The sequence below is a fragment of the Perna viridis genome, chromosome 1 (assembly GCF_037379345.1).
Source record: "Perna viridis isolate PV_CMFRI_1.1 ecotype Kerala chromosome 1, ASM3737934v1, whole genome shotgun sequence".
In the NCBI taxonomy this organism is placed as follows: Eukaryota; Metazoa; Mollusca; class Bivalvia; order Mytilida; family Mytilidae; genus Perna; species Perna viridis.
Genome location: NC_142445.1, coordinates 65,613,088 through 65,901,445, shown reverse-complemented (window position 1 = coordinate 65,901,445; position 288,358 = coordinate 65,613,088). Strand labels below are relative to the sequence as shown.

The following is a 288,358-nucleotide window of genomic DNA, read 5'->3' as shown; positions in this document are numbered from 1 at the left end:
TAGGGTAACCAAGTTGTGCGAGCAAAAAAGTGACAATATTCTACCATACTTAAATGCATTAAATATTTGCAAAGAACTTTTTCTGACTTTTCAAATAAAAAATATCAATCACAACTTGTTTTTTAACAATATTAATGAAGAAATAGTTTTAAAAGTAATCATTTTCTGAGAAATTGGTCTATTTTTAAAAAATTATTTCTGACATGCCTCCCCCTTTTTCTTGATCACATGTCAAAAATCCTAAATCTTTAAATTTTCACAAAAGGTGATATATTTGGCTTTAAATTTGTAAATACAGTGTTTTCACATTAAAACATGACCAGTAAAGGGCACCTAAAGCAAAAAAAGTACTCAATAATGGATTTTCCATGTTGCCATAGGGGAATGCTGATATGGCCTTAACCGCAGTAATGAAAGTGAGTTTTTCCTCATTTCTAACCTAATTTTTGCTCAAATCTACACAAAACTTGATTTCAAGTGCTTATTACCACCATATTTAGGTAAATATAGCCCTCAAAGTTTAATATTTGATATTTTTACTAAATTTTCTACACTTTTTACAAGATAGGACATAAAAATCAGCCAAAAAGACCAATTTTCAATAATTTGGACCTATAACTTAAAAAAATGCATATTTCGAAGGATTTTTGTAGTGTATTCCTCTCATGGCAAAGTTAACAAGATCTTCAAGTAGTTTAAAGCTATTTCAAAAAACTTTTCATTTTGCCATGGCTTCTCCTTAAGGCTAAAAACCACTAATTCCACTTTCGATAGGCTTCTATGCTAATTTCACAATATTCAATGGCTTCTCTGGACTTTACCTTAACTTTAACCTGCAGAGGACTATATATCAGCATGATTCTACATATGTCAGCTCACAATCCTCAGAATGGCATGTGGGGTTAGCAGACTTGCAGTGCAGTACTGGTCACCGGAAGTGAAGGGTCTATAAATAGCATGGGAAATCCCAGTGTTTTCACAAGATAGGGGTATATTTAAAAATCATTATGGAGATTAGGCTTCACATCACAAGAAGCAAAATGCACCTATAAAATGTACAGAAATGTTTTTCCTTTCAGAAACTGTTTAAATTTTTTAAATAAGATGAGAACTTTTTTCACAGCACTATGAGGAACAGGGGTAATTTCTGCGTAGGACTATTTTTGCGTACGTTCCAAATGCTCATTGGTTGAATTGGTGGTCTGTAACCTAAACAGTCACTTTTTGTCTTAGAAAAAATAAATAACTATACAGGTATCTTCCTACACACATACTGAATGCATTTGCAAAGTTTCAGTGAAATGTGACAAGCACTTTTTTAAATATTTGATTTTTAAATATAGGGTAACCAAGTTGTGCGAGCAAAAAAGTGACAATATTCTACCATACTTAAATGCATTAAATATTTGCAAAGAACTTTTTCTGACTTTTCAAATAAAAAATATCAATCACAACTTGTTTTTTAACAATATTAATGAAGAAATAGTTTTAAAAGTAATCATTTTCTGAGAAATTGGTCTATTTTTAAAAAATTATTTCTGACATGCCTCCCCCTTTTTCTTGATCACATGTCAAAAATCCTAAATCTTTAAATTTTCACAAAAGGTGATATATTTGGCTTTAAATTTGTAAATACAGTGTTTTCACATTAAAACATGACCAGTAAAGGGCACCTAAAGCAAAAAAAGTACTCAATAATGGATTTTCCATGTTGCCATAGGGGAATGCTGATATGGCCTTAACCGCAGTAATGAAAGTGAGTTTTTCCTCATTTCTAACCTAATTTTTGCTCAAATCTACACAAAACTTGATTTCAAGTGCTTATTACCACCATATTTAGGTAAATATAGCCCTCAAAGTTTAATATTTGATATTTTTACTAAATTTTCTACACTTTTTACAAGATAGGACATAAAAATCAGCCAAAAAGACCAATTTTCAATAATTTGGACCTATAACTTAAAAAAATGCATATTTTGAAGGATTTTTGTAGTGTATTCCTCTCATGGCAAAGTTAACAAGATCTTCAAGTAGTTTAAAGCTATTTCAAAAAACTTTTCATTTTGCCATGGCTTCTCCTTAAGGCTAAAAACCACTAATTCCACTTTCGATAGGCTTCTATGCTAATTTCACAATATTCAATGGCTTCTCTGGACTTTACCTTAACTTTAACCTGCAGAGGACTATATATCAGCATGATTCTACATATGTCAGCTCACAATCCTCAGAATGGCATGTGGGGTTAGCAGACTTGCAGTGCAGTACTGGTCACCGGAAGTGAAGGGTCTATAAATAGCATGGGAAATCCCAGTGTTTTCACAAGATAGGGGTATATTTAAAAATCATTATGGAGATTAGGCTTCACATCACAAGAAGCAAAATGCACCTATAAAATGTACAGAAATGTTTTTCCTTTCAGAAACTGTTTAAATTTTTTAAATAAGATGAGAACTTTTTTCACAGCACTATGAGGAACAGGGGTAATTTCTGCGTAGGACTATTTTTGCGTACGTTCCAAATGCTCATTGGTTGAATTGGTGGTCTGTAACCTAAACAGTCACTTTTTGTCTTAGAAAAAATAAATAACTATACAGGTATCTTCCTACACACATACTGAATGCATTTGCAAAGTTTCAGTGAAATGTGACAAGCACTTTTTTAAATATTTGATTTTTAAATATAGGGTAACCAAGTTGTGCGAGCAAAAAAGTGACAATATTCTACCATACTTAAATGCATTAAATATTTGCAAAGAACTTTTTCTGACTTTTCAAATAAAAAATATCAATCACAACTTGTTTTTTAACAATATTAATGAAGAAATAGTTTTAAAAGTAATCATTTTCTGAGAAATTGGTCTATTTTTAAAAAATTATTTCTGACATGCCTCCCCCTTTTTCTTGATCACATGTCAAAAATCCTAAATCTTTAAATTTTCACAAAAGGTGATATATTTGGCTTTAAATTTGTAAATACAGTGTTTTCACATTAAAACATGACCAGTAAAGGGCACCTAAAGCAAAAAAAGTACTCAATAATGGATTTTCCATGTTGCCATAGGGGAATGCTGATATGGCCTTAACCGCAGTAATGAAAGTGAGTTTTTCCTCATTTCTAACCTAATTTTTGCTCAAATCTACACAAAACTTGATTTCAAGTGCTTATTACCACCATATTTAGGTAAATATAGCCCTCAAAGTTTAATATTTGATATTTTTACTAAATTTTCTACACTTTTTACAAGATAGGACATAAAAATCAGCCAAAAAGACCAATTTTCAATAATTTGGACCTATAACTTAAAAAAATGCATATTTCGAAGGATTTTTGTAGTGTATTCCTCTCATGGCAAAGTTAACAAGATCTTCAAGTAGTTTAAAGCTATTTCAAAAAACTTTTCATTTTGCCATGGCTTCTCCTTAAGGCTAAAAACCACTAATTCCACTTTCGATAGGCTTCTATGCTAATTTCACAATATTCAATGGCTTCTCTGGACTTTACCTTAACTTTAACCTGCAGAGGACTATATATCAGCATGATTCTACATATGTCAGCTCACAATCCTCAGAATGGCATGTGGGGTTAGCAGACTTGCAGTGCAGTACTGGTCACCGGAAGTGAAGGGTCTATAAATAGCATGGGAAATCCCAGTGTTTTCACAAGATAGGGGTATATTTAAAAATCATTATGGAGATTAGGCTTCACATCACAAGAAGCAAAATGCACCTATAAAATGTACAGAAATGTTTTTCCTTTCAGAAACTGTTTAAATTTTTTAAATAAGATGAGAACTTTTTTCACAGCACTATGAGGAACAGGGGTAATTTCTGCGTAGGACTATTTTTGCGTACGTTCCAAATGCTCATTGGTTGAATTGGTGGTCTGTAACCTAAACAGTCACTTTTTGTCTTAGAAAAAATAAATAACTATACAGGTATCTTCCTACACACATACTGAATGCATTTGCAAAGTTTCAGTGAAATGTGACAAGCACTTTTTTAAATATTTGATTTTTAAATATAGGGTAACCAAGTTGTGCGAGCAAAAAAGTGACAATATTCTACCATACTTAAATGCATTAAATATTTGCAAAGAACTTTTTCTGACTTTTCAAATAAAAAATATCAATCACAACTTGTTTTTTAACAATATTAATGAAGAAATAGTTTTAAAAGTAATCATTTTCTGAGAAATTGGTCTATTTTTAAAAAATTATTTCTGACATGCCTCCCCCTTTTTCTTGATCACATGTCAAAAATCCTAAATCTTTAAATTTTCACAAAAGGTGATATATTTGGCTTTAAATTTGTAAATACAGTGTTTTCACATTAAAACATGACCAGTAAAGGGCACCTAAAGCAAAAAAAGTACTCAATAATGGATTTTCCATGTTGCCATAGGGGAATGCTGATATGGCCTTAACCGCAGTAATGAAAGTGAGTTTTTCCTCATTTCTAACCTAATTTTTGCTCAAATCTACACAAAACTTGATTTCAAGTGCTTATTACCACCATATTTAGGTAAATATAGCCCTCAAAGTTTAATATTTGATATTTTTACTAAATTTTCTACACTTTTTACAAGATAGGACATAAAAATCAGCCAAAAAGACCAATTTTCAATAATTTGGACCTATAACTTAAAAAAATGCATATTTTGAAGGATTTTTGTAGTGTATTCCTCTCATGGCAAAGTTAACAAGATCTTCAAGTAGTTTAAAGCTATTTCAAAAAACTTTTCATTTTGCCATGGCTTCTCCTTAAGGCTAAAAACCACTAATTCCACTTTCGATAGGCTTCTATGCTAATTTCACAATATTCAATGGCTTCTCTGGACTTTACCTTAACTTTAACCTGCAGAGGACTATATATCAGCATGATTCTACATATGTCAGCTCACAATCCTCAGAATGGCATGTGGGGTTAGCAGACTTGCAGTGCAGTACTGGTCACCGGAAGTGAAGGGTCTATAAATAGCATGGGAAATCCCAGTGTTTTCACAAGATAGGGGTATATTTAAAAATCATTATGGAGATTAGGCTTCACATCACAAGAAGCAAAATGCACCTATAAAATGTACAGAAATGTTTTTCCTTTCAGAAACTGTTTAAATTTTTTAAATAAGATGAGAACTTTTTTCACAGCACTATGAGGAACAGGGGTAATTTCTGCGTAGGACTATTTTTGCGTACGTTCCAAATGCTCATTGGTTGAATTGGTGGTCTGTAACCTAAACAGTCACTTTTTGTCTTAGAAAAAATAAATAACTATACAGGTATCTTCCTACACACATACTGAATGCATTTGCAAAGTTTCAGTGAAATGTGACAAGCACTTTTTTAAATATTTGATTTTTAAATATAGGGTAACCAAGTTGTGCGAGCAAAAAAGTGACAATATTCTACCATACTTAAATGCATTAAATATTTGCAAAGAACTTTTTCTGACTTTTCAAATAAAAAATATCAATCACAACTTGTTTTTTAACAATATTAATGAAGAAATAGTTTTAAAAGTAATCATTTTCTGAGAAATTGGTCTATTTTTAAAAAATTATTTCTGACATGCCTCCCCCTTTTTCTTGATCACATGTCAAAAATCCTAAATCTTTAAATTTTCACAAAAGGTGATATATTTGGCTTTAAATTTGTAAATACAGTGTTTTCACATTAAAACATGACCAGTAAAGGGCACCTAAAGCAAAAAAAGTACTCAATAATGGATTTTCCATGTTGCCATAGGGGAATGCTGATATGGCCTTAACCGCAGTAATGAAAGTGAGTTTTTCCTCATTTCTAACCTAATTTTTGCTCAAATCTACACAAAACTTGATTTCAAGTGCTTATTACCACCATATTTAGGTAAATATAGCCCTCAAAGTTTAATATTTGATATTTTTACTAAATTTTCTACACTTTTTACAAGATAGGACATAAAAATCAGCCAAAAAGACCAATTTTCAATAATTTGGACCTATAACTTAAAAAAATGCATATTTCGAAGGATTTTTGTAGTGTATTCCTCTCATGGCAAAGTTAACAAGATCTTCAAGTAGTTTAAAGCTATTTCAAAAAACTTTTCATTTTGCCATGGCTTCTCCTTAAGGCTAAAAACCACTAATTCCACTTTCGATAGGCTTCTATGCTAATTTCACAATATTCAATGGCTTCTCTGGACTTTACCTTAACTTTAACCTGCAGAGGACTATATATCAGCATGATTCTACATATGTCAGCTCACAATCCTCAGAATGGCATGTGGGGTTAGCAGACTTGCAGTGCAGTACTGGTCACCGGAAGTGAAGGGTCTATAAATAGCATGGGAAATCCCAGTGTTTTCACAAGATAGGGGTATATTTAAAAATCATTATGGAGATTAGGCTTCACATCACAAGAAGCAAAATGCACCTATAAAATGTACAGAAATGTTTTTCCTTTCAGAAACTGTTTAAATTTTTTAAATAAGATGAGAACTTTTTTCACAGCACTATGAGGAACAGGGGTAATTTCTGCGTAGGACTATTTTTGCGTACGTTCCAAATGCTCATTGGTTGAATTGGTGGTCTGTAACCTAAACAGTCACTTTTTGTCTTAGAAAAAATAAATAACTATACAGGTATCTTCCTACACACATACTGAATGCATTTGCAAAGTTTCAGTGAAATGTGACAAGCACTTTTTTAAATATTTGATTTTTAAATATAGGGTAACCAAGTTGTGCGAGCAAAAAAGTGACAATATTCTACCATACTTAAATGCATTAAATATTTGCAAAGAACTTTTTCTGACTTTTCAAATAAAAAATATCAATCACAACTTGTTTTTTAACAATATTAATGAAGAAATAGTTTTAAAAGTAATCATTTTCTGAGAAATTGGTCTATTTTTAAAAAATTATTTCTGACATGCCTCCCCCTTTTTCTTGATCACATGTCAAAAATCCTAAATCTTTAAATTTTCACAAAAGGTGATATATTTGGCTTTAAATTTGTAAATACAGTGTTTTCACATTAAAACATGACCAGTAAAGGGCACCTAAAGCAAAAAAAGTACTCAATAATGGATTTTCCATGTTGCCATAGGGGAATGCTGATATGGCCTTAACCGCAGTAATGAAAGTGAGTTTTTCCTCATTTCTAACCTAATTTTTGCTCAAATCTACACAAAACTTGATTTCAAGTGCTTATTACCACCATATTTAGGTAAATATAGCCCTCAAAGTTTAATATTTGATATTTTTACTAAATTTTCTACACTTTTTACAAGATAGGACATAAAAATCAGCCAAAAAGACCAATTTTCAATAATTTGGACCTATAACTTAAAAAAATGCATATTTTGAAGGATTTTTGTAGTGTATTCCTCTCATGGCAAAGTTAACAAGATCTTCAAGTAGTTTAAAGCTATTTCAAAAAACTTTTCATTTTGCCATGGCTTCTCCTTAAGGCTAAAAACCACTAATTCCACTTTCGATAGGCTTCTATGCTAATTTCACAATATTCAATGGCTTCTCTGGACTTTACCTTAACTTTAACCTGCAGAGGACTATATATCAGCATGATTCTACATATGTCAGCTCACAATCCTCAGAATGGCATGTGGGGTTAGCAGACTTGCAGTGCAGTACTGGTCACCGGAAGTGAAGGGTCTATAAATAGCATGGGAAATCCCAGTGTTTTCACAAGATAGGGGTATATTTAAAAATCATTATGGAGATTAGGCTTCACATCACAAGAAGCAAAATGCACCTATAAAATGTACAGAAATGTTTTTCCTTTCAGAAACTGTTTAAATTTTTTAAATAAGATGAGAACTTTTTTCACAGCACTATGAGGAACAGGGGTAATTTCTGCGTAGGACTATTTTTGCGTACGTTCCAAATGCTCATTGGTTGAATTGGTGGTCTGTAACCTAAACAGTCACTTTTTGTCTTAGAAAAAATAAATAACTATACAGGTATCTTCCTACACACATACTGAATGCATTTGCAAAGTTTCAGTGAAATGTGACAAGCACTTTTTTAAATATTTGATTTTTAAATATAGGGTAACCAAGTTGTGCGAGCAAAAAAGTGACAATATTCTACCATACTTAAATGCATTAAATATTTGCAAAGAACTTTTTCTGACTTTTCAAATAAAAAATATCAATCACAACTTGTTTTTTAACAATATTAATGAAGAAATAGTTTTAAAAGTAATCATTTTCTGAGAAATTGGTCTATTTTTAAAAAATTATTTCTGACATGCCTCCCCCTTTTTCTTGATCACATGTCAAAAATCCTAAATCTTTAAATTTTCACAAAAGGTGATATATTTGGCTTTAAATTTGTAAATACAGTGTTTTCACATTAAAACATGACCAGTAAAGGGCACCTAAAGCAAAAAAAGTACTCAATAATGGATTTTCCATGTTGCCATAGGGGAATGCTGATATGGCCTTAACCGCAGTAATGAAAGTGAGTTTTTCCTCATTTCTAACCTAATTTTTGCTCAAATCTACACAAAACTTGATTTCAAGTGCTTATTACCACCATATTTAGGTAAATATAGCCCTCAAAGTTTAATATTTGATATTTTTACTAAATTTTCTACACTTTTTACAAGATAGGACATAAAAATCAGCCAAAAAGACCAATTTTCAATAATTTGGACCTATAACTTAAAAAAATGCATATTTTGAAGGATTTTTGTAGTGTATTCCTCTCATGGCAAAGTTAACAAGATCTTCAAGTAGTTTAAAGCTATTTCAAAAAACTTTTCATTTTGCCATGGCTTCTCCTTAAGGCTAAAAACCACTAATTCCACTTTCGATAGGCTTCTATGCTAATTTCACAATATTCAATGGCTTCTCTGGACTTTACCTTAACTTTAACCTGCAGAGGACTATATATCAGCATGATTCTACATATGTCAGCTCACAATCCTCAGAATGGCATGTGGGGTTAGCAGACTTGCAGTGCAGTACTGGTCACCGGAAGTGAAGGGTCTATAAATAGCATGGGAAATCCCAGTGTTTTCACAAGATAGGGGTATATTTAAAAATCATTATGGAGATTAGGCTTCACATCACAAGAAGCAAAATGCACCTATAAAATGTACAGAAATGTTTTTCCTTTCAGAAACTGTTTAAATTTTTTAAATAAGATGAGAACTTTTTTCACAGCACTATGAGGAACAGGGGTAATTTCTGCGTAGGACTATTTTTGCGTACGTTCCAAATGCTCATTGGTTGAATTGGTGGTCTGTAACCTAAACAGTCACTTTTTGTCTTAGAAAAAATAAATAACTATACAGGTATCTTCCTACACACATACTGAATGCATTTGCAAAGTTTCAGTGAAATGTGACAAGCACTTTTTTAAATATTTGATTTTTAAATATAGGGTAACCAAGTTGTGCGAGCAAAAAAGTGACAATATTCTACCATACTTAAATGCATTAAATATTTGCAAAGAACTTTTTCTGACTTTTCAAATAAAAAATATCAATCACAACTTGTTTTTTAACAATATTAATGAAGAAATAGTTTTAAAAGTAATCATTTTCTGAGAAATTGGTCTATTTTTAAAAAATTATTTCTGACATGCCTCCCCCTTTTTCTTGATCACATGTCAAAAATCCTAAATCTTTAAATTTTCACAAAAGGTGATATATTTGGCTTTAAATTTGTAAATACAGTGTTTTCACATTAAAACATGACCAGTAAAGGGCACCTAAAGCAAAAAAAGTACTCAATAATGGATTTTCCATGTTGCCATAGGGGAATGCTGATATGGCCTTAACCGCAGTAATGAAAGTGAGTTTTTCCTCATTTCTAACCTAATTTTTGCTCAAATCTACACAAAACTTGATTTCAAGTGCTTATTACCACCATATTTAGGTAAATATAGCCCTCAAAGTTTAATATTTGATATTTTTACTAAATTTTCTACACTTTTTACAAGATAGGACATAAAAATCAGCCAAAAAGACCAATTTTCAATAATTTGGACCTATAACTTAAAAAAATGCATATTTTGAAGGATTTTTGTAGTGTATTCCTCTCATGGCAAAGTTAACAAGATCTTCAAGTAGTTTAAAGCTATTTCAAAAAACTTTTCATTTTGCCATGGCTTCTCCTTAAGGCTAAAAACCACTAATTCCACTTTCGATAGGCTTCTATGCTAATTTCACAATATTCAATGGCTTCTCTGGACTTTACCTTAACTTTAACCTGCAGAGGACTATATATCAGCATGATTCTACATATGTCAGCTCACAATCCTCAGAATGGCATGTGGGGTTAGCAGACTTGCAGTGCAGTACTGGTCACCGGAAGTGAAGGGTCTATAAATAGCATGGGAAATCCCAGTGTTTTCACAAGATAGGGGTATATTTAAAAATCATTATGGAGATTAGGCTTCACATCACAAGAAGCAAAATGCACCTATAAAATGTACAGAAATGTTTTTCCTTTCAGAAACTGTTTAAATTTTTTAAATAAGATGAGAACTTTTTTCACAGCACTATGAGGAACAGGGGTAATTTCTGCGTAGGACTATTTTTGCGTACGTTCCAAATGCTCATTGGTTGAATTGGTGGTCTGTAACCTAAACAGTCACTTTTTGTCTTAGAAAAAATAAATAACTATACAGGTATCTTCCTACACACATACTGAATGCATTTGCAAAGTTTCAGTGAAATGTGACAAGCACTTTTTTAAATATTTGATTTTTAAATATAGGGTAACCAAGTTGTGCGAGCAAAAAAGTGACAATATTCTACCATACTTAAATGCATTAAATATTTGCAAAGAACTTTTTCTGACTTTTCAAATAAAAAATATCAATCACAACTTGTTTTTTAACAATATTAATGAAGAAATAGTTTTAAAAGTAATCATTTTCTGAGAAATTGGTCTATTTTTAAAAAATTATTTCTGACATGCCTCCCCCTTTTTCTTGATCACATGTCAAAAATCCTAAATCTTTAAATTTTCACAAAAGGTGATATATTTGGCTTTAAATTTGTAAATACAGTGTTTTCACATTAAAACATGACCAGTAAAGGGCACCTAAAGCAAAAAAAGTACTCAATAATGGATTTTCCATGTTGCCATAGGGGAATGCTGATATGGCCTTAACCGCAGTAATGAAAGTGAGTTTTTCCTCATTTCTAACCTAATTTTTGCTCAAATCTACACAAAACTTGATTTCAAGTGCTTATTACCACCATATTTAGGTAAATATAGCCCTCAAAGTTTAATATTTGATATTTTTACTAAATTTTCTACACTTTTTACAAGATAGGACATAAAAATCAGCCAAAAAGACCAATTTTCAATAATTTGGACCTATAACTTAAAAAAATGCATATTTTGAAGGATTTTTGTAGTGTATTCCTCTCATGGCAAAGTTAACAAGATCTTCAAGTAGTTTAAAGCTATTTCAAAAAACTTTTCATTTTGCCATGGCTTCTCCTTAAGGCTAAAAACCACTAATTCCACTTTCGATAGGCTTCTATGCTAATTTCACAATATTCAATGGCTTCTCTGGACTTTACCTTAACTTTAACCTGCAGAGGACTATATATCAGCATGATTCTACATATGTCAGCTCACAATCCTCAGAATGGCATGTGGGGTTAGCAGACTTGCAGTGCAGTACTGGTCACCGGAAGTGAAGGGTCTATAAATAGCATGGGAAATCCCAGTGTTTTCACAAGATAGGGGTATATTTAAAAATCATTATGGAGATTAGGCTTCACATCACAAGAAGCAAAATGCACCTATAAAATGTACAGAAATGTTTTTCCTTTCAGAAACTGTTTAAATTTTTTAAATAAGATGAGAACTTTTTTCACAGCACTATGAGGAACAGGGGTAATTTCTGCGTAGGACTATTTTTGCGTACGTTCCAAATGCTCATTGGTTGAATTGGTGGTCTGTAACCTAAACAGTCACTTTTTGTCTTAGAAAAAATAAATAACTATACAGGTATCTTCCTACACACATACTGAATGCATTTGCAAAGTTTCAGTGAAATGTGACAAGCACTTTTTTAAATATTTGATTTTTAAATATAGGGTAACCAAGTTGTGCGAGCAAAAAAGTGACAATATTCTACCATACTTAAATGCATTAAATATTTGCAAAGAACTTTTTCTGACTTTTCAAATAAAAAATATCAATCACAACTTGTTTTTTAACAATATTAATGAAGAAATAGTTTTAAAAGTAATCATTTTCTGAGAAATTGGTCTATTTTTAAAAAATTATTTCTGACATGCCTCCCCCTTTTTCTTGATCACATGTCAAAAATCCTAAATCTTTAAATTTTCACAAAAGGTGATATATTTGGCTTTAAATTTGTAAATACAGTGTTTTCACATTAAAACATGACCAGTAAAGGGCACCTAAAGCAAAAAAAGTACTCAATAATGGATTTTCCATGTTGCCATAGGGGAATGCTGATATGGCCTTAACCGCAGTAATGAAAGTGAGTTTTTCCTCATTTCTAACCTAATTTTTGCTCAAATCTACACAAAACTTGATTTCAAGTGCTTATTACCACCATATTTAGGTAAATATAGCCCTCAAAGTTTAATATTTGATATTTTTACTAAATTTTCTACACTTTTTACAAGATAGGACATAAAAATCAGCCAAAAAGACCAATTTTCAATAATTTGGACCTATAACTTAAAAAAATGCATATTTTGAAGGATTTTTGTAGTGTATTCCTCTCATGGCAAAGTTAACAAGATCTTCAAGTAGTTTAAAGCTATTTCAAAAAACTTTTCATTTTGCCATGGCTTCTCCTTAAGGCTAAAAACCACTAATTCCACTTTCGATAGGCTTCTATGCTAATTTCACAATATTCAATGGCTTCTCTGGACTTTACCTTAACTTTAACCTGCAGAGGACTATATATCAGCATGATTCTACATATGTCAGCTCACAATCCTCAGAATGGCATGTGGGGTTAGCAGACTTGCAGTGCAGTACTGGTCACCGGAAGTGAAGGGTCTATAAATAGCATGGGAAATCCCAGTGTTTTCACAAGATAGGGGTATATTTAAAAATCATTATGGAGATTAGGCTTCACATCACAAGAAGCAAAATGCACCTATAAAATGTACAGAAATGTTTTTCCTTTCAGAAACTGTTTAAATTTTTTAAATAAGATGAGAACTTTTTTCACAGCACTATGAGGAACAGGGGTAATTTCTGCGTAGGACTATTTTTGCGTACGTTCCAAATGCTCATTGGTTGAATTGGTGGTCTGTAACCTAAACAGTCACTTTTTGTCTTAGAAAAAATAAATAACTATACAGGTATCTTCCTACACACATACTGAATGCATTTGCAAAGTTTCAGTGAAATGTGACAAGCACTTTTTTAAATATTTGATTTTTAAATATAGGGTAACCAAGTTGTGCGAGCAAAAAAGTGACAATATTCTACCATACTTAAATGCATTAAATATTTGCAAAGAACTTTTTCTGACTTTTCAAATAAAAAATATCAATCACAACTTGTTTTTTAACAATATTAATGAAGAAATAGTTTTAAAAGTAATCATTTTCTGAGAAATTGGTCTATTTTTAAAAAATTATTTCTGACATGCCTCCCCCTTTTTCTTGATCACATGTCAAAAATCCTAAATCTTTAAATTTTCACAAAAGGTGATATATTTGGCTTTAAATTTGTAAATACAGTGTTTTCACATTAAAACATGACCAGTAAAGGGCACCTAAAGCAAAAAAAGTACTCAATAATGGATTTTCCATGTTGCCATAGGGGAATGCTGATATGGCCTTAACCGCAGTAATGAAAGTGAGTTTTTCCTCATTTCTAACCTAATTTTTGCTCAAATCTACACAAAACTTGATTTCAAGTGCTTATTACCACCATATTTAGGTAAATATAGCCCTCAAAGTTTAATATTTGATATTTTTACTAAATTTTCTACACTTTTTACAAGATAGGACATAAAAATCAGCCAAAAAGACCAATTTTCAATAATTTGGACCTATAACTTAAAAAAATGCATATTTTGAAGGATTTTTGTAGTGTATTCCTCTCATGGCAAAGTTAACAAGATCTTCAAGTAGTTTAAAGCTATTTCAAAAAACTTTTCATTTTGCCATGGCTTCTCCTTAAGGCTAAAAACCACTAATTCCACTTTCGATAGGCTTCTATGCTAATTTCACAATATTCAATGGCTTCTCTGGACTTTACCTTAACTTTAACCTGCAGAGGACTATATATCAGCATGATTCTACATATGTCAGCTCACAATCCTCAGAATGGCATGTGGGGTTAGCAGACTTGCAGTGCAGTACTGGTCACCGGAAGTGAAGGGTCTATAAATAGCATGGGAAATCCCAGTGTTTTCACAAGATAGGGGTATATTTAAAAATCATTATGGAGATTAGGCTTCACATCACAAGAAGCAAAATGCACCTATAAAATGTACAGAAATGTTTTTCCTTTCAGAAACTGTTTAAATTTTTTAAATAAGATGAGAACTTTTTTCACAGCACTATGAGGAACAGGGGTAATTTCTGCGTAGGACTATTTTTGCGTACGTTCCAAATGCTCATTGGTTGAATTGGTGGTCTGTAACCTAAACAGTCACTTTTTGTCTTAGAAAAAATAAATAACTATACAGGTATCTTCCTACACACATACTGAATGCATTTGCAAAGTTTCAGTGAAATGTGACAAGCACTTTTTTAAATATTTGATTTTTAAATATAGGGTAACCAAGTTGTGCGAGCAAAAAAGTGACAATATTCTACCATACTTAAATGCATTAAATATTTGCAAAGAACTTTTTCTGACTTTTCAAATAAAAAATATCAATCACAACTTGTTTTTTAACAATATTAATGAAGAAATAGTTTTAAAAGTAATCATTTTCTGAGAAATTGGTCTATTTTTAAAAAATTATTTCTGACATGCCTCCCCCTTTTTCTTGATCACATGTCAAAAATCCTAAATCTTTAAATTTTCACAAAAGGTGATATATTTGGCTTTAAATTTGTAAATACAGTGTTTTCACATTAAAACATGACCAGTAAAGGGCACCTAAAGCAAAAAAAGTACTCAATAATGGATTTTCCATGTTGCCATAGGGGAATGCTGATATGGCCTTAACCGCAGTAATGAAAGTGAGTTTTTCCTCATTTCTAACCTAATTTTTGCTCAAATCTACACAAAACTTGATTTCAAGTGCTTATTACCACCATATTTAGGTAAATATAGCCCTCAAAGTTTAATATTTGATATTTTTACTAAATTTTCTACACTTTTTACAAGATAGGACATAAAAATCAGCCAAAAAGACCAATTTTCAATAATTTGGACCTATAACTTAAAAAAATGCATATTTTGAAGGATTTTTGTAGTGTATTCCTCTCATGGCAAAGTTAACAAGATCTTCAAGTAGTTTAAAGCTATTTCAAAAAACTTTTCATTTTGCCATGGCTTCTCCTTAAGGCTAAAAACCACTAATTCCACTTTCGATAGGCTTCTATGCTAATTTCACAATATTCAATGGCTTCTCTGGACTTTACCTTAACTTTAACCTGCAGAGGACTATATATCAGCATGATTCTACATATGTCAGCTCACAATCCTCAGAATGGCATGTGGGGTTAGCAGACTTGCAGTGCAGTACTGGTCACCGGAAGTGAAGGGTCTATAAATAGCATGGGAAATCCCAGTGTTTTCACAAGATAGGGGTATATTTAAAAATCATTATGGAGATTAGGCTTCACATCACAAGAAGCAAAATGCACCTATAAAATGTACAGAAATGTTTTTCCTTTCAGAAACTGTTTAAATTTTTTAAATAAGATGAGAACTTTTTTCACAGCACTATGAGGAACAGGGGTAATTTCTGCGTAGGACTATTTTTGCGTACGTTCCAAATGCTCATTGGTTGAATTGGTGGTCTGTAACCTAAACAGTCACTTTTTGTCTTAGAAAAAATAAATAACTATACAGGTATCTTCCTACACACATACTGAATGCATTTGCAAAGTTTCAGTGAAATGTGACAAGCACTTTTTTAAATATTTGATTTTTAAATATAGGGTAACCAAGTTGTGCGAGCAAAAAAGTGACAATATTCTACCATACTTAAATGCATTAAATATTTGCAAAGAACTTTTTCTGACTTTTCAAATAAAAAATATCAATCACAACTTGTTTTTTAACAATATTAATGAAGAAATAGTTTTAAAAGTAATCATTTTCTGAGAAATTGGTCTATTTTTAAAAAATTATTTCTGACATGCCTCCCCCTTTTTCTTGATCACATGTCAAAAATCCTAAATCTTTAAATTTTCACAAAAGGTGATATATTTGGCTTTAAATTTGTAAATACAGTGTTTTCACATTAAAACATGACCAGTAAAGGGCACCTAAAGCAAAAAAAGTACTCAATAATGGATTTTCCATGTTGCCATAGGGGAATGCTGATATGGCCTTAACCGCAGTAATGAAAGTGAGTTTTTCCTCATTTCTAACCTAATTTTTGCTCAAATCTACACAAAACTTGATTTCAAGTGCTTATTACCACCATATTTAGGTAAATATAGCCCTCAAAGTTTAATATTTGATATTTTTACTAAATTTTCTACACTTTTTACAAGATAGGACATAAAAATCAGCCAAAAAGACCAATTTTCAATAATTTGGACCTATAACTTAAAAAAATGCATATTTTGAAGGATTTTTGTAGTGTATTCCTCTCATGGCAAAGTTAACAAGATCTTCAAGTAGTTTAAAGCTATTTCAAAAAACTTTTCATTTTGCCATGGCTTCTCCTTAAGGCTAAAAACCACTAATTCCACTTTCGATAGGCTTCTATGCTAATTTCACAATATTCAATGGCTTCTCTGGACTTTACCTTAACTTTAACCTGCAGAGGACTATATATCAGCATGATTCTACATATGTCAGCTCACAATCCTCAGAATGGCATGTGGGGTTAGCAGACTTGCAGTGCAGTACTGGTCACCGGAAGTGAAGGGTCTATAAATAGCATGGGAAATCCCAGTGTTTTCACAAGATAGGGGTATATTTAAAAATCATTATGGAGATTAGGCTTCACATCACAAGAAGCAAAATGCACCTATAAAATGTACAGAAATGTTTTTCCTTTCAGAAACTGTTTAAATTTTTTAAATAAGATGAGAACTTTTTTCACAGCACTATGAGGAACAGGGGTAATTTCTGCGTAGGACTATTTTTGCGTACGTTCCAAATGCTCATTGGTTGAATTGGTGGTCTGTAACCTAAACAGTCACTTTTTGTCTTAGAAAAAATAAATAACTATACAGGTATCTTCCTACACACATACTGAATGCATTTGCAAAGTTTCAGTGAAATGTGACAAGCACTTTTTTAAATATTTGATTTTTAAATATAGGGTAACCAAGTTGTGCGAGCAAAAAAGTGACAATATTCTACCATACTTAAATGCATTAAATATTTGCAAAGAACTTTTTCTGACTTTTCAAATAAAAAATATCAATCACAACTTGTTTTTTAACAATATTAATGAAGAAATAGTTTTAAAAGTAATCATTTTCTGAGAAATTGGTCTATTTTTAAAAAATTATTTCTGACATGCCTCCCCCTTTTTCTTGATCACATGTCAAAAATCCTAAATCTTTAAATTTTCACAAAAGGTGATATATTTGGCTTTAAATTTGTAAATACAGTGTTTTCACATTAAAACATGACCAGTAAAGGGCACCTAAAGCAAAAAAAGTACTCAATAATGGATTTTCCATGTTGCCATAGGGGAATGCTGATATGGCCTTAACCGCAGTAATGAAAGTGAGTTTTTCCTCATTTCTAACCTAATTTTTGCTCAAATCTACACAAAACTTGATTTCAAGTGCTTATTACCACCATATTTAGGTAAATATAGCCCTCAAAGTTTAATATTTGATATTTTTACTAAATTTTCTACACTTTTTACAAGATAGGACATAAAAATCAGCCAAAAAGACCAATTTTCAATAATTTGGACCTATAACTTAAAAAAATGCATATTTTGAAGGATTTTTGTAGTGTATTCCTCTCATGGCAAAGTTAACAAGATCTTCAAGTAGTTTAAAGCTATTTCAAAAAACTTTTCATTTTGCCATGGCTTCTCCTTAAGGCTAAAAACCACTAATTCCACTTTCGATAGGCTTCTATGCTAATTTCACAATATTCAATGGCTTCTCTGGACTTTACCTTAACTTTAACCTGCAGAGGACTATATATCAGCATGATTCTACATATGTCAGCTCACAATCCTCAGAATGGCATGTGGGGTTAGCAGACTTGCAGTGCAGTACTGGTCACCGGAAGTGAAGGGTCTATAAATAGCATGGGAAATCCCAGTGTTTTCACAAGATAGGGGTATATTTAAAAATCATTATGGAGATTAGGCTTCACATCACAAGAAGCAAAATGCACCTATAAAATGTACAGAAATGTTTTTCCTTTCAGAAACTGTTTAAATTTTTTAAATAAGATGAGAACTTTTTTCACAGCACTATGAGGAACAGGGGTAATTTCTGCGTAGGACTATTTTTGCGTACGTTCCAAATGCTCATTGGTTGAATTGGTGGTCTGTAACCTAAACAGTCACTTTTTGTCTTAGAAAAAATAAATAACTATACAGGTATCTTCCTACACACATACTGAATGCATTTGCAAAGTTTCAGTGAAATGTGACAAGCACTTTTTTAAATATTTGATTTTTAAATATAGGGTAACCAAGTTGTGCGAGCAAAAAAGTGACAATATTCTACCATACTTAAATGCATTAAATATTTGCAAAGAACTTTTTCTGACTTTTCAAATAAAAAATATCAATCACAACTTGTTTTTTAACAATATTAATGAAGAAATAGTTTTAAAAGTAATCATTTTCTGAGAAATTGGTCTATTTTTAAAAAATTATTTCTGACATGCCTCCCCCTTTTTCTTGATCACATGTCAAAAATCCTAAATCTTTAAATTTTCACAAAAGGTGATATATTTGGCTTTAAATTTGTAAATACAGTGTTTTCACATTAAAACATGACCAGTAAAGGGCACCTAAAGCAAAAAAAGTACTCAATAATGGATTTTCCATGTTGCCATAGGGGAATGCTGATATGGCCTTAACCGCAGTAATGAAAGTGAGTTTTTCCTCATTTCTAACCTAATTTTTGCTCAAATCTACACAAAACTTGATTTCAAGTGCTTATTACCACCATATTTAGGTAAATATAGCCCTCAAAGTTTAATATTTGATATTTTTACTAAATTTTCTACACTTTTTACAAGATAGGACATAAAAATCAGCCAAAAAGACCAATTTTCAATAATTTGGACCTATAACTTAAAAAAATGCATATTTTGAAGGATTTTTGTAGTGTATTCCTCTCATGGCAAAGTTAACAAGATCTTCAAGTAGTTTAAAGCTATTTCAAAAAACTTTTCATTTTGCCATGGCTTCTCCTTAAGGCTAAAAACCACTAATTCCACTTTCGATAGGCTTCTATGCTAATTTCACAATATTCAATGGCTTCTCTGGACTTTACCTTAACTTTAACCTGCAGAGGACTATATATCAGCATGATTCTACATATGTCAGCTCACAATCCTCAGAATGGCATGTGGGGTTAGCAGACTTGCAGTGCAGTACTGGTCACCGGAAGTGAAGGGTCTATAAATAGCATGGGAAATCCCAGTGTTTTCACAAGATAGGGGTATATTTAAAAATCATTATGGAGATTAGGCTTCACATCACAAGAAGCAAAATGCACCTATAAAATGTACAGAAATGTTTTTCCTTTCAGAAACTGTTTAAATTTTTTAAATAAGATGAGAACTTTTTTCACAGCACTATGAGGAACAGGGGTAATTTCTGCGTAGGACTATTTTTGCGTACGTTCCAAATGCTCATTGGTTGAATTGGTGGTCTGTAACCTAAACAGTCACTTTTTGTCTTAGAAAAAATAAATAACTATACAGGTATCTTCCTACACACATACTGAATGCATTTGCAAAGTTTCAGTGAAATGTGACAAGCACTTTTTTAAATATTTGATTTTTAAATATAGGGTAACCAAGTTGTGCGAGCAAAAAAGTGACAATATTCTACCATACTTAAATGCATTAAATATTTGCAAAGAACTTTTTCTGACTTTTCAAATAAAAAATATCAATCACAACTTGTTTTTTAACAATATTAATGAAGAAATAGTTTTAAAAGTAATCATTTTCTGAGAAATTGGTCTATTTTTAAAAAATTATTTCTGACATGCCTCCCCCTTTTTCTTGATCACATGTCAAAAATCCTAAATCTTTAAATTTTCACAAAAGGTGATATATTTGGCTTTAAATTTGTAAATACAGTGTTTTCACATTAAAACATGACCAGTAAAGGGCACCTAAAGCAAAAAAAGTACTCAATAATGGATTTTCCATGTTGCCATAGGGGAATGCTGATATGGCCTTAACCGCAGTAATGAAAGTGAGTTTTTCCTCATTTCTAACCTAATTTTTGCTCAAATCTACACAAAACTTGATTTCAAGTGCTTATTACCACCATATTTAGGTAAATATAGCCCTCAAAGTTTAATATTTGATATTTTTACTAAATTTTCTACACTTTTTACAAGATAGGACATAAAAATCAGCCAAAAAGACCAATTTTCAATAATTTGGACCTATAACTTAAAAAAATGCATATTTTGAAGGATTTTTGTAGTGTATTCCTCTCATGGCAAAGTTAACAAGATCTTCAAGTAGTTTAAAGCTATTTCAAAAAACTTTTCATTTTGCCATGGCTTCTCCTTAAGGCTAAAAACCACTAATTCCACTTTCGATAGGCTTCTATGCTAATTTCACAATATTCAATGGCTTCTCTGGACTTTACCTTAACTTTAACCTGCAGAGGACTATATATCAGCATGATTCTACATATGTCAGCTCACAATCCTCAGAATGGCATGTGGGGTTAGCAGACTTGCAGTGCAGTACTGGTCACCGGAAGTGAAGGGTCTATAAATAGCATGGGAAATCCCAGTGTTTTCACAAGATAGGGGTATATTTAAAAATCATTATGGAGATTAGGCTTCACATCACAAGAAGCAAAATGCACCTATAAAATGTACAGAAATGTTTTTCCTTTCAGAAACTGTTTAAATTTTTTAAATAAGATGAGAACTTTTTTCACAGCACTATGAGGAACAGGGGTAATTTCTGCGTAGGACTATTTTTGCGTACGTTCCAAATGCTCATTGGTTGAATTGGTGGTCTGTAACCTAAACAGTCACTTTTTGTCTTAGAAAAAATAAATAACTATACAGGTATCTTCCTACACACATACTGAATGCATTTGCAAAGTTTCAGTGAAATGTGACAAGCACTTTTTTAAATATTTGATTTTTAAATATAGGGTAACCAAGTTGTGCGAGCAAAAAAGTGACAATATTCTACCATACTTAAATGCATTAAATATTTGCAAAGAACTTTTTCTGACTTTTCAAATAAAAAATATCAATCACAACTTGTTTTTTAACAATATTAATGAAGAAATAGTTTTAAAAGTAATCATTTTCTGAGAAATTGGTCTATTTTTAAAAAATTATTTCTGACATGCCTCCCCCTTTTTCTTGATCACATGTCAAAAATCCTAAATCTTTAAATTTTCACAAAAGGTGATATATTTGGCTTTAAATTTGTAAATACAGTGTTTTCACATTAAAACATGACCAGTAAAGGGCACCTAAAGCAAAAAAAGTACTCAATAATGGATTTTCCATGTTGCCATAGGGGAATGCTGATATGGCCTTAACCGCAGTAATGAAAGTGAGTTTTTCCTCATTTCTAACCTAATTTTTGCTCAAATCTACACAAAACTTGATTTCAAGTGCTTATTACCACCATATTTAGGTAAATATAGCCCTCAAAGTTTAATATTTGATATTTTTACTAAATTTTCTACACTTTTTACAAGATAGGACATAAAAATCAGCCAAAAAGACCAATTTTCAATAATTTGGACCTATAACTTAAAAAAATGCATATTTTGAAGGATTTTTGTAGTGTATTCCTCTCATGGCAAAGTTAACAAGATCTTCAAGTAGTTTAAAGCTATTTCAAAAAACTTTTCATTTTGCCATGGCTTCTCCTTAAGGCTAAAAACCACTAATTCCACTTTCGATAGGCTTCTATGCTAATTTCACAATATTCAATGGCTTCTCTGGACTTTACCTTAACTTTAACCTGCAGAGGACTATATATCAGCATGATTCTACATATGTCAGCTCACAATCCTCAGAATGGCATGTGGGGTTAGCAGACTTGCAGTGCAGTACTGGTCACCGGAAGTGAAGGGTCTATAAATAGCATGGGAAATCCCAGTGTTTTCACAAGATAGGGGTATATTTAAAAATCATTATGGAGATTAGGCTTCACATCACAAGAAGCAAAATGCACCTATAAAATGTACAGAAATGTTTTTCCTTTCAGAAACTGTTTAAATTTTTTAAATAAGATGAGAACTTTTTTCACAGCACTATGAGGAACAGGGGTAATTTCTGCGTAGGACTATTTTTGCGTACGTTCCAAATGCTCATTGGTTGAATTGGTGGTCTGTAACCTAAACAGTCACTTTTTGTCTTAGAAAAAATAAATAACTATACAGGTATCTTCCTACACACATACTGAATGCATTTGCAAAGTTTCAGTGAAATGTGACAAGCACTTTTTTAAATATTTGATTTTTAAATATAGGGTAACCAAGTTGTGCGAGCAAAAAAGTGACAATATTCTACCATACTTAAATGCATTAAATATTTGCAAAGAACTTTTTCTGACTTTTCAAATAAAAAATATCAATCACAACTTGTTTTTTAACAATATTAATGAAGAAATAGTTTTAAAAGTAATCATTTTCTGAGAAATTGGTCTATTTTTAAAAAATTATTTCTGACATGCCTCCCCCTTTTTCTTGATCACATGTCAAAAATCCTAAATCTTTAAATTTTCACAAAAGGTGATATATTTGGCTTTAAATTTGTAAATACAGTGTTTTCACATTAAAACATGACCAGTAAAGGGCACCTAAAGCAAAAAAAGTACTCAATAATGGATTTTCCATGTTGCCATAGGGGAATGCTGATATGGCCTTAACCGCAGTAATGAAAGTGAGTTTTTCCTCATTTCTAACCTAATTTTTGCTCAAATCTACACAAAACTTGATTTCAAGTGCTTATTACCACCATATTTAGGTAAATATAGCCCTCAAAGTTTAATATTTGATATTTTTACTAAATTTTCTACACTTTTTACAAGATAGGACATAAAAATCAGCCAAAAAGACCAATTTTCAATAATTTGGACCTATAACTTAAAAAAATGCATATTTTGAAGGATTTTTGTAGTGTATTCCTCTCATGGCAAAGTTAACAAGATCTTCAAGTAGTTTAAAGCTATTTCAAAAAACTTTTCATTTTGCCATGGCTTCTCCTTAAGGCTAAAAACCACTAATTCCACTTTCGATAGGCTTCTATGCTAATTTCACAATATTCAATGGCTTCTCTGGACTTTACCTTAACTTTAACCTGCAGAGGACTATATATCAGCATGATTCTACATATGTCAGCTCACAATCCTCAGAATGGCATGTGGGGTTAGCAGACTTGCAGTGCAGTACTGGTCACCGGAAGTGAAGGGTCTATAAATAGCATGGGAAATCCCAGTGTTTTCACAAGATAGGGGTATATTTAAAAATCATTATGGAGATTAGGCTTCACATCACAAGAAGCAAAATGCACCTATAAAATGTACAGAAATGTTTTTCCTTTCAGAAACTGTTTAAATTTTTTAAATAAGATGAGAACTTTTTTCACAGCACTATGAGGAACAGGGGTAATTTCTGCGTAGGACTATTTTTGCGTACGTTCCAAATGCTCATTGGTTGAATTGGTGGTCTGTAACCTAAACAGTCACTTTTTGTCTTAGAAAAAATAAATAACTATACAGGTATCTTCCTACACACATACTGAATGCATTTGCAAAGTTTCAGTGAAATGTGACAAGCACTTTTTTAAATATTTGATTTTTAAATATAGGGTAACCAAGTTGTGCGAGCAAAAAAGTGACAATATTCTACCATACTTAAATGCATTAAATATTTGCAAAGAACTTTTTCTGACTTTTCAAATAAAAAATATCAATCACAACTTGTTTTTTAACAATATTAATGAAGAAATAGTTTTAAAAGTAATCATTTTCTGAGAAATTGGTCTATTTTTAAAAAATTATTTCTGACATGCCTCCCCCTTTTTCTTGATCACATGTCAAAAATCCTAAATCTTTAAATTTTCACAAAAGGTGATATATTTGGCTTTAAATTTGTAAATACAGTGTTTTCACATTAAAACATGACCAGTAAAGGGCACCTAAAGCAAAAAAAGTACTCAATAATGGATTTTCCATGTTGCCATAGGGGAATGCTGATATGGCCTTAACCGCAGTAATGAAAGTGAGTTTTTCCTCATTTCTAACCTAATTTTTGCTCAAATCTACACAAAACTTGATTTCAAGTGCTTATTACCACCATATTTAGGTAAATATAGCCCTCAAAGTTTAATATTTGATATTTTTACTAAATTTTCTACACTTTTTACAAGATAGGACATAAAAATCAGCCAAAAAGACCAATTTTCAATAATTTGGACCTATAACTTAAAAAAATGCATATTTTGAAGGATTTTTGTAGTGTATTCCTCTCATGGCAAAGTTAACAAGATCTTCAAGTAGTTTAAAGCTATTTCAAAAAACTTTTCATTTTGCCATGGCTTCTCCTTAAGGCTAAAAACCACTAATTCCACTTTCGATAGGCTTCTATGCTAATTTCACAATATTCAATGGCTTCTCTGGACTTTACCTTAACTTTAACCTGCAGAGGACTATATATCAGCATGATTCTACATATGTCAGCTCACAATCCTCAGAATGGCATGTGGGGTTAGCAGACTTGCAGTGCAGTACTGGTCACCGGAAGTGAAGGGTCTATAAATAGCATGGGAAATCCCAGTGTTTTCACAAGATAGGGGTATATTTAAAAATCATTATGGAGATTAGGCTTCACATCACAAGAAGCAAAATGCACCTATAAAATGTACAGAAATGTTTTTCCTTTCAGAAACTGTTTAAATTTTTTAAATAAGATGAGAACTTTTTTCACAGCACTATGAGGAACAGGGGTAATTTCTGCGTAGGACTATTTTTGCGTACGTTCCAAATGCTCATTGGTTGAATTGGTGGTCTGTAACCTAAACAGTCACTTTTTGTCTTAGAAAAAATAAATAACTATACAGGTATCTTCCTACACACATACTGAATGCATTTGCAAAGTTTCAGTGAAATGTGACAAGCACTTTTTTAAATATTTGATTTTTAAATATAGGGTAACCAAGTTGTGCGAGCAAAAAAGTGACAATATTCTACCATACTTAAATGCATTAAATATTTGCAAAGAACTTTTTCTGACTTTTCAAATAAAAAATATCAATCACAACTTGTTTTTTAACAATATTAATGAAGAAATAGTTTTAAAAGTAATCATTTTCTGAGAAATTGGTCTATTTTTAAAAAATTATTTCTGACATGCCTCCCCCTTTTTCTTGATCACATGTCAAAAATCCTAAATCTTTAAATTTTCACAAAAGGTGATATATTTGGCTTTAAATTTGTAAATACAGTGTTTTCACATTAAAACATGACCAGTAAAGGGCACCTAAAGCAAAAAAAGTACTCAATAATGGATTTTCCATGTTGCCATAGGGGAATGCTGATATGGCCTTAACCGCAGTAATGAAAGTGAGTTTTTCCTCATTTCTAACCTAATTTTTGCTCAAATCTACACAAAACTTGATTTCAAGTGCTTATTACCACCATATTTAGGTAAATATAGCCCTCAAAGTTTAATATTTGATATTTTTACTAAATTTTCTACACTTTTTACAAGATAGGACATAAAAATCAGCCAAAAAGACCAATTTTCAATAATTTGGACCTATAACTTAAAAAAATGCATATTTTGAAGGATTTTTGTAGTGTATTCCTCTCATGGCAAAGTTAACAAGATCTTCAAGTAGTTTAAAGCTATTTCAAAAAACTTTTCATTTTGCCATGGCTTCTCCTTAAGGCTAAAAACCACTAATTCCACTTTCGATAGGCTTCTATGCTAATTTCACAATATTCAATGGCTTCTCTGGACTTTACCTTAACTTTAACCTGCAGAGGACTATATATCAGCATGATTCTACATATGTCAGCTCACAATCCTCAGAATGGCATGTGGGGTTAGCAGACTTGCAGTGCAGTACTGGTCACCGGAAGTGAAGGGTCTATAAATAGCATGGGAAATCCCAGTGTTTTCACAAGATAGGGGTATATTTAAAAATCATTATGGAGATTAGGCTTCACATCACAAGAAGCAAAATGCACCTATAAAATGTACAGAAATGTTTTTCCTTTCAGAAACTGTTTAAATTTTTTAAATAAGATGAGAACTTTTTTCACAGCACTATGAGGAACAGGGGTAATTTCTGCGTAGGACTATTTTTGCGTACGTTCCAAATGCTCATTGGTTGAATTGGTGGTCTGTAACCTAAACAGTCACTTTTTGTCTTAGAAAAAATAAATAACTATACAGGTATCTTCCTACACACATACTGAATGCATTTGCAAAGTTTCAGTGAAATGTGACAAGCACTTTTTTAAATATTTGATTTTTAAATATAGGGTAACCAAGTTGTGCGAGCAAAAAAGTGACAATATTCTACCATACTTAAATGCATTAAATATTTGCAAAGAACTTTTTCTGACTTTTCAAATAAAAAATATCAATCACAACTTGTTTTTTAACAATATTAATGAAGAAATAGTTTTAAAAGTAATCATTTTCTGAGAAATTGGTCTATTTTTAAAAAATTATTTCTGACATGCCTCCCCCTTTTTCTTGATCACATGTCAAAAATCCTAAATCTTTAAATTTTCACAAAAGGTGATATATTTGGCTTTAAATTTGTAAATACAGTGTTTTCACATTAAAACATGACCAGTAAAGGGCACCTAAAGCAAAAAAAGTACTCAATAATGGATTTTCCATGTTGCCATAGGGGAATGCTGATATGGCCTTAACCGCAGTAATGAAAGTGAGTTTTTCCTCATTTCTAACCTAATTTTTGCTCAAATCTACACAAAACTTGATTTCAAGTGCTTATTACCACCATATTTAGGTAAATATAGCCCTCAAAGTTTAATATTTGATATTTTTACTAAATTTTCTACACTTTTTACAAGATAGGACATAAAAATCAGCCAAAAAGACCAATTTTCAATAATTTGGACCTATAACTTAAAAAAATGCATATTTTGAAGGATTTTTGTAGTGTATTCCTCTCATGGCAAAGTTAACAAGATCTTCAAGTAGTTTAAAGCTATTTCAAAAAACTTTTCATTTTGCCATGGCTTCTCCTTAAGGCTAAAAACCACTAATTCCACTTTCGATAGGCTTCTATGCTAATTTCACAATATTCAATGGCTTCTCTGGACTTTACCTTAACTTTAACCTGCAGAGGACTATATATCAGCATGATTCTACATATGTCAGCTCACAATCCTCAGAATGGCATGTGGGGTTAGCAGACTTGCAGTGCAGTACTGGTCACCGGAAGTGAAGGGTCTATAAATAGCATGGGAAATCCCAGTGTTTTCACAAGATAGGGGTATATTTAAAAATCATTATGGAGATTAGGCTTCACATCACAAGAAGCAAAATGCACCTATAAAATGTACAGAAATGTTTTTCCTTTCAGAAACTGTTTAAATTTTTTAAATAAGATGAGAACTTTTTTCACAGCACTATGAGGAACAGGGGTAATTTCTGCGTAGGACTATTTTTGCGTACGTTCCAAATGCTCATTGGTTGAATTGGTGGTCTGTAACCTAAACAGTCACTTTTTGTCTTAGAAAAAATAAATAACTATACAGGTATCTTCCTACACACATACTGAATGCATTTGCAAAGTTTCAGTGAAATGTGACAAGCACTTTTTTAAATATTTGATTTTTAAATATAGGGTAACCAAGTTGTGCGAGCAAAAAAGTGACAATATTCTACCATACTTAAATGCATTAAATATTTGCAAAGAACTTTTTCTGACTTTTCAAATAAAAAATATCAATCACAACTTGTTTTTTAACAATATTAATGAAGAAATAGTTTTAAAAGTAATCATTTTCTGAGAAATTGGTCTATTTTTAAAAAATTATTTCTGACATGCCTCCCCCTTTTTCTTGATCACATGTCAAAAATCCTAAATCTTTAAATTTTCACAAAAGGTGATATATTTGGCTTTAAATTTGTAAATACAGTGTTTTCACATTAAAACATGACCAGTAAAGGGCACCTAAAGCAAAAAAAGTACTCAATAATGGATTTTCCATGTTGCCATAGGGGAATGCTGATATGGCCTTAACCGCAGTAATGAAAGTGAGTTTTTCCTCATTTCTAACCTAATTTTTGCTCAAATCTACACAAAACTTGATTTCAAGTGCTTATTACCACCATATTTAGGTAAATATAGCCCTCAAAGTTTAATATTTGATATTTTTACTAAATTTTCTACACTTTTTACAAGATAGGACATAAAAATCAGCCAAAAAGACCAATTTTCAATAATTTGGACCTATAACTTAAAAAAATGCATATTTTGAAGGATTTTTGTAGTGTATTCCTCTCATGGCAAAGTTAACAAGATCTTCAAGTAGTTTAAAGCTATTTCAAAAAACTTTTCATTTTGCCATGGCTTCTCCTTAAGGCTAAAAACCACTAATTCCACTTTCGATAGGCTTCTATGCTAATTTCACAATATTCAATGGCTTCTCTGGACTTTACCTTAACTTTAACCTGCAGAGGACTATATATCAGCATGATTCTACATATGTCAGCTCACAATCCTCAGAATGGCATGTGGGGTTAGCAGACTTGCAGTGCAGTACTGGTCACCGGAAGTGAAGGGTCTATAAATAGCATGGGAAATCCCAGTGTTTTCACAAGATAGGGGTATATTTAAAAATCATTATGGAGATTAGGCTTCACATCACAAGAAGCAAAATGCACCTATAAAATGTACAGAAATGTTTTTCCTTTCAGAAACTGTTTAAATTTTTTAAATAAGATGAGAACTTTTTTCACAGCACTATGAGGAACAGGGGTAATTTCTGCGTAGGACTATTTTTGCGTACGTTCCAAATGCTCATTGGTTGAATTGGTGGTCTGTAACCTAAACAGTCACTTTTTGTCTTAGAAAAAATAAATAACTATACAGGTATCTTCCTACACACATACTGAATGCATTTGCAAAGTTTCAGTGAAATGTGACAAGCACTTTTTTAAATATTTGATTTTTAAATATAGGGTAACCAAGTTGTGCGAGCAAAAAAGTGACAATATTCTACCATACTTAAATGCATTAAATATTTGCAAAGAACTTTTTCTGACTTTTCAAATAAAAAATATCAATCACAACTTGTTTTTTAACAATATTAATGAAGAAATAGTTTTAAAAGTAATCATTTTCTGAGAAATTGGTCTATTTTTAAAAAATTATTTCTGACATGCCTCCCCCTTTTTCTTGATCACATGTCAAAAATCCTAAATCTTTAAATTTTCACAAAAGGTGATATATTTGGCTTTAAATTTGTAAATACAGTGTTTTCACATTAAAACATGACCAGTAAAGGGCACCTAAAGCAAAAAAAGTACTCAATAATGGATTTTCCATGTTGCCATAGGGGAATGCTGATATGGCCTTAACCGCAGTAATGAAAGTGAGTTTTTCCTCATTTCTAACCTAATTTTTGCTCAAATCTACACAAAACTTGATTTCAAGTGCTTATTACCACCATATTTAGGTAAATATAGCCCTCAAAGTTTAATATTTGATATTTTTACTAAATTTTCTACACTTTTTACAAGATAGGACATAAAAATCAGCCAAAAAGACCAATTTTCAATAATTTGGACCTATAACTTAAAAAAATGCATATTTTGAAGGATTTTTGTAGTGTATTCCTCTCATGGCAAAGTTAACAAGATCTTCAAGTAGTTTAAAGCTATTTCAAAAAACTTTTCATTTTGCCATGGCTTCTCCTTAAGGCTAAAAACCACTAATTCCACTTTCGATAGGCTTCTATGCTAATTTCACAATATTCAATGGCTTCTCTGGACTTTACCTTAACTTTAACCTGCAGAGGACTATATATCAGCATGATTCTACATATGTCAGCTCACAATCCTCAGAATGGCATGTGGGGTTAGCAGACTTGCAGTGCAGTACTGGTCACCGGAAGTGAAGGGTCTATAAATAGCATGGGAAATCCCAGTGTTTTCACAAGATAGGGGTATATTTAAAAATCATTATGGAGATTAGGCTTCACATCACAAGAAGCAAAATGCACCTATAAAATGTACAGAAATGTTTTTCCTTTCAGAAACTGTTTAAATTTTTTAAATAAGATGAGAACTTTTTTCACAGCACTATGAGGAACAGGGGTAATTTCTGCGTAGGACTATTTTTGCGTACGTTCCAAATGCTCATTGGTTGAATTGGTGGTCTGTAACCTAAAAGACATCGCTCCGCCGCCGATCATACTCCATGTCAAATATGTGATGTTTACTTTACGTACGACATGGTCGTGTAACGGTATTAAGGCTATATAATATGTGTAGAACTGCAAGATTTCAATAATAGAAGAGTTCGCCAATCTCACTAGTGATGTCATATTCACTAATTCGCATATCATTAAGTGTCAAATTGGTTAGCAAATAAACAACTAAATAAACAATTGACAATTTCATGATTAGAATCCCAATTTTCAAAACTTTATAACTTTGTATTTTATATCCAATTTTGGTTCAGTAAAATGTTTCATTTAGATAAAATAATTCATATTTTGTATGTGAAGTTATAACTGTTTTACTTGAAAAATAAATTTGTAGTGATATTTATATGTAAACCTCTATTTTTGTATAAAATTATAATTAAAATTTTGTGTACATATTGTCTAATTACTGAATATTTATACGATATTAACTATTTGAGTTTCGACGCAGAGAGCTGGACTATTTTGTCAAATTGACCCGAACATTCGCAAGGAGAAAGCTCAATCGAGATTTGCCAATTTATTTCTCTCAATCTGGCCCTTTTAATGAAGATGTCGGGAGCTTCTAATGACGGATATTCGGAGCTGCAATGTACACTTTTTGTGTAGTAAGTATAGATTACAGTGGCGGATCCAGGGGAGGGTGCGTGGGGTTGGCACCCCTCCTTTTATTGGAAAATTTCATGTTTGATTAATTTGATCCCAGAAATTTAACTTCTGTACATAAAATGCGAGCACTGTGTACATATATGTTAATTACTACATGTACATGTACATAAATAATATAAAATGGTAAACACACATGTACAGACATGTAGCAAACAAAGAAGTATTTGAAAAAGAAAATAAACAGAATTGTTAAATTATTATGATTTCAAAGCAGAGACATAAATAATGTCTCTGTTCCAACGGTAAGGATGAAAGAAGGTCATGTGGCATATTCATCACATTCAGTAGGTAATCTTGAACTATCAAACAGGAGGGGTATCCAGTGAAATAATGTAATGTCCTTGGGACGCGAGTGGACACATGAGCAATGACATTAAACATACACTTGTACATGTACATGTTCCTAAAATCCAAACTTCCACACCGACCATAGACCTTTATCGCATACCCTATATCATGCCCACAGACCTATATCGCATACCCTATATCATACACCTAGACCTGTATCACATACCGTATATCACTCCTGGATATATCTCATACTGTATATCACACCCCTAGACCTATATTGCATACCGCATATCACACCCCTAGACCTATTTTGCATTCTATATCACACCCTAGACCTTTATTGCCTTCTGTATATCACACCCCTAGACTTATATCGCACACCCCTAGACCTATACCGCATACCGTATATATCACACCCCTAAACCCATTTCAAGTACCCTATATATAAAACATCTGCAGACATATATTGCATATCTTATATCACATGCCTTGACCTATATCGCATTCTCTAAATCACACCCATAGACCTATATGGCATACCCTATAACACACCCCTAGACATATATTGCATATCATATATCATACCTTGCACAGAACACAATTGAATTACATTTTGGATAGATAAAATAGAAGAATGAACATGACATGCAAAAATCAGTTTGATATGCAGAATCAACCCTCGACCAATATCACCCGCGGGCCAGTGGCCCTTGAGTTGATATAGGAGTCTCCCGTTGATACTGCATGTGATACAGATTTTGGCATGCACATTCAGTATGGAATTTAAAGAAATAGTAATGCAATGTACACGTGTATTATATCCATGTAAGTCATAACTGATTATCAATATGGTTCTTTTTTAGTACATTGTCAAGATATACCAGATACATTTATTTAGAATGCAGTTCATAAAGTAAGAAACAAGATTTTCATGACAAAAGAAAGACACAGTTATGTTAGAAATTCTGTAGACATGAAAGTGCATTGAAAATGTGTTGGATATCAAGGCTACCTAAATCAGACCTTTTCTAAGAGAATGTAATAGGTAAGTGTCGAAGGTGTACATTATTTATTCCTATACTTGTATGTGCACAGTTATTTAAAATTTTCAAAACTGGTGATGGGTACACTTTTTTATTGCTAGTGTAGAACAGTGTAATCATATTTCTTAACAAAATTTGCAGTTTACATTTGTATGTCTGTGAACAAGAAATTTACACTGAAAATTACAAAAATACATGTGCATGTACTCTAACTATGGTTACTGGCATATGCAGTACAGTATCAATTAAAGATTTCATACATGAAATTATGATATTTGTAATATGTACATATATCTAATTTGTTTTCTACTTTACAATGTGACATTAATTGCTCATAGATAATTCAACATTCAGGTATTGATCCAGAGATTTTGAAGTGGGGGTCCATATATCATTATAAATCAGCAGGTATCTAAAATCATACATGGAAGAAGCCTTAAAGCAATATCCTTAGCAAGCTTTCCATTTTCTGTATTTAGAACATTTTTGTCTGATAAATGAAATGACTTTTATACTCATCACTTCAAACCACTTTTTATGATCTATCTGGTTATGAGGGGATGTTGTTTTAACAATTAAATTAATTTTTTTCTTAAATAATACAGCTGATAGAGATATTAAAAGAATAAAACCTTAGAACACTGAAATATAGTAGATATATACTATATTAACATTTTTTAATGTAGGACAAAAACTATATATGAATAATGACAGAAATATTGTTTGCATATTTTCAATCTAGCAGTATTGATCACTGTGGAAATATTGACCTGGTGGTTTAAAAACCAGTAAAAACCTGGTACTGTTATAACCACCCAACCTTTATTTTTGTCAGAATTTATGAATGATTTGCACAATATTATATGTACATGTAACAACATTTCCCAATAAGAGAATATTTCTCCATATTATTTGGTTAAAATGCATATCTATTTTCATGAATTTACATTGTAACATTTTGCATATATCAGACACTGTTATGATTTTTTTCCTTGATTTCTTTTCAGTTGTTATCACTTAAAAGTTTCACTAGATGAAGTGAGAAGAAAGCAAAAGTAAAACAGACCATTTCTGTGCTGGGACATTACTTAAGCATGAAACAAAGTTCATGATTCTCAAGTGCTGGTACATGTTTGTGTAGCATGAAGCAGCTGTAAATGTATATGTCAACATCTCTTAATAACAAACTATAAAAACATGAAGCCTGATTTCTTGGCACTTATATATTTGCAAAACATAAGAGTTACTTGAATTGTAATCTTATACATATCTGTGAAACAATCATGCAGTAAAAAATGAAAGAAATGCACATACATTATTGACGGCAGACAGGTATAAAACACACAGCAAATAGTGATTCATCATAAAAAAGTGGTACTCATAGGGTATGGGTTCACTAGTAACTTTTGTTTTGGAGAGAAAAAAAGATGGATTTATACTTAAAGTGCATGTGTGATTAAGACATCATATTCCCTGTATTCACCACATACCATTGCCCTTCTAACTTAATTGGAATCTTAAATTGCTCAATTCTATGAGTTACAAAGTTGTTTTTAGTTTAATGATCTTTAAACTGCATAGTAATTTTTACAACAAGAGTTTTTATCCTTGTTTGAACTGAAAAATTCCTAGAGGAAGGTAATCATTTATTGCACATACCATAACCTAATCTAGACAACAATGGCAAGGACAAATTTTAGTTTTAACTTATTACAAAAAAATTCTACATCAAAGTGAGTACAAGCAAGGAAAAGTATTTTGCTCGTTTCTTCCTTAAGATTGGGTCTTTGTTCACCTACCTCCAGTCTGCAGGACTCATTTCTACTTCATGCATCTCCAAACTGAAATTTCAAGGTGTGGGTCCATTCTTACTGTGAAAATTCATCGAATATTGATAGTCAGTGATTCTCAGTGGAATTCATATTTTGTAAGAAATGCTGATTTAAGTACTAGGAAATTGGAGGACATCAACGTACTACGTGTACAGCCTGGAATACCAAAAGCAATAATACAAAAGAAGATCAAAAAATATATATTGATAAACGGACTGTATAAATATACACTGCTTAAAAAAATGGTTATTCTTTAAAAGGACTAAATTTGATCGGTTTATTTAGCTTACAATATGGTTACATGAATATTTTTGAATGCTTTGAGGTCTTCCTTGACTCAGTGCCTAAGCACTTTGATTTATCGTTTATTATCAGCATCGTCTGTACATCGCTGATTCCATTCGTAATTGCTTAGCCATTTTCTGCAGCGCATGCCGTCAGACCAGAACTGACTGGATTGGACAAGGTTCGCACAATGTTCTGAGACATTAAGCTTCTGCGGTAATTCGCTGACTGTTATATCTAGAACTGAAAAGATACGTCACATTAACATTATTGTTTTCTAAATATGAAATTATACCCGATACCTGCTAGATAATATCTTGCAGTTTGCCTTATTGTAACACCCGTAAAAAAGTTTCCACTTTGTGAGCGTGATACTTCAGTTCTACTTTCATGTGTCGTTCCGTTCGCACACACCGGTATCGCAACGACTCGGAGTGGTTTATTTTTTGACCGTGAGATTTTCGTTCATCACTGTTTCGTGATCAGTTACATTGATCACCCGCCGTTGAGTTCATTTGTGTTTTCACATTGCAATCGTGTCGATGGTTGGTATTTGAATTCGTGTTCACTTGTGATTTATCAGACAAAGTTGGGACTCTATCGGGGAGACCAAAAGCCGTTTTTTCCGCATAAATTTTTTGAATTGACAACCTTATATCGTTAACAGTTTTCTGCAAGGAAGCATGCAACTTACCTGCTTTAGTTATTCCTACATTTCTTAGGTATGAATCCAAATTAAAGTCACCTTTTGCATTAAACCGCTGATTTATCAATTCAAAGTTCGAATCATATTGGATAAACTTTCGCTCACTCAATGAAAGATGCTGGTTCAATTTATCATTGGTATTGGATAGTTCTGATCTCAGTTTCTCATTTTGGCTTTTTAAAGTTTTTATGGTTTTCTGGTTATCCAAATCAGAATTTTCTAACTGAGATATTCTCTCTAAAGCAGATTGTAAAGATACTCCGAGTTCAATTAAATTACACTGAAGAACACTCATACTCTGTTCACTGACAGATTTGCATTCGTCTCTCTTCAAAACCTTTTCAATACCAGAATTTTCGTCATTTATGAACATATAGAGTATATAACAATCTTTGGCATATTTTCTGAGTTGCGCTACTCTTACTTGTGTTTTTCCTATTACAAAGTCTCCCTTTCGGACACCCATGTAAAGACCTAGCCCTACTTGTTCACGCACTACGGTACCAAGTCATTGCGTCTTCCGAGTCGTATGTGATTTCAATTAATTTCGTAATGTATAATTCTTTATGTAGGTTTGAAAGTTCTTCATCTAATTTAGCTATGTATTCTTGGTTGGGGATAAAGTCGGGCAAATTCGAGTTCTGTGAATCTAGACCTTCGTTTTCGATATTCAGGCCACTGTTTACATTCGGACTACACAAACTGGGGGTAGACGGGTCATCTAAGTCAGTCATCAGACGAATTATCTGACTAGTCTGTGGTGAATACTCCCTGAAATCGTCTGTATTGTTTCTGTGAACATCGACAGTCTTTTTTGAGTATACCATTAGCATCTTGACTCATTGTTGAGTTACACAAATCCTTGATTTTAACACTCATCGACACAGACCGACCATTAATGTCGGCCGCTACTTTTTTTCTCTAATATTGTCCAAATAAGTATTTGCTGTCGCTGTACAAAATGGAAAAATATAATATATCCAATATCTTCTGCGAAAAATTATTTGAGGTTAAATTTTTGAAATATTCTTCTAGAGTGGGTGCCATGTAGATATCTTTTGTATTAAAAGTAGCGAGAAATTAAAGTTTCAACCTGCCTAAACCTACCCCTGACAACACATGCTTTGCAAATTTTATGGGGGGGCGCACGCCCGCCACGCCCCCACCTGAATCCGCCCCTGCTTAAGTCCAACGATCATGAAAATTGAAACAAGTGGATTAATAATTTGTAATTAATAATAATCAGGTGTATATATTTGATGACTATTATAAATAATTTTGATAAAATCATATTGCCTAAACAAATTTTAAATATTTTTGTTTTAAAGATGAATTCAAAAATTACCTTAAAAAGATAGAAATATATTTAAAAAATATTTATTGCTTTAATATGCTGCTTTTTTGCAGAAACAGAAAAATATTAAATGAAAAAATAACATCCAACATTTTTGATTGGAAAAGGTAAAATACAGTAAATTTAAAGTATTCAACCCTTTTGAGGACACCATAATCCCTAACCTTAATTGATGTTTTTTTTTTTTTGTCTAATAATTAAATGTTGGAGAAACGTGAACACACCGCCGTGTCAGTAGCCTCTTTAATTTCTACAACTGAGCCTATTGTTCAAAACTTATATCCACTGGAGAAATTTTTATCCAGTGGATAACTTGTATATATTGAACCTGATTTATACATTGGATAATTTTTATCCAGTGGATAACTTGTATATATTGAACCTGTTTTATACATTGGATAATTTTTGTCCAGTGGATAACTTGTATATATTGAACCTGTTTTATACATTGGATAATTTTTGTCCAGTGGAAAAATCTTTTGAACAACCGGGCCAGGGTGGATCAATTTACGGAAGCCTTTCTCCATATTTGGGATTATTAATGGAGAGGTCATAGTCAGTATATCGATATGTGACTGTAAAGGATCTAATCTCTTTAACCTTTTCTTGTCTTTCACAAGATTTTGACGGAACTTCGATTCATAGAAATAAAGAAACAAATCGGCAAAGAAAAGGACACAATTAATGCCCGTTGCAATGTCGATACTTTGATTAAAATTGTCCTTCCAGAATAGCAGATTTTATGTTGCTACAAGATTTAGGTCATCACTACTGAAGTTTTATGGTCGTCATCATGAATTCGTGGATCGTTACGGTGTATTCATCTGCGCCATGAAAACTGATTTGTTCAACGTCATAGTTTTCCGTTCCTCTTTCGTCTACCCCGGATTTGACTTTTTTTATGAGCAACTCGGCGGGTGTTTCTAGAAAAGCAGAGGACGCTTACCCTATCGGTGCACCTGGTCCATATGCTGCCAGTTTTTAGTGGAGCGAGTTGCTCATTTGCTTTTGTAACTTTGTATGTATGATTTTAGTTACTTTATGTTCTTTGGTGTGTGTGTGTATGTTTTCAATGTCTGGTCTTTATCCATGAATTACATTCTTTTGATTACCACTATAACCTTGGTTCCCTTGATTACTCTTCCAAAAGTGACAAATATGTAGTCAAGGAGAAATCACCTGTTGTTCGGTGTAGCAACGTTTGTCTTTTTATTTTGTAGTGTTTGCATATATGTAGAATGGTAGCCTAAAATAACAAAGGGCAACGTGCAATAAAGACCTTGTTTGACCCCTGTTTTACAACAAAATAAATTTGAAGTGAAAAACCAAATAAATGCGATATGCACTGTTAAATGCATGAATAAAATTTGGACTTGGGTGATTGTTCATAGAAAAGTATTGCTATTCAAAATAAGTCTCTTTAAATACGTCACGGATCGATATTATATTTAGTCGTTTGGTGAATCCCTGGAAGAGTAATCAAGGGAACCAAGGCTATAGCGGTAATCAAAAGTATGTAATCCAGGGACAAAGACCAGACATGGAAAACAGACAAACACAACAAAGAACATAAAGTAACTAAAATCATACATACTAAGTAACAAAAGCAAATGAGCTTGTAAGGTTTCTCATTGGATATAGTAACCGCAGGTCTCGCAGACGCAGGTTTCCGATTACTTCGAGCAAGGATATATCATATGAGTGATAAGCTATTCTGCAAAAGTAAGTAATACCTAATAAAGTAAATAGTGCATCAACCATATGATATGCCCTTGCTCGAAGTAATCGGAAACCTGCGAGGCCCGCGGTTACTATATTCAATGAGAGGCCTTCTTACAAAATCGAGAGAGAATTCATTTGCATATCCAACGGATTCTGTAAACTAATCTGCATACAAAATTGACTTTTTTTTACACAAAATTTAATTTTGTCCAGCAAAATTGACTTTTATGACACAAAATAGAAAGTGAATTTTGTGTTAAATTGCCTGCAAAAGTGATTTTGTTAAGAGAGAATTCAATTTTGTAAACACATAGTTGAATTTTGTCCGACAAACTTGATTTTTGTGACACAAAATTGACTTTAGTCTACAAAAAAGAATTTTGTCATTACAAAATTGAAGTGATCATAAAACAAGTCTGTATTATAACATAGTTTTGTACGACAAACGTGATTTTGTTTTGACAGAATTTAATTTTGTGTACACAAACTTGATTTCGATTACAAAAAGATCAGATCCCATTTGGCGCCCCGTATTTGGGACATATATTCTTTCATTTACATTTAGTAACTAATAACAAACGAATTGAAATATATTTAACGAGAAATTATGTGAAGGTTATAATATACTGGTACTTCTTTTGTTCCTTTGTTTTGCGTTTTTTTATTTGTAAGTCTTTTAAGGGTGTTTGTTTGTCTGTTTTGTTGTTGTTTTTTATGTAGTGCATACAATTTTGTCTTCAGAAACGTGTTTAACTTTTGAAGGTGAACTCGGGATATATCATCCATTGTCTGCGTTCCTCCAAGAAGGGTGAGTTTGGATACGCTCCAATACCTACCTGTAGTCCGGAAGCTAGACACAGCGTCAATAGAGCGACCCATTCGCTAGTAGGATACATTCTTATCGAGTTATTCGGTCAGGTATCCCGAAGACTGAGCTTCGCTACTAAAATCAACAGATCTTCTAAAAGAATTTCGGAAGAGGTGGTCGTGGGAAGCCGAAAGGTACATTAAGACCATTAAAACTCCATAATATTAAATATTAAATACTTCTCCGTTTAAGAATCGGGCAAAGTGTATATAAGGTGTGGCACATGAAGGAAAAATACGCAGAGATTTTATTGCATTAACCAATTAATTATACCTAATAAACACCAGAAATAACCATCAAAGTGTTTGTAAAATTTTCCTTTTTAAGATATTGATAGGTCAAATTCAGTTGAAATGCACTATGGAAAAATGGCGGGAAAATATTCCCGCACTCTTTCCCTTTGTAAGCAGTCAAAAAATATCTACGTTACAGATGTTTCAGGATAAACTTAAATAGCTTTTTGGTTGTTTTCTAGATGTACTGAATATGTTTTAGGCAAAAATTACTCAATTGGGTAAAATGGTGTGCCACTCATTGCCTGATTCTTACAGAGAATAGTACATAAATCTCCCAAAATCTAACCCACAAAAATCCTTTAAAAGAAAAATCTATCTATTTAAACAAGCGGATTATAACGTACTACGAGATCGTTTCACTAAAGTAGATTGGGACTCCATATTCGTAAATGAATAAAATGGATTCGTCTACTTCAAATATCTCGGAAAAAATCATTTCTGTCTGTGACGAGATTATACCAAACCGGATCATTAGTATAAACAAGAACGACCCACCTTGGGTTAACTCTCGCATAAAAAAAATAATTAGGAAGGAAAACCGCTGTCACAAAAAAGCATGATAATCCGGGTAGGTGGGGAAATTTCAGAAAAATAAGAAACAAGTGCAATCTAGCCGTTAAAAATGCGAAATCTGACTATTATAGCAATATATCAAACAAAATAATAAATGATAAGATTGACGCAAGAAAAACTGGTGTAAATTAGTACAAGCGCTCTTGAGAAATTTCAATAAAAGTAAAATACCTCCTTGAAAGATTGGTGACGATCTAATCGACGATGACAAAGAAAAGGCATTGATTTTTAATGAATATTTCAACGATCAATGTAGGGTAGACGACTCTAATAAGACCCTACCAGAACAAATAGAACAAGAAACAATACATTCCCTGCCCTCTATCAATATCACTGACGGAGAAGTTGAAGATATACTTAAATGCTTAGACACAACTAAATCTGTTGGTCCTGACAATATAAGTTAAAGAATTCTAAAAAAAAAATCATCTTGTTTTGAAATACCCCTTTAGCAAATTATTTAACATGTCCTTGCGTTTACGTAGATTCCCTTCAAGTTGGAAACTGGCAAATGTAACCCCTGTATTCAAATTGGGTTCTCAAAACGAAGTAAATAATTACCGACCCATATATTTAATAAGTGTCGATGGGAAAGTCATGGAAAGATGTGTCTTTAAACATCTATATAATTATCTTCGGTCAAATAAAATAATAACTTGTAACCAGTCTAGATTTACACCAGAAGATTCAGCCGTCAACCAATTAATAAGTATAACTAATGAATTTGGAAAAGTACTTGATCAAGGAAAGAAAGTAAGAGTTATCTTCTGTGATATCAGTGTAGCATTCGATAGGGTTTAGCAGACTGATTTGTAATTTGAAGACTGTTAAAATTGGCAATGATTTGATTGAATGGTTTGCTAATTATTTACAGGAGAAGAAACAGGGTGTTGTTATTAACATTGGTTGTTGATGGGAGCCGGTGTTCCTCAGGGATCAATACTTGGTCCTTTATTGTTCCTTATCTTCTTAAATGATATTGTTACCGAGACCAAGTCTACCATTAAATTATTTGTTGATGATACTTGCCCATATCTTATTGACAACCCTGAATCAGATGCTCTTACTCTTAACGATGACTTAAACAAAATCCATTTGTGGTCTGAGCGATGGCTCATCACATTCAATCCCCGTAAAACATTAAGCATGACAGTCTCTAGGAAGACCAACAAACCTTATCACCCAGAATTGTACCTTAATAATGATGTCATAGCCCAAGTTAAGCAGCATAAACACTTAGATAATCATGTTTATATGATTACAACAAAAGCATACAATCGTTTAAATATATTACGAAAATTTAAAGTAATTTTGAATAGACGGACCATTAGTTAAATTCATTCTATTGTTTTGACTTAATGTTGAAATATGCAAATTCCTTAATGAATACGTTAAAACTAACACAATAGTGATGATATATTGCCCAGTAACTGGATATTGACAAGCATTGGCAAATGTATCAGTCAGCATGATATAACGCATAGTCCCGGATGCTGTCCCGGAAAAAAAAAGTATATCACACCTCAATTGCACCTTGTTTGTTTTATTTATTTTACGACCTTTACTACTGGCATTCTGTGAATAATACTACAATACACAAACTTGTACTCTTTAATGACATCAGGATACATGAAATTCTCCTTTAACGAGATGACATTCTCTTACAGACAACAAAGTGTTTAATAGGCCTTAATTTGACAGTTAACTAACTGTAATATTTTGATCTTCTTGAGAAAAATACTTTTACTATGGACTGTCCTTAAAGGTCATAAGCGCGACAAATTTCATGCTTTTAAAATTATTACCTTTCGTAACTACATCGTAAATACTCGTAAAACTAGTAAAGTTATTGTAAACCATTCGCTAATTTTACTTAAAAGATTGGACCAAATTGCAGCAATTCCCTCTGTTCATCAGTATATATCGTATGAATTCGTAAATCGAAATGAATCATGGTCTGCTATCGTAAACGCATTGCATTCATTCTTAGTAAATCGTAAAGTGATTGTTCATACTCGTAATCAGTCGTAAAGCACTAGCAAATCACTTATAAAAGTTTCTTATTTTCAAAGATTCGTGTTAGTTTAACGAATCCTGTAAATTTTGAAGATTCGTTAGGATTCATAAGAAAAATCGATTATGTATGTGAATGGGATATAATCTTCGCGATGTTTATGCGGTATTTTGTTTTTCGTCGTTTTTTTTTATTATATATATTTGTGTGTGTGTGTGTGTGTGTGTGTGTGTGTGTGTGCGTGCGTGTGTGTGTGTGTGTTAATTCTATCATGTCTGCTTTTCCCTTAGGTCATTACAGGCATTTTATTCACCGAAACAATTGGGTCAAATCTTTTATTTTTGTGTGGATGTCGAAAAATACAAATAAATAAAAAAAGAACAACTTGTTTTATAAAAAAAAAACATAATAAGACATTCTCAAATTAATACTTTATTAAAGTCGAAATCGCAAATAAAAGTAGACAATAATCATATGACACTTTCAATGAACTGTAACCAGAGAATTTCATCCTTTACAAAACTTCAAAATACTGGTAACAACAAATGTATTTAAGGTGATCCTTTTCGTTTAAAGGACAGTTTTTTAACTAGTCTATGAATTTGGTCGAGACTTACTGTAGATTTTTCAGTCGAATATGATTCTTTTTTCTTCTTTTTCATTTTACTTTTTGACTTTCTTGGTTCATGTTCATCTAAAGCCATAGAATACATTGGTAAGGACCCAGGGAGACCAAAACTGTCCATTTCTGTGTGTTTATGCATACTTGTAATTTCAGGTCTCTCTAGTCTTGACTTTCTGTATCGACGTGTGTCAGGAGCTCTACTGGACATATGTCGTCTCGAGTATGGTCTCAATTTTCGTTGTTTGATCTTTTTCTCCATCTTCTTTCGAACTTGCTCCATTGAAGAGACTTTAGCTAATCTGAGTGTTAGTTTGTTAGGACCTTTCAAGCCCTTTTTGTTTTTCACTAAATGTGTTGATTTTGCTCCTCTGGATTCGAGTTTTTGGTATACCGCTTGTGCAATTTCGTCTTCGTCGTATACACCTCCATTATCGATGACTTGTTCTATTTCATTCTCAACTTCGGTTTTAAACTCCTTAAGAGAAAGTTCCTCCTGAGCACCTCCAATGATAACATTGATAAGCTGGCGGGGATCGCGCATCGGAACATATTGTCCACCAGTGATATAAGCCATAGCTGCGAAAAACTCTTTGTAAGCATTAATTGATGGCTCTACCCCAACACTATAAAGAGTAACTCCAATCTTGGCAATTTCTCTGACAGTCTGCATCGGATCATGCCCTTCTGGGCATCCATTCATAAACGAATTGCCGGCAGTTGGGTCCAAAGCATGAGGTGGAGCGTCTGATATAAGCACTGCTATTTTCGTGGATTCGGCACTCCACGCTAATTTTGTAACATTATACAACCCATCAGCCACAGCTTCTGGTGAGTCCCCACCACCTTGGGCTTTTGCACTTTCAAGCCATCTCTTCATTTCTCCGACTGATTCTGTAAAATCATGCACTCGTGTCACAAACGACCTATCTTGTGGTGGGTGGTCTCTGTATTCAATTAGAGCCAGTCTTACTCTACTTTTTGATGTCTTGATTATCTCATTTACAATTGCTTCAATGTTTTCTTTGGCACTTCTTATATAAGATCCCATACTTCCAGTGGTGTCCATGATGAAAGCTAAGTCGAGAGGGTAGTCCAAGTTAACTGGCTTTCCCTTTGGTGTTTCTAATTGTTCTATAATCTCAAACAACCCGAAATTTGGAAGCAGAGTCAGTGCTATTAGGACACTGAACATTTGAAATGACGGAACCATTTTCAGACTGTGGTCTAGATTCTAAAATGTTATTCTTAGTATTTTATATACACAGGAAAAATGTGATTCATTAAGGTCAAGCACTTAAATTACCACGTAAACTGAACCATACATTTCTCACAAGTATCATGGTATTTAAGTGTTAGTACAAGATGTATTAGTCTGTTTAAAATTCATGCAAGTTTAAAATTGAAGGGTTAAAATGGTATAAACCTCAGATCTGGCGTTCTCTCGGGAGGATTTAGTTATGCTTTTCAAATTAATAATAAATAAATATGCTGTTTTCTAAATTACTGTTAAGAAGTTTTCCAATGTTCCCAGTGATTATGTGGCGGTACAATAGAACACTTTGGATATGAATGTGACGTCAAATCATTGCAGTGATGGGCCCAGGGATGGGTTTCGGTGGATAGGGATAGAACCTCCCTTTCTTGTCGGCAAATGTTTTTTTTTGTTTTATGCTTATCATGACGAGTGAGTATATGATTGCCTGGAACTCCAACCCAAACACACTTAAAAAAATGTCTTGATCGGATCCCACCCGTTTACTTCATACATATCAGATCCGCGCTTGAATTGGTGATTTTTACATGAATGTTTCGTCTTTTTTACCTATATTTTCCTGATTCTTATAAAGACTTCCACTACTAAGTGTCCGGGATGGATCAGTGTTACTCTGACGAACACAAATAAGTATTACGGATATATTGGACACTTAACATGTAAATCTCTGTATGGTACAAACTCTTTGTTTGGTACCACAAAGTAAAGCTTTAGAACCTAATGTTATTGTTAACCTATTATCAGAGAACTACAGGTCTATGCTACTATTATAAAATGAAATGCGGGATATTTTATGTTCAATTTTTAAACAAAATTCAATTAACTCTTGATTGTAAAACTTTAATTTGTGAAACCATATTGGGATCCACAAAATACACATGGATGATTTAGGGTTCTTTTATTGATAAGGCAGATTGGAATCTGTTACAAATAAATTAATTGACCCTGTAATACAATAAAATACTTTAAGTACAGAGAAAAGAAAGATAACTCTATTTTTAAATAACGAACATATTCTGTCAACCTGTACAATATTGTTAGAATAAAATATAGATTATGTTTTCATGTATTTGTCTGTCTCTAAGACTCAATATATCTTGCGTCTACGTGTATGAATTATAATTATTCATGATTGACATAAATCTCATACCAATATAAATTTGTAACTTAATGCTTACCTCTCAAATAGATGAAAAGGTCAGGTTAACTGTCTGGTATAATACAGTATGACACATCATATAAAACCTGAAGCAAATATATGTTTCATAACTGATGTGTTCATGGAACAATAATAACATTCATTACAAACACCAAACACTTTGAGTACATCATTAAATAAAAATATTATTTTGCATATTAAAATCTAACCATTTAATCAATTATTTCTATCCTATTTATTTATAAGAAATCACATTTATTCAAGATTTGTCTCTTTTGAAACTTTTGGTTTAATAGCTCAATTATTAACTATTTCAAATATTTATAATCCTTTATATCATATCATAGTCTCTTTAAATGGTTTAAATAGGTTTTACTCATTCACTCAGTTCATTTTCATACTACAAATTCATTCTCAAATTCAAACTGAACATTCAACCTCATACTAGCTGCTCAGTTAAGACAAAGTTATTTTAGTGGGATAAAGTGCTAGAAATATAGAAACAAACCTCAAATACAAGTTCCAGAAACTCAGCAATACAACTTAACTTCCAAAGCAGATTTATGTTGAAATACTAGGCAGAAACTATAGAGGCTAGAAACCACTAATTCCACTTCCCATAGGCTTCTATGCTAATTTCACAATATTCAATGGCTTCTCTGGACTTTACCTTAACTTTAACCTGCAGAGGACTATATATCAGCATGATTCTACATATGTCAGCTCACAATCCTCAGAATGGCATGTGGGGTTAGCAGACTTGCAGTGCAGTACTGGTCACCGGAAGTGAAGTGTCTATAAATAGCATGGGAAATCCCAGTGTTTTCACAAGATAGGGGTATATTTAGAAATCATTATGGAGATTAGGCTTCACATCACAAGAAGCAAAATGCATCTATAAAATGTACAGAACTGTTTTCCTTTCAGAAACTGTTTAAATTTTTTAAATGAGATGAGAACTTTTTTCACAGCACTATGAGGAACAGGGGTAATTTCTGCGTAGGATTATTTTTGTGTACGTTCCAAATGCTCATTGGTTGAATTGGTGGTCTGTAACCTATAGACTAATTTATAAAAATCTCAAGGAAATCAATATGTCTGCCATCCAGCTCAGCAAACTCAAAGAGAATAATACTCACATTCCAAATGAAACCCCAAAGAACATTTTAAAGTATGTGTGACCTGAATAGACCAATAAATAAAAGAGAAATAAAGAGTTCTATAAATAGCTCATCAGCTAATAGGTAAATCCATCAGTCAAAGTAAATGATTATCAATTACACTGATACAAGTAACAACATGTATACATTTTAATATAAATGTGAGTAAGTTTTAATAAACATAAAAACCATTCGTTTATTAATCTCAAATCATATATCATATAATAAATAAAATACAATACAAAAATATATAGAAAGAGTAACATTAAATGAATATTATATCCACAGTCAATTCCTGGTTAAATTCCACTCTGCCATATTTGTTCCCCAAAGTGCCTCATTGCCCACACTTTTTACAGTGTAATTTCTTGGAAAAATTTTAAACTTTAAGGAATCAACCCATGCATATGCTGAAAAATGTGAAAGTGTGTCGTTGCTTTTTTTCTTGATCGAATGTTTGTTTTGTGTGTGTGTTGTCTTCTTTTGTGTTATGTGTGTGTTCCGAAATCTTTTTTTTCTGTTTAGTTTAAACATATTTTATTTGCATATAAACAAAAGGGATTGAACAAAAGTGAATCACACTTACGAGGTTCTCTCCTAAATACAATATAATATACAATAACAAAATGACATTGAGCATGCATCAACTGTGTATACTTATAATAATCAGTTAAATTTAAAGATAGAAAATAAAGAGAAAGAAATAGAAAAGAAATAAAAAAAAAATTGACAGAAAAGTAGTGGTGATGATGATGGTGATGATGGTGGTAGGAGAGTGGGTACACAAAGTAATATCTTACAAGTTATTAGACAACAGAAAATCTCTCAGAATCTTTGATAAAGGCTAGAACGTGCTTCAATAAACTTATGTTTTGATCATATGTTAATTCCAAACTACCACGTGTAAGAAGTTCAACATCTATTGTTAAAGTATCAGGAATCCAGTTAATGTGGTTTAAAAGGCGTGCTCTTATTTCATCATATAACGGACAATGAAAAAAGAAGTGATTAACATCTTCCATTCTTCCGCATCTACAAAAAGGTGCATCCACTATATTCATTCTGTGCAAGTCATGCTTTAAGGAAGATACAGAATGTCTTAGCTGGGTCAGAATAATATTTAGTTTCCGTGGACCAAAAGAAAAATGCTTTGGAACTTGCAAGATATTTGTATTACTTTTAAAAGCGGGCTTGAACTTAGAAATTGAATCTAGTTCTCTCGTGCAGATATCGAGTTTATTCCATTCTTTAATTGTAGAAGGAAAAAACGACTCGCTTGTCACAGATAGTCTACAAAAAGGCTGCATAATGTCATTTCCATTTCTAAGTGGGTAATTTGTAAGTGACTGGATTTTAGGTGGAATTAGATCGCATAGGTATGCAGGTGCATTTTTATGTTCGATATTATACATCATGTTTAACTTTCTCCTATTACGTCTCACTTCTAATTTTTCCCAACCAGTTTCTCCGTAGAGTTTTTCTGAGTTGGTGAAGATAGGTAAACCTGTCACTATTCTAGCAGCTTCCAATTGAAGTCTTTCTAATTTAGACGAAAGACAAACCCCACAATTATCCCAGACTTCAGGAGCATATTCTAGTATGGGTCTAATGTAAACTAAGTATAATTTCTCTAATGTATTACGGTTAAGTTGGTATTTTAGCTTTCGCAAGATATTCAAGTGTTTTTTAACACTAATTACAACGTTTTCAATGTGATCGTTCCATTTAGCATTGCTACTAAATGTAACACCAAGATGTTTGTGACAATCTGTGATTGGAACGCTTGTACCGTTTAAGGAGAAATTAAAATCAGGCTTTTCGATGTTTGAAAATACCATAATCTCAGTTTTGTCCGGATTAAATGACATAAGCCATTTGTTTGACCATTTGTCCAGTTCCACCAAATCATGACTGATAACAGAAAATATCTGCTCTCTATCAGAGTCAGAGTAACTGAAAGAAGTGTCATCTGCATACAGTCTGCACAGAGATGTCAAATTCCCTGCAATATCGTTTATGTATATTATAAAAAGGAGAGGACCGAGGACCGAGCCTTGAGGAACTCCAGCCGACAGAGAGCAGCTGTTAGAGGATGATGTGTTTAGAATCACCTTTTGACGTCTATCTAATAAATAACTTTTAAACCAGTTAACAAGATTTCCTGATATACCATACGAATCTAGCTTACACATAAGACCTTTATGCCAGACTTTATCAAAAGCTTTGGAAAAATCGCAAAAAACAAAACAGTTAATTTCTTTTTTCTCAAGTGAATTTAGGATGTTACTATAAATTTCAAGTAGTTGGTGGACAGTCGAATGTTTTGGAAGAAAACCAGATTGATATTTGTAGATGAGATTGTTGCTGTGAAGATGGTTGTACACATATTTGAAAATTATTCTTTCCATTACTTTTCCAACACAACTTATTAATGATATGGGTCTATAATTGGATGGTAAAGATGTATCACCCTTCTTGAAGAGAGCAGTCACATTTGCCAATTTCCAACTAGTAGGAAATTTGCATTGCTGAATAGATTTATTAAAAATTTTCTGCAATGGGAGAGCGATTTTATCAGGACACAGCTGAAGCATTTTATGACTGATAACATCGGGTCCAGATGCTTTATTTGGTTTTAGAACTTTAATAATATCAATAATTTCAGACTCTTCTATATGTACGTCCGATAATTTATGATTTGTTCGGTTTTGAAATTCCGGGACTTGATGATTTTCTTCATCCAATTTAGTGATTGAACAGAAATATTTATTTAGTAATGCATACTTCTCGTCATCTGCATATGCTATATCATTTAAATCCTGATCGTTTATAATATTCTGAAGTGGGGGTATAGAGTTGGAACCTTTGTTTGACTTTATCAACATTTTCATTATTTTCCAGTACGCTTTGGGGTTGTTAACATTTTCTAAAATGAAATTGTCCAAATTACTTTCGAATTTTTCTTTTGCTGATTTTTTAAGATTATTAACTCTATTTCTCTGCCTCTTGTACTTAAGAATGTCATCGTCGGTTTTTGATTTTAATGCCCTTTTCCGTAAACGGTCACGTTTTCTTATTTCCCTTCTTAATTCGTTATTAAACCACGATTTGTCATTTCGTCTGATGGTAACTTCCCTAGTTGGAATGGACCTCCCCGCGACGGCCAGAAATGTTTCTGTAAATATATCAGTCATTTGATCTACATCTGTACCGTCGGGAAGGTGGGCATTCCAATCCAGAGCCTGTAAATCAGCTGAAAACTTTTCTTTATTCGTTTTATCATACAACCAAATATGTCTTTTATAGGCTACGGATTCTTTATGTGGGCACAGTAGGTATACTACAGCTGCATCGTGGTCCGATATTGATCTCGGAACATCAAAAATATCAGAAAAGCTGTACGACAATGTATCACTAATAAGTATAGGGTCTAATAAAGATCTACGTTGGTCAGTTACTCTTGTTGCTTTCTTGATCACATTAGTGAGATTAAACAGATTCATTGTGTCGAGAAGTCTATTATTTTCTCTGACAAGTAAATCCGTATTTAAATCTCCACAGATCACTAAACCGTGACTATATAGGTAACTTGTACCTATCGAGTGGTTCAAGCGCGTGTAAAATTCCGAATCTGTACCTGGTGGACGATAAACATTACATAATAGAAATTTTTGACCCTTTGCACTAATTTCGACCCAGATAGTTTCATCAACATCATTTTCCAACATATTCATTCGTTTTACATGGATATTTTCCTTGGTTAATATCAAGATACCGCCACCGAACGCATTTCTATCTTTTCGATGAATGGATTTAGAAAATGATTCTAAATGGATTTCTTCGTCCTTAATGTTTGGATCTAAGTGTGTTTCTGTGATGGCAATAATATCAAAATCTTCACAAAACAAGTTTAAGAAATTAAGTTTGTTTCTGATACTTCAGGATATTGATGTTACATATCGATAGTGAGTTGTCGGTGACCGATGACCTAGTAGATGATCCTGGACCAGGGTTCATCTCTATGTTACCGATGATCAAAATAAAATGGAGTACAAAAAGCAGAAAAACAATGTCAATATTAGGATTAACTGACTGCAGGATGGACAGATTGACGACGAGAAATGTACATTTTAGATTAATACACAACAATTCAAAGAAGGTGGATTTTGACGTTTTTAGTGGCCCAGATTTGACAAATCTTCTGTTGTTGAATATACCAATGGCTGCCCTGTAAGTACTAAGGTCACTACCCATCATCTAATACAGGGACAGATATAAGGTAAGTTACCACAGTACAGCCATGGTTATAAAATGTAACCCGTATCAAATCATCATCACCAAGAGAAAAGATAAACAGATATAAAAAATGTACAAAAAGAAACAATATAAAACACAAGATATGGAGACATATACAGGTAAAAGACAAATATCATTTCATTGGGGAATTTAGGGATCATTTTGAGAGATTTTCACGAACACAGAAATGCATTAAAATATGGTAAATCATAAAAGCTGAAAATTTGTATAACTACATGTACTTGTATTTAGTAAATTTAGATATAAAACATCATTCTAAATAATTGCAGAGATATATCCATCACAATGCACATCGTACCCATTGGATGGTTTTGTCAGGATTGACAGATCCGCAGAACTGCAACAGCAGAGGTCTAGGACATGTGTTACAGTTCTTCAGGCCTAGCAGCAATCCAAAATCAAAACAAAGTACAAAATACATTACGATGGAAAATACATAAACTACAATATAAAATATATTTTAGAATAATTCTGAACACGGACTACAGTAACTACAAAACACAAACAAAATGAATTATTCGGGTATCATGAGTAATTTTGAATGCAATACCATGATATTTTGAATTCAAATGACATTATATTTCATTCATACACATCAAGCAGCATTTGTTTTGATTTTAAATAGCAGAAATGAATGATATACACTTGGTACTTATTATATACAATATATTAAATAACTACTGTTTTTTTAACAGTGTCTACAAGCAAGATATTGGTATTAAGATTATAAAACCTGGTTAATGAAATTATTCCAAAACGAAATCAACTACTTTTTGATTCGCCGGAAAAGATTTAACTCTTGAAATCGTTTTTATAATTAATCATAAAGTCCAGAGAATTTATGAAGTTGTCGAGGAAAAACAATGAGAAAATGAACATCTTTTAATCACACGTGAAATTTTCTAGTCAAGGTAAGTGGTCTATTCTAAATTTAGCAACAGGAAAAACCCTATGGTGGAACAGGTGAGTATCAATAACCAGGTAACAAAAACAATGAAAGATCACGTGTTTCACTTTGACGTATATATTTTAGAACCGAATACACAGTTCTAATATTATAACATAAAGAGTACACAGACAAAGAAAGTATTTGGTTGACAGTTATAAATTGTTAATTTGGCAAAAGTTTATTAAGTTTCTACAAATTTATTTTTTATAATAACTAAGTTATTCTACACCATCATTGCTATTCTGGTCATCATTCCAGACACTTTATGACGGTGGTTGCTCCCGGATCCTTCGCTCTAGGTTGGAGATATCGTCATGACAGTTTATAATAAGCTTTGTACTATCTTCTGTACGCTTGACAAATATTCTGCCATCGAAGGTCCAGTAGGCCTCTATCTGATTGTCATTTTTAAGCTTGGCAATCCTCTTGACTAGACTTGTTCTGAACTGCGTCAAATTTTCAGAAATGAATGTACCGTTAGAGTCATTTTTCAGTGCTTTTTTATTGGAGTACACCAGATGCCTAGTCCTATAGGATATGAATCTGACAATCACCTGCGATTTACCATTGCGCACTTTACCGATGACGTGTGTCCGACCTATGTCCTGAAGTTGGATGTTCAGCTTCATTTTCTGGTTGCATATATCTAATATGAGTTGATCGGTATTTACTGGATGTGCGATTTTTCCGTCATCACCAATGGGCACGGGTACATTGTGAAATCGGAGGCTTGTTCTACGGGAATACTGTTCTTGGTTTTCCAATCTATATTCCAAGTCAGCTATTTTCTGATACAAAGCATCAATGTCCCTTTCGCGCTCCTTGACAGCAGTAATACTCTCCCTTGTCACCCTTTCAAGATGGGAGATTTCTATAAACTGCTTGCAAATTTTAGTCTCATTGTGTTTAATATCAGCGCTTTGTTTCGCTAGTTCTTCTCGCAGTGATTTTGTTTCTGCTTGTACCCGTTCATTTACTTGTTGCTCAATCATGGTTGATAATGACTGGCCGATTTTACTGGCTAACACAGGGATGATAGAGTCAAACACCTCGGGACTAGATAATATCTCTAGGACTTTGTCAGCGAGGTTTTTCTGAGCGGCTAATTGCTTCTTTGTAAGTGGTTTCAGCTCTGTCATATCACCAAAGGAGTTGCGTCTCCGGATTTGTCGCTGTGTCTGCTTTTCTGTTGCAGGCAAACCTTCGGGACTTTCTGGACTAGGCCGTTTGTTATTTATAGGGTCAGTAGAATCAAGAGAATCGAAACCAGTAGTCGAAGTTGGGTTGGGCTGTAACTGTGTAATGAAAGGCGGATCATGTATGGGGGCGTCCATGTTTGTTTATGTTTTTGTTATTGTTGTTGTTGTTTGTGAGTCCGAGCTCACTATCGAGTTCACTTCAAAAAGTTAGTGTATCAAACAATCACTAAATCAGCTGAATATCAATTGTAATGTACATCTACATTAGTATTAATGTTACAGAAAGTTTCTTTATGTAGCATTCATGTTTTCCAGCTTAAATCCCGAAAATTCCGACGGATATTTTTCAACCTACCATGTCCTGTTGACGGCAGCCATTTTTTTTTCTGTGAATATAACCCCAAATTATTCTATATTTCTTCACACCCACCAACACGAATTCGAAATGGGCAATTTTATTCAGACTAGTAAGAAAAATCGTGATAGATTAAGAATGGACTTCAATACTTGTGCCATCCCATTTTGTAAAAAAAAAAAAAAAAAACGATATCTATGATGAGAGACTGGTTCCTAAGTTCCTCAGTGATCGATTACAAGCACGAAAAGTGAACACTATCAGAATTTCAATTAATGATCAGTCACTATCTATCGCTCCGTTTAAGTAACTGTAGAAGCATGTTTTTGAATGAATGTAGAAATAAAAACGGGGAAAATCTGAAGGTCTGAAATAGCAGAAAATACTCTGTTATTTTTGTCACTTTAGTAATATTTTCCCATTCCGCTAATAAAATGGTCGGTGTTTTAAATCATTACTTGCAATTAAAGATCTATGCTTGTGCAAAATTTGTGAACATAGTACGGTTTTCTACCTATGTCGATTTTAAAAGCTCCTGTTCTGTCATAGACCTGTAATTTAATTATTAGTGTAGGTCTCTGGACATTGCGGAAACTGTTCTGCTTCTAACGGGAGTTCGTTTTTAAACTAGAAATAAAGGAGCTCTTTTGTTAGAAAATTTGAAAAGTGTATTCTTCCGGATAAAAATTCCTACACATTTGTCATCGCCCTGTTTGTCATCTGATCTTTATAGATTTCTGATTTAATTTTCTTACAGAAAATTATAACAGTATTTTCTCTGCGTGAATGGAAATAGCACGCGTCTAACAATATGGTAAGTATCTCTTACATTAGAAAGGTGGAACTTGTAACGCTTCTGGAGTAACAGAATTGTGAATAATTTCGTGGGTTTTCCCAAGCTGTAGTGGTTATGCTAGTGTAGCTGTATTTAAGGTGAATATCTCTTTTAGTAATAGAAGTCATTGGTAAATTGAAATTGTATTAAAAATATTTAGGTTTAAAAAAAATGATTCCATAGATTGCTATCTCAAAATAACTGTGTCACATCATAATAATCTTGTAATAAAAGAAATGCAGAACTGTACCATTAATCTACCAATTTATTTTGGAATTTTTTTTCTCTGAGTTAGGAATAACCAAAATCAAATGATGCTTGCATTGTACAATATGAGGAAGACATTAGTGTTAGCAAAGCATTTAGTAGGTTCCCTATTAAAAAAAAATTATTAATCAGGTAGTTTTAATCTAATATAGAACTAATTGAAGTTTGAGAATGTTTCAAAGTCAGAATAATGAAAGCACCAAAGAAAATTACATGTACATGTAGATGAAAACAAATTATTGACCAAGGAACTTGCTCTCTGAAAGTTTTTTTTTTAAAAACAAACACAGCATTTTTTAATGTCTATGAATTAACATAACATTCAAAAAGCAAATGAAAAATATCCAAGAACTAATAAAAACTTTCTAGGAAGTAAGCCATTTCTAACGATAAGTTGAACTCGGACCAACAACGAAATAAATCTGGAAATATACAAATTGTATTTTCTTGAACTCAAATACAATTCAAGGTCCCATGGAGTTTGAGCTACATGTACTTTGATTTAACTGAATTTATAATGGTATCATTCAGACAGAACAGTTCCCAGTTTAGCAAAGAAGGTCTGTTTTAATTAAAAATGGAAGCACAAACAATGTAGGGCTAGGCTTTTTGAAAATGTCTTAGTAACAAACATGTCATTGAAACATTTTGTCTGTGCTTTTGACTGTATTTCAAAGCTTCAAAAGATAATGATGTAGTGCTTTAATAAACATTTCTCAAGTGGTCAGTATGATGAGTTTTTATACAAATTTGTATAGAATTAAGAGGAAGCTTTGCTTGCTTAATATGGTTTTGACTTGGAATCAGAGAGTTTCCCACAAAGCACACATCAGCATGTACCTGCCAACTTTGATTTATGCAAGATGATTAAAGTGAAATGACAGTTTTTGTGGCATATTTTGCCTGCTGTGTGTTTATTTACTGTTTTGATGTATCATACTTCTTAGTATTAAAGGCCCTTTTCAGTTGACCAAGTGTTCATTTGCATGTTGATTATATCATATTCTCCAGTTAACAAGCCATTACTTTTTTTGCCGTTAATATAATTGATGCATTTAACATCATGATGTGTCATAGTTGTGTATTTTTTTTAATCGATTGAAAGTTGAAACACATTTCGAAAACGCAGTCAAGTTATTCTTTGATTGGTATGATTATCAACTACATGTATTGCATTTTATTGTAATTAGATAACAAAGTAAAGAAACTTGTTATTCATTTCTCTCATTCATTCTCAATACTGACTGATGTTTAAATCAAAGTTTATCAGTACAAAGTACAAACACTGATAATATAGTTAGGTATACAGCATTATACATGTATAAGCAAGGAAATAGAATACATTACAATACCCATACACTTGTTATTTAGTTACCTTTCAACCCTGTCCACAATCACAATTAATCCTTTTATTATGTAATTACAGCTTTTAGTCACTTTGTTAATTGTCAGGGTTCGTCATAGGGTATTATTTTGGTGATGCACAATGGAAATGTTTTCTCTGCTTCTATTAGAGGGAATGTTCTGATACATTGTATTTGGTGCATTGTATATTGCTTTTGTACCAGGTTTCTGCTTTCCTGGTTCCTTACTTATCTACTTTATAAGGTGTAATTTACATGTAGTTATACTTTTTTCAAAGTACTCCTAAATGTGAAGATGAGATTTTGGTATGTACATACATTTTGTATAAATGCTAATTTTTGTAAGAACTCAACCAAAACAAAATTTTAGTCATATCATGGTATCGCTCTATCATAATTGGCATCTGTTAACTTTAATTTATTTATTAGTTTGAAATTTTGTTTTAAGCATTTTTTTTACAGATTGACTTATTGTGAACCATTATGAATTGAAACAGGTATAAAATTGGGTTACATTAAAAAAAAGTCAACTTTTTTATTTTTGGTCTGATTAAAAACAAAACATTGTTAGATTCCTTATGATGATCTCTGTCGGATTTAAGATATCACTTTAACTTACAGTTTTCAAGTTACAAGGAATCAAAGGGGCCACACCCCGAAAAATCAGCTTTTTCATTTTGGGTCTGATTTTGAAAATTCTTGATTGAATTTCAAATTTTGTGCTACATGTATATAGTGTCCAAACCAGTTATTGTTGCCATAATGAACTGTTAGTTTCTATCCTAAAGTGTGTTAAAAACTAGCATTTTGTCCACACTTGCCTCTAGTGAACAGAGTTCAGCATGCTGCAGTTGTATCATGCTGCCCTCCACAAATCCCTATATTTAAAAAACTGTTCATTCTTTTAAGCCCAGCAATTCACCTGTATACTTTGTACTGACATCTTTATGTAGTTAGTACAGTACAACAGTAATTAACAGCTTCATGGAGTTGTAATGAATAAGTATCTTGCCTTGTACATCCTGATTAGCAGATTGAATCACATGTATATGCATGCACATGTAGTAAAGTAGACAGCAGATATATATATTAAGTATGTGATGCAGATCACATTACGTGGTTCATATTTTCTCAGTTGGTTTTAGAAAGTATGTACATACCTACAGTTAAAGATAGCATTTGTTGACTAGAAACACTTTCAGACATACATTTCTGGGATATATCTGGTAAAACGGTAATTAACCTCTAAAAAAGGAAAAAAAAAAACATGTAAATTGTTCCATCTTTTTTTTTCTTTGATAATACCCGAAATCATTTTTCTTACACCCTTTAATCTAGAATACTAGATCCTTCCTGACTTCAGTGTGAAATTATAAGATAAGAAAGAAAAACTCAGGATTTAATTTTGTTAACATCAATCAGAACTTTTATATTTTCCCTTTCATGTATTTTTTATTCAAATATTAATTTACAATAGACCAATGGTAGTAATTGGTATTTATTTAGGTACAAATGTCAGTTTTCCTCGCCTTCTACTTCTCCCTCTTCAATTTCCTCTTCCTCTCCCATGTTTTCATCTACAGTAGCATCTTGGTACTGTTGGTATTCCGATATAAGATCATTCATGTTTGACTCTGCTTCAGTAAATTCTAGTTCATCCATCCCCTCACCAGTGTACCAGAAAAGGAAAGCTCTCCTTCTAAACATCATGGTAAACTGCTCAGATATTCTTTTAAACAGTTCTTGAATAGCAGTGCTGTTTCCTATAAACGTTGCTGACATTTTCATATCTTGTGGTGGAATGTCACAAACAGCAGTTTTAACATTGCAAGGAATCCATTCAACAAAGTATGGACTATTTTTGCTTTGAATCTTAAGCATTTGTTCCTCAACATCCTTCATTGATAACTGGCCTCTGAATATGGTTGCAACTGTAAGGTAACGTCCATGTCTTGGATCACAAGCAGCCATCATATTCTTAGCATCAAAGACTTGTTGTGTTAGTTCAGCGACTGACAAGGCTCTATATGACTGAGAACCTCTTGCCGTCAGTGGTGCGAAACCAGGCATGAAAAAATGCAGCCTTGGAAAAGGAACCATGTTTACAGCTAATTTTCGTAAGTCAGCATTTAGTTGTCCTGGGAATCTAAGACATGTTGTTACACCAGACATTGTGTAGGAAACTAAGTGGTTTAGGTCACCATAGGATGGGGTTTTTAGTTTCAGGGTTCTCATACAAATGTCATAGAGTGCTTCATTGTCAATACAGAAAGTTTCATCAGTGTTCTCTACCAATTGATGGACTGAAAGTGTGGCATTGTATGGTTCTAACACAACCTCTGATACCTGTAGGGAAAAGAGTTTAAGGGTGTATCAAGGTAATCTCATTAAAATGGAGTTACTGGTACATACATTTTTAAAAGTAATTAGTTAAAAAATTAAATATTGATTGGTTTTAATTTGAATAACTCATTTTCTGTATATATAGGAAGAATATAATTGGTTTTTCTTTCTAGTATTTAGGAGATTGAGAGAAAAACTGTCTTTCAAATTTTGGTTACCTGTTTTAGATATAGGCAGAAAGGTTTCTTTAAGAACAATGTGAATGTATGTTTCCTGGGTATTAAAAAAAGATGAAACAGGAAATTTCATAAAAATACATTTGTACAGGTAAAATAATTATACTCTTAATACACATGTAATAGACAAGTTCAGTTGATAAATCGTCAAATTATAATAAGGTGGTTTAGACTAGTGTTTTTATTTGCTCATTGTTATTTTAGCATGTTTGTGTATGTACTGAGTGCAGAATTTTTATTCCACAATATCATATAATTTAATTCATCTTTGTTACAGTAACAGAAAATAAGGCTTCTTACCTTAGGTGAAGGTGCTACAGTATAGGTCTTCATGATTCTGTCTGGGTACTCCTCCCTGATCTTGCCAACAATTAGGGTCCCCATACCACTGCCAGTCCCTCCTCCAATGGAGTGGGTCAGCTGGAACCCTTGAAGACAGTCACAAGCCTCTGCTTCCTTCCTCACCACATCAATAACTGACTCAACCAGCTCTGCTCCCTCAGTGTAGTGTCCTTTGGCCCAATTGTTGCCAGCTCCACTCTGTCCAAAAACAAAGTTATCAGGCCTAAATGCCCTCCCAAATGTACCACTACGAACAGCATCCATTGTACCTGGCTCAAGATCTACCATGCAGGCCCTTGGAACATACTTTCCTCCTTGTGCTTCATTGTAGTAGACATCAATCCTCTCCAACTGGTTTGGGTTTTCTCCATGGTAGGAACCAGTAGCATCAATCCCATGCTCCCCAGAAATCACCTCCCAGAACTTGGTACCTATTTGGTTACCACACTGTCCTGCTTGTACATGTATGATTTCTCTCATGTTTGGCTGCTAGAAGTAGCTGATCTGTATGGTGGTTGTGATGTGTATAGGGACAAAGTGACAAGGATACTGATAAATTCATTAACAGTGTACATGTACATATATATATACAGAGTTCAGGATTTAGGTTATCTTTCCTTACACCTAAATGAAGGTGACACATAATGTTTATTATTATCTATTAACAGTATACAATGATTCATACATGTAGATTAGATAGTTGGTGTGGGCATGATGTGAGTCCATAAGTTGTAAGGTTTAAAAAAAGAAACTGTGAATATCCTTGTCATAAAACTTGATAGAACTTGAACTAACCAATCATCTCATGTAGCTCTTCATATAATATGTATAAGAATATGAAATAAATAAGCATCCAGCTGTAAGCATCAGTAACTGAGAAAATATTATGGTCCCTGAAACACATTTTTTTTGTTGTTCTTCGCTTGTACAACTTTGAAAATCTTCTTCTCTTAAACCATGCAACAAAATTTAATTAAAGTTGGCGTAATTGTTCCTTAAGGTCTAATGCACAAATTGAATGTTTAAAATTTTTGAAATGTAAAAAAAACATGGCTGCTGTTACTAAAAATAGAACATAGGGGTCAAAATACAGTTTTTTTGCAAATAACTCAAAAGCAATTGAATTTAGTGAAATTCTGACATACAATGTAGGGTAATATTGTTCAGCATCAGAAAACAGACCTATGCCACAATTTTCAAAATGATTTGTCACCCAATGTAGGAGTTATGGCCCCTGAAATAGATTTATTTGTTGTTTTTTTTTCTTCACATGTACAACTTTGAAAATCTTCTTTTCTGAAATCATGCAACAATATTTAGTTAAGTTGGCATAATTGTTCCTTAGGGTATCCTGCACAAACTGGTTGAAAAACATGACAGTCAGCAGAAAAAAAATTGAACATTGGGGTCAAAATGCTTTTTTTGTTATTTTTCCCTCAACTACAGAAGAATGAAAGATGAAAGCTACTCATAAGATAATCATGATATTCTGAGTTGACTGGCAGTATTGAAATTTTATTTAGTTGAATTTTCTAAATGGCTGCCAATTTGGGTCCATTTTTAGCAGTTGCTTGGATTCCAATGATTTTTGGTTTCATGAGGAATCACAGTATTCTAAGTTGAATGGAGATGACAAAAATTTGTTCTGGGCAACCATTTTCAAAATTGCTGCCATTTTTTCACTAATTTGTACATTTGCTTTAATTTCAATGATATTTGGTTTATATTGTAAACATGGTCTTCTGAGTTGAAGTGATGATCAAAATGTTGTATAGCCATGATTTAACTTCATTTAATGTTCTTTTTCAGGAAATGTATAGTGACCTAATGCTCCCTCACACCCAGTGGGATAACGGCGCATGGGGGACTCCTGCCCAATTTTTTTCCTGGAGTTCTTAAAACACTTACGATGCATTTCCAACAGAATACAGTACCTTAGGTACTGAGTTGAACTTGCAGCATTCATCAGTGGATGCTCTTTTTCAGCAATTTTTCATCAGTCATGGTAACAAAGCATTGTACCTTTACTTACTTAGTTAATAAGGCATGGTTAGCTAGGTGACCTTTTTTTGAAAGGTACACATAAAATTATTTAAGCTATTTGTATTTCTTGAGAGCATATACATATGTACATTATGTACAAACTGTAATTGATTAAAGTCTTTCTTTTGTCTGTACATTTTCTGCATGCAAAACAGGAGTGGTCTTGTTATATTCTATTGTTGATGTTTTGATTTTGGTTTTTTGTTTGTTTTTTATGCTGCAAAGACTTAAATCACACTGGTGAAAAAGTCAATTAATGCATGTACATGTAATTTTAATTGAAATCACTGTAAATGCAATTAACAAGATATGAAGGGACACATATCTCCAGCTGTTTATCGCTTGTGGGGTAATTGTCTCAAAAGCATATTCTCCACAGGAATCTGATGTAGTTGAATCACTTTATAATTTCAGCATGGAAGAATTAAAGTAAAAACTACAGCAGAACAGCAAGAAGCAAAGAGAAAAGAAAGAGAGAAAAAATTTCTACTTTACAATACAGGAACTAAGGCAGCTTTTAAGAAGGTGGTAAATTAAAATACACAACATGAAAATGTAATGCAGGCTTGTCTTTTGTTGGACATGTGTCTTTCATACAGCATATCTGTCCTCTTGTCATGTGATTAATTATAAACATAATAAATACAGGGTTAGATTTTAATAGTTTTTTTTGGTATGTACAATGTTTTTCGCCATGGAATGAAGCTCCCATTCTTTTTCTCTGATTTTTTTGATTAAGAGAAATGTAACTTTGAACATTGAAAAAAAAAAGAGAGAGAATGACATCACTCCTTTAGCTCTGCTTGTACTGTTTGTGAGTTGTATTATATTTACTCTTCCTCTGTTACAAATGGGAAAGGAAACATTCAGCTGTAATTCTAACTGTACACACACATTATCCATGAACTTCAAAAGCAGAGATTTTTAATTAGATTTGGATAATTAAAAAATTGACATTCATCTTCAGTTTAATTGATCATGATGTGAATGTCTTATGTCTAATACTTGGGTCTACCTTCTCTTTATTGTCTGTTTAAATTTTAGGGGTGAATAATTAAATAAAACAACACTTCTAGGATTGATTTAAAATTTGGTATGTCTGTCTGAATAATAAAGTGGTATGTCCATCTGAAAAATAAAGTGGTATGTAGCTACTGAATAATAAAGTGAATTTGACTTTCATCTCAATTACTCATTTACAACTATTTTGCCCACAGCTTTGAAATTCAGTAGAAGATAGTGTGGATTTTTTATGTCAGTGGCTGAATTTCAAGCTAGTTTGGCATTATTTCTACAATGAATTCCCAGGAGAAATTGTTTGGCATTATTTCTACAATGTATTCCCATGAGAAATAGTTTATTAAAACTTACCTGAAAATCAATTACTTTTCTCAAAATCTGTTGATTAATGACATTTTAGTGGCAAGTACCAGATGAATTATAAATGTATTATCAGTATAGGAAAGGTCATACTGAAGACATGCATTTCAGTGTTGGCTATTAAAACTTATCAATTTATCAATAGCTGTCTTGTTTGGTTTATTTATTTTACTGCTTGACTCTGAAGTTGATATTCAGTAAGGTCATTTTTATTATTTTATGACTTTTAGGTGTGAGTGTTATCTCCTATATAGACAGGCTAAATTTTTCATAATACATGTATATAAAATCATTGATCATGATTATGGGACAGACTTAAGACTATCTCTAATTTAAACCATTCTATTTGCATCATTTGTAAAATTTAATTTTCAACCATGTATAAGATTTGTTTTAAATTCTTCAGCGAGATGACAAAGAATATGATGAGGAGGGTCTACAGATCACGGGAGAAATCTTAGCTGTCAATCCGGACTTCTATACTTTGTGGAACTTCAGAAAAGAAATATTTGTTAATTTTTTAGAAACAAGGTGAGATTGTGATGATTTGTTAATGTTTTTGTTGAAACGTCTTTTGTACTATTACATGAATAAACGACAGTGAACTCCAACATGGTTTACATGCTGCTATTTTGATCATTTATTTACCACTTTTTTGTTTTGTAGTTGGTTTGATTTGTATATTATAAAGGGTCAGTGCTATATGAAAAAAGGTCAGTGCTATATAAAAAGGGGCAGTGCTGTATCAAAAAAGGGCAGTGCTATATCAAAAAAAGGGGCAGTGCTATATCAAAAAGGGGCAGTGCTATATCAAAAAAGGGCAGAGCTGTATAAAAAAGGGGCAGTGCCATATCAACGAAGGGGCAGTGCTATATCAAAAAAGGGCAGTGCTATATCAAAAAGGGCAGTGCTATATAAAAAGGGGCAGTGCTATATAAAAAAAGGCAGTGCTATATAAAAAGGGGCAGTGCTATATAAAAAATGGAAACTGAATTTGCTGTATCTCTTATCCAAGCTTTTGTTTTTTGTTTGTGAATGCATTGTCATTGGCTGAAGATAGTGTACTAATGCTGATATGATACCTCAGAATGGTATAAAATTTCAATGAAAATGAAACCCAAGTTGTTTAAGAATTGTACTCATCTATATACATGTATTGGTTAGTAAAATAAAGAAAGCCTAGCCAATGTAAATTATCAGATAATCAGTCTAGATCTAAAATAGGGCAAAAAAGAAAGAGTTCCAACCTCTTTAATACATTGTAGGAATAATTCAATACATGAACAATATATTTATACTTTCAGGCAGAAAGATGAAGTTCAGAAAATCATGGATAATGAATTACACTTTCTAGAGAATTGTTTAAAGGTTAATCCTAAATCCTATGGCACTTGGGCTCATAGATCTTTTATTATGGAGAACATGCCAACCCCAGACTGGAGCAGGGAACTACAATTGTGCAATAAATTCCTCGAGTATGATGAAAGAAATTGTAAGTACATACATGTAACAGATGTTGCATGGCGTTAGCTTTCTTTAAATTTACAGATTGAGAAAATCATATAGGGAAGAAAAATTTGAATTGTAAAACTTCATAAATTACAAATGTACTTAACAGTTTTTATTACGGGTATGAAAAGCCTGATCTTTTAGTATGTTTTAATCTTTTTCTGATATTTAACAGAATACACAACTTTTAACTCATCAACTTCAGGGTAAAAGAGTCAATTATGACCTACATTGATATTTTTACTCATTTTGTGTGTTGCTTAGATTCGTTAAAACTGAGAAATGTATTTTACTTTAGTGTTGATTGGTTGGTAATAGCAATGAGATAAATTTACTGCCAAATTTTTTTCAATATTCATTTACAATTTTCAGTTCATTGTTGGGACTACAGACGTTTTGTTGTAATGATGGCAGAGGTTAGTTTGGAGGATGAACTAGACTTTACTACGCAGAAAATCACAACTAACTTCTCCAACTATTCGTCATGGCATTACAGAAGTAAACTGTTACCGATGTTACACCCTGATCCAACACAACCAGCTTGGGTACAGGAAGATGTCATACTGAAAGGTATTTAACATTGATCATCAATTTTGATGCAGTGGCAATACTTTCACTTAAAAAAACTATTTTATCTCGACATTTAAATTTTTATAGTGATCTTCATCTCTGTCTGTTTGTTCATCTGTTTCACTTTTAGTTTCTTGATGATAAGTAAAGATGTATTCAACAAAATCCTTTCAAACTTCAGTGTAATGCTAAAAACCATTCTATTAAAGTCAAATTTGATTATGTGTAAGTTGCCTATGTTAGAGTTTTTTCTCTTTTTTGACTTTGACGATATCACTGGGGTAAAGCTGATGATCATAACAGTAGTAGAAGGAAAATTTGGGTACAAATATTTTTCTTTCATTAAGTTGTTCATTTAAGATATTGAACAAAATAAATATGATAAATAGTTGGTAATTCTTCCTGGCTCAGAATTTGAAGCTGGGGGCATAGGTAGAATTTGAAGCGGGAGGCGTAGGTGAAATTTGAAACAAGAAGCATAGGTTGAATTTGAAGCGAAAGGCGTAGGTGGAATTTGAAGCAGGAGGAGTAGGTTGAATTTGAAGCAGGAGTTGTGGGTGGAATTTGCATGGTTAATAACTATTTATCATGATTATTTTGTTCAATATCTTGAATAAACAACTCTATGAAAGAAAATTATTTGTATTCAAATTTTCTCTCGCCATTTTGAGATGACCGTAACAGCTTTACCCAAGTGAATATAGACTGCAAGAATATCTGTGATCAATTACTATTGAATTAGCTCCCTTTGAATGACATATTTTTATTACAGAATATGAAATAGTACAGAATGCAGTGTTTACAGACCCTGATGATCAAAGTGCTTGGTTTTATCACAGGTGGCTTCTGGGTAGAGGTAAGTTAATTCATCTGGTTTAAGTGCTGTTTTAGCCCAACATCCCTCAGTTATACATCTTCTTGAAATTAAAATGCTTGATTTAAAATGTCATAGAAAGAATGTATTGGATAAACAGATTTTACAATTATTTTAAGTTGAATTATAAAGATATTAAAACAGTATGATCATTTCTATGTTGAATACTACACAATATAACAACATATAAAAAATGATTGATTTCTCCATTTATGAAAGGTCATCTTAAATCATAATGATCAAATGTGGCAAAACTAGTAGACAAATAAATCTATCACTATGGAGTACTGAAAGTGTTGATGTCTTTATTTCACTTTCATGATTAACAAATAACATTTTAAAATTATTTTTTATCTGCTGCTTCAATGAATTAATATCTTTTAGGATGATTATCCATATACATTATGGTAATAATAGCAATTTAACTTATATCATTAAAGCAAATGTAATTGTTAATGCTTAGGATATTTAGAGTGTTCATTATGACTAAAAAAAATATTCCTATTACAGGGTCTGACATTAAAGGCTATCATATTGCATGGTTGATTGATTGATTGTTGGGGTTTAACGCCCGAGCAGCAATATTTCAGCTATATTCAGGCGATGAACATGAAATGATGCTGAAATAGAAAAGGGATGGAACACAAGGACAACAGGGTCGACAAATTTAGATTGCCACTAGAAAAGGGAGGGATAGGTAGGGTTGGGCAATTTAGCCACCTGTGGTGGAGTGCAGAGGTTCCTACTCCTATCGAATGCCACAGCAGGGTTCTTTAACATGCGAGGAACGTGGCATCTTTCCCAACACACTATGGTTTGCAGTCAGGTTTTCCGTATTATAGCCTGACAACCCCAGCATGTAACAAGCCAGGGTTACCCCATTCCACCACCTGGGGCATACATCCCAGTTGCTCTGTGGGCAGAGCGCCTAGCCCGCGGCTAGGTTCCTGAGCACTATTTAGTCGCCTTTTACAAGTTTAGCGCTGCTGCAGCCGTATCCTTTTGACACCCGGACCTGCACAGGGTCATATTGCCTGGGACAAGTAAAATTAACATCCAGATAAGTTGGAAGTTAATTGACTTTGTCCAAAGGACAGTCAAATTTTATGTGTTTTTCCAACATGCATTAACCTAAGGACAACATAGTTCTCAATTTGGGCCCATAGTAGGAGGTTAATGTCAAACACTGTATTATCATTTTAGGAAAGAAGAAACAACAGATAAGTTGTATATATGCATCAAGAAGATCGAAAATAGTTGTGGTGCTTCTAACAAGACCTATAATGGTAAACATTAAGTTATGAAATGTACAAAAATTATCAGAATAATCAGTTTGTATATCTGGATATACAATGTACATTATATTTGTTCCATTCATCACACCTTCATTAAAAAACAGTTAAGTTTTGCATCACAAAAAATTAATGGCAAGATTAAGACCATCATATCTACATGTATATATGGCTGTTATTTTCTAAAAATTACCACAATGTTAAAATGTTTGCTTGGTAAAATATATTGTTTTCTAATATCAGATTTTCTCAAAATGATTTATCTATTTGACATCAAATATAAGTGTAGTAGGGGTCTCTTAAAATCAGAATTAAATGCAACATTTTCATGTAATGTAGGTTGGAAAAGGAAACAGTTTGATACTTAGTATTCATGGTAAAAGTGTTGATGGAAAATGGAGAACACCAACAGGAAGTACCTCATATAATGTATTATGGGTAAATATTATATTTATGACTTTACCTACGTACAAGCTTATGTACAGTGCATATAATTCAGTTTTCATTTTTTCACAGAGCCTGTGTCATTTTACTCTGAAACTTTGCAGCAATTTCTAGAATTTAATTTTTTTTTTGGGGGGGGGGGGGAATTTCTGAATTTCTGAGGTTTCTTCTATTAATTTCTGTTGTTGTTTTTTTTTTTTTTCAAATTAAAATGCTTGTATTTCTGTCTGTTTTAGATTAAAGATTTAACACAAAACATTCCAGAAGAGAAAGAAGTATCTATATCTGTCACATTGATACCAGATATAGAGAAGGATACACAATTTTCTCAGGGATTACAGATAGATGCTGATCAAGATGAAGCTTGGTCTATGGCAGACTTTATTTCAGGATCTAGATTTAGGTATACCTTATTTACAAAACTACTTTGTAGATTTGAGCAATTGTTTTGTTTATGAATATATTTTGATTAGTTCACAAAAAATATCTTAATGTACCTACAACATTTATTTGTCTAAAAATAAATTTTAAAGTTAAGATAAAATTGTATTTACTATATACCATGTAAAGGAGTCAGGTTTCCGGATATGAAAGTAAAACATATCTGTTTGTTTTAGTAATGAACTCAGTGCTGCTACAACATCAACATTAGAAACAGAACTGGAGTCAATAAAAGAACTTCATGATGTAGAACCTGACAATAAATGTGAGTCCTACACATTATATATATATATGCACTACATGTAATAATATATTCTTAATCAATCATTATAGAAACAATTGAAATAATCAAACCAGCATACATTTCTTAGGACCTTTAAAACTTTATTGTATTGTACATGAAACATAATAAGACCACTTGTCCCTCTAACATGTTGGACCCAAAACCTGAATTCCCCCTCATTTGTCTCCCAAATTTTGTGATTTTATCTAAAATGATTTTATTAGAAAAGCCATAAAATTCAACAGTAATCATATTGCTCAATGAGGTTTTATTATCAATGTAGATATTCATGGTAAAATATTATAACATTAACTTTAACAATTACGTTTGAACTCAGTAAGGGGAAATAATTCAACTAAATTGTTTAACACTGTTAATGTACTATATGTACATTGTGTATGAACAGAAGGAATATCTCGCTGTGTTCACATTTCATTTCCAGTTTAAGCAAGTGATTAAAACTATATTAATAAAAATATCTTGTATTGACCTAGATTAAAGCTGCATTAGCTGTCAAATTTGTTCAGTTTTGATTCTACTGAATTTTGCTGATTCAGTGAAATAAGTTTGTAGTATTGCAATTGAAGCAATCAATGTCGATAATTCCTACAGAATATTGTGATGTAACGTTTATTTAAATCAGAGAAGATCAAAAGTTCTGATCTAATAATTTTTTGCCATTACCTCCGAATATTGCTGACAGTACAAACAAGTGGGTTAAAAATACTTTAACCTTGGTAAAAAAATAACAATAACGGATACTCAGGTAAGCACGTGTCTTGTTTTCATTTCGTTTCATCTATTTCTTGATTAGTTTTCAAATGAATTATGACGATATATGTGTTGATATGAAATGAAATTATACAGGAAAAGTACAAATTAGTAGAAATAATTCAAAGTTAATGTATGTTCAACAGAAAAAAAATTACAAATTTGACAGCTAATGCAGCTTTAATGTCATTGTTTTTTTTCACAGGGGTGTTACTGACTATGTTGTCATTAATGATGGCAATAGATAGGACCCATTCTATGTACAAGTTAGACATCAGAGAATGTATGGACAAACTAATACAGATAGATCATAAAAGGGAAGCTTACTATAGAGATACAAGTAAGTAGATACATACATTACTAATACATACTTGTAATCAAAGCATATATGTATTTAAAGTTTTCACTCAAGAAAATAGTTGAATGGTTGGCTTTCAATCAAAATCGGTAATCATTAGATGTTTTCCATCTTAATAACATATCATAAGTGATGATTTTATCTTTACCAGATGGAGTTAACCTTCAAGCAAAGCTTTATTGCTTGATACATCTTATTTATCATAATGTTCATTGCTGTGTAAGTGTTCCCTTTACATGTTTTTTTGTCACCTCAAGTCGCAGAATGCAAGACTATGGTATTCTATTTTCAACACCAACATTGACGTGGACGTTGTTGTCCATTTTAAGAATTCTGTTAAGTTTGTCAATTAGGTCAGATTAATATGAATCAATGGTTTTAAGTCAATCATATTTGGTATTTAGATATATATTATGTCCATAGCTACATCACAGTTCTGTATCAGTTTAATACATATGCCCTACAGTCACAGTCTATTGACTGTTATTGACTTTAAAATATCAGATATCTTGCTTTGATTTTGATGTTAACTTTTGTTATTAGGTTAGTTCAATATGAACCACTAATGCTTAGTCATTCATATTTGGATTGCAGTTGTATAAGCATCACATTACACCACATTTCTTTATTATTACCATAAGTAAAAATAATTCCTCTTTTCAACTTATCTTGAGGAAAGAAATAGGTCTTGGGTTAGCCCTTCCCCCTTTGCAAATCGCTGGATTAGCCACTGTTTTCTTTTGTATGATATCATTGTAATAATTTAAGGTATATCTTTTATTCAGAAAGCAAGTTCATCTTACAAAGCATATTGGAGACTCAGGACAAAAATAGAAGAGAAATGGTGCTAAAAGAAGAAGGTCTTACTGCCTTGTACCACACAGAATGGATGCTTCTTTATACCAAAATTGATCTATCCCATAATGCTCTAACCTCAATAAAACCAATATCAAATCTTCAGTGTCTGAAATGTTTATGTTTAGATAATAACCACTTGAAAGATTTGGATGGTTTACAACATTGCCAACAGCTATGTCAACTCTCTGTAAAAATTAATGGTAAGTTTTGGCAGTTGAGTTTCTTGTCCTTTTCTGTCAATATCATTAATGCGTGCATAATGTGCCTTCAAATTTGTCTCTGACTTGTAGTTGCTAGAATTGACCTGTGTTACCCTGACCAAAAGCTGCAGGGAACATTGTGTAAGGAATTATCTTCCATGTTATCCTTAGTTAGTTCATAATTTTAGTTCTTTTTTGTTTGTTTCAGATTTAAATGATACGAAAGTTATTTACATATTAAAGAACAACAGATATTTAGTGGAGTTAAATGTCTACGGGAATCCTTTATGTCGGTACAAAGATCATGTGACCAAGATCAGAGAACAAATACCTACTCTACTGTCCGTAGATAAAAACCAATTTACCAATGGAGACTCCTAGTGAATGGTTGTGTTCTAGTGAAGCTATTAATTACAACTAGTTGTAAGGATCCACACAGTTTCAAAGAGACCTGTTGTGAATTTTTATATAATGTTAATTGATTCAAGTGAAATCGTGGACTTCTGACATTCACATTAGGCCAAACTGTAGAGTTCAGATTATTATTCCAATCTATCCCTTTTTATAACACTATTATTATTTATTTTGAAGAATCTACAAAAGTTTTATGAATGTACAACTGGTAAGTAGTTCCATTTACAGATTGGGATAATGACTACTCTCAAAAGTTGTAATTGGATTTTTATCGCTGTAAAAAATAAGATGCAAGATATTTTTGGTGCATTATATCCAATTTCATGTCATATACAGTACCCTATAAAATTGTTACTGTCAGCAAAAATTCATTAAATAAATTAAATAATTAGAAATAAAAATTGCAGGCCTGTTGAAATGCCATTTTAGTTAAAAGGATTATTATACTTTTAAAAGTGTTTGTCAAACAAAAAAGAACTGTCAACTTCATCATTGCTTTAATAATTTTGTATGTCAGCAAAAAGGGGCCAAATAATTTATTGTGATAGTCATTATGTTTTTTTTTCATTTGTTTATTACAAAACCATAATGTTGTCAATGAAAAAAATATAAATGAAACATTTTGCTCTCCCTTAGGAGAACCTATACTGTAATTACCTAGTTTTTCTATTTCTTAGACTGTGTATTCATTCATTGTCTGTTCATCAGAAATCTTTTTTAATTCCATTTCTCTCAGCTTCTGCAGGGCAGTTTTAAATTGATCAACAGCTTTGGCATATGAGATTAACTTGATTTCATATTTGAAATGACTTACATTTTATAAATTTAGTGAATTGAAGATAAAATTTTTGTTAGTTTTTCCAACTTATAGTTGCTGAATGTTACTGATTTGGTTTTTCCAACTTATAGTTGCAGAATGTTACTGATATAGTACATAGGTATTCTTTCCACTGAAACTCACTTTCCAGGTTGATGAACTACAAAATATCTTGAAATGGTTGAAGATATTTTGGTTGTACGTTGTGTACAAACTTTGTTTGTACAGTGCAGTGAAACCAAACCTAGAATAAAGTGAAAACCTGTCACCTCATATCAGTTTCGATGCATTTTGAACCTGAATGAACGGATTGATTGTTGAAACCATGGTCCAAAAGGGCTCCAGTTTTGAAATACTTTAGCTGTATATGGATTGACAGAGATAAGCAAGTCTTCATAATTATACACTTCACATTTGTACTTTTAACACTAGTTATAGATAATAAATTTGATCGTGATATTTCACAATCCATATAACCCAGATTGTGTGTTAAGAAGTACCACTGCTATTACTTGTATTTGTTGCTCAAAACTTATCTCAGTAATTGAGATGGATGCTTTTTGCATCAGCTAGTGCAATGATGTTTATATGTTTGGTGCATATATTGTGTACTGAGAAACTTGTTCAATTTTGTATATGTAAAAGCTGTTAAAATAATCTATGTGCAAAATAAATTATTACTTTGTATTCAACTGTGTCATTTGACTGTAGGTGACTTTCTTCAAACTTTCTGCCAAAATTCCCAAACTGGCAAAGTGAACAAGCTTTGACAAAAAATAAATCCCCAATTTAAAGGTGTGCATTTTTAAATTGAGTGCAGAGTTGAATTTGCTGTCTACTTAAGAATCATGCATGTTGTGATTTAAGAGAACGATGACATTTTAAAATTTAGTTTAGAAAAGTTCCAGTCCATATAAATTCAGACATTGCCTGCCCACCAAGTAGAAGATGTTGTTTTGTTCTTCATACATCATATTTTAATTAATGTGTCATCCTAATTTTATAGGAAAATCATACATTCATCTCAAGAATGATAACTCTTGCAAAGTACCTATTTTATGTACAATCTATATGCATTTTTTTTCTCAAAACTGTAACGACTGAATGACAAATTAGGACTGGGTATTTGGTCAGCAACTGTTTCTAAATTAGAATTAAAAGTGGATTTGGTGTTTTATTATGTGCATGAATTCATCCTGTCTGAGTTTCATAAAGACTACTACTTAATAAGTAAAGTCTTGTAACTCATTATGATATCAAATAATAATTCTTGGAGTGGTTGGAAAGAAGTCTAGGGTCACTTGTCATTTTTATAGGAGAATAATTGGATTTTGTAAGAGCTGTACCTATTATCCTTCTATGGGACAGTTAGTCTAATAAATGGTTCCTCAAACTATACTTAAATTTATCCTATTATGGTCAGGTGAATCTTTTGGGATTATGACTGACAACAATGCCATGTTTCCTGTTGGTTATCCACTCACCAATGATATTGCAAATGGGATGAATGCCAATACTTTCAGTATCCCAACTATCTCTTCTTCTGTTTCAACAGAGATCCATGAAATCACACTGAAAGTTACACCCTTCAATACCTTTTGATCTTATGGTGATTATATATTAGTACATGTATAAGAATGATCCTGATGAAACATGATTTACATGGGATACTTCCCATAATGATATTCATTCCAATTGAGACACAGATTCTTGTTCATTTATTGGTTTATATCATAGTGGTTTGTCTCAAAACAAGATAACAGATGAACCAGAGGTGGAATTATGTACCAAGCATGACCAGTGGTATGGTGACAGCAATATATTCTGTCACTTCCGACACTACTAGCTCTATTGAATACAACCACATTAGTGAAAATAGGGTGGAGCTTTCAATTATACATTCTCCTTTCTATACACATTAACAAAAAAATGAACATTTTTATTTATTTATTCAATACAATAAATTTAAAAATACAATAACATTCATTTCTGGAACAAAATATTTTACATTTATACCATTTAAAATAACATATTTACTAATCCCATGGAATAAATATATCAAGTAATTCACATTTCCTCCAAACCAACACTGGATAAGTCGTATGGCAAACGACCATCAAATATGATATTTATTAATCATATTATTATACAAAATCAAGTTCCAAATGTAACTCTATCACAGTGGTTAACCCCGTGTATTCATAAGATCTTACATGTAACAGAAACATGATCTTCACATCATTAAAAAATTATCAATTGTTCAATTCTAAAACTAGTAATATATTGCCAAACCAAAGAAATTATGTCAGATAATCAACTATTCAAACACTGTTTCACACATTGGCAGAAAAGGATATGTTACTTTCTATTAATGGTTTAGTGGTAAGATTTGTAGGTTAAATGATTCTTACTGCACCAACATCACATACTAAAAATCTACAATATTTTTCTTTTGGCGATAAGCTAATTCTTAGTAACAAAAATTGACGGTGGATGGATGAAATAATTAGCAATAAATCATGTCTCCTCTGACTATGGTGGAGAGACATATTGTATTTGTCTTTATCGAACACGCAGTTTGTCAAATCTCTAAGAAAAATGGTAGCTACCATAGAAAGAAACCATATGAAGTTATGCATGTTACCAGAAATTTTTGTGAGAGTAAAACTATATTACCGGTACCAGAAATTTTTGTGAGAGTTATGCCACTTTGAACTTAGAAATTTTCCAAAGTATACATGTGAAAGAGCTCATCAGTGCAACTCCTTTGTAATTGCTCCACCAAATCTTATGAAATTTAGTAGATAGCTGTATGGAGTAGTACTTGTAGCCCTTGCTACAGCACTTCGTGTTTCGTGGATTAACAAGCGTTCATTGAAGCTCAATTTTAAACAATACCTCAATAGATTTTTCATCACCTTTTCCACTGGTGGATTGGGGGACATATATTAACAAACTTTCATTTTCAAATTTTAAGTAACTTGATAAAAAACTGAGGTCCAGAAAAGGGAAAATTGGCCAACTTGACAAATCAATGTACCAAATAGTGTTCTCCTCAAGCCAGGTTTTTATAGCTTTATAAATGTATAATGCTGAGCTATGTTTTTAGCTTTAAAAGCTGCATTGCAGTTAATACAAGCCAACATTTGTTAGCTTAAAATGGTTTCTGAAGTATGATGAAGTTTTTTAATACACATGCTGGTTACCTGCATAGTTAGCTATACAAGGCAGGTGCACAATGTTGTTTAGTAATAGGAGAATAGGCTGTTGAACACATTCAAAACTGTGTTACTGCTGCCTTATCTTAGAATAATAAATATCTTTGGTTTAATAATATCTAATTTGATTGTGCAATATAATTCAAAACTGAATATAAATTAAAATTAATTACAATAAGTTTTCATTTATACAAAATACATGCTCAATTGACTCTTGGTCAAACTTTATTGGGAAATTTATAATTAATTTATAAATGTACTAAACAGAATTAATAACTACAGACTGTAAGAGATCCAATCATATTATATCAATAAAATTACAATTGAGCATAAAAAGTCTAATATTGCAAGACTAAATGAGAAGAATAAAAAACACCGGTTTAAGGAACAAAACCTCATTTTTCTACTTTTCAATCTTTTTTTGTTCATGTTTTTATTCAATCATTTTCTATTTTAAATATTTGATTTTACTTTGTCCATATACATTTATTTAATATGATATAGACCAATAACATGACTATCCAAAACTTAGCACTCTGAAATACAGTCAAACTTCTCCAAACCAGACCCTCAGAAAACCGGTCTTCCTTTCAACCCGGCCGTTTTCAAAAGTCCTGACTGATATACCTTAAAACCTGTGTTTTGTCTTCAATAGAGCAGCCACCCACTAATATCGTACATCGGCCGGCTTTTTCATAGTTTTAGTTACATATTTCAAATAAAAACAACCTCTCAATTCCGGCCACCCGGTTATTGTTCACCTGTAATAAATGTGTAAACAAAACTGTAAATGATTACATAATATTACGTTATTAATAATTCATTCACTGACCGGTTAGCATTTCATCAGTGGACAGATGATAATTGAAGGGGACAGTAGTTTAAACAACAAATTTAATCCAGACATTACATTTTGTCACTGGTTGGCTGTTAATTAGTGTGTACACACGTCAGACAACCGGGGTCATTTAATGGTACGATCTTTACGATCTTTTAACTGTCATTTAATGTGACCTGTACCCAAGCCAAAACAACATAGGGGTGAAATTATTAGCCTTTGTTGATAGGTAATTTACGAACACAATACAAATAATTAATTACCTTCAATAGCCCTTTGATCTTGAATACATAGTCTTTCAAAACCGTGAACATTATTGTATCCGCAGTACTGTTTGTAAAATCAAATCATTTACAATTGGATGCAAGCTTTGAAATGTAATACAAGGCCAAAAGTTTTGAATTGGCATAAAACATGTCTCGACCAACAAACTGACAAGGTGTAGGGTTATAGAACACATTAATGGAAACAGCTCTTAGAATGCATTGCTATTTTTCACAAAACCCGGCCACCCCTGTAAACCGGCCATTTTTTCTTGTCCCAGTGGTGGCCGGTTAGGAGAAGTTTTACTGTATATGTTGTATTTTTTTTAAAATACATTAACATTACACATTTTCCTAAAAGAATAAAAAAAAACATGTTTTTAAGGTAAAATGTAACAAAATGGTTTTGACAATGAAATTTGGGGTTCAGTTGACAGGATATGGGCTGGTTGGTTGCTCAAAAATTTTGATCAACTTCAGCTATACTTCTTTTTGTTTTTAACAGCTACCTGTAGTCAGTCGACATATTTGTTTAATCATGTTTTTAATACCATATTAACATCAATAGAAACATTCATTTAACAAATTATCAGTCATAACATACAAACAACAAGGTATCAAATCTCAGGCAGAAAAGTACATCTATCATTACTTCAAACTTTTTTACTTATAATTACATCACAACAAAAATACATAAGCAATTCAAATGATTCACAACTTTGTATTCTTTAAAAATCTTTGACAAAAATGCACAATATCTAATCCAAATTTTTCTATTCACTTACATCTATCACTAAAGGGATCTTTTTTTCATGCTATGATTGCCTGCATTTAGACACAACAATGTAACCTCACATTCATTAGGAATTAACTGGGAACCTGTCTAAACCAGACATTATCCAGACATGAAGTCCAGTCATTTAACTTTTAATGCATTTTGAACCTGTATGAACCAACACTGCCTCGGGCAAACTCAAGTTTAGACAGATTTCAAATTATTTTTAGTGACAAAATTAACCCCTGACTAACAACAAAAAGTCTGTCATAACATAACTCTCTGCTGATATATCAACACTTGCTTACAATGAAACAGGAAATCTACCCATGATTATATTATTATAAACCCTAAATGTAAACAGTCATACAAGTTATATTATAATGTGATTAGAACCCTGAAGTTAACTTCTGAGTAAGTGTCATGACATTAAACAATATTTAATATTGCTTAAATGCTAAGTACAGTATGCAAAGATCATGGATACAACACAGTACCACATACATGGAATCAATTTGTTGACACAATGATTGGTCCAATTTAAAAAGACTATATCTTAACTAGTCTACCCTGCCTCAGAAAGTGGTCAATCTACAGGCTTGATGGACAGAGCATTTATTTTAAAATGGCTACATAACTCTCTAACCTGCAAATAAAAGATTCAAAATGCATAAAATGTTCCCTCAAAGGGTTGAAAAGAAAATTAAATGTAATGCACATCAAGCTATTCTGAGCAAACATATTAAAGTATAAATCTACCTGAACAAAGACAAATATCCTTCTATGACTTGGCCTACTTTTTATTTAACACATTTTCTGGACTATAAGTTGATGTGCAGTATAAGTCAAATTGCCTAATTTTTACCAAAATCACTAAAAAAAGACATAGTTGAATTCGGCAGATAAGTCGAGGGTTAGATGTGTGCATTTATATCGTAAGTGTCAGCGGAGATTCCAGCTGAGCGGTTTGTTTTCAACAGCATACAGCATATTATTTCAGCGATGTTACTATGTATAATATATCTGAATTAAATTAATAATTGTGTTTTTATTAAAGTGTACTTTGTCCGCAAGTTCAATTATTTTTATTGAATGGCGTGTCAATGGCTTTGAAGCCTTAGATCATCAGGTTTACGAAATTGTAAACATGTCAAACATGGGCACCCATGTGTGAAGTAAGCGGGAAATTTATTTGATGAATTGGTCATATGAGTGGTAATAATAAACAATATTACCTGGTATTACGAAATATAATAAAAGATAACTGTAACCTGCAAATTTGGTTGCAATTAGCCATTTAGATAACACCATAACTAATTATGATTTAAGCCACGTGCGAATGTGTTACGACATACCGTAAATGGGAAAAATTTGCATATTAAAGGACCAATAACTCCAGACTAGATAATGTCTTTCCAGTTAAAAAGAGTTTCGTTAACGCATCTTCTAGAGTTTGTTTATATATTTTAACTGTTTCAAAGTTTTAATTAACATTGTCGTATTCATTCATAAAGGATAGCAGCAATGATCAATAATATTCAAATTCAATTGCCGGTTTGACAGTTTGAGTGACAGCTTTCTTTGATTGCAGTTTACCAAAAATTTTAAATTAAAGGAATCAAAGGTGAACTAAACAAATCTAATGAAATGCATTGTAGGTGAACATTTTTCTCTTGAAAAATCCTTATATAAGTTGAAGTGGATGATCAGTCGAGGCTGACACTTTGCTGAAAAAAAATATCAACTTATAGTCCAGCAAATAAGGTGAAGATGGTGAAATAAATTATTGTGAACTTATTTTCAAAATTAATATTTGAATTTCACTACTACAATGTATTCATTTTTGTAAACATGTATCCTATAATGAAGTGACTTATTAGCAGTGAATAATTTTCATGATTTTTGGAAAATTATTAGTGTATTTGATCATTATTCCAGAATGAACTTTAAATTAAATACTCACCACGCCAAATCCAAAATGTACATGTGCACTGATAACTATCAAGGAATAACACCAGAGTATGTAGACTTCTAATGTTCCTAGAGGTATCAATATTACCATGGCAACTACACAACAAAGAGGTACCAACATCCAGTGGAATACTTCACATCTAGTATTACTCATCTGAGCAATAATTAGTCGACACTAGAAGTAAGAAATCATTCAGTAAAATATACCTTCTAAGTGGAGGGTTCACCTGATCAAACTTTACAAAACATTTAAATAAAAACATAATAACAAATCATAATGGATAAAAGATAATTGGCTATAAATCACAATGCCATAGACTATGACATTTTTTAAAAAGTTTAATCATCTTTCTTTGTAGCACAAGTTTTTAACTTCAACTCTCAACTCTCTCAGTCTGATAGTTTCTCTCATTGTTAACTGCCCTGGCAATAAAAAAATTCCACAAATGATATATTTATGTCAAATGAACTGTGACATTAACATCAGTTTAAAATGCCTTGACAGAACAACTCGTACTTCCAGGTTCACTGTGAAATTTTTGGTCTCGACTTCAAAACAGCCATTATTTAGTATATTAGTGTAAGATTTACCGTTATGTTAGAAAACACAGTGCCCGTTGTTAGGTAAAATAATCTTGGATGTAATTCTAGAATGTCACAACTAGAGTATCTTGTCCATATTATCATTAAAATAAACAAAGATGTTGTAGGTATTAGTGGTCTTGATGCCTCCCATAAATTCAACATCTTTCCTGTTTTGTTCCTGTACGACCTGAAAAATACAACTGATAACTGACATATTGTAAATGAATGACAATTTTGCTATCAAGTTTGACCATCAATACTTTAATTTTCTTTTTGAAGTTATTCTAATTGTCAGAAGTGTGAATATTACAAAGTACAATATAACTGACACATTTCAAACATGAGGTTCATATTAGTACAGGAATATGATATTGTAGTGCAACAAAAATCACATAAAACATATGCCCCATCTATATGAAGCTACACATCAAATTTGAAATCAATCCATTCATTGGGAGCCAAGATTTTTGTGATGAAAATTTTCTCTAACATTCCATACAGTGAAAAGTGGCAAAGCCAGACAAAAAGTTGATATAAGACAACACCCAAAATGGCTAATAATGTAATATATCTATAAGAAATTTAAATCAATCAAAGCTTAAAATTAACTAGTAAAATTATAGAACCCCTGATAATAAAACAGCTAAATCAGAATTTACATGATGTTTTAATTATTGCAAAATTGTGACTTGTAAAACAATGCAAACTAGCATTATAAAATGTTCCTATTACTGATATGGGATTTTCCGTAACTTCACAAAACTTGTTAATCACAGACTCCTAAAAAATTGCCAAATCATAATATCAAACACACATATTGTAGAAGTAATACCTTCTCTATATTATTCCATAATGTAAATGAAGTAATGCCTACTCTATAATATTCCATAATGTAAATGAAGTAAGGCCTACTCTATAATATTCCATAATGTAAATGAAGTAATGCCTTCTCTATATTATTCCATAATGTAAATGAAGTAATGCCTTCTCTATATTATTCCATAATGTAAATGAAGTAATGCCTACTCTATAATATTCCATAATGTAAATGAAGTAATGCCTACTCTATAATATTCCATAATGTAAATGAAGTAATACCTACTCTATAATATTCCACAATGTAAATGGCATGGTTAAACCAAAGAAACCAACTGTAATGATAAGGTATGGTCTCAATAAATAAATTGATAAAAATATAAAGCATGCTTACAGTGCATACAATGATAATGTTCAGTGGATAGAGTTAGTTGTCCCTTGATTAAATGAACTTCCTTAAGTAGCTGACTGCTCAATTGAGGAGATTTTCTATCAATATCTATTGTATTGTCTATAGAAGATTAATGTTCCTCCTCACAGTCAACTACCTAGAGAAGTCCATTAGATAATTGTTATTAAATCAATGGAGACCACCTCTATCCTCTGGTTGTCATCATTGTATGCACCGTTAATAAAAAAAATAATATTGCTTCAAGAAACTATGCATCACATAAATTTAATTATTAGATGCAATAAGATTTTAGGTTATGTCTGACAATAATAATTACCGTATGACTGTTATGTCGTCAATCTTATACATAACTGTTGACACCATTGTCTAACAATTTACAAAATTTTAACTTCTTATTGATAAGGAAATTTAAAAAGGCTTATGCAAAAATACAAAGAAAAAGATTGATATTTTTTTAATGCAATTCAATCTCAAATATTTTGTAAGGAAACTGCTATCTTTATTTTTCTAATTTAATAAAAAAAAATTAAAATTTGCTACTACATGTACAATGTAAATAACAAATAAAGATAAACTTACAGTAACAAACAACTTCAAAGAACTCTGAGGGATACCAGCCAAGTATTGGGAATCTAAATTTCCACATATCATGTCCACCAAAGTAAGTTACAACATACAGCAGTGTCATGCCCTGCAATGAAAAATCAATAATCCGCCTTTCAAAATTATCAAATTTCTATAATACCATGAATAATTAATAGTGTTTAGCAAAATATATTCTTTTTATGTACTATACTTTTTTGTTCAAGACATCTTCCAAGGCTATGATTTTAAAAAAATCAAGTACTGGTAATAAATGGCTTTTATTATCTAATGTTCATTGCATGAAACTAAAATTTAGAAAAGGTCCAAATGGCTTAAGAAACTATCAACATTGATATTCATTCCACTATTTTCTGTGTCAATACTTATTCCAATTCCAATTAAACAGTTGCACTAAAGGAAATGATATCCCTACCCCTCAGTGCAGGCATTGTACAAAAGTTTACTACAATCAATTATTCCAATTCACCTATTAACAGATGGATGGCTAGTGGTAAATCATAATGAGTCTATCCAAAAAAAAATTGGCAGATACAATTCATATAGGCTGTACAAAACGAGGAGTTTTGTTACCACATCCAAATTTTAAGGACAATCCCCTATCGAAAGCAAGTAAGAAAAAAAACTTATCTACATTGACTTACAATTTGACTTAAATCATAACCCCATGGCAAAAACAGGACTCCAGTTATGTATTTCTCCCAGTGTGACAGCATGAAACAGAACTGAACTCCTATGGATATAAGATAAACTCTAAAGACATCAACACCACATTCTCCCCGTCCATACACTGAATACATAGCCACAGGTATAAACAATGCTGCCCAGCTATCTAAACCATGATCAAACAGTTCTCCTAAAGGACTGCTGGACTTAGTTCTTCTGGCTTGTTTCCCATCAGTACCATCTGAAATTAAATTGTTTTTCTTTCAATTGTACTTATTCCTTGTTTAGCTTATAGAACAAACTGTAATGGTTGAGCATTTTGTTTCAATACTTACTGTGAGTTAACCATGGGTGTTCAAGTTATTGAGTTGCTATTGAATTACTTCAGCTATACAATTGAGTCATTCAAACTGAACAATATGTATTGCTGAAGTGGCATTCCTAAGGCTACAAGAGTCCAAATGTTCAATCAGTTAATGTTTAATAATTATAGAACCTAAGTGAGCATGCCCAAATACCAAACACACCGACGTATATGACCCTCAAATAAAAAGTATTTGAAAAGGTTCAAAAAGTTCCAACTCCCAAACAAAGGAGACAGGGCAATAAAGGATGTTATTGGCCTAAATTTTAACTGAAAATTAATCATAAAATGTTAAAAGATTTAATTGTGAATTTGCAGACTTGAATCTATCACAAATGAGTAAACAGAAAGACTTTTGATAGTTCTTGCATTGGAAGGACAGAAAAATTGCTTGAAGTTGACCAATATTCTGTCAAATTTTGTACTTTTTTGTCATTTTCTGGTCAAATTTTTTATAAGGAAATGGTGTCCACACCAAAGAAACAACTTCATATTTAGTGAATACATTTATTATTACATACAAAATGTTGTTTATCATATGTGAAAATATAATGTTGTTTCTTGGGTGTGGACAATTTTCTAGATGTAAATATGTATGAAAAAGCAACAACATTTACAATTCTTAGCAGTTTTTTGCTAAATGACATAAAATTGTTGCACCACTATGACATCATAACAATGAACTAATGCCACAATATATTATTTTTTCCTGTATTTATATATCTTACTGTTATGAACCACTTTCATTTTATAACAACAAAGCCCCTACACCTTTGAAAAACAAATATTTTTTTCCATGTAAGATCAATAAAGACAAATTCAAGTAGGGAATGAGAGATAAAGAAAATACAAAAAGTATATTTTTCACATGTACAAAAATTATACTGAATGTAGCATTAAGTTTCATTGAAATCGGAAAATTCACATGTGAAATGTTATGACACCAACCTTTTGAAAGTCAGTCTTACAGGGCTAAACTAATCCAAAAAGTAAACTTAACTTGGAAATCTTATGTGGATGCTGATGCCAATGCCAGAAGAAATACCTGAGTCTAGCCTTTTGTGACATTCATCGCAGGCAAGACAAAAACTAATGAAATAGAGCATTGTTTTTTAAAGGTATTACTTTATTCATTCTAATAAAACAAGTTACAATGTATAGGTAACAATATTGTTCTCAATGTTCTGCTTACATTCTTTCAGATTTAACACATGATGATATTAATTACCTAATGTGTGAGAAAGGAACATGTTCAGTCCACACACTAGCCACACCCAATTAGGAATAGGTGGATACTCATCATGATCTCTGCTGGCAGCATAAAAATCTTGGTCATAGTATGTCAACAGGAAAAAATTGCCAACTAGTTGAAGGAATCCAGTTAATGTTAGTAGATTTGGAGCCAACCATTTTGGGTAAAACTAGAAAAATACATGAACATGTATTAAAATAATTATTATGACACAAACATGTACAGTACTTGCAGAATTGTATATTGTGAAGCATGAAATATTCGTACCAGTTTTATTTGTTCTATTTTCACAGTAAGACCTGTAATGTGAAAATTAAACCAATAATACAACTTGAAGAATGATCACAAATTTAAAACTTCCCTAAAGTAGACTGATCCCAGAAACGGCGAAAAAGGATAGCCAAAAGACAGCCAAAATGTCCTGGTTTAGTGTCTTATTCTTGTGCCTCAATAAGCATGGAACCAAACAAATCATGTACATGCATACATATATGAACACATCTTTTTAAGAACAAAAACACTGAAAATAATTCTCATCATGTGTGTTCATAGCTTCCCAAAAATGAATAGAACAAAGTTTAAATACCAGTCCACATAAAATTCAGACCCTGCCTATGTTACAATGCAAGGTGAACAAAACCCATGGATCAGAGGATGCTTTTTTTGGTCTACATATGCTATATTTTAATATGACAATAGTCCTTTCTGTATTTATATCTGTACTTTTGTGAAAACTACACTTTAACCTCCGACTAAAATCAACCAAATAAAAATAAATCAAGAATGATAATGATGGTTGTCATCATGAACTCGTGGATCATTATGGTGTATCCATCTGTACCATGAAAACCGATTTATTCAACGGATCATAGTTTTCCTTTCCTCATTTGTCTACCCTGGACTTGACTTCTATGAGCAACTCGGCGGGTGTTTCTAGAAAAGCAGAGGACGCTTACCCTACCAGTGCATCTGGTCCATGCTCCCAGTTTTAAGTGGAGTCTGGGTTGCTCATTTGCTTTTGTTACTTTGTATGTATGATTTTAGTTACTTTGTGTTCATTGTTGTGTATATCTGTTTTACAAGTCTGGTCTTTGTCCCTGGATTACATTCTTTGGATTTCCGCTATAACCTTGGTTCCCTTGATTACTCTTTCATGTACTAAACTACAATTCATATACATTTTATCTCAAAAGCGCAACCACCAAATGAAAAACTAAGACTGGTTATGTGATCTGAAATAGTTTCTGAACAAGAAATAAAACTGAATTCGATCGGTTTTGACATGCATGAATCACCTCATTTCTGATTTTTATAAAGACTGGAACTTAATAAGTTGACATTCATCTATCAATGTTTAATTACAATTTACTGGGCAAGTGTTTACTTCTAGCTCTGTCATATTCATAAAGTAATATTTCTTAATAAGATATAAATAAAAATAAAATAATAATAATAAATAAAACTTTTCAAATACAATAACTTTGTATCCCAACATGCATTATTTTCATTGTAAAACAGCCTAAGATTGAGTTGCTATTAAAATTAATTGTTATAAAATATTTTACTTTCTAAAGCAACTAGTGTAGAAGTTCCATTGAATTAGGTAAATATCAATTAAGGAGGAGCAAATATTGAGCATGTTGGGTCTTTTCAACATCACATTTAAAAAAACAAAAAACAAAAAAATTTAACTGACACAGATCTACACATAACTGCAATTAAAAGAAATACAAACCTCAACAACCCAGTTCCAGAAAGGATGAGTGATGTAGTTACTCACTGGACTTGTGTCAACTGCACTGTACTGTAACAATAAAAAAGGAATGGGATTTGTTTCGATGTATCACTAAATGATAATTTAAAGTGTTCATAACTCTGAGAAGGTGTAGGGGCAATTAAGCAAGAATATGGCCCAAAAATATCAACTTTTTAATAATAATATAAAAATCATTAAAAAAAAAAAGAAAATTATATGAATATCAGGAAAATGTTGTTTTATGCAATCAATGGACTCAAGTCTCAAAATTCACAATTAACACTTTCAACACTGCATGATAAACTTTCAGTTACATTTTGGACCAAAATAAAAGAGCTTTTAATGGGGCAGACAAACTGACATGCAAGGGGTATAAAAATAGTTTGAGGTTTGTTCTGTTATAATAGTTTTCTGGTTCTTGAAGTTTAGATGTTGTTTGTGTTCCCTAGCATCTCTTAATTTAACAAAGATCATATGCAACAAAATAATTATCAGAATTTAGACTGATCCTGGAACCCTCCTATCTATATTTGTTTGTATCTGCATACTGATCAAAAAAATGTTGGATTGGAATCTTATTGATAGTAATGTCAATGACACTTTGCATATTATTGACCCCCTCTAAACAAGGTTGCTTACAGTATATACATGTACTTGTGTGCATTTTTTTTAATCTAAACTTAATAAAATAATTTTTGTTTCAATTGATTCTTTAAGTCTTAATTTTGAAAAAGTGTTTATATGATAGCCTGCATTATGCTGCAAGTTTAGATATAAATAGCAAAAAAAAAAACATAACTTTTAGTTTTGATTAGTTTTCAAATAAAAAAAATTTTAAATGACCTTTTTACACTGAGTAACCATAAGAAAATTACATGTAACTCTGAAGTTAATTGTTACTCTGTTGTTTACTGAATAAATGGGGGCATCCTCAGAGTTAAGACTTTATACATGCATGTTAGTCTTCCAAATGTATGTACAAATGTAAATCCAATTTTTTGTAATTGTTACTTCTACAATAAGTCCTACGGATATATTTGACAAAGCCGCTTTCAAAATGATTTAGAATTTATTTTTGTCCTTCTACTTATGTTTCTGTCGGAGGGTTCCATGTTTCACCTGTCTCATATCAATTTAATGAAAGACATTTATGGAACGTGTGCATACAAGTCAACAATGAACATAAGGTTTTTTAGTTTAATATGCTAGCAAGGAAAGCAACCTGTATATACAATGCACACAGAAAGATGTGTGTCAGCTTTTAAGTTTGTAAGGTTTTGAAGCCAAGTTGATGTCATAGTGATGCTATATTAATTATGAGACAAGAATATCATTCAATGCTTAATCTATCTGAGAAAATCAGGGAAAAATTACTTTCCTTACAGAGAGGCACCAGGAAATTTCAGGCAGACAGTGCTGTTGGAATTTCCATTTGTCTCTGAATTTTTCCCTGGGCAGAACTGATGTCAATTACATGCAAAAGTAATTAATTTCAACCCAATTACTTGCCAAATTCTTCAATTAAAATACAATTACACAAAATCTGTAAAGTATTTAATTAAATTACAATTACTTTTGTAATGTAATTTATTAATTTTTAATTAAATCCAACATTTATACAGAAATCTGAGATTGTTAATACAAATAATCGTCCAACCAATTTCAAGATAAATATCAAATGTCATCATTACATTTGATCATCATAAGGCCATGAAATGTCTTGTCAGAAAGGGAAAAACGCCTTTCCTGCAATGGAAAAATGTCAACAGAAGCAGTACATAAGTGATTCATTGATAATTTTGAAAGGGTTGGGAGGTTCCCCTCATTCACTTCACAGTACATCAAAAAAAAACATTGTCCAAGGCATCACATTCTCAGAGGTTAAATATATATGTCAACTTCAATGACAGTGGCAGAAGTGTGCCTCCTTAATGTTAGTGGCTGGTGAACTTAATTCATTGATGTGATCAGTCATATCTACCATTCTATTAGTCAACAGATATCAACTAGAAGCTTCTGATTTTTAGAATCAATGTGGGCTGCACTTCATTTCAAACAATTTTGAAAAAGGACTAGTTATCATTTCCGACAATATTTAGTTTACATTTCCAGCAGTTTTGTTACATTTCTGACAATTTTAAATAGGTAATGATGTAATGATATGTTAAAGAAAATGGATAGTATTAAACCATTACACGAACTTGGATGAAAATATCACAGGTAATATAACATTTGGCCATGGGGGTTAAAATTTGTATAAAAAGTAAATGTGGTGAGTATTTGCTCAGTTACTAAACATATAAATAAACTGAGCATTTATTGTTCAGACAACATTATAAAAGTCAATCAAAATGGAGACAATACAAACAGAAACTAAAAGAGGAAATAAAGCTATAATTGTTGGGCAAATTTTTACTGAAGGAAAATGTTTTGAAAAATGCAGACATTGTGAATGTATGTAGCATGGGGAATAAAGGTACTAAATTGATTACAACTGACAGAGATGGACTATCAATTACAAAGGAACGCAGCACACATACTTGTAATTCAGAGATGAGTGACCAAAAAACTGAAGCTCACCAGTCACATGCTCATGTCAGAAAACAGTGAGGAGATATTTTCAGAAAGCCTATAACAGTTGTGCAATCAGAACTCCAGGAAATAAATAAAGTTTACTTTATTGCCTTGTGATATTGAAAACCCTGCACTATCTTTATACAGGGAGCATCATGAAAACATGCCTGTATTGCCTAAGAGTAGAAGTGAAGTTCATGATGCAATACAAAGTTTCTGAAAATCTGAAAATTTGTACATGTAGACGACAAAGTCTTGGAAATTTTGATTCTTTCTCCACAAACCAATCTTCAAATACTATGAATTATTCATCGATGGAACATTTAAAACCTGCTTGAGACACTTCTTTCAACTTTATACCATCCATGGAAGTAATATAAGAACAGCGTTCCAAAGTCCCCTGTGTACAAAGATACAATTCAAACTTTAAATTCATTGAAACTTTCTAAGTCCAAGGGCCACAACTTCTGTAAAAATCATTCAACCATAACCAGAGTTAAATCTAATATGTAACTTCTCATAGTAAGATTACACACAAAAGATAAATTCAATCGGTAAAAGTATTACAAAAAACAGTGTGGAAAACTTGAAATTCATTGAAATGTTCTAAGTCCAAGGGCCATATCTTCTGTAAAAATCATTCAACCATAACTAAAGTCGAACTTAATCTGTAACTTCTCATAGTAAGACTACATACAAAAGATAAAATCAATTGATAAAAGCATTACAAAAAAAGCATGGAAAACTCCAAAGGCCATACCTTCTGTGAAAATCATTCATCCAAAACCAAAGTCGAATATAAACTGTAACTCTTCATAATAAGGCTACATACCAGAAACAAACTTATTTGGTAGGAGCATTACAAAATAAATGTGGAAAACCTGGACAGACGCCCTGCATTTCCATGTCCCCTCGCGTCACGGGGACAAAAATGGTCATTATTTACCTTTAGTTTTTCCTTTGCTACCATCAAAGTCAGAACAGTGTTACAACAAGATGTGGTCACTTCTGATCAACAGCTGCCTTGAAAAAAATCTCCAATTAAATCCTGCTGTAATTCATATCGATTTTGAGAGAGCTATGCATTATGCATCATATCAGGCTTTCCAGATTCTCAAATGGTTGTCAATATTTTATGGACTTTCCTTTCTCCCACCTGAAGATGTTGAAGACAGCTTATCTGAAGACATCATGAGTGATGCTATTGATAATGACAAGTGCTTACACTTTGCTAACTATGTACTAGCTGGATATATTACTGATTCATAAACCTTTCCACATACAATTTGGGCAGCGTTCTAGCAAAAATAAATGGACCTGAATCATTTCATTCTATATTAAACACTCACTTTATGCCAGTCACCCAAACATTTAACGTTTTCCTTTTTGTTGATTAGATTAAGAAAATACAAGCTACAACTTACATAAAAATTCATGCCATTGACCTTTATTTTCACTCCACAATGATGTGAAACAGAACAAGAGGCTCCCAAGAGCCTTAATTGCTCATCTGGTTATAGTTTGTCCTTCAAGGACAATAAATTTAACAAGGAGTTGTCCAACAATTTTAACTCAAGAAGACTTTGGTAGGACTTATCATAAGGATCATTTCAGCAACTGAAAGTTTCTATTATAATTTTAAAGATATTGGCTGAAAACAGTAAAAAAAAAAAAAACAAACAAACATCATTTTTCATCTTTCAAGCGCAAAAACTCTTACAAGGTGTCACCAAACAACTTTGATCCCTGAAGACTTTTGAAGGCCTTATAATAAGGATCATTTCAGCAACTGAAAGAGTTTGGCTAAACCTTATGGTTTTGGAGATATATGTGAAAAACTACTGTCTGACCCCATATTCTAATTTTATTAACAACGGTCATGTTTTTTCGACAGATCAAAAATCCCCACATCAGTTCTATGCAGGATACCCCAAGGAACACTCATACAAAGTTTGGTTTTAATTGGTCACATAGCGTCACAGAAAGATTTTTGAAAGAAAAAAACATTAAAAATAGCCAAAAAACGTTGAAAAAAGGTAAATAACCCCAATATGGCTTAACAGGTTAAAATGAAAATTTGATTACAGATAGTCCTCCTCATGCCGAACACTTTTCATCATGTCAGAATTTGACTAAACCTAACATTTTGGAGATATATGCAAAAAACTACTTTCTGACCCCTGTATTCTATTTTTAGTAACAGCAGACATGTTTTTAGACAGATCAAAAATCCCCACATCTGTTCTATGCAGGATACCCCAAGAAACATTCATACCAAGTTAGGTTCCAATTGGACAAGTAGTGTCAGAGGAGAAGCTTTTTTAAAGAAATAACATTAAAAATAGAAAAAAAAACGTCAAAAAGTCCAATAACTCCAACATGGCTCGATGGATTTAAACGAAGATTTAACCACAGATAGATCTCATCATACTGAACACTTTTTATCCATGTCAGAATTTGACAAAACCTAAGTTTAGCTAAACCTTACGATTTTGGAGATATATGCAAATAACTACTGTCTTATCCCTATGTTCATTTTAGTAACTCCCCAAATCAGTTCAATGCAGGATACCCCAAGAAACATTCATACCAAGTTTGGTTCCAATTGGTCAAAAAGTGTCAGAGGAGAAGATGTTTGAAAGACAAAACATTAAAAATAGGAAAAAAAACATCAAAAAGGGCAACAACTATGACAAGGTGAGCTAAAAACTGTAGTTTGCTGTTGCATGGTTTAAATGTTATTCCTGGGGAGAACCGATTTTATTAAGTGCCTAGGGTATAAGTTTGGCCAGTTACTGATATTTAAAGATATGTAACTGATAAGTTAAGTTTACATTTTTTCACAGAACATTTTAATTATAGTGCTTTTTGTTGTAAAACTTAAATTTGGTGGATGTTTCATATTTTTACCTGAACCGTGATTTATAATAAATGTATATGAATATCCTGCTCAAAATCCTTCTTCTACCTCCCCATGGTGAACAGGGCTTAACAGGTTTTACCCAATTCAAGAATCTAATTAGTAACTGAAATGGCAGCTTATGCAAATGTGGCCCTTGCAGATCTTGCTAATTGGCTAAATTATCTGTATTCTTATAGCTCAGCTTTATCTCTAGTATGTTCTTACCATTTGGTTTACTCAGTTACAGTGAAAGAAATAAGCAGTAAGACCTACAGATTGAGTCTATGTAAAATCAAGCAGGTCTATGATGAAATTGGCTCAATTTCCTTTGAAATGTACAGTGCGGTCTACATAAAATTATGATGGGTCTATGTTGACCAAAAATTAAGTTTCTTACACTGCAGTTATTTTACTCATTTATTTATATAATCAGTGCTCATTTTAAGCTTTAAGCTAATTGTTTTGTTTATCAATGTGCTTTTTTATGTAGTGCTTTAACATTGCATATGCTTAAAATTGTATTTATTTAAATGATGTATGTATTGTGTGCATCTAATTATGTATCTGTATGTCTGCATGACTTTAGTGTACTTCTATGTGTTGTTTTGTTGTGTGAATCAGTATAAAAGCCCTACAGTGCTTATGTTTTTTGTAATGTGCATCTGACTATACCAGGGTTTGACACTAACTTTTCATGATAGGTAGCCCACAGGACCATGTGATAAATAATTAAGTAGTCCTCAAAATTATTTTGTGGTCCTTTTCTTAGGACTAATGAAATTTTAAGAACTAATTGAGGTAGTCCTCCTAGAAATTAGGTAGGCACAGGACTACTGGACTACTATTAGTATCAAACACTGCTATAAATAAAAGTTTCTGTCCTGTTATCTGTTTTGTTTACCTGCGTAATGGAACATGTACAACAAAATTGACAAAAATTAATTGCTGTAAATAAAATGAAGTGTACATTGCAGGAAATGAAATGCAGCATTAATGTTCTACTAGCCATCTTCATGTATATATTGGTAATAAAACCTAAGTTTATTAATAGTTTGATGTGCTAGTCAATATTTAAACCTGATGATCTTTTTACATAATATGATACAATGATAACTTAAAGTAGACAAAGAAGGATGTGTCTACATTTTACAACTGAAGACTTTACACTTGTAATTGAAAAGTAATTAGTAATTACATGCAAAAATATTAAAAATCCTGAAGTACACATTACATTGAATTACTTCAATTTTTTTATTAATTATAGCTAATCACAGTTACATTTTAATTACCCCAGGTCTGTCCCTGGGGCACACTTAATGCATAATATTTTATTAGTCAAATACAGGGCATAATCTAGGATTCAGTGGATAAGAGAAAGGACTTCTCCCTTCCAGGAGTGATAGGAAGAAGTGAGTCTGGAATGGGGAGAATTCATACTTCACCGCTAGAATATTTTATCGTATTGATATGAAGTTGTATCTCAAGGACATGTATTCTTATAAATAATAAACAAATAAGATAAGTTTAAGTTTAATACTGTAATTCCATTTTCTATACTTGCATATGAATAAGTACATGTACATGTATAATAAGTAACTTTAATTGAATATAGCAAGTGATCAGATTGTCATTGAGAACTTGTTTCTTATAATGACATTTTCTTAAAGTCTAAGAATGGTCTGCACCTTCATGTGGTCTCTTCCTGAAAAAGAAAAAAGATAATTTATGCAAATCATCTCTGTTCTGACATTATGATGAGTACAATTGTATTGTGATTGATACAAAGCACAAATCAACCTGTACTGGCATGCATGTACATGAATGTTTACATGAACATGTACATTGTTTAGTGGGATTATTTTCAAATAATTGATAGTTATAATTTAGATTGAGAAATGGATGACTGCATTTTATCAAACCAAAGTGTCACTTCAAACCCACATGCTCTCATACACATAACTGTGATCCAAGCTGAACTTACCAATTATCAATTTCTTTTAAAACCATTTAAATCAACGAAAGAGTCTCTCATTGAGAAAATCAATTAATTGTTGTCATCAAATTACATATTTAATCAAGGAACACATAATGTACATGTACCTTACCTTGTGTGATTGTTTTCCTTTGATTTTGAACTCAATAAGTTGAATATGTTTCATTCAAATAGCTTCTGCTGGTTTTATCCATTATCCAAGTCGCTAGAAAGGATGAAATATTCCCTGGATTGCTTGGAACTAATGAAAATTAAGTCATCTTCTTCCAATTCAAGTTTTCTCTTCATTTGAAAAATTGCCACCGTTTCGGTTTTTGTTTGTTTGTTTGTTGGTGTTTAATGTCCGAGCAGCAATATTTCAGCTATATTCAGACAATGAACATGAAATTGATGATAAAATGAACATGAAATGATGATGAAATGAAAAAGGGATGGGACACAAGGACAATGGGGTCGACAAATTTTGATTGCCACTGGAAATAGGGAGAGGTGGGTAGGGTCGGGCAATTTAGCCTCCTGTGGCGGAGCCCTATGGTTCCTACTCCGGGAGAATACCACAGTAGGGTTCTTTAACGTGCAAGGAACGTGGCATCTTTCCCAACACGGTGCACCACTATGGTTTGCGGTCAAGTTTTCCTTATTATAGCCTGACAACCCCAGCATGTAACACGCCAGGGGTACCCCATTCCACCACCTGGGGCACACATCCCAGTTGCTCTGTGGGCAGAGTGCCCTAGCCCCTGGCTAGTGTTCTGAGCACTATTTAGTCTCCTTTTACGACAAGCTTAGCGCTGCTGCAGGCCTATTCTTTTAACACCCGGACCTGCACGGGGAGCCATCATTTTGGTAGTTTATTACCTGGAAGGGCTAAAGTTATCTCTCTTTGGTCAAATTTCACAGTGACTTCACTTCTCTTAAAGGAACACCACCTGGCGACTTTAACTATTTTTAAAAATTCTTGGCAACTTAAATCTCCATTTTGCTGCTAAGATTATACCCTGAAATATCCTCATTATCCTGAAGTTGATCAAGAGTATCAATATCATGATTAAATTGTATCATTGACAAATAAAGATTGAAGACTTTATTGACAAGTACAGCATGTTCATGTTGTAGCAGTCAGTCTGAACTTGTCTTAATCCGAAGAAATGTTCCATTGGGGTTGGCAAATTTTGATTGCCACTGGAAATGGGAGAGGTGGGTAGGGTCAGGCAATTTAGCCTGACAACCCTAGCATGTAACATGCCAGGGGTACCCATTCCACCACCTGGGGCACACAATCCAGTTGTTCTTATGGGCAGAGCGCCCTAGCCCCCGACCAGGGTTCTGAGTACTATTTACTTTAGTCACCTTAGTGCTTAGTGCTACTGCAGGCCTATTCTTTTGACACCGGGACCCACACAGGGCAAATGATAAGACATTAATTCATTAATTAGTTTATTTAAATTTTGTCACTAACCATTGTTACAAAAAAGCTTATTAAAGTACTTGCTTGAAACCGAATATTTGATATATTTTGAAGGTTAACACCATATTTATTTCTTTTTTCTTGAACAGGCATCTTTCCCAAAGTCACCCAGTATTAAGAGCCTTGTCATAACTTCAAGTATATGAATACTCTTAACTGGTGGAACTACACATAAATTCAGCGTATTTTTTCTTTTTTCTTTTTGTGGTAAATGGATAAAATTCTGAACTGAAGTGCTGATAGGATGTAGTAATTGCATGAAGACAAGATCTACCTGGACTCCTATTACAAACCCAAGATCTGACCACGAACTCGAATTATTGGCACACTTCTAGACTGTTGTCTTCCACTTTGGAGTATTATTGACCTCATTGCAAGGAAACTTTACAGTAAAAATGAGTTTATGTGCAAGCATAAGTTAAATATTCAGTAATACGGACATGGTCGACATGGTCCGCGTCAAAAAACGTACACACACACGTACAAAAACAAACATGAGACTGCCGGTAAAACTAATCTTGTATTAACTTGTTACAGATTGTTTGGAAGCGATCAAAAATAAAAATTGTACAATGATATAAAAGGACTTTTCAACTACATTTCATATCTTAAAAATTGTACCTTGTAATTATCAAATCCTTTCAAAACATCTTTCGACAAGTAAGTAAACTTTGCCATGGTGGTGACCGTTCTTCGGAATATTCGTCTGTAATAGAAATTATTTGTTGTGTGTTGTCATTGGTTCAAATGAAAAGCTATATCCAATCAATGATACCGTAGCAAATCGTCTTTTCGTCTGCTTTATTATTTGTTCGGAAGTTCTCCCGAACTATCCTAGATCTTGCCCCCGGTAATAAACTTGTCATTTGTGCTGTCAACTGAGACTTGATTAACCTGTTGACGTGTTAACCTGGGATAATTGAGTCCAATTAAACAATCAAAATGCAGAGAAATGAAAGAGGGTAATTACTGTAGGGTAGTTCATGGTGCATTATTGTTAAATATTAGAATCTTGTTTTTCAAAGTAAGGCAAGTTGATTAACACTTGCCTTATCTGCAGTCAACCGGCAACACCCATTTCTACTCCTATAGTCAGAGGTTCTTTCGCGGCAGGCTTGTCAGCCAATTCTGACATTGTTGAAGTACACTCTTTCATCAAAATGTTGGCATATTTGCATAAGCTATAACATTCAGCCATTTAAGGGCTATGGTCTAAAACGGTAGCCTGTACCTGTACCAACTTTTTCCCGTACCCATATACTATTTTACCAATTTCTTCATTATTACTTGATATTTCCAGCTGAAAGTTGGTACACATTTACAAAACGACGTAATAATTAAGCTAGAATTAATGATTTTTAAAATGTTTTTTGAAAAAGATACTTTATTTAATTTTCTGTTTTTACAAGGTCTAAAATGTGTGATCCGTAATTCCTGTACTCAAAATTCAAGTCCGGTACAATTTTAATGTATATTTGACATTGGAACACCATAATATTATCAAAATTTTTATTGCTGACTAATTAAAATTGCATAAGACTCTTTTTATGAGACTTTCTTTTTCATTCTGGACAAGATCATATACATTCTCTCCTGGTATGGGGATTGATGCTAGGTACAGTAGGGAATTCAAACTCCACTTCTTTTTTTAATCATTATCAAATCTCTCAAAATTTTATCCAAAGTCTTAAGGTGAAGTTTTAAGCTCTCAGTGATTTCAGAAAAACATAAAATTCGGACAGAAAAGTGAGAAATAGACAATAATTACATGTAGTTTGGTGAGGTAACTTTTGGTTACACATTTTAGACCCTTTGAATTCAGAAAACCAATCAAACAAGAAATATTTGAAAAATATACATAATTTTCTTGACTAGAAATGAATTGAAACAGACTTTTCCACATTCATGCAATTTTCAGTTCTTAATATACTGTAAGAATGAATATTTTTGGGTATGGGTTACACATTTTAGACCCTACCCTAAAAAGGAGGAGTCCCTTCAGATCATACAAGTACAGGTATTAACACACTCTCCCTTTTGGAATTATTATAATTACTTAAAAAGGTTTTGAAAATCAGAATACAGTGTTGGAAACCACCACTCACCAACGACCGGGGGGGGGGGGTGGGGGGTGGAATATTCAAAAATGGAAAAGCTTTTAATAAAATTTAAAGTGAATTGATGGTTGAACTTCAACTTGAAGAAAGAAAAAGAAAGGCAGAAGATAGTTCAATCCAAGAGAAAACAGATGATAGTACAGAAAGAAAAAAAAATGTGAAGAGCATAGAAATTTTTTGAATTAATGGAAAAAAATTGGCTAGTTGAATTTCTATTTGGCTAGCAAGATCAATATTCCACTAGCCAGAATGGCAAGTTGGGGGGAAAATGGTTTCCCACACTGGAATAGAGTTTTAAATGCAAGTACTGAGATTTGTTCCAAAAAAATTAAGTACAAAAGTCATGGCTGAGTTCAGATTATTTACCCATTAAATTACAACAAACTAGTTAATTCCTTAGATTTTACAATATACATGTAGATGTTCTGTAACTGTAAAAAAAAATTCATTAACAGATTTTCTATACCAAGGGCTAAAAATTTACTATTTTTTTTTCAATTTATATGGAGCATTTAATTGGTACATATGAATGCATGTACATTCCATATTGTATATTTCTATTGAAATCTGCAAATCCTGATCAAACCAAAATAAACAAATGAAGTATACATGCAGGCAATTGTACACCTTTTAGAAAAGGAGTAATAAAAGTGGATGGGATTTTTCTTCTGAATTTTTTAGAAAAATATTTGAAAAATAATAATTTAGTAAAATATATGTGACTTAAGACTAGCATTTTCATTTGATCACAGATTTGATCCTGACCCAGAACTTTCAGAAATCTTAACAAAGCTATGGAACTTAGATACCAACAAGTGTTACCCTGGTGATGAATTCCAAGTAGATTTGCAAGGTTTGAATATATATATATATATATATTATGCTCACCACCATCATATACAGGTAAACTAAAGAGATTAAAAAAATTAATACAAACACTTCACTTGAATGACACACATTCACAAGAAGTGCACGCACAAAAACCACAATATAATGGGCTCAAGCTACATGTACTTGAGAAAAACAGGAAGAAGTGACTTGTCTGTCTGAGAGACACCAGGGAGAAATGAATGTGTAGTGGCATGATTCACTAATGTTTTTTTTTTTCAATGCAGTCTTTAGTTTCACTCTTAAAGACGCTCATCCATGGAAATGCAAGTCACCTAATCACAATTCTGTTTCCTGATGTGTAAAAAAATGTATCGAAAATTGAAACAGCTTTCCATGTGTTATTTCCTGAATTAAATGTAGAAAATTATAAGTAAAAAGAACAAATTTTTCCTGTGTCTGCTATCTTTTTTTGAAGATAGTACTTGTTTAATTATGTTTTATATGATGTAACATACATGCACCCAATAAGCAAGCATTTTTTTACATGTTTCTTTTCATTCTTTAATTCAGATAAATGTTACTTTTTATGTAGTGTTTGAAATATAGGACAGTATATATGTTGGCAAAAGTCGAGCACCACCCAACTTTTACAGATTGTACTTTTATGCTTTTGCTTCCCTTTAATGTGCCACTTTCTATCTGGTCTAAGTTCAAGCAGATTTAGAATGGTTCTTGTTAATAAGTTGAACCTTTTTTTTCCATAAAACAGACGGATAGAAGCATTGTACATAGTGGAGGATGTCCATTTAATTTAGCAGAAAATTTTCACTTTCCGTTAACTTCAATATTAATCCCATTTATTCAGTTGTTCTCAGCATGACATTATCAAATTACTTCATAAATATTAAATTCTAAAAACTACCTGTCTACTCTAACAATAAACCATGGCAATATCAACTTGAAAATCAACTTTAGGGTTGGAATATACAGAATCCTTGAATACTTGTTTGCCAGATAACACAAGGTTTGTTGTATGTTGAAGTACATGTAATTGCAAATTAATCAAATCCCTGAAAATTAATATGCAAGATTTTATATCTAATACATTGTATAATTAACTAATGGGAGTCAAGTTAATTTTTTTGTCTTTTGTTATCAACTTCCCTAACCTCATAGTCATTTACAAATTGGTCCTTTTCTAAATCCAAGATAATTCTTAATATTCAAATAATACCTTGCTTTTATGACATCTGAAGACAAATAATTTTGTTTTAAATTACTATGATTACTTACAAAAATAAAAATTGAGATGATTTCAAGTTTCCAATTATGTTAATGGACTTTGCATTATTTCATTTTTATAAAGTTTTAGTGTAGACCAAAAGCAGGCTTACAAAAAAAAAAACGAATAACAAAAAAATGTTTTCTCATTTTTGAATTTTTTTCTAATATTGAAAGAGTAATTAAGGGAACCAATATACATGCAGAAATCAAAAGAATATAATCCAATGATAAAGACCAGACAGGGAGAACAGTCACACACAACAAAGAACATTAAGTAACTAAAATAACACAAAGAAACAATAGCAAATGAGCAACTAGGACTCCACCAAAAACCTGGAGCATTGCCCAGGTGCACCGGTAGGGTAAGCATCCTCTGCTTTTCTTGAAACACCCGTTAAGTTGCTCATAAAATGTCAAGTCCGGGGTAGACAAAAGATGAAAGGAAAACTGACACGGTTAACAAATTGGTTCTCATTGGCAGATGGATATGCAGTAACAATCCACAAGTTCATGTTGATGACCATAAAACTTAAGTAGTGATGACTTCAATCTTGTAGCAACATAACCCATTTCCAGAAGCCTAATTGTAAGAAGTCTAGCATGGTACAAAAAGTCTGCATAGTTTTGGCAAGCTCTGGCAAAATCCCTGAAACTAGTATTGTTTCAAGATAATATGTCTTCTATAGAGTAGAAATTGAGATGAAAACATCTGGCTAAACAATGTTTCTTCTTTTGGATCAAATCAGCTATAAAGTCAGCCTCATAAGTGGGAAGGAATAGGTCAGTGGGTAGCAGAGCACGATTTGATCTCATTTTAATACCTGTGTTAGGTAAAAAGTGTGATGCTTAACACACAAGTTATTTCTAGATAAATAAATTAATGTGGAAATGGTGATTAGTCTCTTTGTATCTCTTTCATGTCATATAAAAATCATTTAAGCAAAGTTGCAAACAAATATGCATACTTACATAGACGAGTTCTTTGAAAGGTAAATGCAACTGTTGGTATGTGAATTAATTCATACAAGAAGTGCATGAGCTTCTAATATATAACATGTTTATATGTAAAATGGTATTATATTAATGGTAATATTTTTTAGCTAGGTGTTGAATTTGTACCTATTTAACTACTTTATTATGTTGAATATAAAAGGATTATTCAAAAGTTACAGCTGTTATAAAGTTACATTTAATGCAGTTTTATAATGATAAATTGTAAAAAAAAAGTATGATTTGATCATATAATGATAAGTCATTTAAATGAAATGTTTAAAGTGCATTATTTTAGACGTTGATGAAAAAAGACACCTTAGAAATGCGTACTAAACATTTATATTCAGTATGAATTTATTTCACCCTTTATATGTTCATGTGTTACATGTAATATATGCATGCCAACATTTTTTAAAGGTTATGTGAAAAGTGGAAGACACTTGGAGAGGGACAGAGCCAAGTATACACTATTTGAATATGTTGATGAGGAAAAAGTTTTTGGCAGAAAAACTTATCAGAGTAGGTAAATTATGTGTTCCAATACACAAATTTAATAAAGACAGTCTGAGGCATGGGTCTGTACAGCTTTGACAATAATACAATGATTTAGAGTACATGATAGAACTTACTTATATATGTAGTACACATACATAAAATAGAACTACATGTATGAAGAGAGATTGAACTAGGTGTGTCAACAATTCATTAGCTCTACCCTATATTATCCAAAGATTTTTTATGTTTCTACACAAAAATTGACACCATTTAACATATACAAGAATAATGTAATTGGATTGTTTATTTCTCATCTCGGCAAGGTAGGTTTTTTCCATAAACTAGCTTGGTACTGTGACATTATTAACATCGTTCAATCACAATCCACAATTAAGAAAGTTCAAAAAGTAAATAAGGCTTTGATGAAGGGTCTAATCGTAATTTAAACTTTGATCGATTAGAATTGAAATTATTAGGATTGTTTTTAATTTTTGACCAATGCTATAAATGGGGATATGGGATGGAAACCTCTTGTGTCAAGCAGTGTACTGATATTTTTAGACACTGGTCTAGAGTTAGTAGTATGAATACAGATAGAATTAATTATAAAGTATTTTTATTGTCTTATATGAATGCAAATAATAATAAGAAAAATTGGTGTTAAAAAGTTAGGGAGAAGTTTAAAGAGTGTAATTTTGAATGTTATGGTAATTTGGATACATAACTTGTTTGCCAAAAAGTTCAGTTTATTAGCTGGAAAATGGAAAATTTGATAAGTTTAAGGAGGTAGACCTAGGGTAAGGGACATAACTCGTGAAATCAGTGATTATTTGTATCGTATTCAATTTCACCATAACCTTTCAAGCTTTTCTCTGAAACAGAATGAAATCAGTCCAAGTCACTTTGATGCTTACATAAAATAATGAATACAAACATTCCAATGATTTCTAAGAGTTGTGTCCCTTACCTTAGGTCTACCTCCTTAAAGTAAATTGGGAAAATAGAATATTTTTACAAGATGCTGGAAAAAAGTTAAGAACATATAAGCTTTTCAAGGGCATTTATGAGACAGAAAATTATTTGTTAGATACAATACCATATAGATTTAAAAGTGCTTTTGAAAAATTCAGATGTGGAGTTTCTCCATTAAAGATAGAAACAGGGCGGTATGAAAATAAAAAGGTTGAGGAAAGAGTATGTTTTAATTGTACAGAGATAATTGAAGATGAAAAACATGTATTAATGGTATGCCCACTGTATGCTGATTTGCGTAACATTATGTTAACTGAGATTATAAAGTGTAATAACAGTTTTAATTTTTTAAATTCAACTGAAAATGAAAAATTTGTACATGTATTCAAAAGCCCTGATTGTTTTAAAGTAGTTGCCAAGACCTGTTGTAATATTTTAAGTAGAAGAAACTCTTCATAGTTTTAATGAACAGTCATTCCATAGTACATTAATTTTATGTTTTTTATACGTAAATTGTACATTTATTAGTCTCTCATAATTCTTTATAGAATGGCACTTGTACTTTAATTATACTCATGTCTTTTATATATAATTGTTTATGTTGTACAAGTGGTGAGACTGATATATATGGTAGAGATTATAATAGAGATTGATAAACAGTCATTAAACAATTTCAAATTTTAAAGGGATTTTCAACTGCCCTAGAATCCATAGCTTTTTAGTACAAATTCAGAAATGAGGCCAAAACTAAATTTTTTGTTTGCTCTCTATACATTGTTGGAAAACATGACCTCACTCCTAAAAATTATTGTCCTTTTTTTAGGATTTTTTTTTCTGATCTACAAATGAAAATTAATATAAGTTAAATTTTGTTAAATCCAAAGTGTAAAATAAAATAATTTTGTTTCCTACATGTTTCTACCAACAATCTCTTCATTGAAAATTGATCAGGGAAGGGCAAACAAAAATGATTTTATTATAAGGCTGCTCAAAATTTTAGTAGGCTTTGATCTATCTGTCAGTTAAAGTTGTATAATTGCACAGCAATGTATCAGATTTTGAAATACAATTTACTATTACTGATGAACTTTATTATAAAAGCTTTCAAAGACCTGTTAGACAACTATGAACTTGAGTGTGGAGTAGCTGAGGTTGTTACTCCAGAGGAGAAGAAAGAAAATGTGGCTTTTGTTGATGCCATCATGGAAACTGCAGTGATGCAAGAGGCTCATAAATACCTAGTATCAAAGGGAAAATCACCATCACATGTTGGGCAGTTCAAATGGCAGTTGTATAAACTATGGTTTAGTTTGGTTCGAAGGACAAGGGGTGACAGGTAGTTACTGGTAGAATGTATTGTCAAAGGTTAAATATAGACAATAGGTATTTTGGTCAGACACACTTCAACAAAGAAGGGACCTTTTAGATTATGATTACTTTAGTTATGGAACCTCCACCCTTTTTAAAACAAATGCTTTATGAATAGGACTGTGTATACTGGTTATACCTTTGGATTAAAATCTCAGTATGTCCTTTTCTTTTCATTTACCTGAGCATTTTTTATCCCTTTGACATTGAGCAAGCTTGCTTTCAAATGTAAAGAAATTCATCTGAAAATTCATTATACTGACATTTGAGAAACTTTCGTCAAAGCAAAACACTACATCACAATCTGTTGAAGCTTTAAAAACAGTAAAAATGCAGACTAGACAAAAGGTTTAAAAGACGGCTATGTTATCTACTGCTCTGACATTTACAGAAAAAAAAACTACTTCCAGTTGAAGAGATTATGATCAAATCCTGTATTCTATACTGAATCTAGAACCTATTTGTCAAATAGTTTTACAAATATTTTGGAATATCCTTTGCCAGCTCCCAAAATGTCATTATCTAACTTGGTAAAGTTGATAAATGGCACAAAGTCTACTTCATTGGAAACCTACTAGTTCTTTATGCTTAAGACATTCCTCAAACTTAAGGCCAGTGCTTTCAACATATTACTGTTAAAAACAGATGTGTCCAGATATCTGGTTAAAATAATGTAAATAATGATGCTTCATTAAGACATCCTTCATTTAAAAACGTTTATGTTAGTGAATAAGATCTTAGTACAAAACAAAGGCATAAACCATGTAAACAAGCTCATTAAACCCTACTGGCTGTATTTTAATTCATTTCTTTTTTGAATAAAAAACAAAGCAAGTTATTTGAAAGAACTTGTATTTAATGAGACTTCCTTATTCTTTATTTACACACTGCCAAATGAAGTGGCGAGGTTTTATGTGATATCCTCTGAAATGTCGTGTGTCCTTCCTTCTGTCAATGTTGGGGTGTCACTTAATGTTCCATTAATGCTCTTTTTTATTCTTTTACATTTTCAGAGATTTTGATTCAAGCAGTTTTGAGCATGTATTTGTTGGAGAAGGCAGAGATGATGCATTCATCGGACTACACAACTGGATTCAATTTTATCTTCAGGAAAAAGAAGGCCACATTGATTATCATGGTTACTTCAGGAGAGAAACAGTAAGTTGTAAATTCCACTATCAGTTCACACTTTTATTGATTAGCTGATAATGTACATGCAAATTGTAGCAGCAGTGTTTTCACTAAGTTTTTGAATAGCTGTAAATTAAAAATGAATAGGAGGAAACCCAAATTACAGCGAGGGGGGCCGCTCTAGGGCAGGGCAAACAACACGATGATTGACATTCGAACTCATCCGTTATTACCCTCCACACCAGACAAAATGGTCAAGACGCACTATTAAACACCAATCCGTATCCGGATTCAAATTCTGTTTTTACTAACATTGACCTAAAATTTATTTTGATCCAAAATTTCATACACATAGCCAGAAAAAACTCAGCGATAGGTGGCTACTATTGAAAATACTGAGCAGTAGATTTTTTTTAAATGTTAAAAAAAAAATCCTTCCTTGCTTTTAGAGGATATTCTTCTGATGATAAATCTTTACCTATTAAGCTTATTCAAACAGCAGGATAATGATTATCAATTAGCTGACGATCATAAGATTTTTATTAGCTCACATGGCTGTCATTGTCATGGACAAATTTTCGAAAATCTCCTCTGAAACTATTTGACCAAAAGGATGTAAACTTGGCATGATTGTTCCTTTCAGTATTGTGCACAAAATGACCTTTGGGATTTATAATGCGTGAAAAAAAAACATGGCTGCTATTACTAAAATTAGAACATAGAGGTCTGAAGGCATTTTTTTTGCAAATAATTCAAAAACCATTGCCTTTAGCAAAACTCTGGCAGAGGGTAATATTGTTCAGCATCAAGAGCAGACCTACTCTGAAATTTTCAAAATGATTTGTCAACTGATGTAGGAGTTACGGCCCCTGAAACAGCATTTTTGGCATTTTTTGCTTGTACTTTGAAAATCTTCTCAAAAACATTTTACAGAATTTCATGAAAGTTGGCATATTTTTTCCTTACGGTATCCCACACAAATGGATGTTGGGATTGTTGATCAATGAAAAAACATGGCCCCTGTTACTAAAAATAGAACATAGGGGTCAGAAGGCAGTTTTTTGCAAATAACTCAAAAGTTGTTGTCTTTAGCAAAATTCTGGCAGAGTAATATTACTAAGCATCATGAGACGGACCTATGCCGAAATTTTCAAAACAATCTATCATTTGATGTTGAGTTACTGTTACTGCCTCTGAAATAGAAATTAGGTCTGACAGTAGTTTTTCGCATATATCTCCAAAACTGTTAGGTTTAGCCAAATTTTGACGCAGATAAAAGTGTTCAGCACGATGAGTTCTATCTGTGGTGAAATTTTCGCCATGTTTGAGTTATTGCCCTTTTAAGATGTTGCCCTTTTGCTATTTTTAATGTTATTTCTTTCAAAAATCTTCTCCTCTGACACTGCTCGACCAATTGGAAGCAAACTTGATATGAATGTTATTTGGGGGATGCTGCATTTAATTGTTGTGTTAATTTTTGATCTTTCAAAAAACATGGCTGCTGTTACTAAAAATGGAACAATGGGGTCAGTCAGAAGTTTTTCTCATATCAGTCAAATTCAGTTAGAGTGCTGCATTAGGAACAGAAAAGCGGCCAGACATTTTGAAAACAATTCAAAAGCTTTAATTTCAATAAAACAAAGTTTGAATTGCAAAAAAAAGCATAAGATAGCTCTTGACGGGTTGATTTATACCCTGTGCGAAATTTTGAACATGCCCAGTGTATTTTGGTAGTGAATCCTGTTACTTCTGAACACCCATGTTGAATAATAATAGTTTCATCATACAGTTATTCAAAACTGCGCTTCAAATGATATCATTCGATAGATCAACAATAAATTCACAACATGCAACAAGTATTTGTTCAAAAATTGTTATCTGTTTTTTAAAATACTCTATATTTTATAACATCTAATCAAAAAAAATAATAAAATAAAATGAAATTGAAAAAAAGTCATCTTTGTTATTCTTTGAAAACATAATTAGCAAAAGAGGAAGGCCAATTTAGCAACATTTTTCCATTCATACATCTTTTAGGTGATACATAGAAAAAAATGTGTGCATTCAAATCCAGTTGGAATGTTTAAACAGGAATAACCAACTTTGTAACATAATTCACTTATAACAGTGTAATATATATTCCATGGCTTTCTCATTCTTTAATTGGAGCACATAACAAAATTGGAAGATTAAACACGAAAAACAACTAATTGCAATATGTTGGCAAGTAATATTTGAAAAAAAAAATATAATATCTGTTAAGTTTGTCATTTTTATATACATCACATGAAGAAATATCGAAGTCTTCAGTGGCATATAATGAAACGATAAATGTACAACTGGTTCGCTCAATTGTTCAACATGCATGTATTATAAAATATTTCTGGCATACATAAGATGTTTGATCAACGAGTAATCTTCTACCAGAAATTATTATAATGTCTAAATTAAATGTAAATTAATTCACAGAAACAACTTTTTGCTGATATTGTAACGTCACTTGAAAAAGTAATCAAGGGAACCAAGATTCTAGCGGAAATTAGTAGAATGTAATCCAGGGGCAAAGACCAGACACGGAAAACAGACAAACACAACAAAGAGCATAAAGTAACTAAGTTAATACATACAAAGTAATAAAAGTAAATGAGCAACTCAGGCTCCACTAAAAACTGGGAGCATGGACCAGGTGCACCGGTAGGGTAAGCGTCCTCTGCTTTTTCAGAAACATCCGTCAAGCTGCTCATAAAAAGTCAAATCTGGGGTAGATGAAAGAGGAAAGGAAAACTATGATACGTTGAACAAATCAGTTTTCATAGTGCAGATGGATACACCATAATGATCCACGAGTTTATGATGACGGCCATAAAACTTCTGTAGTGATGACTTCAATCTTGTAGCAACATAACCCTGTTCCAGAAGCCTAATTGCAAGAAGTCTAGCGCGATACAAAAAGTCTATGTAGTTACAGCAAACTCTGACATAATATAAGAGTTGTGATATGAAAATTCCATACACAGGTGCTGAAGAGATGGCCACAGATGAAAGGAAAGATGACAATACTGAATGGAAAGTCATCACATTTGTTGTATAGTTTTAGTCAATAATTTTCCTTTACCATCAATCTATAAATGTAGGTCAATATAAGAAGCTGACTTCACAGTGTCTGTAGTATCCTTTATCTCAAGTTCTTTGGGGAAGATGCGATGTATCAAATCCCGAAACTAGGATTGTTTTAAGATAATATGTCATCTATATAGCTGAGAAATTGAAATTGATCGTTGGTATATCCTTAAAGGTGCATTATCAAATATTTTATTGTAGTTATGCTTGAGTTCAGTATATATTCCTTGTTTTCAAGTGATCTGAATAAACAAAAACAAAAAATGATTTATAAGTATCTATGTCAGTTCACGAAGAAGCACACGCATCTTTTTTGTGATTAATTAAATTCTTGCAATGATTAAATAGTTTTTGAATGGCTTTTGTTTTTCGAAAGTTATTCCTATCTTTGTTTAGCATTAATTCAATGTTTCTCACGACAAGTTGTCATGTAAAACTATTTTCTGTAATCAAAATACACAGTTTACTAACCGGTGAATTACGTTACACCGTAATATATACTAATGCTTAATTTATATATCGTACATAGCAATATACTATTGTCATAACACCTTACCAATACATGTATTTTCCGTTTCTAAATTAAATTAAACTGAAAATCAATAATATCTAAATATTGAACTTGACAGAAATTAAAGACACTTACAACTAGAGGGAATGTTTATCTCAGGAAAGCCTAAAAAATTGTTGCTGTGTCACAACTTCCCTTTTAAAGATGTCCGTAGGATACTGATAATGATTTATAGTTTATTTGTTCCGTGAACAGTGTTTTTTATCTGTTTAAAAAAAAATACCATAACTTAAATTCACTGTAACGTAATTCATGGAATTGTACTTGACCAAGAATGTGAAAAAATATATAGCACCTGAAAAACCTGGTTATTTTGTGTACTGTTGTATGATTTAAAAGACATTTTGTTTTATATTTTATTCATAAAGTGAACCACATACTGATAACTTATTTGGTAATAGCTAAGAAAATCCTTGACGGTTGTGCAGATGGAAAAAAAATAATGAACGTTGAATGGTTTGTTGATAGGGAACTTAGTCATTGTTTAAGGTTGTTAATCATTTATCTGTATACAGGTGACTGATGACGAGCATTTCAGACTGATAGCTCTACAGTTTAGCTGGAAAGGAGAAAAAGGCAAACCAATGAGCAGTTGTTTCCTGGGAACCAGTCCTGAATTTGAAATAGCAGCTTATACTATATGTTTCTTGATGGAAAGACTTGGTAGTACTGATGTACAGCTGGATGAATATGAAGTGGAGATAGATGTTAAACCATTTGCCAAGAATTATATAGGTACAGCGTACATTGGGGCTGCTAGAATGTAATACAAATGGATTATTACCCGTAGATCTTTTGGATAAGCCACTCTTAGTTTACTAAAGAATAAATTATAAATCTCTGTTTTCCGTCCATACACAATCTCTTTTAAGTTTAAATTTTTTTTTTTGGTAGGGTAAACATTTTGAGAATAAAGTTTAAAAAATAAAACATTCTTGCCTCTGCTTATTTCTTGCCTTTGTTAATTTTATGTCACAGATGCGGGTTTAAAATTGATTTTAAATTTGAAGCTTTGTTCTTAATGATGTATTGGAGTAATATTACTGAATTGATTTTTTGAATAATTTTTATTCTTTGTTAAATTAGTATATATATCTTGTTAGTTTTTGGGTAGTGGATTGTAGCAATATACAATTTTTTTTGTAGTTATTCTATACATTGTTTCAGAATTTGTTGAAACAAGTTTAACAAGGCATAATTATGGTCAATAATTAAACATTTAATACCATTATATTCTATAGATAAGTCACTATGGCTCAATAAATTTATGTATATGTACTGGTAGTTTCTCCCTGGTAATATTGTTGATAAAATGTTTGTCCCTTGAACTTTCAAACAACTGATATTTCATAGCAGACTTTGTTTAAATAGAATTTGGAGTGATTTAAGGGTACTTTGCACTTTTATACTGACATTGTTATTTTTACATTAAATTACAGGTGCTATACACATTAAATGATTTTTTTGTTATTTTTATTGATGACTTGTTTGTTAATTTTTCACTGCCTACATATTTTCTATACAATAAATTTTGTTATGCATGTACATGTATTTGGTTATGATTTTAATTTTTTTCCTTGCTTTACAAATCTTTTTGTCTTTAAAGCATTATTAATGATTTATATCTAAGTTGTTTATATCTCCAGTGTAAAAAAGTTCAATTCTTTGTGATCTATTGTCTACTGGTTATAGCTTAAATATTATGTAGCACCATCCACTTAATTTTATTGCTTTATTACATTAGTACTTCTTTCTCCAAGTTCCAGAATGAGCCTTTAGTATGTCACAATTAGATACCTTTTGTTGATAAATAAACAAATCTGAAAATTCTTACATAGTTACTGACTTTTATATTGAAGCCTATCACAGGCAAGAATATGAACTAAATTATATTGATATTAAGTCAGTATTTGTGCATGTAACAAGAGGTTGAATTATTTTTTATACCTACATTTGGCATTATGTTTTTATAGGCATTAAACACTTTATACATATATTTATGTGTTCTCTGTAATAATTTTTTATTAACAATGCAATATATTTAAAGATAACAATAAATTGAGATTACCATGATTTTTGTCTTTCACTGCATGACTTGCGAATACAAAAATAAGATTATCCATACAGTTCCTTAGATATTGAATTTGTATTTATATTGCAAACTTTCTATTTGTGCAACCAAAATTGACAACCTTGATAAAAATGATAAAGATTTCAGTATAAACACAACAACAGTGTATTGACTAAATATTATCAAAGTGCTGTTAGCACTGGGGGGTTTTGATTCTTGTGAAAATTTAAAAGATTACATTATGTAAAATAAAATTATAATCATACATTTTATTTAGAACTGTTTTTTCTAATATGTATAAACTGAATGTCAAAATACTACTGATTTCTTTAGTAAAACTGTAACCAATAGTTAAACAGTATCAACTTCACACACATTTACAAATTTTGCACTGTTTCACTTTTTTCCCAATTTTTAAAATCTGTCTTAAAAGTTAATTTGCAATCACATACAGAAGTATTTCAACAGAATATTATTGTTCTCTGTAATTATACTCAAATGGAACTAATTTCAGCTAAAGAAAATAATTTCTTTGACTGACATATTAAGATTTCAAAACTAGACACTTTTTTTATCAATTTGAAATGCCCTGTCAATTTTACTTGCTTAAAATCACTGCTCTTCACTTCCTGTTTATTAACCATAAAATATTGATGACAGGATGGAGATTTTGACTGATAATTGTATTAAATGGAACCTGCTTAGCACATTTAATGCTTCTTGGCACATTCCTGCAAGAACTTCATTCCGTACATGCTAATTTATTACTAAACAATCGAAAAGGAGTCCCCCAATTCTTCACTTCAATTAAAAAGACGATCTTAATTTTATAAACCAAACTAATGGAATATTATTGTGATGAATAATTGCCAGAAACATACTTACAGGTTATACAAGATGTATTGAATGATATAAAATGAATTACATTTGGACTGTATTTTTGTGTTGTGTTAGAGGAAGTAGGGAAGTTCCAGGCATGATAAAAAACAATAACAAATGAGGCATAAGTAGCAACAAATGCAAATTGGAGTTTGTGTTTTGTCCCCATTCTAAGCCTTATTTTACCCGTAAATTCTGCTTGTTTTAAGTCAACACACTTTTTTTGTCAATATACAATTATATTATTAATGAGTAAATTATTTTTAACAAATACATGTAGTGAAAATGCAATATACAAATATAAACGTCTCAGAATGTGACGACTCTATTCACTACAGTGCTCCATCGGATCAAATTGATACAGGGAAGATAACGTAAACTTACAGAAGGGTCTGAAAAATTCCCAACGATGTTAGAACTGTCAAATTTGCGATGCAAATTTTTAGTCGTTCCCTCCGCAATGCCTTGAACTCGTGACATGTATAGCAACACCTCCTGCGCTAAGTCCAGTTCCCTGGACCACTCGGCCAGTCAGGCTATATAAAAACATTGCTTTTGCTGGCTGGGTCATTCCTCCTCATAGGATTAATCTAGGGCTCTGACTTAGTGCACGATGTATGGTAGTACAGGACAGTTCATCTAGGTGTTATTATGTAGGATAGAGGATCAAATTAATGATGCATGTCACTACAACTCAATATTGTACAAACGTCTCAGAACTCTATTCGCTCCACTGCTCCATCGGATCAAATTGATACAGGGAAGATAATGTAAACGTGTAGAAAGGTCTGAAAAATTCCCAATGATGTTAGAACTGTCAAATTTACGATGCAAATTTTTTATCATTCCCTCCGCTGGGACATCTATTGCAACACCGCCTGCAGTGTTGTGGAGATCCTCCTGGATGTGTCTGGCAGATCTAAGGCACCGACCATTTTTATACCTTTTTTGTTTTTAGTCAATTTTGCGATAAACAATAAATGGAAAATATTATATAAATATCAAGAGAGGACATATGAAAGTAAAAACTCAGATAATCAGATATTGTATTCTTGCTAAGGCCAAGTAAAATTAATTAATAGGTTTACATCCACTCCCTTTCCTAAAAAATGACATTGTTTTTAAATGGGACGGGAATTTCAAAATGCAGGATTTTTTTCACATCAGTTTCTTGAATTTAGGCACTATAATATACAAATCTCCTGGTGACCAAGATAATGTTTCTTCTCTGATGTGGTTATGGACTTAGAATATGTCTATACACCAAAAAGATAAAATTAGGCCAGCAAAATATCTGGTACGGAGTAAAAAATAAAAAATAAAATCCTTCCACCTGGTGAGAGTTGAAGGAAATTTACTTGGCCTAAACAAGACATGGCTTTGACTGTAGCCAGGAATTGATGAAGAGCTGCTTCTTTTTTTCCTAAACCGAACAGATCACGAGAAAGTCTTGGACTCGTGCAGGGCGGAATTAGCTTCCCCTGCGATAGCACGAGAAAGTCAGGGACTTTTGCAGGGAAGCAGCCCACGTCTCAATTATGCATGGCCAATCTAGAGTCTATAGCCCTTTAGAACCCCAAAATATATCAATTGGGCAAGAAACAATATATGAGTAAATTCATCATTGTTTATTAAAATTCTTGCACACTTATATTGAAAATAAGGGGTTCATTGAAGGATGGTGAGAGTATTGTATTTTGAATGACTTGGTATTTGGTGTTTTTGTAGAGTCCTTGGATAATCTTTACAATTTGACAGGGATTCCACTGTCTTAGTACCTTCCAAAGTGCATTTCTGTTAACTATGCTAAGGTCTCACTAACCACTTCCGGGTCAAATGGCCACCCCCCCCCCCTAATGTAGTACCAAAAACACACTGAACCTAGACATATGCATTATAAGTGCATTATTTGTGTGTATTATGATTAAAAGTAGTCAAAATAAAGCTGAGAATGTGTACTTTAAAATCATATATGTAATTAACTACAAAAGTGTATGAATATTGTTTACATGTGTGAGTAATTTGCCTCCATGCTGTCAGTTAGCAGAACAGGTAAAAATGTGGATTTTCAGTATTATTTATTCAAGTAAATTTTGTGAAGAATTTCTACTATGATCGTACCATTAGCATAATGATTTTGGAAGCCTTATTTTCCAAGCTTCGCAACGGTATGCAGCTTTAAGATGTCATTTGTCCTGGGAATTCACAGTGAGACTTTGAAAATTACTTTTTTAACATGTAAAGTAATGGAAACGTTAGAAGTGGTTAGTGAGACCTAAGGCTTCTTGAAGTCCATGAAGTTTATGTAGAGGGCTGATTGCCATTCTATTTACTCCTCGATGATGACCCGTAATATTGCAATTTGGTCAATACATGATCGACCGCACCGGAATCTGGATTCTCCAGTTTTTTGGGAGTTCTCATGTCGCCCTTCTTTGGAAGTATAATGATGTAGCTTAAACCCCACTCTTCAGGGATTTAGACTGTTTCCCACATGTTTTCAAACAGGTCATGCAAGGTGACGTAGGGCCCCGTGCAGGTCCGGGTGTCAACGGAACAGGTGAAATATTACTGCTCCGGAGTTAAACCCCAACATGCAATCAATCAATCGTAATGTAGGTTTTTTCCGGGTTGATCTTCAAGACCTCAGGTGGAATTTGGTTCGGTCCTGGGGCCTTTCCTGTCCTTATTCGTAGGGCTTTTATGAGTTCATCCTTCGAGATTGCATGGGCCAGTATCAACATCAAGGTCTTCTCCAGGAGGTAGATCGGGATCTGATATATCATTTAAAAGCGGTCGATCTAGGTTTGTTATCACATTGCCATATTTATCTTTCACTGGTTTGGATGTGTCGGTCTTTCTACCTGTCAGTTGGAGTGCGATGTTGTACTCAGTTTTTGTGTCATTCCTGCCCATTGCATTATTTGCTTTTGAAGCGAGCTCGTTGATGTAGGTTCTTTTATCCTGTCAGTTCCTTTCTCTTTACTTCTTTCCTAATGCTTACGGTATATGTTCGCTCGTCAACCATCTTGTCTTGACCTGGTCAAGTTATATCTTAACAGACCTACGCTTCTCAATTGTATCGTCAGATAACCATGGCTTGTATTCCTCCTTTGAGAATGCTAATTCTTCATGGCATGTGGTGTTATGTGTGGATTTTACTCTTTTCAATTGTTTGTCTACTGCGCCTCTTCCTTATATTATACTTTTGCCTTCTAATCTGATCTTGTCTAGTTGCCATGGCTATCTTGATCTTTAATTTAGCCACCACAAGTTGACGATCGGATGCTATATCAGCACCACGTTAAGGTCTAATGGCTGACATGTTCTTTCTCCATCTCCTGGCGACTGTTACGTGGTCTATCTGGTTTCTAGTTTTCATCTCTAGAGACAGCCGGGTTGTTTTGTGTATATCCTTGTGAGGGAGTTGGAATGTCGTACCTCCTATGACCAGATCGTTCTGGGAGCAAAAATCTGCAATCTGGGTTCTCCATTTTCGTTGATGTTACCAATTCATTCCTTCCCCGTGATGAGTTCACTCCCTGTGTTTTCTGTTCAAACTTTGGCATTCATGTAACCCATTACAATCAAGATCCCCCAAATGTTATTTAATCTTGGGTAGCTTGTAGCTGGTTGTAAAACTCTTTTTTGTCTTCTTCGTCTGCTACGTTTGTAGAAGAGTAGCATTGAATGACTGTTACTTTTTGTATCTCTGACATAAATGTTGCCATGATAAATCTATCACTCACAGTATTCCATTCGATGAATGATGATTTGGCCTTCATGTTGTGTGAGATTTCTACTCCACGTTGATGGTTGCCATCCTCGTTTTGTGGTCCAGAATACGGCAGAGTTTGTCCTGAAGATAGTATGACCGCTCCAGATAATGTCCATCTAACTTCGTCCCAAAATGTCAAGATTGTAGCACCCCATTTCTATTACTGCCTGGGCAGCTCTTCCGGTTTCGTAAAATGTCTCCACGCCCCAGCTTACAAGCATTGAGGCAGTCTTAAGGAAGAAAGTTTAATCAGCGGATGAAAAATAATAGTTAAATGAAATCGAATGTTTTTTGTAATACATATACACATACGACAAGTATATTTCAGGAATGTTGCATTGGCTTCAGATCATATAGTGAACATATTAATTAAGTTTCGTAATTAAATGTATTATGTAAAAGATGCATATATAAAGAATGATATATACATGTGATGATTTTATTTCCAACAGATAAAAAGTGCTGTGGAGTAATATTCATAGTTTAATTGTTCATGAAAGACGTGCATTATAAAGGTTTGACCAGGGTCTGCTTTAGTGGTGGTTCTAATAGTTGAGAGCATTCAGGGTCATTAATTATATAAGACCAGTGTTTTCGTAACAAATACGAGATTGTGTGTAATATTGGGTAGTATATTGTTGCAAATGTTAATAACTTTTAACTAATAATGTGTCTGAGAGCACACTCTCGGCTAGTGGGCAGCACAAGCTGTATATTTTCCAGTTGAGTAATTTTTTAATGAATTAAAACTTTTGAGATTGTGCACTAGGCACATTGGACTACTATTAAGTTTTAAGTGTCGTAAGGTTTCACCTTATTCCATTTGGATTTAATTGCACTCTCTCTAAGAAAATTTACTGAGGACTTAGATAACGTATAAGTAAATTTGAGTAGTTCAGGTTCTTATTAGCAATGTTAAATAACATTTCAAGTTGATCAAAAGACCCATTAAAGACAATAAAGCCATCATCTCGGAGCTAATTATGTTGTGCTTGTTTGGGAACTTTTCAACCATAAAGTTAATAAGTTCTTATATTTGCAATTGCATGTCACATATGTCAGGGCAAGGGGCTGTCCTCATAGCATATCACATTAAGAACTAATTCTAATAAAACAAATTATAATATTAGAAGTAAGTTCTCATTGCTCAAAAGTATAGCATAGTCTTCTTTTTATATTTCAAAGTGAACGTTTTCAGCCACCTTAATTAGTTCATTACTGAACATGCTTGTATACATGCGTATTTAAGTTCCTTGGTCTTCAACTATAGCTAGCAAAAAATAGTCGCGAAGTCTACGTAATTTCCCCAATGGTGAATAATCGGACGGCATGGTATTCTTATTTTTTCTCTACTGGAGATAAAATAGTAATTGGTTATAATGTTTAGTGGTAGTCCGTGTATTTTTTGCATCTTTCAAATATTTGGTTTAATAAATGGATTAATATAACACAAATGATATCCATTTAGCTTATTACAACATTATGAATTTTTCGACTATAAACCGTAAAATGTTCATATTAAAGACATTTGTTACATACTTCTTCATACATAATTTAACATGTTGAATGGCAGTTTATGGTGCATTCACTATATTTACATGAGATTCCTCTCCTTTCCTTTCCTTTTTTTCTATCTAAACTATTTTTTTTTATGAAAAACAGAATACATTTTTTTTCACCATTAGATCTAAGCAACTTCATTTATTTCTTTCTTGCCACAACAAAAATATTTTTTTATATTTCTTCAATTTAAAATTAATATTTTTTTCAAAGATATCCCAGCCCCCCTCCCTGGTCAATATAAAAATGGTCGGTCCCAAAGATGGCGAAAACGTTGTTACGATCATAGAACATAATAACAACTGGTCAAAATGTAATTTAGACGATTGAATATTTATAACTTGTTAAAAAATGTTTTTTGTCAAAACGTATGTACGCAATATTTTAATTGTGCAGAAATGAATAAGGTTCACCAAGTATCAAATGAACATCTGAAACATCTGTAAAAAATGCTGAGAACGAAGAATAATTTTTTTAAAGTCCAAGCACCATAAAAATCAACGGATCAGAACTAATTACATACTTGACCTGTAGCTTGTCATGATAAAGCAATGTATCAAATGCCAAATGAATATCTGCATGCATAACCAAATAAAATGCTTTACAGGACACAGCTTGATACGACTGCAGAGGTTGAACCCTGAACAGTTAAGGCATGTATGGACACACCATTCAAACTTGACACAGATTTGAATTTTGATTACCATTAGATATTTGATTAGATATTTGACACCGAATGATGTGTATGACCAGAACTGGGGATATGGCACCTTGTAGTATCTGGCTCTTTTATATTCTTACCTGACTCGACCCACCCCCAAATACTATTCCCAATCTTCCTTTTGGTGTATGGCACCTTGTAGAAAAATTTATATTAGACTCATTCACACCTTTACTTTTACTTGATCTTGATTATCAAATGTAAATCAGCAAACATGACAGAAAGTTTTAAAAAAAAACTGCAGGAAAGTGTGGAAACTAAGTACTTGCTTTAATTTTCAAAGTCAAAGGACCATAATTCAGCAAAAAAATCTTGAAATTCAAATCTTATTTTTATGTTTGTCTTGTGTAAATTCCCTCTGAATGTTTTGAACCATTATTTTTTAACTACATATAGTGTTTATAAACATACTGAAGGTGTACTCCTAGATTAATCAATTTGATTTTTTATTTGCTATTCGACAACAAAAGAGAAAGAAACTAAAAATTATGGCCCTTTAGACCTCCAGGAGGAGTAACAGATAGGAGTAAGGTACCCCAATGTTACAATGATAGGGTCTTTTTTTTCTATGTTTAATATGTTAATCTCAAAATGTGTAAAACAGGAACAATGTGAATAAACTGTCAAAGTTTTATTACCAGTAAATTCCATTCAGTGTAATGGGTAAGAGATAAAGTTGGTGTTGACAATAGAAACAATAACTTGAAAAAAATTCAGAAGGGCACAATCCACCACTTAAATTAAAACTACCAGTAAGATAAGCAGTAAACAGAAATTTCAAGGTGTGACCCAGGCAAAACTTACACATTACCATTAACTGATCAAGCTGAAGCTCTACACCAAAATCAAAAAGGTCACATGAAGGGGATAGAAATAACTTGATAGCAGTTTGAAGGTAATGTGAAAAATAAAATTCTAAGCAGAAAATTTTAAATAAAAGGTTACTTAATTGTCATCTAAATGGTCAGTCAACTAAACTAGAGCTTGCTAAATTATTTTATTATCTCAACAATATTGCTTAAATAAGCTACAATGCACTGATTTGATACAATACTGAACAGAAATTTTCTTATTTGTAATAAGAGAATAGCAACAATATGTTTATAAAAAGTCATTTCAACAAGGCTTTACCCCAAACTGTTAAAATGATTACATTTTAAATTCTTGCTTTCCACTTCACTTTACTATTTTCGCTTATTAATGCACAATAGAAAATAGTTGAACTTTGATTGAAGTCATTTGCTGTGTACTGAAGTGGTATTTTAAACAGAATAAAATTAGCAGTAGACAATGTCTTTAAGACAAACTTAAATCTATGTTGATTTCGTGAAATTTACATGCTTCTATTAGTGCAGTTTGCAGTTCTATGTCGGCTCATATGTTAGTTTTCTATTTTTTAATGATGTGTTGAATGATCACCTAACAGTAACCAAGACAACATGAATAACAACTTCACAAACTATAAATTATTAAGAAGCTAAAACCTCCAATCCATACTGCATCAAGTAAGCATTCAATAATTTATCAACAGATCAAGTTAAAAAAATGTGCTATGAAATTTGATGGTTTACACTGTCAAATAAATTTGTTTTGTGATCTTGTGGCATTGGTCTGGCTTCATAAGTACATAATGTCACTTCATGTCTATGAGCCTGTAATAAAACAAAACAATATTTACATGTATAAAGTATCAACACTATCAATTCAATAGCCATATAATTTGTTAACAACCATGATTAAAATTGAAAAGGGTAAACCATTAAAAGGGTGTCGATGGAATGCCAAGGCAGTGGATGGCACATTCCAAATTTTGTTTCCAGATAATTTTTATCCATTATGGATCACAACTCTTAAAATAAAAAAAAAATGAATGTTGGTTTGAAAATAAAATGAAAATGGTTTTTAATGTAGCAGTAAGAATGAAACAGAGTATATAGAATGTGGTCAAAACTTTCAATTTAACGGAAATAACTCTTTGATTCATTCTTAATTTAGTTGACTTGAAAGGAAATTTGAAAATACATCATGAGTCACCCACTTTAAATATAGAGAAATCTCTGATCTTGCTAATATCAAGATGATTTTAAAGTTACATTGGAACAAAAACAAATTGGTAGGATTAAATTTACCCTGTGCCACCCTTATGATATGATATGTCTGGTTTTCACATGGACAGTTTCTTAATACTTTAAGCATTTATACATTGTAATTCCATTATTTTTTTCATTTGATGTTTCTAAAAGACGTGTTCTATCACCCAAACATAACATGACACTCGAAAGAGAAGCGGATGCTTACCCTACCAGTACACCTGGTCCTGGTTCCCAGATTTAATGGAGTTAGGGTTGCTCATTTATTCCTTTATTTATGTTTTAGAGAAATTGTTTTCCATATGATGTTTTGTCTGCTTTCTTGATCTAATCTTTGTCCCCAAATTACAAATGTCTCATTCCTTGATCTAAACTTTGTCCCTGGATTACAAATGTCTCATTCCTCGATCTAATCTTTGTCCCCAAATAACAAATGTCTCGTTCCTCGATCTAATCTTTGTCCCTGCATTATGAATATTCTGTTCCTCGTTCTAATCATTGTTTCCTATGTAATGTAGGCACTAACTAGTAGGGTCCTTAACAGATATTTTGTTATTTCCTCATTTGCACTGGTTCACAGTTATGCATTTAATATAAACAGAAAATCTGTCATGTGTTCATTGTTCATATTATACATCTACAAATGTATAATGTGTACTGCAATAATTTGACACAGACAAAATAATCCTAATAAACAGTACAATGTTCTATTACTCTTCATTCCAAGCTATTTCATATATTTTCATTAAAGAAATGATTAAAAATTACCTCAGTAAAATCTCCTTTTAAACCAATGTAGTATACTTTAGTATTATCTGCACCAAAATTGGAAGGGAAGTGGATTGATAGATGATGCACAGAACTAAATCTCACTACTCTGAAATAAACAAGATTAAATACAATTCATCAAGTGAAAAATTACAGGTACACTAACATACAATGGATACTTCTTTAAAAAACAAAGTTTATTTTTTTCTTGTGAAACTAAATTATAAGAGTTTATATGCAGATTTGAGTCAACCACTGGGAGGTAATACAAAAGGATTTGAAGCATACTAACACCTCTATACCGGTCATAGGCAGTGAAAACATGTTAATTTTTTCTAAATCTAATATTAAATTAGACCTATCAATTCTTCCATTCAGTCATTGCATGTAGGATCTAACAACACTCCATTATACTTTCTGTTTAGAATACCTTCCCGACCAACCAATCAGAACTCATCTGTCATGAATTTGAAGGAAAAAACCAGGGGAGGCTGAAAAAGTCATTTGAACAGAAAGTAGAATGGCGTGTTGTTAGAACCTACATGCAGTAACTGAATAGAACAATTGATAGGTCTAAATTTAATTAGATTGATTTTTTTTCATGAAATACAATTATTTTGGGCAACATTTATGTTATTAATTGTTCCATAAAAAGTATTGAAGAGAACTACATATACAGTATATTTCAGTTTATATTCTATTTAGTATAATATTCACTAACATAAATATCCGAATATAGAAGTATATAGTATGTTTTGTTCAAAATAGGAGTCTAATGTATTTTTTTTAAAATTTTTATAGAATGCTGAAAGCAGAAAAATAAAGAAGCCAGGAGAAATCCTTGGAAAAACAAAGATGCTCTTTTATTGTTTTTTTGTTTAATGTGTCCTATTCCTTAAGATAGAGTTGTTGTCCCATCTACAGCCCTCCCCAACATCTCTACCTTACAGTCTACATACTTTGTATTATATTCAATAACACCTTGTGTGTCAGGGTGGATTTCAAATTCTTGTTCTGGTTCTGCACTAGCATCATCAAATGTCATATTTGGTCTATTTTTGAACCTACAACAAAGTATAAATGTTATGTCCCTTTCTTAAATGGCAGCACAAAAAAACTACATTTTGTACTATGACAATTTTTTAGCTTCTTTCCCTTTTGTTCAACAATATTGTTTTGATGATAAAATAGTTCTGTAATTTCGGTATTTCACCTAATAAAAATTTTAAATCATGTCTTTAGACATCGGGATTTTGGTTGGCACCGTTGCTCAAAATGTTAAACTCAACCACTGGATAGTCTATCTTTTGGTTAAAGGTTGATTTCTACAGGCTAATTTTCAATTAAAAATAATATATGTTGAGAAGTGGCTCAAATCAAACGTAAATAAGAATAATGAATAAGTGAACAATAAGTTAACAATAGCCACCTTTGAAAAATAAAAAGTACTACATACAGATAAAATGTAAATAAAACGTAAAAAGATATAAAAAATATGGGCCCAAATTTTAGCCTTACAGCTTTTGTCAGGGGCAAAAGGTGCTCTAAGAGTAATCAAAGGAATCAAAATTCTAGCGGAAATCAAAATAAATCAAAAGAAGTAATCCAGGGACAAAGACCAGACATGGAAAACAGACAAACACAACAAAGAACTTAAAATAACTAAAATAATACATACAAAGTAACAAAAGTAAAGGAGCAACTCAGACTCCACTAAAAACAACTGGGAGCATGACCAGGTGCACCGGTAGGATAAGTGTCCTCTGCTTTTATAGAAACATCCATCGAGTTGCTCATAAAAAGTCAAGTTGGGGGTAGACGAAAGAGGAAAGGAAAACTATGACACATTGAACAAATCAGTTTTCATGATGCAGATGGACACACTGTAAAGATCCAAGAGTTCATGATGATGACCATAAAATTTCTGTAGTGATGACTACAATCTTGTGGCAACATAACCCTGCTCTAGAAGTCTAATTGTAAGAAGTCTAGTGTGATACAAAAAGTCTGCATTGTTATGACAAGGTCTGGCATAGCGTATGAGTTGTGATATGAAAACTCCATACACAGGTGCTAAAGAGATGTTGCCACAGATGAAAGGAAAGATGACAATACTGAATGAAAAATCATCACGTTTGTTGTATAGTTTGGTCAATAATTTTCCTTTAACATCAATCTCTAAGTGTAGGTCAAGAAAAGAGGCTGACTTCACAGTGTCTGTAGTGTCCTTTATCTCATGTTTTTTAGGGTAGATGCGATGTATCAGATCCCAGAAACTAGGATTGTTTAATTATAATACTTCATCTATATAGCGGAAACTGAAATTAAAGGATCTAGCTAAACAATTTTTCTTTCAGATCAGATCAGCTACAAAGTCAGCCTCATAAGAATGTAGGAATAGGTCAGCAAGAAGAGGAGCACAATTTTTTACCATTGGAATGCCAACCGTTTGTTGAAAAACTCCACCACACTGGACACACCAAGAACTAAGTGTGGATAGGCTTGGCATGTTGTCCAGTGGATATTATTATTTAACCCCTAGTATCTGGTTAACATTAACCAAAGTTTTGTGCAACCATATCCAGGTTTGTGAGTATATTTAATAAACAACAAGAAAATCAGAATATACATGATGATATATGATGTAAATTTTTACTACTGGTAATTATCTCTCCTAAACAAAACTTTAAAATGACCTATTGAATGAATAAAAAATGCTGTTTGATAATGTTGTAGCCTTTTTCCACTGCTGAATGGTTTTATTGTGAGTATTACAAAGTTATTTACCGGTATGTTTTTTGTTCATCCCATATGAAAAACATGTTGACTATATAAAGACATGAACTGAAAGTTTAATAGGATAATTATTTGGAAGGAGTGAATTAACAAAATATGATCACAAGTGCCGAGGAACACATAGATATGCATTTTATTAAATGCTAATAGATCTGTATGTTAGCCCACTTGTGATTAACACATACTGAATACCGGAAAAACAAAAACATCAAAGGTCATTTACTTAAGTCATTTACAATATATAAGACTTACAGTCTCATTTTGTTAGGGTGTGTATCTTCCTCTCCACCAATCAAAATAATACCCTTTAATTTAACATTGCCAGTAAATCTGAAAATTAAATGCAACAAAAATGAAGTAATTCAAGTATAAACATACTGGAGGTTCAAGAGAGCCTGAATCGCTCACCTGGTTAACAATTTGCTTATTTGAAAAACTTGAGGAATGAGACAGGCTAAGTTAAAATCAACTAAACTGTCAAATGCAGGAAATTCTTTTCATAGCATTTTCATGACCTGAACCAGAATTTTGCTAAAGGCAAGTTTTTGAATTTTTTGCAAAAACCTGTCTTATGACCCATAAGTTCCATTTTTAGTATAGGCAGCCATATCTATTCACGGATTAAAAATCACAACAGTCATTTTGGGCACGCACAATACACTAAAGAACTATTATGCTTATTTTCATTCAATGATCTTGAATGGTTTTACAGAAAAAGATTTTCGAAGTTGTACATGTGAAAAAAAAACAAAAAAAAACTGTTTCAGGGGTCGTAACTCCTACATAAGTCAATGAATGGTTTTGAAAATTTCTCATGATGTTTAACAATTTTACCCAATGCCAGAAATTTGGTAAAGGCAATGATTTTTGAGTTACTTGCAAAAAACTGCCATCTGACCCCTATGTTCTATTTTTAGTAACAGCAGCAATGTTTTTTCATGAATCAACAATCTCAACACTTGTGTGGGATACCCTAAGGAACATAAATGCCAACTTTCATTGAATTCTGTGCAACGGATTTTGAGAAAAAGATTTTCAAAATTGCGCATGTGAAAAATGCAAAAAAAAAAACTTTCAGAGGCCGTAACTCCTACATCAGTTGAACAATCGTTTTGAAAATTTTGGCATAGGTTCATCTCATGATGCTGAACAATTTTACCTTGCCAAAAATTTGCTTAAGACAACGATTTTTGAGTTATTTGCAAAAAACTGCAATTTGACCCCTATGTTATATTTTTAATAACAGGGGCAATGTTTTTTCATGGATCAAAAATCCCAAAGGTCATTTTGTGCAGAACACCCTTAGGAACAATCATGCCAAGTTTAAAACCTGTCAGTCCAGTAGTTTTAGAGGAGAAGATTTTTTAAAAATTTGTCCACTACAACAACGTCGACGACAGACACCAAGTGATGGTATAAGCTCACTTGGCCTTTGGCCAGGTGAGCTAAAAAAATCAATGCATTAGAAATACCATTAAGTGATGAATTTAATTAATTATTTTTAATAGTTATAAGTTTATTTTAAAAGCAAAGCAGCTTATATGATTACAGTAAGTGTGTGTATATATAGTCAATCATTGGTTACAATTCATAATATTATGATAGATCAAATCAGCAGCAATATACAACCAGGTGATGCCCCTCTCACTCAACATGGGCACAGTTGTTTAGCCAAAACACTAAAAATAGGACTACCCTAGAAAAATCTTTGTGTTTGGGAAACATAGATAATGCCCCTACACACAACAGATTTGTCTATTGACACTTTTGCAACACAATTAAAGGGAGTTTACCACTATTGATATATACACTTCCCTAAAATTTCATTATATTTTGTGCAAGCATTTTTAAGTTATTGTATGAAAAAAGGAAAACACACCCCTCTTTTATGAATAAAACCCAAAAAAGAAAAAAACTTGTATAACTCAAAAACATGTACACTCTCAAAAAGTTTCATTCACTTGGTGCAAGCGTTTTTGAGTTATCGAGCAAAAACTTGACAGAAGAAAGGACAGACAATTTGACAGGTTAAAATAATATGGACCCACCTTTAGTTTTGGGACATAAACATAGTATGCAATGGAGTATGTCAGGATTAACATATAAATATTTCCCTTTTCTGAACTTTTCTATCAGGAACAAATGTCTTTATGGGAGATTTAACCATCATCGAAAACTAATCTCTGCATAATATCCTTTCTAAAGGTCCCAAGTACTATGAACCACGCTCCATAAATTGAAATTATAACTTTAAAGTTCTTATGGATGCCATGGAGAAAATGAATAAAACGAGAACAAGAAGACATTGATTCTCTGTCAGAGTGGTTAAAAGCCGTGAGGTCTTTAATTTTGAATCAAATGAAAGTTTTAAGTAGGTCAATGAGTGCCAAGGCTACATCAGTTTTCAAAGACCCTGATGTAGCAAAAACATTGTCTACTATATATGACAAATATGATGTCGTACCAGCAGACAAAGCCCAAAAAACATTATTTTTGTCTGCAAAACGTTCTACATCCAATGTTTATTATCAGAGGTAGACATAGAAAATAACAGCCGTGATAAGACCTGTACTGCTACCACACTCTTCAAAGAAGAGATTGTGGAAAACCATAAATCTGTGATATCCTCTTTTGGTCTCTCTACCAAGGACGATGATTGTAATTTACCATCTATGTACTGAACTCCACAAGAATCCATACAAACAACATTTCATAGCTGGACCTGCAAAATGTACCACCAAACCTCTTTCAAAACTTCTATATTCACAACTGTCAAAGAGGGCCTGCAGTCCTACCACAACACTTGTTACTCCCATAGTGGTATTAATTCAATGTGGATCCTGAAAAATTTGAAAGATCTTTTGGAGACAATCAGTTCAAGACTATTATCTGAATATAATAGCATTAAAACTTATGATTTTTCAACACTGTATACTTCTATTCCCCATACTCAGTTAAAATCCTGACTTAAAAACATCATATATCGTTGTTTTTCCAAAAAAGATGGTACACCTAGATACAAATATATAGTTCTTGGTAGAGATTCCTCATACTTTGTAAGAAATAATTCCAAATCATCTTCCAAATATACAGAGGAAGATGTTTACAAAATGCTGGAATTTTTAATCGACAACATATTTGTCCAGTGTGGTGGACGTGTTTTTCAGCAAACGGTCAGCATTCCAATGGGACCAAATTGTGCTCCTTTACTTGCTGACCTATTCCTTCAATCTTATGAGGCTGACTTTATAGCTGATCTGATTCAAAAGAAAGAATATCTTTTGGCTAGATCATTTAATCTCAGTTTCCGCTATATAAATGACGTATTATCTTTAAACAATCCTAATTTCGGGAATTTGATACATCGCATCTACCCCGAAGAACTTGAGATAAAGGATACTACAGACACTGTTCAGTCAACCTCATATTTTGACCTTCACTTAGAAATCGATGGTAAAGGAAAACTATTGACCAAACTTTACAACAAATGTGATGACTTTTCAGTCAGAATTGTCAACTTTCCTTTCATCTGTGGCAACATCCCTTCAGTACCTGCGTATGGAATGTTCATATCACAACTCATACGTTATGCCAGAGCTTGCCAAAACTATGCAGACTTTTTGTATTATGCTAGAACTCTAACAAATACGCTTTTGGAACAAGGTTATGTTGCTACAAGATTGATGTCATCACTACAGAAATTTTATGGTCGTCATCATGAACTTGTGGATCGTTATGGTGTATCAATCTGCACCATGAAAACTGATTTATTCAACGGGTCATAGTTTTCCTTTCCTCGTTTGTCTATCCCGGACTTGACTTTTTATGAACAAAAAAAGCAGTGGACGCTTACCCTACCAGTGCACCTGGTCCATGCTCCCAGTTTTTAGTGGAGTCCGAGTTGCTCATTTGCTTTTGCTACTTTTTATGTATGATTTTAATTACTTTATGTTCTTTGTTGTGTATGTCTGTTTTCCATGTCTGGTCTTTGTCTCTGGATTACATTCTTTTGATTATCGCTATAACCTTGGTTCCCTTGATTACTCTTCCAACTTAATTCAACTTCTTCCTATTTCTACAAGACATTAATCGCACAAGTTTGTAAACAGAAGTATTTCTATGATAATATTAAACAATAATGAAAATGAAAGCCATATTTTCCACATGACTTGAAGTACATAAATTTAGCACAATTTTCAAGTAATAAAAGAAAAATGGTACAACAGTTTAATTAATCTTAATTTCAAATAAATTTTAGATACACAAAGTGCATGGAAATATCTCACTACACTACTTAATCCAAGAAATACTATGCCTTTTAGTAGCAGTCTTAAAAATCAGTACATAAATAAGTACATGTATGTACATAATTCTTAGGCAGCATGATTCTGAACTTTCGTATCATAGGTTGAGTACATACATGTAACTGTTTAGACAATAAATAGCTTCATCAGATCTAAGGTTTCAAAAGAGAATTAAATGCAAGATTAATTCCTGGGCCAGAAGTACATGTATGGCATTGTGGACACAATTCTGAAGCATACTAATTTCATGAAGATTAGAGAACCCCATGCTCACATGTTTACACTCAATACCCTTCTAATAAATTCCAAAAGTATAAAAATAAATATTTCTTAAAAGTCACTTACGGAATATTAAATAGCAGTTCCTCATCAGCATCACTTTCAACAAACTGAAACATTTTAAAGTAGGTTTGAACTATCACAAAAATAGGAGAAACTTAATTGTGTTGTTAACAATAATAAAATGCTATGAGAATATAAAATACAATGTACATGTAGCTGTGGAAAAAAAATAAATTGTGCCCATTTGGTATAAAAATTACAAAGGGAGATAACGCTCACAATGTCATCATTGGATTTCAAACTTGTCTAAGAGGTTTAAATGGTAATATCCTTTGTTCTGGGTTGGGGCCGATTACTGCCAAATATAATCATTTATATCATGATTACTGTAATACATGGAGTAAATAATGTAATTGATTACTTAATGATTACTTATAATTTCAAATGTAATTGATTATATGATTACTTTGGTCGAAATAGTCAATTACTTCATGATTAAATATGATTACTCCAGATATTTCCACACATGAATAAAAGAAAACAATTTTACTTCCTTGGCATAAGTATTGTAATGACACAATAAAATAAATAACAAATAGACAAAATGCTGTATAGTTGTATACTCAACATGATACTGAGGATTTTGCAAATAAATTGTCAATTGAAAAATCGTTTAAATAGCATATTCTCTATTTGCTGTGGAAAATAAGTAGCTGGAAACAAGACAAAAGGAATAGAAATTTAAACGGAGTGGTACACCACTATTTCATGTAGCTACTCAATAAAATGTATAATAGTCAATCACAACTTTCAGTTTCTAACATCTATTAAAATGTTAAGTTTGATAAACAATGTAAAATGCAAAAATATTTATCCTTAATAACCTATTTTTTCACAGAATTTTTTTTTTTGGTAATGTAATCAGAATGTAATCAAAAAGTTGAATGGAAATCAAATGAAGCTTTACTTCAGACCTAAATGGGTCAACTTAAAAATTTTGTTTAAAATCATTAAATACATTTGTACATGTATCCGAATACAAGGTTATGAAGGTTGGTTTAAGCATATCACTACATATCAAGCTCTATTATTTAAATTAATCGATTAATTTATCCAACGTTTTATAAAATACTTGTTTCTGAACAGTAAGGTCTTACTAATTTTAACAATGAAAATCAATCCAAATTTATTTTTGGTGGTATGATAAATCAACTAATACTCAAGTTATTACTCAGAAAAAAAAGTATGGACAATAACAGCACCATACAATTATACAACCACAAAGTATTATGAGTTGTTTAAACATTAGTCCTATGTACGGTAAAGTCAAATTTTAGGAACTACATGCACATAATTTTAAGATAAAAATAGCACAGAAATTTTTTTCATATAAATTTTCAAAAGGAGAAAATTTATTAGTAAAATATAGTAGTAGTTATTGAAATAGGGCTAGTCCTAGATTGCTCTGATTTGCCAGACAAGTTGGAGGCCTTGGCATCAGAGCTTAGCAAAAACATGGGATTTGGCTTGAAAGTTAAAATCTTGTTGATTCAAAGAAAGACAGTTAATTGTTGTTGAATGTACAACAGACAACACTATTGACAAGTTTTCCCATTCTTTATAATTTGTAACACACTCCTTAGTTTTTAAAATTTTCAGGTATGACTGTGATGTTGAACTTAATAAAGTTCAAGATCACAAAATTTTGTGAATTCTTAAGATTTCATGTCAATCTGTCCCCTAGTGGATCCATCCCCAATCATAAATTTGATGCATTAGGAATTTAAACAATTAAAACATTAAAAATAAGTATTGAAAAAAAAATTATCTTATCCTTCTCTATATGTATTTTCTTAAATTTTACAATTTAAAAACAAATTTATAGATTATAGTTTATAAAATATTATATGATTAGTATAAGACCTAATTGAGGTAATTACATATGATTCTTACATTACAAAATAAAAAGTAATTAGTCAATTTAAGTCATTTTTATCATTAAAAGGTTATTGTTTTCCATTCATTTGTTTTTAATCAAGATTTCTGTGAACGTACACATGTGTAAAAATGAAACAGCCTGCAAACCATGTCTTTATCTCTGAATAAATATACTAAATGTTATAGTTTTTTTCAATTTAGATACTACCTTGAAAGTGTGATGACTGTATATGTAGTCACAAATGAAATTGGTTGTAAAAGACAAGTTTCGGTGTATGACACTAAATTTTATACACATAAATTCATACAATGTAATTATTGGAGGGGACAGATCAACTTCGGGACAGAAAAACCAAGTGACTGGGGACATAACAATCTGGGGACGGATCAACCTGCCACCATTTATAAAATTTACATTCTCATAGTGCCAGTTACTGCAAAAAAGGCAATAAATAATATTGTTAATAGTGTAACAGGAGAGCATGATTTAACCCACAAAATTATACTCTGCCACCAAGGATCAAACCCTAGACTGCTCTGTGACAAGCCAGCGACAAACCAATTCTGCTAAAGAATTAATCCTTTAGCCAAGTCAATTAACTGGCTATTTAAATCTCACTACCTACTACAACGCAGGTAGGCCGTTCTGCCACAATAGTATAAACCTGCATTACATACCCAGTTTTAACTTTTCAAGGGCCAATGAAGCACTGAATTATTGCCTTCAACCAAAATTGGTCTGAAAAATCAGATATTATTGTTACAGGACAAGCTCTGATATCCATGCCCATGGCCCCAAATTGTCTGGCAAATCAACCAATGGACGAGCAATTACCATACATATAAAAGGTACACAATGAAGAAGTGATCAAAATGCATAGAAGTCATTGAGCTATAATTTAATTGAAGATTAATTGTCTCATAAAAATATTCTCACTTTCTCCTTGTCCAAACGTTTATCCCAAGGTTTGAAAACATATTTCCCAGATTCTTCAACAGTCTCATTAAGACAAGTCACCCTTTCGGTGTCAATTTTTAGGTACAAACTGTATGAGGAAGCCAACTCTGATTCTGGTGTGTGATCATGGTCATGTTCACAGCCACCATGGCTATGACCATGGCCTGGCATGGTGAATTTGAAATTCTTCAAATTGTATTTGAGGAAAGAAAATGACTTCGGTTTTTGTCGAAACCTCTAAACTGTGTGGTGTTAGTGGCAAGTAATAACAAGTGCTCGCATAAGAGCTTTAGTGCTTAGCTTTGTTTTGCTACCATTAAACGCTGCATTGACTTTGACACATCCGGAAGCAATATGGTTGACAAGACCAACGTGGAATTAGCATTCATTGAAAAAACAGACCCACATTTGCTCCGTAGTCACCAATTTCCTAGTAAAGTTGGTGGAAAACCAGCATGGCTTTCACTCAAACCGATTCCGGACAACAAAGATCTAGAATGTGAAAACTGTGGGAAAATATTGTCTTTTCTCCTTCAAGTTTACTCTCCCATCGAAGAGAATGAGAATACTTTTCACAGAACTATCTTTGTTTTTATATGTCGCAACGTGAATTGTTACGTGAAAAATTCAAACAAGAACTTTCGCGTATTTAGGTCACAACTGAATAGAAATAACACGTTTTACAGTCCAGAACCACCAACTGAGGAAGAAGGACCATCAGCAAGTTTCTACCAAGACCTTTGTGTTGTCTGTGGCCTGAGAGGTCCAAAGAGATGTGCAAGATGTCAAAGTGTTACATATTGCAGTAGATCACACCAAGAAGTTGATTGGAAGAAAAGTCATAAGGGAATATGTCAGAAAGATCCAAAACCAACTTTGCCAGGTAAACTGTACATGTACAAGTACATGCAAATGTCAGAGTTTTTTTTTTCCTTTGGACCTAAGGGACAGAAAATGGCAAGTGGCATGAAATTTTAGTTGGCAAGATACACTTTTAAAAGTACAAATGTATTATAACAATAATAGGTATGTTGTATATGTCAACCCAACCAGGATGAAAATGTCAGCCCAAGGCCACCCATTTGTCTTCAGTGAACAACAAGGAGATCCTCATACTACAATGCAGCTGTCCCCAAAACATCATTATACACAGGTACTAAAGCGAAAGAGTTGCCTTTATATACTCGAGTAACATAAAATATAAAGTTAAAGTGAAAATGAAATAAGACATGCAGCGGCTAGAAATTCCTGACTTGTGACAGGCCCAAAAAGGTTACATGATCACAACCCTCCCCCTTTAAAATCTGGCCACTATGGAAAAAATATCATATAATTAAACACACATAAAAATCAGTTCAAAAAGGTCCGAGTCCCTTGTTACAATGGAAATAAAGAAACTGAATATAATTATACAATTTTACAGCTCCAGACCAATTTAAACCTTCAAAAAGTTAGTCCCCATCATATGTAAAATCGGTCCAATTCTTCCCATGTAGGGTTGAGAATCATGGTACATCAAAATCATTCAATAAGGACACAACCTATGTCATACTACATTTTGTAATAACTGCTTTAACATAATGTTTTAATTTCTATGTAAAGACCCTCTGAGTGAATCAATGTTAATACCAAAAAATGCCAACCTTAAGGATTTGACAACGATATCACAACTATATCCCTTATGAATGAGCCTATTCAGCTGTTTAGTTATATTTTGTAACTTATTGGGTGAGAGTATGAAGCTTTCCATGCCTTTGGTAGCATATTACCATAAAAGTGCAAGAGATAGCCCCACATATTAATCCTTTACAAGTACATCTGTATTTGAGAGTGAGTTTCTTGTATCAGTTGAAAAAAATTGTGAAAGTTTTAACAAGCTTTTGATATCAAAAACCTTGATGTTGTAATTTCTCAGTTATATAAAGATTTCTTACTTTAAAATCCAAAACATTGTTACAAACACGAGCAAATGGAACCAATTGTGATTTGTAAACACCATATGATGGGGTCAAGGGGACACCACCATTTAAACATGGATAACAGACAATACAGAATGAAAAATCATCCCTTTTATTGTAAATTAAGTTTACCATTATCAATATAAATACTAAGATCATGAAACGGACCTTTTTTATTATCAATATTTGCTTTTATTTAAAGACAGTTGCATACTAAGCCAAATTACTTCAGTTAAACAATTATACATTTGTACATATAAACAATGTGTAAAGAAAATAGTTGTAAAAGAACAGAAATTTCACATGAGTGATTGTGTACCCTGCTTCTATATTAAAATAAGTCCTACATGTATATTGTATAATGACATACATGTAACTATTCCTTGTAAATTATATAAGATTTTACTTGTATGTGTCTTATTAATTTTTCTTTAGAATCAAAAGCTTCTGAGGACTTGTATGTTGGAGTGCTGTTTCCTGAGTATGAACTTGTAACAGAACCTGAGGTTTTATCTAGTAAAGAAGACAGTGAAAAAAGTGAGAAGGAGAGGATAAAAGAATATGAGGATTTTATGAAGTCTAACGCAGCTGAGAATGTCTTACCTGACAGTGCATCAAAAGACCTAGAAAAAATGGCTGTGTCTGATGACTCTCAAGACAAGATATTTCTAAAATTCAAAGAAAGAATAAAAGATGAACCTGATCAGGTACAGATTTTACATACCTTGTAACAGTCACAAAACTCTTACAATGTTTTTTTTTCTTACTTAACATGCTTTATTATTAAATAATAACCAACTGAATAAGTAGTGATATATAATGCTGAATTAACAAATAACACAAGCTACATGTAGCACTTACATATAGGTACATGTATAAGCTATTCATGGAAACTAATTTACTATACCTGTCTTGACCAATTTTGACCACTTGTCCAACAAACACAATTTTTAGTCAAATTGACCAAAAACCTGATTTTGTGTAAATGATCCTGAACATCCTGAGTTCAAACCTCTTTTGTCTCCCAAAATTGGTGTTTCTTTCTCTCATTTCTTTCAAAAGGCAGTAAATCTGACAAACTGTGTTAATTACTGTCTTAAAAGGATCACCGATGAGCAGTCAGCTGATCAGGGTTGTCCTCTAATGATGGAAAAATACAGTGTACATGTAGATAATGGATCTTTATTTGCTCTGTCACCTTTTTATTGACTAAATTTTGTAGAACCACATAAAAATGCTTGTTAATTTATTACAAGTGTCAGTTACCTCCCTTTCAGTTGGCTTTTATTATTAATTATTAATTATTGGAGTTTGTGGATTAGAATTGATTCTGAAAGAAAATACATGGGTAAAATACCTAGTAGCCCAGACCATATTTTGGTTTAATATTTTCAACTAAATTTTACCCAAAACTTTGGTAGCCCAGCTCAAAATTTAGTAGATATGCATTACTGAGCGACTGCTAATTTTTATCCCTGAAACATTTTGATTGGTTTATAATCTTATGAGTTTCTTTATCCATGTGTTGCTTTAAAGCATGATTCCCAGAAAACCATTTTCAAGAAGGATAAATATTGAATATCATATAGTTTTTTGAAATTCATGTAACATCCCATAATAGCTTTGACAACCATATGAGTCTATAAGCTTCCTTTGATTATATGAATGAAGGGGTGTAATGAGATGTTAAAGAACCCATACAGAATTCTGTTCATCATGTGTTTTGACAGCAAATGTAATTCAATGTCATTTTCTTTATGGTGTGCATTTTGGCTGATACGTACTATGTAAAATGTATATAAGACTCCACTGGCTGATATAGATGTCAGAAGTTCAGCTAGTATCACATATGCAGAAAACCTGTATTTTTTACTAAATTTATGAAGATAGAAATACAGTTATTAATTCCTGATATAGAAAGACTCTTAAGTTTTTTTCAAATATGCTTTTGAATTGTATTTCTTCTTGTAAAACTGCACTCAAGTCTTTTCAACAGGTTTTGAGGTACAAAAGAAATGGTGAGCCTTTGTGGGTTTCTGGACAACACACCTTGAATGATGTAGATATTCCTAATTGTTCATGTAGTGCCCAAAGAAAATTTGAATTTCAGGTATATGTTAATACCAGTTAAGTTAGCCAGACAACTAAAAATATTAAAGGAGAAAAAGCATAACCTTAAACTTAACTCACTTTAATACTCCTTATGAGTTTAGGGATGTGTAAAAAGAATTATAAAAAATAGGTTATGTCAAGGGTTATAGAGCACCACTTGACCACCTTTCCTTCTTTTGTAAAACCCATATGAAAAATCACATTAAAGACAAAAGATAGTAGAACTCAAACTCCTTAAATAATTTTTGACTGAACATGGCACAGTTTTAGTCTGACAGTCAAAAATGATATAAGGTGGTTGTGTTCTGCAATCTTTTATCTTTAATTTGGGACATCACTATCAAAATCAAAGTCCATACCGTAGTGTTTACAAACACCCTTGGCAAATTTACCATATTTTCAACAGAGAAATTTGAGAAATCGGCTATTAAACAGCCAAATAGCAACGTCAGTGTTCTACATAGATTATTACAAGTGACTTCTCCCTGTAATAAACAGTCATAGTGTTCTATATAGATTATTACACGTGACTTCTCCCTGTAATAAACAGTCATAGTGTTCTATATAGATTATTACACGTGACTTCTCCCTGTAATAAACAGTCATAGTGTTCTATATAGATTATTACAAGTGACTTCTCCCTGTAATAAACAGTCATAGTGTTCTATATAGATTATTACACGTGACTTCTCCCTGTAATAAACAGTCATAGTGTTCTATATAGATTATTACACGTGACTTCACCCTGTAATAAACAGTCATAGTGTTCTATATAGATTATTACAAGTGACTTCTCCCTGTAATAAAAAGCCATATAGCAACGGCAGTGTTCTATATAGATTATTACAAGTGACTTTGCCTTGTAATAAACAGTCATAGTGTTCTATATAGATTATTACAAGTGACTTCTCCCTGTAATGTACACTCCCTGAAAATAATAAGAGCTTAATTGACTATAACTGAACTGTCCTATGAAAAATTTATACCTCATTGATTCTAAAGACCTTTTTATGTGACTGCCATATATTTACATGTATAAATGTGTGTCATATTCATCCATGTTGTCGACGTCTGTATAGACAATTGTTTTTGGTGTGATAGCCTGACTTTTGGGGTTCATCCTTGAACTGTTTAAGAATGAGGGGCAAAACATGGGCCTGAAACATGCATTTTCCTGATGTCAAGACAATTAACTTGACAAAAAGTAACTGGATTTTTTAACTGAAACAGAAGGTAACAAACCACCAAAGGAAATATGAAATTAAGTGCCAAAAAGAAGCGTTTTCCTGATGTCTGGTCAATAACTTGAATATGAGTGAATGGGTCTCTTTGAAATTGTATTATATGGTGCAATTCCCCAAAAGGGGAATGGGATTTATCTTTGGGGTTGCGACTTAAACCAATTAAGAGTAGGGTGCCAAGAAGAGAATGGACTGAGGACGAGAATTTTTCCAATTTCTGGATAAGAACTTGAGTAAAAGAGAAAGGATCACTCTTAAATTCTACAAAAAAAAAATTACCATACCTCAAAGGGAGACTGTTTCTGATTTTGGAGGTTGTGACTGGAACTATTGGGGAATTAGGACCAAAAAAGACCAAATCCTTATCCTGTGTCAAATTTCTAATCACAATAAAAAATCAAAGGTATATCAAGTTCAGATGGTGTGTCCATACTTGCCCCACCTGTTCAGGGTTAGACCTCAGCAGTTTTATTAAGCTGCACACTGGGTAGCATTTTATTTACTATGTAAATGGATGCCATATTCCTTCAGTATAATATAATGGAAGGATGGCTCCTAGTCATGCTTTAGCACTACTATAGTATGGGATGCCACTTCTCACATTACTCATAATGTATTCCTATTATGATAACAAAATTTTAGAACAAGGTTCCAAATCACATAAGGATGGTTGGTATTGATTTTGAGGGTTAGGTCTCCAAATGTTTTAAAATAAGGGCAAAAAAGGGTCTAAAACAAGCATTTCATAGAACTTAACTATATAACTCCAGTCTGTGACATTGTTCCAAAATATTCTATACCACAGTGGTTAGACTCGAATTGATTTGATAAAGTGACCACTTCCGTTCTGGTAAAATTTTAATACTGTGTCAAATGTTTAATGGTAATTGTAATCAACATTCTAAGCTGTGTAAAATTTGGATGGTGGTTTCATACTTGCCCCAACTGTTCAGGATTTGATCTCTTGGGTCGTATCAAGCTGTGCCATGTTAAGCATTTGATTTTAATCTAATTAATCAAAAAGTAATTTATTTTCATTAAAATCTGATTGAAAGGAAAAGAAATTTGCAATAGAATATTTCAAACAAACAAAATCAAATATTGTAAAGTCAGGGCCTCATCTAGAGGGAGAAATGAACAAAAACTTCTCCTTCATCGTGTTCACTTCTCCCAATTGTCTTTGACAGGGAGAAGTTTTTGTAAAGTCAGGGCCTCATCTAGAGGGAGAAATGAACAAAAACTTCTCCTTCATCGTGTTCACTTCTCCCAATTGTCTTTGACAGGGAGAAGTTTTTGTAAAGTCAGGGCCTCATCTAGAGGGAGAAATGAACAAAAACTTCTCCTTCATCGTGTTCACTTCTCCCAGTTGTCTTTGACAGGGAGAAGTTTTTGTAAAGTCAGGGCCTCATCTAGAGGGAGAAATGAACAAAAACTTCTCCTTCATCGTGTTCACTTCTCCCAATTGTCTTTGACAGGGAGAAGTTTTTGTAAAGTCAGGGCCTCATCTAGAGGGAGAAATGAACAGAAACTTCTCCTTCATCGTGTTCACTTCTCCCAATTGTCTTTGACAGGGAGAACTTTTTTGTATTAGATTACATAGACAAAAATGCCAATATAGGCATGTTTCAAACAGAATTTACTAAAACTTCTTCTTGCCTTTGATGTATAGATTAGGCCCTGTAAGTATTGACCCATGTACCTCCATCAGTTCTGTAACCACATAACCATAATTTTGATATTGTTTTCAGATCATGCCCCAGTTATTGACCTATATGGAAGCTGACAGTTTAGAGAGTAGTATAGACTGGGGTACATTATGTGTGTACACATGTTCTGTGAGCTGTGATATTGGAAATAATTACTCAAAAGAATTTTTATGGAAACAAGACTTTTCAGAAACAAATTTACCTGGTGTTATGAAATAAATAGTGAATTGAAATTGCTTACTGGGTCTTTTAATTATGCCTGATTAATACATTTATTTATGTATAGAAATGAAGTACTCTCTCATATTGATGTAACACTGTCAAAAGCTGCTTTTCGTTTTGAACTTATTCAGAGTCAATTTGCACAAGAACATCAACATTTTGAATTAAGAAATGGTAAATCTGAAGCCTTGGGTGAATCAGTTAATCTAACCATTGTTTTTTTTTAATAAACATGCATTTAAAAATGAAATTGGGTGTGAAAAAGTCCTCTTATTCATCAGTGTGGCCAAGTTTGGCCACCATTGCCTCAGTTAAAGCAGATACAATGTATATTTCTTATAATGTGCTTCTGCATAGTGTCATTATGGCACCTTTCCTTGTAAATCACGCACAATTATGTCTCCCCTGCTTTTGTAAGGAGTTATTTTGTTCTTGTCCTGTCAGTCTGTCTGTTACACTTTTATAAGCACAACTTGCAAACTACAGCAAAGAATTTCATGGAACTTTGTTGGTAGTTAGGATATGATGTGTAATTGTGCATATTACCAGGAATTTTTTTATCTGCTGAATTTGCACGAGTAATGTCCAAATAAATTTAGAAATTTCATAAAATATACCACTAATGCAAATTATAAGTGTAACTCACCAGAAACTACAGAACCAAATTTCATGAAACTTGTAGGTAGTGAGGATACAATATGTAGTTATACATTATACTAGGAAATTTTTATCCTCTTTTTTATAGTTTTATGTCCCTATGAATTTTCAAAAATATACAGGCATCACAATGATGAAACCACTCAACAGAATCTCATGAAACTTGGTAGGTAGCACAGTATTTAAAAGTACCTGTAGCCATACAGTATATATTTCTCTATACTAAAAGAAACCTCACAGCACAATTTAAAGCATGATGTAGGTTTGCAAGATTTTATATTAACTTGTAGCCCTAGAGGAAAAGGTAGATTTCAGGTTAAGTTTATATTATTTTTTTTAAAATGTCTTCTTAAGATATATTTCATTTATTGCTAGCTTTGTTATAGTAGCATTAGATGGCTACTATACAAATGTACAAGAGGCCCCCCCCCCCCACCCCAGGATCCTGAATCGCTCACCTGGTTATTTTTTTGTCTTTCAAGGGCAATAAGTCTAAAAAGGAATGGTCCAACAAGTTTGATCCCTGCAAATGTCCTTAGGTTGTATAATTAGGATCATTTCATTTTTGAAAGTTTCATTCTATCTATCATTATTTTCAAGATATTGGCTGAAAACTGTTAAAAAAACATTGCTTTTCACCTTTAAAGGGCAATAACTAAGTAGGAGTTGTCTGACAACTTTGATCCCGGGAGACTTTTGTAGGCCTTACAATTAGGATCATTTCAGCATAAAAAGAACTTTGCTAAACGTAACAGTTTGGGAGATATATGAGAAAAACTTCTGTCTGACCCCTATGTTTTATTTTTAGTAATAGCGGCCATGTTTTTCAATGGATCAAAAATTCCCTATTCTATACAGAATACCCCAAGGAACATTCATATCAAGTTTGGTTTCAGTTGGTCTAGTACTTTCAAAGGGAAAGATCTTTGAAAGAAATAACATTAAAAATAGCCAAAAAAAATGTTGAAAAAGGACAACGCCAACATGGCTAAACAGATTAACTAGAAAATTTGACCACAGACAGATCTCATCATGCTGAATACTTTTACCCATGTCAGAATTTGGCTTAAACTAATGGTTTTGGAGATATTATCAGTGAAAAACTACTGTCTGACCACTTTGTTCTATTTTTAGTATTGACAGCCATGTTTTTTGACGGATCAAAAATACCCACATCAGTTCTATGCAGGATACCCCAAGGAACACTCATACCAAGTTTGGTTCCAATTGGTCAAGAAGTGTCAGAGGAGAAGATTTTTTAAAGAAATAACATTAAAGATAGCAAAAAAATGTCGAAAAAGGGCAAAATTTCAACATGGCATAACAGATTAAAATGAAAATTTGACCACAGATAGTTCTCATAATCCTGAACACTTTTACCCATGTCAGACTTTGGCTAAACCTAACGGTTTTGGAGATATATGCCAAAAACTACTGTCTGACCCCTATGTTCTATTTTTAGTAACAGTGGCCATGTTTTTGGACAGATCAAAAATCCCCACACCCGTTTGATGCAGGATACCCCAAGGAACATTCATACCAAGTTTGGTTCCAAATGGTAAAGTAGTGTCAGAGGACAAGAGTTTTGAAAAATTGTTAAAGACGGACGACGGACACCAAGTGATGACAACTCACATGGCCTTTGGCCAGGTCAGCTAAAAATCAATTTTAAGTAAGAGCTTACGGCAAAATATAAAAATATGAACTGTTTCATATGGTGCAGCTTGATATGACCACTTAGGTAACCCTCTACTCTTAATAGTTATTGCAAGTAATAGCTCTGCATTTGGATTGGGATTTAAAAATTTAAAAATTGACACAAAGTTAAAAAGTGACCAGAATCCAAATGGCCCCTTTTGCCACTAATTCCTTAATGGTTCTAGTCACAACCTCCAAAATCAATCCCAGCCTTCTTTTGGGAGTATGGCACATTGCAGTAAAATAGATTAATTTATTTTACTGTAAGTGGTATCAAAACGTCAGAAAATACATCTTTCAGGCCCAAATAGGTTAAAATTGCAGTATCCAAAATCAATCCAAGCATTTCTTTCATGGCACAGCACCTAGTGATATAGTTTTAAAGAAATTCATTCACATTTACACAACAAGCTATTGTCAGAATTCTGAATATCAAGAAAACATTTGCTTTCTAGCTCTATTTTGGCACCTAAATTGAAAGGTTCAAGACAGAACCAATCAATCAATCCAAGCTTTCTTTTGTTGTATGGCACTTTGTAGTACAATTTTTGAATCAAGATCAATACACTTACACTCAAGATATTATAAAATGTGTTAAGGTAACAACAGAAATAATTACTACAATTTGTTTGCAGTTGTATAAATCAATATATCGACGTTCATTCTATTGGTAGTACAAATGACATAAGGGAATCTAATGGGTCATTTAATTATAACCTGCTACCTTGTGTGGTAATGATCTACAAAAAACCATAACTATATAAAGAAGGACGGCAACAGCTAAATACAACATAATTGGACAACCAAAAAATTGGATTGTATGAAAAAAGCAAACTTAATGTTTTGTTTCATACTACTAAACAATTGTGCAGTGTTTGAATAGAATTCTTTGATATGTTCTCATGTTTTAAAAGGGAAAAGGGGAGATGACGAATTTCAGAGCTTGCAAAACTTGAAAACTGCATGTAAGATTGTGTTGATGATTAAACTTGATCTGTATTTCAAAGCAATAAAACATTGTGTAAAATCTTTAAAAATAATTTTGGTTGTTTCTTATGTTATCATCAGGAAATCACAAAAACGGGTGATGTGTGTGTACAAAATAGCACAAATCTACTAATGGTATTGTACTGAAAATTGAAAGTGTTTTATGGCAGTAACTGCAGCATTTTTTGAAGCAATTCTTTGATTCATTTTTAGCTCACCTGGCCATAGGCCATGTGAGCTACAGCCATAACTTGGTGTCTGTCTGTGTTAACAATATCTTCAAACATCTTCTCCTCTGAAACTACAGTATGGATTTGAATGAAACTTAAAATGATTGTTCCTTAAAGTATCCTGCACAAAATGACCGCTTGGATTTTTGATCTGTTAAAAACATGGCTGCCATTACTAAAAATCGAACATAGAGGTCGGACAGCAGATTTGTTCATATATCTCCAAAACTGTTTGATTAAGCCAATATCTTTCAATTGCTGAAATGATCCTTATGATTAGACCTACAAAAATCTCTCAGGGATCAAAGTTGTCAGTTGACTCCATTTTAGAGTCATCGCCCTTAAGAGGTGAAAAATTACGTTTTCAGCAGTTTTCAGCCTATATCTTGAAGACTAAAATAGAATGACTTTCAATTGATGAAATGATCCTTACAGGGCTTTCATTATCTTTTCAGTGAACAGGCTTAATAGAGAAAATGGACCATCTACACCTTCAACATGTATCAAATGGGGTCAGTGGGGCCCATTGTGATTTTGAACCATTCATTTCCATTTTTTGAACTGTCTACATTTTGACAGTAGCCGGTTCTTAATGAAACCTATGTCCTTATGATAAGTCCTACCAAAGTCTACATGAAGTCAAAATTGTTGGACAACTCCTTGTTAGAGTTATTGCCATTGAAAGGCAAAAATTTAACAAGTTGAGCCATTCAGGCTCCTGTGAGACTCTTGTTTAGTTGAAATCACAGGATGATAGGCAGACAAATGGAAACATAAATGGAGGGTATCACATAATGCCTTACAACTATGAGTAGCATAGCATAAACTCAAAGTGGGAAAAAGTAACTTTATTGGAGTGAACCAAGTGCTTTTCGAAAAGTGAATACATTGCAAAAAAATAACAGTCAAGTAATCACCTACAACAAGTTTTACAAGCTAAGGCCTCTCAACAGGAAAAAAAGACTATTGTGATTACTAACCATGTAATGTTTCTAATTTTATAAAACAGTACATAAAAAGTTAGGATAAAACAAATATTGAAGATAGAAAATTAAAAGTATTATACATTGCATAATGAGAATGTTTCTAGTATACATAGTTTTCTAGATATATCGCTGCTAACTTATCTGAATAAGGGTAAAAATAGACAAATTAGTTATTCCTTCCTTGTCCATACATTCAAAAACCTCTACAAATAACACCATAGGTGACAAAATCACTATGTAAAAAAATGGTGGGATTTCCTTTGATTTTAGAACAAACCTCAATATGAAAGTCAATTAAATAAATATTCTCCTTATATACATTGTACAATACTCGCATGGTAAAACAGTATACAATCAAAAATAGACAATCCTTAAACGAAACAACCTCTACAACTGCAGTAAATACTCATAACAAATACCTCCATTTCAAATGACTGGTAACCAGGGTTTGACATCAACACTAATTCATGAAACAGGGTTTAGATATTAACATTAGCTCATGAACCAGGGTTTGACATCAACACTAATTCATGAACCAGGGTTTAGATATTAACATTAGCTCATGAACCAGGGTTTGACATCAACACTAATTCATGAACCAGGGTTTGACATCAACACTAATTCATGAACCAGGGTTTAGATATTAACATTAGCTCATGAACCAGGGTTTGACATCAACACTAATTCATAAACCAGGTTTTGATGATAACATTAGCTCATGTACCAGGGTTTGACACAGGCACTAGCTCATGTACTAAGGTTTCAGGCACACAAATTTAAAATTTCAGGAAGAATTTGTGAATAGTGTCATAGCAATAGCAAAAAGGCTCAGAATGACATGTATTATCGAACAACTCTTGATTCTTTGTCTAAATCTGAGCCTGATTTTTTTTCCAGTTGGGCTTATTTTTTTTCATTATTCATTTCTAGCCATGAAGACCACTATGCCAAAGTAGTTGGAGTAAAAGCGTTGTGTCAAACTCTGACACTTATGGCAGAACAATTCAATACATACAGAAAGTACAGTAAGAAAGTTAACCACAGTATATTCCTAAGAATGCATCCCTGACATTGACTGGTAACTACAAACATATATATAATCCCAAAAATTCTCAAAGTTAATACATATAGATAATTGAAATGTAACATAAAGATTTAATTTGATAATCTAAGGAATGATGTTTGATGTTATCAACATCAATTAACATGTTCAGAAATGGTAATGTTGTAAGTTAATTAATAACTATAACAAAATTTAATATAGATTTGGGGATTTTTTATATAAATTGTTTAAAGAATTTTGTATGGTATCAAATAGTTAATAAAAACTTCTATATTTAAAACAAAAATAAATAAACCAAGAAAATAAGGAATGCGTGTTACAATAACTGAATAACATATCTGGATAAATACAGATAATGTGTGCTTCATATGAGGAAAAAAAGAAAGCACAGATTATAAATACACTAGTGAAATGCAGTTAATATATGGAAGTGCAAAGATATAAAACTAAACAAAATCAATGTCGACTTAATGTTTGTGTAAAATAAGATTAGAAATAACCACTGCTGCTTAAATTGGCTTAATAAATCTCTAGTTTCTATAGAAGCCTCCCTATCCTTTTTTTACCATTTTTTTATATTTTGATAAGTTATTGACTTACACAGACCTAGTTTTAAAAGCATACACAAAGAAAGTCTTCAATTTGTAATTTGCTTTAATTAGGTTTTAATAAAGGTCTTGAAATAGAAGTCACTCAAAAGATTTAAAAATCATACATTGCATTGACAATGTAACATGTAGTAAATCAAGGTTAATTTCTTAGATAAAACCTTAAATAAATTTTATGGCTTATTTAAGCATTGAATATCGTTTAAGGAATGCGTAAGTCAACCATGGCCATCAATCCTCAGCTGAACTCAGCTTAATACAACCTAATCAGTAACTGTGAGGCAATAGAGTGTTCATCTTTACCGTTTTCTGAAAGAAAAAAAAACAATTAGAGGCATACATGTAAGTACAAATATAAGGTGAAAGTGTACCATAACTCATATCAACTTACCAGTACAACTCACCTTGCATTAAGAGAATTCCTTTACTTACATTTCACCTATTTAATGAAAACCTTAATATTGCTCAGAACTAGAGGCTCCCAGGAATCTGAATCCCTCACCTGGTTCATTTTTTTGCCTGACAAGGGAGATAACTCTAACAAAAAGTCATCCTACAACTTTGACCCTTTGCAGACTTTCATAATTACCATGAAGATAATTTCATCAATTGAAAGTTTTTTTCTATCTATTATAGTTTTCAAAATACATGTAATGACTAAAAAAATGCTTTGTGGAGCACATTAAGATACACCCACACAGGTCGAATCCGGAACAGGTGGGGCAAATAGAAACACAAAGTTCAAGCTTGATACAGCTTTGAACCTTTGTTGTGATTAGATGTTCCACACAAGATAATACTTTGACCAGAATGGAAGCAGTCAAATAACATGATACTTGCAATAAGACTTTTTAAGATAACCTGAATAGACGAAAAGATAAAGAGCTTTCTATAAATCTAAGAATTTTGTTTCTGTATCTGGAGGGTATGATAAAAAAATCTATCTCACATCAATCAAAAGAAACAATTCACCAATGTTTTACAAAAATCGGTGGCAGCATTTTTAGTAAGTGAACTATGGACAAGCTGACAGAGGGACAGGCTCCCGTATACCATATTACATCCCCTCTTGAAAGATGGGCATATATAGACTGTAAAATAAGAACTTTTTGCCTCTCAAGGGTAAAAACTCTAAGAAGGAAAATTATACCACAATTGAAACTTTCGTAGACCTTATCATAGGGATCATTTCATCAAGAAAGTTTTTTTTTTATATATTATAGTTTTCAAGATATTGGCTAAAAACTGCAAAAAAAAAACCATCAATTTTCGCCTTCCAAGAGCAATGACTCTAACAAGGAGTTGTCCTTAATCTTTGACCCAACAGTTGTAGAACTCTCCAAGCTAAAGAGGAAAGTCGCCTTTATTTTTCTTTATCTCTTAGAGTTTTTGAGATATACATGTGTATACATATATTTTCAATACATGCTTAAACAATAAGGAAGATAGAAACTAAAGTGTGGATTACAAAGAATGTACTTCTGATAGCTTATAATGCAGAAAAAAATGTCAACTTTGAACAGGCGAAGATTAATATTAAAGATTACTCAAATATGTTCATAAGGTGCTTATCTTTAATATGTATATAAACAAGGACCCTTTCATGTTAATTCGATAAGCATGCATGACATATTCTTCCATAAGGTTGGGCTTGGGTAGAACAATAGAATTTTCAGCGCTAGTGAATACTGAGCATGCTCCATCCATGCTCATGGACTATCCCACAGTAAACATGAAAGGGTTTCTTGCCGAAAGTACGCAGACTTTTTGTATCACACTATAACTTAAACAAATAGGCTTCTGGAACAGGGTTATGTTGCTACAAGATCGAAGTCATCACTACAGAAGTTTTATGGTCGTCATCATGAACTCACGGATCGTTATGGTGTATCAATCTGCACCATGAAAACTGATTTATTCAACGGGTCATAGTTTTCCTTTCCTCATTTGTCTACCCCAGGTTGAACTTTTTATAAGCAACCTGGCAGGTGCTTCTAGAAATGCAGAGGATGCTTACCCTACCAGTGCACCTGGTCCATGCTCCCAGTTTTAGTGGAGTCCGAGTTGATCATTTGCTTTTGTTAATTTGTATGTATGATATTAATTACTTTATGTAAAACATAGATAACTAAAGGACCTGATGGATTGGATACTGGTTTTCAAATGTTCAATAGTCTTTAACCCATGTAAATTTCAACCAAATTAAAAATTCTAATGAGGTCACAGTTCAGTAAAGACATCTATCCATAGATTTTTTTTAATTTGTTAGTGGTTAAAAACAAGAAGCTCCCAGGAGTCAGAATCTCTAATCTTCTTAAATATTTTCTTAAATTTTGTCTTTCAAGGACAATTAATTAAACAAAGAGTTGTCAAAACATTTTGACTCAAGAAGACTTTGGTAGGACTTATCATAAGGATCAATTCAGCAATTGAAAATTTCTTTCTATCTACCAGTATTATAGTTTTCAAGATAACTGTAAAAAAAAACTTCATTTTTCATCTTTCAAGGGCAATAATTCTTACAAGGAGTCATCTGACAACTTTGATTCCTGGAGATTTTTGTAGGACTTATAATAAAGACCATTTCAGCAACTGAAAGAATTTGGCTAAACCTAATGTTTTTGGAGATATAATAAGCAAAAAAACTACTGTCCGACCCCTATGTTCTACTTTTAGTAAGGGCAGCCATGATTTTTGATTTGATTAGTTCTATGCAGGATACCCCAAGGAACATTCATACCAAGTTTGGTTCTAATTGGTGAAGTAGTGTCAGAGAAGATTTTTGAATGAAATACCATTAAAAATAGCAAAAAAACTTCAAACAAGAGGCTCCAAGGAGCCTGAATCACTCACCTGGTTAAGTTTGTCTTTCAAGGGCAATAAATTTAGCAAGGAGTTGTGCAACAATTTTGACTCGAGAATTGGTAGGACTTTTTATAAGGATCTTTTCAGAAATTAATAGTTTCTTTCTATCTATTATAGTTTTCAAAATATTGGCTGAAAACTTAAAAAAAAAAACAAAACAAAACAAAACAAAAAAAATGTCATTTTTTATCTTTCAAGGGCAATAAGTCTTACAAGGAGTCACCTGACAACTTTGATCCCCAAAGAATTTTGAAGGCCTTTTGTGGCTACTTTTGAAGATATATGCGAAAAACTACTGTCTGACCCGTATGTTCTAGTTTTGGTAATGGTGGCCATGTTTTTCGACGGATCAAAAATACCAACATCATTTTCTATGCAGGATACCCCAAGAAACATTCATACTAAGTTTGGTTCCAATTGCAAAATACTGTCTTTCAGCAAGGTGAGCTAAAAAATCAATTTGGCACCAGCATGCAAATTTTCAGCATATGTCAGTAGGCAATTAATGGAGAATACATCATTTTTGTTCTTTTTGGTCAGGCTTTGATCACTTATACTAACAAGCATTTTGCAGCCATCTACCTCCTTGTGTAAAAAAGGTTGTAGTGCAAAAGTCCCAAAACTGCTGTAAAATTTGTCAAATCTAAATGGTGGTGCAATTTGATCAACTATGTATGGTGATTAACAATTCTATGAAATTCAAACAAAATCAATTGACCAGTATCCATGGAGTTGCGTCCACGAAGTGTTCGTATAGTGTAGCATGTACAAATTCAACAAAATCCCATAACTCCTGCAAAATTTGTTGAATCAGAATGGCAGCACAATATGATCAACTATAAATGGTGACTAACAATCCTACAAAACTCAAACACAATCCATCGAACGGTATCCGGAAAGTTGCACCAAAAAGTGTGACCAGATGGACAGACACGAGTATTTCCATGTCCCCTTGCAAGGGACAAAAATGACATTATGAGGATATAAGTACAGGTACTATTGACTGAATTCAAACCAAAAGAATGATAAAATGAGTCCATAAAATTTTGTTTACAAACAATATAAATGACTAAAGCAAAAACTACCAGTATTATGTTAAGTTTAAAGCTGGATAACCATTGTAAAAACTCTATTGTATGCATATACCTGATTCTCCTCAATTGTTTTTGTCCAATCTTCTTTTGCTATTTTAGGAATGACATCAAGTAGAAGTTTCTGTGCGTTTGCTGCATTTTGCTTAAATATTTTCATAATATTTTCTACATTTACCTAAAATACAAAAACAAAAACATACAGGTCAGGAATACTGATATAGCATAAGTCATTAACCTTGAACTACTGACCTTTTTTAGTAACAGTTATCTTAACTTTCAACCAAATGACATCAAAATCATAAGGTGTCTTCCTTGTTACTCATAATCTGCTTTGTTGATTGTTTTAACAAGGTAACTAAAGTTGTTGGCGAAAACCAAATATGAATAAAAAGATCAGGGCAGATAGAGAGCTAAAATCTAAAAAAAAAAAAAAAAAAAAGAGCTCTAAAAGTATAAAGTATCCTCTCCTGTTTTTGCAATGAACAGGGAACAGTTGTTTCTTATGCATTTAAACTGAAGGTCAACAATAAAATCAGAAGTTTTGAATATGATTCAACATAATTATAATGTGTATAAATAAACATCCTAACACAATATCAAAATAGATTTATTTTGTGAACCAAGTTTTTTTTTTGCGGTGTTCTATCATCTCAAATGTTAAAAAAAACCTATTGATAACATTATTGTGTAATTTCAGCTGATTTTTAGTCTGATAGAAAACAACGATTTAAAACACATTATTTAAACTCATTTAATCTAAGTTTTCTGCAAATTTGTTATTATTGTTAATTATGAAAATATATGACAGCTATCTTTAGGTAAATATGCTACTAGCACTGGAATCACTGAGGTGATATTCTCCCTAATATTATAGATTATTCAGGAAATATTAGGCAATCATTCGACTTGCATTACAAAAAGTTTGTTGGCTCCTATTGTCATCACAAACATTAGACAAAACTCAAGCCCTTCCATTATCTCAAACATTCTATTTATTTAAATGAAAATGGAAGATATTTTTTATGAATATTAGTAGAACAGTGAAAAGAAAACTTTGCAATATTAAAAGCTTGTTTCAAATTACTCGACCTTACCCCTTCATCTTCTTCCCTCCAACTATCATAGTCTGTAACTAAAGCCATAGAGGCATAACTCAGTCCTAACTCTTTAGCTAGAATCACCTGTAACAATTAAACGATTCGTGAACTCATTCCTCAATATCATAAATCTGACATTTAAATCCATTACTTAACGTTATCATGAACTTGTGGATCGTTGCAGTGTATCCATCTGTGCCATGAAAACTAATTTGTTCAACATGTCATAGTTTTCCTTTCCTCTTTCTACTACCTAGGAATTGACTTTTTATGAGCAACTCGGCAGGTGTTTCCAGAAAAGCAGAGGATGCTTACCCAACTGGTGCACCTGGTCTATGCTCCCAGTTTTTAGTGGAGTCTGAGTTGCTTATTTGCTTTTGTTACTTTGTATGTATGATTTTAGTTACTTTATGTTCTTTGTTGTGTATGTCTGTTTTCCATGTCTGGTCTTTGTCCCTGGATTGCATTCTTTTGACTACTGCTATAACCTTAGTTTTTATTTATTTTTTGTTTAATAATATTTAGAAATATATATCTAGCAACATTGCTTCCTGAAAATAATGTCAAAATATGTTCACACGTGCTGAAGAATGCTATGGTTTAACAAGAGGGCAAAACTTGTTATGTGCACAAGTTAAATCTCCAAGCTGTATCTGCACGAGCTATCACTTTTGGGTTATTTATAATCCTATTCATTATTTTTAATTTAAAATAAGTTAAGAATTTTTTATCAACAGAAATTTTGACATTTAATATTATCAGTGACATCAAAAAAGAGAAAAATGTTGTGACTTTTTGGTTTAATAAAGCCGGAGAGTGAAAATACAGAATCGGTTTCAAATATGAATGATTGAAATTTTTCACATAGGAAACATTGAATTATTCACTGATGTACACAATAATATGAGAGTACTTTAAAAAAAATTACCTCTGGTACTGTGGTCATATTTATACAATGTGCTCCCCAAGAATGCCACAGTTTGCTCTCAGCCCTGGATGAAAATCTTGGTCCCTCTATAGTAAGCATAGTACCTGTAGGGTGAATAGTCAATCCTTGCTGTTTTCCACTGTCATACAACATCTAAAATAAAAACATTCAATAGTGATTTATAAATAAGTAAGTACCAAATTTCATGTTTCATCACAATTTTGTTGCTTTATGGATTTTAATTTAAGGATTCATTAAAGCTTTCAATATTCAATAGCCATTTTACATTTTGTTGTGAAAATGAATTTGTGGTTTGCTCGAAAAGGTAATTTCTCGCATTTCAATGGCAATAACTTTAACAAGGCGTCATCCTTTGACTTGACTGTAGATCTTGTAATTCTGCATTTAAAGTGTGCTTACAAATTCACATTATCTCTTACATTTTTTGATATAGGCAAAGTAAAGCAATTCACCCTCATGTTCCTTTTATTGCTATGACGGAAATTATTATAAGGACTATGAACATATCAAATATAATTTTGAAACAAGATGCTTTAAGAATGATGGTGACCAATTATCATCTTCATCTGAATTGTGTTTTAAGTGGAGAAGTTTTTTTAAAGTTAACAGACCACAGACAACAGACCCCAGTGATGTCATAAGCTCACATGGACCATTGGTCAAGGTGAGCTAAAAATAGACTGATCACTTTAAGATATCTACCACTATTTGTGGCATAGCCTTAATAAAAGAAATGTACTACATGTATATACATGGCAGGATAGATTCATTTCATAAATGAGAAAACCAGAGGTTCAAATTAGTGGTGGCAAGTATTTCCCCTTAAATTTGATCACTGAATTAGTGGTGGCCCAGGTAAAGGACACTAAATTTTTATCTTTAAAATTTCATTTAAGTAAGTCCTGGGCTGAGACTATTGCTTTTCTTCAAATGGGCCATCGATTTGAAAGGTCAAGGCCCTTCCAGTCTTAAAAGTAAGTTTGTAACCCTGTAACTCTTCTTCATATCAATTACCATCTGTAGTATAGATTGATGTATTTTACTGTAATCTTACCTTGTTCATTCTTATTCAAAATCTAAACCACTGCCTGAAGAGTCTTAATGAAGACCTTAAAAAATCCCATCCAACCTCAGCATGCCAGAGGTCAATATAAAATTCAGATTTTTTAAAACTACTTCCTTAAGCCAAGTAAGATTTGATGCTACCATGATTGGTCTGTTTATTACATAGTCAAGTTTACCACTGACACAACTATCAACAGTTTATTATAAAATATTCACCCAGCTACCATTATAGCAGAATTTTGTTTATTGAATATACCTTACTGGTCCTCTGACAGAATGGTTCAGCCATGGCCATGTGACATATACCCTTCGGTGATGTTGGAGCTCCATCAAAAAATGTTTGTATTCTCTTTTGTGTCCTTCAAAAACACAAAGCCTATTGGTATCTTTTTAGAACATATTGACAAAAACTGCAATAGAACTGCAACCAAAATCATACAATGGAAGTGAATGCACAACAGTATCCCTTACAATTGTAATACCTAGTTTGTTTGGCCTGAGTCCATTACTTAGATGTAACTTTCCTTCCTCTAGTGTATATCAGTCTACTGACATGCTCTGTAAAACTGGTATCATACTGTATGTGACCTGGCAAGGGTGTATTAGCAGTCACCAGGGAATATTACAGAAAAGTTCAGTTGGTTATTTAAAACCACAGGCTTACCCTACCGGTGCACCTGGTCCATGCTCCCAGTTTTTAGTGGAGTCCGAGTTGCTCATTTACTTTGTATGTATGATTTTAGTTACTTTATGTTCTTTCTTGTGTATGTCTGTTTTCCATTTCTGGTCTTTGTCCCTGGATTACATTCTTTTGATTACCACTATAACCTTGGTTCCCTTGATTACTCCTTCAAAACTTATCAACTTATCTAGGAACTTCTTCTGATCTACTATTTATGAAATTATCTAGAAAATGAATAACGTTTTGGTGAGATGATCCAATATTTGACTTACCTATCAATGAACTGGTCCAATACTACAATATCACCAGGATGCATTCCTTCTTGTAGAGATCCACATGCTGTTGTCACAAGTATATGAGTACAGCCTTCTTCCTTCATTGCCCAGAGATTGGCTCGGAAATTTACATTTGTTGGCATTATACTGTGTCCCCTCCCATGTCTGTCAGTACATTAAATAAAATAAAAAAGTTACTATCTTATACTTATTTACCCCTGCACGGTGTGAAAATAGATACATGCCGAGTATTTTTTTGGTGAAATTAAATTATCTCAATTTGTATGTTGGGTCACATTACAGTTTTTGAACAGCTACACTGGAAATACCATTTCTGGCATATATTTTGTACATGTCTTGATCATAATAACGATAAGCAATATGACCAAATTTAATTACCACAAAACAAAAGTTTAAGAAATATGAAATCCAAGAAAAAAGGTTAATGATAATTTATTGTATTGCTGAAGAATCTGATAATTAGAAACACATGAGAAGCCTATTGGATTCCATTGAATTTCTTCATGAATAGTAGTACTTATCATACAATCTTACAATATCAAAGCTGTTGACAAAATGAATGGGCAAACATCACATGATAATGTTTTTCCTAATCAGATTTCAAATATTTATACGAGTATATATTTATATACCTGTTTTGAGCCTACCTGGATAATAGTACACATGGTACACCTGCTATTTCTCCACACTTCAAGGCATCAGATGGCTTAAAATTAAATAAAGCCATAAGTAAGAATAAAGTTTTTTTTTCAGTTTTGTTGACTTAACAAATAAACATTTTTCAATGTGGATAATTCGTTATAGGGAGACAATCCTGAAACAAATCAAAATATAGATAAATGCGATAATTTTTTAAATTTAAAGTATAAAAACTACTGAACAATGATGCAACAAGATAATGAATAACAAGGCTTTTAAACAGATGTAATTACATGTATTATGCGCATGTAGGCTGCTACCAAGAGATACATGTATAATTTAACCAAAAGTTACGTAGAATTAGGGGAGGACCACTTTGTGGGTCAGAATATTTATTTTTGAAATTTTGCAGGTCAGAAAATTTGTTTTCATCAGGACAAGATTATTTACTTATTCAGGGCCAGAATATTTATTTCCAAAAAAACTGCTAGCCCCCCTTTTAGAATCAAATCAAATTGTCATCCTCTTAATATCACATTGCAAGAAAAAAGTACAGCCCTCCTTAACCTTCCCTTGTAAGTGCTGGTACCTGTACAAACATACATGTAAAAAACATACTAACCTTCCCATATGGAGTGTCTACTTCCTTCTCTTGTGCACCTTTCAATATTTCTGGGTTTGAAAGTCCAGAGCCTCCAATTATTCCAATCTAAAATATATCACACCTTATGTGGAACAGTAATTTGAAATTGATATTGTTGTACATAGTTTTTATTTTACATGAAGTTTGTTCATTTTTATAAAGTAGAATGGTGCTTGTCAAATGCTGTTGGGAATGATCACATTTTACACTTAATTGTCATCTTGATGGATTTTCATGTTCAGATTTATTGTATATCATCATCTCAGCACTTTTATTTGGTTAATTGATTATAATTTCGTACGATATCACAGTATAGGTAATCTCTCATTGCTGTTTTTTCCAAAGCAGTCATAAAAATGGGTGAAGATAAGTACTTTTGGTCTTTATTCTGCTAATACTTTAGGAATCCTTAGGAAATTCGGTAGAACTACACAGAAAGGGTGTAGGCACTTGTCAGTACTGCCATCATCACATAGAAATTTCGCTGTAAGGCCAACCCTATTATTTCAAGCTCAGTTTCAAGTACAGTTCAAACCTCTCCTACAACTTGATTATATTTTAAAAGTTTCAGCAAAATGGAGGACAAATTATTTGTTTGTCACTACTGTGATTAGAAACGTCAAACAATATTTTGAACATTTTTATGAACATATTTATATTAAACAACAAATTCCAATAAAACTGCTGGCACATAGTCAGTTCCTCTATGAAACGAAAAATATGAAAGCTATTTACAATTCTAAGTACAACCATGACATCTGTGTTTTTTACTTGTATGCATACCACTAATGTGAACATGGTGATGCTTTTTTAAGGAAAACGTCTTGTAGCAGATATCACAGGTATACTTTTTGTCATCTTTAAATATCTTTAAATGAACAGTAAAGTCTGCTGGGTGAGTAAATGAGGAGCCATATCCATATTTTTTGTTTCTTGCTAGCATGCTTATTTCAATCATTCAATGGCCCTATTAATGATTGTTGTTATGAATTGTTGACCGCACAAAGGACACAACCAGGTAAAATGGGAAACTCTAAAAAATGCAAAAATTGTCCATTAAATTTTAGATCCTATCTTATCATTGTGATTTGCTGAATTTGAGAAGATCATTTAGAAAGTATTTTTATTTATAAGTAGCAGTCTTTGTAAGAATCACACAAATTCTGTAATGTGATGCAATACACCCCGAAAAAGGCTTTACATTTTTATTTTTGTTATTAAGTTGTTTTATGGGTCTATATGACATTCAAATCTGTCTGTTCTTGGGAGATAATTCACACTGAAAACTCAATAGTTTCTTCTGTATTTCAGTATAATTTACAGTTATCTCCCTTAATTTAGAATTCTATAGTACATTACTCGTAATTTTTATCTCTTATGAACAGGGAATATATGAAAAGCCACATGTTAATTTCAGCTTACTATAACATTTTAAACAAAATATAAAAAAAAAAAAAAACAATATGTAGCCTTTCCAACCATGAATCACATTTTGCATGATTCTTAACTGGATTACTACTTCACTGTACTTATTTTAAGTTAAGTTAAAAATTGTACATATTATATCAACTTCCGCAAATGACATTTAAATTGTGAAAGCAGTAGACAGTTTTAAAAATTGTGAAAACAGTACACATGAAATTGAATTTTAACACTATATAACACTAATCATTTTTTTAAAACCACAAGTATGTCCACTTGACAGAACCTTGCAAAATTAGTGTGTTTATAGTTACAACATATTCGTATAATATTTTTCACTTTGATACAATTACCAAAATGCCAAAAAACTTCTATATCATTCAAATCATCCTAACAACTACCCCGCATTGCAGGTTGACATATCATACAACGTCAAAAGTTTAATTGCTGCAACATGCACATTCATGGATGAGGATTCTTTATTCTTTATAAAACAACTGAATTATAATCCCACTGACAGCACAGCAAAAAGACACACAATCTATATTTTTTTAAGGCAACCAGCCCACAGTAAGGTGAAGCTCATGGCGCTCCCTTACATTCAGGCAATGCATGCCTACTCCATATTAGATGTAAGTAAACGAAATTCTCAAAAATATCAAATTTACAATTTTGAAGGTCTGCATTGATTAATATTTTATTTGATGAGCAATATTCACTCCCAGATCTTGAAAAAATTCCTTTCAAGATAAGATGCCCACCAAACAACCATTGAAGTTTATTAAATAATGTGTTAATTCATTTTTTGTTTAATGTTTGACAGAAGATAAATATATAGGCCTTAGCCTTATCAGTACGAGTGGCTTTAAAATTTGGGCTAATGTCAACAGTAGCTAGGTATGTTACCTGAACTTTTGACAGGCCAATCCTCACTCAAAGGTATAACTGACACATTAGCTTTTGCATTATAACTTAACAACCAAACCAGGAAGAAAAATGTTTTTCTAAGATGATTTTGCACTAGCCTTTAAAATCACTCCAAGGTAGGCGACCAAGCAAAATGAAAATTACCCTTATACTAATGATAAGTATTCGGACTAAAATTGTACATGTTTTATGAGAATCAATGTTCTAAATATTAGTATATGATTGATTGTTGGGGTTTAACGTCCGAGCAGCGATATTTCAGCTATATTCAGACGATTTTTATATGAAGCAAATTGCTGATGTGATTAGCCGCTAACTGGAAAACAATATTAAATCTAATCTTGACTCCTACTTTAACGTTTGTAGACATTGTTCGTGATCTGTGTTCAACGTTCTTCCACGTGTCCCTCTTTATCTTTAAAAATGAAAATAGAAGCGGACGTAGATCTAATACCATCCGGTTTCTGGTACCTAATACCTGTAAAACGAAATAGAAAAATAAATCCAACAAAACGAAAATAAATAAAAAGGAATTAAATGTTGCGAAACGAAACCATTATTTATATACTCGCATTTTATTAAAAAGAAATGAAGTTCGTCTTTGATTTTGCTATATATTACAACAGAGACAAGTTCTGCTCTGTTTTTGGTTATCATTGCGCCCCTTTCAATGGCAAAACGTGCACTTATATTACATGTAAGATAGCGTAGATCTGTGCATTTATTTGCAAAAGAGAATCTAACATTAAACAAGTACATGTACACTTTATTGAAAAGGCGTAGTCTATTATTTATGAAGTTAGATGTCACTCTCTAGTTTTCGGAAAGCCAAGTCTATAATTCGCCTGTCAATATTTGGCAAATTTGAAATAAGAGAATACATGCATGTTCATTCAGATTTTTTTATGCAGTAGCAGATCCAGAGGGGATGCAGGGGGTGGGGTGGCACCCCATTTTATTGGAAAATTTGTCATTTTTATGTGTAAAATTGACAAAAATGGCAAATAATGTCCTATCGTCCCCCTGTTTCTGAGGGACCTCGGCTGACACTCCTCCTTTTCCCTGCATGATTTACATACTTTTTTCCCTGCATGGATTCCATACTTTTGATTTCCGCTAGAATCTTGGTTCCCTTGGTTACACTTTCAAAGTGTCTGGGTCCGGCACTGTGTATGTTATTCAACCACTAGTTTGTTTCTTTGGTTGCTTTGTAAATGTCATGAAAAGGGTTTCTATAAAATCTAGAACGTGATAAAAAATATAATAGCTTGAAAATTAATTTTAACGCTCAAGGGTAATCTGTTTAATTCAGTAAGACGCCCAACATTTGATGTATCGTAATTTACTCCTATAATTTCTTTCATAAACTTAATGCGAAGTTTTTTCGAAGAGGTTTGTGTATTTTAAGTCCCCATATTTCGCTGCCATATAGACAGATGGGTATGACAAGGGTATCATTAAGTTTCTAAAGCAAATTACAGGAGTTATTCGATCTGATTAGCGTTTTAATCTTGAACAGAGCTTTTCTTCCCCTTCCCATCAGAAATTGTCCAGAGAGGTTTAGGTTTCCCGTGTTTTTAATTGTCATACGTAGGTAACAATAGGGTGTTACATTTTCAAGATAGTTATTATTGTATTTAAAAACATTTTTGTGGCTTCTGCCATAATAATTAAAGACAATTACTGTTGATTTAGAGAGGTTTATTACTAGTTTCCATGAGTCGCAGAATTCATGTATAACATCAAGAGCTTCTTGGGGCCCCTTTCCAGAATTAGATAAAAGGACAATGTCATCTGCAAATAGAAGTGAATTAATTCTTGTTGTTGCCAATTATAATTGAATCTACTTCGTTACTTTCAGGAGTACCAACAATTTGATTAATATATAAATTAAACAATAAGGGACCCAGTACGTCGCCGTGTCTTACTCCACAAGTTAAAATAGATTCTTCACTTAAACCATTTGAAAATTTATCCTATACATGTTGCTTCATAAAATTTTGAATATGAAGTTTTATGCCTATAACCCGTAATAGTAGATCATGTTTACAAAAGGTCGGAAGTGTAGCAGGTATCTACGGGAGTGTATAAAGAACATAATATATGAGCCAGTGATTCATTTATCATTGCATATACACAGCATAAAAAATAAAACAAATACTGGTTATAAACCAGAGTATTCTGAACGCATCATTTCTTCGTCATCTTCATCTTCAAATGTTGGGATACAGTTCAGCCAAATGTTGTTGCTGAAATCTGATCCTGTCTTCTATAGCCATCTTAGCCTTAATTTTGCCATTTCGTAAACCGTTAATGTTGGCCAAAAGTGTGGTGAAGTCTGCGATTGCCTGGTCTCTATTAGTTGGGTTGAGAAATATATAGTTGTGTAAAACATATTTATCTGGAAGAAAATACTCTGTTAACTCAGTTTTCAAAGAATAAATGACCGTTTCTATCATATGAATTATTCTTTCGTTAAAGTTTTCTCCTAGCCATTGAAAATTGTACGGATTTTTCGCCATTTCACGGTATAATATAGTTTTCAACACATATGTTTTCATGTCAACAGAATGCAGTCCTTTAGCAAAGTCCTTATTATGGGCTTTGTCGGTTAAAAGAGATTTTGGCCTACCTAATGTGGCCTTTATTTGCCTTTCCGATATGGGCAAATGATGTTCCTTAAATATTTTCATTACCCTCAGCGCCATTTTCACGGACGGATGTGAATTTGTCAAGAGCTGGTGCTCAATTAATGCAGATGAAATCACTGAATCATAAGAGGGATGAAAAACTACTATTAATGGCATTTTAGTTACATCAAGTGGAAAGTTCAAGCAAGCTTCATATGATAATTTCCTACAACGGTTCAAAACGCTTTCCTCTAAAGCAACCGCCAAACAAATATCAACATTTACTCTCATGAATTTTCCGCCAACTTTAAATGAATCAAAAGTGAGGTTGAAGGAAACAGACGGTCCACTACAAAAAATAACTGACGACTTTATGCCAATCAAGCAACCGAACTTCATGAAGTGTTTTGCTCTACCGGTCATTTCAGTGATCTTTTTCTCCAGAGCTTTGATGAATAATGCTATAACCAGTTCAATTTTAATAACACCATTTTCCATTACATTTTCCCACTTATCACACAAATGGGAAGTCTTTGTTGAGGCGACAAGATGCACTGTAGCATGATCTTTAGTCTGTATGGTACAGTTATGGTTTACATAGCTTGATAACTCTGTGAGAATAAATGTATAATCAAACTCGTCCGGATATTCAAGTTTTGATCCCTGGAAGAAACTGCCGGTTGGAATGACGTTGCCTTTAAACCTATCATCATCTTCCGCAATTTCTCGTAGTACGTTTTCTACAAGCTTATTTATATCGTCTACGAGCGACGTGAAAGCGCCATTGGTTTCTATTTGGCCATGTCGATTATCTAAATTTTTCAAATATGAAAACAGCAATGAGTCATTGTTTTTCAGCCATCGATAAAATGTCCGTACCAAACCTACACAGGGAAACCATCTAATTAATGATGAGAATACAACAGCGATGATATTTTGTAATAGTATTAGCTTCCTCCTCAAATAGTTAATCCGTTTTCGTTTAAGAGCTCTCATCCTATACCTGCTGTCAGAAGGGTCAGATCTTTTTACCCTTACTGATGAAATCTTATAACGCAAAATATGGCTGTTGATTCAATAAGAGCTTTATTTACTTCCTTGCAACAGCTTAAGTTACTGAACCATTGAGGGTCTTTTTAATAATTGTTGTTTATAACAATTATATTATGTAAATGCAAGGCAATAGATTTGAATACGGAAATTATGTAAAATGCGATGAGATAAGATGTAGCCAAGATATTTCGGTACCGAAGTTGTTTTTCGTATAAGTTTTAAACGAAAGATACCTATAATTTGAGACGATTTGGACGTTCATGTGCAATAACAGTTGCGATTTTTTATGGAGAAAAATAAACACAAAAATCCCGGTTTAAGCAGATTTTGGAAACAAAATATTAACTGACAAGTCACCAAAAGAACATCAAAAGTATCGATTGTGATACTGCTAAATAGAAAATACCGAGTAAAATATTTAAGTATTTTTAAGACAAGTAAGTAAGCCGCGGATCCAAGAGTCCTCCATTATGAACGATACGTTTGATTAGTTATATATTTATATAGTAAAAATTATGAATCACTGGAGTGCACCCCCCCCTTTCCACACACACATACTCCTTTTCGTTATTCATAAATCCGCCACTGCTATAGGAGTTTTGACCTTGAAAAATATGTCAATTTCAACGATTTTTCGGAGGGGTACTGAGTAAATATTTTGCATTCCACTTATAAACCTTATACGGTGTGACTGCAAAGTAGTAGTTTTTTTGTACCATTAGATTGCTGGGGTTTAACCCCAGAGCAGTAATATTTCAGCTATATACAGGCAATGAACATGAATGGATGATAGAATGAACATAAAATAAAAAATGGGATAGGACACAAGGATATTAGGGTCGACAGATTTGATCGCCACTAGAAAAAGGATGGATGAGTAGGGTCGGGCAATTTAGCCTCCTACCCCGGAGCGCAAATGTTCCCTCTCCTATCGAATACCACAGCAGGGTTCTTTAATGTGCGAGGAACGTGTCATCTTTCCCAACACGGTGCACCACTATGGTTTGTGGTCAGGTTTGCCTTAATATGGCCTGACGACCCTAGCATGTAACACGCCAGGGATACCCCATTCCACCACCTGGGGCACACAATCTAGTTGCTCTATGGACAGAGCACCCTAGACCCCGGCCAGAGTTCTGAGCACTATTTAGTCGCCTTTTACGACAAGCTTAGCGCTTCTGTGGGTCTATTCTTTTGACACCCGGACCCGCACGAGGCTGGTACCATTAGAAAGCTGAGACATTGGGCTACATAATGCATGCTTCTTATGTATCTTGGGTTTCTTTACTTGTGATGACCACGGTGATTTTGAAATTCGAAAACTTGGACCTCAGAAGCTTTTTTTGTTTACCTTATATATTTGTTACAAATATTGTCTTATACTGACCAAGAATCCGATATTATCTTAGGCAATACATCGATTCGTCAATAAGAGGTATGATGAGTCTGGAAGGTGCACGGTGGAACCTTCCGGCCAACGGACTGCTAATTATCAAACATAAATAGGGGAAACGCCGTTTCCGATTTTAAAGAATAAGATTCAACTTGAGAATATACCAACTCGAATTTATAACACAGTATACTGGTCAGTGTCTCTATAGAATAGCCATAGTTTGATGAGTGCAGTGGCCACTAAATGAAAGTCAACATTTTTGTCAATTTAGATCGAAGATCAGAATTGATATAGCAGTCGCCAGAGCCTGTAGATTTGTAAAGCCTGATAGCATCTGCAGTTATCGTACACTACCGCAGGAAAATAGTCCCATTGGCATACCCCACTTAAGTTCAAATGCAGATAGTTAGGCCCACTTTATACGTATTTCTAATACATAAAATTTAATTCCATGTTATTTATGCCAATAAACAAACACAATAAACAACTTTATCTGCGAATTAAATATGCTGATTACTTTGGTTTGTATCAACCATGATCCAATTAAAAATAGGTGACCTCTATCCTCTTTTCAGTATCTGTTTATTTCTATGCATTTACCCGAATAAACCAGTCGTTCAGTGTCGATATATTCAAGTTGCCTATTTATTTTTAGAAGCATAAAAACATATTATGCTTAGCTAGAAATGAAAACCCTGCGAGATTATAAATAGTTATCAATCATATAATTGAAATATAAAGATCAATGCTGAGCTGAGTACCAATTGGAAGATTTCATGCGGGCCGTGGCGGATAAAAGGGGCAGTGGTTACGATGAAGAAACTAGTGTAAAGAAAGGGATTTCAGGCTATTATTTGTCACTTATCTTTTGTACCTTTTTTTACAAAAAGAATAAAATGTACCTTTTTTACAAAAAGGTAGCATAACCCCCGAAACGATCCTGACGTATTTCATTACGATTACCGCCTCGTGACATCAGAAGCCCTGATCTGACAAGTGAAAATAAAACTTTGCATAGACGATGCCATAGAAATTTCGATTGTACATTTCTCCGGAATTTTGTCATTTTTTGTCTGGTTTTATTGGTTTTTGCAAAAAAAAAAAAAATCTATCTGGCTATTTTAGCCATGTGTATGTTATTATAGTACAGCTGTAGGTGCTCTATGGCCTTAAAAGTGCATGGCAAATGTTTCCTGCACCAGACACGATTGGTGAAATGTATTCTAAAACTTTATCGTTAATGTTAAAGTATGTGATTCTGGAACTAGCTTTTACGTGACACACAGGCGTCTATGGAATAACTTGTAGCACTTGAGCTATAAAGCTTATCAACTGAGAAATATAACTAGTTTAGAGGAGCATGTATTTAAGGATATCATTTATTTCAATGATTGTGGCTTAATGTTGAATGATTTGACAGACAGTTTCGATCCGAAGGTCGATAAATTGAATTTGTGTCACCTTTCCTCCTTGAATAACTTCTGCTTCGTTTGATTTTGATAAAAAGACGCAACACAATATATGAATTGAAAAAAAGACCATTTATTATAAAATGACGAAAACTAAGTATCAACAGGACATCAGCAAAACACAACTACATATACAGCGATTTACAATAAGTCTAGAATAACCTGAATTGTAGAAATACTGAAAGTACATAACTAACCCATGAATAATATATGAGCTGAAAATCAAAGGCGAGGGGCAGATTAATTGAATATCGACCTGAAAATTTAAAAACTGGGAATGGCCAACTAGTAGTTTGTACTTCAAATATGCAATATCTCGGAGAGTTTTGTGTTTATTCGTCTAGGTGTTCCATGGAAACCGATATCGAACTTGGATATTGCGCAAACTGGCGCACTGCTTCGATGCATCAAGAATTTTGGTGTATATGTGGTTTTTAAATATTCTTCGTAATCAGAATGGTGAAATTAAAATTAAAACAAAGAGTTCAATATTAACCATTTATAACAATAAGCATATGTCAGGTTTGAATTCGATCCCCGTACTGTCCATTTATCTCATATTTTTGCAATTTGACGATTATTTTAGGCGTAAAAATTCAAACGATGGATATAAATTGATTCAGTACATGAGTACTTTGATTTATTATTATTTTACAAGCAGTAATACTTTTGAACATTATTTATTTATCATTATTTAACAATCAGTTAATACTTTTCCTATGCTGCCTACCTCTCTGCGTGATAACAATACTGAAATATTTAGCGGAAGACATATAAATTATGTTTTGAAGTAATCCGTATCTAATTAACTGAAAAAAAAACGTGTACCAAGCTGTATTTAGATAAGACTTATTAATCCAGGATATGACAAAACTAGATTTAGTTAAATTGTATAATGTACCATATTGTCAAGTTGATTTTTTATGTTTCCGTGAATGAACTATGCAAGTGAGAATTTTTATTTTCGTTTTTGTGCTTTCCAGTGCTGGATTAGAAAAAGTTTACAGTTCTAGTAAGTTTCATGTGTGTCGTGGTACTTTTACTAAGACATTATGTCATTATCAATTTCTTATCAAAAAGTATAATAGGATTTCTTAACACATAAGTCAGAAACCAAATGTACAAGAAAGAATACACTCGTCAACAATTACCCGATTCCCAGACTCTCATTCGAAAGTTAATACAATAGTACAAAATGTCTCCCATTACGCAGCCAAAGATCCGAATTGAATTTGAATGGTTAATAAATGCCAAGAACCAATCTAATTAATATCAGACCTATCAATTGTCCCATTCAGTCACATACAGTGACGTTATGCAATAACTGATAGGGCTAATTTTAACTAGATTGGCCAAGATTCTGACACGAATGAAAGTGGTAAAAAAACTTTAAAATATTCAGGTAGACATAATAAAGAAGAAATTTATAGGAAGTTGAAGATATGCTTATTTCTGGTCCCTTCTTGGCCTTAAAATTCCGAAAACATTTAAATTTGTACAGCATATCAAAATTTGCAATATATATGATTGGTATTTTTGTATAATTAAGGCACAATTTAGAACAATTTCATAGATATCCATACACTTTTACTATAAAATTATAGCCAGAACGAGGAATATGTTTACTTTTGGCTCCTTTTGCCTACTATTTTCTAAATGAGTGCAGTAAACCCAAGGGAATGACATAATTGTGCAATATCGAAGAGATCTTAACACATACTTATTAAATGTATATAGTTAGTTTAATAAAATGATTTCATTTAATCCCTTTGCCTAAACAATTAGAGAAACAACAGAAAATCAGTAAAATACACCCCTCCTTTGTGGTATGCAATCTCATGATTCAGTTTTATAGACATCCATACTATCTTTTATTCTTCTTCTTCTTTTTTTTTTTTTTATTGCCCTTCAATAACTCTTACCTCTTAAAGGTTCAGGCCTTAGCCTCCATAATCAACTACAGTCTGACTACTACAGTGTAGAATATTTTGGAACAATATCGTAGAAAGCCATGCTATTAAATATATTTATTTTGTTAAATTTGATGAAATGGCTATTTTCACCTTTTGGCCTTTCATTCTGAAAAGGTTGGGCCGTAACCCCAAAATCTACACCAACCTTTTTTTTAAGCAAACCACTTTATGATTGAGGGTGATTGATATTTTTTAAGCCCCGAAATCCTTTTTTACTGAATAGTAAGGAAATAAATTCTAACCCCGGCTGCTACTGAAAAAATACAATTCCTTTCGAGCTTGCGGGAAACAAGTTTCCCACTCAACCAATTCCTACTCCAGCAATGATAGAGGTTGTCTAGCAAGCTGTTTTCTGACTTGGTTGGGGTATGGAGGAACGGATTACCAACTTCCTACATTGTAGGGGTAAACAAAATCTCAGCCCACTTCCTTCAGAAGAAAATGGTATGTGGTTTTAATAAAACAGTTTAATTCTGAAAGTGCCCAACTGGTTTTAATGATACTTTATCTAATCTCGAAACGAAAGTAATATAAAAACTATACTCTACAGTGACGAAAACAAGACGGTAAAATATCAGAAACAGAAGGACAACAGCATTCATAAAAGACAAAAATAAAAACAAGTGAATGAGCTACTCAGATAAAATATTTCTGTAAGGACCGTCCCTGTTTTTTTTGGAACACAAGCCCTCAGGGCCAGATGCAGACACTTTGAAAAGGAGGGTTCCAGCCGAGCTAGGTTCCTCACAAAAAGAGGAGGTGCAAGCTAAGGCATTATTAGCCATTTTTGTGGAACTTGTGAAAATCAAGATTCCATGCAAAAAAACCCAAACTTTCCCTCATTTTAGTGGGACGCCTTAATTTCCTTAGATCCGTGCCAATATCAGTCTAATTGCTACGTATGGCGACGAAGTAGATATAAAATGAAACTCTAAATTAAAAAAAAAAACATAATCTTACTCCGGAAGTGATACATAAAAAAGGTAATATATATATATTATACTCAGTCTGAGAAAAGAAATGCATCGATTTGAGTTTATCTATTTTTGTTCCAGCCAACCTTTTACATGATGTGGAGGATGCAAATATGAGTGGATCAGCGGGTGAATTCGATCCCCATCTAGTTATAGATGGTGAATATTCTCAGGATCGAATTTTTTGTATACAAACGGAATCAAGAGTCAAGGAAGCTTGGTGGCAAGTGACTCTTAGACAGAGGTCGATAATTAACAGGGTCGAGTTATATTCAAAGGACGATGACGAGAATACTCAATTTCAATGTAGGTTCGGTATTTTAATTGTTAAATTTTATTATTAAAGAGATTGGAATCATAAAATAATGGGGCAATATACTGTTGTGACAACCACTTCCCAACTTCAAGTTTTTGTTGTTCTTTTTGTTTTGTTCGTTTTTTTTTTTACAAATAAGAAGATACACAACCTCCTTAATTTGCCGTTTATAGGACGAGCTACAATTAGGAAGTGGTCGGGACCTTCTAGACGTGATTAAAGCAGTATACGTATAATATAGAATGATACCAATCTGCACCTTTTTAAGAACCTGCTCTGTACTGTATTCACGATTTATATTGCCATTTTGAATTAGTTCATGCACTTGTCAACTTATAGTAAAAGAAATCGACATTTTATAAAATGGCTAAATAATATTTTCTTCTTAAACGTGGCATCTTCCTCATGTTAGACCTCTAAAGATACATGCCTAAGAATATTACATGGGTCTATGTTGATCCACGTCTATGTTGATCCAGGTATTCTAGGCTGAATAGTAATTCACCTTCTGTTTTTGAAAAAAATAAATAATGTATGGCCCAGATAAGCAGTACAGGCTATTTATGAATATATGGTACTCAACGGTTGATGTAACATTGTTGCTTGAATTCAAAAGTCTATAAAAAATAAGGGCAAACTTAAGCCGTAAATGTACATTACCCTTGGCTACCGCATTTTGTTTGCGCTTGTTCCAATTCAGGAAATGTATTGATTCGTTTTCACTTTCACTTTGTTTTTTATGTTGCTGGAGTATATGCAGGCAACTATTTCGCTGTACCTGTGTATAATGTTGTTTTGTGACCAGCTACAGCCTGCCTTGTGGTGTGAGGGTTTTTCCTCGTCATTCATTGAAGGCCCATGGGTGGCCTTGAGGTGACATTTTTCATGCCGTATGGATTGTTGTCTCCATATCGATTCTCGTTATATTGTCATGGACACAAATAATTACTTTTTTTTAATATACAGGCATAAAATGCTTTTTGTTGTTTTAACAACACAAGGTTTTTATGCAAATGTGTTCTAACCCACACACCTGCGGAAAGTCTATGGTTTCACATATAGAACGAAACGGTTTTTATAAAAATATTTCACATGGAGCAGCTTGGTACGAGCGCAAAGGTTAGACACATAACAGTTAGGCCGAGTAAGGCCAACGATTCAAGCTTAATACAGTTCTGAATTTGGATTGCGATTATTTTAACAATAATGAAAGTTTACCCTTCTTGACACATAATTCCTAAGCAGCTTAGATCAAAACCCCCAAACTTGATCTCGTGAAAATTCTTTTTGGGAGGTGGCACCTTGTGGTACAGTTTTTAAAGGATCTCAATTATTTGTACTGAATTAATTGTCCTAACATTATGAAAATGCTTGCTGCATTACCCTTTTAGTTCGAATAGATCCGTTCTCTTTTATTCAAGTTATTGTTCTGACATCAAGGAAATGTTTGTTTCTAGTCCTTTATCCTAAACGGTTTACTTTACAGTCCTAAAAAATTTTGGAAAAATTGGTAAAAAAAAATACAAGACGCTAACAAAACTTCATTTTTTGGGCGGAAATTACAAATGAGCCAAAAGTTCAATTAACACATGATTAATATGTCAAAAAAAATGTAGAAAAACGATCCCTCTTTTAATATTTTAAGTCAAGTAGGTTTTTAAAATTGCGACACGCCTGCAATATTTTTTTTTTTCAGCAATGAAGAAACTGGCGGGGTTTTCTATTTATGTTTCTAACTCTTCTCGAGTTCCATCTGGAAAGAGATGCTATCACCATGAAGGAAAAGACTATCCAGAACTGTATCAAGATGTTACGTGCGACGCTATTGGGAAATATATAACCGTAATTGTGACAAGACCCCCTGAAACCCCTTCCGGTGAAATATGCTACACTAGCTACGCTGTGTTGGAGCTCTGCGAAGTGGATGTTCATGGTAAGGACACGGGGTGCATCGGGATTGTTACTATCTACATTGTGTCTTGCAGAAATAATTACGACCAGGCATTTCGAGTCAAGCCATATTTTTATGAAAACCAAAGGCGGGTCCAAGGGAGGATGAAATTGATTCTGGTGGTTGAAAAAACGCAGAGAATCAATAAAGTATATTCGTAATTTAAAATAAAAAAATAAGTGAATATGATGTATCTACCCTATATTTCTTGTGGGTTTGGGGTCCCCTTTGATCAAAACCAATACCAAACCTTACTTTTGCGGTTTGGAACCTTGTAGTAAAATTTTATAAAGATCAACCAACTAACACTTAAGTAATCGCACGAAAACCAAGTGTTTATGGACAACGACGACGAGACGGATTGCTACGCAATACCATTTTTGTTTATAGGTCGTATAGAAAGGCAATCAATAGTTTTCTTTGGTACCGCATGCCGTACCTTAAATTTTTGTCAAATAAGATATTTCACGACAGGCCCCAGAACCCCATGGCAAGGAGTCATTCTCGACGAACCAATCCAGATTTGGACGCTACGCCTCTGAACATGCTGAAAATGTCGGGTTAATGGAAACTTTTAATTAATTGCCGTAAATCAGTAGCCTTTGATTATATTTCTTGAATGCAAGATTAAGAGTACCATCCGTTTCGGAAGAAAGGACTCAAACTCTACCCAATAAGTGCGCCAAAAGATTTTGTTTTTGCATACATATCAATCAAAGATTGTACCGTTTTAGGGTGTCCAGTTGGGTATTACGGAGAAGACTGTTTCAGAGAATGTCCCAACAACTGTATTTCAAACCTATGTGACCCTGATACAGGAAACTGCATATACGGGTGTAGTGAAAACAAATTTGGTCCCAAGTGTGAACAAGGTAACTAGTTTAGCCATATCGGTACTGCATTATTGGATTTTATCAGCAGTTCGAAAAAGTACTGTATTGCATTTTTCATAAAAATGTTAATTCTTGACAGATCCAGGTTGGAACAGTCTCATGCAGCCCTTTAGATAAAAATCCAGGCCATACAGTGATGAGATAAATAAATAATCAGATTACGACTACACTAACAAAAAATCGAATTAACATAATCTACGTGAAACAGTTTTTATTTCCTATCATGAGTATATAACTCCTTAATGCAAGGGGTACTGATATTTGAGGTACTGATATTTGAGGTTAATTTGTTCTCAAGGGACATTAATAAAATTCGTTATGCATCAGACACCTTAAATTGTTAAAGGTAGATCTTTTCGGTCGTCTTACAAAATCACATAGATATATAAATTTACACTGATTTTATAATTTTTAAAATTAAGTAAAAACATTATGTTTAAATTATTTAAAAAAAATGGACATACAAAAAAAAAATGATGGTAAAATTACAGACATTAATTGTATAAAGCCTCTTTTAAGGAGAGAAAATTGGCGGGAAAATGTACTATAGAAATGTAATGGGACTTTTAGTTCTTTTAATAGGAAAAAGGAAAAAATCGGTGATCTTCAATTTTTCTTCTTTCAAATATGAAAGAATGTCAGTAAAGTGTTTTTAATATAAACTTAAAAGAAATTCTATCAACCAATGTTTTGATAGTTTGCGAAATAATGAATTTCTCAAAGAATCCATACAAAAGTTGCCTTTTAAGGCTCAATTATCTCAAAATCAAGTTCGGTGGCTTTTGGTTTTTACATTAAATTCTAAAGTACGTTCATTCAATATAATCTTCCAGAAAAAAACTAGGGAAATTTTATCTACTAGAGATATTAGGTATGATCTGTCTGAAGGCAAATCATTTATTGTGAAATATTTCATACGAAAGAAGAGGTTCCTTAGTTTCCCCAAGTTTTGACAGAAGTATCATGAAAAACATTCTGAAAGCAGCCAATGGTCATAAATATTTCATTTGATGTCGCTGGAGAAATAATGCACATTGTAGTGTGAAAGCTAAGCCACTTCAAGGTCTATAATCGTTATAAAATGAGGGACTCTTATGGATAAGTGCTTGTGTGTAAAAGGTAAAGAATAAAGTTGATTCTGTCTACATTCATAATATTGATATTGGTTTATTTAGACTGCAGAGAAGATGATCAAACATGTACGAGGACTTGTATAGGACACTGTGTAAATAACAACTGTGATGGAGTTGGTGTATGTCTGGGTAGTTGTGAAGCTGGTTGGTCTGGTATAACCTGTGAAATGGGTAGGGCTAAAATTATTTGTCATTGCCTGTCTTCCTTTAAAAACCCTATTGTGCTAATTGACATATCTCTCTAATCCTTAGTTAACACAAATTTCGATTGAAGATTGAATTGAATATTAGAGGAACAGGAAGAGTGGATGATTTGAAGAAATTCTAAAGAGGTAGGGGCTTTAACAGCCACGATCGGCCCCAAATTTCCGTAAAATGTTTGTGTGTTTTGGCATATTATGAACAGTTGGTGTTGCAACAACACTTTGTAAAAATCAGTTTCTTAAACCTGATGTTATGACGTAATTATAACATCATAGTAAGGGGTATTTTGTCGGAAATTATGAAAAAAATCTAGGAAAAGCCCCTAATTTACATTGGTTTTAAAAAAATAGTAACCTCCACAATTCTTCCACTTGAACAAACTATTTTGATATGTTGTGTACAATAAGTAGATGCAAGATATATTAAAAGGAATTTTTGGTAGAAGGGTATGGATGCATTGAATTGTAGCAATAAAAGACTAAAAAATAACTTTTTTTTAAATAATTTTTAAATAAATTGTATCAAAATACCCATATCATGATGCCGTTGCCCAATTTTAGATTTGTAATTTTTAGAATAAGTTGTAAAACAAGAAAAACTGTCTATCAGAAGTTCAAATGCACACATATTCAAGTCAGTAGAAAGTATTTTAATTTTGGGGCCGTTTGGAGACTATAGCCCCTACCCACTTGAGATTTTACAAAAAATGTATTATGAAACAGGTCCATCTCTGTAAGATTAGGAAATCAGTTGACACAAGGTTAGAAAAAAGAACACTTCAGTTTAATTTTTATATTTGTACTATCAGAACTACAGGATAAAGATTGCCGATAGCTGTGTGTATATTTAAAACTTTCAACATAAATAAAGCAAAAATGAGTAACAATTGTGTTTTTATCTTTATCTTTCATAATTCCATTCCTTTAATGTTTAAGAATGTGGACCAGATTTCTTTGGTGAAAATTGTGAACACCAATGTAATTGTCACCATGGTGAATGTGACAAAAAAAATGGAACATGCCCTGATGAAGAGTGCCTTGAAGGGTGGATACCCCCAACCTGCAGCCAGTTGGCTCTGGCTCAAGTAGCGCCTGATGGTATGGTACAATCAACAACATTTAATACAGTTGTGACAGTTTCAGTGATTGCAAATGTATTTCTGTTAGGAATTCTTGCAACAGTTTTTTGGAAGTAAGTTGTATTTTCTTGTTTTACATAGTGAAATAAAAATGCTTATCTAAACCCAGGAAACTCACAATATAAGCATTAGTAACCTAAGTAGACAACTTGTCCATTTTTTCAAAAATACACTTTAAATGAGATCATTTCCTTAATGTAAGGGGGACAACTTCCTTTATTATGAGTGTGCCTGAAAAACATAATTTTTTTTTATTGTGAAAATGTCAAATACGGTGGTAAATCAAGGGGAGGATTCTGTGAACAGTCCACCATTTGTTGGAAAATATAAAAATTTGTGCAAAAGTTTGGCAAAAATGAGTCTATTAAAATCTCGACTTCCTTCTTTTTTTATATAAAAAAAAATTCTGGAACAGAACTCCTCCACATTTTATAAATTTCTAGAATTGTCCTTGTAATCAAAGACAAATTTTACCGGTATGTGTATTTCAACGGTTAAACATGTCTGAAAAAATAATCACCTTCTAACTTATCAATTTTCTACGATCTACATTTGATTTCAGGTTTAAGCTTATCAACAGAATACCAAAAGCAAAGCAAATTGGTAATTCAATTATCTAGTTTTGTTTGTTAATAAATATTTATGTAATTATTGAAAATCAATCGATTCACATTTTAAGTATATCAACTACTGTCATGATAAATAGTTTAAACATATAAGCCTTTGGTTGATTTCATGAAAAGTTGCTAGTGGAAAATTACTTGTACCGTAGGTTTTGATATCATTATTTACATGTAATTTATTTAGGTCGATTACAAAATATATTTTTATCAATAACAAACAAAAAAGTTGTTGAATGTCCTTTATATGTAAATTGAGAGATCGTTTAAAATTAATATCATTTTGCTAAGGTACCAATAGATCAAACTGATTTGTTAGTTTTCCAATATTTTGTAGAATAGAGTGGTATGCACAGTCAATTTTTCTTCTCACAAAATAAATTCTCTTTAAGGGTCAATTCCAAAGAGACCAAAATCAAAATCAACCAAGAAGATATTGGAAACTGTTCAGTATGATGATCTCAAAGAGACCAATAAGGATAGAAAAACAAATGATTACAGCCAACATCTTCCAAGAACAAGTGGAAACTATCTAGAGCCATCAGCACCAAACAGAGGGTCAAAAAGCAGCGTGTATAATAATGATGAAATGGAGGACATCTATTACTCAATAACTTGAAACAAAAAATATCTTCATCTCTTTAATTAATGTAACTATAAAGCAAAGGACATGGGCCAAATTTACTGTGATTTTGTTCATAGAAATGAATTCACAAGTTAATACTATAATTAGGCTCTTAAAATATGTTGCAAACTGATTACCCAAATTAACAAATGACATTATTATAATGAATTTTGACCAAAAACACAAAATGAAAATAATAAGCCTGGGTTGGGTTCAAACCAAAAACATTTGACCACATACAACTTTCAGATTAATTGGGAAATAGATGATATACTAGATGTGTAATAAGCTCTATAAGGTTTAAGGTTTATATGTTTGGTGTTTTTGACAAAAAATTTATACTTTCACAAAAGCACAACATCAATATTCTTACCTGAATCTTGGTTCCCTTGATAAGTCTTACACTATCAAAAGATGTGTTCTTCTTCAATAACCTTCCTCTGTAATGGTGGTAAAGGTGCTACTTCGGCAACTAAAAGTGTCTAATATAAAGACAAATTGTCGAAAACGCATTTTCAACAAACTTTGTTACTAATTTTTGTACTTCTCAACCATCTGATTTTTCACAGATTTACATTTTTAGTAACACAGTGTTCATTTCTATAGATCCCAATGGCAATTTTGTCTTATGAATAAGTTTTGATATTGGCCCTAATTGTGGTCAGAATCCAAGGGAAAATAGTCCAGGTCCTTTGCAATACTTGTAGTAACTGGAGATTCTGCAGAAGAAAAATGTGACTCAAGTGTTCAATTAAACTTGGTTTCCTGTAATTACTGTTTTTTGTTTTTTGTTGTTGTTGTTTTTTTGGTTTTTTTTTTTTTTGGGGGGGGGGAGATCATAATTCAGCTTTTTAGCTTGCTCTTTTCTGTGCACTTTTAATTGACAATGTTTACTTAATACAATCATGTTAGTAAAATAAATGTCATGACTTTTTATATATAGCTTATTCCTACTATATGGTATGTCAAGATTTGTGACTTTACAAATGTAAAATATCATAGGATTGATAAACCTTTTGGAGATCAACGGAGATAAACTCAGCTTAAAACATACCAACACAGTGAATGATACCTCAATAATCAAAATGGCAATAAAGGTTTTTTTTTCGTAATAGCAAAAATGTCCATGCAACTCTTCCAAGAGAAGCATAGAATGCTTACTGTGGAAGTACTATTGTTTGTGGGGTACCAGTTTTCATGGTTTTCATGGGGTAGGCTAACGCACGAAATTTGGTTCCCAACAAAAAGGAGATTTTTATTGATGTGTATACTGAAAACCTCATAACCACAATTCAAGAATCAATGAGTCTGTGTTTCTTCCCTAATACACTAAAATTGGTATCCAGGAATTGAAGTACTTTCACAGTACTTAAAATTAGTAATACTTTTTTAAATGAATCATAGTTGCTCACTTAATATAAAGTTTTGCTCTCTTGTGTTTTTGTATGTATATTCAAGATACTTCTAAACAGGATATCTTATATACTATACAATTTCATGCAAGTTAAGTTTTGAATTTTAAATCTGACACATCTACAAGTCTGCCACAATTATACAGTAATCACATGAATAGAGAGTGTTGCCTGGCAGAAAGATGTTTAATTTCATAACCATTACAAAATGCACAAATAAATAATACCCCATTAATTTAAATATGATTTTAATTAGAATTTTCATTCACATGTAACTGAAATATTCAATCATTCTATACAAAAGTCACAAACTTTCACACATTAACAAGTTCACATTTTTACAAAATTTCTGAAATGTCTAAGCTACCCGTAGCCCAGCTTCTTTGAATATTCCTTTTGTATAGCTGCCCTATCTTCAGGAGGAGGCATACTGGGTGTGATACCTTTTATCCATCTGTCCCAACTGACTTTATTCTGTAAGGCAATGGAATAAAAAATAATGATTTAAGACATTCCTGAAAACTTTCCATATCTTCTTTTCTATAAGTGTAGAATAGAATATACTGTAAGATCCAACTCTCATGAAAAGTTGGTGATACACTTAAGATTTTATATGTAATATCTTTACTGTATAGCAGTAAAAAAAATGTTCAACAAAAACTAATAGGTAGAAAATCAAGTTTTTGTTGTAAGTTTGGCTTTAAATGATCCATTAATACATATTTGGAAAAAAATGCTTAAAAAATTATTGAAAAAAAAATTACATTTGAACAATTTACATACCCAAAATTTCTGGCAATTTCTGTAATTTTCAAAGTGCAGGGTACATTTATCCCTATCATAACCTTGATCTTCTAAACACTGCATGGACATGTCTTTTTCCTGAAATGTACCTATCTTATATTATATAAATGCAAGGCATCAACAAGAATTATTGTTATCAATTAAATGAATGTTTTAGTCACCTGATACATTCTGTTACATACAATATTGCTAACTTAATCACTAATTGTGTCAGTCAGTTTTAAGAGCCACTTATATACATGTAGCTGTTTTATTTCTTGAGTGTAAATCCTGCAACAAAATTAATAAAATGAAATAAACTGCTTCATGGGGTGCAGCTTGATACAAACATAGCTCGAACCTTGAACAGTTTGGGCAACTATGGAACCACCATTCAAACTTATTACAGCTTTGATCTTGATCAGGAAATATGACACAGGAAAAGAATTTGAACGTTTTTTGGTCCCTAAAGGTTCCAGTCACTACATTCCATGGATTATGGTACTTATGGATTTGTGGATTTCCATTCTCTTTTACTCAAGTTATCACCCAGAAATCTGAACAATTCTTCTTTTGAAATATGGCATCTTGATTAAAATTTAAAAGAGATCCATTTACTTTTATTCAAGCTATTGTCTGGACATTAAGAAAAAGTTACTTCTGACACTTTTTAGTCATTGATTTCTAATTGGTTTAAGTCATAGCCTTCAAATTTATTCAAGCCTTTCTTTGGTGATATGGCACCTTGTGGTAAAAAGATCCAATTTCTAACTGGCAAGTTCTTGTCTGGACAACAAGAAAATGCTTGTTTGTGGTCCATTTTTGACCCCTCATTCCTAAACTGTTAAAGTCTTAAGCCCTAAAATCAATCTCAGTCTGACCTTTGTGGATTAAAAAAATCGTGGAGTAAATATGCTTTTTTCTGGACTTACAGTTAAAATTCTATGAAATGCTTGTTGTGGCCCCTTTTTTGGCTCCTTATTCCAAAACTGCTGGGGCCACAATCACCAAAAACATTACCAATCTTTCTTCTGAGGTTTGAAACCTTGTTATAATATTTTAAAAAGATAAACTAACTAATATTCATTCCTCATGCTACTACTAGAAAACAAAGTAACTACAGGCAAATTTTTTTGCAGTCAAATTCAAACCTGACTACAAAAACGTACTTGCATTTTTGTGTCTAAACATAAAGAAAAAGATGTGAACTTACTTCAATGATGAAACTGACATCTGAATAATCTGCATTGCAGCAGATTAAAAGCACGACTTCTATAACAGGAAGTAATTAATTTTTTTAACCATTTTTGTACTTATCATGATAACTAATTCTCTGCTGAATGCTGATAAAAGTATGCGTTTGTTATTTCAATCAAATTACATATTGAATGCATCAACTTTATTTTTTTGCAAGTTTATATAAAACACTGCATGAAATGGTGTATACTAAATATTTTCGTTTTTATTCTATACTACATGTATAAACAGAAGTGAATCAAATTTAAATCCATTTTTAAAATGTATTACAAATGTCCTATGATCTTTAAGAATGCTCATTGCATTTTCAGTCTTAAAAAACAAAGGAGTATCAGAGTGATTTTCAATGGGATGAAAATTCTATAATAATGATCAACATACATTGTATGCACTTAATTCAATTTTCTGGTATGAAAAATATACAATACTTGGGTATCTGAAGCAAAATATTAAACAAATTGGTGTAATGCAAAGCAGGTTGGTGCACAGGGCCTCATCTAGAGGGAGAAATGAGCAAAAACTTTTCCTTGTTTGTGCTTGCTTCTACCATTTGTTTTTGGCAGGGATAAGTATTTGTATGGATTACATAGACAAAAATGTCAATATTATTACTTTTCAAACAGAATCTAATAAAACTTCTCCTTGTCATCAATGTCTAGATTAGGCCCTAAGTGTATATGGCTGCACAAGCATATTTGTCCAACCTACATGTGTACATTTTGATAGGGTTCATGTTGTTATTCTATAAAATTATGCCAATACACAAAATGAATTTACCGGTATAACTTTTTATTATACGATTTATATATAGGATCTAAATGGTTTTAATTTAGTCCCTCCCAAAACCATTTTAGCTTCTGACCATACCTTTAATGATTACTAATTTACATTTAATCTATTTTTTTCATAATTTCTACACCCCTCGTAAATTTGTGCTAGTGGCAGGCTTAGGGCTAATGTCCACACAGATTGTTGATTTTTTTCTGTTGTGGAGAAACTTGCCTAAAAATACCTGTACAACATTGTAGCTATTCCATTTAGCACAATTCTCATTTCATCAGACTCAAGAACTAGAAAACATCACTCTCTCACTACACATCTGAAGATTCTTACAAGTTTTCATTTCCCCCATACATGTGACTATGACTCAATGGAAGGGTAATCAATGGAATCAAGATTTTAGCAGAAATCAAAATAATGTAATCCAAGGACAATGACCAGACATGGAAAACAGACAAACACAACAAAGAACATAAAATAACCAAATAATATATACAAAGTAACAAAAATAAAAACTGGGAGCATGGACCAGGTGCACCGGTAGGGTAAGCATCCTCTGCTTTTCTAGAAACACCCGCTGAGTTGTTTATTTAAAGTCAAGTCCAGGTTAGACCAAAGAGGAAATGAAATCTATGACACATTGAACAAATCAGTTATCAATGCAGATTGATACCCTATTATGATCTATGAGTTCATGATGATGATGACCATAAACTTCTGTAGTGACGACTTCAATGTAGTAACATTACCCTGTTCCAGAAGCCTAATTGTAAGAAGTCTAGCACAGAATAAAAAGTCTGTGTAGTTACGGTAGGCTCTGGCACATAGTATGAGTTGTGATATGAAAACTCCATACCCAGGTGCTGAAGGGATGTTGCCACAGATGAAAGGGAAGTTGACAATATGAAATGAAATCATCAACTTTGTTGTATTGTTTGGCCAATAGTTTTCCTTTATCATCAATCTCTAAGTGTAGGTCAAGATATGAGGCTGACTTCACAGTGTGTAAGTATCCTTTATCTCAAGTTGTTTGGGGTTGATGCTTCATAAGGAATATGTCAGCAAGTAGAGGAGCACAATTTGTTGCCATTGGAAGGAATGCTGACTGTTTGTAGAAAAATATGTCCACCCTACTGGACAAATATGATGTTGATAAAAAACTCCAGCATTTTGAAAACATCTTCTTTGGTATATATGGAAGATGATTTGGAATTGTTTTCAACAAAGTATAATGAAATTCTATCAAGAAATATATATTTGTTTCTAGGTGTACCGTCTTATTGGGAGTAACAACGATGCATAATGTTTCTGAGTTGGGATTTTAGCTGAGTATGGGAAATGGAAGTATAAAGAGCCTACTACATAATGCAGTTGCCCATTCAACCTCAGTAGACATCTTCAGAGAACTGCTTTTACATGCTGTTCTCTCTACCCTAATTTGATCATTCATTACCTCCTGTACCATTTTAATCACAAATGGCTACTACTGTTCTCTGCACAACTTTCTACATGTAAATAAGTTTAATTATTTATTATTAACACTTTTCTTGTAAATAGGCCACACAAGCACCAGAAATTAACCATCAATACTTCAACAGTAGCATACCTGCCAACTTTTGAAAATCCCCATGGGGGTTTTTACACTGGACAACGTGTGAACTGAAATTTTCAAGACATGTTTTGCAAACTGCATGGGTTTTACTGTAGTAATGTATGAATGAGACAATCACTATAGTATAAAAGGGCCTTTTCAGTTGAACAACATGTGCATGCAAAATCATAGATTGAAGTTTGTAAGCCCCTTTTCTTCTTGCGGTAGGTTCCTCCAAACCTAATTGAAATTCTGAACATTTAATTAAAACAAGTGGCTCCCAGGAGCCTGAATTGCTCACCTGGTTGAATTTCGCCTTTTGAGGGCAATAAATTTAACAAGAAGTTGTCCAACAAGACTCTGGTAGAATTTATCATAAGGATCATTTCAGAACTTGAAAGTTTCTTTCTATCTATCACAGTTTTCAAAATACAGACTGAAAACTGTAAAAAAAGTAATTTTTCCCCTTTCATAGGCAATAACTCTTACAAGGAGTCATCTGACAACTTTCATCCCTGAAAACTTTTGTAATCCTAATAATAAGGATCATTTCTATCGAAAGAATTTGGCTAAACCTAACAGTTTTGGAGATACATGTATATGCAAAAAACTACTGTCTGATCTCTATGTTCTATGTTTAGTAACAGCAGTCATGTTTTTTGACAGAACAAAAATTCTCACGTCAGTTCTATGCAGGATACACCAAGGAACATTCATACCAAGTTTGGTTCCAATTGGTCAATTAGTGTCTGAGGAGAAGATTTTTGAAAGAAATAACATTAAAAATAGCAAAAAATGTTGAAAAAGGGCAATAACTCCAACATGGCTTAACGGATTAAAACGAAAATTTTCCTGCAGAAAGACCTCATCATGCTGAACACTTTCCCCCTCTGTCATTTAGCTAAACCTAATGGTTTTGGAGATACATTGTATATGCGAAAAAACTACTGTCTGACCCCTATGTTCTATTTTTTGTAATGGTGGCCATGTTTTTCGACATAAAAAAATCACCACATCAGTTCTATGCAGGATACCCCAAGAAACATACATACCAAGTTTGGTTTCAATTGGTCAAGTAGTGTCAGAGGAGAAGAGTTCTGAAAATATTGTGAACGATGACAAACGACGATGGACGCCAAGTCAGTGATGTCATTAAGTTTTGAAGTATCAGGAGATTTGGTTAAAGTAACAGGAGGAAGGGGTTGTCCCCACAGAAAAAATGGTTGAAATATAAACCATAACCAAAGAACCTCAATCAAGGATATCTTTTTTATCATATATTTATTAATTTATTTTCCGTTGGTCTAAAGTAAAACTACGTAGTCTACAGGCACTGAACTGGCGACGTCTGCTAAATAAAACCTGCTACGAAAACACCTGTTAAATGTGTATTTTTATTTATTAACTCAAATGTATTGTTTGTCATCAAGTTTGCTTCATGTCCCACGCATTTTATTTAATAAAAACTGGATGAATTAAATACTACAAATTCTTCTGTCGTATTTTTTAAGATTTCACTTATTTTTTGCTGGCTAGTAGCCAGTGATATTTAAGCAAGTAGCCGGCCATGTTCGCTGGTTGCTGGTGACAAAATCGGGTTTTAGGACAAATTTGACCTGAAAAATCGTGTTAGCAGGACAAATGGTCAAAATCGTGAAAACATGTTTTAGTTCTGTAAGTTGGCAGGTATGCAGTAGACTGAAAACTATAAAGAAGAAAATACTTTAACACACACAAGAGACATGTTGATAACAATACTGACAACATATTGAATATTGAGATATATTCCTTCCGCATACTCACTTGTATTAGTAAAGGGGTGAATAATTTTTGTGTTAAAAACCCTTACTTTTTGCTCCGATTTACTGACAATTGTTTTGTCATTGGTTCTCTTTGGAGATCAAGCATTTATGTTAACATTTTGAAAGCTATACTTGAATAGCAAGATGCAAAATTCAAAAGAAAAAACTGACTAACTGCTGTTGCTTAAGGAGGCTTAAAGTTGAAATATTTATGAATTTAACTGATTAGTCAACTGACAGTGAAGTCACTTATTTTTCGTGATTTCTAAATTTTTAATCAATCAAATATCCTACTCGACGACATGGATGAGTCCTGACAGCTTCTAAATACTCTTCGGTACGTTTTGCATGTTTCTCTTGTACAATTTTGTGTATTCTCTTCTGTCTTTCAAATTCTTCTTCTGATAAAAATTTAGGCATATTTATGTTATTGTTTACACCGTGGGCGCAGACATCTTTAAATGATGACGTAATCTTAATTGGCATTCCCAGAATGCATTGCGACAATGGCCATACTTGGGACACAATCTTCTTTGTTTACAAAAGTTAATTTCAACACTCGTTTTTGAACTATAACGGGTAAGAAGTGTGTTATTTTATCGCTAAGATACCCAAGAAATGCACAAAATATCAAACGAAAGCTGTTATTTCAAAACGAAATCAACGTGCCACCCGAAAAAGCCTCTGAATGGGTGACCCCTCCCCGAACCTCCTCTGACTGTCTACCGCGAGAGTGTATTCAAGGTTTCTGAATTTGTACGAAAAAAATTGTTGTTCGATTTGATTCTTTTATTGTTTAAGAACTTCGTGACAATATATTTTATCCAAAGTCGCAGTAAAACGCGTGAGGGAAAAGTGACTTGTTGACCAAATAAAGCTTCCATGTCAACATACTGTGTATTGCGTTGCCTAATCAATATGCTACGTGTGGGTTAGTGGCCCCTAATAATCATGATTATTTAAAGGGAACAACTTAATCACAATAAACATTTTCAAGTGAAAGTTTAATTAAATATCCAAGAGGATTAACTGCTTGACCACACTTACTAAAAACACATTTGAAACTGTCATGAAGACAGTACCATGATTGTGTAATCATCTCGACTCTTAACGAACAAATACTATATTAACTATGTTAAGATTTATATAATTTTTGAGAGGGTTTTAGGGGGTTATCATCAATCCATACATGTATTACAATAGTGTGTACATTTGAACAAAATGAAGGAAATCTCTTTTTTCCATATTGGAATGAAACTATTTTATAAAACACATGCATATACAAATGTACAACAAACATTGTTGACTTAAATTAACCATATTGAAGCATTAATTTCAAAGCAATAGAAGATACATGTACATACAACATAGATATAGATATACAAACTAAATATATGCATGTGTAGGCTGTACACTCTCAAATTAAAATTTTCTTACTTTCAAAAACCATGAAGTCAAGTGCATTTCATGTGCAGTAAATCAGTTTAACGAGAGGGATTCTTTACAACCAGTATCACCATTGATTTTTAAATTTCTTGTTTATGACTTTACAGTTCTAGAAGTAAGAGAAAGGGTCATGCACATTTGTACACATGTGTAGTTACATGTAGATGTAAAAGGAACGATGGCACATGTATCACAATTTGAAGGTGTTTGGACACAACATGCCCCCCCCCACAATAATGTATACACAATTAAAAGCACATTTAAGACAAGACATGATTATCAAGTTGAAATTAAAACTTTAGTTGGTAAATTGTGCTGGTGATTTTAGACAATAAATAGTAACACACTTTTATGTTTTACAGGGACTTTGCCTCAATTGAGGCACAACAGTCATGTCAACCCACAAACAAGATGATTTGTGTAAGTTACCTCACTGAAAATGTGTACATACAAATGTATATGATATAACACAATAATAGCCAAGAAGTGTAATTGAGAATTAAATGCTAAATATTTCAGAGTACATGTAGTTCCTCAGTACACTACACTATAGTCCTTGGCCTGGCTTTGTATATATATATATATATTTATCTTTAACTTCCATTAATGTCAATAGACTACTAAATAGAGGGCAGTTTTCTGTTCTTGAAAAGCAATTATTTTGTATCTTTTTATATGTGACAAACTAGGTTGAATAACATATAAATGTAGGGTTTTCTATTTATTCTTAGCAAGCACCAATAAGCTTGCCATTAATTAAAGCTGGACAAATTGGGAATGAGGAAATATGAGAGGATTGTAGTCCTAGCAGTGACATGGAAATCTTCACAGTAGAGTCCAAGAGATCATTGATCATTAATATCTACAAAATTTATATGAAGAATGCTAAAGAATTGTACATTGAAGCTCTAATGCATAATCCCAATCACTGTTGTAATATACTAAGTTAATTTATTTCATTTATCTGGCTAAAATTAAGGAATTTAGGTCGTTCTGTCTGACTCTAATTTGACCTTTATCTTAATCACTTTGAATGCAGGTGTGAAATGTCTGTAACATAATGATGTGTTGGTTATCGGTATCTAGTAAACCATGCAATGAATCAGATTGCTTTTGTCTCACTTTAATATAAAGGTTCCCCACTATTTTACAACTGTTCAGAAATATGTGAATGGTGCCTGCTTGTACAGCACCTAATCTAGAGAGAGAAATAGACAAAACTCCTTATTTGTGCTCACTTCTCCCATTTGTCTTTGTGAGGGAGAAGTTTTTATAATAGATTACATAGACAATAATGTCAATATTGTTAATTTTCAAACAGAATTTACTCAAACTTCTCCTGGTCATCGCTGTTTATATTAGGCCCTGCTTGTATCTTTTGTTGCATGCCTTGCTACAATGTAAATTTAAGGTAATGTCTCATAAATTCTTCTCTCAATTTCTCTACTTCACTACATGTACTTTTGAACAAACAGTCTTATTAGTGTATGCATGTTAAAATAATTTTAGCTGAAAAAACTTATGAAAATTTCATTGACTTTTTATATATGTATTCCTGCAATATTCTGTAAGATTTCATATTTTCACAAATGCTAAGGATACTCCCTATAGTTAATACCCAAGAAATTTCTGAATGTTTTGGATTATTGTTCCCTAATTGAACCATTTAATACAACTAATGGATTATTTATTTATTTATTTATTTATTGGTTGCCAGGGTGCCATGACTGTGGCAAAAGTGTGCCTGGGATTTGCAAGAAACATGGAGGTTTTACTCAGGTGTTTGATAATGCCATACCATCGAGAGCAAGACTGACGTGTCCAGCAGGCCTGGTTATTAAGCAGGTTAAAACAGATGATGGCAAACCTTGTAAGATGTTGTGCATTGCACTTTTTTTCTGAGCCAAACACTCTTGGATGAAAAATCATCAATATGTGCATGTAAAAATGTATGTGGAGATCATTTTCAGTCTGGAACCCACTTCATTGTAAATAATGTGAAATTATACCTTCCATAATGAGATGGTTTAAAAGCCTAGATATTAAGTAGTAAAATATGTGTAAGTTACATACAGTGTGTATATACCCAAAACTACTTCAGCATTTTTTTATCTGACTAATAGCCCAGATAAAACATTTGATGGTGACTGAAAGAATCTGTTGTTTATTTGGAAATATTCAAAACTTCATATTTTGGTGTACATGAACTACATTTTAATTTTCTATTTTTTTCAGCATGTGGGATATTTGCAAAAAGAATTATTCAATGCAGGTCTCAATTTGGACCACTGTATGCACCAGTCAAATCAACAGGGAAATATTCACCAAAGAAAAAGACACCTGTTGAAAATGCTGAAAAACCTGAATCTCCCAAAGAAACAACCGCTGTTGGTAATGGAAATCCTGTTGTGCAAAATGTACCCCAAGCAGTACATAATAAGCATGAAGAACTACAGAGACAACTTAGTTTAGGACCGCAACAACACTTAACTGGTTCAGAATTATTGCAACATAACCCAAAAGAACAACTAATGATGCCGAATATTGAAAGTTTTAACGATTCTACTGGAATGAATCCACAGCTTGTTTCTGATCACTATTCACAAGATGGAAGTGTTCAAAATGCTGAGTCCTTTATGACATCTGCTGTGTCTCTTGATAAAACAACTCATGATGAACTAATGGATATGCAAAGTACATTACATCCTGGACCTTATGGTGATGCTTCAAGCCTTCAGCATTTGTCATCAGATTATACACCACAGCAAGCTTTAGATATAGTTACAACAATGGCTGGTGATGCCCATTCTGCTGTTAGTCAGTTTGACCAAAACCAGTTATCGGTTAATCCAGACTTAACACTTCAGGCTTCTATTGAAGCAGGAATCGCGCCACCTGATAGTTATGTCAATTCTGCAGAAATGTCAGACACACAACTTCTTGAGCATCAAATTGCTGTAGCTACCCAGGAGCTACAAAATCATCTTGCATCTGAAGCTCCTGTAATCACTCCTAATAGTATGTCCTTAGAGCCTCCTAGCCTGGATGGATCCCTGCCTCAATTATCCACTGCTGAGTCTTCTAGTCAACCAGAACAAATACTACAAGCAGGTGCTGAACAACCAACACAAAAACCAACAGAGGAGGCAAATTCACAAGATAAATCAGGGGAGACTACTGAGGATGATGAAGACTTTACATATGAAATCAAGGTACTGGTATTATAGTATCAAAGACAAACTGCACCAACAACACATACTTGTTAAATGTAAATGCTATTAAAATGTAAACTACTAGAGTTTAAAAACAGAAACTTAAAGATATCTAGTTGAATGTATTGCATTATAAAATTTCTTTAAAAATCATTGACATCTTTTGGATGGAAAGAAAGAAACCTTGATTTGTTTGCTAGATTTTGGTTCAGTCTCATTTCGTCAAATTATTATGTTGACAGGTATTCAAAGATGATGGTTATGTAGACAATATTGATGTTACTGATGAAGATAAATGTAACTGGATGATGTTTGTAAGACCTGCTAGAAATACTGCTGAACAAAATGTTGTGGTATATCAACAAGATCAACACATTTTCTTTTTGTCTATCAAGGTTAGTTAGTATGCAGTTGTTTTAGACATACAGACATAAATACAATTTAAAAAGAATAGGGTGTAAGAGGTCCTTAAAGTATTGAACACTGCTTAACTAAATGCATGAGTAATCATGTTTATGTATCTGTATTGCACAATGTGGACAAGAGTTGATCAATCAATGATCAATCACCTGTCAATACAATCTGTAGTTCCAAAGAGGTTAAGTGGGACAGGTCTCTCTGTATGCATAGCCATGAATCATTATTTTAAGCAGTTAACTGTTAAAATTAGATCAAATCAGTTAGATATACAAGATGGTGTTTTTTTACAGTTGGTAAATGTTGATCATAACATGTACATGTATGAAGGAAGACTGCTACATACTGTATATTTCACTTATCATCAACATTCTTATCTTTGTACACATACATTTCATGTAACATAGTTTAATGGTTGCAATATGGCCTATAACTGGAAGGAAGAATGTCACATGTTGTAATCCATGAAAGCCTAACCCATGTATGAAGTTTTACACAAAAATAAACTAGTTCTATGAGGTAAATCATGAAAAAAACTTTTAGTCAAATACCACATTTTTACAGGTACATATAAGTTAATAGTAAAAGTGGACTAATGTCTCTGGTGACAGAAAAAAACTGGAGAAATTTCTTTTACTGGAATAGAGAATGAAGTTGGCTTCCTTTTATGTAAGAGTGTCTATACTGTCCAAATATAAATATAATAGTGTATGCATTATGTCTTTGCAGCCAATACCGTCTAATACAGAAATCAAAGTATGGTATTCTGCTGAATATGCAGAGATGATGGGTAAACCATTATTACCAGATCCAAAACCAATTGTAAGAGATGCACCAGCCACTGCTCAAGGAACTGGTATGTAGAGTATAATAATATTGCTATTTTACACCATTTATGAAAGCCATATATTTTATTATCAAGCTCAAGGGTAAACAGATTGCAAGATCTTTTAAGAAATGTAATGATAATCAAGGAAAAGTATTACAATTTTCATTTACTTATTTTGTGACTTGAGATGTAATTTTAATTGCAAACAAATGTTTTTCAAAATATTTCTATCACATAAATATCAAGTCTTTTTGGGATAAAATCTAGTGGTATATAATAGCTTCTGGCTACTAGAATAATACAATAGCAACTAGTATAGCAGTGAAAAAACATATTTTTGATATAATGTAAGCATTGTTGAAGAATTAACACTAAATCTGAATAATGTCTTAAAATAGAAAATTTTAGCAAAATGTTCTGATATGTACATATAAAGTTATAGAAGAGCATTTGTCACTTTGCATTTGAATATGTCTCATTAAAATTTGAATCTGTAAAAGAATTTGAAAAAAAAGATTAACTGAAAATTTGAGCCTTACTGGAAAGATAAATAATATATGGAAGAGAAAGCCAATATTTAGAACAAAAATAAAGAAGGTTTTGTGTAGGATCTCACTAAGGACATGTTATCACATCAAGAAAATGTAGGAAAATCTCAGAGCTATAAATAAATAATTAAAGATACTCCATTAATTAAATTATTTAGGATATTCAAGAGGTGTACATTGTCTTATATTCCATATAATAGTTCTAAGTCCTGTTTACTTAAGGCTTACCTGTAAGGACTCTAATTAAACAACTCTTTTTGGCATTTATTGTTTTAAACGAAATATTTTCTCTGATGTATATAATGAAATGTGTGTTTTATACTAGCTTCATATTTTCTGTTAAGTTTCAGTCTGTACGAAAAAATTATTATTTTTTCAGGTGTTGCGGCCAAATGGGTGTGTTCTGTTTGTTATGATGGGTTTAGTGCCTTTGCTGATCTGGAAGCTCATCTTTGTCCTGGCCTACCTCCAGACAGTAGACGATTACGAGGTAGACCTAGGAAAGGAAGACCGAGAAAATACATAAAGCCATCAAAAACATGGAGAGCAAGACTTGAAAAATCTAGAATGTTAAAGGCAAAAGTTGTTGATCCTTCACAAACTCAGCCTTTAGGTCCAAGGAGGCGAGGCAGACCTCCAAAATACAAGAGACCTGCTCTTGATATTCCTCCCCCTCTAAAGGTTGAAGAGGCTACTGCAGCACCAGCAGTGGAAGAGGAACTTCCTCCTGAAAAAGAGGACATAGAAAATGTTTTAGATGATGATGAAGATGATGATAAGGCAACTATAGAAATGCTTGATGAAATATTAGGGGCTGATGAGGACTATCCAGAACCACCACCTCGTAGAAGAGGACGAAAAAAATCTAGAATTCCTCGGGGACCAAGGCAGTCACGCCGTGAACCAATGCAGTGCCCACATTGTACAGAAACTTTTACAAAAGAAGCTTTATTTGTTATTCATGTCTCAGAACATACAGGTGTTAAACCATTTATCTGTGATGTTCCTGAATGTAGTAAAGGCTTCATGTCAAAGTTCAAGTTAGAGCGACATCGTTTGATTCATACATGTCCACGCCATCACAAGTGTCCTTACTGTGACAAGTCATTTAACAGAAAAGATCATTTAAAAAATCACATGATAACCCATGACCCAAATAAAAAGAGGTGGGTTTGCGAAGAATGCGGTAAGGAATATTCATATAATTTTTCATACAGGACTCATAAGGCTTTTCATGATGCTGATGCTGGGAGGTCAACAGAATGTGGAATTTGTCACAAAGAATGTGAAACTAGAGAGGACCTACTGTATCATTTAAAAGTACATAGTGGTGCTCGGTCAGTAAAAAATTGTACAGAAAAAATACATGGTTGTCAAGAATGTGGGAAGAAATTCTATACTCGAAAGGATGTTCGCAGGCATATGATTACTCACACAAAGAAAAAAGACTTTTTATGCCAATATTGTCCACAGAGGTTTGGTAGGAAAGATCATCTTACTCGTCACTTGAGGTCGTCTCATAGTGGTGACAATGCTAACAAACCTCCAAGAGCACCTAGGGGTGAGAGAAAGGATAAGATGAAAGACTATGATAAAGTTAGTGCTGCGGTATTTCAAGCTCTCAATATACCTAGAGAAGATCAATCTGTTTTGGTCACATCACAACCATCATTTAACAGCATCTTTCATACTATGCAGACTGCCGATGGGAGAGAACTGGCAGTTCCAATTCAGTTATATGAAAATAATGCGCAGTCTGTAATCAACATGACCAATGTTCAAAATATGCAACATCAACAGCACATTCCTGCACAAATGCAGACAATGCAGGTGTCAACTATTGGTTCTCAAATGCAAATTGCAGATCAAAGATACATTGATGTAAATGCAAGTGCTATACGTCACCCTCAAGCTATGGACCCTAATGTTCAAAATACAGAATATCGGGCTATACAACATCAAGTCCAACAGCCTGGTACTATGTATATCGCTCAGCCTCAGCAGCAACAACCACCACAACAACAACCTGCACAACAACAAATTATAAAACAAGATGGAAACATTGAAATGATAAGAGCTAATGGGGTAATTCCAGCTGAATATCAAGTCAATCGTGATCAAAATAATCGTCCAACAGTTGTGCAAGCCAATGACACTCGACAACAGTCTCAAACATTTTCAACATTACTTGGGTACATGGAGACATTGCGCTTCCTTGAGAACCTGCCAACAACTGCACAGGGTGGAGTGATACAAGTAGAAGGTGGACCCCCTACTATGGTACCGATTCAATCCTCATCGTACGCAGGCAATGCTGCTCCAATTAATATGACTCATCAGACAGATATGCAGAAGAGAATCCAGATTCCTGTGTCTCAACATATACAACAACAGCCTCAGCAACATGCATATCAGCCACAAAATTGAACATTATTACATGTACATTAGTGTATGTATTTCAGCATAAAGACAAGAATGTCATGTTGAATTAAGGTATGGTTGTTATTTTGTATATGATATGTGTATATTGTGAGGACAGCAGTTTATTCATGTATGCTAAAATATTGATAAGAATTTTAAAGATTCTTTATTTTATTTTTTTTAAACTTCAGATGTTGACCAATAGTGAGAAAGGAGTTTTCTAATCCGATATCTCTTTTTTGTACAAACATGAAAATATGGTGAGATACTATGTATCATTTTTTTAAAGCTGCTGTACCTTTTTGTTAATATGTGTAGAATTTAGTGAAACATTTTAAGAAAACCTATTTTGTTGAAAATTAGAGCTATTTTTATGTGTCCTTAAATTTGCTGGTGCATTGTGGACAACTTGTTGAAAATGAGAAATAAACAAAGTATTTTAAAACAAAGGTGCTGTCACAAGTTTTATATTTTTTTAAGATTTGTTACATTTACTGGTAGTTTTTTTCTTTATTTTTTTTTCCAAGTTTTAAGCTTCTGTTAATGTCTTATATGTTTTTAGAGGAACCGTATCTTCTCCATGGAACATTTTATTGAAATCATGCATATCATATATGTACATAATGTATCTAAAATAAACCGCAGGAATCAATATTGACCACTAATATAAAAATAACATACTGGTACACTACAGTTCAAGTAAATTGTATAACTCTATGTTATAACACTTGAGAATGTTACCTATAGTTTTGTCAGTTAACGAGTAAACTTTTGTCCTTTCTCTGTAGTACATGTAGTTAACTAATGTGTCCACACAAATATTGGTTGTTTACCAAATCCGAGAGCTTTACACATTTTATCACTCTCAAATTACATGTAGCAAATAAAAATTAATGGTTTTAGCTCTGTAGTATTGCATGTTTTTGATTAAAATGCCTTTACTGGTATATGTATATAAGTTTATTGTATAAATTAAAATCAATATATTTAAATGTGAATTAGTATCAAAAGGATTGTTTGAAAGAAATGTTTTAGTGCCATATTTTGCTGTTTTCATATTTTCCATCTATAATATCCACTGCTTTTCACATTTTTTTCTTTTCTACACATGTTTCAGCCCATTAGTTATTTTAGTTTTTTTTTGAGCAAATCAATATACATTTTAGAACCAAATTCAAGAACAGTTTCAATTTGACTGTAGTTTATGGGAGATTTAAATTTTCAAAATTGAGAGTGGGAGGGGGTGGGGGCTGGGGTAAGGAGCAGAAATATTTTTGCATAGTTTTAATAATATCACTAATTAGTGATATTAGTGGTAATTAATTTAGTTTAATAGACTTAAACATGTGAGAGGAGTTTGCCATATTTTTTTCTATTTATTTGCAGTAACCTAAATGCTACAGTTGTTGATTCCTGTACATTTGAATGAATTTACATATAAACAAATATTCTGGGTCTGAATGGATTTTTGTCATTTTGGCTAGTGTGGTACATATGAATTACTTTTATACATGTACATGTAATGTAATGTGAATATATTTCTTTTTGATGGGTTTAATCACAACTTATTTCATTTGGTTTAAGGTAACAATTCTTTTGTCAGTATCAAATCATGTTTTAAAGGGTTTTGTCCATTAATTTCTTTTTTTCATGAATCATGGTTAAGGTGTATGTACACGTAGTTCTAAAGGATACTTTAAGTGTACAATGTATCTCTTACTTTTCCTGCATGGTGCATTATTTACAACAATAAATAAATTGCAAGATACATTTACAATATGTACATGTATTCATGATTTTCCCTTCATTATGTATACCAGTATTTGATTTTTTTGCTGTTGAATTTAATCATTTCTTGTTATACTTTTGCTGAACATAAAAAATACAAATTGTATAAGAAAATTGTAAATTGTATAAGAAACACACGTAATACTGTAGAAAAACACAAATGACGAAATACATGTGTACTGGTATATCTAAGCTTAATGTTTTATTTTTTTTTTTATGATTAATTTTTGGGAGTGCATGAATAAGCTTTTTGACATGCTACTTGATATTTGTGAAGAATTACTGACTCTAAATATTGAAGTATCTTTGTTTTTTTAGGGTTTATGCATAAAAAAAGCTCTTAAGATCTATAATAATTCCTTCACACTGCCTTAAACAACTAATTCATATCTGTTATAATCTAAATTTTATTCCAATAACAATTCCAAGTTCACTGTTGCATGCCCAGACTTGATATACACATGTAAACACACTCAATAGATCATTTAGTAATTTACAAGAAAAGTTTTAGAGGTGCTCTAAGATTTTGTTTTAAAGATCCTTTGATTTATTTTGTAGTTAATTTTGTTGAGATTTATAGAATTTATGCATTTTGTAGAAAATAGATTTATTGAGAATTTTATTAATAATGAGATTATTGGCTTTAAGATTGTATTTGTTGAAGTACTGATCTAATGTTTGTTAGACGTGATTGTATGTTCTGCTTGGAGTAATAAAAACCTACAGTGTCAGTCTGTCAACTACTTACTCTTGGCTGTCAATAAAAACCTACAGTGTCAGTCTGTCAACTGCTTACTCCTGGCTGTCAATAAAAACCTACAGTGTCAGTCTGTCAACTACTTACTCTTGGCTGTCAATAAAAACCTACAGTGTCAGTCTGTCAACTACTTACTCCTGGCTGTCAATAAAAACCTACCGTTAGTCTGTCAGCTAACTTCTGGTTGTCAATAAAAACCTACAGTGTCGGTCTGTCAACTGCTTACTTCTGGCTGTCAATAAAAACCTACCGTCAGTCTGTCAACTAACTTATGGCTGTCAATAAAAACCTAGTGTCAGTCTGTCAACTACTTACTCCTGGCTGTCAATAAAAACCTACCGTCAGTCTGTCAACTAACTTCTGGCTGTCAATAAAAACCTACAGTGTCAGTCTGTCAACTACTTACTCCTGGCTGTCAATAAAAACCTACTGTTAGTCTGTCAGCTAACTTCTGGCTGTCAATAAAAACCTACAGTGTCGGTCTGCCAACTGCTTACTTCTGGCTGTCAATAAAAACCTACCGTCAGTCTGTCAACTAACTTATGGCTGTTAATAAAAACCTAGTGTCAGTCTGTCAACTACTTACTCCTGGCTGTCAATAAAAACCTACCGTCAGTCTGTCAACTAACTTCTGGCTGTCAATAAAAACTTACAGTCTGTCTGTCAACTACTTACTCCTGGCTATCAATAAAAACCAACAGTCAGTCTGTCAACTACTTACTCCTGACTGTCAATTCAACAATGCTGTAAAAAACTACAGTACTTATCTTTCTGAAACAATACAAGTAATAGATTCAACCTTTCTTTTTGAAGAACTTTGGCCAGACTTGGGAAATCTGGAGCTTAGTTCAAATGTTAAGGGTTCTAGTAGGGCGGGAACGTCCATCAATAATTTAATCCTGTGTCAAATTATCAAAGCAGTTTCTAATTATTTGTTTCAGTAGACATTGGGTCTCAATAGCTACTACAAGTTTTATCAATTTATTTGATTTATTATTTCCACTGCAAAATGATGTATAGCAATTTAATATAAATGACACTTATGAACACCAGTTATTGTCCCCAATAGTTATCTGAGTTATGTCCCTTTGTATACATATCTCTAAGCACTCTACAGGTACTTCTACACGTCTTGCTCTGTATGTCGAATCATCATCTCACTCACCTGAAGAAATTAACATACAATTTACCATTTTGTAACAATGATAAAACTTGACTTAATAGTTATTTCATTGTGGTAGGCATGTGCATTGATGTTTTTGTAGTTATGTTAAATTCTCAATCGGATTGGTTGAACACTATTTATCGGTGTAAGAAAATTCCCGTTTGCCGTTAAAAAAAACTACAATATACTAGTTGCATATATGCCTTAATCTTTTGTAATCACATGATACTGATTTTATTCTTTTTCAGTATATACTTGTTCTTTGAACGTATATGGCTGTTAAATGTTTATACATGTATATAACAGCACATTTTGTTTATGTCGAGCTTTTCTGCAATCGGTAAAAAAAAGACTAAGGTCGGCATGACTAATTTTTGCATTCACGCTTGGGTCTTCTGCGAATCTGGTGGTCTTCTGTATATAGCTTTTCCTGGATTGTTGATAATGTACGTTGTCTCAGTCCCTGATGTTTTTTTATTGTAAAATGTGTTTTATATTCTGCCTCCCAACTAAAAATTTTAATAAGGCTGGTTACAATGGTTAATCCAAACATTGGTAGGGTGCACTGCAGTAACTTGCTTGGGCATTTCAATGAAATACTGTTTATGAGGACGGTAAAGACTGGAATTACACTAGATGGGTACCTGGGCATTGATAGAGAAGAGATTCCAATAACATTTTGGGTTATTTTGGGGCTAACTGCAAAAATATCCTGGACATCAGTAAAAATTGCATCCATGGACAAAATGAGCTAGTGTAAATACTACAATAACATACCTGGACATGGGGAGGATAAGACAATACGGTTTCTATTGTTTTTGCTATATCATCAGCTTGTAAAGATGGCCTGGCATTGTAGCTTTCTCTACCGGCTTCCTCTCCCTTCGCTGTGTAAGCAAAGTTAGTCTTCACCAAACCTGGGCTAATACTCTGTAAATGGTATAGATTTTATTTAAAATCAGAGACTAAAAAAAATCTTTCAGCTAATCGTTATTGGGATTAAAAGGACGTAAACTTTCAGTGGATTAAAACAGTTTGCTGTCTTCTGTTGGGATTTATTAAGCAAGTCCATGCAAAATGCTGATTCGCTAATAGACTGTCGCTCCGTGAAGGAGTTAGCCCATTTAAATGTACCTCTCTACTCACCGTTATTCTAATATGACTATTAATTGCTCTAAGTTCCCAGCGGATGCCTTCAGTCAATGACGTTACTGCATATTTGGTTGCTGAATAAAAGTGAGCTTTTCCACAACGATGGCCTGATAAACTAACGTATAAAACAGAAAGGAATATTAACCTATACGTTTCGTTATGTAATCAAATATTTAACTTTTACACATTGTCTTACTTCATTAAAAAAAAGAGATTTTTTTTGAGATTTTTTTTTCAATTCTTTATTACCTTAAACTAATACAGTTCATCGGCATAAACAGTACAAACAATAATGCAGTTATACAGCAGTAAGATCAGATTTGACATTGTAAATCATGACACGTCTGAAATTATTGAATTACAATACATTTCTAAAATAGAATGCCTTATATAAAGATCTTTTTTGTTCTCGACAGAAAGTAACTGAACAAGTTTGAATGCAGATGGCCTAGACCAATAAAACCTTTTTATATATGTTCTACGTAACTCTTTATAACGTGATCATTGCAAAATGAAATGAAATTCTTCCTCTATTACATTTAAATCACACATATAACAATATTGTTTCTATCTATTCCGCGATACCTTCCAGTTTCAATACACAAACTATGTGACGACAGTTAAATTTTAATAATACATTTACGATAAACAAAAAAAAATACATTTTTGTAAATGAAGATGAACAGACGTTCAGTTGCCCGCAAAAAAAAGATTCGAAACTGTTTACCAATTCATAAAATTAGTTTGAAGAATATCATGTCATATGCATATATAAACTTTTAAATAGTTTTTGTCGACGTTTTGATTATGTTATTTTTTGTTGTTTTTGTTTCATTTTGGAGTACAGACCTATTGACATTAATAATGTGGCCATCATCAACTCCATTTTCCCTCATGAGTTTAACTGATTCCCTTGTGCAAAGACACAGGGCCATTACGTTTACCTGAAATGAAAACGAAGTGATGTATATATGCACATGTTCTCCTTCCATGCATTTTATTTCTAATGATCAACTACATTTGAGTATATGTAGTTAAACCGGTCGCAACACGTGTACTTAGTACCTCGACCAAACTTCTTGTTCAAGTTTCAGAAGACGATCTAGGTGCTCTTATAAAGGTTGTCTGTTATTTTAGCGATGTTCACTCGACTGAAACTTTGTTTTATCACTCCTCTCTTGAACGTTATGTTTTTCCAACGCAGTCGGTATAGTTTCGCTTTTTTTACCATTTGACCTTAAAGACGCTCTTCCATGGAAACGCAAGTCCCCTGATCGCAATTCTGTTTTCCGATTGACCAAATACTGATAACTTAGTGGCGTTAAAAACAAAAAACTATCGAAAATAGAAATTGCTGCCATGTGTTATTCCTGAATGAAATGTTGAAAATTTCATGTAAAAAGAACAAATTTTACTGCTTCGGTTATCTTTTTATTTTTTTTTAAAATAGTACTTAATTGTTGTATATATTTATATCACCATGACATTTTACCCTCCACATGTTTTCCCAGTCCACTGAATTTCCGTCGATGATGGGAGGAGAATCCTTTGACATCCCAGCATTGTTGATACAGACATCAACGCCACCCCAGTTGTTTTTTATTTCTGTGAACATATTTGCGATAGCCTCTTCTTTTCGTAAGTCGCACACCATTGGCATAAATTGACCTCCACTAGCAAATATTTGTTCTTTCAATTTCTAAGAATCATGAAAAAATATCTTGTAAGACGACAATCTACTGAAATACCTAGAACTATTTCAGTACGATGGTCATAACAAATGCGGCATCATTACAACTATATGAAGATAACAACAAAACTACCGATCACTAATCCGATCCATAATCAAGTTAAGTCCATAACAAACTGGCAAAATAGATATAACACGACAGGGGCAGATGGTAACACAATAGTCCTGACTTGGTACAGGCATTTCAAACGAAATGATGGGTGTAATCTAATGCGCTATACCGCCCCACCCTCGTCTATTGCGGCGTGAATATACTGGTGGTGATTAAATAGCATATGCATGTTATCGCGCCATAATCGGAATATCCGAGGCTTTGTATGATAAGGAAACAACTAAACAAAAAATAAAACCTTTCTCGACCCTTAGTTACCTCCAATTTATCTTCAGTTCTTGCGCAACCAACAACCTTCATGCCAAGACTTGCAAGGTTCTTACAGGTCACCTCACCAATACCCATGGAAGCTCCGGTTACTAAGGCAACTCGGTTTCTCCATCTTTCCATTTTTCTGCAAAACTTAACGTTTTTTTTACAGTAAAAATATAAGCAGATATGTGGGTATAATTTAGTCAAATATTTTACATCATATGAAATGCATCACCGTCACCACTCCCATTATCATCAATCATCACCATCACCACTCCCATTATCATCAATCATCACCATCACCACTCCCATTATCATCAATCATCACAATCACCACCACCATTATCATCATCCGAATACATAGAGGTTGATGTTGCTGTGGTATAGAATTTTTACATCAGACGTCGATTGCTTATTGGGGCCCGTGGTATTTCGCATTCGAGATAGAAGTTATGTCAGCGAACGGAAAACTTATTTCACGTCATCTGTCTTAAGAACCATTCTATATAGATATAAACACAGAGATGAAATCTTACCTCGAGGTGTGATTTTTATGGAGATAGATTGTTATTTTCCCCGGTAAACGTGACAGATGGAATGAATAGACATACAAACCACATTCATTGATTAAGGCATAGTCCCTGATCTGGGAGATCAATTTGACGTATACAAAATGTTTTAATTAATAAAAGGAACGGCTGGGATACTAAATTATAATTGTAAGATTTATATTAACCTTTTTATTTTAAAATGTGCCATTTGGTGCAGAGATATTAATCACTAAGCTCATTGATAATTCAGATATTCACTTCTTTTTGAGTCGTATGACCATCCGTACAACCGCTACAAAACTAATGACAGATGCAAATGATGTTTCAGTGGGATAAGCAAATTAAGATAAATTAAGCTGTGTACTACAGATTCTACAATGTGTACAATGTGTACAATGGTCAATGAACAGCGTTTATATGCCAAGTTTTTTTTTTGAAACTCGTACCTATAGTATGCATTGCGAACATGTAAGATATGTCACACATAGCTAGATGTTTGTTTTTTTTTTTAATTAATTTGGATTTGAATTATTGATGTGGTAACTTCCTTTTTATCTGGCTTCTTTCAGTGATTGCATCATTTTAAAAAGAACAAATCTTTAATAAGGCTTTGCGTATCCCCTAGAAAGGAAATAAAATGCAAGTGAAATGCTTACAAAGTACTACCTATAAAAGATGTTACTAACAAAGAACTACTAATACTGAGTGTTAACATTTATGTCTTTTTAAATTTTTACATTGGAATTTGTCTTTATCTATTACCTAGTGTTACTTAAAGCTATATTTTGATTTCATGCACTTTCTCTAGTACATTGTATAAAGTTTATTCTGAGTTTTTGTTTATTTTTCTGCATGAAAGTTTGTAGCAATAAATTATTTGTTGTTGCATTGTTTCCTTAAATTTGTCTTGTTCAGTCAGATCTCAAGTTTTAAATCATTTCTCAAAGTGGTTGACTTTGAAGCCACCTTCCAGATGAAAAAAAAACACAGTATGTGCTTTGACAATAAAATATAGGTCAAATGGCAAAAACATAATGAAAAAATTTCCCTCAGTTATTAATGTAATTAGCTAAACTTTTCACTTGGATGAACAGGAAGTAAATGTATGTCAAACATATCATAAAACCATTATGTAGGAACTCCATATCAACCAGAAACTCAAACCATTCATATGAAAATATTCCTTAAGTTGTATCTACAGGTAACATACATTGGTTATAATGGGCATGTTAACTTCAACATGTCATTAAATGTGGTGTATAAAGACAAGACAATTTTCAAATTTTTTTTTCGATTTTATTGATTTTATTTGTTGTATGCAACCTGTTGCATAGTAGTTCATGTTGGTATCACAACTTCTACCAACATATAAAACATTGAGCATAAAACAAAAAAGACATTTTAAGTACAAACATTTCAATAAAATTTTGAGTTCCAAATATGAATTAAATTTGGAATGTATATAATAATGATTATAATATATCTTTGATATGTTATACTTACATGCATAATGAGTATATGAAAATAAAATGTCTCTAAGACTAGCTCATTCTAGTATTATGAATTTGTTCTGGAACTTAAAGAGATATAATATCATTGAAAAATAAACACTCAGAAAAATAATGTTTAATCCCTTTTTAAATACAGTGAAACCGGTCTAAACAGGACCCTGAATACACTAAAACCTGTCTAAACCAGACACTTTTTAAAGTCCATGTATAAATCAAACACATGTCTAAAGTGAACAGACCATACAACGGAGATTCCATTTAGACAGGTTGCATTGTACTACATTTTGTCAATCCCATCCTCTTCTGCAAATTTAATAGCTCAAAAGTATTTCTGATTATTTTTTGTAAACTGTTCTAATAAAATGCAAGTGAAAAATTTATAAAGAAAGGACCCCCCCACCCCCGAAATAAAAACAACAAAAAAAACCCAACGACAACAAAAAAAAAACCAAAAAACAAAAAAGACACTTAAAAATATTTTAAGATTTGAAAAAAAAAAAATTCAAGGATCTGTGTTTTTCCTATTGTTCAATTTGATGTCATGTATAAATGGAATTATAAGATAAGGCAGATATTTTGATTCTCACAAAAAGCAATATAAAATATTTAAAAAAACTTATCAAACAATTAAGGTACTGCTAATTCAGAAAGTATTGTGATGCTTTTATTACTGCAAAAAAAATGTGATTGAACTGCAACCACAGCAAATATACTTGCCATAAGAAAATTGTAACAAAACTTGAATATAATTTTTCTAGAAAACATACAAATAAAAAAAATGGCAGTTTATTATAAAAAGAAAACACTACATGCAGTAATTTCTGAATTGTCAGTATCAAAAATGTTTAAATATGTCTTTTATTGACTAGTAAAAATCTGGCAGAAAATGCATTATTTATTGCACTCTTATTCCTTGTGTTTTCTGATTGTCTGTCCTTATCAATAAAATTTAAAATGATTTTTGAAAATTTGCTGTCTTAAAAAAATATATGTTGGTACCAAGTAAAAGTTCAGCAACATAAACAATTTTTATCAAAGTTTAGAATCATTCCATGGAAAAAATCTTTTCCACAGAGAGCTAAATGGACAAAAATATGTACAGAATGGAAAACTGAGCTGCAAACTAAGAAATAATGAAATATGAAATGACGTAATTTTCTAAATATGAAGAAAAAAATTTACAAAACATGGAACTAAATAATGACAATGAAGTTTAATTTGTAGAAGTGATTGACCGGGTGTTGCAATGACATGATTAATGGCTTTAATCTCAGCTACATCCCTAACCCTGAAGGGATTTATCTCCCTTGGAAGATTATCTTCCTTAACTTGACATCTTTACTCCCTTGATCTGAAGAGAGGTGTCATTGAATGATAACTATGAGGTATTGTAAGTATGGCATAATGTAGACTTTTGGTCCTCTAAAACAAATTCAACAAAAATGTTTGTAAAAATACATGTAAAGCAAATGATCCAGTATTTGTCACAATACACTGTGCTTTTGACATAATCATATGTATCAAGCTTGATTTATCATGCTCAAAGTGGCAAAATGAACAACACAGTTTTGAGGTAACTGTTAAAGTCACACTTCAATCTTCCATTTTCCCTGATCCAATCTGTGTCTCAATAAATCAGTGAAAGCTCAGAGTAAATGCATTTTTACAAGTATGAATGCACTAAGTAAGACTAAAGACTTAAAAATCCTAGTCTTCTTTGACTGTAAAATATCACAGTTAATGAATTATTGCCATAGTAATTTTGTTCTAACATTGTGATATATTATTACTTGGTAAGTACAAACACAACCAGGTTTTATTTAAAACCTTTTTTTCTTAGTACAGTGTTCTCAAATAACACAATATTTCATTTTATGTACATTGATAGATAAAACATCAAACTGTCATTCAAATTAAAATAAAAACAACATATGTATTTCAAAACTTAAAACAATTATTTAAAAGTTTGGTAAACTATGGCAAATAACTGACCACCTTATACAAATAGGTGTATACTGTTCTCTACAACAATAAACAATATTTACAAATAAAAAATATATAGCACCCTATAAAATCCAAACATCCATAACAAATAGCCATTGGTGGGCTAAGTCACATGACTTAAACAAAACCTTCCAATACAACTGGAGACTGACTTAAGTTTTTTTCACCATCAAGTCACTATGTGGCTATAGCTACTTCAACAAACACTCCATTTCATTAAAGTCAAGGCACATATACAATTCTCCGTGAAATCACCACTTATTTGTCTAAAATTCAGGAAGTTCCTCGGCAGTTCTAAGTCCAACAATTTTCAACAAAAATGTCAATTGGCTTTTTTTTCAAAATAATTATCACAATAACAAAACAACAAAAATTTCAGTATAAATAACAAGTTATAAAAAAGTCACAATCGGAAAATTTTTGGACAGGATTTTCAGAAATATCACAACCATGCTTTTAAAGGTTGGTAGTTGTGTACTAGCTGAATGCATCCTCTGCTGGGGGTACATAAGAAAATCCTTGGAACATATTGTCTGCTTCCATTACACTGGCACTTACCATTTTACTATTTCCTGCTGATTTGCCAACTGATGCTGTAAATAAAAGAACCTCTAGTTAATGGATGGCATTTACTATTTTAGAAATTGCATTCTGCTTGGACATTAAACCCCAAAAAACAAACAAACAAGAAATTGCATTGAGTTGATATAAAAACAATATAGGAATGATACTTCAAATCAGCGAAGTTTGCAGAGCATTTTCTTATTAGTGTCAAATTTGTACATTTAAATAGTACATAGTAAATCAGGAAGCAGTTATAATGTTTGCAAAAGATTACTGCAATTGTGAAGGCTTCTATTTTTCTAATTTTAGTGTTTTTTTTTTCACCATCTGCGTTCCATTGTATTTTGACATTACTGCATGGAGATACTGATTTATCATATTTTCAGGTAACAATATAAAGATAATTAAGGTTTTAAGGAGCAGCTTTTAAACACTTACCGGGAACAGGCTCTCTGACAAATTCTGGATCAAAATGTTTCAAATCCAACTGTCCACTCTGAAACAAAAAAAAAACTTAATAAAAATTGAAAAAAGAATGCAGTAACTATTTAAAAGCTGAAACCATGCAGACCACATTACTTTCAGTATGGTAGAAATTATCCTCAACTTTATCAAACTTAAGTAAAGAACAGAATTAAATCATTGAGCAACAATGCTCAATACTAAATATTCATGATTTATGGCTAACTTATCATGTGTACTATTTTCAAACATACCACATTAGGATTGTATGGTGGGTGGATTTTTTTCTTGTCAAGATCATCCCAGTTAATGTCAGAAAAGAAAGCATGTGTTTTTATTTCCTGGAAATCTTTCTTAGCACCGAGCCTTTGTTCCTTTTCCTTTTGCAAGAGCTAGAAGAGAAAAGCAAAAATTTACTACAAAATTACCTAAATTTTTTTAAAAGAAAAAGTATTACAGAATTATAATGGTTCTTAATATACTGATTACATGATCAATGTGCTATGTACTTTATGCTTACTGCAAAATGAGTAGGTTAAAAGTTGCAAAAAATAGCATGTAGATTAGTCTGACTTCAATAATGAATAGATTTATATACTAATTATTAAGTATAAAAACCAGTATCTATCATTACCTACCCCATCCAATAAAGACCTTGCAGCGGGAGTGCCTGTTGTCCTCAGTCGTAAAGGTTTATACAGAATGTTATCATACATTTCTGCTGTATCCCTACTGTAAAAGGGAGGTAATCCATACATCATTTCAAACAACACTGCACCTAAACACCACCAGTCTACTGTTTTGTCATATGGCTGTTTACGTAATACTTCTGGTGCTAAGTACTGCAAAAAAGGGGGAAGGTTTTAAAGCAGTGAAAAAAAACCAAACTAACAAAAAAACTGCAAGAGACTTTTTTCTGACGTAGTAAATTAAATTATTATTGAAAACCATACTTAAAGTAAACATCAACAAAATCAAACCAATTTCATTACAATTTATGATAAAAAGTGCTCTCAGCCAATAAAATGAAAAATAAACTTGATATAAATCTTTTTATTAAGTCATGTTTTTTATCCATGGAAGAGACATAAAAGTCAATTTATTCAATTATATGTCGAGACCTATATCTTAAAAAAAAAGTCACAAGAAAATGATAAAGATCTCTGTGACAATTAAATCGGTTCTGCATATAATGACAGCGATTTCACAATCTAATTCATTTCACATATTCAATAAACTTGTGTTTAGGTAACAATTGATTTGGTCAGTAACATCTTGTGTCTAGGAAAGCATTATTTCCATGTATTGACTGACATCAAACCAAAACAATAATGTCATAAGGTTGTCACTTATTATCATGTTTTTTTTTTTTCATTCCAATGATTCATATTAAAAAATACATTAATGATAATTAGATACTGAATAATCATGTTCTACTGTTTGTTTTTTTTTTTTTATATCTTTGCTGAAATTGCATGAAGCCAGAGGATGAAAATATTTCTAAAATTCTACTTCAAAGCTTTATTATTTCCCTATTTATACAGTTTTATAACAATATAGTTCATCAAGTTTATTGAATACAACATTCATTTTGCTCCATTAATGAATTGAATTTGCATAACTTTACAAATTTTATTTCATTATTTATGAAAGACAACTGCATGTTGTAGTATTAACATCAAATCTTCAGTACAGTTAGGATTTTTTTATGCATATTTATTGTTGACATTTGATAATAAAAGCGTTAGTCATTTTGGCAAAAACTTTAACAAAATTATACCAGATTGAACTATCATATAATTATGAATTCCTAAAATGATATTGGAACAGTGAAATGACACAGATCTTTGACATTTATTATTCAACATTTTCAATGCTCTTGACAAATACATCTCTTTGTTTCTGTCAATCAAATACAGTTTCTTTTTGTAATTCTGGGTGATTATTTTGTTTTTGTCACCTTGCTGACTGATATTGTTAAATTGAAGATCAACCTTCTGTGTCTTCTACTTTTAAGATTCAGAATCAGTAAAACATATGTTGTAAGGAAAATATATTATTGCTTTTTGTGTCATATTAGCCAATAATGGATAAATATGGAGAACTTAATGGACAGTTAGGGCTCAATAATATTCAGTATGTCAGCTTGACAAGTGTAATTTTGAACATGCTTTTCCTACACAGGCAAAATTATTTCACATGATTTTCACACAAATTTCACATGGTTTTCACCTGAACTGAGCAAATAGATTTTGTGTTAGAGTTCACGTGAAATTCAGGTGATTTGAGCCTTCACATGAAATTCACATGAGTTGTTCATATGCAATTCATGTTAAGTGAATTTCACGTGAAAATCATGTCAATTTCATGTGAAGCTCGATTAACATGAATTTCATGTGAAAAATATCTGCCTATGTACTGATTAAGTGTAGGAGCCAAGTTCATTTAATGGTTTTTGCTATCATAACATTGAAATGTTAAATTTAACAAAAGTAAAATTGCCTGAAAAATCAATTGCTACTCTCAATAGAAGATATAGTGCTTAAATCAACGAATGAAATCATTTCTTTAGCACCGATCATATTCTCAAATCAATTCAAAGGGGAAGTTAAAACCTTAATTTACTAAAGTCAAAGTCTTAAACTTAACAATGTATTCTCAATCATGATCAAATCGGTCACTAAAAATCACCCAGATTCTCCTGGGAAAACAGGCCTTAAGACAATTATGTTCAATAATTACCTCAGGGGTTCCACAGAATGTACTAGTAGTTCCCATGCCTTCAATGCCCTCTTTACATAGACCAAAATCTGTCAAGGTTATGTGACCCTGAAATTATACAATAATACCTACCATGTACATGTATTGTTTACAAAAAAAAAAAAAAAAAAACAATTTGTATTTTGTGTGTGGTTCTAATTTGGTGGTCTCTCTATTTTTTTTCAAAAGGAATTACTCTGATATCTATGAATGACATCCACAGGGTTTATATATAATAAAAACTGTACTTGCAAATTCTGTAGGGAAATTATTTATGTATTTTCATTTTTGGTTAAAATTTTGGTTATAGCTGAACAATGTTATTTTTCATGATTTAATAATCACATGTAACTCTAGGAGTAATTATAAGCAATAAAATGTGGTGGTCTGCCACACTACAAACTATACACATATCAAAGTTTCATAGGTGGAGCTAAAATCTTGTGGTTACAAAACTATAGAATTTCTCAAGAAGATTATGTTTTTTGAATAATTCAAACATGATTAACATATGCTATATGGTAGAGCTATAACAAGTAGATTTATAGTTACTACATGATGACTTTTAATTGCACTGGGTGTTTTCACAACTTGAGGGTTTTTTTTTTTTTTTATAAGGGGCTTACATTCCTTCTTATAAGTACTTGTTTAACTACATGTACAATGAATTAAACTGACTTAAGTCAGTATTTTTCTTTGTCTCTGGGAAGATATTTTTATACTTACTTTGGAGTCTAACAAAATGTTCTCTGGCTTCAGATCTCTGGGAAAGAAAAGAAAAATTACTTTCATATTTAAGTTCTTGCTATTCTAATGAAACATAAGACTCATTTTGTATATACAGCAACCAATTGAAAAAGAGCATTTTAACAAAAATGAAGTCATACAGACAGACAGATAAGGGTATAAACCAAAAACCCTTTCTAAGAATTTCGGGAGCATGAAATCTGTTCTAAGGTACTCATACATCAACTGTGTACATTTCTGATGATGGAAGGGAATGTACGTCAACATAGAACATTGATGTCATTGTGTCTATGTCATGTTTTATACTCCATCATCTGCCAGACTTAAACATAACCAAGTGTAAAATAATCAGACCACAATTCCAGAAAAAAGGTAAATTCACATTATTTATGAAAAGTTTTATTATAAATCATAAAATGTTAAGAATCAGGGAAAACAGCTGAAATAGTTTCTCTATGACTAACACTTCCAACAAGTCTTCCACTATCAGGAGCATGATGGGATCTCAAAATCATCAATAGCCTTGATGAACGAAACTCAACATCAATCATTTTTTAAAGTTCAAGGCAAAAATTTGTTTTTACCATAAGCTGTGACATGAAAGCTAGATTGCAATTCATAAAATTTACCTGTAAATGATATTGAGGGAATGAAGATAGCCAATAGCACTAGCCATTTCAGCTGCATAAAATTTGGCACGAAATTCTGGAAAATATCTTTCTCGTTGTAGATGAAAAAATAACTGAAAGAAAAAGGAAAGAAACAAATTTTCAACTGGTTCAGTAGATACATAGTTTAGGAACTAATGCTAAAAATGTGCTTTAAAAATTACAGACCAAAATGTCTGATAAACACATATCTAATACTGAGGCTACAAATGATAAGAGGCTAATGTCACTAGTACAGGAACTTACACCAAAACAAATTAATGAATATTGCACCTACTATCCTACATGATAAACTTATAATAAGTTGATGATTGACAAATGTTATTGACAAAAATGATTATAAACTTTAAGAATGGTTTTGTCAATATAAAAATATCTTCATCATGTTTCAAATTCAACAATATTCATGTTCAAGCCTTATAAATAGCTTATCATTTTTTTTTATTAATGCTAAAAATAATAATGCAAACACAATTATTAATTTATGTGGTTTTTTTTTGGATGTTTGTTTTAGTGTGGTAAAAAAAAAACCTTTCATGTTATGTCATTTTGACCTTCATTAAAATAAGAAAAAGCAAAAACGATATGTGTTATACAAACTACAAATCAATTTGATGTCACGAACTTGAGCGGTACTAACAGGTACGTCCTGTCTTTCCCAAATTTAATACTAATAAATGTCACAGAAACATTGTGACCACTTATTGATTGTTGTACATTAAGAACATATAAAGTGAGGTATTTTTATTGTCAAAACAAGGATTAGCAAAATTTGGTTACAATAGTTAAAAAAAAAAACTAGAAATAAGTATTTTTAAAGTCAAAACAAAGACTGAAACAAATTTCTAAAGAACAATGACATGAAATTAAACAATACACAGATGAGGTCTCCTTCAGTGATTTTTTATATACCAGACATTTTCCAAACTTTGTAAAGTTCAAGATCATTACATAGAGTATTTTTTAATTTTGATTTTTGAAGGGACCTCCAAACCATTAGTTGAGACATCATGACACAGCAACCAAATGTACTTTTAAAACCATAACATTTTAAAACCCTTATCAATAAAACAAAGATAAAATGTTTGTTTTTATGTTGATGTGGGCAGAGTAAAGTGTTGTACAGTCATTACTGTCAGAACTTGCATGTTTCAAACATTTACTGACTAATGTTAAATCTAATAGAAGTTCAATGACATTTTTGGTGCAAAAATATGATAAGAACTTTTGATGTACAGCTGTGATAAATTGTGATTTATAAAAGCTTTTAAAGTGTTACACAAAAACATACAAAAACTAGTAACATGAGTCCATTTTTAAAATAAAAAATAACTTAAATTGTTTTAAATACAAATACACCACATTCTAGCTGAATTTCCATAAATTTCACATTGCAAGAGTTAGCTCCCTTACCTCTCCACCATTGACATAATCTAAGACAAAGTAGAGTTTGTCCTGAGTCTGGAAGGAGTAGTGGAGACCGACTAGAAAAGGATGTTTTATGTTTTTGAGGAGGACATTCCTCTCTGACATGATGTGTTTCACTTCATTCCTCTTCATAATGGCTTGCTTCTGGAGGACTTTGATGGCATACATGTTACTTTCATTTTTGTGTCTAGCTAGCAATACCTGAAAATAATGTATTAAACAGTTCACTTGTTGAGCTTTACTTCTGGTTGTTTTGGGTAACTGAATCACTTTACCTGTAGTGGCAATGTATTAATCTGATTAACATGGTGAACAAACAAAATCTATTTTTTAAGTCCGTATTGAAAATTTAAAACCATTGTTTATGTTTTGAAATATGAAAATGTCACAGAACATTTAGTACTGAACTTGGCATTGATTTTGAACATTGACAGCAAAGCAAAAAATAATGAAACACAGAAACTAAACGTGACCAACATGTCAATTCCAATCTCAATTTGGATCACTCATTTCACCCAGAATTGTTTAGAGAGTACAAGTATGCTGTATTGATACTAAAATTCAATGTTGTAATCTGGGAGATAACTTCAGCAAAAACATTTCTTAAAATAGGGGCAGATGAGCCATAAAAATGTCAAAAACATTCATAAAGAATGTAGAAATTGTAAAAGGTGCAGGAGAGAACAATGCATGTGCTAGTATCTATGACAGAACTGACCTGAGTCATGTTTAAGCTCACTGTAATAGTTCAAATTAGACAAGTTTTGATTAAGCATGTAAATCGTGCACTTTCCCTTAAGCGTTCCATCAGAGTACACCTGTACTTAATAAGGGAAGATTGGCCATTTAAACTACATTCATTTTTTTCTGTTTATTAACTACTAAAAACTACCAATGTATTTATTATCAGATGAGTGGCAAAGACTTTACTAATGAAGTTGTAGACTTTTAGCATGATTTAGCAAGGGTTTAAAGAAAGATGGATAGGGTTTGGGGCTTTTTTTGGCCATAATTTAAGGTACTGCAAATCTTTAGACAGAAAAATGATTTTTTTTATCAAACATGATTATTTAAATACCTGTAGAAGATTTTTCTCACCAAAGACCTACACACAGGCTGCTGCTTTGAGACCAGATTTTTATGACATGTTTTTTTTGCCTTTTTAAAATTGTTAATAATTGGTCATCAATTAAGAAAAAAATGCATGACCTTAACAGTGACCTTAACAGTATATTTAACGCAGCAACAGGTTATGGTTAGAATTTATTCCACTAATGCGTAAAAAATGCCCCAAAAGACACCTCAAAATAGATAATTTTCTCTCCCACAATAAGATATGTATCAAAACAGCTATAAAATACCTAAAGGCAAAAACTTCATATGCAAAACATGTAACTGATTTATTTGGGTAATTTCACTACATTACTAATGGAAAGCCTTTACCAGTACTCCACTCACCTTGCCAAAACTGCCTTTGCCAATCACCTTGAGGAATTCAAAGTCACTTGGTTTTACACTGAAACAAGAAAAAATATGCACTGCATGACTAGAAAGCATGAGTAAATTTGATCAGTTAGTGGTTTCCTTGTGATTTGATCTTTTAGATATGAAAAAAAATTGAGGTAACAGAAGAAATCAAACATATTGCTAGTTCAAGGTACACTAAGTATTCATCTAATAATGTTGGGAAAATGTTATCAAAATAGTAATTTAATTTTACATTCTTTTTAAGGGTTAAGTTGGTGGGTAGCAAGTGGGAAGTCCATAGTCAATCAAGTATGTTGTAACAAGAAATAATAAGTGCACTAGTGTGGCTGACAATTTACTGCTCTTGGAGTAAAAAGGTGGGACGAAGTGAAAATATCATGACAGATCATGTTTGTGTCAATAGAATATATATATTTCTTTCTTAAGAAATTTCATACACACAAAATTCTGAGATTAATAGGTAAATGCTTTACCAGTATCACCCAACAACATGATTGTGAAAAACCTGACAAGCTCCCTTGAAAAATCCATTTATAGATCTTTCTTAATATTGAAGTTTTGCTCTTTATTAAACAGCCAATTGTATATGACCTGGTTTAGAAAGTGTCCTATTTAGCTTATATCACTCTACTGCTTCCTTCTGCAATCTGATAAATCATGCCTTTAACATTTGACTAATTCTTTATGAGGACTAGGTCACATTAGCAATCAATTAAGCCCACATCATATGAATATTTCCTTCTTGTCATATATTACCTTGTCTTTTCACTGGGACCAAGATTGACTGGGTTGTTGTCTTTCCCATTCTGAAAAATGAAATGATATTATAATGAAATAGATCTTATTTTTATTATATATTTGAGGATAGTTTACAGTAAATTTGCTCATGGATTCTTATTGATTTGTTTCTTCTATACATTTTAACCAAAAGGTTTGGCCCCCAAAAAACTCCATCAGATCAAAAACATTTTGGCAATTTTGACGGTAAAAATTGAAGGACACTAAATTTTATATACTAATATTTGTACAATTGTTATCCTGAAAAGCATAGTAAATAGTAAAAGCTTCTACACAATTTTCACAAAATGATTTACCCTCCTTTGTGATACACAGAGTTCAAATTATGTTAATCTAAGCACTAAACTTCAGATATCAGAGAGTGGATTTATAAAAAAAATGATGTGGTAAATCCCATGGTTCTTTCTATTAAATTCTCTCAAAACAAACATAATTAAAGAGGTGCTTTAATGTGTTGTAAGGAATTACAGTGTAAAACTATTAATATACACACAGCTGTAACATTTAGCTAAGTACTTCCAATTTTAGATCTATCTATGACGTACATGAAACAGCTGTTTTCTCTGTTTTGCAAAAATGACATCAATTCTTTTAACATCTTTTATTTTCGGCCAATTTACTGTTTAAGTCATTAAATATGGTATTTGATCATAAATCTAATGAAGGTTTCAACTTAGAAGGAACATACATCAGTTTGAGTATATTTCCAAATTTTCAACGTACAAAAGAAAATGCATTGGTAGTGGGGATCCAGTATTCAAATTCAAAATTGAACAAAAGATTTGTTTTATCAAATTTTCTTTATATTTCTAAATTTTTTGTGTGTTTTTTCGTACAACCTTTATCCCCATAAAATGTACAAATCCAAACAGACAGATTTTTTTTTTCAAAATCTGCTACCAGTACACTTTAGCATGCTATCAGTGTTTTTTCCTGATCTCAAGTTCAATATGCATTATATTTTAAAATACCAGTTCTTAAACACAAGAAATGCCTACCATTGCTTCTGAGTCCTCAAAAGTGTCAGAATCTACTGGTTCCGTGACATTTCTTGGATTGTCTAATGACAAAAATGATCGTACTTCAGGGCTGAAACAACAAAACAAAGCTGACGTCAAGCAAAGGCAGATAATGTAACACTTTCTGGCAGCTCCTGATAAAGAATTCTCCAATTATGTAAAATAATTGGCACCTACCACGACAGTCCACAGATACATTTTAATTACAACAGATCTTTGATTTGTTTAATGTTTAATTTCGCCGAACATCACTTTCAAGCCTTAACACTTGTTTCTTTCAGAAAACAAGTTATCCTATCTGTTGGCCTGTTTAAAAATAAATCATGATGTAAAAGTTGGCTAAAGTTAATTATTTAGTTCTACTAGCCTACTTTTACAATCAGATAATTTAACTCAAGGTTCTTCATGGTTTCTCTAACATGGATATCAATTACTGGTAGCTATTACTCAAGCTTCTTCTCACAGCAATTTTTTTTTAATTTGAAATGGTACAGAGAGCCAACTTAATCAGCAAAACACTATCTAATTCATATGCTACACCAACAGTTCATATTCTGTCTATGTCTTTTTCATAATTCAATTTATATTTCAGAAAAAAAGTTGCTGTGTAAAAAAAAACATTAAAAACATCCACAACAAGGATCCATGTCAATTCTATTCTTGAAAAGCAACAATCATAAAAAGTACTTTTATCTAAAATCTGGAAATCATCAGTACACAATGAACTGTTACTTCTTAGGTAGATCAAAGTCTGTATCATATAAAGTACTACTTTTTATAGACATTTGTTAGGACATTAAAAGGACATTCAATTTTAATACTAAAGTACAATAAACCACAGAAGCAATACAATGTTAATGGCAAAACAATAAAAAATGAAATTGACAAAACAGAGCCAGACTTCCTTACCTCTAGCAAAAAATAAATGGTGCATTAAACAGACAATAATATGCTCATTTGATGTATAATTTGTTCTTATCAGAAAAATGTAGAATATATATACATGTTTAAACATACCTTATACAAGTAGAAAAATAGCCTAAATATGCCCCATAGTATAAAATGTTGACTCACGGCAAGTGCGGTCACCAAATACTCAGCAAAATTTCATTCATATATGGATAAAACACTTAAATACTTTATTGTACAGTAACATATTTTTAAGAGCAGTATACTAAAGAATTTTAACGATTGATTAAACTTACGTCAAAAAGCCACATATTGTATAATAGAAGTTATAGAGTAACATTGACATCAATAAATTAAAGGGAATTTGACTTTCCACAATTTTTCGCTTTGAGAGTAATAACGAAGGTTAACAATAAAAATGTATATATTTTGAACCATCTGATCATGTTTTTATTATTCAGGGTGTATCATGAATAAGATAATGAGGGAGTTGCTAATATTGGGTTATACTTAATTGATCACAAATTTACAAAATCTGATTTTAGGTTGTGACAATGATCATGGTATTACCATTCATATATTATTTTCATACTAAGATGATTAAGGCAGTGTATAAAAAGAAATTAATACATACATCACATGTTTCCTAAATATCCTGGCAACACTACAGAAAATTTTCTTACAACGAAATGGCATGAAAATTAAAGTTTGTCTGTTTTCTTCTTTCATTCACAAGTAAAAAATGATGTAGAATGATATGTCTTAGTAATTTGATAATTGTATAACAACAAAATGTCCTTTGTCATTAGCTACGTCAACATCTTAGACCATGTCCTTCTTATATAACAGAACAACTTTTACGTCACTATGAGGTAATTAATAGATCCAAATTAATATATCTTTCAAGTTTTGTTAATGTCCGTTAGATCCTGCAGAGTTGGGTTAAGAAATGGGTTATCAGGATAAAAATTTACAATAATATAGAACGTAGTGACCTATTTCAACACCACCAAGTATCAGCTGACTTTTCCATGACTTAATTCCAACAATAATATTTTTCATTGAAAAATCTGTTGCCATCCAAAGTTCAAATTAACTGTCACTTTAGAACTAGCTATCAACTGGATGAGATAAACAGAATCATCACAAGCTAATATCATTACACATCCTTTCAATCCATTGGTAAAGGAAAAGAAAATCCATTCAAAGTTGAATTCCTTTAATTAGTACATTTATTTAAAAGGCAAAAATCATTAAGAGGATGTATGTAGTATTTCTAGTAAATCAAGTTTAAAGTGGTGAATGAAGGAGTTGCTGGTTAAATAATTCCTATTTGGTCTTTTATCTTGTTAAATAGGCATGACTTAGCCTATCCCAGTAACATATGGCCATTCTTTAAGTAACTATGGGGTAAATATTTATGTACTTAACAAGGAGGGGGAGTACTTATCATGTGAAGACATATCCTCTTACATTACAATAATGATGTCTAATAAATGGGGATCAAGATTTTTGATAAACTTTAAACTTGTAACAACATCCGTGACAAACATGTTCCTGGGTCAAACGGACACTGTCAAATTTCTACTTAAAGATCTAGAAACATGACTAAATGTCTGTTAAAGGAGAAAGTACACATACACATGTAATTCAGATGTTTACTGACCAATGTCAAATAGAGTGTGACTAAAGCTTGCTGATGACCTAAAAGTACATTCATTTTAGATTGATTAATTGAGGGGGGATCATTTAAATTGGAGAAAAAGTTTATGAAATGCATGCACATGATTTTATTTCATTCACAATTTTCTTTAACAGGGTGGAAATGATTTTTTATGTTTTTGTTTTGGTCGGTTTGTTTTTTTCAAAGACTTTCTTATTTTATGAAAAATGTGCAAGTCTAAGAAAAATGTGGTGATAAGATGAAAAAGCAATTACTATTTTTAATTGATGGATTTGAATAAACTATAAAATCCATCAACAGTTAACAAATTTATCATATTTTCAAATCCCACTCAGGTAAAACAAAGTTTTGGATTTCAATGTTTTATTGTCTTAATCAGAATCAGACCATTATCAATGGAATCAAATTTCAACATGTTTACTGGTGGAAAAACACCTGATTCATGCTTAGTTTAAAGTTCAAAAATTTTGTTTACCAACAAAATTCCACATGAACTGACCTTAATGACCATCCTTATCAATCTACTAAATACCAATAGGGTTATTAAGGTCAAGTGTTACTGTCCTCATTATTGGACAGTTGATGTTGTTTTGAAATTTATGAATGAAAAGTTCAAATAGAGGTTTCTTATATAAAACTCAAAATAGTGTGATAGTAGGTTTAGTGTATCTTTGTTATCTATTAAAGATAACACCTGTCAAACGTGGATTCAATATATGTCCATAAATCATAGGCAGATCCAAGAGATGGGATCCTGATAAATCATAGGCAGATCCAAGAGGTGGGATCATAGGCATATCATAGGCAGATCCAAGAGATGGGATCCTCCTGACAGGAGCCAGACAACCTAGCTTGAAGATTTTGGTTGATTATACAGAAAAAAACAATGGCAATCACTTAAATAAGTGGTACCCTCTTACTAAGGCCAGTCAGCAACACCACTTTTCTGAATTTAAGGATCCACCAATGTAGTGTCCTTAAATAGTAAACGTAGTGCAAATACACTGAAACCTCTCAACTATTAAAGACATTCCAAAAAGAGAAAAAGCAGTGTAATTAATCAAATCCAGACAATTGGCTGGTTCTGATCAAGTACAGTGAAAAATATTGACAACTTAATTATAATTACTGCATTAACAAGAAGCTCCCAGGAGCCTGAATCGCTCACCTTCTTGAATTTTGCCTTTCAAAGGCAATAAATCAAACAAGAAGTTGTCCAACAATTTTGACTAAAGAAGTCTTTGGTAGGACTATCACAAGATCTTTTCAACAACTGAAAGTTTCTTTTAATCTATCATAGTTTTCAAGATATTGACTGAAAACTATTAAAAAAAAATAATCATTCTTTCCCTCTCAAGGGCAATAACTCTTACAAGGAGTCTGAAGACTTTTGTAGTCCTAATAATATGGATCATTTCAGCTATTGAAAGAATTTGGATGAACTTAACAGTTTAGGAGATATATGTGAAAAACTACTGTCCGACCCTTATGTTCTATTTTTAGTAACGGCGGCCATGTTTTTTGACGAATCAAAAATCCCAACTACAGTTCTATGCAGTATACCATAAGGAACATTCATACCAAGTTTGGTTTCAATTGGTCCAGTAGTGCCAGAGGAAAAGATTTTGGAAAGAAATAACATTAAAATAGCAAAAATCGTTGAAAAAGGGCAATACTCCAACATGGCTTAACAGATTAAAACCAAACTTTAACCAGAGATAACTCTCATCATGATGAACACTTTTACCCATGTCAGAATTCAGCTAAACCTTACGATTTAGGAGATATATGTGGAAAACTACTGTGTGACCCCTATGTTCTATTTTTAGTTATGGTGACAAATCAAAAATCCCCACATAAGTTCTATGCAGGATACCCCAAGGAACATTCATACCAAGTTTAGTTTCAATTGGTCAAGTTGTTTCAGAAGAGAAGATTTTGGAAAGAAATAACACTAAAAATAGCAAAAATTGTTGAAAAAGGGCAATAACTCCAACATGTCTTAATGGATTAAAACCAAAATTTGACCAGAAATAGATCACATCATGCTGAACACTTTTATCCTTGTCAAAATTCAGGCAAACCTAAGGTTTTAGGAGATATATGTGAAAAACTACTGTCTAACCCCTATGTTCTATTTTTAGTTATGGTGACAAATCAAAAATCCCCACATAAGTTCTATGCAGGATACCCCAAGGAACATTCATACCAAGTTTGGCTCTACTTAGTCAAGTAGTGTCAGAGGAGAAGAGTTTTGTATAATTGTTATTGACGACGACAGACGCCAAGTGATGGCAATAGCTCACATGGCCGTCAGCCAGGTGAGCTAAAAACTGAAATTAATAAGCAAAATAACGCAAATTAATGTTCATTAAATCCAAATTAACCTTAGAGCTTAACTTACTTTAAGTTAAAATTTGATTATCAAAAAGGACAGTGACCTGGAGATTACATCATCTTTGTTAACTCCTACTGATTTTCCTGTAACATCCTTATAATAACAAACAAGGGAGTTAACTACATATTATGGAGAGAAACCTACAATTAATTGAATATATTTAGAACCTGCGGCTTCTTTTAAGTGTTAATTTACATGAAAAACATGAATGGATCTTTAGGCAATCCTGTAATAATATTGTTCAACATTTCCTTTAAATTTTGTTCAAAACAAGAAGTTGTAAAACCCTGAGTTGTTGTAAATTTTGCAAAAATAGAGGTAACATGTTATAATTAATTTTTCTTGAGTGTAAAAACTATGAAAAAATCCATCACAATGGATGTTCACATCAAAAGACATGCATTACAGCAATGAGTCACTGACTTTTTTGTACTCAAGCTTATGTAATCACATTTTAATGAAAATCATTTTTATAGATTAAAAAATGTATAGTTCCTAAATAATCTCTTCCTGGTAGGTGTAATTCACATAAATGTATATTTTATAAAATAAAAAAAGTATCCTGCTAATAAATCTACACATATTTTGTCATTACCTTTGAATACAGGACAAAAGATTTCAGTGGAAAAGACTCTTTCATAGTTTCCTTAAGTTCGTACAGTATAAATTAATACTGATAGCCATTTCGAAATGTACAACCATACTTTATTCCTCAACCTAGATTTAGGACAACTTGATCACAAAATGACCCAATATAATTATGTCTAGTTATTTCTGATTCTAAGATATAGGTAACCTCTGATACTTTCATAATTATTTAATATATCAAATCATTGGCATATACATTGCTATAAATAACTTTTAGGTAAAGGCTGACCAGTAGACAAGTTCAAAGTTATATTTAACTTGCCCTGAAACTAATGAAACCTGTCTTCATGTTTTTTTTTCAGATGTAAATATTTTTGCTGTACTTTTTCAAAATGGGGGTTAGTCAAAAGATCTAGTTGCTCTTATCATTTTCAACTTTGACTTGCTCAGTAATACTGAATACTCGAATATAAGAATACAAGAAGTAAACAGTCCCCTTTCAGCCCTTCAAGATAAATAGACCAAGAACTAGATTAGCAAAATCAAGCAATTTAAAATCAACGTGCTCTGGTAGGGTAGTCAAGTTGTATCAGATAAGGAAAGCAACTCATTCTTGAATGAAAAATGTATACAACACATAGTAATACTTTACTGGTTAACCAGACATAAGATGGCTAAGCATTTATATAATACCAAATAATCACAAATGACTGAATACATTTATAAAACAATAATATTATGATAAATGGCTAACTTCATTGTAGGTGAAGAGTGACTCATTCAACCATCACAGGGAAACCTGTTAAAATCATACCTTTTAATATACAAGAAAACTGGACTAGCCCACCCTGAAGCCATTTTGCTCTTTGTACCTGTATAAGTCATTACTAAAGTCCCTTTATCATTTTTTTTTACAATTTGTACTATAAACCAAACATTCCAATAAGTTTGTGTTCGATTTTAGTGTACCTATGCACTGCATTCTCAAAAATTTCCATGCATCAAGTTCAACCCAGACATGATAGATGACTATAAAACTAACATATCTTTTGTTCAAATTAACATTTACAATTCTGTTACCTCATTCATTCATTCAATGTTCTTTGAAGTATATAAGCTAGACACTATTTAGAAATACTTGAACATTTGGGCTTTACTTTGAATTCATGTAAAGAAAGTTTTATTTTTCTAATTGGAGACATATTCTGCCGAACATTTCAAATTATGATATACAGCAGATCAATGAACTCTTGATTGTATTGGAAAGTGCTTTAAGTTAAACAGTATAAAACTTATAGCCCATAAACATTTAACAGGACCGAAGAAATTACTGAATAAGCAGTATTGTTAGATTTGCATAAAAGATAATCAGAACTGAAAAAAATGTTGACAACCATTCAAAACACATAATAACTTACATTATCTAAATTTCAAATAACATTCAAATTTTAAAACCATAACCTTTTTAAGAAATGCTGTAAAAAGAATAGAAGTAAACCTTACTATTAAAGTAAACTGAATTTAAAACATCCATTCTGTGAACAAGCACATACTACCACACATAGTTCTGGTTTCTTTCACCATTATTTTTAGTAGAAGTGGAAATGTATATTGCAGGTAAAAGATGTACACAGTAGCTTAAAGATGTCTAAAGACTACCTACTAAGGTACGTTTCTAACTGTACACAGTACACATACCCAGAGGGCCCAAACCAATATAATTTCTGCTAAAACACTAAGATGATATGCTACAAATGACCCCTGTCAATTAATGATCTACTACTCAAGTATTTCATCAGCTCTTATTGAAAAACACCTATAATTACAAGTATGACAGAGTTCAAAAGGTCTCAAGACGGTCATTTTGACATTGAATAACATTTTTGAGGTGATTTTGCATCCTAAACATTTTTAAAAAGATAAATATATATGTTATTTAAGAAATAGCATTTATTTCATCAACTAAAACTTGTTAATATTAGAGACTAAATTAAAAAAAAAAAATGCATACATGATTTGTACAAAAATATGAACTGCATCATTACTAGTTATATTAAGGTCTATTATATACACTTCTTTATTTTATAATGTAAGGAAAATTTGAAAAAAAATAATAAAAAAACAGTACCTACTTTAAAAAACAAGACACTTCCAAAGAGGATTACTACTATTTCCTGTCCTCAGAATCTAAAATAATCTTTATTCCAAAATTTGGGCCAGAATAATTTGTCCAAATCAGCTAATATAGGCACATGCACAGATCAGACAATGAATAAGTCATTAATTTCACACCTGAGAGGAATTATAGGACAATAGATCTGACATTATAGGACAACATATATTGCCCTACAGCTAACACTCAAACATGTCTTGTCCTTGTTATGACACACTTTCCTTGAAATACAGCAGGTAAAAGTTTATTTCTCAATTATCTCCCTTTCATATGAAAAATAAATCAGTTGTCTCCCTTTTTATATCTCACTTCTATTTATGCATGCCTGACTATATTTCATCTGCTTTAAAAGACAGCAAGTTTATATGCCAAGTTGCAATGAAAACATTGAGGTTTCCTTCACTACATTTACTTTTTATATTTAGTAACTTATCCAACCCGTAATGCCAATCAGTAACTCAGAAGATTGACATCTCTTTTAAAAACTATTTCACCAAAAGACTGACATATATCACTGACACCACTATAGTTCTACAGTCATCTTATTTGTTATTCTGTTTGAGGATAGAAGCCTTATGTTTTGGGTTTGGATCATGTTGAAAAGGTCGAGTTTTATTACAGTGATCAAGACCTTTTAACTAAATCATAAGTAATTAAGCCATATATAACCTAGTGAAAGGTTATTTGAAGATGACAGATGAATTATAACAAGGCCTTGATAAGTTGGATGATGCATGTTAAGTGATCATGAAAAACTTGGAGAGTTTTGTCAGATAATGTTCCTATTATATAACGTACACAGGGTTTATAAAGTTTAACAAAAACAAACCAGTACAAATAGATGTACTTTGTACTTTGGTTCAACAACATTGAAGTGGTGATTTTTGCTGACTGTGAAATTTATTCATCTATAAAAGACTGAATTTTACCTTATTGATACTCTTGTTAGTTTTGAATTGCCAATTTTCAATCTACTTTTTTAACTGGATTCATCTTCAAGATTATCAATATTGTCCTTTCAGTCCATACTTAATGGTTTCAGAAGGTTATTATTTAGAACAAATGAAAACATTCCAGTAAAATACAGAACAACAATGTTAATGTCAGTTCATTTCTTATTACTCACCGTTAATACATGTACCATAAAAAGATAAAAGTTACCATGAACCCACTTCGGTTAATTTCTGTTCTTTTATGCCATAAGAAGCTAAAAGCTACTTTTACTTTCTACATAAATATACTTTATAGTATTTTTTTCAGTAACATTTGACCTTTGACTTCTAGTTACATCACCCCAAAAGTTTATGTTGAGAAAGTTACATTTAACAAGGACTTTAAAGCTCACTTTGACACTAACGACTTGTTTGTTCAGTAAGGTGTTATAAGCTTTCTCAAGGAAGTTACAGATACCAGTTTATCAAGTTTGATGGAAATAAAATGAACAATTACAGTAAACAGATAATATGTATTATCAAAATAGCAAAGCAACTGGGTGTAATAAAAACAATAACCTACATGAGCCACTAACATGCTTACTATAGGTATAAAATGTAGTCCCTTACACAAAATACTTTTTAAGGGGGGCTGGGGGGGAAGGGGCAAAGTTGGGGTTTGAAATAACACATTTCAAAATTTTTAAAGAAAAATGAATACCAGCCAAGACATTATTTTTAGCAAAGTTAAGGTCTGCAAACTAAATTGCTACACAAGTAAGTTAGGAAGTAAGTAACAGGAAACCTTTCTTTTTCATATTCACTGAAAAATGGAGCTATCTCAAATTCTTGCAAAATTTCAGTTCATCAACTTTAAGTTTCCATAAATCATATCCACTAAGTGCTCTAAAAGCACTTATTTCTCATTTAGACCCATTAAAGCAACAAGTAACTAACAACCTGCCAAACTTTAATGGCAAGATGAGAGTAAAGAAAAGGTCAAAAATAAAATACAGTATTTTAAGTTGTACTGGTTCATATTATTAATTTATTGTACTAGAAAAAATCATTTACTATAAGTATTTATCAAAAAACCTGGAATAAAAAAATAATTTTATCTCAAATTACAAATGATATTACAGAATAAAAATTGAAATATTACAAATTTGTCCTGATTTCATGAATGCTTGTTACCTAGAAAAAAATCTAATCAAAAACAACGAAAACAAATAAACTGTGAAAAAAAATACAGAAAAATATCCTTAAAAAAGTCACTCAATTTATAAACAATTACCTTTCGCCTTCATTTGAATCACTAGAATCTGTAGAATCACTTGAATCACTTTTCCGAAAAAATCTTGAGAGTGTAAATTTCACCATGATATCAGATGTTCATTACAAAAAGCCAAATCAACTATACACTTGTTATTAGGACACCTCTTCGTATGTATCTGACAGTGTTATTGTCTAATAAACCACTTATGTTTCCTGCCTTAATGAGTCCGTCAACGATAGGTAAATCTTGCTACTGTTATAATATAGGACTCTATAGGTATGATCATACAATGATAGTATGTTCACTATTATAGTAGTATGGAACACAGGTGAAGCGTAATAGATTGTGATTCGATTGTCCAGGTGACAATTCTTCAAATTACTTAGGTTCCACCTTTCTTAAACTGTTTGTAGAATTTATATTACTACAATAAATAGGTGAATTAAATATCAATTATGTTAAAGGTGACAAAATGAAATTTAAGAAGCCCTAAAATCTCAGGCCTAAAATAGCTTGGTATTTTACTTAACTTAAAATATAAGAGATTTTCTGGTAGTATTTCCTACTAACAGAATGTAAAGGAAATACTATACTAAATACTGTATTTCATTCATTAGCTAAATCTTATTACTTAATTTGAAACATCCTGTAGATTCTCATTGAAAAAGATAAGAAATAAAGTTGAAATTGTACCCATAAAGATCCCGGAAATGATTAATTTCTTTCAATTAACTGATTAGCCCAATCACCTTTATTTCTGGGGCCCAATTCTGGTCACCTTTTTTTCTCAATCTTGGCAGCAGGTTGCACCTTATAAAAACAGAAGTTTATTCTAAACTTGGGAAGATGAGCTCTTTTTCATGCAACAATGCCTTGTACCTTTATTAGGACAGATTTCTCAAACTGATCCAATCAATGTTTCACATAGATTGACATTTAATTTAAAAAAAAATTGCATCTTTAAAAAAAAGGAGGACTTTTAGCAAGTGTGATTTACATGTACATTAGTAAAATTTCCAAATATCCATTAATCAAAGGCTGGGTTGTTTTTTTCATACAGCAAACAAACCAATGTGTCATGTAACACCAATGACAACAAACCAATGTGTTTGTCACGTAACACCAATGACAATAAAGGCTTGAAGGGAATGATTAGAAATTCTTAAGTTACACCTACAAAATTTATTGCTTTTCTGCAGGTTTATTAACACTTCATTATCATTTTTTTTATGTTATTTGCTGCTCATGATTGGAAAAATGTCATGAAATGAATCCGGAAAATCAGACATAATTTCCTTCCTTCTAGGTCATTATTGGTACCATAGGAAATCTTATTAATGCTTCAGTTAGCACATAGGAAATATGTGAAAGTATTGGTACTTTAGAAATAGTACCGTACTTGAGGGGGAATTTCTATATTTGTATAATTGAGGGTAATATTTTCTTTGTTTGTATAATTAAGAATTTTAATTTCTATATTTGTATAATTGAGGGTTTATTTCTGTATTTTTATCCTTAGGTTCAAGTACTTTTACATTTTGGTTTTAAAAATGGAAGAAAATAATGAAATAAATTATTTGCTTCTCTTCTTAAATAAATATAGTTCATAGAAGATACTGACATTGGCAGCAAATTAGTAAAAAAAAAATTAGAAAGTACCATAATGACATACTGCTTATATATAAAATAACAAAACATTAAGGCATAAATGTATTATATTAATGAAGTGATTGCCATGGTAAACATATCTCCAATGTTCTCAGAGTTGACCCAAAATAATAAAAAGAATAAAATCCTTTCTCATACAGTTAATAACTTAAAAAAAAATACCCTGCCATTTGTTCTGAATCAGCAAATATAAAGAACATTAAAATGAATTTTAATAGATCTCTACCTTAAAACTTTTTCTCATTTTTAACATGTACTGAATAACTTTGACAACAAATAAACTGAATGAAGCTTGAAGAACAGACAGACAGACAAGACAAAATCAATGTCTGCAAATGAAAACTACAATTCTCATGTCTGGCCTTTATAGGACAATGCCCTTGAAATAAAAAAAATATGCATTAAAAGGTAATGCATGATGCATGCAACCATTCATGACCCAGTCGCATTATAAGCAACATTTTACATCTTGTTGGGTATTTATCCAAAATATATCACGTCATAAATGACATGTTCCATTATATATATATACACCTCCTACTGGTAGTGTGAAAGGCATGTCAGGTAAAATTGTTCAATTAAAGTCACGAGAGATAGAGACATGTGAGAATCTTATCAGGCTAATGACACAAGACTGTTATTTAGTGACAAAGTTTTTGGTGTATGGATTTTAGTAGGAACTATGTCGTCCAAATGAAAAAAAACACAAAAAGAAACTTACTGAACAGTCAAGAAATTATCTATACATTACAATCTACTGGTCTGTACAAAGCACTGAAAACATTTTCAATTCCTTCACAACCCAGTAATAGTACCAGCAATTACTCAGAAGAAGCCAGGGAAAAACAAAACTGATATTAGTTTTCTATATTGATTTAATTATAAAAAAAATGTATTGCTGTATGAAACTTTAAAAAAAAACTAAAAGCAGCTAATAATTTTTTCCACAATCTAGAAAAGGATCAAAACAAACAAATAAACTACTGTGGCCTTAACTGTTCTTTGCCTGGTTGGGAAGTATACAGATAGACAGATTTAACTTCTGATAAATGTTATGCAATCCACAAAAACTTAATATACATAAGCAATAAAAGCTCTGACTTTATGTCTAAGAAAGTGAAGGTCAAGGAATTCAATGTTTGTTTTGAGACTTTCTTTTATCATTCAAAATATTTGCTGAGTAATACATCATCATCTGTACTAAACAAACAGACCTTGTTATTATATAACGATACATACCGGTAGATACATAAAAAAGTGTCCTTAGTACTTAGAAATGTCCTTTGTAGAGAGAGCCACACTATCAATGTTTTGGCATCGATCTATCTCACTGAATGAATTTTTTTTCAAAACTGATTAACAAAGGTTACAGGCAGACAGACAAAATATAGAATTACCATTAATTGTGAAGAAGTTACTGCTTGTTTCGATGATAAGTACAGTTGCTGACTATACAAGAGGTTATACTCAGTATTTTTATGATTAGTACAGCTGCTGACTATAAAAGAGGTTACACCCAGTACTTTTCATGATAAGTACAGCTGCTGACTATAAAAGAGGTTATACCCAGTATTTTTATGATTAGTACAGCCACTGACTATAAACGAGGTTATACCCAGTAATTTTGATGATTAGTACAGCTGCTGACTATGAAAGAGGTAATATACAGTATTTTGAATATAAGTACAGCTGCTGACTATAAAAGAGGTTATACCCAGTAATTCTGACTCTACTAGCCACCAAACAAACAAAGGCATAACTTATTTAGAATGTATACATACTGTAGTGATATTTTAGGATGGGAGACCAGTTTCTGTATAAAGTCATTTAGTCCATCCTGTCTCTGTTGTATAAAGTCAGGGTCTAAATTCCCAAAAATTCTTTTTCCTGGTAGTCTCAGATTGGCATCAGGGTACAGCTTCTTGATCTACAAGTAGTCAGAAATATTTACTATAAATGACTGCACAATGTACTCAATACTCTGTAGAACTAAAGCATAATCTAGTGAATTTGGACCAATTAATAAGAATCACAGTTAATCCTAACACTAAAATATAAAATTGATATACTTAGTTATTCCTGTACAGTAAATCCAAACAAATGTTTAAAAACTAAGAGTATATACTCAGTTATATTTCTCTATAGAGTTACATTAAAGAAAATCTTTGGTTCCACTTTTTGAACTTTCAAAACAGCAATAATATTCCTAGACAAAAATTTTTCTGAATCCTTAAAGCCCTAAACCAAATCAAAGTTCATTAAGGGTAAACTGTAAACAAAGTTACAAAAGTTTTTGAATACCATTAGTATACAAATAGAACTCTCCTTACTGGAGAAGAAACATGAGATATATAGCAAGGTTTTTATCATATTAATGGCAACATAACTCTCCTATATACAATACAGGAACAGCAGAGGTTCAGATTACAGTCAAATTGTTTAATCTGACATAATATGTGAGTATCAAGTTTAGACAGCATCGTTTTTTTCTCCTATCTTTTAAGCTTCCATTAGTACTATTCTGACCTGTAATTTGAGAAGATAGTCTACTAAAGTTTGAATATGAGGACTTCATACTATTTCAGCTCTACTTGTTGAAGGTTACAGTAACCTATGCATGGACAATTCGTGAGAAGCTAATGATTGCAAATCATGAATGGAAATCACCATTTAATATGTTATACAGTAGAACTTTGAATGTGTTCTTGCACTTTCCATTAACTTCGTTAATATCAAAAACTTGATGCCAGCAGATTAGTCTTAATACTGATTCATCTTTGTACATTAAATTAAACAATGGTACAAAGTATTCCTATTAGTAGCATTAGATGTCACTCTCCATTGTCCAGTATAACTGATATCTGGCCTATAGCTACGGTCCAGTATAACTGATATCTGGCCTATAGCTAAGGGACATCTAAAAGTACCAAATATATCTGAGGTCATTTACAGGGTGTACAAAATCTAGGTCAATGTGAGAGGTTCCTATCTACATAAGTCAAAAAGTCAACATAATTGATAGACCTCTTGTCAAACCAAGTTGGTCCTTTACAACAGGTAAAAGATAGTATTAACTGGAAAGATTTGGTTACACTATCACAATGGTATACCTAATCAACCTTAATAGTATCTTTTTATCAGATATTTAAGCATCACAGAAATTCAGCTGGTAGTCCTCCCTGAACTTTGTTGTAATACCTAGACAGATAACCCTTCTGTACAGTAAGAGCATTTTATGTCAGATTCAACTGGCAGCATTACATTTCTAGAACTGAGTTGTATAACTAGGTAAAATAAACACATTTAATCTTCCAATTTTTATAGAACATGTACATGTATGAAAAATAATGAGATAAGACAAATTGAACAAGATCCTGTTCACAGAAATGATTAAGTTCTAGCGTTCCATTACTGGTTGTTAACCCTAAAGCACCACTTCTCTGCCATACTAAAAATATACCTAAATTACATAGATATCATTTTGAAATCAGGACCCCTCGAACATACACTGTGTTAAAAAACTTTACTAAATATCATTTAGACTTGCTTTAAGTTTGTCATATACTTGTTCCCAAATCTTGTCAACAGTAGAAAATCAAACAGATAAAAGTACAGCAGAGGAAAAGGACAATTTCACTTAACATTTGTATTATTCCCTTAAGGTCTAGCAAGTTAAAGTATATAGGGTAGCCAGACTTATCTTTGAAAGCTAGGAGTCACATAGATACATGTGACATAACTAAGTTGACATCGAGTAATGAAGTATACAAACGTGTGACGTCAAATAGTGGTAAACAAAGATACAGCAGTTGTATAAATACCATTATTAAACATCAGCAATATTTTTATATGTATGTTAGATGTAAATCTACTGATTTAGTATAAGTATTTATTTACAGAGTCTAGATTACATGAAATTTTACCTATTGAGCTAAATATCTCTAGATACTCTGAAGTCTTACATTTTAGAGACTAAATTTGAGTTTTTAACTCTGAAGAAATATGGATACTCCCTCTCCTTAAGTTCTTGGTTGTGAATACCAGGAAGCAGACAATTTAAAATAATCTGACAGTTGATGAAAGTCTAATCATTTTACTGATATATCACATATATACATTTTGTACATGTATTTTTTTCTCATTTTCCTATAATGCAAAGATTTATTCAAAGCGAAAATGATTTACTAATTCTACAAAATATAGTCACACTTACATGTCGGAACACAATCCTATAAAAGTGTTAGAAGACATTATGGATTAAGTCCCAACTATAATCTCATTTTGGTAGGCACCCAAATCGTAACAAGCTTAAATCCTTATAAAAAAAGAATGCATACCTTATGGACTTAAACAATAATTCCAATAAAATACAGTACAATCACAGGATATTTAAAATTATTCTGTGTCTACATGGTAAGTAGACTGCTTCCTATTGATTTATTCTATTTAAATATCAGTATATCAAAACTGAAATATTTTTTTTTATCTCAAGTACTATTTATTTTTTCCCCTGAATTGTTTGCATTTTAATCCAAGTACAGATTTTTACACTGTTATATACAGATAAGTTTATGTAATGCTAGTAATCAATACAGTTAAGTTATGAATTTTGTTTTGTATTTTATTTCTTGCCATTATATTATATATCTATCATTTTGAATTTTTGGATTAGTGAAGACCCTAATATAAGAGCTGTGTTAAAGCACATGGTATGATTATCCCATTGTGTTTTAGTGGATAAAATCATATAAATCAGAAAGAGAAAAAAAATCTAACAATAAAACGGGAAAAAAAAAGCCTTGTATTATTGAATCAACATTTTACCTACAGACAGACAGACAACTGTATACCATAACACAGTAAATAAAAACCAAAATAAGAAGTCAGAAATTGCAACCAAAACAAAAGCCAAAGAGATCAAAACAAACCACCCTGACCCAAAGTAATATTTCAAGCATATTCATGCAGGAAAATTCCATTGTATTCTCTATACAGTATAAACTACACACATACACATATAATCTTGTCCAGAAATTAGGTCAGAAATTTACCAAATAAAAATAAACAATCATGAATTGAACTTGAACTACAGAGTTCCTATATATTGACCCAGTACATGAAGGACTCAGGTATGTCCAGCTGATAAGATGATGCTTATACTGTCCATAATAAAAAAAGGCTTTTATTTATCAAGAAAAACATGGTTTGAAGATTAAACCATTTTATAACTATGAAATATGATCAAAGAACTTTCCAGAAACCAACATGTAAGAACATCATGAACTTAGTTGAACAGAAATGTCCTTATCTTGGTATAAAATCCTATGAAAATCACAATTTCTTGCTTACCTTTAACTTTGATGAGATAATAAATATATATATTTTTATGTTAAAAAGAAAATTCACATCACAGATAAAATATGAAAAACCACAGCAAGCTCACAAAGATAATTCACCTTACTTCAAATGCTTTGTTGGGCACAACTTGATATGACAGCAGAAGTGGAACCCTGAACAGTTGAGGCAAGTATGGACACACTATGCAATCTTGATACAGATATGAAATTTGATTCAGATTAAATATTTGACACCGGATAAGAATTTGACCAGAACCTTTTTGGTCCTTTATTCACAAATGGTTCCAGTTACAAGACCCAAAATAAATCTACCCCTTCCTTTGGAGGTATGCTACTTCATAGTACAATTTCAAAGAGACCCATTCACTTTTAGTAAAGTTATTGTCTGAATAGATGAAAATGCTTGTTTCTGACCCTTTTTGGTCTCAAATTCCTAGGTGTCCAAGTCACAACCACCAAAATAAACGCCAATCTTCATTTAGTGGTATGATCTTATTTCATCAAGATCCATACACTTATAGACAAGTTATTATCTGGAAACAAAATTGTCTATGGATGTAGTATGGTGAAAGCAATGATGCAGACGGCAAAAACAGCTAAATACCATTAAAGGACCGCAATTTTTTTGTGGTTGTATAATTCAGGTTAAAACCTCTAGTTGGGATATCTCCCATTGAAATTCTCGACAATAATTTCTTCATGCTCATGTAAATATGGTGCCAACCTTTCTATAAAATTTCTCATCAAAATCCCTTTAGGGAGGAAATTGAGGGAACTAGAGTTCAAAGGGTAATCAAAAAGAAAAAAATTCAAGGATAACAACTAGACAAAGAAAATAAACAAACAGGTACTCAACAAATAACAAAATAACACATACAAAGAAAAAAAAAGTGGTGTCCCATAAACATGTCGCCAAAAACCCACAGATGGCTCTAGCCATCACAAACCCACGGACAGTTGCCCTCATGCTTTTTTTACTACACTAAACTGATGGGCTGTGACATTTAAGTGGTAGTAAGAGTGAGATTTCCCTTCGGTTCCTAAAGATGGAGAGAATACAGTGTATCAGTAATCTGAAGCATAATCTTCAAACAGAAATCATAATTTTATTTGCTAAAGACAAATGCTCCCATAGTGCTGATTAGCATTCCAAATATACATATGAACTACTTTTGTTTGCTGACAAGAAATGCAGAAATATGGTGGTATTATCTGCAATCTTTTCTCTGTAATACAAAATAATAGTCAATAGTAGGTATGGAAAAATCAAGAAAACAAAATTTAGTCAACAACTGACTACTTGCCCTCTAATGTTGGACAAGGTGATGAAATTGATCTGTATATCTGTAAATTTATTGACATGTCCTATACATGGAAGCGTGACAAGTTTTCTTTTCAGTTCTATCTGGACTTTGAAGTCTCTACACATTCAAACGAATACATAATCTGTATCACCTCAACTTAACTTAAGATAAATGATTTTATGTATTTACATGTACTACTGGGGTGAATCTGATAATGTCACAAATTGAAGCTATTTACTACTTAAATGAAATGATTATAATTTTGTAAAATATGAATGTTATCAAAAAAGAAAATCCCTGAACTAACAAAACAGGGAGATAACCCCCATACAAAAACTTAAAAATAAATTTATCCTCATGGTCAACTCAAGACTTTTCAAGTACCATGGTAAACAAGCATGGAAGGTAATTTCAGTACTTTATACAAAATAAGGCTAAGAAATATTCTTTAAAGCAAAATCTTAACTTCAGTAAGACCTTTACAATATTCTGATAATCTTTTATTTTTCCTTAACCACAATAATACTTTATATAAACTAAGCAGTCATGAAAGGCCATTCTGAATGTCATGACATTACAATGTAGGTATTGTTCTCCAGTTACATTCATTTACAGATATTTATAGTGTCCTCTTCTGTTATATCATATCATAGTTATCTACATATAATTTAATTAATATGAGTTTCAGGTACAATGACATTCTAATTAACCTTTACTAAACGTTAATTAGTGTGTGCCATGTCGAATAAATACCAAATAATCCTATGTTTTTACACTAGGAATTTAACCCTACTGTTCTTTTAGCACTTCTTATTGCAAATACAAAATGAGAGTGGGCAAAAATACTGAAATATAACATGTAACGAGCTTGTTAAAATATGCCATTGATGACAACTAACTCTAAATTAATCAAAGAAGAAGAAAATAATTAAGCCTGGTAAGTAATTAATCAAAACTATTGATATAAAATAATGTCCAAAGATGTATAATTAGGGTAAATGACTCTGTCACCACTTGTTTTCCTGTCACTAACAATGAGCAGAGAAATCAATAAGAGTTATAGAGTCAAACTACTCAATAGATTTTGATGACACTTTCTAGTATGGTTTCATAGGTAGATGTGCATGTTGTAATTGTAATCGGTTGCATGCAAGGGTAAAAAATGAAACTGAAAAGTTTTTACAAAGTAAAAGCATCCTCAAAATACATATCTAGTAAAAAGGTGCATATACTTTGGATACATTCACTTGTACACTAATATTCATGATTTTCATTGGTATTGTTGAATCATGAAATTATAGATTCCAAAGAACAATAATTACTGTGGATTAATGTTTACTCAGATAACTTAATCTCAGTATTATTCAAGCAACACTGCAAAATATGCCATATCAAATGGTCCCAATCCACAATTGGAACTGCTCAGCCCTTCTTATTACACAGAAAAATGAATTAGCCAAGTAGTTCCGATTTTTGACATCCAGATGCCTGCAATTGTTTAATTAAACACTTATCTATAGTGTACTATAGTCGGCGTCACGTAAATAACATACTGTTAAAATTTGAATAAAAATATTTTCTACGACTTTATTGACACCTACCGTCGTTTAAATTGTCTTAAATGACTTGCTCATTCGTTTAGCCAAACGGCTTCTCCCTAAACATTGAATCGTTAAATTCCGGTCAGATTTTAATTCTAGGTGGCAATATTTACATTGTAAAAAGTCGGCCATGTTTACAGTAATCGGGTTGCTAGGAGATGTTGTTTACGTTTAAATGGTTTGTCCAAAAACCGAAGAACCCAGAATGCAATTCGGCGTTATTTCGGATATCTCGGATTTATTTTACGCGAACAACGTATAATACCGAGAAGTTGATCAAGCAGACGATTGTCACCGGAGTTCGACGGGAACTTACGCACTTCCGTTTGTAAACAAATCGTCCCGTAAAAACCAACATGGCGGATATTAGTATGGGATTTTCCCGTAAGGATTTGTTACGCATGATTTAAGCTAATAAGCGACTTGTTTTTGAGAAGCTGTTTGGCTAAACGAATGAGCAAGTCATTTAAGACAATTTAAAGGATGGTTGGTGTCAATAAAGTCGTAGAAAATATTTTTATTCAAATTTTAACAGTATGTTATTTATGTGACGCCGAGTATAGTCCCATATAACACTGGGGCTATCAAACTATGTAATGTCAGAGTTCACAAGTGTAATGTTTGGTATTCTTCGCTTTTCTCATTTTTCCTCTACTAAAAGTTGCTGTAAAAATGGCATTCGGTAAACCCTGGGTTTTACCATTCCATTTACCACAAAACTAGCAATGGATCCTTAAGTTTTCATTCACAAGAATTCAAACTTACCATAACTTTTACTCTTAATCTGGGAAATGAAGACAGAAGTATTGATTTCCTGACAGATGTACCATATACGTTTCATTTGAAATTTTAGAAAATACCTATGTATCAAGGAATGCCTTTTAAATGTTAGTCTAATATGCAATGAAATGTCTTTATTCCTAAAACCAATAAAATTGAAACCACCACAGTATTTCTTTTTAGCTGAAACCAGTTAGTTGGAGAAAAAAAACAATTTACATGTTGAGACAAAATTATGATAATTGGTCCAGTATAAGAGGTTATTTCACTGGCAGCATCCTTTCAAGCATCACCACAAAAAGAAATGACATTTTGGCAGGCCACACATCAAAGAACAGTTATTCATGCTAAGACAAATTTTGCATGACATTCAGACCGTTAGAAGTTATACAAACCATCTGTTTTCAAGGCTGTAGCTGTTGTATACATGTCATAAGAATTTGGCTCACAAAAAATACAAACAAAACATTACCATAACTCTTCACAACAACTGACATTCATGAAACTTCATCTAATTAACATTCATGAGAAAATACTAAAAATAGCCAAGGCTTGCCATTAATTTAGACAGTTTTTATAAATTAGAAAAAGTCCCTCTTATATATGTAATAAATGAATGTCACATACTGCTGACAAGTAGGTATAGTTATACAAAAGATTGTGGGTAGAGAAATAAAATAATAAAACACAAGTACTATATTTAAAAAAAAGATAACACACATTTTCTCGCTTTAATATTGTTCATTCCAAATTTATTTGATGAACAGTTCAACTATGTGAGCACTGCTATGTTTCGCAATTCAATTAGTTAATTGGTTCAACAAGTTAGCTATTTCTAATTAAGGTTGTAAGCTCAATCAGTTACCTTGCCATGGTTAAGCATCATGGGTATCGCATAATGTCAAAGCAAACTCAATACCGATATTATACAATATAAATAAAATGGCTGATTACATGAGTACATTTCTCTTCACTACAGTTTTTGTCTCGCCTAAGACGAAAATCAAGGAAGACGAGACTTAGGTTTAGCTTTTCAGGCAAAATGTCCACTAACTTAATGTTAAGTTTTCGGACAAGTTCATTTAAAGAAGAACCCCTTATGGTAGGTCAATGATATTTAGTGTACAGATGCATTACCATCATTGCATCACAAATTCTTGCCAATTTTATGCATATTCCCCCACAGTCATGGTCTGTTGAACTTAGAAAATACAATGTTAAAGTTTAACATTAAGGTTTCTTATAGTTTATTTAGACATTTTTATTTTAATTCCATCCACTGCATGAGTGGAAGGGAATTACAGTGTTCCTTCGTTATAACACCCCTCTTAAATGGTGGTCACTCTGGTACTGCGATAAATTTCGTAAGTCCACTTTTCCTAAAGTTATATAGATTTTATACAATTTATTCCCTCAATATATCCCAAACCTCTTTTACCACCACAACTTAGCCTGGTCCAAAAGGTGGCAATAAAACGAAGGCGCAAAGTATTATTTTTTCACTGAATCTTCTTTTTTTCTGGTTCTTCTTTCTTTGCATTTCCTTTCGTTTGGAGGAAACTCAAAAGGAACTTAAATGATCTATACGAAGCCTGTTCATCCATCTGTCGCCTAGTACATTTTGTAGCAGTAACACAAAATCATAGTTTTGTAATTTCATAATATTATACAAAATATGAAAGCAACTCAAAAAATAATAATTAACAAACACACCATTATACTGACAATATTGAACAGGCGAAACTTATCTCTGTGATAACAGTTTATTTGTTAAAGCAACTGTTGTTATGGAATTAATATATGCTGTGTAAATGAAAAAGATTTGTTTTATATCAGGTGGATTGTGAATAAATCTTTCCAAGTAAAAACAAAATTTATGGGAGCTCCATTAAAGAAAAAATAGGGTTTCCAATGGGGCATTAAATGATACCCCATCAGATTGTTAATATATAAATATAGGCTTTAAAAAGAATAGAAATGGTGAAAAAAGTCGTAGAAACAACACAACCTGAATGACAAATATCAGCTAAAGGCAGAAAAATATTTTTTGGATTTAGCAGAAAATTAAACTTAACCCTTCTTCCATAGTACTTAACAAATGTTCAAAGTTTCAAAGCAATACTTCCATCCTTTCTGGAAACATGTATAGGTGAAAAATGTAATAACTCAAAAAATAATTTTTGACTTTACATGAGAATTTATTGAACAGTAGTTCATACCTGTGCAAAATTTCAAAAAAATCACTGATACTTTCTCAGCTATTAAAAATATGGAAACAATAAAAAGGGTAAAAAAGGGGGATGGTATAGAGTGAAAAAGATGCAACATGAAAAGATTGTTTTTGATTTAGCTGAAAATTGAACTTAACTTGTATTTTATAGTACTAAACAACTGTGCAGAGTTCAAAAAAAAATAACTGATACGTTCTCAATTTATGATCTGGAAACTGCAGTGGGACGCACGGACAGACAAATGGATATGCAACTGCAACATTTTCCTTTGCGTATCACATATTACCTTGCCAATAAATGTGGTGGCATATAAAAATAAAGATTTATGCAAAAAAAAATATTTTCTTCCCCAAATTCAAATGGCCTACCGCAGGTCTCCCTGTGAAATAACACACAGCTTCTTATAATAATATTCAACAGAAAAATGTCTATATTCTGGAGGTTCTAAAATTTCTTTACCTAAATTATTACAAATTGTTTTGAATAAGTTTGAGCATACTGGAAAAAATACTTAATTTCATAAATGAACTAATTATCATTGAAGTTTTTTTGTTTGTTTTTTAATGAGAAAAAATGTTAAGGAATAAATCATGAGAAAGTCTATACAAATAGTCACAACAGCAAAAACCATTACACTAAAAATAATGCAAGTATTACATTATGGATGTCTACAAAATAAATTGACATTAAGTCAAAGAACCACAACATATTGTCAGTGACAATGAGTATCAGGACATTCAATCTTGCTGATTCAGCACTCAAGTTTCATGAATACAATGTATTTCATCAATTATCAATGCTGAAACAATGTTACATCATGGTGATGACAAGAAAAGTACAAAATTCTGTAATAATAACATTTCTCCAATAGTTCATAAAATTTTCACAGATTTTGTCAAATGAGCGTAATCGTGCCAGGGTATTAGTTTTCATGGCTAAAAAAATTATAGTAATTAGTGTAAACAGTCCATTCTGCTGGTATAATTTTTTCGCAAAAATTTGTCTCCTGTGTGAATACAGCAAAAACAAGTACAACATGGAAGTACCTAACAGTACTTTTGTATTACTAAAAAATGTCTTATACTAAATACAAAAAAACTTGTGCAGGAGGCTTAGATATGGACCATTTAAGCTTTAAGACTAAAACAGGCCCTTGAATTGGCTTGAAATGAAGAAAAAAAAATATACAGGAAATGTTTAATAATATACTGTAGATTAAATATATCTCTATGTAATGCTAAACAATATGCTCCACAAGATACAGCTTTATATGCTCACAAAGGTCAAATCTCTGAACAATTGGGGAAAGTGAATTTATACAGGTCTGAATTTGGATTGCAATCATAAGTCGGCACTGGAAGAGATTTTGTTAATGTGTATCCCCTCTCTAGATGTTGGTGGTATGACACCTTGAAGTATAATTTAACACAGATCTATTCACTTAGACTCAAGTCATTGTCTGTACACAAAATGTCTACTGATGCTAAAAGATAATACTGCTTCCACCAAGAACAGCACCATATCATTATACAACTACATTTTTTTTTGTACTAATTTTATTTGTGGTTGTATAAAAAAAAATAATCACAAACCCAAATATTGGTATTTTCCTCTTGAAGTTTGCGAAAATGAACAGATTTACAATGGGTTATTAAATAAAGTAATAAATTCCTAACATCCACAAGTCCTATGTACTTTTAAACAAAAAGCACTGTATAAAATTGATGAACTTGACCCTTAAATCAAGTGCAGTCTACAAAAATCAATGCAAAAAATCAACAGTGACTCAAACAACTTCTTTTCATGTCTGAATGACAAATTAATTCTTATTCATTGCATGCATGTACAAACTATTGTAAAAATGATATAGAAACTTAAATCTGAAGTTGTTTGATAGGTTAAGTGTAGGCCAATGATCTGACTAAAATTGAACTAAAGAGCTGTAAAGAGGGGTACTGACATTAAGGAAAACTTATTTGATAATGCAGAAATGACAAGCCATAAGATTAACTGCTTGAAAAGCCCATAGAAATTCTAATAGGGAAACTTTATTTTTTATCCCATTCAAATCTATGTGTAATGGGTAATGTACCATTATCCAAAGATGAAATGAAAAGCTAGTATTGTATCAAAACAGATTACACCCAGTGTTTGGAGGATTTAAAGTTGCACATTCAGTTTGTAGTATCTATGTTTGGAGTCAGGCTGATACTGTAGAGGTATTATTGTTTGTTGGGTACCAATTCTCATGGTTTTTACAGGTTTTCCAAACCACAAAATTTGGTACCCAAATGAAAAGAATTATATGAATAGATTGTCAAATCTAAATATTCAAAAACCTACTAACTGATATTTTTCTTACCTAACCTAAAAAAATCATTTAATCATTACATAAATGTACCCACAAATAGAAACTCTCAGTATGGATTTATTGTATCTCCTCCTTCTATTTTCTATTATTTGCATTGTCTACTGTTCTTTTGATCCTAAACTTTAGATTATCATTATCAATTAGCTATTTAATAACTTGTCAAAGACCCCTGACCTTTAAGGTTAAAGGTAACTTGAATAATTCATGCATAATAAAACACTAAGCCAACTATGACCATTCTGAAATAGCAAAGTAGACACTTGGCCTTTTCATCTCACAGGTCACGAATACACTGAAATAATTTCTAAATGTCTAGTAATAGGTAATGTTGATGTATCATTGCTGTAGTTTTATAAATCTTGGCAAGACGAATTAATTGTCTTAGGTGAAAGTCCTTCAGACAAAACACCTCATAAAATATTCAGAACATTCTTTTCCTAGTAAATCATATTTTAGCCTTCCTATATTTAGAAATGCTTTTCCATAAACATAGTAATATGAAAAAGAAAAACAAACCATGCATCAAGTTTACATAAGAAATTAATATAAATCATATAAAAAGAATTTTTGTGTACTCTGGAATAATTTAATTATCATGAAATGAAATAAAGGTGGGTACAGTTTATAGCTGTCAATATCAGTTCTTCAATTCATCAAACTTTACAGGTCAACTCAAAAATGTAATTAAGACCTAAGAATTAAAAAGTTAACTACATTAAAATTAAACTGTAAAAAAAACTTCAACATAAACAATAATTAAATCAGAACAACAACTAGTTACTATCCCGTATTATAATTATTCAACAGCAATAATAATATGTACTGGAATGTTGTTAACTTCTCAATCTTAACTCTAATAATTCTTCTCATTGGTAAGCTGTCGTCTACATGTCATTGAAATTCATTCAAAGCAACTTAATACCCAAACTCCTTAAAAAATCACTCTGTTTAACAAGTCAAAAGTAAGAGATAACTGAGCCAAACATGTCATAACAGTACCATGTTCTGACCAATGAATTTGGTCTCTTTAGTTAGTTGTTTGGTTGACACAGGTTCAAAATGTTATTGTAGAGTAACTTTTGCCAACATTCTGTTTAGAAAGGTTTTTACACGATTAAAGTACGTCTTCACATGTCTCCGTGTATACTACTACCAAATCTAAATCATGTACTGTCTTCATGACTACATCACCTTTATCAGTAAACATAGCAATACTTTATCGTGTTAGGCAAAGAAGTTACTGAATGTTCCATTTCTTACCTTTTTTGAATTTACACATGCTTGCATGTACCAAAATATTTAATTAAATAAAGATAAACCAGTTATGTTATGAGAATCAAATAGTGACTATTATCAAAGTACTAATATTTTGTGGGCCAAACTTCTACATTTGTCAAGACTCATTAGCCAAATTTAAAATGTTTTCTCTCAGTAACTTAATGTTTGGTATATTAAGTACCTATAAAAAGTCCAACCATTCAAGTACAAGTACATGTATTTCTTATTACTGTTTTGTACTTTTACAAGTATTTTTTCCTCATATACAGTATAACATTTCTAAAGCTAACTCAGGTAACATCATAACCTGTATTAACTAATTATATACTTAAATTCATTGCATACCAATATAAATGAATCATGAACTTGTGTAAATCGAACAATTCTTCCATTCAAAACTGCTTCCAAATAGGTTTCACAGCCTTCTATGTTCTTCTATCTTTTCTGCATGTTTTGTAATTAAACAGCCAAACCAGCTGAATACATTGACTCCAACATCATTGGGTCATTGCAGTATACTGTTAAAATACGTTTTGAACAAAAGGAATGTAATGAACAATAGCATTCCCAGAATGCCATGATTTCTGAATTGTGTTTACTGTATGAATGCATCAACTTCATGTTGACCACTTGGTTTTTGACAGGTTCATCATTGCATGTCTTTCACTTTATAATAGAGTCATTGTACCATTTTCATTCACCCCATGCACTTTTTATGAAATATTAACTGGAGGTCTAAGGTCTAAGTTAAGTTTATTCAGGCTTTGGGCATGCAGGTGCATTGTATATGAGTTCTGATATTTACTGGTTGGGCTAAGGTCTCAAAATCTTTTAAATTTGACTTCATTCAAGGACTTTGAGCTCATGTATGCTATCAACTAAATAAATTCACTAATTTAATATTACAAACTTATTGATCTTAACTTAAATAAAATATAAGTTGGTTCAATATTTGTTATTATTCCATACATACTAGAATAATGTATCCAGGTAACAGAATGGGTCATACATCCGCCGGACCAATTCCATGGACCCTTATTGCATTTCAGTGGATTCTGAATGGTGCTGGTTTGGTCCCAATGATAATAATAAAAAGTGAATGGACTATGGACCCAGAATGCCCTCCAAAAGTGATACTTACCTTTTCATGAAGTTGGTGGAACTCATTATATCTTCTAAAGATGAACCATGATTTATTGTCCACATTAACCACAACTTTATAAACCTGAAGAGGAAGAACATATTTAATAATTCCCATCAAGTTTGACTGAATATTCTTCTTCACTGAAGACTTGCATTTCCCAGTCAGTTCCAAACTAACAGATATTTTACGTTCATCCATTGTTTTTGAAAAGAGTTAAAAACTGTTTCAAAATATATCACACCAAACAATGGAACAGTAAAAAAAGCTTTCCATTTCAATAAGGGGATTTTTACAGCGCTTTCTATACAAGTTCAAAAAGTTATTTGTATGGTATATCGGTAGAAATCAAGTATACATCCTATTCCATGTATAGTAAGTTTGCTATCACTTGTCACCAACTGATATCTTTTGAAGTGATGCCAACGACAGGCTTTGATTTTTCCAATAATACGAAGGACTAGGAGTGCAACATGAAATACTAATCCGCTCAATTAAATCCAAGACAGAGAAAATGTTGGAAAATTGTAATTTCAGAGATTCACAGAAAAATGTACTGGCCAGTTTCTTAACACAAGTTAATTGATTAAATTTCTGTTTTTCTTCACACTTGCATTTAGAAATGCAACAATTGTAAAATATTCCATATTCCACTCTTCAGCAAATCTGTATTTACTATTGAAGTATTAATATCTATGTACAACATAAAAGATTAATAGATCTTAGAAAATCCAGGTATGAGGTTGACAACTGCTTCACATGAGTTGACACATTCTTTTAAACTGACCACATGGGTTAGATAATCATTTACCTGGATAAACTCACAAAATGACAGCTACCAAAGTCTCCCCCTCTTAGTCTAATTGTTTGGATTTGACAGTTTCTGAATTATTTAAGCATGAAAGATCAAAATTAAATCTACTTTAACAAGAGTTTAATTAGTGCTAGACAGTTATATCTATATTATTTAATTATGAATTTAAAAATTCATTATGTAATCAAACAATGAGTGATATTGTTGTCAAGGGTTTTAATTATAAACATGTAATTATGGGATTTTTTCACACCCATTTGTTGTTTTGCATTAAAGCTCTACTCATCTGTTTAGTAAATGGGTAAGATTTTTCAGGGACTATTTTTAACCATTAACGCACCTCTGAGGAAACATGTAGGCAAAGTATTACAACTTTAACTTATTCTTTAATTCTTTCTCCCATTTAAGATTCTTCCTATATGGTATGTATGTACTAATTAAAGATAATTAATTTTACCAAATAGAATGAGATTTGTGTATTTTTTTTAGATTATTCTGTACATGATTTAAATTTTATACTTACAAGCCTAACACATCCTTTTGAGCTTCTTTAAATTATACAGCTGCCAGGTCAAATAATTTTATGTAAAATTTCATACTCTTTAGATTTAAAGGCCTTGGGTTTACACTTGCAGTTTAATTCAAAGACTGGTTAGAACAAGTTTCTGGACAATATATTAAAGCCATCCACCCTAGAGGGTAATATATTCACCTAATTGACACATCACCATGAATTATGAGCAACTTGAAAGAAAAAGATAGATTTTCCATAATTTTAAAGCCAGCCAACCCAATTGAATATCACTCAATAGAAAATATAGTTTTAAATCTACAAAATGGTACTAAACAGAACATATACCAGGAAAAAAACTTGCTAGAACCAGATTCTGGACAAGCAAGCCATTCATTCTAGAGCTAATAAAAAGGTCTCATATGTCCACCTACAAATGAAGTGATACACAAATTATGGCATTTATTTTCTTTTAAGTGAGCTCATATACATAATAGTGAGTAAGTGGGCCAAAGAAAATTTACCACTATTTTTCTCCTTTCAATATTATGCCAATTGATATTTGTTTCCAGCCAGTGATCCTTCTAATTTTCTAGACAATCTGCTGACAAATGTCAGTATATTAGATTGGACTATTGTTACTTCTCATGAAACTAGCAGCTATGGCAAATGTTGCTGAAGTCAATTTCTTTGTATATGATTGTAATCAGTAAGATGAGAATGCATTGTCTCCTATCAATGTATTAGTAATCTGTATTTTTTGGCACTTAAAGAACTACATGTAACAAGTAAGCTTACATTCCCAGCACCAGCAAAGTACCATTTAAGTATGTATATATCAAGTGAAGTTACATCAAGTTAATTTTTAAACTATAGGCTAAAGAGAGCCTGAATCACTCACCTAGCTTGATAAGCCACATTTTAATTTTCGTTAAAGTGGCTGTATATTTTCTTTAATAAAAATTACTAATGCTAATTACTTTAGGAATGATCATATCAACTTTCATTGAGTTCTATCCAGTAGTTTCTTGGAAGATTTTTTTGAGGTAATAACATTAAAAGTAGAGTCAAATGTCAAAAAGGGCAATTATTCCAACATGGCTTAACTGATTTTCACAAAAATTTGATCACAGATAGATCTCATCATGTTGAACATTTTAACTCCAGCCAGACTTAGCCTTAACCTAATAATTTAGAAAATATATGTGAAAAGGTACTGTCTGATTCCTATGTTCTACAGTAAAGGTATCAATTTTTGGTGTTGCTAATTTTTGCAGATTCTGTCAAGTGACCATTTTTGCGGGTATCAATTTTAGAGGTACACAAAAATGATTAGTGTTGCATAGTGTTAAAAAACATTGCGAGTATTGTTTTTCCTGCTTTTCAGTCCACCCCAAAAATAGCAAAAAATTAGTACACCATGATAATTAAAATGTCTACAGTATTTTTAGTAAAGGCAGTAATGGTTTTTGATGGAACATCTATTTTAGGCAAAATGCCCTAAGAAACATTCCTATCAAGTTAGGTTTTTATTGATCAAGTAGATTCAGAGTAGAAAATGTTTTAAGTAATAACATTATTAAAAGCAAAAATGACCAAAATGGGAAATAACTCCAACATGGCTCAACAGTTTTAATGTAATTTGACTAGATAGATAAACAATTTTACCCTGTAAAAATTTGGTTACACCTTACAATTTTGGAGATATATTCAAAAAACTGCTGTCTTATTTTAGTAACAACAGACATGTTTTTTTGACAGATCAAAAATCCCTACATCAGTTCTAGGCAAAATATCCTAAGGAACATTCATACCAAATTTGGTCCTACAAATGTATTAGATCCAATAGTGTAAGAGGAGAAGAATTTTGAAAAATTGTGAATGACAGGCTAGTTGAGCTTAACCTCTGACTTATTTTTTTTTTATTATGGTGAATACTTCTACATTACAAAAGGGTAAAAGATTTCTACATATAACAAAGTCAGAAAATAGCTTTCTAGACAACCTCAAGAATTCTTGGAGTTATCATGGTATGTTATGGTCAGAAAATATAGCTTTCTAGACAATTAACCTCTTGAGTTGTTAGGGTTATTGTGGTATGGGTCAGAAATAAGGCAGTTCTGAACTGAATTTACTATTACTGGACAGGGTCCAGAACAACACAACACATTGAGACAATATCAATTCAATTTTCAGGAATATTTATATCACGACTATAAGTCAATAAACATTAAACAAAAATGCAATTCACATTCAAAATGACAATGAAAATAACTACAAAAAGCAAAACATCTTTATAATATTATTCTTTTATTTTATTGAATTTGATCATGTGATACATGACTGACCATATTTGACCTTAACCTCTATGAATATTAACAGTACAGGTTAATACCTGGATATATCTTGTCACCTGTCAAATTTATGTGAAGTCAAGTGTCAGACAAGGTCAAGAAAAGGCATAATATGAATATTTCTCTGTTTCATGTATCCAATTCATCTCATTCAATAACACTTCAATTTCTCTAATCAAACAGTAAATGAAGAGTTGGCAGAAAAAATTAAAATGATGGAATAATTTAAAAAAAAAAACTTTTAAAATACATAAAAGTATTCATATTATTCTGGTATAAGTTGCCAGAAACCAGATTTTTTTTTGGCCTCTGACAATATAAAAGTACTTTGCAGAACCATACAATGCTATAATCTATATACAGATATGTGACCAGAAGCTCTTGAAATGGTGAAAGAAATATACCAGATACTATATACTATCAGTTTGACAGGTGTCCAGAATGGTAATACTGTTATTTTGAAACATACACAATACAATCCACAATTCAGATTTTATAGATTCTACAGATTGATGTTGGGAAAATTACTGTCTTAATAATAAGTTGTGATGACTGGTTGCAGAGAGATCATTAGTACTTAGTTCCAAATAGAGGGTGGGATTTTTGGGGGTTTAATTGTAGAAAAAAAATCATGCCAAAAAATTATATTTTCCCAATTTAAGAGGGCATATGTTCCAGTCCCTTCCTTTGAAATTTTGACATCCATGATTCTTTTCAAAATGAAGAGCAGATACATAAGTTGCAACATTTTGTTTCTTATCTAACTTAAAAGTACATGAGTGAATCAACTACCTTGTATAGTAAGGAAACTCTAAACCCTTAAATGCTATTACTCTTGAACTGAAATATTGGAATAAAATACATGATACATGTATTACTGTGGCTGGTGGTACCATAACAAATCTATTGACATCTTAGAGGAAACAGGAAAAAAATATGTAGGAAACACAGATAAAAAAAAAAACAAAGCTAGAGGCTGAGAATAAGGCTTCATATAAATGGTCTAAACCTAAAGCAACTTTTTATAATAGTTCACAAAATAATTAAATGGTCCAAAAAGTGCTTTAGTATTAGAATGCATACAACAAAGCAATTTTCAATATACAATAAAAATCTATTTGATTTTATCATGCAAGACTTGCATGATGTACACCAAACTTTGAACCTTGAAGAAATCAAAATGTGTATACCAGTAGACATGAAAAAACAATAAAAATCAACCTGAAAAACCACAATTAATGGTTTCAATTAGTCACTGTCAAATAGAAGAGTCCAGAATGTAGGCCAGTTCAATGCCATATTTGATAATATACAATCACAGATGATAGATATACAAAATAGCCAGTGGTCATTCAACTATATTGAGCAAACAATCTCTAATAATAGAACAAAATATGACACCCAGGGTAATAAAGCTTTGTAATTTAGTAACTTATAAAATCCATAGGAAGACCTGATAGACGCTCATGGTTCAAGAGGTCACCTTTATATAAAGTCCATGAAGAGCTTTGTCCCAGAACTTATTACCTTTCAACAGAGAGTCAAAGAAGAGCTATGTCTTGAGAAATAATTGTCCTAGCAGTGGGTATTCTATGAACAGATTCGTCTTAGAAATGATTGTTCTGGCACTGAGTAGTCCATGAAGAGTTCGTTCTTAAAAAGATTGTCCTAGCAGTGGGTAGACCAGGGAAAGAGTTGTTTTAGCAATGGTCATCTTAGAATTCTGAATTCTGTTGATACCATTGTCTAGGCAATAGGAAGTCAATATAAAGTTGTCCTCACAATGCTTTTCATATTTATAGTCGTCAGTTAGTGCTCAAGATGTCATAGCAATGTTTGTCTTGCCTTAGGCAGTCCATGACATGAGTTGTCCTCCCAATAGCTTTAATAGAAATGATTTTGGCAGTCAATGGTAGTGATGTCCTACCAATGCTTGTCCTAGCCTTAGGCAGTCAATGACATAAGCTGTCCTCTCAATAGCTTTCATAGAAATGATTTTGGCAGTCAATGGTAGTGATGTCCTACCAATGCTTGTCCTAGCCTTAGGCAGTCAATGACATGAGCTGTCCTCTCAATAGCTTTCATAGAAATGATTTTGGCAGTCAATGGTAGTGATGTCCTACCAATGCTTGTCCTAGCCTTAGGCAGTCAATGACATGAGCTGTCCTCTCAATAGCTTTCATAGAAATGATTTTGGCAGTCAATGGTAGTGATGTCCTACCAATGCTTGTTCCTGCAGTAGGCAGTCTGTGAAGATAGATGTTCTAACAGTGGGCAGTCAATGATAAAGATGTCCTAGAAATTGTTGACCTATAAATGGCTTGCTGAAATGAAGGGATTTGAGAACTATGTACATATAACTATACTTAATTCAATGAACAAGTATACTAAAGATGTCATAATAAGAAGAATAAAACTTGAAAAGCCTTGAAACTTTAGCATTTTTCCTCATTTATATTCTTACAGAATAAAAAAATAAAAAGCTTGGCACAGCACAGCATTATATAACCACAGCCAGTTGAACTATGTTCACTTGGGGAAAGTGTGGTCACAATGTAAGTATTTGACACACTTAAACTAGCTCAATACAAACTGGGTAATAAACTGTAACATACTGGTAGGTATTAATAAAAATAAATATAGAGTTGTTGAGGTCTTATATCAATTATAAGTGCTGAACATATCAGCATAATGATAGAAGATTGTCAAAGTGTTATGATGTTGATACAAGTCTCAGAAGCATGGTTCTTCAACAGTAAAAGTCCTCAAGCTTGACTGAAATTAATGTACCTAGTACTTCTTCCATATTCTTTATTATGATACAAGATGAGTTAAGTTTTTATAATTCTTAAGTTAACATTTATGATACAGAGTCCTCTATAATCATTATATATGTCTGTCAGATGTTTAACAAGAAATTGCTGCATATTGTTCATCATTTGTGTAGTGGTATTAAATAGTTATTACACAGTATATTATATTGCACAAGTCAAGTACAGCTACATTTAACAGTTGGCTTAGAGAGTGACACTTTTCAGATTCATGACACATCGAAAATGGAAAGAGTCCAGCATATGGAATTAATAATTTATTACTGGTTAATTCAAGATTTGAACAATATACTTTATGAAAAAAAAAATCCTGTGTGAACTTCATGTACTTTTAAAATGTACATAATACACATAATTGTTCAATTCTGGTAAACTAAAATTGATGAGAAATTAAATTATCAATTTTTAATTCTTGTAAACAAATTATTTCCTTATACATGTATTTTATCTAAGCAAAAACTTTATCCTTTGACTGGGTCCAGAATTAGATACCGGTACTCTTCAAAAGCCATAAAATTAAACAAGGAAATAATCATTCTAAAATAGCCAATGGGCAATTGAGCTATTTTAGGGCAATACTAGCCTAAATTTAGAAGCTATTTTTGTGTCCACTGATAAGATCTCTGGTTGAATTAGTATAAGTGATATCAAATTTAAGGCCAAAGCCATATCATCTGTAGTCAATTTTATTTCAGAGGCCATAAAATGATGTCAGCTGTTTTTAAAGTCACCTTCACAGTTGAGTGTTATGTTAAATTATAGTAAAGTTCTATAAAAAGACTCTTCAGATATCATTACAATGACTAGATCATTTATGTACATGGTTATAAACTCTGCAAGGGAGGTCTGAACTACCAAAACCAAATAATTTGTAATTTTCCTTTGTAAGCAACCAACACAGTTTAATTTGACATCATTATATGAAAGAGTAATCAAGGGAACCAAGATTCTAGTGAAAATCCAAAGAATGTACTCCAGGGACAAAGATTAGTCAGACAAAACACACACACAACAACAAAAATAATATGTACCAAGTAACAGAAGTAAATGAGCAACTCAGACTCAGTCAAAAGCTGGGATAATGGACCAGATGCACCAGACAGGGTAAACATCCTATGCTTTTCCAGAAACATGCAGAGTTGCTTATAAAAAGTCAAGTCTGGGGTAGACGAAAGAGGAAAAGAAACTATGACTCGCTTAACAAATTGGTTCTCATGATCCGTGAGTTTATGACCACAACCATAAAACTTCTGTAGTGATGACTTCAATGTTGTAGAAACATAACCCTGTTCCAGAACCCTAACTCTAAAAAGTCTAGCACAGTACAAAAAGTCTGTGTTTCATTGAAATGTTGAACAATCTGGATGTTTTACCAATTACTTGTATCAATACCTTGCTCCAACATTATACATATTTGATGCATTATCTTTTGAATTGGGTAAAGAATTTGTTCAGACAACAGTGAAACCAACTGAGAATGCTGTTATAATTTTATCACCATTTAAATCATACAAAAGATCAGAATACAAATCTCATCATTTTACTTTTTCATAGGATTATTGACTTGAATACAAAATATTTTACGTGAGCATGATTACAAAACATTAGATATGATTTATGTTTTGTCCACCTTTTTTCACTATTCTCATTCCCAACACATAAAGTAAGTTACACGAACATCTGACATTGGTTTTCCATGTTTCCATCTGACATAATATGATTGTTTCATCAGGATATTGCATGTTATGATTTGCTAAGTTTACACCCACTCCTATGGAGAAAAATAATATACTGATGCATGATTCTAAACATTTGGGATTTCAGTCATTGAGAAATTGAACAAAACACATGTATGTTTTAACATTTTATAGAAACTACTAAATCCGAGGTCTGATTAACACATTAAAGCACAGGAAACCCTACGTTTTCCTACAAGTAACCATAAAAGTCCTATGATGGCATTAAACACTCCCCTGGTCAATATGTATATACACCCAATGTACCATCATCTTTGGTATTTTATAAAGAAAATTTTAAAAATATTTTCATTAATGCATCAGAAGAATATGCTTTAGGGGTTCAAATTAATTTTTAAGCATGGGGGTTACAGAACTTTTTCTATCTTCAAATCAATGGTCCACTGGATAAAGAAAAAAGTCCACAGTATAGTGTCAATAAAAGAGTCGATAGATCAAGTACTCAGGAAAATTATAGTTCAAAGGGCCAAGGTCAGAAAAAGTAGGTCCCTGATATTACACTACCACTTATTCACCCTGGTATTACACCCCACTTATTTGCTCTGATATTACACCACCACTTATTTGCCCTGATATAACACCATCACTTATTTGCCCTGATATTACACCCCTCTTATTTGCCGATATTACACCACCACTTATTTTCCCTGATATTACACCATCACTTATTAACCCTGATATTACACCCCTCTTATTTGCCGATATTACACCACCACTTATTTTCCCTGATATTACACCATCACTTATTTGCCCTGATATTACACCACCACTTATTTGCCCTGATATTATACCATCACTTATTTGCCCTGATATTACACCCCACTTATTTGCCCCGATATCACACCCCACTTATTTGCCCTGATATCACACTACCACTTATTTGCCCTGATATTATACCATCACTTATTTGCCCTGATATTACACCCCACTTATTTGCCCCGATATCATACCCCACTTATTTGCCCTGATATCACACTACCACTTATTTGCCCTGATATTACACCCCACTTATTTGCCCTGATATTACACCATCACTTATTTGCCCTGATATTACACCAGCACTTATTTGCCCAGGTATTACACCCCACTTACTTGCCCTGATATTATACCATCACTTATTTGCCCTGATATTACACCCCATTTATTTGCCCTGATATCACACCCCACTTATTTGCCCTGATATCACACTACCACTTATTTGCCCTGATATCACACCACCACTTATTTGCCCTGATATTACACCACCACTTATTTACCCTGATATCACACCATCACTTATTTGCCCTGATATTACACCACCACTTATTTGCCCTGATATTACACCAGCACTTATTTGCCCTGATATTATACCATCACTTATTTGCCCTGATATTACACCCCACTTATTTGCCCCGATATCACACCCCACTTATTTGCCCTGATATCACACTACCACTTATTTGCCCTGATATTACACCACCACTTATTTGCCCTGATATCACACCACCACTTATTTGCCCTGATATTACACCACCACTTATTTGCCCTGATATTACACCACCACTTATTTGAAACCTTTCACAAAAGAATACTTTGATTTCAACTGAGATTCAACGTAATAATATTTGCAATCATTTCATCTTTTCTTTGCTTTAATTTTCAAGAACAAAGTCTTATCATAAATTTTGTACTTGTATACTGACTAATACCTTATTACATAACTGTCTAAAATTTATACATATCATTTTACGAGAATTTACCAAAACCATATGACCATACATACACGGATATATTTACCGTATAATATTTAAACAGATGTCATTTGCATAATATCTATTATCAAGGATCAACTATTATACAACCCTTGGTGACATGTACAAACTGTACCTCCATAAGAACCTCCCCTAAATATTTTGAAGAACTTTGGCCCAGGGGAATATTTTATTGTATGTATATTTAATTAAAGAAACGTATGTCCTTTTAACCTGTTTTTCTATTTAAATCCAACCAACTTATTATTCTGAATTATACTTCAAATACATTGTAAATGGCTAATGTGAAAAGTTGACAAGGAAATTTTAAAATAAATATTGTTTTGATGGTAGCTTCCATTTTTATCTCATTCCTGGTGTTATTAAGGGGTTAATCATGCTGTAACTTTCTGGTGTAGATATTTTTTTTTTTTTTTTTTTTTAAGAAAACAATTCCTTGTGTACTGTATCACCTAAATTTATATGAGGAACAAGTCAACAAGGGATACCCTACCAGAGCACTTGACCCATAATCAGGGTTTTATTTGGAGTCATTCTTATTAAAATAAAGGTTTTGTGTTTTCTGGGGTGCTGATTCAAAGACTCAGAGAAAAAATAGGAGTTCAGGTTATAATTGGTATTTTTTTTGCTATAAAAAATCAAAAAAATTTATGAAATTTTCTTAAACTAGAGGCTCTAAGGAGTCGGAATCACTCACCTGGCTTGGAATGCAACATTCTATTTTTTGTAAAAGCAGATATCTTTTTTATTGGGTAAAAATTCTAACGCTTATACCGAAGGAACAATAATACCAATTTTCATCGAATTCTGTCCAGTTGCTTCTGAGGAGAAAATGTTTTAATGTAATAACAGTAAGAATAGCAAAAAAAAAACCATTGAAAAAGGGCAATAACTAAAACATGGCTTCACAGATCAAATCTAAAATTTGGCCACTGATAGATCTTATCATGCTGAACACTTTTACTCCCATCAAAATTTGGCTTAACCTTATGGTTTTGGAATACATGCAAAAAACTTCTGTCTGATGCATATGTTCTATTTTTAGTAATAGCAGCCATGTTTTTTGACATACCAAAAATCCTTACATCAGTTCTATACAGAATACCCTAAGTAACATTTATACCAAGTTTGATTCTTATTGGTCCAGCAGTTTCAGACGAAAAGACTTCAGAAATTTTTTTTAACAACAATGACAATGACGGACGCCAAATGACGACAATAGTTCACATTGCCTAAATCCAGGTGAGCTAAAAAGGACTTGCAAATGTATGCAAGAATACATTATAATTGCAGAAGTGTGTACATAGAAACTGTAGAAGATTTTTCAGTTCAAGTACAGTCAGAAAATAGTTCAAATGTTCTTCTTATCTAGGTCAAGTTTAACAACTTATACAATTTGTTTTATACCAAATTTATATAAAGGTTACTGTCATTTTACATACATAGAAATATATAATTAATGAGAAAAATGTACCTTCAAATAAGAAATAACAATACTAATAAAAATGTCATGAATCCTGCTTTATATCTCAACAATATTTCACTCCTATAACCTTGATTTTGTTTATTTTTTTATCAAGTTATTAAAAATTGTATTGTGTGAGATATTGAATACTGGTATAAAAAGGGACTACACCTTAATTATTGTAAATTGTGTATAGCTTACAGAAAAGAGGTGTTGACAAATGCCAGTGAGAAAAATATACAGACCTCCTGACACAAACATACATATACAGTTAAACCTGTCTGAATCAAACTCTGAACGATCTGAAAACCTGTCTAAACAAGACCCTTCAAGTTCCTTAATATCTGTTAAAATGCATTTTGAACCTAGATAAACTGAACACTTGTCTGAACCAAACAAGTTCTACACTCCACAAAATGTTCAGTTTAGACAGGTTTGTATGAGTGAATTTGATTGGTTGGAGATACTAAAACAATATCCAGGAGACAAGAACACTAACAATCAAGTTATATCAATAGTACTAATGGAAATTCTAAACACAGTATGCTCATTCTGGCCATAAAAAGATAGATATAATTTTTCAATTTTACAAAAAAGTTAGAATAAGGCTTGCCCTTTTGAGTTTCTTACTGGAAATTAGCCCTCTATGAGCAAAACAGTGAGGGGTAAACTAATTTTTTTTTCTGATGATTTCAAAATAATATTGCTGGGAGAGGTACCCAAGTATTCAGCGATTATCAATTGGCTTCAGTAGGTGACTTAGAAGTGTAAAAGGAAAAACTTTAATGAGACTGATAATATATCACAGGGAATATCCAGTCCAAGTAGTGATTAAAAGTCAACATTTGGAAAATTCTTGATCTTTAATTCATAATGTATTCTGTACAGTAATAATCCATACTGACAATTTAGAAGAAAAGTAGCCATCATTATTTTTGTTAAATTTGTGGAAACCAATCTACAAATTATAGAAGACAGACTGTGGAATAAACCTTGACACTTGGACATACTCCTCAAAAGGGCTAATACCAGTAGGCAAAATAAATACATTTGTACCTAGCTTTACATAAATACCATTAGCTTGAGATTGATAATGAAACAAGGATAGTGGACAAATTACTAGCCTATCAAGTTACCACAAATGTAGATTTCACTAATATACTAGCCTTGGAACTTCAATACTTATGCTTACTAAACAATAATCAATCAATACTTGTGTAACCCATAAAACTACATACCCAAATAAAACCCAGAAATGATCAGACCATAGGAATTTACAGTTGAATATTTGCCCTAGAACTACTTTTTTTCAACACTAGATCTTAATTTGCGTCATAACAAATTTAATGTAGATCAGATGTCAAAGACGACAATCCTCAACTTCACATATATAACTCAATTTAGACAAAATATTCATAAAAGTTATGAATTTTATTTAATATGATGATTATGATGACAATAATGGGGTCACATTTCCTGCTCTCTAGTTTAACACACTGCAAAAGTGCATAATGTTGTATACAAAATGCATAAAAATGATGTAAATTAGAAAATAAACATGTGTAGACTATTTCAGTGTAAATACGTAAGGGAGCAACTTATAATTTCATACCATTTTTCATATATTTCAATAAATAGAAATGCACTTTTGTGATAGAGTAATCAAGGGAACCAAGATTTGAAAAGAAATCAAAAGTGTGTATTCCAAAGATAAAGACTAGACAGGGAAAATAGACACACACAACAAAGAACATAAAATAACCAAAATAACACATTTAAAGAAACAAAAGTAAATGAGCAACCCAAACTCCACTAAAAACTGGGAACATGGACCAGTTGCACCAAACTGATTTATTCAACTCATAGTTTTCCTTTCCTCGTTTGTCCACCCCGGACTTGACTTTTCATGAGCAACTCGGCGGGTGTTTCTATAAAAGCAGAGTACGCTTACCCCACCGGTGCACCTGGTCCATGCTCCCAGTTTTTAGTGGAGGCCGAGTTGCTCATTTGCTTTTGTTACTTTTTATGTATAATTTAGTTGCTTTATGTTCTTTGTTGTGCATGTCTGTTTTCCATGTCTAGTCTTTGTCCCTGGATTACAATCTTTTCATTATCGCTATAACCTTGGTTCCCTTGATTAGTCTTAATCTTGTGGCAACATAACCCTGTTCCAGAATCCTAATTGTAAGAGTTCTAGTATAGTACAAAACGTATATGTAGTTTTGGCAAGCTGTAGCCTTTTGTCTGAGTCGTGAAATGAAAACTGCATGTGCTGAAGGGCTGTTTTCATAAATGAAAGGAAAGTTGACAATAGGAAATTGGAGGTAATCCATTTGTTGCTGGTTCACTTTCCATTGATCTTTAAGTGTAGGTCAAGATATGAGGCTGACTTCATAGTGTCTGTAGCGTCCTTTATTTCAAATTCTTTGGGGTAGATGCAATGTATAAAATCCCTTAAACTGGGATTGATTTAAGACAATATGTCATCTATATAGGGAAAACTGATGTCCTTCTTTTGGATCAGATCAGCTATAAAGTAAGCCTAATGGAAGTAAAGGAACAGGTCAGTCAGCAATGAAAGCAAATTAATAATCACAGTAGAACTGATATTTGATAATATCAATTTATTCATTATATCCCCCACAAAGTTTAGGGGTATATAGATTTTACCCTGTCTGTCTGTCCATCTATCCAAACTACTTTCTTAGCAGATTACAGCATTGTTATGAAAATTTGTATGATGTAATATACTGTAATCACATGGTGATGTGCAAACTGTCAGGAATTTATGTTTGAACAAAAACTGTAGAAATAACAGCTGTTGAAATCATGCATTTTTCAGCAAAACTTGGTCTGATGTCCACAACTCCTCTTCAAGGACTGGCATGATGCAACGAAGCTTAATGGAGTAGCGGATTATCATTTGGAGGTGGGCATATTGTCAGAAATTTATGTTTGGACTATAATTGTAGAAATGACAGTGTTTTTTCAGCAAAACTTGGTTTGCACTCCACCATAACAACTTGCATGATTGTTCTGAAACTCAGTGGAGATTACTTAATGGAGATGTGCAAATTGTCATGAATTAGTCACATTCTTTTATTGTGTTGTCAAAAAAATTAGTACATATTGCTGTTTGGAGTTGGGCATTTTAGAAAGGTATTAGTCCTTTTAGGGGCAATGTCTAGTTTTTTTTCTTTTTTCATTTAAAAAGTTACTGTAGACTAAAATCACTGGCAGAAAGTACTCTTCATCCACAAAACTAGGTATTTTCATTTTACAATCAAAGATGGCATCTACAACTTCAGGTGAACTGAGAAAAATTTCCACTTTAAAAAATATATTAAAAAACACTATTTTTTTTATTTCTATGAAATATTTCTTAATTTGATGACTTATCTATGTAAAATACAATGGATAATGAACTTCCGTCTTATTCATGAAGACAAAGAATTTAGTACCAATCCATATAAAATTCAGACTCTGGCATTGCAAAAGTGATTCATGGTGGAGACAAAAAATGCTTTTTTTCTGATCTACATATGTTATATTTTATTGGTAATCATAATTCTATCTGTATTCAGATCTGTATATTGGAGAAAACTATACATACATCCCACCAAAATCAACCAATTCAAGAATCAATTATACTTGCAAAGTGCTAATTTAGTGTACAATTCATTAGGTCTTTATCTCAAAAAAAGAACAACAACCGAATGACAAAATAAACACTGTTTTATCTCTGAACTGAAATAAAATTAAATTTCACGCAAGAATTACATTTGTTCTGATTTGTTTAAAACTGCTACTTGGAATAGATTTTGGCAAAAAAGTCTACTACCTTGGTATTGGGGAGATAACTCATTTTTATCAGTGATAAAGTGGAATTCTTTCAAATTTTGTTCCCACATAACTATAATTAGCTTCCACTGTTTCAAATTTCATAACATCAAAATTATTTTCTACTTTTTAAAGGGTTTTAACTTCCACTGATTTCATTCAGTTTATGAATAAGGAAAGCTTTTTCAATCATACACTGTAAAGTTAATACCTACAACAAATCTTTTGTCTTTCTCCATGGTCTGGTAATCAGAAATAGCAACACTTGTTGGTTTGTGTCTTCTCTCTGTAATGGAACCTGCTAAACCTTCCATGCTCATTTTGATACCTATAATATATGAACCAATTTTAATGCATGGCAAAAAAACCAGCTAAATACAATAGAAGTGATCTTTTCCCTTTGACTTGTTCTACAATTTCACATGAAATCCTGACCAATATAACTTAAGTGTTTAAAAGCTAGGCTATTTCATTCCACAAACAGTGTCCTCTTCCTTTTAAAACAGCCAAACAAATTCTGGCTGTGGGTCCATTGTGTTAATTTAAATCTTAATGAAATGATGTTCATAGTAAAGCATATCATTTGGAATATATTGCAGGAATATTTCTGCAAATACACTTTTCATACTTCAACTTATATTACAAGTACATAATAAATACAATGAAATAATAAGTAACAGACAAAGGGAAGTAACTCTATTTGCCACGTTTGTGTAGGTACCAGTATCGTATTGCATATCCCTGAGCGGGTGTACGTCAAAACATGGATGCCATAAAAATATAGTGCATTTTCTTTTTGCCTCTCTACAAACTAATGTTTTGTCAAAAGACATGAACAATGACTTAAAAAATAGAGCAAACATCACACTGTAAGATGAAGAACTTTTTTAAAAGAAAATCTAACATAATATCATAAAAATGTTCCACTGAAAAGGTTGGTTAGGTGAGTGCAAAACGAAAGTGAAAGTAGGGAAAATGGCTATTTATAGTTCAAGACTACTTTTCTGTCCAATCTTCGTGGACTCACCCTATTTTCTTTGCAGGAAATTATTTTTTCACATGTCCTTAGAAATGCTACATAAGTGAAAGTTTTATTGAATCAATTTACATATTTTTTAAAAAATCCTAAAAATATGCACTTCACTATAGAGGTCTATGGGAAAATTAATACGATACTGAGACCTAGTAAGCCAGTTTTTCAAGTAAAGTTGGATATTCAGCAAGTGGTCTTTACCAGCTGAAAAAGTAGTACCCCAATACAGGTAACACTTTTAAGATGAATTAGCCAACTTTTGAACCTGATTTTTTATGGTAGCTCTGGTTTTTTGCATTTATGGTTAATCTTGACCAAATTTGGAAATGCATTTTGTTTTCATGAATTTGTAGGATATCAGTTCAATAAAATTATTATCTTGACTATTTATGATGAGCATATCTATATTCAGGCAACCTAAAGCAAGTAATACTCCTGCATAAAGGATAGTTTTCAAGTTACAACACATTTTAAGTATGTGGTTAGGACTTGAAAATAGTCATTTTCCATACATTGCCTCTTATATATGAAAAAATGAATATTTTTTTTATTTTTTGTTTTTCTTTCAAATAAATAGCTAAAATGAGTTGCCATATAACTGTGTGGTTGATTTAAACACAGAAATGTCACAAAAGTCATCAGCCAATTTTTTAGTGGACTTTTTTTCGTGGTTCAAATGGACAGATTCTAATGCGGCAAGAAAAATAATGGTGTTTTTTCATATAAAAACTGAATTTTTTCAAAAAGTATCTAAAGCAGACAATTGTTATTATAATATTTATACCAGTAAACTATATTTCTTGCATCATAGCTATCTGTTTTAAAGAAAAAGTCCTTTTCCTGTGACATTGAGGTCCATTTGTATCTGCCTGGGGTACCAAAATGGCTTAAAATCTGTATTTTCTGCATATGAAAAGCTATATTTTTTTAAAACTATGATATTGGTATAATTTTTTCTGGATTTATTATAATTGAAATGACCATATCTATAGTTTAAAACAGTTGGTTGTACCGGTCATTATACTTTACTTTAAACAAGAGGCTCCCTTGAGTTAAAGACAAAAAAGGAGGTTCGGATATTAATATTTCCATATATGGAACTCACAAGTGGGGATTAAATAATGATTTGGAACTCATAGTACAGCTTATGTATCTACCATGTCAGAATAAACCACAAAGTTGCTTAGTTTGATTAATGCAGCAGCTTTTTATCAAAAGTAATATTTTCTGGCTAACATTGAGATATTAGTCTTATGCCTGGAATAGGGTACCTATATAAGAATTTTAATAGAAAACTCATGTTTGTAGCAGGGCAATGATATTCTGAATTTTCAGTATGGAAATGAATACTCTAGCAGAAAAACAACAACTTTTAGGATTATATTGAAATGTTTATTAGTAATAGGTACCAGTATCGTATTGCATATCCCTGAGCGGGTGTACGTCAAAACATGGATGCCATAAAAATATAGTGCATTTTCTTTTTGCCTCTCTACAAACTAATGTTTTGTCAAAAGACATGAACAATGACTTAAAAAATAGAGCAAACATCACACTGTAAGATGAAGAACTTTTTTAAAAGAAAATCTAACATAATATCATAAAAATGTTCCACTGAAAAGGTTGGTTAGGTGAGTGCAAAACGAAAGTGAAAGTAGGGAAAATGGCTATTTATAGTTCAAGACTACTTTTCTGTCCAATCTTCGTGGACTCACCCTATTTTCTTTGCAGGAAATTATTTTTTCACATGTCTTTAGAAATGCTACATAAGTGAAAGTTTTATTGAATCAATTTACATATTTTTTAAAAAATCCTAAAAATATGCACTTCACTATGGAAGTCTATGGGAAAATTAATATGATACTGAGACCTACAGGTCTCAGTATCGTATTAATTTTCCCATAGACCTCTATAGTGAAGTGCATATTTTTAGGATTTTTTAAAAAATATGTAAATTGATTCAATAAAACTTTCACTTATGTAGCATTTCTAAAGACATGTGAAAAAATAATTTCCAGCAAAGGTGAGTCCATGAAGATCGGACAGAAAGTAGTCTTGAACTATAAATAGCCATTATACCTACTTTCACTTTCTTTTTGCACTCACCAAACCAACCTTTTCAGTGGAACATTTTTATGTTAAATTTTCTTTTAAAAAAGTTCTTCAACTTACAGTGTGATGTTTGCTCTATTTCATAAGTCATTGTTCATATCTTTTGACAATACATTAGTTTGTAGAAAGGGAAAAAGAAAATGCACTATATTTTTATAGCATCCATGTTTTGACGTACACCTGCTCAGGGATATGCAATACGATACTGGTACCTATTACTAATTAACATTTCAATATAATCATAAAAGTTGTTGTTTTCCTGCTAGAATATTCATTTTCATACTGAAAATTCAGAATATCATTGCCCTGCTACAAACATGAGTTTTCTATTAAAATTTTTATATAGGTACCCTATTCCAGGCATTAGACTAATACCTAAATGTTTGCCAGAAAATATTACTTTTGATAAAAAGCTGCTGTATTAGTCAAACTATGCAAATTTGTGGTTTATTCTGACATGGTAGATACATATTCTGTACTATGAGTTCCAAACCATTATTTAATCCCCACTAGTGAGTTCCATATATGGAAATATTAATATCAGAACCTCCTTTTTTGTCTTTAACACAAGGGAGCCTCTTGTTTAAAGTAAAGTATATGTACCAGTGCAACCAACTGTTCTAAACTATAGATATGGTCATTTCAATAATAATAAATCCAGAAAAAATGATACCAATATCATAGTTTTAAAAAAATATAGCTTTTCATATGCAGAAAATACAGATTTTAAGCCATTTTGGTACCCCAGGCAGATACAAATGGACCTCAATCTGACAGGAAAAGGATTTTTTCTTTAAAACAGATAGCTATGATGCAAGAAAAATAGTTTACTGGTATAAATATAATAACATTTGTCTGCTTTAGATACTTTTTGAAAAAATTCAGTTTTTATATGAAAAAAAAACACCATTATTTTTCTTGCCGCATTAGAATCTGTCCATTTGAACCACTAAAAAAAGTCCACTAAAAAATTGGCTGTTGACTTTTGTGACATTTCTGTGTTTAAATCAATCACACAGTTATATGGCAACTCATTTTAGCTATTCATTTGAAAGAAAAACAAAAAATAAAAAAAATATTCATTTTTTCATATATAAGAGGCAATGTATGGAAAATGACTATTTTCAAGTCCTAACCACATACTTAAAATGTGTTGTAACTTGAAAAATATCCTTTATGCAGGAATATTATTTGCTTCAGGTTACCTGAATAGATATGCTCAACATAAATAGTCAAGATAATAATTTTATTGAAATGAGATCCTACAAATTCATGAAAACAAAATGCATTTCCAAATTTGGTAAAGATTAACCATAAATGCAAAAAACCAGAGCTACCATAAAAAACTGGTTCAAAAGTTGGCTAATTCATCTTAAAAGTGTTACCTGCATTGGGATACTACCTTTTCAGCTGGTAAAGACCACTTGCTGAATATCCAATTTTACTGACTTACTAGGTCTCAGTATCGTATCAATTTTCCCATAGACTTCTCAGGGACATGCAATACGATACTGGTATCTGTAATCAGATAATGTGATAATAAACTTACTTCTCACAGTCTTCAAACCTTAGTCCAAAAGTAAATCTATTAGGTTCCTAAGAATTTCCCTAAAAAAATAGAAAAAATAATCCTTTTTTCAGCAAAACTAGCTCCCTTCTTTTGTCAACTTCAAAACTTAAAAACCGGGTATTCTGATACATTTGACCCAAGTTATCTCAAAATAAATACTGATAAAGCTGATATAGATCAAAAGTACAATACAAAATTAGTGGGAGGTGTCAATTAAATAGCACCTTTAAGTTATAAAAAAAAAACACATAACAGGGATTGAAGTTTCTTTTAAATCAAAAGAATGAACAGATCTTTATATCCTACCAATCAACATATCAACTAAAGGGAATTACAACTTGTTACAGGTTCTTGTGCTTAAAAAATGGAGAAAAAAATTATTTATTTCAGAAGTCAATTTTTAAAAGGGGAAGTGACAAAGAAGATTTAATTTTAGTTCCTATAGAAACCTATCCAGAAGTGGCCAGTTTCTGACTATTCTGACAGTAACTAATTTCTAGTACTCATGTTATTAAACAGACAAATAAGATCAATAACATATTCTGATTTTGATATCAAATTTCTAGCAGATAATTAATAACCTTCAATTCACATCCCTAAATGTAGAAATAAAAGACAAAGTCAGCATAAAGTTAATCTTTATGAATTTAATATAATTATTAGCCTTGATCCACAAAGTACCCGCATTCATATAAATACAAAAATCATCTAAAATATATGAGATGCCAGAAGGATAGGCATGTAACATACACACCAGGTCACTTCATGGCGACAGTTCAGTAACCAGGACAACAGAGAATCATTTAAATATTGGTTTCAGGATTTGCTTTGGAGTTGTTTCACATAACTTAGAAACATATAATACAAATCTAAAAAGAAATCAACTTTTTTTCATTTCACAAGTTTTATTGTTCTTAAATCGGCTTTATTTTCGTATAGTTAAATATACTTATTATTACATGTATATATACATGCATGTATAGTATCATGGGCACAGGCATTTGTTTCATACAAAAACGGTTAATTTTGGTCACCAAAAATATTTGATAATGATATGAAACAATTCTAAATATAGGCAAGTTTTTGTAGCTCTTTGAAAAGTTCACAATGACTGAGCATTCGTACGTAAGACAATGGCAGCTCTGGAAAATTGAATAAACATATTCAAATACATATAAACATAATTGTTAACACCTTGTAAATTTAAGAGTATCATCCAAAGCTCATGATTTCACTTTTTCCTAAGTTTCAATTTTCCTGAGAAAGACTTCTCGAACCACCCACTTCTGGATTAACCAACCGGAGGTTAGTTTGCATAATCACCCAATGAGAATTGGCTTTACAACGAAGTCTGTCTTCTAGCTTTCCCACAATACATTTGGTAAATAGTTTAGACATGGCGCCCACAGCTGAGGTAAATTCCTCGTTTTGTTGAAAATAACTGGAATTTAACGAATAAGAAACACATATCATTGCTTAGATACGAGTGAATTTTAATTTTAGGTATGAGAAATACATTTGATGTATTTTTTTCGCTAATAATACTACTTTAAACTAATAACATTGCTTTGAATTTAGTTGTTAGGGAGTAAATTCTTCTGAATAAGAAACATACATGCATATACTGCGTTCACATTTCAGAAAGGGATGTAATGTAATTAAGAACAGTCGAACCTCGATGTGTCGAACTCGGATTAGTTGAAATCTTGGATAACTCGAACTAATTACAAAGTCCTAGCAAAACTCCCCTTACTCCAATACAATTTTACCTCGGAGTCGGATGAATCGAAACCTCGGATAACTCGACGTAATCAATCAGCCCCCTCGATAGGACTTCGAATTTAATTAACCCTGATGTCTCGAAGTCAACAAATTAATAGGAAAACTGATTGTTTTATTACAAACCATGATCGAAGTGTGTTTTAACAACAATTAGCGTGGCTATTAAAATTAAATTGTTGACACTCTTTATGGTTTGATTTGTTTATTTAATTAATTTAAAATTGTGTGTGTTGTTAAAAGAAACAATTTTTATTAATAATACGTCAGAATTTACACTAACATTGATATCGGATATTTCGATTCTTTGATATTTTTTTTTAAGTACAGATTAATTGTATGGGTATTTGACTATTTAATGAAACATCAAACAGTCGATAGTAAGAGTATTTCAACGACTACATTCGTTTCACCAGTGAATCTGAAATTTTATCGTAATATTGTAGAGCACATGGTTTGACGATATGAAACGCATGACATTACGAAGTACCATGTAAAGTGAAGCACATGTACATGTACAAGCATAACAAATGATGTAAATACAGAAACAATCATGGACCAAACTACTAGTATTTCCGGTTTATCCTTGACATAAGATTACTCAAACCTCGAATAACTCGAACATTTTTGCATGGTCCTTTCAACTTCGACTTAACGAGGTTCGATTATGTTTAATGGGATTTTAGGCTTTGCTTTTGAGGGACAGAGAAAATTTTATTCAAATAAGATTTGATAATGTTTTAATTCAGTAGCAGATCCAGAAGGGATGCAGGGGTGTACCCCCTTTTTTATTGGCAGTGGCTGCTTGTCCACGCATTTGTGAACGGGGCCTATACAATCTAATCGTCCACACATCCGGTTTGAGTCAATAACACACGTAATCATGTCGGGAAAACGGTTCATTTACATTAGTTATGTGGATGTTGTGAGAAATTCTTTTTTATACATTATATACAAAAGGATACAAATACAATTTAAATCATAACTGATCCAACAAATAACGATTAAAAATCATTCATAATTAATACAAAATACACATTTAACAAACTTGAAAGACTATTTTTGCACATCAAGAACGATAAGCCTGAAGATGCTCCCCGTCCACGAATCCTTTTCTTAGTGTCTGAATCTGGCGCTATTAATTGACAAATTATGCACTACTATGTTGTCCTTTCAGAGAGACACTAGGGAGAAGTGGGGAGTGATGGGGAGATGTGGATGTGTATGCGCATCATCTACTAACATGTTTTTTTTATAAATTATATGTGTTATAGCCTACTTACATGCACACAATTAATATAAGCAGTGGATTTCATCTTTATTTTATAAATGTTATTCTTTCTTGAAGCTACATGTGTAAGTAATTACATATTTTTGACAAAATGATATCAGCCTGCTGACTGAATGGTTGACTGTATTGCATAAAATTGAAATCCTTATCAATACCTTTACCTCTTACCAAATTTATTACAGCAAAATTAATAAAAAAAAAAAGCTCCTTGCAATGCATTGATTTTGTCATTTTTAGCAGCACTGAAATAGAAAATTTCAGGCAGTGACATTCTGTTGGAATTTTCATTTTGTTTTGTTTTTTTCCCTGGTCCCACTTCACCCATAATGATTTCTTTTTCCTAATATCCAGTCTCTCAATAAAAGTTGTTCAAAAGTATCAATAATTATGTTCAAAATTGATTACTGACAAATCAAAACTTTATTGACACATAGGACATACAATTGTGCGGTCTGTACAAACTTGTCTCAAGCTAAGGTTAAGAAATGATCTGTTTAAATGAAGAATTTAGTTATGAAACAAGAAGATCTAAAGAAACACTTTGGGTTTTCTACCAAACAATCAATTGAGATATATTTAACCAAAGTGCCAAGAAACCGCACGACAAATTCATAACAAAATATGAACTATAAAACATAAACTATTGTAAATTTGCTTGTAACCGAATATTCGATAGATTTCAAAGATTTTAAAATTTATTTTCTCGAACAGGCGTCATTTTTGAATTGTTATTGGAAGAAATAGAACTCTGGTCAAATTACTGCTAAAAGACGGAGTTCAGTCCCGATCATGGACGAAGATCGTAATTGAGAGGGTGACTTAATTCACTTTTGGTGTTGTCTGAGGGTGAAGTGAGCAACCTCAGGGCAACTATTTTGCCGGAATCGCCCAATAGTGTGAGCCCTGGTTGTCATATATATAGCTGACCTGACTAAAGCCTGCAGTAATGTGCTGCTGCGCAAAAAAAATCAAACAATCACAACCTGCAATACACTATTATCAACCAATTCTCATTACCAAGAGAGCTGAAAGAGTAAAGACAAAAGATCTTTCTTCAAGGCAATTGTTTATTTAATATTTTATCAGTGCATATGAGAAAACAGCAAAAGATTATAGGTATGACAGGAAGAAATGGACTGAACGATTTTATTTTGTACATGTACATTGTATACTGTTATGTAATAAAAGTTTGATTCTTCTTTCAGGATATGGATGACAGACTACTAAGTCAAAGAAATACCATCATTTTCAACTCATCAAAGAGTGAATTATTCACACCCAGTAATGGCCTTAAATCATTAAATAGAAAACTGAGATCTCAATGGAAAATTATAAAGTATGTATGTTTATTAGCTAATTAAACAGTCAATCATTTTACTTTAAATTTGTAAAAAAAAATACTTTGGTAGCTATGCCACCCCAAATACATGTACTTTTGGTATGTTACAGTGTTCTCCCAAGGCCCTAAAAGCATTGCACTTTACAGTGCTGTCAAGTTTTAGCGCTGTGCTATTGACCTCAGTACTGTGCTATCTTCCTACCAGCGCTGTGCTACATGTATAAAGTTTTGATAAAGTGTGATAAACAGTCATGATATGGAGTTTCTCTCATAGATAAACTTAGTTTTAACATTATAATAATTAAAAAACAAAACAGCTAATGTATCAACTTTAAATTACAAGAATAAGATTTATGTTTTTTTCCAGGCAGCTATGTTAGCTCCATACTACTGACTTCCTGAACATATTTGGTAACATGAATATTAAGACCAGAGAAGTCTATTACATGTACCTGATTAGATAATTCTAAGTCTCTAAATATATTGAAAGTTACAAAGACTAGAAAAAGAGTTTAATAGAGAATGATTTTAATCAAATGAATATCACATTCAAATGAGCCATTGAGCCCCAAAACAAATGAAAAATTGTAATTTCCAATGGGTCTGCTGTCAGCAAAAATTGGCAGGTAAAACATCAATGAAGAACCATGGGTGTGTATAAATAGGGGGAAATGTTTATGAAGAATTACTTGTCATAATTTGATAGAATATCTTTTTAATTCACCTGACTGTAGGCCATCTGAGCTATTGGCGTCTGTTGCGGGGTTTTTATTTTCTGCAAACATCTAATCTCTGAAACTACTGAATGGATTTGGATGAAACTTAAGATGATTGTTCCTTAGAGAACACTGTACAAAATGACTGTTTGGATTTTTGATCTGTTAAAAACATGGCCACTGTTACTAAATAAATAGAACATAGGGATCAGACAGCAGATTTTTGCATATATCTCCAAAACCATTAGGTTTAACCATATTCTGACTGGGTAAAAGTATTCAGCATGATGAGATTTATCTGTGGTCAAATTTTGGTGCAAATCTGTTGAACCATGTTGGAGTTATTTGCCCTTTTTTGTTGTTTTTGATGTTATTGTTTTCAAAAATCTTCACCTCAGAATCTACTATACAAAATTTAATGTTTTTTTAAAGGGTATCCAGCACAAAATGAGTGTTTGGATTTTTGATTGGTGAAAAAAACATGGCCGCTGTTACTAAAAATAGAACATAGGGGTCAAAATACAGTTTTTTGCAAATACATTGTACATGTAACTCAAAAACTGTGGAATTGAGCAAAGTTCTGATGAAGAGACATACTGTTCACCATCAGAAGGTGGGCCTTTGCAGAAATTTTCGAAATGATTAGTCGCCAGTTATAGGAGTTGATGCCCATGAAACATTTTTTTCTCATATTTTCACATGTACAGTTCTCTGAAACCTATTGCAACAAAATTTAATAAAGTTGGCATAATTATTTTAGGGTTTCCTGCACTAACTGATCATTTAAAATTTTTAATTGGTCAAAAAACATGGCCCTCATTACTAAAAATAGAATATAGGGATCAAATTTCTTTTTTTGCTATTTTTTCCTCAACTATAGAAGAATAATGAAAATAAAAGCTACTCATAAGACAAACATGATATTCTGAGTTGACTGGCAGTATTGAAATTATTTTTAGGTGACCATATTGCAACCATTTTCACCAATTGCTTGGATTCCAATGTTTTTTGGTTTCTTTAGGAAACTACATATATGTAGGTGTTTTAAGTTGAGTGGTGATGACTAAAGATCATTCTGGACGGCCATTTTCATGCTAATTTTTATCCTTGTTTTGATTTTAATGATAATTGGTTTGTATAGTAAACATGGTCTCCTGATACGGATGATGATGTTGAAAATGTTGGATAGCCATGGTTTAACTTCATTTTATGTTCTTTTTCAGCAAATATATACTGGGCTAATGCCCTCGTAAACCCAGTCGAACAACAGAGCATAGAGGACCCCTGCCAAAATTTTTTCCAGAGGTTCTAAAAACATTTTGAATTCATTTCCAACATTTTATTGCGCCTTAGGTACTCTTTTGAACTTACAGTATTCATCAATATATGCTCTTTTTCAGCAATTTTTTGTAAAACATGGTAACAAAGCATGATACCTTTACTTAATAGGACATAGTTTGCCAGGGGAGCGATTCAGGGTTTTCAAGAGCCTCTGGTTAATTTTTGTGTACTGCCATATGATTTAATTATTTTCTGAAATAAAACACTTGCACAAGACTATATACTTTATATATTGAAGGAGTGCGCTCAAATAAGGATTTTTTCTAAGGGTCCAAATACATGATTTGTTGTTTCTATTGTGTTTTATGCTAGCCATTATGTTTTATCTTATAAAATATAAAGTTGAGTCAACTCAATTGTTTGAATTTTCAGCAACAAAGAAGAAATTACCCTTGACAGATTGGCAAATGCTAGTATATTTGCATTATGTGGATCAAGAGAGAAGTTTACAGGGGCAGAGGTAAAGTTTCATTGTATAAAACGATATTTTACTAAGAGGAAGTAATGGTCGGCTTGATACTAGCAATTAAAAGAAAATTTAAAATGCACGAACAGAAAATAAAGAACATGTAACTCTTTCATGCATACATTTTTGTATTTGTACATATAAAAAATGTGTCTCTGTTTTTTATTTTTATTTTGGACCACTGTCAGTTGATATAATATATTCTCAAATTTAAATGTTTGTAGTTATTTTGTGCATTCTATCAGGTCTCAGATGTACAATGTGTAAACTCAGTTTCATAAAAAAAATAGCTGCTAGATAACTTTGCTATACTATTGTTATCAGATGTAAAGTCACTGTTACTTACATTGTAAATATAGAGTTTATGACAAACCTTTAAAATATAGTGATAATTATAATGAAACGTGTATTTGTGATTTTATTATTTTTCTAATTGCAGTTCAGTGCCATCAAAACATACATGGAATCTGGTGGAAGTCTGTTAGTCATGATGGGTGAAGGTGGTGAATCAAGATTTGAAACAAATATTAATTTTCTGTTAGAAGAATATGGTGTTTATGTAAATAATGGTAAGGGGAACTTTCAAAGTATAGGGCCTCTCTCTCCTGAGGGTACATCATTACCCAATTTTATTACCATGTCAGTGAATCAAAAACGGAAAAAATATCTCGATGAACAATGTAAAGAGCTCCCTCATCACATTTTTGGGGCTACAAATGGAGAAAATGCCTCTCCCTTTTGGTTTTCACAAAGACTAACCTTAAAACCAAGAAATAAACTTTGAAAATTATAAGTGATAAAAAAGTATTCTTGAACAATAGTGTAACAATAACCTCAGCATTAATAATGTGAAAAGGAGAAAACAGACTGCATTTTAACCACAAATTTTTGAAGGGTAATTTCTTATTTTGGGGCCATATTGGCTCATTTCTACTTAATGTTTTGAAGGATTTTACACATGGTTCCCTCCAAGTCAATCCATGTACTAGCAATGCTCTTAAAAAACAGTACATGTATTATAGTACCAGTAGTAGTATATGTACAACAAAAAGGCATCATTTGTCCTCAGGTACTGTGCAAACTTTGCAATGACTGACAAGCTTTTATTGGCTTCAGGCTAAAGGACAGTAAAATTGTAGTCATGCAACCTGCAAATTACTTATACATGACAACTAAAAGTAAACAAACAAACAATATTAGAGGCTTTAAAAAACCTGCATTACTTACTGTGATAGATTTGTCACATATCCTCAACTCTATAACATTAAAACAGTTTATCACATACCCTCAACTCTGTAACATTAAAACAGTTTATCGGTATCTTCTATTTAATTAGTTTTTTTGTTACACTAGTAATTTGTTACAATGTTGCTAATTTTTCTCTTTTTTCCTTTTTTTGTCAGATTCAGTAGTGAGAACCTCATATTACAAATTTTTCCACCCTAAAGAGGCCTTAATTGCAAATGGAGTTTTGAACAGGTAAATTAGTTTGAACTGTTCCAGAAATTTTAAGAATAAGTGGAATTGTATTGTTTCTGGGTTGTAACAAATTTATTTGCACCATCAATCACTCACTATGCTTTAAACTTGCATGTAAATATACTCACTTAAGCTGGTTAAAGAATGTAAGAAAAAAACATTGTGAGCCATATAGAAGAATTCTTTTAAGGATTAATATATTGAAAAAAAAATTGTTTTTAGGAAAATGAGATTAAGATGTGATGTTAATTGTGCTAACTGTACTGAAGACCTTCAAAACTGATGTTGATATTTTTTGTCAGCAACATCCTATTCAGTATGTCTAGATGTCCTTGACAAAATTCAATATTTAGAAAGTCAAAAACTAAATTACAAATGAAGATTATTGTTTTTTATTTGTTTTGTAGAGCTATCAGCCAAGCAGCTGGTAAATCATTTGCTATGACAGATGATGATTCAAACAATGCCCAGTAAGTTGTTAAATTTCTTGCTAAGCTCATAGACTTATGGTGATTTAGAAATATTTATTTCTTGATAGATTTAAAATTGTTTAATACTTAGCTTTTGCTTTGTCTTTTATGCAAACATATTTACTTTATTTGACTTTCTTCTTTTTTACCTGCATCAACAAATGTTGCCTTGTGTGGGTTTGGTGTAAAAAAAAAACAAATAAGCCTGCAGCAGTGCTAAGCTTGTTGTAAAATGTGACTAAATAGTGATCAGAATTCTGACCGTGGGACAGGGTTGCTCTTCCCCCGAGCAGCAAGGTTGTGTGTCCCAGGTGGTTGAATGTTGTACCCCTGGCATCCTACATGCTGGAGTCGTCAGGCTGTAATACGGGAAAACGGACTGCAAACCATAGTGGTGCACTGTGTTGGGAAAAATGCCATGCTCCTCACACATTCAAGAACCATTCTGTGGTATTTGACAGGAGTAGGAGCTTTGGCTTCACTACAGAAGGCTAAATTGCATTACCCTACCCACCTTGCCCTATTTCCAGTGGCAGGAGAAAATATAATCCTTGTGTCTTATCCCATTTTTCATATCATTATCATTTATTATCATCCATTTCATGTTCATTGCCCAGATATAGCTGAAATACTGCAGCTTGGGCAATCAATCTACAATTGTGAAATAGGTCAAGAGGTCTCTTGACTCTACCCATCCATCAGGCTTAGGGTTACCTACTTTGTGAAATCTGTGGCACAAAAAGTGCTTGCTTGCTTATCCTCTTCATCCCGGACATAAGGCATCAATGAGTTGCCTCAATCTCTCTGTCTTTTGCCACAATCTGTGCTTGCCCCATTGAGTAGCCCATCTCCTCTAACTCAGATGTTACAGTTCTTTGCCAGGTGATGAATGGTCTACTTCTCTCTCTCTTTCCAAATGGTGTCTAGGGAAGTGCTATCTTCTGTGTCCTGCTCAGGGACATTATCATCACATGTCCAAGCCTTCTCATTCTTCTTTTTTTTATTTCTAATGCAGGACTTTGTTACTGATCTTGTTTGGCCAGAAGAAAGTAAGATTTATTTTTCTAAGGCAGTTGTTGTTAATGCCTCAACTTATCTAATATCACTGTCAATAACATACCAGCATTCTGACCCTTACAGGAAGACTGATTTGACATTACTGTTGTAAAGTTGGAGTTAGGTCTTCAAACCATAGTTGTTTGACTTCCAGATGGACTGAAGTCGGGCAAATAATGAACATGCTTTATTGAGCCTTGCTTTTGTGTCTTTTTCCAGTTCCCTTATCTTTACTTAGAATACTTGTCATGTAATTAAAATGTCATCTACTGCCTCTAGAGACTCTCCATTTAAGATGAGAGTTTCTGCTTGTGCATTGAAGTCATCACCATGGTCTTTTGGAACTGTTGTGAAGCCCAGTTTGTTTGGATAGGATATTTAGTTTAGCAGTCTTCTCTTGAAATGAAAAGTATTGAACTGATATTATTCAGTAACTTTGCACAGTGTTTATATACATATTGAAGATGTGAAGATGTACACCTTCAACATATGGTGACATTTGAATTTTCATCTGTTGAACTTCCTTTTTTTTTCAACATCACATACTTTCATACATATATACTTTAGGTAATTTGTGTGTACCCACACTAATATTGTGATGCCTATATTGAAGACTTTTTTTGTGCTGACAAATATATGACAATGACACTGGTCTAGACAAGTAATAGGTCTTTTTTTATTTTATATATATGCAATATTTACATTCATTTAATGGTCTATGTGACAGGTTTCTTTAATTTATTGATAAATTGTGAATTCTTATTAGTAATTATTTCATTTCAGAGCTTTATCATTCCTCTACCCCTATGGAGCAACCCTAAATGTAATGAAGCCATCAGTTGGAGTGTTATCAACAGGGAGTGTTTCTTTTCCTCTCAATAGACCTGTCTGTGCTTTTTATAATTCTAAGGTGAGATATCTTATTGTTGATCACAAATATGGCAAGAAATGTGTGCAAAATCCAATATATCAACATTTGTAACCCCTATAACAGGTATGGTTACAACCAGTTACATGGTCAATAACAGCTGGTTACAACCAGTTACATGGTCAATACCAGGTATGGTTACAACCAGTTACATGGTCAATGACGTATGGTTACAACCAGTTACATGGTCAACAACAGGTGGTTTCAACCAGTTACATGGTCAATAACAGGTATGGTTACAACCAGTTACATGGTCAATAACAGGTATGGTTACAACTAGTTACATGGTCAATAACAGGTATGGTTACAACCAGTTACATGGTCAATAACAGGTATGGTTACAACCAGTTACATGGCCAATAACAGGTGTGGTTACAACCAGTTACATGGTCAATAACAGGTATGGTTACAACCAGTTACATGGTCAATAACAGCTGGTTACAACCAGTTACATGGTCAATACCAGGTATGGTTACAACCAGTTACATGGTCAATGACAGGTATGGTTACAACCAGGTACATGGTCAATAACAGGTGGTTACAACCAGTTACATGGTCAATACCAGGTATGGTTACAACCAGTTACATGGTCAATGACAGGTATGGTTACAACCAGGTACATGGTCAATAACAGGTGGTTACAACCAGTTACATGGTCAATAACAGGTATTGTTACAACCAGTTACATGGTCAATAACAGGTATGGTTACAACCAGTTACATGGTCAGTAACAGGTGGTTACAAACAGTTACATGGTCAGTAACAGGTATGGTTACAACCAGTTACATGGTCAATAACAGGTATGGTTACAACCAGTTACATGGTCAATATCAGCTGGTTACAACCAGTTACATGGTCAATACCAGGTATGGTTACAACCAGTTACATGGTCAATGACAGGTATGGTTACAACCAGTTACATAGTCAATAACAGGTGGTTACAACCAGTTACATGGTCAATAACAGGTATGGTTACAACCAGTTACATGGTCAAACTGTAATGATTTGATTTATATGTAATATAGATAACGATCCTAACTACATGTATTACCTGGTGCAGTCACATTGTACAAGTTTATGACTTGTCTAAAATCTAAAACAGACCACTAGAATGAAGATACTCAGATAGTTTTGACAGTGTCATTGTTTATGATTTGAAATATATTACCCACTTCATTTATATTTTTCAAAATTATCGATCTGAATATTCTTACGAATATGATGAACTTCAAAATGTAAATGAAAACATTAAATGAAATGTATTAAATTGTTTGATGATTTCTTTAGAATGTGTTAGCTCAAGTTATATTTCCTTTAAATGTTTTAGAACAAAAAAAACTTTGTTTAAGAAGAAAATTCTTCTTGTATAACCACTAATAATATTATCTTATTTTGTTATCAACAGGGCAGAGGAAAGATGGTTGTTTTGGGCTCTACACATATGTTTCATGATCAGTATATAGACAAAGAAGAAAATTCAAGAATTTTGGTAAAGTGTTTTTATTATCTTTAGACTGGGTATAACATTCTGACCTTTCATCCTATGTTTTTGTCATTTTCATTAGATTTGACACAAGATTGTGGATTCTTCAATTCATGGTTTTGAGGTTTTCAGTATAAACATCAATGGAATTCTCCTTTTCGTTGGGAACCAAATTTTGTTGTTCGGCCTACCCATGAAAACCACAAAAATTGGTACCCCACGAACAATAGTACTTTCACAGTAAATGCTTAAGTGGCAAGTAAGAGTGCTATTAATCTTAAGGTCAGTGGGTCAAAGGTTAATTTCACCATTATTTAAATAGTTGTATTTGCTTTTCATTAATTTTGTTTTCAGATGTGTAAAATAAGTTATAGACTATTTCACAAATCATACTTATTTTACAATTTTTAACTAATAGTTTTTTTTGCAGGATGTGATAGTGAGATTTTTAACCACAGATGATATCAGATTAAACCCAATTGATGCTGATGATCCAGAGGTTAGTTGACATATAATAGTTTTAATCATCTGAGAATATTTACTAAAAGAGTCAGAACATTTGATAGAGTTTATATCCTGTTTATATCTGAAGTGGAGAGGTATTACAGTACAGCTCGCAGCATAGTCTGAAAAATACCTGGCACACCTCATACCTGGCATCCATTGCCAGGTATTTATTGCTTTTGGCTTCTAATTAACATGACTTGGAAACCTTACATTTTATGATTAAACCTTGAGACCTGAACAATATACACCATACCTATTCTCATTATATTGTTATATTTGGATGCTAAAATTTAACAAAAATCAAGAAATGAAATCTTAAGCACAGTTTTTATTTTTTATATAACAAATTTAAGATTTTTCTTACCAGTTTTATTGCAATAAACAAAACTATGTAGATTTTAAATATATGATTAAATTAACTAGTTGAAATTGTATGAAAAATTCAGATTCTGTCCTGTAATTGTAAGTAATTGGCACTGGTTACTCAGAATGAATCTGAGGGCAAATTAAAAACTTTGCACAACAGGTGCTACTACTTTATAAATCTATCAGTTTATTTTACTTTATTGTGTACCCACTATTAAATTATCTTTTAATACTGCATTTTTATATAAAAAAATTCTTAAACTGCTTTAAAAAAAAATCTAAATCTTAACTCTTGAAAAGAAAAAAGATTTGCTGTACTTCAAGTGTTAAAAAATATCATGTACTTATTGTCAATTATCAGATAGACACTTATGTAAGTGTAGTCAACCACTTTTCAAGTTTTGCGAAAAAATTCTTTAAAATCTTTGGCCAATCCTTCAATCAGTTCACCAAATGCCCATTTAAAAAAAGCAAAAAATAATATATGTCAAAACTCTCTGAATTTGAAAACCTTACACTGATGCATTTGCCTTCATTTACTTGTATTTTTATTTTTCTTTTGTGTTCATTATATTTTATAAATTTTTTTTCTAATCTACTTTTTCAAGTTCGTTTTGAGTACAAATTAGAAAACCCAAACTGTGGTATTTGTAACTTTTGAACTCACTTTTTACTTTTCCCCTTTGGAATTGAATAAATGAAAGCATTTTTCTGCATTTGAGGAAAAGGAAAATAACTACTTTTTGCATTTTATGCATTATTTTATTAAAGCAATAATCAATCTGTTGAATGATAGATTTAAGACTAAAAATTTTCAATTTTGTTGTTGCTCTTATTATGATTAACCATCAAATTAATTACCTCAAGTGTTTAGTGTCATAAAATACTAATTATAACTCAATACTTCACTAAATACCTATATAACTTAGCTACTTGTACCTGTCCAGGTGAAGAGGTAAAATTTACCAGAGATACAAAAAACTTACTTTCAATTAATTAATGAGTTGTGTCTTAGAAATAACAGAGATAAACTTCTAGGAGTTGTGCCAGGTATGCCAGATATAGGAGAGTTCTTCGTGATGTCATCACTTACCTGTGATTTGGTTTTGGTTGGCAAAAAATCCATTGAGTGGCATGGGGCATCAACTTTAAATCATCATAACTTTTTCATTTTTTAAGGTAATTGAAAAATTCTTTTGGTTCCCAAAATTGCAAATAAAATTCTTTTTATCCATTTTAGTTTTTAAACAAATATTCAGTAATTAGACTTTATATGAAAATAGAGGTTTACAAATAAATATCATTACAAGTTTATTTTTCAAGTAAAAGATTTATAAATCCACATATAAAATATGAATTTATTTTATCTAAATGAAACATTTCACAGAACCAAAATTGGATATAAAATAACAAAGTTATAACGTTTTGAAAATTGGGATTCTAATCATGAACTTTTCAATTGTTTATTCATTTGTTTATTTGCCAACCAATTTGACACTTAATGATATGCAAATTAGTGAATATGACATCACTAATGAGATTGGCGAACTCTCCTATACCTGGCATTTATTAGACTATGCTGCGAGCTGTACTGTACGTGATACCCTTCAAAGAATTTCATGGTAGCCCCCCAGCGGCTTCCAAATGATCTACCTGAGAACGGAACAATGATTTTTTTAAAATCTTTGCACAGGTATTAAGTACCATAGAATACAAGTAATGTAAATTTTCAGCAAAATCCAAACTGCAGTTTTCAAGTAAGGCAATTTTGAATATTTTGCCATCCCCTTTTTTGTCACCATTATGTTGCGGGGTATCACTTAATGCCCTATTTTTTTAATAATATATCTGATACTGGTCCATACCTTAGAGTGATTGGGCATGACCCATCAGTGGTCGACTGATTGTGGAACATTCCATCAAATACTGTTAACATATTCATGGGTTTCAATTTTTGCAGTGAATAAAAAGATAGGTGTTTCATATTGTTTAAAAATAAATTTGTTGGTATTATTTTTTCATAGCAAAAATTGCGGGCCCCACCCCCCCCCCCCCCAAAAAAAAAAAAAAAAAACAAATTGGTACACTATGAAGATTGATATGTTTATAGTTAGGTAGAACAGACCAGGTCTAGTTATGACTATTCAGTATAGGTGAATTAGCAAGTTGTTCATGATGCTGAGGGTCATATGGCATAATATGGACCAGTTGTGTCGCTCCCAAAAAAAATTATGTGGATCGAAGCACAGCTGAGGTCCAATGAATTTTTTGGGGCAACCAACAGGTCCATATATTGTAATTTGACCCGAAGGATCATTTACTATTTACTTTATCATAGTTTTTATATGTAGATTTAATACTTTGGATCATTTGTGTGGAAGAAAAAACATACTCAACTTCTGACATTACAAGGTCATGTTCTTTATTTGAAAGCGAGGTGGTCCATATGATGTTATATGGACCAGCAGTTGTATCTAAGAAAGTAAACAAATAAAAATCTTGAAGTATAATTTTAAGCTGTACAGGACAGTTATTTGTATTTTATTGTTCAGAATGGAATATTAGTACTGATCACCAATATTTTTCATCCAGATCTACAATGCAATATTATTAAACACTGGGCATACACACAGTTGACAGACAGACAGACCTTAAATAAATCGAGCAACACTCAATTTTTTGTTATAATTCTAGTAGTACCACATATTTCTTTTATTTTACTTCTCTCGTTAATGTAAGTTCTGTATTGATAATAAAAACAGACTGAATTGGCTTTTAATGTTTGAAGTATTGTATTTTGTGTTTTTATAAAGCCTGTATATTTTTGTTCAGGTATCAGACTATAATCAGTTACCAGACATTGCCACATTAGCAGGTAAACTGAAGACATGTTTACAAGAAAGTGATGAAGTACCAAGGGACATAACTGCCTTGTTTGACAACTCTTTATTTAAATTAGACACAAGTTTAGTGCCCAAAGCTATTAAGTAAGTCTGTCATTTTTAGCCTTTTACAATTAAATTGTGCATGTTTTTTGTCTTACATGTAAATTCAGAATAAAATTTGGTCGATAATTATTTTAATATATTTGTTTTGATTACTGAAATATAGAGAACTTTATACAAGTTCTGTTAAATAGACAAAACATGTCTTTCTTGTTTGTGAGATCAAGTTTTTTTTTCACAAGTATAACTGAAAAAAAGAACTGAAAAAAAAAGATTTTTTTTTCTATAGGGATATGTTTACAAATCAATATATACCATATTTTGGTGTGTATAATACACATTTATGTGTTGTATGTATAGCAATTTTGAGGGTCAAAATGAGTGAAAAAAGTTTTTTTAGATTTAGTTTGCAGTAGAATTTTGTAAGACGAAAGATCAATTTTTGCACTTGATCGGTCAATTTATTTACCTTGATGCGGTATTTCCTACAAAAATGTGAAGGAAATAAACTTATATTCACACTAAAACATCATGTAAAGATCAGTAGCTACATAAGTAGGATAATTTTGATTTTGAAACATGAAAAAATTGACACAGGATGTATGAAATGGCTTATAAAACAAAATCAAAAGTTGGGAAAATCAGACATTTCCAGTTTGGATTGTAACTCAAAGTTCACAATTTTTCATTTTAAAACATACTTTTAAGGAAGAATAGTGTAAGAAACAATCATAATAAGTTTAAAAAAAACATTTTCAGCACCAAAAGCATTTGATAAGGAGGGTTTGACAAAATAGGACTGTTTCTTTTTGGTATTTAGTTATTTCATGTAATCTCTGTGTTTTATAAGAAAGAAATATTGTACAACCTTTGAAACATTATATTAAGACATTTGAACATGATTTGAAGAAAAGATCATTCAAATTTCGATACTTAATGATTTACTTGATGATAAAATAAACATTTCACTTCTGGTTCATACGAAAATATTTTATTTTGTGGCCAATTTTTATATATGGATGCATAATACACTCCTCCATGCTCTGGAAATGATTTCTATTTAAATATGTGTGCATTATACGCACCAAAATACGATATGTGTGCATTATACACACCAAAATACGATATATATGTATTAATTGTTTAATTTTCTGTTTATATTGTGATTACAGGGCATATGAACAATTGAATGTCAAACATGATTCTTTGACACTGATAACACCACAGTTTGAAACACCATTACCACCACTGAACCCTGCTGTAAGTTTTATACATTGCCAACATTTTGTCAGTATTTTCCGGACACTGCCTTTTGAAATATGACATTGTTATTTCAACAGAACATAGTTGGCCATTAACTTCATCTCATCAGTATGGGTCTTTTTATTGGTTTTAACCACTTGAAAAAAGAACTGTAAAAATCCCTGAAACATTATATGGCTGTTAGAGATCTTGTCAAAATAAAAAGATTAAACTGTACTACACCGGAAAAATTGCACCATATGTTTTAAAACATATGGAAATATATGTTTAGAACCAACTTAGAAATTAATGTTTTTGTTCCTATAAAATCACATGAACAAAAAAAAAACTGCTAAATAATATGAAAACCATTTCTTTTTCATGTATTAAATTCTATGGAAGACATATAATTACCATTTGATTTTTATTTACCTTTTTTCCTGAATTGTCTGTTGGTCTTAAACATATGTTTTTTCGTATGTTTATCATGGTGGTCTTAAACATGAAAAATAAATGAGAAACATATTTTTCCAGGTGTTTTCAAAGCATATGATAAACATGTGTTGCAGTTTCCTATGCAGTAAAGCTTACAATGCATGTTTTAAATTGTGTATAAGCATTACCTCTTTTGTCACTATAAGTAGTCAAAATTTTTATGTTGAATTTAATGAAATAATATCATATTGTACTTTCAGGTGTTTCCTCCTCAGTTTAGAGAGTTACCTCCCCCTTGTTTAGATCTGTTTGATCTGGATGAACAATTTTCTTCAGAAAAAGTTAGACTGGCTCAGCAAACAAATAAATGTAAGTTTTTTCCCTTTTTTCTTCAATGCTAACTACATAGAAAATGAGTAAGTTAACCAAAAGTTTAAAAAGAATGGGACAACTACAAGAACATATTTTAAGTTAAAAGAATAAGCCATTGATCATGTCAATGATTATGAATGATTTTTACAATTTTTAATTTGAAAGATTACTTGGACATATGGGAAGGGAGTTGTATACTTTCAAATATTAGTAAATGATACCAGTGAATTTGATTTGTTTCAAACACTTTTAAGTATTGCTTTGAATGTGCTATCATCAATCAGAATGTGTTGCAAATCTGCGATGAATTTTTAATGTCATGTTTACCCATTTTACACAGGTACTGATGAAGATTTGGAGTATTACACGAGAGAGTGTGGTGATATTTTAGGAGTGGCTACTAAATTACCAGCTGATGCCAGAGATGCTAAACATATATTGGAATATATCTTTGCACAAGTAGTAGAATATAAAAAGATAAATCAGGTATAAAATTTTTTTATTCTTTTTGGATATCTGGTTACCAAGATTTCTTCACAAGTTGATTGTGAAGCAAAATTCAACCTTTCTTATATTTTATAAGACAATTTTGATATTCACAGTACTGCCATCTTTGCATTAAAGTATGCATTATTTGGAGTTATACTCTGCTGCGTTGTTCTTAATGATAGGTTTGAAAATTTATTTCCTATTGCACCTTTAGGCATTGTTTAGGTATTGAGTTTCAAACACAAATTGGTAGATTAAAATTTATGAATAATTTGCATCTTTATCTAATTTGGTGTTTTTTTGTCTTTTTTCAGGAACAAGATTATGACACTGCACAATTTAGAGGAGGAGGATTTGATTAGAAAATGAACATAAACTTAACTTTTTTCACCACAGTGTTCTACAGCTATGTGTTGTAGATTCTGATTAAGTGGTCTTCAGGTCATATGAACAAATACATTACCAATGCCTTGCACCTTTTCGATCAAAATACTGTGTTGGTTTTTTTTTGTTATACCCAATTCAAATTTGGGTCTTTTTCAAATAGGGGGCTCTTGGGTATACTAAAATATTTCAGTTACCATAGTTATATTAAAAATTAAGAAAAAAGATTAATTAAACTTTAAGATATATTATTACTTCTTTAGTTTCCATTGTAATGATATAATTTTGAAAATCAGAATCCGTCCAATAATATTCTGAAATATTAGACTTTTATTACTGATAACATATCAGTTGTTATGTTGTTGATCTGTAAGACTTTGATGTAGATTTTACTACAGATTGTGAACATGTAGATCTTTATTATCTTGTTTTATACTGAGATCTGAATGTAAATAAAAATAATTTATTACTGAGGACTTGGTTTTCATTTAGTCAAATGCCAGGCAGAGGCTGCATAAAGCTCAATCAACACTTAAAGACTCCTTAATGATTTGATTATCTTTAATCTTGTTTAGGTTTAATCAAAGTAACTAGTAAATTAATAGTCAACAGACTTTTAATTTTTTTTGTGAAATGCAGTCCAGATGTCCAGGGTTTGGGGAAATATTGTACAACATCTAAGTGTGGATTCACAATATTGTAATAATATCTGAAATTAGAAGACATTTTTCTAATGACCTATAACATATAATAAAAAGTATCAATACTTTATAAAGCATAGAAAAGAACAGATATGGTGAAACTCAACAAATGCACCAGTATATAACTTAAATCCAAAATAGTAAATATTTCAGAGATCACCAAAAGTGTAAATTCTTTAATATCAAACTAAAAATGATATAACAAACACAAAGACACTTTAATGACCAACATCTGGTGGACAGGTACACACTATTTATGGTGGGGTGAAAAGTAGTTTTATAAGGCCTTAATTACCTCCCTTATAATGTAAGGTCAAAACTGAAGTGAAACAACATACAAACACACCATAAAATTTACTCAAAAGTACGTCCATATTACCTCAATATAAACCGTACAGATAAAATGATATATCCTCTTTAAGAATGCTCGCAGTTATTGAAAGCTAGCTCAGAACATATTGAAGAATGCCACTACCAGTATTAGAAATAATCTGTCACTACAGTTGCAGTGAACTGCTTTTGGAGCAGTAACGTATTGAATACTAAAACAGTCTAGATTCGATGTAGTGCAATATTCAAAGAGTTTTTACGTTGTGGTGCAATTAGGGGCCGAATTCTGGTTTTTTTTTTTTTTGTAATTCATATTCGGTTTCTTTTTTTTGTAATTTATAGTCGGTTTCTTTACTTGCGTTGTAATATATAATAAGAGACTCCGGCCTTTTTGAACAGATTCTTAGGTGTGTTGAATTGTGTAATTCGTTTTCACCTTTAGTTTATTTTTATGTTAAATGAGTAGATAGGGGCAACTCTTTTACAGTACCTGTGTATAATGATGTTCTGGTGCCAGCTGCAGCCTGTCCTGAGGTGTGAGGGTTTCATCGTCGTTTATTGAAGACCAACGGGTGGTTTTGGGCTTTAACACATACACACACACACTCACCCATTTATATTCCAGGAAGACATTTACTTCGTAAGAAGGTTAAAAGGTAAGCCTAGAGAAAATATGTTTTTTATGCATTTTATAAATCTACATAGTCTTTCCAAGCTTATTCTATTTTGGGAACACATTATTTGTCGGTATTTTAAAATGTGAGGCCGTGTTGACAGACTTTTATTAATAAGTTTGTTTCTTTTTCTACTGAAAAAGGGGCACTCAATAATGAAAAGAAATTCGCCTTCAATTTTCGAGTCATTACACTTATCACAGATTCGTTTACCTCTTGCGATCCCGTTCCATCGCTCTGTCTCGATTGGCAATTTGTGATTTGTGGTTCTGAAAGCGCAAAGAGCGAATAAATCCTTGTCTTCAAGAATTGTTAAATAATTTTCAAATTTGAATTCTGTTTTACATACAATAACTTATAATTTATCGCTTATGGGGAATTTCGGATCATAGCATGCCACCCATGAATAATTTGGTCTTTCAATTTTGTTTTTAATGCAGCTATTAACCAGTCGGTTTTAAAAACTTCTTGGTATAACCATTTATATGAGTAACCAGTATCGTCCAATACTTTCTTTATATTTTTTAACCAGGAAAACTCACAATTGTTTTCCATATATAATTTGAATAAAACATTGTAGGAAATACGCGAATGTTTTTCTTCTTGCCCATTTAGTAGATGCGTCCAAAAAGATATCATTCCTACTTTGATATCAACATTCACTGGCATTATGCCAAGTTCATCTTATATAATATAGTTGGATGTTGATGATTTTAATTTGAGTAAGAGTTTGCAAACCCTTAGTTGAACCTTTACTAGGCATGATATTGATTTGCTAAAACCCTATATTTCAGTCCCATATAGTAAAATAGGTTTAACTATTTTATTGAAAAGGTGTCGATTTGATACTCAATGGACAAATTATGTGTTCTTCCTCTATTTAGAAATTCATACATTACTTTTCTAGCCTCTTCTTCCTGCTTTTTAATAGCTTTACTGCAGTTTCCTGTCCTGTTTAATAAAATTTCTAGGTAATTAAACTCATTTGCAGTTTCCAAATCTGATCCATTGATATAAAACTTTAGATTTTGACTCTGTCTACAGCATGAAAAAATCATATTTTTTGTTTTTTTCAATATTAATTTTGAGCCTCCAGTTTTCACAATATGTATTAAATGCATTTAAAATTTCCTGTTCGCCTCTTTGTTAGGTGTTTATCCTTGGATTTCTTTTGATTTCTGCTGGAATCTTCCCTTGATTACTCTTTCAATCTATCACAAATAACTGATTTCGCTAGATGGCTTTAACAATCACTAAACATAACAAAATGTACACATGCTAAAGCCCAACCTATACAAAATGTACACATGCTATAGCCCAACCTATACAAAATGTACACATGCTATAGCCCAACCTATACAAAATGTACACATGCTATAGCCCAACCTATACAAAATGTACACATGCTATAGCCTAACCTTTACAAAATGTACACATGCTAAAGCCCAACCTTTACAAAATGTACACATGCTATAGCCCAATCTTTACAAAATACCTTCAAAGGTGTAAATTAAGTTTTATACTTCATATAAAATGTTGTTCAGAACATACAATCAAGTAATGAATTTTATACATACGATATAATTTTAACATAATATTCATACTTTAATTCTGCGTAAATATAAAAAGAAATCATTTTGCAGTGATTTTTTAATTTTATATTTTGTATCTAGGAATGACCGTTACTTTTTTAGTTTTTAGTTTCACTTTTAAATCTAGGACAACAACCATTTGTTATAGAAAAACGAGATTATATATGTTATATGGTTGTCTGTTTTAATGGTGGACAAAGACACTCAACCACAGTCAATCAGATTATGGTGGCGTAGAAGTTTTAAGGTTATGAACTGATCGGAGGTCAGCATATCCCTATCCACGTATCCTTTGCACATATAAACGAGCCAAAATGGAGTACTAGTAATTGGAAATTTACAATCTGTAATTACTAATTGTTCTCTCCTATAAAACAGTATTTTCTGGCGGATGTTAAGAATCTGTATAACGGACCAAGAAAGAAACTGACTGCGAAATCGGCTAGAGCAGATTTTGCCTTTTCTACCATGTGCACCACAAAACTATCCTGTCTTACGTTAAACTTTCTTGCAAACGTGTTTTGAAGATTTCTAATTTTATTCCAGACGTTGACTTGTTCTACAAGAATCGAATCTTTATTTCCATCTTCAAGAAAAGTAAGTTTGTTATCAGTGGCGTCTTTTTGTCATTAAAGTATTTTCCAAGTATTCTTAAAACGTACTTTGTTCCCCGAATGTCTGCTACCATATGTATAACATCATCTTAAAAAAAAACAGCCCCGTGCAGGTCCGGGTGTTAAAAGAATAGGCCTGCAGCAGCGCTAAGCTTATCTTAAAAGGCGACTAAATAGTGCCCAGAACCCTAGCTAGGGGCTAGGGCGCTCTGTCCACAGAGCAACTGGGATGTGTCCCCCAGGTGGTGGAATGGGGTACCCCTGGCGTGTTACATGCTGGGGTTGTCAGGCTTTAATACGGAAAACCTGACCGCAAACCATAGTGGTGCACCGTGTTGGGAAAGATGCCACGTTCCTCGCACGTTAAAGAATCCTACTGTGGTATTCTCCCGGAGTAGGAACCATAGGGCTCCGCCACAGGAGGCTAAATTGCCCGACCCTACCCATCTCTCCCTATTTCCAGTGGCAATCAATATTTGTCTATCAATATAGCTGAAATATTGCTGCTCGGACGTTAAACCCCAACAAACAAACAAACAATCTAAAAAAAATAATAAATACAAAAATAATAATAATAATAATAAAAACAACTGTCCGTTTATCTATGGCAACGTCCTCTTCCAATTTAACATTAACGAATTTCATTTTGTCCATTACAAATAAAAAATGTTGGTACTCACTTTTTGTAACATCTATTTTATCCTTATGGCATTTAACATATTTTTTCAAATCGTTTACGAGCCCACTCAGGTTTTCTAAATCCTCAGAAATCTCTTAAATGAATTCGATTTTTCTTTTCAAAACATAACAAATGGTTCATTATTTCAATAATCGTTTGATTGTAGCAAAGTACGTATTTTATCCATCTATGAGATAATTCAAAGCAGGTTCACATGAGTATTTTGGTCTAAACCCAGACAGACATGTAGTTTTAAGATTGTTTTCTGACAAATAATTGTAGAAAGTATTGAAAACATGTCTTTCCATATAGTTTTGCTAACAATTGGTAAAATAGAGACTGGACGAAGCACTAAGTTTTTATTAATCTATTTCCTTAAACAAACAACAGGCATACATGTACATGTATTTATATGGGAATATACTATAGATATTGAAAATAAGAAGAAATTAAATATAAAAAAAGATATAATCATGTTGGAAAGAACCGAAAAAGAAAATGATATTTTGATTCGACATGACCATAAGAACAATATTAAGAGTCTACAAGATATTGTAGGAACAGATGCAAGTTAAGGGAGCTGCTGTTCATGCCAAGCCTTGCATGTAGAGTCTGTCCTTGTGGTGTCTGGTCTCTGTATAATAATATTTTGGACATGCTATTTTGTGCGTCTCTAGTTTACTTTTGAATATGCTTAATGAACCAGACATTCGAGTATCCAATGGCAAACTATTCCACAGGCGGTAGTCGCAGGCAGAAAGTATTCAGAGTACAATTTTGTGCGTGTACAAAAAACAACAATGTTATGAACTTAACGAGTTAAATGACCCTGTCGATCACCTACTGAACTAGGAACAAGGTCACATAAATAAATCCTTGTTTATAATCGTATATAACAAAATAAGTTGCGATGTTGTCCCATCTGGTCGAAAGTGGGTTGGGATCTTGATAAAGTTTTCCTAATGACGTTAATATTGGTCCATCCGTGATAATGCACATAACTTTTGCCTCTAACTTGTTTACTAGATATTTGAGTGACGTCAACATATTCAAGGATAGTCTGATATATAAGAAAAGTACATTATCTCCAAGACATACCCGTCAAGGACAAAACACATCGTACGCAAAAAATGTACTCTAGAAAAAGCTTTTTTAACAATATATCCAATATGGTCAACTTGAAAAATAAATGCCCAAATGTTTATGAGAAGTAAACCTCTTGAATGTTATGGCCATCCATAGAAATAGGGGGATGTATTGGCTTAACGGTTTTACGGGATATAGTTATAGTTTCTGTCTTTTGCGGGTTAAATTTAACTAACCACTGATTCGACCAGCTATGAATCGTTTAAGATCTCTATTTAGTATGTCAGCAGTGATTGCAGGATTGTCTACTGTTACATAAATGCTTGTGTCATCTGCAAAAAGTTAAATACAAGCATTAACACCTTGTACAATACCAATAATAAATAACAAAAACAGCAATGGTCCTATTATAGAGCCCTGTCAACAGCAGCTTCAATGGATGTCCAGTCAGAGCTACCACCACTAAGAACCACCCTTTGTTCCCCGCCGGAAAATCAATTTTCGAACCAGTGTAGCAGATCCCCACAAATACCGTAGTTTTGGAGTTTAAATAAGATATCTCTATTCCATACGCGATGGAATGTCTTGCTTATGTCACAAAAGACAACCCTTATTTCTTTCCCGTTATCTTAAGCTTTCCCGATATCGCCAAGCATACACATAAGCTGGTTAATGGCCCATGGTAAACCTCAACTGACTGGGTGTAAGTATTTCATTTTGTATTAAAAAGTTATGTACATATTTTTATACACATCTCTCCATACATTTTGAAATAAGGCTAAGTAATGAGATAGGTCTGTAGTTTTTTTTACATCCTGGCAGTATCATGTTATTACATAATCCTGATTTAATCTAATATAACCTGATCGTTACAGATCTTGTCAGAATAAAAAGATTAAATATAACTAGAATGAAAATGGTGAATATGTCAAAGAGAAAACCAGCTGATGCCAGAGATCCTGAACATATATTGGAATATATCTTTGCACAAATAGTAGAATATAAAAAGATAAATCAGGTGTAAAACATTTTGATTTTGTTAGAAGTAGTTTTTTTTAGATATATGGTTACCAAGATTTCTTCACAAGTTGATTGTGAAGCAAAATTGAACCTTTCTTATGTTTTATTAGACAATTTGATATTCAGTACTGCCATATTTGCATAAATCAAACCAAACTGTCTTTTTTCCTCAGGATGACACACCAATGCTGTTGTACATACCCTGGTGTTGTTCATTCTTAATTCATGCCTAATCCATCAACATTCTATGGTGTAGTTCTTCATTCGTTATTTTTTTCTGACCATTTTATCCTTACTACCTGTCTCAGGCATCCGTTCTGAGATGTATCAAGCTTCTTGTCTCGCTCTCTTGTTTTCAAAGTTTCGCTTCCATATGTAAGTCATGTGAGGACTGACACGACCAAGCTGTTGAATAATCTGACCTTTGTTTGGATAGACAATTTTGAGGAAATTCATTTTTTAACCGCCTGCATTGTTTTTTAAGCTTTTCCTAATCTGTGTGTAATGTCTTCATCGCAACCTCCTGCTGCTGCCTGTGAGTAAATGAATATTTCGACATTTCCTTTATTCCTGGGCATATATTTTTACTGGGTCTTTGATGATGGAGTTAATCTTATAACCTTAGTTTTCTTAGTGTTGATCTTGAGGCCAACTTTTCTTTCATGTGGAGTCTTTGCCTCTTGCTTTGTATATCCTTGTATTTTTATAACAGAACCAGACTGCTAGCAAAGTCTAGATCTTCCAGTTTTGTTGTGAAGTTCTACCTTATTACTGCAGATTCGCTTTGTGTTGTTCTTTTCATTATGAAGTCAATGACTAAAAGGATAAGAAAATCTGACATAACACAGCCTTGTTTCACTCCTGTCATGACCCAGAATCATTCTGATTCTTCGCCCTCTACTAACACTGTTCATTTGAAAGCTTCGTAGTTTTTTCATCCTGTTTAACTTTTTTGGGATGCTACAGGACCTCATGATGGACCAGAGCTATCTCTTTTGATGGAATTAAATGCATTCACAAAGTCAACATAGATCATAAACAACGATGCATTCCAGTCAGTACAGTGCTCCAAGATGTTTCTGAGTGTAAATAGTTGTTATAGTTCGGTTGTGCCACTTCCCCACCTAAATCCTGCTTGTTCCTCCCGCAGTTTTTCCTTTATACCGTCTTGGATTCTGATAGAAGCGTGATACTTCTATAATTATCATATACTTATCTATCGCCTTTCTTTGAAATCTTTACATTAATCCTTTACTCCAAACAGCTGGTATTTTTTTCTTGGTTTCATTTAGCAGTAAAGAGTTTTTCTGTATATTATTGTTGTTGCCGAGTCTGCCTTTGAAACTTAAGTTGTTATCCTGTCAATACCACCTGATTTGTCATTAAGTTTTTTCAGCTATCACGTCACCTACACTTTCAACCACTAGTGGATTATCAGATTGTGGGCGATTCAATACTTTCTCAAAGTGTTTCTTTTCATTATCGTCCTTCACTGTTGGTTTTGCTTTTCTCTCATTACTAAGCACTCTTGTAATCTCATCATTGACCATTGTTAGCAACTGTTTCTAATTCATTTTTCTGTCCAGTTTTTCCTATCGCTCTTCATGCTACTATTTACCTCTCTGTTTTTTCTCTGCTTTATGTACTTCACAGGTTTTTTCTCTGCTTTATGTACTTCACAGGTTTTTTTCTCTGCTATATGTACTTCACAGGTTTTTTCTCTGCTATATGTACTTCACAGGTTTTTCTTCAATCTTTCTGACCTGCTGCTGTTGATATGATATTTCAAATGCCCCCTTAATCCACAAGCGTCCATGATTCTTTACTTTTCCGTCGTTTTAGTCCTTTTTTTTCACTCCAAGTATATATTGTCTTTGAAGTCAAGTCGCGATGTAGCCTTTTCGCATGAATTCCCTGATGTCTCCTACTGAATCAATTTCATCTAGTACTTGAAACCTATTTTTGATCTCAATTGAGAATGCTCGTCTTTTTTTTCTGGCTGTTGGAGTTCAGTGGTATCACATTTCATTCTATTAATTTCTGTCTGTTGCTGCTGTATTTTCAACTTTATTCTGATTATGAGTTCGTCGTCACAGCTTGCGTTCAGTCCTCTCATTGCCCTTTTGCCTTGGCATGATGTTCTATGTTGCTTCGAAATGAACACATGGGCGATTAGGTTTTTTGGTCTTTCTATCAGGTGAGATCCGAGAGATCTTGTTTCTAGACTTATGTAAAATAATGTACCAGTAATTACCAAGTTGTATATTTCACACATCTCCGCTTAGTTCTCTCTATTTCATTTCGCATTCCTATTCCTTGTTTACCCATTGCACTCTCATGGCCTTTGTTGTCACTGCCGACCTTTGCATTAAGATGGCCTATCACTAGCGAAGTGTCATGTTTTGGATTGACGTTAATGAACTCCTGCAATTGCTCCAAAAATAACTAAATTGTCTTTTCTTTGGTTTCATTGGTTGGTGAATATACAGAGTTGTGGTGTACAATCTTACATATATAGTTTGTTATTAATGGGTTTCCATTCCAATAGAGATGTTTTTGGCTCTTTTGACAGCATAACTCTAAAACTCCTTCCTGATGTAACCCATCCTCTCTTCCTGGGTAGGATACAATTTTTAAACTGATGTTTCATTCATTAGTCATCTGACGTCACTAATTCCGAGGATGTCTAGTCGGTACCTATCCATTTCCTGTTCTATCTATAGTATACATAGATCTTATATTTCAACATCTTATCTATATAGATTTGAAAACCACCGTGTCAATGCCACTGCTGGTGAATCAAGGGATCCCGAAGATATGCATGCACACAGTAGTCAAAATTATCTGACCACGGACAACAAAATACATATTATCAACCGAAATTTGCAGTAGCACAAAATTAGAAACTCGCTAAACCACTTAGGCTTCATTTCTTGTATCAGACATTGGGCTACAATAATGTTTACCCTTTAACATCATCTGATCGAAATCATCGGTGCTGGATTTGGCTGCCCTTTTCAATCATTTGGTTTGAGTATATCTAGTACACAATTTATTTCTTAATCTTAGTCCAAAATATTTGATTCCAATATTGCAGATTAAAGTTTATTTTTTTAAACCTGTGTGCAGCATACCGAAATTTGAAATGTTTATGATTAGTATGTTTGTATTTATATACCCCCAAAAACTCTTTACACATTTCATTCAAGAAATTATCTATTTCAAGTTTTATATGCGTCACCAACTGTGAAAGCGGGTATAGTAGTCGCTAGACTCCGTCGGAGAATGTGCACATCCCCCATTGGCGAAATTCGATATTTACATATAACATGAGTTTTACCCATTGAACGTACATCATCATCAGTACATTCTTCATTTATCTTTGCACAATGTTCATCCATATATGCAAAATATGTGATGACAATCATACCAATTTTTATTCAATTCTGTTCATTAGTTTTTGCGAAGAAAATTTTTGAAATAAGTACATTAAAAAAAACATGAAAAAGGGCAATTACTCGAACATGGCTAAACAGATTTACACGAAAATTTGACCACAGAGAGATCTCATGCTTAGCACTTCAACCTTGTCAGAATTTAGTTAAATCTAGCGATTTTCAAGATACATGGGAAATACTTTTGTCTGACCCATATGTTCTATTTTTAGTAACGACAGCCATGTTTTCTACGGATCAATAATAAACATATCAGTTCTATGCAGAACACCCCAAGGTACATTCATAACATATCTGGTCCAAGTTAGCTAAGTAGTTTCAGAGAAGAGGTTTGAATGAAATAACATTAAAAATAGCAAAAAATGTCAAAAAGGGCAAAAACTCCAACATAGCTAAACAGATTTTCACGAAAATTAGACTACAGATATAACCAAGCATGGTGAACATTTATCCACTATCAGAATTTGGAGATATTTGCAAAAACGTGTGTCTGACCCTTTGTTTCGTTTTTAGTAAAGGCGGCCTTGGTTTTTGGCAGATCAAAAATTCCTGCTTCAGTTCTGTGCAGAACACCCTAAGGAACTTTTAAATTAAGTTTAGTTCAAATTGGTCAAGTGGTTTCAGAGAAGAAGAGTTTTAAAAATTGTTAACGACGACGAAGGACACCAAGCGGTGACAATATCTCACATGGCCTTCGGTAAGGTGAAGGACTATTGAATGTAAACAGACAAATGCTTATCAGGGTTTGTCCAAATGGAAGTCTTAGGCAAGGTAAAACATATGGTAGCTAGGATCAAATGTGTTTTTTCTAATAATTCTAATAATTACTATTTCTCATAACAGCAACAAATTCATAATGGAGGTATTAATTTTGAAAGCAGAGAAAAACCCTTTTGGGCAACAGACAGATCGACATTTATATTTATAAAATATTTATGAAATAGGCTATAACATAACGAGATCGATTTGTTGTGGAACGTAGATAACAGTGTCGAACCTTTAAGATTTAGCAAAAGGAAATATGTATTCCTACATCAATAAGTATCCAAATATTATATACCGACATCCAATGCTTGATTGCTATTGTTTAAGGCAAATAAATAAGTTGCTCGGCACTGGTTATGATTTACTCAACTTGAACGACGTCTTCGTAACTCTATTACTTGGATGTATCATGGCTTTGTTTTTGTTTCATCCTGCAGTTTACAGAACAGAAGAAATTCTGAATAACATTAAAGGCCTAAATGACGATATTGAGGAGCTCAAGGGATTTCTTAAGCAGTCATCAGATATATCAGAAAGGAACAGATATATGATAGATTCACTAGAAAGTAGACTGAAGATATGTTATGATTCGCTTGAAAGGACATGCAAAAAGGCTAAGGAACTAATGATAAAGTTAAGTGAATTACAAAAATCTCATGAAGAGTTATCTATTCTATTCAAAGAGATACAAACTGCTAAGAGAGTATTCGGTGAAAGAGTTGAAAATATTATGAGAGAACATACAGCAAAACTTTCGGAATTACAAGAATCTCAAAACGAAATGAAACATTTGTCAAAAATTAATGAGGATAAAAGTAGCTTTACTTGAAAGTTGTGTGAAGAATGTTGAAGGTATGGATGAGAAACTAAGGAAAGACGTCGCTAATATAGAAATCGAAATAAAAGGGCATGTGTTCAGGCTTTGGAAGTTGGAAGAATCTCAAAAACATTTACAAGACCTCTCAGATAGGAATAAAGATTTTTATAAAGAAAAAACAGCATTACTCGAAGAAGGTCTGAAGAAATCTGTAGAGAAGATATTAATGGACCAACAAGAACTTTGGAATGTTGTAAAAAGGATAAGTAAAGACAGCAATATTATTCATATGGCGAAAAATGCTCTGACATCATTAGCAGAGTTTGCAATGAATTATTTTCTTGGACCTCTATATGAATACTTGGAAGTATCAAGAAAATTAATTAATTGAATTAATCATCATATACGAAAATCTTGAAGTATATTTAATGTTAAACATTATTTGAGTGTTATGAGTGTTATTTTGCATTGCGTTTTATTTTTATTTTATAATGTTAATCATGACAATCGAAAAATATTCAATTAGCGTATTTTAAAGGTTAAAAAATACATTTTATTAACGTCGACTTTCGGAAAATGGACAGTATTACTCTAGTTTCGTTTTCATACTGGAATGAACACTCACCTCTATTTATTTATAGCATCAAGACTTATGACTTTATTTGATCCAAAAGCAGGAACACCTTTTACCTCAGTTTCTGCTATAGATGATGTATATCTTACTAAAACAATCATAGTTTCGATGATTTTATACATCGCATATACCCCAAAGAACTTGAGTAAAAGGACACTGTAGACACTTTTAAGTCCACCTAATATCTTGACCTTCGCTTAGAGGTCGATGGTAAAGAAAAAAACTCATAACAAAACTATGCAACACAAGCAATGGGTTCTCATTCTGTATTGTCAGCTTCAACGGGTCATAGTTCACCTTTCCTCGTTTGTCTATCCCGGACTTGACTTTTTATGAGCAACTCGGCGGGTGTTTCTAGAAAAGCAGAGGACGCTTACCCTACCGGTGCACCTGGTCCATGCTTCCAGTTTTTAGTGGAGTCCGAGTTGCTCGTTTACTTTTGTTACTTTGTATGTATGATTTTAGTTACTTTATGTTCTTTGTTGTGTATGTCTGTTTTCCACGTCTGGTCTTTGTCCTTGGATTACATTCTTTTGATTACCGCTATAACTTTGGTTCCCTTGATTTCCTTACCTACGCGGACTTTTTGTACTGTTCTCGACTTCTCACAATTAGGCTTCTGGAACTGGGTTGTGTTGCTACAAGATTGAAGTCATCACTACTGACTATTTTTGCCATCACGAATTCGTGGATCGTAACGGTGTATCTATCTGCACCATGAAACCAGATTTATTTAACACGTCATAGTTTTCTTTTTCTCTTTCCTCTACCCCGAATTTGACATTTATGAGCAACTCGGCGCTTACCCTACCAGTGCTCCTGGTACAAGCTTCCAGTTTTTGGGGGAGTCTATGTTACTCATTTGCTTTTGTTTTTTTATGTAATATTTTGGTTATTTCCTGTTCTTTCTTGCGTGGGTCTTGGATTATATTCTTTTAATGTGTGCTCGAATCTTGTTTCATTTGAACTTTTTTTAAATGTTTTAATCGTGGATAATACTTTTACATTCAATGCTTGGCCATTTTCACTGTTTGCAAACGATGCATCCTAAAATGTGACGGAGCAAATAAGTAAAAAAACTAGTCGATTTCGATGTTTACACCTCAAATGTTTGACGAACGAACACGAAAGAGATTACATTAAGCGGAATCACAGACCTTGTACGTTTTTTTATATCGTACGAGTGCGTCGTTAAATTTGTTTCATCTGATATATCATTAATTCATTTGTTGTTCTAAAACTGCATTTTTTAACATTTTTTTTTTGATATAAGAAAATATATATTGGTTTTTTTTTTATTTAAAAAAACGTATTCTCTTATATCAAGAAATCAGTGTCTGATATACAAACATCCCGACTCTTTATGCATAGAAGTTATATTTGTAGATATAAAAGATAGAACATGTTTCCTAATATCAGAAAATTCCGTTTTATATCAAAAGCTCATTTACTGATATAACAAAATAGAAAACATTCATTTGACAAACTTTCATAGAATTAAAATAAATCTTTGGGCACTGTACACTTTTGTCTTGATATTTTAAAAATTTGCATTTCTCTAAAAACAAATTTCCAACACTTGTCCCCTCTTGAAAATATTTTCCTGTAAGAATAGCTTTTTTCATTTTGTAAATTGG

General features: G+C 32.3%; 15 protein-coding genes and 2 long non-coding RNA genes across 27 annotated transcripts; 8 read left to right on the top strand and 9 right to left on the bottom strand.

Moving 5' to 3' along the window:
* Positions 1–34,964: 34,964 nt before the first annotated feature.
* LOC148629906 (uncharacterized) lies at positions 34,965–46,067 on the bottom strand. Its single transcript, XR_015918234.1, has 3 exons — positions 45,949–46,067; positions 45,460–45,526; positions 34,965–35,093 (listed from the first exon to the last, which is right to left on the bottom strand). It is a non-coding gene; the product is annotated as an uncharacterized LOC148629906 (long non-coding RNA).
* LOC148629907 (uncharacterized) lies at positions 42,800–44,255 on the bottom strand. The gene has a single exon (XM_088559551.1). The coding sequence runs from the start codon at positions 44,216–44,218 to the stop codon at positions 42,935–42,937; it is 1,284 nt and encodes a 427-aa protein (XP_088415677.1). The 5' UTR covers positions 44,219–44,255; the 3' UTR covers positions 42,800–42,934.
* A 7,965-nt stretch (positions 46,068–54,032) lies between the features above and the next one.
* On the top strand, positions 54,033–71,748 carry LOC148629904 (geranylgeranyl transferase type-2 subunit alpha-like). The gene is made up of 13 exons (XM_088559526.1): positions 54,033–54,234; positions 61,265–61,375; positions 62,637–62,761; positions 63,535–63,722; positions 64,112–64,309; positions 65,082–65,165; positions 66,387–66,469; positions 66,815–66,913; positions 67,156–67,322; positions 67,537–67,625; positions 68,620–68,754; positions 69,558–69,830; positions 70,039–71,748. The coding sequence occupies exons 1-13, from the start codon at positions 54,232–54,234 to the stop codon at positions 70,209–70,211; spliced, it is 1,728 nt and encodes a 575-aa protein (XP_088415652.1). The 5' UTR covers positions 54,033–54,231; the 3' UTR covers positions 70,212–71,748.
* Positions 57,285–59,383, bottom strand: LOC148629905 (tubulin beta-1 chain-like). The gene is made up of 2 exons (XM_088559535.1): positions 58,766–59,383; positions 57,285–58,232 (listed from the first exon to the last, which is right to left on the bottom strand). The coding sequence occupies exons 1-2, from the start codon at positions 59,285–59,287 to the stop codon at positions 57,402–57,404; spliced, it is 1,353 nt and encodes a 450-aa protein (XP_088415661.1). The 5' UTR covers positions 59,288–59,383; the 3' UTR covers positions 57,285–57,401.
* Positions 71,749–72,991: 1,243 nt separating the features above from the next.
* On the bottom strand, positions 72,992–94,240 carry LOC148629902 (ethanolaminephosphotransferase 1-like). Its single transcript, XM_088559492.1, has 9 exons — positions 94,139–94,240; positions 84,560–84,628; positions 82,801–82,993; positions 81,187–81,449; positions 80,519–80,630; positions 79,814–79,862; positions 78,718–78,898; positions 78,119–78,301; positions 72,992–76,801 (listed from the first exon to the last, which is right to left on the bottom strand). Exons 1-9 carry the CDS (start codon positions 94,193–94,195, stop codon positions 76,742–76,744), a joined length of 1,167 nt encoding a protein of 388 aa, XP_088415618.1. The 5' UTR covers positions 94,196–94,240; the 3' UTR covers positions 72,992–76,741.
* LOC148629903 (uncharacterized) lies at positions 75,246–83,163 on the top strand. Its single transcript, XR_015918226.1, has 2 exons — positions 75,246–75,346; positions 82,775–83,163. It is a non-coding gene; the product is annotated as an uncharacterized LOC148629903 (long non-coding RNA).
* Positions 94,241–94,322: 82 nt separating the features above from the next.
* On the top strand, positions 94,323–108,472 carry LOC148629901 (poly(U)-specific endoribonuclease-A-like). The gene is made up of 6 exons (XM_088559504.1): positions 94,323–94,479; positions 96,387–96,487; positions 99,160–99,261; positions 101,311–101,545; positions 102,591–102,735; positions 106,915–108,472. The coding sequence occupies exons 1-6, from the start codon at positions 94,460–94,462 to the stop codon at positions 107,164–107,166; spliced, it is 855 nt and encodes a 284-aa protein (XP_088415630.1). The 5' UTR covers positions 94,323–94,459; the 3' UTR covers positions 107,167–108,472.
* A 7,914-nt stretch (positions 108,473–116,386) lies between these two features.
* LOC148629900 (PITH domain-containing protein CG6153-like) lies at positions 116,387–128,811 on the bottom strand. The gene is made up of 6 exons (XM_088559482.1): positions 128,524–128,811; positions 125,712–125,755; positions 121,315–121,392; positions 119,226–119,330; positions 118,267–118,375; positions 116,387–117,060 (listed from the first exon to the last, which is right to left on the bottom strand). Exons 1-6 carry the CDS (start codon positions 128,713–128,715, stop codon positions 116,959–116,961), a joined length of 630 nt encoding a protein of 209 aa, XP_088415608.1. The 5' UTR covers positions 128,716–128,811; the 3' UTR covers positions 116,387–116,958.
* A 53-nt stretch (positions 128,812–128,864) lies between these two features.
* On the top strand, positions 128,865–135,794 carry LOC148629899 (uS5 assembly chaperone PDCD2-like). The gene is made up of 4 exons (XM_088559457.1): positions 128,865–129,427; positions 130,938–131,209; positions 132,499–132,612; positions 135,604–135,794. Exons 1-4 carry the CDS (start codon positions 128,899–128,901, stop codon positions 135,778–135,780), a joined length of 1,092 nt encoding a protein of 363 aa, XP_088415583.1. The 5' UTR covers positions 128,865–128,898; the 3' UTR covers positions 135,781–135,794.
* A 4,394-nt stretch (positions 135,795–140,188) lies between these two features.
* LOC148629898 (S-methyl-5'-thioadenosine phosphorylase-like) lies at positions 140,189–154,169 on the bottom strand. Its single transcript, XM_088559468.1, has 9 exons — positions 154,044–154,169; positions 151,322–151,408; positions 150,708–150,766; positions 150,037–150,204; positions 149,339–149,441; positions 147,997–148,149; positions 147,066–147,152; positions 146,024–146,146; positions 140,189–142,321 (listed from the first exon to the last, which is right to left on the bottom strand). Exons 1-9 carry the CDS (start codon positions 154,146–154,148, stop codon positions 142,280–142,282), a joined length of 927 nt encoding a protein of 308 aa, XP_088415594.1. The 5' UTR covers positions 154,149–154,169; the 3' UTR covers positions 140,189–142,279.
* Positions 154,170–161,133: 6,964 nt separating this feature from the next.
* Positions 161,134–170,999, top strand: LOC148629897 (uncharacterized). The gene is made up of 8 exons (XM_088559430.1): positions 161,134–161,248; positions 163,265–163,489; positions 165,196–165,432; positions 166,185–166,322; positions 167,519–167,647; positions 168,616–168,871; positions 169,381–169,421; positions 169,831–170,999. Exons 1-8 carry the CDS (start codon positions 161,179–161,181, stop codon positions 170,055–170,057), a joined length of 1,323 nt encoding a protein of 440 aa, XP_088415556.1. The 5' UTR covers positions 161,134–161,178; the 3' UTR covers positions 170,058–170,999.
* Positions 171,000–171,706: 707 nt separating this feature from the next.
* LOC148629896 (coiled-coil-helix-coiled-coil-helix domain-containing protein 7-like) lies at positions 171,707–178,169 on the bottom strand. The gene is made up of 3 exons (XM_088559447.1): positions 177,983–178,169; positions 172,259–172,357; positions 171,707–171,949 (listed from the first exon to the last, which is right to left on the bottom strand). The coding sequence occupies exons 1-3, from the start codon at positions 178,106–178,108 to the stop codon at positions 171,839–171,841; spliced, it is 336 nt and encodes a 111-aa protein (XP_088415573.1). The 5' UTR covers positions 178,109–178,169; the 3' UTR covers positions 171,707–171,838.
* An 8-nt stretch (positions 178,170–178,177) lies between these two features.
* LOC148629895 (uncharacterized) lies at positions 178,178–189,080 on the top strand. Of its 4 annotated transcripts, none has more exons than XM_088559386.1 (7): positions 178,178–178,267; positions 179,497–179,554; positions 180,852–181,004; positions 181,370–182,346; positions 182,589–182,741; positions 183,493–183,619; positions 184,520–189,080. In XM_088559386.1, the coding sequence occupies exons 2-7, from the start codon at positions 179,527–179,529 to the stop codon at positions 186,565–186,567; spliced, it is 3,486 nt and encodes a 1,161-aa protein (XP_088415512.1). In that variant the 5' UTR covers positions 178,178–178,267; positions 179,497–179,526; the 3' UTR covers positions 186,568–189,080. The 4 variants fall into 4 exon arrangements, with proteins under 4 accessions (XP_088415512.1, XP_088415523.1, XP_088415532.1 ...); XM_088559397.1 differs by lacking the exon at positions 178,178–178,267 and adding an exon at positions 178,395–178,444; XM_088559406.1 differs by lacking the exon at positions 178,178–178,267 and adding an exon at positions 178,396–178,432.
* A 991-nt stretch (positions 189,081–190,071) lies between these two features.
* Positions 190,072–194,187, bottom strand: LOC148629894 (dehydrogenase/reductase SDR family member 11-like). 2 transcript variants are annotated; one of them, XM_088559434.1, is made up of 7 exons: positions 194,074–194,187; positions 193,544–193,687; positions 192,916–193,122; positions 192,273–192,367; positions 191,418–191,538; positions 191,049–191,201; positions 190,072–190,271 (listed from the first exon to the last, which is right to left on the bottom strand). In XM_088559434.1, exons 2-7 carry the CDS (start codon positions 193,673–193,675, stop codon positions 190,230–190,232), a joined length of 750 nt encoding a protein of 249 aa, XP_088415560.1. In that variant the 5' UTR covers positions 193,676–193,687; positions 194,074–194,187; the 3' UTR covers positions 190,072–190,229. The 2 variants fall into 2 exon arrangements, with proteins under 2 accessions (XP_088415560.1, XP_088415563.1); XM_088559437.1 differs by having other exon boundaries at positions 193,544–193,679; positions 194,074–194,145.
* A 1,175-nt stretch (positions 194,188–195,362) lies between these two features.
* LOC148629893 (serine/threonine-protein kinase Sgk1-like) lies at positions 195,363–256,582 on the bottom strand. 5 transcript variants are annotated; one of them, XM_088559331.1, is made up of 16 exons: positions 256,461–256,582; positions 255,246–255,304; positions 250,767–250,879; positions 235,229–235,312; positions 220,947–221,092; positions 207,517–207,607; positions 206,477–206,526; positions 205,691–205,748; positions 204,218–204,433; positions 202,766–202,878; positions 202,116–202,152; positions 201,372–201,458; positions 199,268–199,471; positions 198,884–199,021; positions 198,606–198,663; positions 195,363–198,196 (listed from the first exon to the last, which is right to left on the bottom strand). In XM_088559331.1, exons 3-16 carry the CDS (start codon positions 250,869–250,871, stop codon positions 198,081–198,083), a joined length of 1,503 nt encoding a protein of 500 aa, XP_088415457.1. In that variant the 5' UTR covers positions 250,872–250,879; positions 255,246–255,304; positions 256,461–256,582; the 3' UTR covers positions 195,363–198,080. The 5 variants fall into 5 exon arrangements, with proteins under 5 accessions (XP_088415457.1, XP_088415439.1, XP_088415449.1 ...); XM_088559313.1 differs by lacking the exon at positions 255,246–255,304 and having other exon boundaries at positions 256,461–256,575; XM_088559323.1 differs by lacking the exons at positions 250,767–250,879; positions 255,246–255,304; positions 256,461–256,582 and having other exon boundaries at positions 235,229–235,980.
* LOC148629892 (intraflagellar transport protein 52 homolog) lies at positions 241,418–274,823 on the top strand. 3 transcript variants are annotated; one of them, XM_088559358.1, is made up of 14 exons: positions 241,418–241,462; positions 259,542–259,672; positions 262,105–262,192; positions 262,638–262,767; positions 263,602–263,677; positions 264,085–264,147; positions 265,987–266,113; positions 267,537–267,620; positions 268,045–268,113; positions 271,320–271,474; positions 272,605–272,692; positions 273,370–273,478; positions 273,822–273,967; positions 274,285–274,823. In XM_088559358.1, exons 1-14 carry the CDS (start codon positions 241,433–241,435, stop codon positions 274,330–274,332), a joined length of 1,344 nt encoding a protein of 447 aa, XP_088415484.1. In that variant the 5' UTR covers positions 241,418–241,432; the 3' UTR covers positions 274,333–274,823. The 3 variants fall into 3 exon arrangements, with proteins under 3 accessions (XP_088415484.1, XP_088415493.1, XP_088415501.1); XM_088559367.1 differs by lacking the exon at positions 241,418–241,462 and adding an exon at positions 256,615–256,680; XM_088559375.1 differs by lacking the exon at positions 241,418–241,462 and adding an exon at positions 256,647–256,769.
* Positions 274,824–284,498: 9,675 nt separating this feature from the next.
* Positions 284,499–286,636, top strand: LOC148629891 (uncharacterized). The gene is made up of 2 exons (XM_088559299.1): positions 284,499–285,276; positions 285,708–286,636. Exons 1-2 carry the CDS (start codon positions 285,237–285,239, stop codon positions 286,097–286,099), a joined length of 432 nt encoding a protein of 143 aa, XP_088415425.1. The 5' UTR covers positions 284,499–285,236; the 3' UTR covers positions 286,100–286,636.
* The last annotated feature ends 1,722 nt before the right edge of the window (positions 286,637–288,358 follow it).

Excerpts from the sequence above, each read along its gene's own strand:
- LOC148629901 (XM_088559504.1), top strand. The coding sequence starts at position 94,460 with ATGCAGAGAAATGAAAGAGG. Across the intron at positions 96,488-99,159 it reads ATTCCAAGTAGATTTGCAAG|GTTATGTGAAAAGTGGAAGA; the intron begins GTTTGAATATAT and ends CATTTTTTAAAG. Across the intron at positions 102,736-106,914 it reads GTTACTTCAGGAGAGAAACA|GTGACTGATGACGAGCATTT; the intron begins GTAAGTTGTAAA and ends ATCTGTATACAG.
- LOC148629897 (XM_088559430.1), top strand. The coding sequence starts at position 161,179 with ATGCAAGTGAGAATTTTTATTTTCGTTTTTGTGCTTTCCAGTGCTGGA. Across the intron at positions 166,323-167,518 it reads TGGTCCCAAGTGTGAACAAG|ACTGCAGAGAAGATGATCAA; the intron begins GTAACTAGTTTA and ends TGGTTTATTTAG. Across the intron at positions 169,422-169,830 it reads ACCAAAAGCAAAGCAAATTG|GGTCAATTCCAAAGAGACCA; the intron begins GTAATTCAATTA and ends ATTCTCTTTAAG.
- LOC148629894 (XM_088559434.1), bottom strand. The coding sequence starts at position 193,675 with ATGGAAAGATGGAGAAACCGAGTTGCCTTAGTAACCGGAGCTTCCATG. Across the intron at positions 193,123-193,543 it reads GAACTGAAGATAAATTGGAG|AAATTGAAAGAACAAATATT; the intron begins GTAACTAAGGGT and ends CATGATTCTTAG. Across the intron at positions 191,202-191,417 it reads ATAGTCATATTAGAATAACG|AGTATTAGCCCAGGTTTGGT; the intron begins GTGAGTAGAGAG and ends TACCATTTACAG.
- LOC148629891 (XM_088559299.1), top strand. The coding sequence starts at position 285,237 with ATGCTTATCAGGGTTTGTCCAAATGGAAGTCTTAGGCAAG. Across the intron at positions 285,277-285,707 it reads AAATGGAAGTCTTAGGCAAG|TTTACAGAACAGAAGAAATT; the intron begins GTAAAACATATG and ends TTCATCCTGCAG.
- LOC148629904 (XM_088559526.1), top strand. Across the intron at positions 67,323-67,536 it reads ATTTCAGGATCTAGATTTAG|TAATGAACTCAGTGCTGCTA; the intron begins GTATACCTTATT and ends TGTTTGTTTTAG. Across the intron at positions 69,831-70,038 it reads ACTCTCTGTAAAAATTAATG|ATTTAAATGATACGAAAGTT; the intron begins GTAAGTTTTGGC and ends TGTTTGTTTCAG.
- LOC148629905 (XM_088559535.1), bottom strand. The coding sequence starts at position 59,287 with ATGAGAGAAATCATACATGTACAAGCAGGACAGTGTGGTAACCAAATA. Across the intron at positions 58,233-58,765 it reads CTGTAGCACCTTCACCTAAG|GTATCAGAGGTTGTGTTAGA; the intron begins GTAAGAAGCCTT and ends TTTTCCCTACAG.
- LOC148629899 (XM_088559457.1), top strand. The coding sequence starts at position 128,899 with ATGGTTGACAAGACCAACGTGGAATTAGCATTCATTGAAAAAACAGAC. Across the intron at positions 131,210-132,498 it reads TAAAAGATGAACCTGATCAG|GTTTTGAGGTACAAAAGAAA; the intron begins GTACAGATTTTA and ends TCTTTTCAACAG. Across the intron at positions 132,613-135,603 it reads AAAGAAAATTTGAATTTCAG|ATCATGCCCCAGTTATTGAC; the intron begins GTATATGTTAAT and ends TATTGTTTTCAG.
- LOC148629892 (XM_088559358.1), top strand. The coding sequence starts at position 241,433 with ATGTTCACTTGGGGAAAGTGTGGTCACAAT. Across the intron at positions 273,479-273,821 it reads GGCTCAGCAAACAAATAAAT|GTACTGATGAAGATTTGGAG; the intron begins GTAAGTTTTTTC and ends CATTTTACACAG. Across the intron at positions 273,968-274,284 it reads AATATAAAAAGATAAATCAG|GAACAAGATTATGACACTGC; the intron begins GTATAAAATTTT and ends GTCTTTTTTCAG.
- LOC148629902 (XM_088559492.1), bottom strand. The coding sequence starts at position 94,195 with ATGGCAAAGTTTACTTACTTGTCGAAAGATGTTTTGAAAGGATTTGAT. Across the intron at positions 78,899-79,813 it reads ACATTGTGGAATATTATAGA|GTCGTACAGGAACAAAACAG; the intron begins GTAGGTATTACT and ends TGTATTTTTCAG. Across the intron at positions 76,802-78,118 it reads TACATTTTGGATTTGGCGTG|GTTAGAGAGTTATGTAGCCA; the intron begins GTGAGTATTTAA and ends TTTTATTTGCAG.
- LOC148629893 (XM_088559313.1), bottom strand. The coding sequence starts at position 256,482 with ATGATACTCTTAAATTTACAAG. Across the intron at positions 206,527-207,516 it reads TTGAGGACTCAGAAGCAATG|AATGGGAAAGACAACAACCC; the intron begins GTAGGCATTTCT and ends TTCATTTTTCAG. Across the intron at positions 201,459-202,115 it reads ACATTTTGTTAGACTCCAAA|GGTCACATAACCTTGACAGA; the intron begins GTAAGTATAAAA and ends GTATAATTTCAG.
- LOC148629895 (XM_088559386.1), top strand. The coding sequence starts at position 179,527 with ATGTCAACCCACAAACAAGATGATTTGT. Across the intron at positions 179,555-180,851 it reads CCACAAACAAGATGATTTGT|GGTGCCATGACTGTGGCAAA; the intron begins GTAAGTTACCTC and ends ATTGGTTGCCAG. Across the intron at positions 183,620-184,519 it reads AGCCACTGCTCAAGGAACTG|GTGTTGCGGCCAAATGGGTG; the intron begins GTATGTAGAGTA and ends TTATTTTTTCAG.
- LOC148629898 (XM_088559468.1), bottom strand. The coding sequence starts at position 154,148 with ATGGTATTAGATCTACGTCCGCTTCTATTTTCATTTTTAAAGATAAAG. Across the intron at positions 147,153-147,996 it reads ATATGACCACAGTACCAGAG|GTGATTCTAGCTAAAGAGTT; the intron begins GTAATTTTTTTT and ends TAATTGTTACAG. Across the intron at positions 146,147-147,065 it reads GGAGGGAAGAAGATGAAGGG|GTAAATGTAGAAAATATTAT; the intron begins GTAAGGTCGAGT and ends TTTGTATTTTAG.
- LOC148629896 (XM_088559447.1), bottom strand. The coding sequence starts at position 178,108 with ATGCCTAAATTTTTATCAGAAGAAGAATTTGAAAGACAGAAGAGAATA. Across the intron at positions 172,358-177,982 it reads GGACTCATCCATGTCGTCGA|GAAAAAGACATGTCCATGCA; the intron begins GTAGGATATTTG and ends GGTACATTTCAG. Across the intron at positions 171,950-172,258 it reads GAAATTGCCAGAAATTTTGG|AATAAAGTCAGTTGGGACAG; the intron begins GTATGTAAATTG and ends ATTGCCTTACAG.
- LOC148629900 (XM_088559482.1), bottom strand. The coding sequence starts at position 128,715 with ATGCCAGGCCATGGTCATAGCCATGGTGGCTGTGAACATGACCATGAT. Across the intron at positions 119,331-121,314 it reads CACCCTAACAAAATGAGACT|GTTCAAAAATAGACCAAATA; the intron begins GTAAGTCTTATA and ends ACTTTGTTGTAG. Across the intron at positions 118,376-119,225 it reads GTTATTGAATATAATACAAA|AGTAGTGAGATTTAGTTCTG; the intron begins GTATGTAGACTG and ends TGTTTATTTCAG.
- LOC148629907 (XM_088559551.1), bottom strand. The coding sequence starts at position 44,218 with ATGGTTCCGTCATTTCAAATGTTCAGTGTCCTAATAGCACTGACTCTG.